Source organism: Pezoporus flaviventris, unplaced genomic scaffold, assembly GCF_033815535.1.
Source record: "Pezoporus flaviventris isolate CSIRO_AGI_PZ_B2104156 unplaced genomic scaffold, CSIRO_AGI_Pfla_v1 ptg000016l, whole genome shotgun sequence".
NCBI classification, from domain to species: Eukaryota; Metazoa; Chordata; class Aves; order Psittaciformes; family Psittacidae; genus Pezoporus; species Pezoporus flaviventris.
This window is the reverse complement of record NW_026892564.1, coordinates 4,191,855-4,415,010: the sequence shown is the minus strand read 5'-3', so window position 1 is coordinate 4,415,010 and position 223,156 is coordinate 4,191,855. Positions and strand designations below refer to the sequence as shown.

The following is a 223,156-nucleotide window of genomic DNA, read 5'->3' as shown; positions in this document are numbered from 1 at the left end:
GTGCCATTTACCCAATCACTGTCACACTTCTGCAGTTAAATTCCATTAAGCTACAAAAGAACCTATGCAAAATAAGCAATGCTTGTGCGCTCCCTCCCAGCACAGCAGAGAGGCTGAGCAGGATGCCGCCACTTCTTACGCTTCGTTAACAAGTGTCCTTGGCTCAGCAGTAGCAGTCATTTTTCTCTTTCTTAGTAGCTGGTGCAGTGCTGTGTTTTTGACTTTCAGCCTGGGAACAGCGCTGATAACACCGATGGTTTTAGTTGCTGCTAAACTCGTCTTGCCAGTTCTCATCCTAAACCATAACGGTGACCAGTTATGTATCAAATGATTTTTAAAGTAATACGAGTGTCGTGGTTTAAGCCCAGTCAGGCAACTCGTTCACTCGCTCCCCCCCTTCTTTCCCTCCCCCTGCTCCCGGTGGAACAGAGAGGAGAATCGAAAAGAACGCAACTCCCACAGGTTGAGATAAGAACAGTTTAGTAACTAATGCACAACACAAATCACCGCTACCACCAACGACAACAATGATAAGAGAAAATAACAAGGGAAGAGAACACAACACCTCAGCACAGCCGACTGATAACTTGCCCCCCCCACCCCAGCCCGACCAAGCACTGACCGATACCTCCTCCAACCCCGCCGTCCCAGCCCTTCTGGGTAACTCCCAGTTACATCCTGGGCATGACGTGCTGTGGTATGGAATACCTCTTTGGTCAGTTTGGGTCAGGTGTCCTGTCTCTGCTTCCTCCCGGCTTCCCCTCCTCCCTGGCAGAGCATGAGCCTCACAAAAAATGACTGCTACTGCTGAACCCAGTAGGAAATATTTCTTCATACAACATGCAGTCTGCGGTAAACTCTGGGCTTCTGAAGCACAGTTCTTTGAGAAAACTACGGAAATGGGGCCTTCCTCTTAGTATGTGCTCCTCTAGTAACCTGCAACTCGAGTGTGTGAGAGGAAGGGGGGTGCACACTTGGTGATGAGGAGGACAGTTCTCTGTGGGGAAGACATTTCTTCCACTCCTCTCCCAGATGGCTGCTGGTGCAGTGTGCTCACAGAGTCCCAGGCCAAATTTCAAGCTGTGATCCTTCAGGGTAAGCCTGATTGCAGAACCACTTCCTGCCTGTTTTACAGGGCTCAGAAGTAAAAGAGAGTGACAGACACTGGGAAGAATAATCTGACCTACTAATGCACCTTACATTACCTTACAGGGCTCTAAATTACCTGCAACCACAGAGGGGAAAAAAGGACTTGAATACTTCTGTGAACAACTCAGTAACAGTCTTTGCTCAATACATGGCATCAATCAAAAGAGCAAACAGAATGTTAGGATGCAGACAGAGCGATGTTGAAAATGATCCTGGAAGTGAACAGCATCATATAAATCAACGAGAGAGATTCCTCTGAATCACTGTTCTGTGCTGATTACTTCTTCAAAAAAGGATGTGGCAAAAAGCTTACAGACAGGCAACCAAAATGAAGAGAGGCTTGGGAAAACATTGATTACGTGGAGAATGAAATGACTGGGACATTTCAGTTTTGAGAGGTACTATTTAGGGTGCCATGAATAAAACATTCACTAAATGGAACTTAGGGAGAGCTGGTTATTTTCTAACTGCTTCGTTCCAGTAGAAATTGTGAATGTGTCAAAACAAAAGGTTTTTGTGGGAATGTATCATTTTAAAAAATTATTTCAAGGGAATCACAGTCAAGGTTTCTGCCTGTCAAGAACTCTTCTCCCATTAGAAACATGCCTCATTTTCTCCAAGCTGGCTGACTGCGATCTCAACTTTCTGTGACACATCTGTGTCATGAGCCCCCTAGACAAAAGAGAAGGGACTATTTATGTTCAAAACTCCAGGGCAAAGCCACTCTAGGGGCAGCCAAGAATTTAAAACTCAAAATTTCCAGTGCTCAAGGAGCTTGGATCTGACAGCACTGTGCTTGGATCTGGCAGCTCCCCCCAAGTGGAGTCTCTCAGCATTTCATGAGCATGGCTTGAGCACATATGACCCTTTGTGGCTCATGTAGCATACTCTTCTTCATAAAGGCAGATGAGTAGGCACCTACAGACAAGAATCCAGGGGACACCAAAGGATGAAGCACTGTGTCTTTCCCAAGAAGCCTTCTAAGACAACAGTGACCCTGCATGAATAGTCCTTCAAGCCCAAAGAGCAACTTAGTGGTAGGTCTCACAGTTTAGGTCTGCTCCTGTGGCTTAGGTGCTGGACTGGAAGAGCATGACATCTGCAGAATCCAAACAGTTCAGGCACTCCTAGTGAGAAACTGTCTTGATGATCTCATTCATGTTTCCCATTAACACTATCCATAAGAACAGGGCTGCAGATACCTTGATGATAGCTTTTTTTGTCTTCATTTGTATTTATCTACCTCAAAATGGCCAGTTGCTGAGCGGTCAGGTTGGGTCAGTCAGGCTATCCAGGGTGATAACCACCATCTTGAACAGTTGCTCCTGAAATGCTGTTGAACAATGACAAAGTCATGGTACTGTTCTTGGCAGAAGGCCTCCACTCTGCCCCTCCACATGCAAAGGGCTTCCAGCTTCCATTGCTAGTCATCTCCTGTCCTGAGGACGTTACCCCACAAGCTGGATGTTGCCTCATTCTCTAGACACAATCTCTGATCAATAAGAGGCAGAGCAACTGCAGAGACTCTGAGGATTTTTTTAATCCATCTTCCTGATTTGCAAAAGTTGAGAACAGATGTCCACTCAGAAGTATGCTGCAGCTGTTTGAGTAAGCTTGTCATTCCCTCATCTATCATTGGGCCTTTGCAGTGGTCATCAGCATTTCAGACAGCAAGCATTTCAGTGTCGTCTATAAGAAAGCTGGAAATGAATGAGCAGGAACAGAATTCACACTTCATTGAGGGTGATGGTCATCGGGACAGTGATGTGCAATTATCGTCTATGCGGGACAGGTGAAAGGACACAGTAGCAAATCCTCATGAGGTCCATTGTCCTGATGGCAAAGGTTTCAGGAAAAAGTTTCCTTTGTGAGTGCTTGGGAATGCATCTTTTCTCCAGAACTCTCTAATATGCACAATTACAACTTTCACCCCAAACCTGGTGAACACCCTACTTTATCCTTAAATCAAAAAAAAAAAAATTACAATTTCACAGTTTTCTGACAACAGCCTGTGGAAAATTGCCTTTGCAGGGAAACACAGGTATAGTGACATCATAAAATTCCTAAGAACTGAGAAAGCAAAGCGCTTTGATTTCACAAAAGTTATTGGGGAGGTATTAGGAAGGGGGGAACATGATGACACAACTTGTACAAAATGAAACATTCAATTACAACCTTTTTGAAATGTCAGAATTTTTAACAGAATAAAAATACCAATTGTCTGTCTTCAGTGTAGTTAGTTGTTTATAGGAAAAGGACACATCATCTAAGGGAAAGGAAAATCAAGAAGCTGAAATCTGATTATAAAAAAAGAATATGTTAAGTACAACAGGGGAAAAAAAGCTGTGGAATTCACCACTCCAGTTATATTAGGCAGGAGGAAAATATATTTGGAAAGAAAATAAAAATCACACACGTCAAGCCGTAAAATCACGCCTAAACAAAGAAACTTTCCAAAGCAGGTACTGCTCATCATTTCCCTGCTTTGAAAATGCCTGCAGTTTGCCTGAAGCACCCTCTTTTGGTCACTGCTTGAAACGGATTATTGGGATATCTGGATTGGTAATCAACCTGGAGAAATCATAGTTTATGAGCTTGTAGAGTTTCAATCAGCATAAATATCCTACACATGCAGTGACTACAAATTGGAAGCATTGCCAGTTGTAGGTTCTAAGAAGAAAAAGGTACAGTTTAAGAATTTACGTTACAAGGTCACTGAAACAAGCCATGTAATGTGGTAAATACTACTTCTATCAACAGTAAAATAGTGTACATTTAAAAAAATATAAAAATCAGGAAACCTGCTTTTCAGGACATTAGCTCTTTGCTACTGTTTGCCTGGAGCTTACATGGGACTTAAGAGATTGGTTTTGTCTAGCGCAGCTCTGATGAGAGTCATGTATGAAATTCTTGAGAGATGAATGACATGACTTGGTAAATTAAAACTTATTTCAATTATTTACCCTAATAAAAAGTGGTTGCTAATGTATTAGAGTAGATCTTACGCACCACTATTCCTTGACTTTTAAATAACATTAGTGTATATACTATTCAAAGGATTTTCAAATAATGGCTTTTAAAACAGTTTTCCAGCAAATCAAATATTGGATTGATCATGCTGGAATAGGGGGAGGGAAGTCTCCTGTGAGCCCTTGAGGTGTGTCACTTTAAAATAGCTCAGTGCACTCTAGGACAAATACAACATTTGTAAATCAGGAGAGTTCAACTTTTGTGGCTATTTATTCTACAGCAACTTCATGTCAAGCTACACTAGGAGAGTTCAACTTTTGTGGCTATTTATTCTACAGCAACTTCATGTCAAGCTACACTAGTTGTTTTTCTAATGCCTTAAATCAAACAATAGGTATCTCTGGCCTCAAGGTAAGAAATGCTAAACATCTGCTGGTTTCCAGACTTGAAACATTGCAGCTGCCTTACCTGAAGGAAATTTCGCTGTTAGTATACCAGGAATCTCAGAGCACCATTTTGTACTTTTTCACTAAGGAATACATGATTGCCACTTTATAAAACACTGGGAAACTCCCTCTCCCAATGATTAAAATTTAAGCAATTTGAAAAATATTTTGGTTATAATTCCCTATACTGGTGTCCTGGGTTCAGCAGTAGCAGTCATGTTTCTCCTTCTTGGTAGCTGGTGCAGTGCAGTGTTTTGACTTTCGGCCTGGGAACAGAGCTGATAGTGATGTTTTGGTTTGGCCAAGGACTTTGTGAGCCTCATGCTCTGCCAGGGAGGAGGGGAAGCTGGGAGGAAGCAGAGACAGGACACCTGACCCAAACTGACCAAAGAGGTATTCCATACCACAGCACGTCATGCCCAGGATGTAACTGGGAGTTACCCGGAAGGGCTGGGAGTCTGCAGGGGTTGGAGGAGGTATCGGTCGGAGCTTGGTCGGGCTTGGGGGGCAAGTTATCGGTCAGCTGGTGCTGAGGTGTTGTATTCTCTTCCCTTGTTATTTCCTTTATCATTATTATCATTGGTGGTAGCAGTAGTGATCTGTGTTATACCTTAGTTACTAAACTGTTCTTATCTCAACCCGTGGGAGTTACATTCTTTTCGATTCTCCTCTCCGTCCCTCTGGGAGCAGGGGGAGGGCAAGAAAGGGGGGGAAGTGAGCGAACGAGTTACCTGACTGGGTTTAAACCACGACAACTGGCCACAAAAATACAGCCACAAACTATTCAGTTTTAGTTCTTTAACAACCTCAAGACTTCTCTTGACTGCTGGCAGTGACATTAGTGTCTGTTTCAGCAGTCCACATGTCCAAGCTGTACTGGCACTATTCCTCCTGACTTCTGCTTTCGCCCATGAGAAAGACCTGCAGATGTAAACATAATGGAGTAAACTGAATAATCCCCCCAAATAAATATTTAATTTCTTAATGTTAATGATCTGGTACTTTTGAGCACAAGCTATTCATGTCTTCTGTCTTCTCTTCACCATCAGGTTCTCCCTATGCCAAAAGAACAAAGGTTTTGATTGGCACCTACCAACTGAAAAAGCTGGTTCAAAGCATGTTTTATCTAACTTGCAACTGATTGCCACTTTTCCATAATTTATTGCTCCTCCTGCAATCCTCTACTATATTTGCCCACTCTGCAAATTTTGCTTCGAAAATTAAAGTCTTGCTGCATTACATACTTTCATTTATCTCCAAGAGCAATACCAATTTGGCAGGCTGCAATGTGTGCTGCAATGAAAACCTTGGAGGTCACTCTGCTGTGATCACTCAAAATACACTTGGATTTAAGAACAGGAATAATTGTGTTGAAATAATAGAATTACCATGGGTCATGTCAGATTACGTTGTGCTTGGTGCATACTCCTGTAAGGCAGAACAATCTTCAAGATCTGATCTGCAGATTCTCCTGGGGGGCAGAAGGAGTTGTGAAGGTGTAAGCAGCATATTTATCCTTACAGTGGAAATCCATTAATAAAACTTCATCACGTAGGAACAGCAACAACAAGGACACCAACCTTGAAAGACATTGCTTTGCTTTTGTCCAAAACGAGTGTATTTTGTATATGTGCTCTTAAACAAAGTGAAGTCTTGGCTGTTCACTTCACCTTCTCAAACAGTACATAAATTTAAATATTTAGTTATGCCTAATTACCTTTTTCTTAGTAATTCAAAAAGAGGAAAGAAGCAGGAGGAATTCCCTTGTGTTTGACGCATAACAGGTGTCTCAAATACTAAATATCATAGCAATGTTTCTATTATTATCTTCACCTGTAAAACCAAAACCAAACCAAAAACCAGAACGTGAAAAGATATATACAATCATCTAAAAGGTTTCCAGACTGGAAAGGTTAAAGGAGGCTCTCAGTCTATGAACACCTATTTTGAAAGACTATTTCCTTGAGAAGAAGCTGTGGTGAGGGCTGCCCAGATCAATAGGTAACACAAACACCTTTTGGAAGGCCTGTAGGAAGAGGGAGAAGTAGGGTGACATCATGCCTGTGTTTTAAGAGACTAAAAATAGCCATTTAGTAACTTTAATTACAGGTTGTTGTACCGCTCCCCTGAATTAGGAAGCATAACAAGCCTACCCCACCCTTTTCTCTTAACTTAAAGCTATTACAGAACACTGCAGGGAGGCTTAAGCTCTGAAGAGCTGGAATGAAGCTCACGCTAATTAAAATTCGGTCCTGGGCGTTGTTCTAGCCCACTCCTGTGGCTGCACTGACCCCTAGTGACTGCAGAGATAGTTAAATAATCGACAGCCTTTTTTAAAAATAAATGTATGAATTTACATAAAGCATTGCTACACAAGGAATATTTTATAAGCAAATGTCTCATTAGAAGGATATTGTAAAAATCCTTCGTTTTTAAGCAATCTTTATAATTCCTGGGGAAGTTTCATTTTATTTTACAACAACAAATTTTTTCATATTTGGATGTTGACTAGAGATGGACTTTGCTACCTTAATTAATGAACATCTTATTTAAAATACCAGTGCTGCTGAGATGCTGGGACTTAGTGATTTCAATTCAGCTGTTATGTTTATTCAGGAACATAGGATCTCTGGCTGGAATCTTTGCAAACTATAATAAAGTACAGGTGGTACCTTTGTAAATCCATTTACTATTTAAGATGATTCCCCTATTCTAGACGTCTGATGTGCTGTTAGAAGTACCATCTAGAAAAAGTGTAGCATACTTTAACATGTGTAAGGTGAAAGCAATAAATAACTTTCCTCTTCTTTCAGTTCAGAAGCAGATAATGCACATGCATACAGAATACTCGGGTAAATTCAACTCTCTTGCAGTAGCCCTCCGACTCTGATCTTTGGCATATTATCTCAGAACTTACTTTCAAGTACTGTTAGTTTAAACCAGTGTGGGTGATTTGTCATGCAGCGGGTATATGAAAACAGAAATGCAGTCTTTAGGACCTCACTGCATGAAATGATGAATACCCCCAAGATCCTTTGGCTCCTCCTTGAGGCCCTAATGGTAGAGACAACCAGGCAGAAGGGGATTAAGGAGCATAAGAGCGAATTCATCTGTGATCTGAAAAACATGCATGTACTTTTATTATGTTAGTGGATCTTGGAAGGTGTTATAGGAAAATCTTACATGAAGATTTGATCATACAACCCACTGATCCCTTACTGTTCCTTTGATACCAGCCAAGAATAGTAAACACCTCACAGGAACTGTTAATATATTGTTGAACTGTGTATTTATTGTACAATGATGAGGTGTTTTGTACTATCTGTGACCTGCCACCTTGAGCAAGTAACAACTAAAGAGAACTGTATCCGCAATTTCTCTGAAGGAAGATCCAGTAAAAAAGCAATAGATATTGCAATGAGGATCTGGTTCCACAACAATCCATGATCAGACAAGTATTCCTCTCATGGCCAAGCCATTCTCCTCCTGCATTTCTGTTTTTTTCCCTTGAGCTGGGTCTGACACTTAGCCCGATACTCTCCTGGGAATAGTGGCATGTAAAGAGACTTGAGAACTATTTTCTTTTGACTTTGGCTTGGTAAGTTGGCTTCTCAGGCTGCGGAGGTGGGTTACGTTGGACCAGAAAGTGCTGTTTCTTTATGATCTCAGTTGGAATGATGCTCAGATTCTATAAAGCAGCTCTTACGATGCTCGTTTTTGGAGATCATACCAAAAAGACCAGGAGGATACTACAGATAATCATATGACCGTTCAGATGCTGGCAGCCCCAAATTCTCCAACATAAAATCCGACCAATGCCCAGAAAAGCCCACAGATCCCATCCAGAGAAAAGTGACCCCACTGGAAATCTTACAGGATTTCCCCAGAAAAAGCAAATCTATTTCTCAATTCTACTGTCAAACAGAAAGGATGATCATCTGAGAACTTCTCGCGGCACTGTCAGAGAGGAGGCCAGGTAGGAGGTCTTATGTGACTGGACACAGCCTCCCGTAGAATTGAGATTTTAAATTGCCTAGGGCATACACTACATAAAATACTGCTGCAAGGCATCATGTACTACAATGATGTCCACAGTTCTGCTGCTCTGCTAAAATGGCAAAATCTCAAGATTAAACTCTGACTGAGCCCCAAAACATCAGCCAAACCACTAAACAAACCATCTAAGAATCTGGGTTTCTCACCAAAACAGCTACTTTCTGGAATGCAGTATTGTTGCGATTAACATTAAGTCCTCTGCAATTGCTAAGTAAAACTAATTGCTTTTATTCACAAGACTAATGATGCATTAAAAAGCTTTGCAAAAATCAATTCACGGAACAAACTTTTGTAACAGATTAAACTTCTTGAATATATTTATTAACTTTATACGTGACAATTCAGGGCACACTTTCAAAGTTTCTGAACAGTTTTGACAAATCACATGTACTTCCTGCATCTTATTATCTGAATTTGCAATATTATCATCTTTGGTTTTTCCATTTGAGAATTTCCTTATTTCAATTCAGATTTTTCTTGTGAATTCAAGTACTTTATTCATCCCCCTCCTGTCCTCACATCGTTTTCCTTTTCGGTTCACTTCCATGTCTTCTTGGTGCTGTTGTCAAAAGACAAACACAGAACATTTTGTGCATAATTTCCTATGGCAAAACTATATGCTCTTTCAGAAGCAGTTTAAGCAGTAAACCGTCAACACAGGAGACAAGGTCAAGTTGTCATCTCTGCTTTCTGCTCAGCTGTAAAATCTATTAATTTTAGGCCCTCGGGGCATCCTGTGGATGTTTACTAGCCCGATTCCTTTCATGAATTAGGACCGTGGCTGATCAACGTTCGGCTGTTGGAGATGCTTCACAAGCAGTCAGAGACAAATAGACCACACTCATGCAAGTGTCTCTGCTGTGCTTTGTCCAGTGCTACAAGCCACACCCCCTCCTGTAGCTCCTCACTTTAAAGGCACTTTTTGCCTTCAGATCAGTAATACTGTACAAAATTAGGAATCATGGGTTAGTTCTACAGCCCAAATTTCACGTCTGCAAATCCATACAACTCTTAACCGTTCTTTCAGACTGCTCAGCATTGCCTGGAATCTTTTGGGATTTGGTTGGGGAACTTGCTACTGTGAAATTTTGGTTTCCAGGTGGGGAGAGACCAGATGGTCAAAATCTCTATCAAGCAGTTACCTGAATGGTTGGTTTTGCCTGTGGATTTCTCTTCCTCGGAGTTGGTGCATTATAGGATCCTGAAGTGTATTTGTCTGTAGGAAGAGCATAGACATGGTTTCCTCATATGAGATGCGCTTTCTGGGAAGACTTTCTTAGCCTGACAGGCGAATCAGATACTACATTATTACAAATACTATGTTATCTGAAGTACCCGTGAATGCATCAGGTGAGTCCTGTAGCACCTCTAAAATAGAAGCTAGGATTAAGTACAGACTCTCTCTCTCTCTAGTTCTCTTTTCAACGAGTTTTTGTAATCTTGCAGGCTGTCCATGAGGCTCTGAGGACCTCCCAAGCGAGGCGTGGTTTAAGTCCAGCCGGTAACTCAGAACCACACAGCCGCTAGCTCACTTCTCCTCCCCCAGCTCCCGGAGGGATGAGGAGGAGAATCGAAAAAGTGGAACTCCCATGGATTGAGGTAAGAACAGTCCAGTAACTAAGGTATAACACAAAACTACTACTGCTCACCATGTGACAACTGATACCCAGCCTGACCCGAGCAACAATCTGGGCCTTCTGGGTAACTCCCCCCAGTTTACACACTAGGCACGACGTACTGTGGTATTGAATACTCCTTTGGCTAGTTTGGGTCAGGTGTCCTGTCTCTGCTTCCTCCCAGCTTTCCTTCCTCCCTGGCAGAGCATGAGACTCAGAAAGTCCTTGGTCAGAGCAAACACTACTTAGCAAGCACTAAAAACATCAGTGATATGAATGTTGTTCCCATGCTGACAGTAAAAAACACAGCACTGCACCAGATACTAAGAAAAACTGACTGCTACAGCTGAACCCAGGACCCTCTGCCATGGTTGTCAGGGACTCTAACTAAGTGCGTGTTCCTGTACCCAAAATCTTCCAAAAGGTATCAGTTGCTTTTAGAGGAAACTAATCCATAAATCAGTCCTCCTGTTTTATCCCTGCTTGTGAATGCACTTAGATGCAAGGCAATGTTATGTTTAAGTACCCTCGTTTTCTCTTAGTTCCAGACTAAGTGCATTAATTCACATTATTTTTTCCATACTAAACCTGAAATATTCAGTTTACACCCAACACTGCAGTATTACCACAGTTTCCTGTTTGGGTCACAAATCCCCTATTCTCGCCAGGTTCATTCTTTCCTTTGGAGCATTTTCGAACAGATGGCTCGGGAACTGCTGAAAAAAAAACAACCCAGTAACCAAAATGGTAACGGTTGTTGTTATGAGAATAATGCTGATCACCTTGTTTTAGACATACTGTATCCTTTTTTAACCTGGAAGCTTGATAAGATGTAGTCTTCACATTAAGAATGAACTCTCTGTAATTTCTGCACCCATCTGTCCACATTTTATCAAAGCAAACATTAAAAGCAAAAAGAAAAACCCCACAACTATTAGTCCCTGGGACAGAGTACTGATATGGGAATTCATTCCCCTTAACCTCATTGATCTTCTCCATATGAAAGAAGTTCCCTTCATTGGAAAGACCTGGAGGCACCTCGAGATGGAGATTCAACATGGTTTAAGATAGGTGACCAAAACTGCTTAGAGGAAATGACTTTTTAACTTAGGGTTATTGAAATACTTTATTACTAATTTTTATGAAGTGACAGATGAAACAAGCAGTTTTCCAGAGTTATCATGGACAGGGCAGGGAGAAAGGCACATAAACTTCAAATTATGTACTTGATTATGTGAAGCTCTATTAGAAAATTAAAGCAAAAGATGTACAATTATGATTACATCCAAATTAGATATCCAAACAGGAAGACACAGGGCTCGGAATCCCACCTGTCAGATCCTGTCAAATTTATGACACAGTATGTTCTATCAGGAGGATAGTGGCATATTTGCAAGACGGAGAGAAGTTGATGGAAAATATCATCCTGCACGAATGGCAGGAAGAATGTCCTCACTGCTCTGTCCAACAGAAATAATGTGAAGAAACAATAATAAATTGCAGAAATTTACACTGCATGTAATTCAAGAAAAGCAGCTTGATTAAAATCCAAGGACATTTTTATTGAAGATGAAACATAAGCCTAAATTATGAAAACAATCATAAAATCTTTACATTTCTTTGTGTGTGTACTGCTGCAACCTACTTGTGAAAGTTACACTGGATCAAATTTACTCTTTCCCATCTTTAACCATAAATCTTCATATTCTACCTGCAGGGACACAATCGACTGTAGCGCAATACAGGCAGGTGTATTAGAGGCATTTTAAGAATCCTCCGTTTGAAGCAGGAACTCACCTCTAGGTCCAGTGAACTTTGGTTCTTGGGTGACAGTGACAGAACGGTAGACTACATATGCTGATCTTCGTGGTTCTGAAGAACAGAAGTTAGGCTTTCTCCCGGTTTCTCTGTCACGTGGAAGAGAAGAAGTTTCACCATCTTTACTTTGACCATTTGTTTGGTAACTGGGCTGTACTTTGGGACTGGCAGTGTGGCTTCCTAAAAGGGAAAAAACAAATAATAATGTTGACGTCATGCCGGAAGACAAGACTAAAATCAAAAAACATTTTATTTGTGGATAGCCCAGTCCAAATATAGACAGTTATGTCATTCATGAGGTAATGTTTAGCCGTAAGGACTCCACGCTCAAGTATCTTACCTCCATTTTCAAAGGATCTGCAACCAGTTCTGGAAATACTCGCTTTTGGTACTCTCCTTCCCGTACTCCCTCCTCCTCTACTTGTGTTGCTCAATTCTGCAGGAATTGTATTGCTTTCACCTGTGAAAGCACCAGAAACAATGTTTCAGCTGCTGGTGTTTAAGCACTGGGAAGGGCACTGCCATTCGCTTCCTCCCACCTCTGGGAGCTTGTCATGAGTTCAGTGCAGTTGCCTTCCAACTCCCTTTTTATATTCTTCTCTCTCTTTCGGCTGTTCTTTGGATCCTGCCTGGAGTAACTCCACTACCTGAGCTATAACACTCATGCCCTCCAAGAAAATACCGTTGTACACAGAGTAAAGAAGGCACTGGCTCCAAAGGAAAGAACCAGCTCCAAGTGACCTGCTTGTTCTTCAGCTTCCCACTTCCCATGAATGGTAGTTATGAATCCTACCTGACCAAATTGATGGTATTTTCAAGCTGCCTGTCATCACAGAACTTAATGCCTCGGAGAACTCAATTAAAGAAATGCTTTGGGTAAATCTGTCTATGCTTTCCTCAGAATGTATCTTATGAAAAATAAGGATGTGCCTTAAACCCAGATATTTCTTACTGTTTCTCTCATCTGTACTCTAAACATATATAAACATGTGCCGGAAAAAAATCATCGAAACTATTCTAACAAGATGCATTTTAAATGTAGAAAGGAGAAAACCAAGAATCTGCCAAATTCTGTGGAATAATTTAGGACTGCAAAATTGGTCAGTCAATACTATACAGTGAAAAGAATCTTAGGATGCTTCAAACTACACTACATAAATCTAGATTGTGAAGAAAAATCAAAAGAGCCGTAGCTCATTTTCCTGAGACCGTGACACAGGGTTAGGTGACTGCTGTTGGTCAGGCTGCTGAATCCCGTAAAACTCACCTGAACATTATCAAGAGGGAAAAATACCCCTAAGTTTACTGTGTGTGCAGCATGGCTGCTCAGAAAAGCGTGACAACTCCTTTCGTACTTACCAGATTTATAGCATATTTCCTTTATTGCTCTTTCCTCTTTGATATCCTCAGCAGTCTTATCCACCCAGTGAGAAACACCTGTGGGAAATAGTTTTAAAAGATTAGGAGATAGCTAGACAAAGACCTTCAACAATTCTTAACAGTCAAATACATAATGAATTACACTTGGTTATGTTTTTTGGCTCTTAGTTTTCCTTTTTATTTCCTTCCCCATTACAACCTCTTCTTGCGGACAGGGAAATCATTCCTTTAGATTCACTCTTCATGTATGATACGTATGAATTCTGCCTCATTAAATTGATGGCATTTTCAAGGTGCCTGTTATCACAGAACCTAAAGCCTCAGAGAACTTGGCTGAAAAAAAGCTTTGGGGAAACATATCTGTCCTTTTCTTGAAATATACCACTACATCTCATCCTCTAGACACCAGAGAGGTTCAGCAGAGAGTTCAAAATGCCTCTGAGAAAGCTGTTTTTTACCGTTCTTTGGCATCCTCACGGTGCAATAAATAGCCCTATCAGAGTGTAAATAGGGACTCTTGTCCCTGTTTACAAGAGAGAGCCTGCTAGAGAAATTGAAACCAGTTCTTAATATTAGAATGGTTAGAGTACATAAATTGTGATTTTGAAGAACAATTACACAAAAAACTGATGTTGTGTACCCGAGGAAAGTACTCCTGGGGTTAATATGCAGCCCATTTTCACCTTTTACAGTGACAATTGATGCAGGTAGCCACCACCTGTGTGATACCCATACACACAAATAAGAAGAAAAACTAAGTATTTTTATGATATTTGCAAACGCCTTAGGACTGTCCTGAGTTCAAAAAGTGGAGAGGAGGGGCAAACTGTGTCCTAGTTTCTCCTTGTAAGAGTAATTTCAAAAGTGGTACCCATTGTCCGAGGCGATGAAAAGTACTTGGCTTTCTGCAAGTCCCACTGGGTAGCTTCCGAGGGCCGTAGCTCAGTTTCCTGGGACGGTGACACAGGGTTAGGTGACTGCCGTTGGCCAGGCTGCTGAATCCCGTAAAACTCTCCTGAACATTATCAAGAGGGAAAAATACCCCAAAGATTACTGTGTGTGCAGCATGGCTGCTCAGAAAAGCGTGACAACTCCTTTCGTACTTACCAGATTTATAGCATATTTCCTTTATTGCTCTTTCCTCTTCGATATCCTCAGCAGTCTTAGGCACACAGTCAGTAACATCTGTGGGAAATATTTTTAAAAGATCAGGGGATAGCTAGACAAAGACCTTCAACAATTCTTAACAGTCAAATACATAATGAATTTCACTTGGTTATGGTTTTTGGCTTTTAGTTTTCCTTTTTATTTCCATCCCAATTACAACCTCTGCTTCCGGACAGGGAAATCATTCCTTCACATTAGGTACTTCCAAGGGCAAGGGAATTGCAGTTACAAGCCTTGTAAGAAGATAACATGTGTTGACTTAAAATTATTAGTACTTTAACTTCTGCAGTGTGCGCCTTAGAGCAGGTTGTTCTCTCCTTTCACTCACCGGGAATGTGCAGTTCATCTCTTCCCTATGGATCTGCCATCTCTAAATGAGATTCACTGAATGGTTCAACCGCATTTAATAAGTTTTAAAACATAAGGACCTAAGTATATAAACATACACATTCAGGTAAGCTAGGAAAGAGCTTGGTATGCATTGTGTTTGCTAGACGTCAGAATAATGTTTTGTAATGAGACTGCCTATGGAGTTGAGGAAATCAGTTGAGGAGATTATTTAAGTTGAATTCACAAATTATCTGAATTGGGGATCACTTTTTAAAGTCTAGTTAATGAGAAAGAGGAATGTGAGTTATACCACTGTTGAAACATACAGCTGGGCATTTCACAGGAATTAGAAAATGATGCCTCACTCACAGCTGGTGACTGTCAGGTCTGATAATTTGGAGATTTGCTGGAAACTCTTTTAGCAACTTGTCAGCCACTCTTTTATGCAAATAATGCTCATTCTAATGAATCAGTTGAGTGAGAAGTACACTATAATGTTTTACAAAATACCTTCTACTTGCTTGTAAAGGATAGAAAAAACTTGCTTACAGTTCTCTTCATCGTCCTCTTCATCATACTCTTCATCGTTGAGGTTTATAATCAGTGGAGAGTGAATTGGTATTACAATATTCCCTGGACGTGTGTGTGAGCCTTGACACTGGGCTGGAGGCAGAATCACTTCTTGGTCAGCCTGTGGCAATAGCGCATCTGCAGAAAAGAGCAGGATCGGTACTAGAGAGATATAATCTACCAAATACCCAAGGAAAAATCATTCCTGCTCTGTGGATCTCAGCAATCTAAGCTACCGTTCATGACTTCATCTTTCATACCACTGGTAGCTATGACAATTTGTAACATGATAGGCAAAATTCCTGCAACAACATTCCAATGCCAAAGCATTCCAATGCCAAAGCATTCCATGACTTCAGTATCTCGCTATAGCAGATCATGCCTGACTGTCTTGGCATGGTACGTTTCTTGCCCTTATTATACAATAGAACAAGAGTAGAAGGATATTTTCTGAATTCTAATGAAAAATCTGTTGAGAAAATATTTTTACTCACTGTTAGTAGGTGGCAGAAAAAGTCCATTGATATAACGAGGTTTGCTGTGATGGAAGGCACAGTTGATCCTCACACAGCCTGAGGGTTGTCTTTCCCACAAGCAGGCAATGTTCTTTAACTTCTGCTGCAGGAGGGAACAGTTTTCAGATACTGTAAATGAACTAGTAAAAATGGACTTAATGGATCAGTACATGATGTAACTACTGTGCACATACAAGTAAGACTTGGTGGGAGTGTATTTTGATATTTCAGAACATTTAAAGAGATCTTGAATAAAATCTGCCGTACATGTGGCAAATCTCACACAATTACTCTCTTACTATTACGAGTACATGGGTCTGTGGGAAAATGAGAAGTAAAAAACAAACCCCACAAAGATTCCTGACAAGAAACAAAAGCCTAGACATTTGGGAACTTGTAATCCTTGCACAGACCTGTCACACTTGGACTTAAAAATCTGGAAAAAAATCTTTTTTTTTTTTTTTCCAGTTCCCATTGGAAACATCAGCTCGGCTGCAGAAAGTCACTTTTGTTTTCAGACTTAAACATGTGTTTTGAAGGGACTTGCTCCTTTCCACCTGCATTTCCGTATCTCTAAATCCACTGAACAGATGCAACTATCTCCATTTTCATAGTGGGCGCACAGTACCGCATCCAAGAGGTTTTCCACACTGACAGAATCTGCACCCGAAGAAAACAAATTTCTGGAGATTCACACTGGTTTCCCATACCCCCGTGGCTGTCATAAAGGTGACTCTGCTCTTTTAAAAGATTTTGGTTTTAATAAATGGGGAAGATGATGCAGTAGTCCATGTATAACAGTGTCACAGTGACAAATGCAAACTCATGTTTCTATCCTGGATACAAACCGCATCCAGGCTGAGAGCTATACACGCCAGGTGACCTGTTGTTTCTCAGTGAGTTTGTGAGTTTTTAAAGGCAACAAAGACACGCTTTAAAATATTAGAGTATTTGAAGGTCGGCTTCACCCAGTGCCAGACATTTAGAAAGAAAAGAGGCCACGTCTGGACTGTAGTCAGGAGAACTGGCCTATACCTGGAGAATCTCTGGGGTCTGGAGCCAAAGCCAATTTCCCAGCCATTAGTGACAATTAATCATCCCCCAGTGATGAAATGTGGACAATAACCAAGTGTCCATATGGCCACCCTGATTTTCACTCAGTGGAATTTAAGTAATTTTTTTGAGGACAATCCCTTTCTGAAGAGCTTTGTTTTAAACAAGAGATTTTACAGTAATTCAGGAAGTTGCTCCAAAAAGAAATTATAAACGTGGTCTGTTTGTTCAGAATTAGTATTATGTTGACTCAGTAAGAAAGTGATGAGTGGTCTATAGGTGTGATTTCTAACCTCTGTGTTCTCTGATTGCCTGCGCCCAGTTGAAATTGTATATAGTTTAGATTACCTTTAGCTCTTCTCGTCACGTACCTGTGCATAGGGGGAATAAAACTGGAAATAGCATTCTGTCCCATTCGTGTCCATTTTCACCTCCATCACACTCTAGTGTGCAAAGGAGATGGTGCCTTCTGCAGGCTCGCTGAGCTGACGTCAGCAACTGCTAGCCAGTAGAGAATGTTCAACAAGTGTTCCGTAGTCTGGGTTCCATAGAATGTTTTGCGGTTGTCAAGGGCTCCTCCAGTTGGTGACGTCAGCATGATGGTTGCATGTGGCCTGTCCCGCTTGAGCATCTTTCTTGATCTCGTTTCATCAAAGTATGGAAAATCAGAGCATCTCCAAGAGGCTCCTACTCTCCCACCCCATATTCCTTTCACGTATACTGAAACAAACCCATCTTGTGGTGCTTAAATAATACCCAACTTCTTCTCGTAGAACCTGTGGTCTTGGAAACAAATCTTTGAGAAGACAAAGATGAACTTTATTCTTTGAGTGTTTTTTTAACCCAAGTCCCTGTGCCCCACATTTCTTACTGCACCTCTTTCTGTGGATTGCTGCTTCCCGCTACTAGGGTGCTAGGTGTTAAATGCTTACACTGCTGGGGTTCATTGGTTTTTCTTGTTTCTATGATGTCCAGTGCCACAGCTACAGCAGAAAGAGCAGCGGACACTTGTGTCCCTAAAGAACAGCTCTGATCCCATTCAGGTGCTAGGCATCCTCTGAATAAAAAATATCTGTGGGGAAGAAGAACCTGTATATTTGACATCAGTGACTTGGAAATGAATGCTTCTGTGCACTGTGGGAACAAATCATGGGAACTTGGTAGTAAAACACAAACGGAAGCACAGAAAAGAATAGGAGATATGACCCCAGGGAGAAAAATGCCATTACTTTGAGAGTCATAAGGATAGAGATGAAACCAAAGAAACGGGAGGGAGGATACAAGGTAAACAGCAAGAAAGAGAATCAGTGGCTCATAGCAGCATCAGAAGTGCATGAGACCAGCGGTTCCACGGGAGAAGGAGCAACAGAAAAACACAAAGAAAAACAACACAAAACCAAACAAATCAGAAAAACTCCGCAAGAACCCAGCCCAGCAGTGCATGGTGACTAGACTCACAGGACAGGTCAGCAGAGCACAGCGGTGCTGTACATTAGTGTGCCAGGGCAGGACTGACTGGGGCACACAGGGGAAGGAGAATTCAGGAAAGCAGATGAGGGCCATGAGTAAGGAGCCATCAGTGGGCAGAAGCAGCCCTAGGAAGGCCAGGTCAGCTGTGCCAGGGGCTATCCACAGAGGCTCTGTAGTTGCGCAGCTGGGCCTACATGAGGCACAGAAGCAGGGCTGGTCAGGAAGAACCGATTCTGCCCTGGGTTTGTGTGGCAAAGATGCGGTAGCTGGGGGCTACAGGGAGCAGCTGCTGGAAGCTTCCCATGTGTCCAACAGGGCCAATGACAACAGGGGAGAAGGGACTGGTGAGGAGGTGGTGTTGAGAAATTTGACTTTTATTTTTTCATGCCCCTGCTCGGCTGCGATTGGCAATAAACTGAGAGAAAAGGGTGAGCGATCTCTGTCCGTGTCCTTGTGTCGACCAACGAGCCTTTCGTTGCATGTTCTCCCCTCCGTGCAGCTAAAGAGCACAGCGGCAAAGCAGCTTTGGTGAGCGAGTGCCTGGCGTCCAGGCACAGTCAAGCGGCAGAGACTCAAGGGTTGTACGCCGAGGCAGAGCCTGGGTAAGGACAGCAGGCGGCTGTCCTGAAGGAGAGGTCCCCACAGCTTGGGGCCTCAGACCGGCCTCGGCCTCGCGGCCGCCGGGACCCATCTCCGAGCACAACTGTGGCTTCCGGGCCGGCCCTGGCCCGGCGGCAGCTGCCGCTGGGGAGAGCGGAGCTGCCCCAGGCCCGCAGCCGGGCCGGGCGGGGCGGGGCGGCGGAACCGACCCGAGGCTGCGGGCTGCTGGACACGGGCAGCCCAGCTCACCCACCGCGCCCACGGCCGTGCCGCAGAGCTTGGCGGGGGAAGCAGTAACGGGCTCCACTTCCCGTGGCGCCCCGCGGGGGCGGCGCAGGCGCAGTCGCAGTGTGTGCTCAGCGCAGGCGCAGTCGCAGTGTGTGTGTGCTCAGCGCAGGCGCAGTCGCAGTGTGTGTGTGCTCGGCGCAGTCGCAGTGTGTGTGCTCGGCGCAGGCGCAGGCGCAGGCGCAGTCGCAGTGTGTGTGTGCTCGGCGCAGGCGCAGTCGCAGTGTGTGTGTGTGTGTGTGTGTGTGTGTGTGTGTGTGTGTGCTCGGCGCAGGCGCAGTCGCAGTGTGTGCTCGGCGCAGAGCTGGCAACGGGGGTTGTGAGGTGTGGCGGTGCGGTGCAGCGGAAGGTGCCGTGTTTGTTCGAGACGGAGGTGGCGAGGAGTTCGGCTGCAGATCTCTGGCGAAAGGGATGGTGGCGCATCCGGGTCCTCACGCAGGTGTTGCGTTTGCTTTTTCTAAGTGTCGGGAACGGTCACGGCAAGGAACGGGGTCACTCCAGGATAATGGTACTGGGAAACTTTCAAGGGACCCAACCAGTATTCTGACTTCCCGATCTGGAAAAGGCAGTCTACGGACAGACTGGGAAAACAAGAAGTAAGGGGGGGGGAAACGTTTGGCGTGGTGATGACTACTTTCTCTGGAGATGTCTGAACACCTGCCTGCTGATGGGAAGTGGTGAGTGAGGTCCTTGTTTTGCTTTGCTTTGCTTGTGTGTGTGGCTTTTACTTTACCTATTAAACTGTTTTCATGTGAACCGAGGAGTTTTCTCTCAGTTGTCCTGATTTTCTCCCACACGTCAATGGGGCGGGGAGTGAGTGAGTGAGTGAGTGAGTGAGCGAGCGAGCGAGCAAACTGCTGTGTGGGGCTTAGTTGCCTGCTGGGGCAATTCCTCAGTTGGTGTTCCTTCATCAAGAAGAATCTGACACGGGATTAGATCTCAAACTGGCCCATGCATGTTCAAAGATTCTGTATTTTATGCTTATGGCTACAAACGCAGTTCCTAAAACAGAAAGTATTTAACAGCAGGATGCTTTTGCCATAGTTCACTGGATTGCCTGGGTATTGCTTGGAATAAAATGGTGCTATTGCCTTTCAGCTCCAAACTGAGGGCTCAGAGCAGCTCACTGGGTTGAATTTCCGTTGCCCATTGTCATAAAGGAAGGCACGTCTCCAAATATTGCAGTGCTAGACTGGAAACCCTTCTAGTGTATATGCACTACTTGAACTGCATACAAAGGCAAAATTATCTCTAACCAATAATGGGAAAGGCAGAAAGAGTTCGCAAGGAGATTGTCTTTCTTCTTTTGTCTTAGAGCAATTTCCAAGCTGGCACGTCTTCGGGAAACACTGGAGTACGTAGATAGGATTAGAAATCAGGAATAGGATGGATAGGGCTGGGCTGATAGAGTCCAGTTGTCAGGAATAAGAATCTGCATGAGAACAAGGCAGTAGCATAGCCATGATGAAGGATTAAAATTTAATCACTTTTGAAGTGTTACAGTGTACTTCCTACGTGTTATTTTTGGAATTTGCATTCTTATCGTGTTTGGTTTCTCCTCTTGAGAATTCCCCTATCTTTCTGCAATTTAGGTTGTTCTTGTGAATTCAGGTACTTTCTTCATCTCCCTCCTGTCTTCATACCCTTCTCGTTTGTGGTTCACTTCCATGTCTTTTCGGTGCTGTTGTCAAAATACAAACACAGAACACCTTGTGCATAATTTCCTATGGCAAAACTATACGCTCTTTCAGAAGCAGTTTAAGCAGTAAACCGTCGACACAAGAGGCAAGGTCAAGTTGTCATCTCTGCTTTCTGCTCAGCTGTAAAATCTATTAATTTTAGGCCCTCAGGGCATTCTGTGAATGTTTACTAGAGTGATTCCTTTCATGAATTAGGACCGTGGCTGATGAGTGTTTGGCTTTTGGAGATGCTACATAAGCAGACAAAGAGAGACAAATAGACCACGCTCATGCAGTGTCTCTGCTGAGCTTTGTCTAGTGCTACAAGCCAAACCCCGTCCTGTAGCTCCTCATTGTAAAGGCAAGTACAACTTTTGCCTTCAGATCAGTAACACTGTACAAAATTAGGAATTATTGTCTGCAAATCCATACAACTCCTAACTGTTCTTTCAGACTGCTCAGCATTGCATAGGATCTTTTTGGGATTTGGTTGGGGGAGTTGTTACTATGAAATTCTGGTTTCTAGGTGGGGAGAGACCAGGCGGTCAAAATCTCTATCAAGCAGTTACCTGAATGGTTGTTTTAGTCTTGGAGAATGTTTGTGCCTGTGGATTTCTCTTCCTTGGAGTTGGTGCATTATAGGATCCTGAAGTGTATTTGTCTGTAGGAAGAGCATAGACATGGTTTCCTCACTTGAGATGTACTTTCTGGGAAGACTCTCTTAGCCTGACAGGTGAATCAGATATTACATTATTACAAATACTGCGTTAGCTGAAGCATCCACAAATGCATCAGGTGACTCATGCGATTCTGCCATGGTTGTCCTGGACTTTAACTAAGTGCATGTTCCTGTCATGAAAATTTTCCCAAAGGCATCAACTGCTTTTAGAAGAAACTAATCCATAATTCTGTCCTCCTGTTTTATCCCTGCTTGTGAACGCACTTAGGTGCAAGGCAATGTTATGTTTAAGTACCCTTGTTTTCTCTTAGTTCCAGACTAAGTGCATTAATTCACATTGTTTATTCCATACTAAACCTGAAATATTCAGTTTACACCCAACACTGCGGTATTACCACAGTTTCCTGTTTGCGTCCAAAATCTCCTATTCTTGCCAGGTTCATTCTTTCCTTTGGAGCATTTCCAAACAGATGGCTCAGGAACTGCTGAAAAAACCTAACCCAGTAACCGAAATGGCAACGGTTGTTGTTATGAGAATAATGCTGATCACCTTGTTTTAGACATGCTGTATCCTTTTTTAACCTGGAAGCTTGATAAGATGTAGTCTTCACATTAAGAACGATCTCTCTGGAACATCTGCACCCATCTGTCCACATTTTATCAAGGCAAGCATTAAAAGCAAAAAGAAAAACCCCAGATCTGTTGGTTCCCAGGACAAAGCAGTGATTTTGGGATTCATTTCCCTTAACCTTACTGATCTTCTCCATATGAAAAAGGTTCCTTTCTTTGGAAATGAGCACCTGGAGGCACCTCAAGATGATGATTCTGCCCATCTTGAGAGAAATGACTGTAAGTAGGAAGAGGAAATTACTTTTAATTAAGGCTTACTGAAATTATTTGCAGCTAAGAAACCCTGAAATGATGTGCCGTATTCTGTGAAGCTCAATTAGCAAGCTAAAAATAAAGCTTAAAGATGTAAAATTACACTGATGTTAGATGGCCAGAAAGACACAAGACTTCGAATCCCAACTGTAACCTCATGTCAAATTTGAGACATAGCACATTCTATCAGGAGGACAGTAGTGTATTTCCAAGCTGAAAAATTATGAAGGAAAATATCATCCTTCGTGAATGTCAAGAAGTATGAATTCAGTGCTCTGTCCGACAGAAATAGTGTGAAAAAGCAATAACAATATAAATCACAAAAATTTGCAGCTTGAGTAATAGATAAAAGGTACTCTAAGGAGTGGGAATCTATATATTTGTGCATAGCCGCATTCATCCCTCTATGTTGGGTAGAGAAAAGAATTCCTGCTTTGAAGGTGGTTAATTACTGTTCATGAATATTCTGTCTTGACTAATTGCAGAGCTTTATAAGGCTTTGCATTTCTGTCAGTGAGTACTGCTGCACCGTACTTGTGAAAGTTATGCTGGATCAAATTTGCTCTTACCCATCTTCAGGCATAAATCACTTCCTGTTCACCTGCAGGATCACACTTGACTGCAGCACAACAGAGGCAGGTATATTAGAGGCATTTTAAGAATCCTCCATTTAAGCAGGAACCCACCTCTAGGTCGGCTGAACTTGGGTTCTTTGGTGACTGTGACAATCCAGTTGACTACATATGCTGATGTTTGGGGTTCTGAATAATAGAAAGAAGTCTTTCTTCCCGCTTCTTTCTCATGATAAAGAGAAGAATTAAAGTAATTTAAGAAGAAAAACCAAACCAATACTGTTGTGCTATTAGTGAAAATTTTACACACTGCAGGAGACAGGATACTTGATGAGTTATTTCATTGATGATACGATGTTCAGCAATGAGAAGTCAATGATCAAGTATCCTGTCTCCATGTTTCAAAGGATTTGTGATCTGTTTTGGGAATAGTCTTTCTTGGTACTCTTCTTCCTGAACTCTCTCCTCCTTTTTTTGTATCATTAAATTTTATAGGATTTGGATATAAGTTACCTCCTCGTTCTTTAGCTGCTCACTCTTCATGTATGATACGTAAGAAATCTGCCTGATTAAATTGATGGTATTTTCAAGGTGCCTGTTATCACAGAACCTAAAGCCTCAGAGAACTTGGCTGAAGAAAAGCTTTGGGGAAACATATCTGTCCTTTTCTTGGAATGTACCACTACATCTCATCATCTAGACACCAGAGAGGTCCAGCAGAGAGTTCAAAACGCCTCTGGGAAAGCTGTTTTTAACCATTCTTTGGCATCCTCACGGTGCAATAAATAGCCCTATCAGAGTGTAAATAGGGACTCTTGTCCCTGTTTACAAGAGAGAGCCTGCTAGAGAAATTGAAACCAGTTCTGAACATTAGAATGGTTAAAGTAAGAGTACATAAATTGTGATTTTGAGGAGCAATTACACAAAAAACTGATGTTGTGTACCCGAGGAAAGTACTCCTGGCGTTAATATTGAGCCCATTTTCATCTTTTCCAGTGACAATTGATGCAGGTAGCCACCACCTGTGTGATACCCATGCACACAAATAAGAAGAAAAACTTAAGTATTTTTATGATATTTGCAAACGCCTTAGGACTGTCCCTGAGTTCAAAAAGTGGAGAGGAGGGGCAAACTGTGTCCTAGTTTCTCCTTGTAAGAGTAATTTCAAAAGTGGTACCCATTGTCCGAGGCGATGAAAAGTACTTGGCTTTCTGCAAGTCCCACTGGGTAGCTTCCGAGGGCCGTAGCTCAGTTTCCTGGGACGGTGACACAGGGTTAGGTGACTGCCGTTGGCCAGGCTGCTGAATCCCGTAAAACTCTCCTGAACATTATCAAGAGGGAAAAATATCCCAAAGATTACTGTGTGTGCAGCATGGCTGCTCAGAAAAGCGTGACAACTCCTTTCGTACTTACCAGATTTATAGCATATTTCCTTTATTGCTCTTTCCTCTTCGATATCCTCAGCAGTCTTAGGCACACAGTCAGTAACATCTGTGGGAAATATTTTTAAAAGATCAGGGGATAGCTAGACAAAGACCTTCAACAATTCTTAACAGTCAAATACATAATGAATTTCACTTGGTTACGCTTTTTGGCTCTTAGTTTTCCTTTTTATTTCCATCCCAATTACAACCTCTGCTTCCGGACAGGGAAATCATTCCTTCACATTAGGTACTTCCAAGGGCAAGGGAATTGCAGTTACAAGCCTTGTAAGAAGATAACATGTGTTGACTTAAAATTATTAGTATTTTAATTTGTGCAGTGTGCGCCTTAGAGCAGGTTGTTCTCTGCTTTCACTCACCGGGAATGTGCAGTTCATCTCTTCCCTATGGATCTCCCATCTCTAAATGAAATTCACTGAATGGTTCAACCACACTTAAAAACTTTTAAAACCTAAGGACCTAAGTATATAAACATACACATTCAGGTAAACTAGGAAAGAGCTTGGTATGCATTTTGTCTGCTAGATTTCAGACTAATGTTCTGTGATGAGACTGCTTACGGAGTTGAGAAAATCGGTACAACAGATTATATAAGTTGAATTCACACAATTGTCTTTTGTAAACAAAGCTGTGACTTCCATCAGCTTCACTGATGAGTGAGTACAGCCCGTGTTCGAAAGCTGGTTTCCAGGAAAAGAAGTACCTCCTAAGCCTGTAACGTCATCCCTGAATTATGAGGACTTGTGAAGAGTATTCGATGGCCATCTGAATTGTGGATCATATTATCTGAATTGGGGATCACCCTTTAAAGTCTAGTTAATGAGAAAGAGGAATGTGAGTTATACCACTGTTGAAACATACAGCTGGGCATTTCACAGGAGTTAGAAAATGGTGCCTCACTCGCAGCTGGTGACTGTCAGGTCTGATAATTTGGAGATTTGCTGGAAACTCTTTTAGCAACTTGTCAACCACTCTTTTATGCAAATAGTGCTTATTCTAATGAATCAGTTGACTGTGAAGTACATTGTAATGTTTTACAAACCCCATTCTACTTGCTTGTAAAGGGTAGAAAAAACTTGCTTACAGTTCTCTTCATCGTCCTCTTCATCATCATCTTCATCATCCTCTTCATCGTTGAGGTTTATAATCAGTGGAGGGTGAATTGGTATTACAGTATTCTCTGGACGTGTGAGTGAGCCTTGACACTGGGCTGGAGGCAGAATCACTTCTTGGTCAGCCTGTGGCAATGGCGCATCTGCAGAAAAGAGCATTAGGTTTATTTTGTGAAGAGGGACCTGTGATAATCAAATCCAGGTTGAGACTATCTGGTCTAATTTCAAAACCATTGTCATATAGATATTGCAGTCATTTCCACCTGTGGCCATTTGCACGTCTTGTGCTTCCCTACTCTCACTTGTGCGAAGGAGATGGTAGCTTCTTTAGTCTTTTTGAGTTCACATTCTCTACCAGTTGCTAGGCAGTATAGAATGTTCCATTGCCATGGCTGCCAATGGCTTGTCTAGCTGTTGACATCATCATAATGGTTCCGTGTGGCCTGTCCAGCTTGAACATCTTTCTTTATCTCGTTTCATCAAAGTATTGAAAATCACACGATCTCAAAGAGTCTTCCATTCTCCCGTCCCATGTTTCTTTAATGTAAAATGGAACAAACCCATCTTGTGGTGCTTAAATAAGACCCAACTTCTTCCTGTGTAGAACCTGTTGTCTTGAGAGCACAAAGATGAACATTATTCTTTGAGCGTCTTTTAACGCAAGTCCTTGTGCTCCACGTTTCTTACTTCACTCCTTTTAGTGAATTGAGAAATTACCTGATTCCTGCTCTTAGGTGCTGTGTGTTAACTGCTTACACTGCTGGGGTTCATTGTTTTTTCTTGCTTCCATGATGTCTACTGCTACAGCAGAAAGAGCAGTGGATGCTTATGTCCCTAACAAGCAGCTCTGATCCCATTCAGGCCCCAGGCTGCCTCTGAACAAAATATATAGTCCTGTGTTCAGCAGTAGCAGTCATTTTTCTCCTTCTTAGTAGCTGGTGCAGTGCTGTGGTTTTGACTTTCGGCCTGGGAGCAGCGCTGATAACACCAGTGCTTTTAGTTCTTGCTAAGTAGTGTTTAGTCTGACCAAGGGCTTTCTGAGTCTCATGCTCTGCCAGGGAGGAGGGAAGCTGGGAGGAAGCAGAGACAGAACACCTGACCCAAGCTAGCCAAAGAGGTATTCCATACCACAGCACGTCATGCCCAGTTTGTAAAACTGGGGGCAGTTACCCGGAAGGGCTAGATCACTGCTCGGGTCGGGCTGGGTATCGGTCGGCGGGTGGTGGGCAGTTGTGTTCTTTTCCTTTGTTATTTCCCTTGTCATTATTATTATTATTGGTGGTAGCAGTAGTGGTTTGTGTTATACCTTAGTTACTGGACTGCTCCTATCTCAGCCCGTGGGAGTTACATTCTTTTGATTCTCCTCCCCGTCCCTTCTGGAGCAGGGTCAGGGGAGAAGGGGGGAAGTGAGACAGAGACTGCATGGTCTGATGTACGGCTGGGCTTAAACCACAACAAATATTTAAAGGGGTAGATGAAGCTGTAGATTTGACATAGGCTCAATTCCTCAGCAGTGAGTGACATCAGTGACTTGGAGATACCAGCAACAGTGGCAGGGCCTCTGGGATAACATGTTTAAGAAAGGAGAAAAAAAAACAACCAAAAACCTGCAGTGATGCACCTGAAGAGAGGGGTGAGAATCTGTGAGTGCAGCAAATCTGCAGACCCCAATTGCCGTGAAGAAGTAGTTGCTGGAGCAGAGATTCCCTTGCAGTCCATGTGAAGACTGTGGTGAAGACCATGGTGAGGCAGGCTGTCCCCCTGCAGCCCATGAAGGACCCCGCTCTGGAGCAGGGGATACCCAAAGGAGGTTGTGACCCCATGGGAAGCCAGCACCGCAGATGTCTGAACACCTGCCTGCTGCTGGGAAGTGGTGAGTGATGTCCTTGCTTTGCTTGTGTGTGCAGCTTTGCATTCCCCTTTGAATTGTTTTGATGTGAACACAGGAGTCTTCTCACTGTTGCCCTTCTGCTTCTTTCTTACAAGTCACCAGGGAGGAGGGAATGAGTGAGTTAGCAAACTGCTGTGTGGGGCTTAGTTGCCGGCTGGGGTTAAACTGTGGTACTTCCTCAGTTGTTGTTTCTTTATACAGAAGAACCTGATGGAGATTAGATCTCAAACTGGCACATGCTGGGTTTTCTTTACAAAGTACAGGCAAGGATACCAGAGAGGGCTGTGACTGCTAGGGTAGAAGCAGGGAGGTTTCTGGAAAATCAATCCGTTTTCTCTGTCCTCTGAAAATTTCCCTTTTCATGAAATCTTCATGGATGCTGCATTTTAAGATTAATGGTGACAGACCTGGTTTTTAAGATAGGAAGTATTTAACACCAGGATGCCTTTGCCATCTCGCATTGCACTGGCCTGCTTTTAATAGCATAACAGAGGAAGAAGTTTTGTTGGTTTGAGGTGCCAAGTTCTCTGCAAAGAGCTTTGAGGCTGAAGGATGAGGCTGAAGAAGGTGTAATACTGTGCTTGTCAATTCAATGTGGTCAAAGTTCAGTGTAATTTATATTAAGTGATTACAGTCTTGATACAAGCAAGGGAAATAATGAAAATAAAATATGATACGTCTTCACTTTTATTAGGTAAATGTATCGTACATTTAGGATTATAGTGAAATTATTGTTAAACAATTTCCACAATTTCTAATGTATTGAAACACTACAGAGAGTACCCTACATCTTACTTTTGAAATTTACAATTTTATGATCGTTTGAACTACAGTTGAGAATTCCCTTATTTCAGTTTAGACTGTTCTTGTGAATTCAAGTACTCGTTTCATCTCCCTTCTGTCTTCATATCGGTTTCCTTTTTGGGTCGCTTCCATGTGTTCTTGGCTCTGTTGTTAAAATAGATACGCAGAACACGGTTTTGTGCATAATTTCATACAGTAAAATTATACACTCTTTCAGTAAAACTATACAAAATTAGGAATCACTTAGTTCTACAGGCCAAATTTCAGGTCTGCACATCAACACAACTCTTAACTGCTCTTCCAGACTGCTCAGCATTGCGTAGGACCTTTTGGGATTTGGTTGGGGAAGTTGTTACTTTGGAATTTTGGTTTCTAGGTGGGGAGAGACCAGGCGGTCAAAATCTCTATCGAGCAGTTACCTGAATGGTTGTTTTAGTCTTGGAGAATGTTTTTGCCTGTGGATTTCTTTTCCCCCAGGTTGGTGCATTATAGGATCCTGAAGTGTATTTGTCTGTAGGAAGAGCATAGACATGGTTTCCTCACTTGAGATGTACTTTCTGGGAAGACTCTCTTAGCCTGACAGGTGAATCAGATATTACATTATTACAAATATTACTTTAGCTGAAGTACCCATGAGTGCATCGGGTGAGTCCTGCAGCACCTCTGAAACAGAAGCTAGGATTAAGTACAGATTCTCTCTCTCTCTAGTTCTCTCTTCAAAGATTTTTTTTTGTAATCTTTCAGGCTTTCCATAAGGCTCACAGGACCTCCCAAGCGAGGCAACTCTGCCACGGTCATTCTGGACTTTAACCAAGTGCATGTTCCTATACTGAAAATCTTCCAGAAGGCATCAGCTGCTTTTAGAGGAAACTAATGCATAATCCGGTCCTCCTGTTTTATCCCTGCTTGTGAATGTACTTAGATGCAAGGCAACGTTATGTGTAAGTACCCTTGTTTTCTCTTAGTTCCAGACTAATCGCATTAATTCACATTATTAATTCCGTACTAAAACTGAAATTTTCAGTTTACACCCAACGCTGCAGTATTACCGTAGATGTCCGTTTGTGTCCAAAATTTCCTATTTTTGGCAGGCTCATTCTTTCCTTTGGAGCATTTCCGAACAGATGGCTCGGGAACTGCTGAAAAAAAACCAAAAAACAGTAGCAAAAATGGTAATTGTTGGTATAACAAAAATCATATAAACATAGAATCATATAATCACAGAATGGTTAGAGTTAGAAAGGACCTCAAAGGTCATCTAGTTCCAACCCCTCTGCCGCAGGTAGGGTCTCCTCACACTAGACCATGTCACCCAAGGCTCTGTCCAGCCTGGCCTTGAACTCTGCCAGGAATGGAGCATTTACCACTAATTAGGCAACCTGTTCCAGTGCCTCATGACCCTCATAGTAAAGAACTAGTTCCTTAAATCTAACCTTAACATTTTAAGTTTAAAAACATTGTCCTATTGCTACCATCCCTGATGAAAAGTCCCTCTCTGGTATCTTTGTAGGCCCCAGTTGTGGTTTAAGCCCAGCCAGCAACTTAGAACTGGCTGGGCTTAAACCACCACAGCCCCCTTCATATACTGGAAGGCTGCTATGAGGTCTTTATGAAGCCGACTCTTCTCCAGGCTGAACAGCTGCAGTTTTTTTTTCAGCCTGTCTTCATATGGCTCAAGGCTCCTTGTCATCGCTGTGGCCCTCCTCTGGACTTGTTCCAAAAATCCCATGTCCTTTTTATGTTGAGAACACCAGAACTGCACACAATACTCCGAGTGGGGTCTCACAAGAGCAGAGTAGAGGGGCAGGATCTCCTCCTTTGACCTGCTGGTCACGGTCCTTTTGATGCAGCCCAGGATACAGTTGGCTTTCTGGACTGCGAGCGCACACTTCTGGCTCATTTTCAGCTAATACCCCAAAGTCCTTCTCCGCAGGGCTGCTCTGAATCACTTCACTGCCCAACCTGTAGCTGTGCCTGGGATTGCCCTGACCCAGCAACCTTGCACTTTGCTATGTTGAACTTCATGAGGTTGGCATTGGCCCACAACTCCCCCTGGATGGCACCCCTTCCCTCCAGCTTATCAACCAAACCACATAACTTAGCGTCGTTGGCAAACATGGACACTGTCCATGTCGCCGACAAAGATGTTGAACAGGGATCAGTCCTAACACCAACCCCTGAGGGACACCACTTATTACTGGTCTCCAGTTGCATGTTGAGCCCTTGACCACAACTCTCTGTGTGCAGCCATCCAGCCAATTCTTTATCCACCGGGTGGTCCATCCATTAAATGTATGTCTCTCCAGTTTAGAGACAAGGATGTCGCGTGGGACAGTGTTGAATGATTTTCACAAGTCCAGATACGGTCAGGAAAAGGAGAAAGTCATATAAACCCCAAATGATGTATTAGATTTTTGAGGTTCTATTAGCAAGTTAAAAATAAAGCAAAGGTCATACAGTTATGGTTACATCCAAACCAGATATCCAAGAAGAACAAAAGAAGTCTCAGTATCCCACCTGTAGGCTCCTGTCAAATGTGAGAATAGTACATATTATCAAGAGGACAAAGACAAAAGAAAATATCATCCTGTATGAATGCAGGAAGAATGAAATTGTGCTCCGTCCAACAGAAAAAAAAAGTGAAAATACAATAATCATAAAAATTTACACTGCATTTGAATGAAGAGCAGTTTGAGTAAGATCTAATCCTTTTTTATTCAAGATGAAAAAAAAATCCTGAATAACATAATTGTAAATCCACCATACTTAATTGAGAAGTTAAAGGTGCTATTCCAAGCTTTAATACATATTTCAAAAGAATGAAAAACACATTAATGAATGTGGATTGGTATATTCATACATATCAGCACATCATTGCAGTCGTCCCTCTCTGTTGGGCAGAGAAAAGAATTCCTGCTTTGAAGGTGGTTAATTACTGTTGATGAATATTCTGTCTGACTAATTGCAGAGCTTTATAAAGCATTGCATTTCTGTCTGTGAGTACTGCTGCAATCTAGGTATGAAAGTTACGCTACATCAAATTTGCTCTTACCTGTCTTCAGGCATAAATCACGTATTCTACCTGCAGGGACACAATCGACCACAGCACAATACAGGCAGGTATATTAGAGGCATTTTAAGAATCTTCCATTTAAGCAGGAACCCACCTCTAGGTCGGCTAAACTTGGGTTCTTGGGTGACTGTGACAGTTCGGTAGACTACATACGCTGATCTTCGTGGCTCTGAAGAATGGGAATGAGGCTTTCTTCCAGGTTCTCTCACATTAGGAAGAGAATCGTTTTCACCATCCTTACAGTGACCCTTTGGTTGGTAACTGGGTTGTGCATTAGGTTCTGCAGTGTGGCTTTCTAAAAGTGAAAAAACAAACCATACTGTTGTGCTATTATTGAAAATTTGACATACTGCAGGAGACTGAAGGCTGGAAGACAAGATTAAGAAAGTATTCATTGTGGATAGCCCAATCCAAATACAGACAGTTATGTCATTCATGAGGTAATGTTTAGCTGTAAGGACTCCACGCTCAAGTATCTTACCTCCATTTTCAAAGGATCTGCAACCAGTTCTGGAAATACTCGCTTTTGGTACTCTCCTTCCCGTACTCCCTCCTCCTCCTCTACTTGTGTTGCTCAATTCTGCAGGAATTGTATTGCTTTCACCTGTGAAAGCACCAGAAACAATGTTTCAGCTGCTGGTGTTTAAGCACTGGGAAGGGCACTGCCATTCGCTTCCTCCCACCTCTGGGAGCTTGTCATGAGTTCAGTGCAGTTGCCTTCCAACTCCCTTTTTATATTCTTCTCTCTCTTTCGGCTGTTCTTTGGATCCTGCCTGAAGTAACTCCACTACCTAACACTCATGCCCTCCAAGAAAATACCGTTGTACACAGAGTAAAGAAGGCACTGGCTCCAAAGGAAAGAACCAGCTCCAAGTGACCTGCTTGTTCTTCAGCTTCCCACTTCCCATGAATGGTAGTTATGAATCCTACCTGACCAAATTGATGGTATTTTCAAGCTGCCTGTCATCACAGAACTTAATGCCTCGGGGAACTCAATTAAAGAAATGCTTTGGGTAAATCTGTCTATGCTTTCCTCAGAATGTATCTTATGAAAAATAAGGATGTGCCTTAAACCCAGATATTTCTTACTGTTTCTCTCATCTGTACTCTAAACATATATAAACATGTGCCAGAAAAAAATCATCGAAACTATTCTAACAAGATGCATTTTAAATGTAGGAAGGAGAAAACCAAGAATCTGCCAAATTCTGTGGAATAATTTAGGACTGCAAAATTGGTCAGTCAATACTATACAGTGAAAAGAATCTTAGGATGCTTCAAACTACACTACATAAATTTAGATTGTGAAGAAAAATCAAAAGAGCCGTAGCTCATTTTCCTGAGACGGTGACACAGGGTTAGGTGACTGCTGTTGGTCAGGCTGCTGAATCCCGTAAAACTCACCTGAACATTATCAAGAGGGAAAAATACCCCTAAGTTTACTGTGTGTGCAGCATGGCTGCTCAGAAAAGCGTGACAACTCCTTTCGTACTTACCAGATTTATAGCATATTTCCTTTATTGCTCTTTCCTCTTTGATATCCTCAGCAGTCTTATCCACCCAGTGAGAAACACCTGTGGGAAATAGTTTTAAAAGATTAGGAGATAGCTAGACAAAGACCTTCAACAATTCTTAACAGTCAAATACATAATGAATTTCACTTGGTTACGTTTTTTGGCTCTTAGTTTTCCTTTTTATTTCCTTCCCAATTACAACCTCTTCTTGCGGACAGGGAAATCATTCCTTTAGATTCACTCTTCATGTATGATACGTATGAATTCTGCCTCATTAAATTGATGGCATTTTCAAGGTGCCTGTTATCACAGAACCTAAAGCCTCAGAGAACTTGGCTGAAAAAAAGCTTTGGGGAAACATATCTGTCCTTTTCTTGAAATATACCACTACATCTCATCCTCTAGACACCAGAGAGGTTCAGCAGAGAGTTCAAAATGCCTCTGAGAAAGCTGTTTTTTACCGTTCTTTGGCATCCTCACGGTGCAATAAATAGCCCTATCAGAGTGTAAATAGGGACTCTTGTCCCTGTTTACAAGAGAGAGCCTGCTAGAGAAATTGAAACCAGTTCTTAACATTAGAATGGTTAGAGTACATAAATTGTGATTTTGAAGAACAATTACACAAAAAACTGATGTTGTGTACCCGAGGAAAGTACTCCTGGGGTTAATATGCAGCCCATTTTCACCTTTTACAGTGACAATTGATGCAGGTAGCCACCACCTGTGTGATACCCATACACACAAATAAGAAGAAAAACTAAGTATTTTTATGATATTTGCAAACGCCTTAGGACTGTCCTGAGTTCAAAAAGTGGAGAGGAGGGGCAAACTGTGTCCTAGTTTCTCCTTGTAAGAGTAATTCCAAAAGTGGTACCCATTGTCCGAGGCGATGAAAAGTACTTGGCTTTCTGCAAGTCCCACTGGGTAGCTTCCGAGGGCCGTAGCTCAGTTTCCTGGGACGGTGACACAGGGTTAGGTGACTGCCGTTGGCCAGGCTGCTGAATCCCGTAAAACTCTCCTGAACATTATCAAGAGGGAAAAATACCCCAAAGATTACTGTGTGTGCAGCATGGCTGCTCAGAAAAGCGTGACAACTCCTTTCGTACTTACCAGATTTATAGCATATTTCCTTTATTGCTCTTTCCTCTTCGATATCCTCAGCAGTCTTAGGCACACAGTCAGTAACATCTGTGGGAAATATTTTTAAAAGATCAGGGGATAGCTAGACAAAGACCTTCAACAATTCTTAACAGTCAAATACATAATGAATTTCACTTGGTTACAGTTTTTGGCTTTTAGTTTTCCTTTTTATTTCCATCCCAATTACAACCTCTGCTTCCGGACAGGGAAATCATTCCTTCACATTAGGTACTTCCAAGGGCAAGGGAATTGCAGTTACAAGCCTTGTAAGAAGATAACATGTGTTGACTTAAAATTATTAGTACTTTAACTTCTGCAGTGTGTGTCTTAGAGCAGGTTGTTCTCTCCTTTCACTCACCGGGAATGTGCAGTTCATCTCTTCCCTATGGATCTGCCATCTCTAAATGAGATTCACTGAATGGTTCAACCGCATTTAATAAGTTTTAAAACCTAAGGACCTAAGTATATAAACATACACATTCAGGTAAGCTAGGAAAGAGCTTGGTATGCATTGTGTTTGCTAGACGTCAGAATAATGTTTTGTAATGAGACTGCCTATGGAGTTGACGAAATCAGTTGAGGAGATTATTTAAGTTGAATTCACAAATTATCTGAATTGGGGATCACTTTTTAAAGTCTAGTTAATGAGAAAGAGGAATGTGAGTTATACCACTGTTGAAACATACAGCTGGGCATTTCACAGGAATTAGAAAATGATGCCTCACTCGCAGCTGGTGACTGTCAGGTCTGATAATTTGGAGATTTGCTGGAAACTCTTTTAGCAACTTGTCAGCCACTCTTTTATGCAAATAATGCTCATTCTAATGAATCAGTTGAGTGAGAAGTACACTATAATGTTTTACAAAATACCTTCTACTTGCTTGTAAAGGATAGAAAAAACTTGCTTACAGTTCTCTTCATCGTCCTCTTCATCATCTTCTTCATCATCCTCTTCATCGTTGAGGTTTATAATCAGTGGAGAGTGAATTGGTATTACAGTATTCCCTGGACGTGTGTGTGAGCCTTGACACTGGGCTGGAGGCAGAATCACTTCTTGGTCAGCCTGTGGCAATAGCGCATCTGCAGAAAAGAGCAGGATCGGTACTAGAGAGATATAATCTACCAAATACCCAAGGAAAAATCATTCCTGCTCTGTGGATCTCAGCAATCTAAGCTACCGTTCATGACTTCATCTTTCATACCACTGGTAGCTATGACAATTTGTAACATGATAGGCAAAATTCCTGCAACAACATTCCAATGCCAAAGCATTCCAATGCCAAAGCATTCCATGACTTCAGTATCTCGCTATAGCAGATCATGCCTGACTGTCTTGGCATGGTACGTTTCTTGCCCTTATTATACAATAGAACAAGAGTAGAAGGATATTTTCTGAATTCTAATGAAAAATCTGTTGAGAAAATATTTTTACTCACTGTTAGTAGGTGGCAGAAAAAGTCCATTGATATAACGAGGTTTGCTGTGATGGAAGGCACAGTTGATCCTCACACAGCCTGAGGGTTGTCTTTCCCACAAGCAGGCAATGTTCTTTAACTTCTGCTGCAGGAGGGAACAGTTTTCAGATACTGTAAATGAACTAGTAAAAATGGACTTAATGGATCAGTACATGATGTAACTACTGTGCACATACAAGTAAGACTTGGTGGGAGTGTATTCTGATATTTCAGAACATTTAAAGAGATCTTGAATAAAATCTGCCGTACATGTGGCAAATCTCACACAATTACTCTCTTACTATTACGAGTACATGGGTCTGTGGGAAAATGAGAAGTAAAAAACAAACCCCACAAAGATTCCTGACAAGAAACAAAAGCCTAGACATTTGGGAACGTGTAATCCTTGCACAGACCTGTCACACTTGGACTTAAAAATCTGGAAAAAAATCTTTTTTTTTTTTTTTCCAGTTCCCATTGGAAACATCAGCTCGGCTGCAGAAAGTCACTTTTGTTTTCAGACTTAAACATGTGTTTTGAAGGGACTTGCTCCTTTCCACCTGCATTTCCGTATCTCTAAATCCACTGAACAGATGCAACTATCTCCATTTTCATAGTGGGCGCACAGTACCGCATCCAAGAGGTTTTCCACACTGACAGAATCTGCACCCGAAGAAAACAAATTTCTGGAGATTCACACTGGTTTCCCATACCCCCGTGGCTGTCATAAAGGTGACTCTGCTCTTTTAAAAGATTTTGGTTTTAATAAATGGGGAAGATGATGCAGTAGTCCATGTATAACAGTGTCACAGTGACAAATGCAAACTCATGTTTCTATCCTGGATACAAACCGCATCCAGGCTGAGAGCTATACACGCCAGGTGACCTGTTGTTTCTCAGTGAGTTTGTGTGTGAGTTTTTAAAGGCAACAAAGACATGCTTTAAAATATTAGAGTATTTGAAGGTCGGTTTCACCCAGTGCCAGACATTTAGAAAGAAAAGAAGCCACGTCTGGACTGTAGTCAGGAGAACTGGCCTATACCTGGAGAATCTCTGGGGTCTGGAGCCAAAGCCAATTTCCCAGCCATTAGTGACAATTAATTATCCCCCAGTGATGAAATGTGGACAATAACCAAGTGTCCATATGGCCACCCTGATTTTCACTCAGTGGAATTTAAGTAATTTTTTTGAGGACAATCCCTTTCTGAAGAGCTTTGTTTTAAACAAGAGATTTTACAGTAATTCAGGAAGTTGCTCCAAAAAGAAATTATAAACGTGGTCTGTTTGTTCAGAATTAGTATTATGTTGACTCAGTAAGAAAGTGATGAGTGGTCTATAGGTGTGATTTCCAACTTCTATGTTCTTTGATTGCCTGTGCGCTGTTGAAATTGTATATAGTTTAGATTACCTTTAGCTCTTCTCGACACCTCTGAAAATTATGTATTTTGATTTACAGGTGCTGCTGTGACACAGAGAAGATGCCATAGCAACTTGAAAGTTTACATAATGGTCCTCCCTTTCAACATGGAGATATCAAGAAAATCAAGGATACAAACCACTCTAAAATCTAAAGTATTTACCTGTGCATAGGGGGAATGAAAATGGAAATTGAGTTCATTCTCTGCTGCTGCTATCTTCACCTCTTCTACCTGTCCTTTTCTCTCAATACTCTCTGAACAGACATGAAAACATGAAAGCTTTTACATTCTGGCAAACCGTAATCTTATCCTAAAATCAGTAGCTTTGTTTCAAAATCTGGACCTTGAGAATATTAGCTCTGCTGGGGTTTTTTTGAAACAAAACTCCACAAAGCAATAGGCTTCGAGGAAGGATGTGGTACCTTCAGGCATCCTGAGCTGAAGGAGGCAGCTGCTGTCCGGTGTAGAGTGTTCCGTTTCCACGGTTGCCAACGGCTCCTCCTGCTGGTGACATCAGCACGATGGTTCCATGTGGCCTGTCCAGCTTGAACATCTTCCTTTCTCTTGTTGCTTCAGAGTAAAGTATGGAAAACGGGACCGTCTCTCAGAGTCTCCCATTCTGGTGTTTCTTTACTGTAAAATGTAGTAGGGTGCTAGGTGTTAACTGCTTACATTGCTGGCGTTCCTTGTTTTTTCTTGTTTCTACGATGTCCAGTGCCACAGCAGAAAGAGCAACGGACACATGGATCCCTAACAAAAACTGCTGTTCCCATTCAGGTCCCAGGCTGCCTCTGAACAAACAAAATATTTGGGGGGGGGGGGGGCGGAAATTAAATTTTGGTCCTGGAAATCAGTGAAGGCATGCTGTTATCTCCAGTTCGTGGGGTCAAATCCACAGCAGTGAGAGACATCTGTGACTTGGAAATGAACACCTATGAGCACTTTTTTATAAAAACGGGGAATTTAGGGAAAACAAACAAATAGAAAATCACAAAGTAAAAAAACCCAACAAACTCCACAAGAACCCAACCCAGCAGTGCATGGTGACTAGATTCACAGGACAGGTCAGCAGAGCACAGCGGTGCTGTATGACATTAGTGTGCCAAGGCAGGACTGACTGGGGCACACAGGGGAAGGAGAATTCAGGAAAGCAGATGAGGGCCATGAGTAAGGAGCCATCAGTGGGCAGAAGCAGCCCAGGGGCTGGATAGCCCAGGGGCTATCCACAGAGGCTCTGTAGTTGCGCAGCTGGGCCTACATGAGGCACAGAAGCAGGGCTGGTCAGGAAGAACCGATTCTGCCCTGGGTTTGTGTGGCAAAGATGTGGTAGCTGGGGGCTACAGGGAGCAGCTGCTGGAAGCTTCCCATGTGTCCAACAGGGCCAATGACAACAGGGGAGAAGGGACTGGTGAGGAGGTGGTGTTGAGAAATTTGACTTTTTTCATGCCCCTGCTCGGCTGCGATTGGCAATAAACTGAGAGAAAAGAGTGAGCGATCTCTGTCCGTGTCCTTGTGTCGACCGACGAGCCTTTCGTTTTATGTTCTCCCCTCTGTGCAGCTAAAGAGCACAGCGGCAAAGCAGCTTTGGTGAGCGAGTGCCTGGCGTCCAGGCACAGTCAAGCGGCAGAGACTCAAGGGTTGTACGCCGAGGCAGAGCCTGGGTAAGGACAGCAGGCGGCTGTCCTGAGGGAGAGGTCCCCACAGCTTGGGGCCTCAGGCCGGCCTCGGCCTCGCGGCCGCCGGGACCCATCTCCGAGCACAACTGTGGCTCCCGGGCCGGCCCTGGCCCGGCGGCAACTGCCGCTGGGGAGAGCGGAGCTGCCCCAGGCCCGCGGCCGGGCCGGGCGTGGCGGGGCGGGGCGGGGCGGCGGAACCGACCCGAGGCTGCGGGCTGCTGGACACGGGCAGCCCAGCTCACCCACCGCGCCCACGGCCGTGCCGCAGAGCTTGGCGGGGGGGGCAGTAACGGGCTCCACTTCCCGTGGCGCCCCGCGGGCGCGGCGCAGGCGCAGTGTGGGCTGGGTTCGGCTCGGCTCGGCTCGGCTCGGCTCGGCGCGGCGCGGCGCGGCGCGGGGCTGGCGGTGGGTTGGGGCCGGGATCATGAGGCGTCGGGGTGCGGTGCAGCGGAAGGTGCCGTGTTTGTTCGTGACGGAGGTGAAGGAGGAGCCGTCGGCCAAGCGGGAGCGGCAGGTGGTCGGGGCGGCACGGGGCTGGGAGGGCGGTAGGAGGTGGGGGCCCCAGTCTCCGCGGCGGGGCCGAGTCCGGTGCCGGGTCGAGCTGACCGGAGCGCACCCGACGGGGTGAGTCAGCCGAGTGGTGAGAGGTTTGGCTGCAGGTCTCTGGCGAAATGGACGGTGGCGTATCCAGGTGCTCACGCAAGAGTCGGAAATGGTCACGGCAAGGAACGAGCCTGCTCCACCGTGGACAGACTGGGAGTTGTGTAAAACTGTCGCGCCATGCCCGCCTGTGAGCCTTGTGGGGAATAAACGCGCTTTTTTCTCTTCTGTTTTGTTGTGATCCGGGCAGTAACAGGGTTATGCGGGAAGAATTCCTTTGAGGCTGTAAAACGTGGGATATCTAATAAGGGGAAAGTAGTGGATCCGAGTCAACGTTACGACTTCCTGAGATGGAAATGGCAGTGTCAAGACAGACTGGGGTGTGATTCGCCTCTCTAGCCATAGACCTTCAATCTTTCTTACCTGGTTTTAGGAGCAGTACCTACTGTTTTCTGTCAGCTGCATGGTGAACTTTTATCCGTGTGGGTGACTTTCACCCTTTAGTATTTCACTTCTGGACGGAAGAGCTGAAATGATTGCCAAGACTTCAGTAACTAAGTTGTTCAACTCTGAGTAGCAACACCATCGTGGTAATGGTCATGTAAGGGTCTCCCTATGTATTTTCTTAATTCATGCAGAAGAAACCATTAGGGGATTAGGTCTAGAACTGGCATACGCTGTGTTTTCCCTTTTTTCAAACTGCAGGCAAGAATTCCAGAGGGGGTTCTGTTTGCTGGGGAAGAAGGGTGGTGGTGGTCAGAAAACCAACGGGAATTTTACCTTCTTACCCTGAACGATTTTCATGTAATCTTCATAAAATTGTCATAGATGATTGCAAATCTGTTTTCTAAAATAGAAAACAGCCCATTGATACAAAGAAAGCCTGTAGAAGGTTCTCATTTTATGAATTCAGAGTTCTGTTTTGAGATTCACAACTCATAGGTGTCCTGGGAGAGAGGAGGAAGGGGAGATGATTTTGCAGGAACATTTGAATCCAAACACGACTGGTGATATGTTTACAGTGATGCTGTTACAGAACCCCGCTTAGAAATTTGGAATAGTTGTGGGTGGCTGTTTATTTCAGATGCCTGGATCACTTGTGTCTTTGCTCTTGGAAGTGGAAGACTGTTTAGTTGGCAGCTCTGATACCAAGTGTGTAACATCAGGATGCTTTTGCTACCTTGTGTTGCACTGGCCCTTGTATTTCATGGCATAAAATGGTGCTGTTGGCTTCCAGTTCCGAACTGAGAGCTTGGAGCAGCTCATGGGGATGAATTTCTGTTGCCATTGTCATACAGGAAGGCACATCCAAATACTGCAGCATTAGCCTGGAGCCCTTCTAGTTTATATGCACTACTTGAAGTGCATAAAATGGCAAAATTATCTCTAAATAATAAACAAGTGTGGAAAAGGGGGAGAGAGTTTGCAAAGAGATTGCCTTTGGTCTTCTGTATTAGAGCATTTTCCAGGCTGCCATGTCTTGAGGAAACTGGTGTATTTTGATAGGGTTAGAAATCAGGAATAGGATGAGTAAGACTTGGCTTCTAGAGTCCAGTTGTCAGGAGCAAGAATCCACATGAGAAAAAAGACAGTAATCTAGCCATGATGAGGGTTTAAAATACCTGTCTTTTTTTCAGCCGTTTAAAGTTTTGGCTACTGAAACTATAACTGCAAAGGCGATAGAGGCAGATATATACAGTGCAATTCCTACTGAAAAGGTGGATGGAACCTGCTGTTACGTAACTACCTACAAAGGTAATGCAACGGTTTTGTGAGTTTTCTCATGCTGAGTAGAAGCCTTGTTTTATGTAGCTTTTGCTTTTGTTGTGAGGTTTACTGGATTACAGCTTTTGTGAATGCAGCTGCCATTGAAGATCTTGACCACGCAGTAATAGTTACCGTAACCATAGGTCCATGTAGTCTAATGAATGTATGAATTTATGTAGTGTCTTTGGCCGTAAAATAATTTCTCTTGTTGCAAATGAGAATTCATACCTTGTCTTTTATGTACTTGATTTCAGCGGGTATGGTCACCTCAGTAAACTGCTGGTTTTCTTTCTCTGGAAACTCTAGGGCAACCCTATCTGTGGGCTAGGCTGGATTGTAAACCTAACAAGCAAGCTGAAAAAAAGTTTAAACAATTCTTGTATTCATTGGAAGATTGCAAAGGTTGGTGAAGATTTCTTACTTTTTCTTTTCCGATAGAAGTTAATCTAGTTTGCAAAGCGGCTCTCATGTAATGCAGGAAATGTCAGTGATCATACTCAAATTATTTTAATGTCACTCTTGAAGAGAACTTTAGAGTCGACTGAGGAAGGAGATACCAAAAGCAGTGCAGTGGGTGAGATAAGGGCTGGCATGGTATGGCCAGTGGGTGGCAATGCCTGTGGGAACGTTTACAGGTCTCCTGGGAGCATGGAGAGCTCAGGAGTGTGTCTGAAATTCTTGTCCACCAGTGCATGCAGTGTGAGAAGCAAACAGCATGAAATGGAAGCATTGGTTAGCTCCCAGAATTACACTATCATCGGTATTATTGATACTTGACGGAATGAGTGGCGCGATTGGAGTGCTGGGAGGGAGGCCTACAGGCTGTTTAGGAGGGATAGAGAGGGCAGGTGAGGTGGAGGTGTTGCACTGTGCATGAGGGAAAGGTTTGACTCTACAGTCTGTATGGTTAGTAGGTGATGCAGTTGTGGAGTAGGGGAAATGGAAAACAAAGGAGACGTTGTAGAGGGGTGTCTACTTCCAATAGCCCAACCAGGATGCAAGCAGCAGTAAGTTATTTCATAGGCAATTAGGAGATGTTTCCGGATCGGTAGCCCATGTCCTTGTGGGAGATTGCGATTTCCCAGACATCAGCTGGGAATATCATACTGCTGTGATGAGCAGGTCTTGGAAAGGAAATCCTATGATCTCCGGAAGCAAGGTCGGGCTTTGCTGGAGTATTAGAGAGACATGGTTTGTATATCATAGAACTGTAGGGTAGTTAGGGTTGGAAAGGACCTTAAGATCATCTAGTTCAAACCACCCTGCCATGAGCAGTGACACCTCACACTAAACCGTGTCACCCAAGGCCTTGAACACTGCCAGCGATGGAGCATTCACAGCTTCCCTGGGCAACACATTCCGGTGCCTTATCACCCTTACAGTAAAGAACTTCTTCCTCATATCCAATCTAAACTTCCCCTGTTTAGGTTTTAACCCGTTACCCCTTGTCCTGGCACTACAGTCCCTAATGAAGAGTCCCTCCCCAGCATCATTATAGGCCCCCTGCAGATACTGGCAGGTTGCTATGGGGTCTCCACGCAGCCTCCTCTTCTCCAGAAAAAAAAATGATGCAGGAAAAAGACACGAAGGGCCTCAGGTGAGGGAGCTAGTCCTGTTAGGGCAGGACCCCTCCTGATCATCTACCAAAAAGGTCTTGGGAGTTGGGAAGTCTGCACTGACTGGAATCTAGCCAGTGTTACTCCAGTCCTCAAAAAGGGCATGAGGGAAGACCAGGGAACCTACAGACCTGTTAGTCTAATGTTGGTTGCAGAAAAAATTATGGGGAAGATTCTGCTTGGTTCTGTTGAAAGTCATTTAAAGAATAAAGAAATAGTCGTCTGGCACAGTCACATGGATTTACAAAGGCAAAGTCCTGTTTAACTAATTTGGTATCCTTCTATGATTAGGTCACCTGCCTACTGGATGAAGGGAAGGTGGTGGGGGTAGTTTTTCTGGACTTTAGTAAGGCTTTTGATACTGTCCCTGACAGCATCCTTCTGGAGAGGTTGGCCAACTGTGGGGACTAAGAAGGTTCACAGTGTGCTTGGTGAAGAAGTAGCTGAAGGGCAGAGCTCCCAAGGTTGTAGTGAATGGGACTGCATTTGGCTGGGGACTGGTCACCAGTGGTGTTCCTCAGGGCTCAATTCTACGGTTCTGGTTGACAGCAGCATTCCCTGGCAGCCCAGAGGGCAAACTGCATTCTGGGGTGCATCAAACCAGCATAACCAGCTGGTCAAAAGAGGTGATTATCCTGCTGTATTCAGTGTTGGTGGAGCCTCACCCTGAATCCGGTGTGCAGTTCTGGGCCCTAGAGCTTGAAGGACATTAAGGTCCTTGCATGCGTTCAGAGGAGGGCAACAGTGGTGGTAATGGGGCTGGAAAGAAGGTACTCTGAGTGCTTCGGGCTTGTTGAGTTTGCAGAAAAGGAGGCTGAGTGGTGATATGTTTTCCTCTCTACAGCTTCCTGAGGAGGGGAAGTGGAGAGGGTTTAGACATTAGGAAGCTTTTCTTTACTAAGAGGGTGGTCAGACACTGGAAGAGGCTTCCTAGAGAGGTGGTCAATGTCCCAGGCCTGTCACTGTTCAAAAGGCATTTTGACGATGCCCTTAACAACAACAGCGTGCTTTAAGTTTTGGTCAGCCCTGAATTGGTCATGCAGTTGGACTGGATGATTGTTGTGGGTCCCTTCCAACCAAAATTCTGTTCTGTTTTGTTCTTATTTATCTTGTTCCACTTTAAATACAATGTTGGCTATTTAGATGCCTATTTCCGCTTCTTAGTTTTGAACTTTTAAACTACACCATCCTAATTGTAGCTTGCCTGAGTGTGCCAGATTTTAGTGCTTGTACTAATTGGGACTACTGCCTGTAAAACAAAGTTTAGATCAGTGGTATTTTAATAGTTGCATTGAAAGACGATCAAAACGTAAAATTGGCTAAGAGTTTGCCAGGAACTAAATGTCGTACTTACACATCTAGAATTTGCTTGGAACATTGAAGAGGATTTCAAGCCTGTTCCAGATACCTGGATTCCAGCAAAGGACATAGAGTTTTCTAATGGCAATCCCTTGCCTGATGAGAACGGACATATGCCAGGTACTTAAGATGCAGAATGGGTAAAGTGGGTGGGGGGAAATCCATTTTTGAAGTTAATTAGAATTAGTTGTAGAGTAAAAAGTAGTAGTTAACCTGTTCAGAAAAGAATTGCATGTCATTCATTCAGTGTCTAGAAAGGCTTTGTTCTTCTGACACAATGAAAATAATTGCAGTTTGCTGTACAGTCTTACAGGGCTTCAGCTGAAGGCATAGTTGTCCTGTTTGCATTCCTCTGACATTTCTCTGAGACACAACAGAGTTTCTCTTGTTACTCTTTCTGTTCGGAGTTAATGGTGTGTATTGTTGTTTTGGGTTTTAATGCATGTACAATTCTACTACATGTTTGATAACTTCAGGTATTTACTTTGGTAAAATGAAATGTTTTCTCCTAGGTTGGGTGCCTGTGGAGAAAAATAGTAAGCAGTATTGCTGGCACTCATCCGTTGTAAATTATGAGGCTGAAATAGCACTGGTATTGAAACACCATGCTGATCCAGGGCTTCTGGAAATCAGCCCGGTGCCATTATCAGAAATTTTAGAGCAAACACTGGAGCTTATTGGGACTAATATTAATGCAAATCCGTATGGTAAGTTTCTATGGTCTTTTCTTAAATACTTTCCTATTTGGTGATATTTTTGAGTTAAGTCAATGCTTTTTTTTTTATTTGCTTTTTTTTTTTAATAAGTTTTTTTAAAAGTTCCAAGTTAGCAGTGTAACTTTTTTAGAAAGGAGAGAAAGGGCTGGCTCAAAAAACACCCACCCAGAAATGCTCGCCTCAGAAAGCTGAGTTTTTACGAAACTATGTTTAGTAAACCTGTTTTCACCTGCGTGTTCTTCAGGAGTTACTAGAAGAATGCTTTGCATTACTCTTTAGTTGTTTAAAATGTTACTATTAAAATACTAAAATATTTAAGATTGTTTGTTAGTGTCTTTTCTTGACTTTTTTTTTTCCTTGCTCTTTTGATGTTCTTTATTCCCTTAAAGCAGAAAATGATTGCTTGTTTTTTTTTTTCCTGTAAAGTCAGAAATTGTAATTTTTTAATTATAAAATCTTATGAATACTTTTTTAGGGAAATGTAATTTAAGCTAAATTTTGGTTGTGGCTTCTCTGTAAAATCCTTACAACAACAAAAATAGATATGAGCACAACTGATTTCTGAGCGTTGCTGTTAGGGTAACTTGCAAGGACAGATAGGAAAAATAGTAGTATCTGGTCTAAGCATTTTCTCAGAATGTAAAGGAAATGCAACACAAAAGTTTAATGGCTGTATTCTTAAATGGAGACTTACACTGAACGGTCAGCGAAGCAGCAATGCAGTTGTTAACAGCCTGGCTTAAGTATTAATCTATATTTATAAGAAAATATATAAATAAAAGGTTACGTGAGGAAGAAACAGCTACATTTGGTACTTAAAAGTACGTATTTAACTGTTCCCTTAAACAGTTCTCTTAACTGTTACAGAATCTAATAAAAGTCTACCTTTAATAGTGCTTTAGATAGCCATAGTAACAAAAGTGAGGAAAATCTTAACGCACGTAACTAGCAGCAGTTGTTTGTTTTTTTTTCTCTTAACGTAGGATTAGGAAGCAAGAAGCAGCCTGTACATCTTCTTGTGCCACATGGAGCATTTGAAATAAAGAATCCGCCCCCTCTGAAACAAAATGACATACTATCTTGGTTTGAAGGCTGCAGTGAGGGTAAAGTGGAAGGAATTGTGTGGCACTGCAATGATGGGTGTTTAATCAAGGTAAATATATATGTGGGCATGGGGGAAGCAGTAGAGTAATTCATACGACTTCAAGTGAGGTATTCACTTCTTGTCTCGCTTTCCAAATTCTTTAGTAGTAATGTTCTCCGAGCAAGTGAGATGACAGTAGAATTAGTCAAGACAGTGAATCACTACAGTGACAACATATTAAACTTTTTCATTATCTACATTATACTAATAAGGTAATTGAGAACATAGTATTTTCTTGCCTCTCAGTATAGGAATACTCAACATTTTAAAGCTTCGTTTCTTTGTCTTAAAAATTCCTTTCTTGTAATGTTGACTTACAGAACAAGTATTGCTAATAAGAATGTGGGTTTTGATTAACTGGCAGGTTCGTATTTTTTCCTGAAGCTCTGGATGACACCTTGGTTCTGGTTTGTCTTGTGCTTTGCTGTTACTCGTGTTACTCAGATAACTGCTTAATGATTCTAAGTGCCCCAGTGCAGAGGATTTTCGAATGAAAGCACATGCACACCCACACCTCCCTGCAAGTTGGAACTGTTGGGCTACTATACCAGAACCTCTAAGCTGATTTTACTTCTTTCTATTTTAGCTCCATCGCCATCATCTTGGCTTACGCTGGCCACTTGCAGAGACGCACCTCAATTCTCAGCCGGTTGTAATTTCTTTTAATAGAGCTAAATATGACTGTGACTTTGAACCAAAGAGTTTGTTTCACCATTTTTCAAACTTGAATGGTCAAAGATTTGACAGACTCCAAGATATCAAGTTTGATGCTTGATATGGGTTTTATGAGCTACATTCCTCCTGCGTCTACCACAGAACTCTTTACAAATAATCTCCTATCTCGGGCAACGGCCTAGGTACTGTGTGCAATGTTAAGTTTTTCCTAAATGACTGATTTGATGTAGCGAGAGATCCAACATCCAGAGCAGAGATCTAGCTTTTAGCATGTTTCTTTTCAGTTCGGAAAAATTCTTAACTTTTGAATCCATTTCTGGAAACTGTTATAAGTTAAGTGTCAGAAGCATACTGTAAAGGATGTATTTCAGGTGGGCCCATAAAATTGCATTTTTTATTTTTTCTAAGTTGTAGCAGTTTCTTTTGGTGGAAAACTTTTCATTGGTATTACTTAACTGGTAAGCTGCAGCATTATACTGTTACTCAAAAGCCCACTCAAGCTATACGCTACTTAAGTCCGTCTGCTATTTTGAGACAAAAAGCGTGAAAGAAAGTAAACTTCTATTTTAGAGGTCCTCAGTGATTTGAGACATGACTTGGCTCAATAACACCCAGACTGCATCTCAATTAGGAAACTTCATCAAGGGCATATTAAGAAAGATGACCTATAAATAATAAAGGTGAGACCGCCCGATTGTTTGGAGTTGGCTTTATTTGTGCTGTAAAAGTATACATCCAGCTATATAAAATATACAAAATGAAAAATTATTTAAATACCAAAACACCATTAGATTGGTTGAAATACTACTATAACTTTATTTTCAATTCTTTGTTCTTGGATTTTCTAAAATTTGAGGTAAAAACAGTCAGGGATGTAAGCGCAGGTAGTCAGCACACTGACCCTGAGTCCACAGTTAAGGATGATAGCGCGAGACAGCAGAACGAATTGCACGTTTTTACTGGTCTGGAACTTGGCAGACTTGGTACATTTTAAGAGTTTCTTGACTTACAGGGTAAGTCCAAGGTTTCAACTTCGCTTAACACCTGTGTATAACTCAAATTACTGTTCTAAATTAAGATACAGTATTGCAAAGGGGCTGGGAGAAGTAAAACTCATTTTTGACTGGTGTATATAAATACTGACCATAATCTGTCGACTAATCCAATTCTGTGCTCTTAGGTATGTGCCAAACTATTGTAACTTTAATAGACTTGTATTATTCCGAGATAAAAAACAGATAAAATAAATATTATGAAATTGCCCCCGAATTTATTTACTGTATTAATACTGAGGACACTAAACACTAGCCTAATCAACAGAAACATTGCCTGGACTATCCCCTTGAATGCCAAACTCTTCAGAAAGCTGCTTTAGTTTCTCTTCTAAGATAATATTTTTTTTAACTTCTTCACTGTAGTTATATTTCAGATCTTCAATTTCTTCAAAAAAGGAAGGGCCATAGTTTTCTAGTTCTCTTCTCAGCGCTTTTGTTTCTTCCTGTTAAAAAGAATGAAGGAATACACTACCTTTATCCGGAACTTGGGAAATACATGTCAACAACTTAAGTGGTAAATGATGAGATAATAATAAGCATGTTCTCTAGAGACACTAGATATTAGTTTAGATATTAACCAACTCCTCCTAGATAACCACTGTCTCATTGTCTTGCCCAGGATGATCTTTGCAACTCACCCTTAATTGCTGTTTCTCCAGCTCAGAGGCTTTCAACTGTGTCTGGAGGTCAGCTGCTTCCATTAACCTGTCACTTTTATCCTTCTGTAAAATTTCATTCTGTCCTGCAAAAGTCATGGTAATTTGTTACAAAATTTAAGGTAATGAAAAACAATGATACGAGTTATCTTGTCACAGTAATTCTGCATCCCCTGAAAGCTGAACAATTTGTAACAGTGTGTAAACCCAATGGGGATCAACACCCACCAAAAATTCAAGTCACTTGGGCTTTAGTTCTTACACAAATTAAGTGGGTGTGTCTGGCTCCTATAACTGAATGCAGTGCTCCCATTGCCAGTCCTGCATTCAGTTTCTCTGAGTTAAATGCAGGAAATTTGGCAATAACGTAGTGTAAGGATCTTGTTAACTATAATCATAATTTCAGAAAGGGTTAGTTTTTCTTTTCCCAGTCATACGGCAACGTGCTGCTCTATAGTGCTCTGCTTTTCCCTTGGGAGTCTTAAACTATTTGCAGAGCTGGTATCTGGGAAGAGATGAATAGAATTCTATGGCAGCTTCCAACCCAAGGCAGAAGGGGTAATAAGCAGGAGGATTTCAGTGAATGACTGACACAAGAAGTCTTCTGAGGTTTATAAAGCAAAGCGATGAACTATACATCCTCTTGGAAAGGGAAATCTGACAAATATTACGAGCTCTTGTTCGTAAGATCTTAAAAATCTCCGCAATTAGTTAACACTTCTCTATAAACCCCTTGTGAAAGTAACTCCAAAATCCAGGACCTTAATTTGCTCCAGTTTACGCTACTCTGTAATTAACATAATTCACATAATTCTGTAGGTTTATTACCATTTTGCACATACATTTTAACCTATTTTTACTTAAGGCCCCAAATACAGGAGGATCATCATTTTAGTATTGAAAACGATTACCAGCTGCAGAAACTTCACTTGTACATGTGTGCATGTGGTGCTTATAATCTTCCACCTGCTGAGCTAGTTCTGCTTTGTCTTTCTCTAATCGGTTATTAGTTAATCTGGAATATAAAACATTTTTAGAATAATTTTTAAAAACTGTTAAACTATTTTAGAATATAAAATATATAAGTAAAAATCGCGGTGGCCGTTTCCTGATTATTCTCATGTATATTGGCTGAATTATTTATTTAGGTATTTAAAGAGTACATTACCTTAAAAGCTGAAGCTCCCTGAAAAGGCTTTGCTCTGTCCTTGTACCTTCAGGAAACTGTTTGAGAAGCTCAATCTTAAAAGAAAAATTAAGAAAGTTTTACTCTTGAAACAGTATCCAGAGGTAATACAGTTCAGATGGAGTTCTCTTTGATACCGAATTAGAAAAATGAATGAAAATAATACTAAGGACATAACCAGGTACTAGATCATCAGAGTGTTCATCTACTGACAGTTTTCACAAAGCTAATTACCTACAGAGGGGTGTAGCCTCTTCAAGTGCTTTTCAGTAGAGGATGCAGGAGCAAAAAATCAGAGGCTATACGAGCAAAAAATACAAGACTATATATTTGAATGAAGTGACAATTTATGAACTCTCCTAAGGCTATGGTCAGTGATAGCCGTTCGTTCTATTATTAACTAAAATGATAAGGATTTGTTTGGTTGTGTTTATTTTTTTTTAACAACCATCAATCTCTTGTTTCTTTTTAATGTAGCTACCCTTGACACATCTCTTCATCAGTATTTGAGACACAAAACAAACTGGGAAGTGTGTTGCTCCACAGTAGCATCACATAATGAAATAATTTTCTCTCTGTGTTAATTTTGCTGCTGTTGTACACTTCCTGTTAATAATCTGACTTTAGAAAAGGAAAACCAAACACAAATTAACAAAATTTTTTTTTTATAGCACTCAATTCCAAGTTCTATTTATTGAATGCTTTCGTTGCCTACAGGAAATATATGACTTCCTATAGTGGAAGTTGTGTGTTTGATTCAGTACAACAAGAATGGCCAGTACAAGATGCCTGGGGAGCAAAACCCTGCACGTATTAATAAATGAGAGGATGGAAGCTAACCTAGGTGGGTAGTCCTAGGGCTGCATCTGCAAAGTACTTAAAAGCCAAAATTTGATACATCTTTTCAAAGGTGCCGGAGTTTAAAATTTATCAACTCTTCCATGTGTGAAATAATGTTTGTATGACTTATTAGGGACTGCATATTCAGAGGCCATATTGGTAATAGGCATGAAGATCCATGCCCTTTATGGTGGCAGAGTTAATCAGTCCCCCAAAAAAGACCTGGAAGAGGTAAGTTCCTCCAGCAAACTCACTCCTGCAGTGGAACAAGCTAGAAAGATTTTATTTGAAGCATCTGTACCTACATGTGATCAATGAAAGCTATCATTAAAAAAAAAAAAAACAAACCAACAACAAACACATGGAAGAATACTACAGAAAAAAAAAATTCCCCTGAGACTGCAAGTCAGAAGTATATGTTGATAATCTGTAGTAAACCTCATTAATGGCTAAAACATGTAAATGTACAGGTACAGCAACCAGGGCTGAAAAAAACCATAAAAGCATGGATCAGAGAAAAATAACAAACCAAACTCTGCCCATATAGATATTAGAAAGAAATAAATATTAAGCAATTTATTCTCAGAGTCATCTGGCTAAATTTTACTCACTTGTTCTTTTAGATCTTGTAAGTTTTTATCAGCATTCTGTTCACGTTCTGTTGCTTCCTGCAGCAGCTGTTTAAGGTCAGTAATGCTTTGGGTTTTTTTAGCAATATGCATTTCCATTTCCTTTATCTTCGTTTTGTGCATCCTGGTAGTATTTTTATTTAGAGAAAGATAAGAGCAGAAGCTAATACTTTTGTAGAAATAGAGACTAAAATATCTGTGGGAGATTAAATGCCATAAAATACACTCTACGTTTGGGGCATTGGTCTTAAAAATAAGTGAGCTGAAAGAAAAATGCATTTTTAATCTTAGAGTAAAGGCTTTTGCAAGCGTTACACCTTTGTGGATCTTACTTAGTGTCTGTACTTTATTAAAGGGGGACTGAGATCTTTTTACTCTATTACACGTGAACCCTAAACTACCTCCTGCTAAAAACATGCACATCTGTTATTGATACAGCATGCACATGGGTTGGGTCTTACTTCAGTGTCATATCTTTGATTGATTGAAATAAATTAATGTACTGAGAAAGGGCTAATATAGATACAGAAGATGAAGTTTCCAAAGACAAAAACATTCTGCAAGAACTTCTGTTTACCCTGGAGTAACAGTAGTTGGAAGAGGATTCTGTTTCGATTTGAGCCATAGAAGGCTACAAAAAGGTTTTTTGTAGAATCATTGAAATGTTGGCTGGAAGGTACCTCTGGAGATCACAAGGTCCAATCTCCTGTCTGAAGCGGGCTTTCAGATACCACTGTGATCTACGTCTTGCTACCAGCTGAAGAGCCTTCCAAAGGATCACTTGGATGATCCCCCTGTCTGCCCTTCAGACACCTTCTACTATGACATCCATACTTTGGAAGATTTGCTGGTGGGGTGGACTGCATGTTGAAGTGACCTGGTGAGCTCCTTTAGGTTAGTAATGTCTTAACCTCAGTCACTTACTTTAAAATCATCTTAAAGTAAACGCAAATAAAAGTTTATTCACACCACTTGAAATAGACAAGCACAATTAAGCATAACCATATATTTTATACCTACCTACCTGTCTACAACTGTGTATCTATGTCAGCTTAACAGAACTAAGTAGAAATGTTTTTGAACAGGTGGAGAGCTAGAAGAAAAACTATGTTCAAACCACTGAGCTGACACACTAGTTACTAAGGGCCTACCATCTTCACTGCATGTTCCTGTCTTCCTCCTCCAGTGGCTGGCAGCCGGTTTTGCTTTCCTTCCGTATGCTAAATATGGCTGTCACTGACCTTGCGTAGGGACATTTTACCTCACTACATGGTTAGGGGGAAGGTTAGGAAGGAAGAAAAAAAAAAGGACAGCTTTCTGAAGTCTCAGTGAAGTAAAATGGCTCAGCAGTATGGCAGAGACACACTAAATCTGAAAGGGATCTTGTGGGAGTACAAGGCTGGGCATCAGCAGAAAGATTGTTCAACACTGTTGCGACCTAGGATGAAATCAGACAGGCTTCTCCTGTCCAGCTGATTTTCTGCCCTAATAATGTGGCTGTCAGAGGTTCTGGTTTTGTAGATATCTTCCACTTCTGTTTACAACTATTAAATAGTACTTTTTGCAACATGTCATCTTAATGTCATCCTGAGATCATCCATGACTAAGTACTTCTTCCCCGGATTTGCTCCCTTCCATCCTTAGGCAGGACACAGGCTATTTATTTATTTTAATGGCACATGCATTGTTTTGTTTTCGTGTCCTTTTCTGAGTTACATCAGTAAATGAGATAATATCCAGTTAAAAATTCTTGCCTCAAGAGGAGTAAAATTCTCATTCCTCTTCTACTTTGATGAATCCACACACGTGTATTTCATGTGAATGTATCTTCTGTCAGTCTTTATATCACTCTAGCGTGACATGTAACTAGCATCTTTCTTTGCAGCTCATGACTGAAAGGGGTGTTAACAGGAATGGTCTGGGGGTGACTGTTTGCCAAAATCATTACTTTAAAACAACTGATAGGTAATGTGCAGATAACTTACTGGTAAAGAGTTACAGACATTTACTACCAAACAGAACATGATTTTTGGTTCTGATCTCAAAGTCTGAGTTTTATCTAAAAATCTGGAAATGGTGGTTTACACGCTTCAAATAATATATTGAAAAAGACAATCCAGTGCCAGTCTGTCAGTTTTTCTCCCTTCTTCTACAGATAACAGAACCAGCTGGCTGACTGCAATTAGCCTTCAGAACACACACACCAGGGAGCATCAGCTATGACTATATGCCCCAAGGAATATAGAAATCCAGTGTGTTTCCTAACACAACCTCTGCACATTGACATGGTTAAAACCTAGATTCAAATCCAGCCAAGCTGGGAAAAGCAGGTTCCTGACTTACAGTTTTTGTTTTAGATTCTGATCCATGCGGTAAGGTACTGGAAAATTTCTAAGCTCAGCAAAAACGCTGACATTCCACAAAGCACAAATACAATACATTTAACCAGCAAGGAACACAAAATACTTCCTTTACCAAAACTATCCACAAGCCTACAGCTAATCTGAAGAAGGGAGATAAGTCACTGGCTACTCTGTAGAAGCAGCTGACAGGCCAGTATTTAAGGACACCAGATCTCTGCTGGACCTTTATACTGATTCTACATATTGATATATAATCAGAAAATAAAATACTGATGATACTAAACTATCTTCAAAAGAAGAAAGAAATTATGAAAATTCAAGCCTAATTTGTTTGCTAATATTTAAAGAGAAATTATCTTCCTTACTTCATTCTCAATTCCTACCTTGTTACAATGGGCTTCCAGGTTTTGCTGTCAGCTCCATCAATTTGGCTCTCAGCCAGATTTAGCCTCTTAATGGTTTCCTCCAGCTGCCCTGTTAACTTCTCATTTAATACCTCCAAGTTATTCTTTGCTATTCGTAGCTTCTCTCCATTGTCAGCTTCCTATTGTTCAATAAAAACAAAAGTTTACGGAATACTTAACCTAACGAAGCTCAGGATTATCTGAAGTGAGGGTGGGATAGGGTCAGTGCTGATTTAGAGGAAAACTACCTACAAGATCACTACTGCTATAACTTCCAAATTCTGTCTTTGGCTGCTCCCTGGATGTCTCCCCTCCACGTATAATTCAAAATTCTATCATAGCAATAGCAGTTCTTAGAAAAAGTGTCCAATCCATATCAACCATTAAAAATATATATAAATACACTTACCACGACCAGTAACTAATGGAAATCAAGGGATGCATTACAATGACCATACCTTTTTCAGTTCTTTACGCAGCCTCTCGTTTTCAGTAATGACTTTTTCCATTCCTTTGGTTTTAGAGTCATGACGCATACTCAGCTGGTCCCCCACCTGAAGTTTCATCTTTTCCATTTCAGACTAAATATCAAACAGTTTCTTAAAATACATATGCATTGCTTAGTAGAAAATATCAGATCTCCATTTTTAAAGCATGGCATAGTGACAGCTACCTAGCACAATGAACATAACATTTAATCATGTATTTAAATATATCCTTAAGGCACAGAGTGCCATTACATAAAACATGCAGTACAATGAAGTTCTGCTTTTCTATTCTACAGCCTTCATATTTGGTATTCTTAAACCACTTTTCTGCCAGTCGATACCAATAACAGGCTTGCCGTTTCATTTTCCTACTAACTTGCACGCTAACCGGCTATCTGAATATAGTTGCTGGAAAGATATCGGTACCTTTAGCTTCTCATTTTCCTGTTCAAGACCAAGTAATTTCTCATTAGAAACCACAGCTGGAGTTTTTTTCAGATCCTCATTTTCTCTTTGGACTCTCTCTACAACCTTTTTCATCAAACCAATTGTTTTTTCCAATTCTGCAACTGTCTTTCCGCTTCTACCAGCCTATAGAGAGGAAAGAAAAAAAGTCAAAGGAAGTTAACAGTTCATCTTAACATTCTGAGATACTCCAAATGTTATTTTATCACTTATTTCCCCGCTGCAATGTCTGTTTATTAAAAAAAGTTATATTTTGGTGTGAGTTGAGCCCTGAAGTTTCTTGCATACTTAGCTCCTCAAAGTCAAGACAGCAATTCCTTCATTTTCTGTGTTACTCAAGAAAGCTGCAGTTAGTCTCGAAATCTGCTGTGCTTTATGAACTAGACTGAAACATCGGCAAAATAAATCAAAGTACTACTTTATTTTTTAGCTTTCTTGTACAGCAGTTCCCTCATCCAACAGACCATGCAACTGCTTGAATGCTAATACTGTCTGAAGGAAAATAAACTTCTGCTGGATGAAAGTGACAGGAATAACTACATTTTAAAGCATAAGTAAATCTCCCTTTTCCCAAGGCATATATTCTCCTTGCAGAGTGATAAATATTTAAAAAATACATATCCCTTATTTCTCCGCATATGCTAGGCTGCTGAATATTTCAACTTCTAAATGTAGAACACAGAAACTGTAAGTTTTGGGGTTTGGGGATGGGGTTGTTTTCTTGTGTTTTTATAAATATCAAAGTCTTTTAATAATTACTTTACAAATCCAGATTAGCACAAGCTGTAAAGACTTCAAATGCTGTGGGAGGTGGAAACACAGTAAGAAGCTGAGAGCTTTAAAATTTATAGAATACGAATCAAATATGTTTTGATCCTATACTGTCTTGTTACAAATGAGACAAATACTGTAAGTATGAAGTAGCATGGATTTTCTGATGCTCACTGGAGTTACCAGCAAAGCTTTTCACAACTTTAATGATCCAGAACTAGACCCATAGAAAAATCACTGTATCAATGATAAACAGTTCAGGTATTAATAACACTTCAAAGCAAGTGAGCTTGCAGTTGCTGTTAGAAAATAACCTGATTTTTTGAATCTTATAAAAAACACATTAAAGGTTTCTAAAGTACCATTTTATGGGAGCAAATTAGTAATACTCTAGCGGATTAAGTTCAACTGTAAAAAAAACCAAAATAAAACTGAAACCCCAGACCTCCCCTCTCCCCCAAAAGACTGAAGAAACCTCCACATGTCTTCTGAAAGAAAATTGTTTCAACTGGAATGTCAATGCTGACCATTTCCAATTATGAAAAAAAGCCTAAGAAATTCATTTAAATTAGACAATATTACCTAAACCGTAGTTCTGACAGTTGTCCTGCAAAGGCAGGATATCCATGAAGAGTCTTTTTAACTGTATGCAAAAAGTAGGAGTTTTCTGTATAAATTATGTGAAATCTTCTTTTACAGTTTTGAAATGTATGCTACAAAGACCTGAATTTGAAAGCTGTATTTGTCACTCTTTCCTTCCATTCTTCTTTCAGTTTAGGAAACAAAACCACATTTTCGTGATAAGGTATTTGGAAAAGCCTCTTTCTCTTTGGTTTGACTTTCCTTCCTCTCTTTGCCAAAGTCCACCAGTCATAGACATTATCATCAGCTGACCTACAAAGACATCAAAATCCGATGTTCCAGCTCAAGTAAAGCAAAACACTAGGGTATAACTTCCCTTGCGTGTTTTTGTGTGCTTGCATTTTTTTTCAGGCATCCAATAGCATGAGCTATCACACTTCTGATAAGGCAGGTATTACTCACATAGATCATACATAGCAAACCTGACACATCAGGCATTCTCAGCAAGGAATAAAGAATCTGTTAGAAACAGTGTAGTATATCTATCCCAGCCTATAAACACCTCCAATCAGTACCACAGTCAGTAACCAAGAGGATTAAAATAAGTGGGGGAACAAAAAGTGGCTGGTAACAAGTACATGATCCTGCAGTGAGGTGCAGACATATGGAAGTCCAGACATTTATTTTAGCCTGAGCAGTTGAGTCTATTTGTCACTGTCACTTTATTCAGTTGCCAAAAATCTCTTCATTGTCAAAGCATACCCTGTTACTAAGGTATGCAATTATATATTACTTCTTCGCTTGCAAAAGAAGGCAAAAGCATTTCTCTCTCACATTCCATTATACCTTAGTAAGTTGAATTTGCACCTAGCATTTGGAATTTATCTACGTTCCTTCATGCAAAAATTGCAAGGTGTTAATAAATAGACATTTATAATTTAGATCTTATGCTGTAGTCCACCCTGTTTAGTTAAGAAGCAAATGCAATTAGCTGTGATAACTGGCATAGATTTATTCTGGTTATTTATTAGGAGGAAGAAGAAGCAGCAATATTAGTCTAGTAGACTAAACTAAACTAAACTAAAGCAGTTGGATAGAAAAAAAAAATCAATCCTGGTCTTAACTATAGCAGTAGTATAGAATGGATCTGACTTTTATTTTTCAGGAGAGCCACAGTCTGTGGCCCACCTTATAACATCAGCGACACCAGTGAAGGAGAAAAGAGCAAACCAAGAGGTCTGCTGCATTTAAAAGCACTTGACAGTGGAGTTCCTGGTAGAACCCACACAGAGCTTCTATTTCTTTGTGAAAAAAAAAGATCACTCTGATGTAGAGTTATTTTCGGGTTTACAGGAATATATGGGCTGTGCCTACCTGGTATAACGTGAATTAATCCTGTGCTGTATCTGTCCACATTTCACCAAAGAGGTTGTATTGTGTTAATTAACTGTTCACTAACTAGGGTTTTTCTTTCTTAATTCTGTCAGATTTACATGTCTATTTTCTCACGCTCTGTATTTTGTGACAGTTTAAATACAAGCTTCCTACTTGGAAGCTAATGGTTCCATTTCCAGCACATTCTTTTGGCTGAAGTGGATATCATGCAACGAAAATTGAAGTCTTAATTCTCTTAAACTTAACTCTGAAGTTGAGCTTATATAACAGCATTCATCTCATGAGTGATTTATTTCTAGAGTGAAAGCTGGACAGACAGTAATATAATTACAATGATTGCCTTTGAGATCTCAAAAGGCAGAATCTTGCAAGACCTAAGAGTTTAACCTTATCAAAGATATAGCAGCATCTCAGAGGAGAAGATCAGGCAAGGCCAGAGAAGGCTGGCCACGAAATAAATGTTGGGTTGTTGCTGAACTGTTTTCTTTTGGCAAAATGAAAATGAGTTCTTATTTATTAAGCATCGATACAATGGTGACAGCAGACATTCATAAAAAGTTGGATAAGGTACAACAGCACTGTTTTCTCTACTTCAGTACAGAGTATCAAGGGCAGAGGACAGAAAGAAAGAGTAAGACTTCGATCACCACTTAGCAGCTCAAATGAAACAATTATAATGGCGGTATTTATTTTAATTTGAAGATCCAGAAGTATAAATCCACAATACCTTCTGTTTTATTTTATAGCTACATTCTATGATTTGTTCTAGTTTTTAATCTTCTTTCAGAAAGAAACCAGCTCCAAAAAGAAATGGCTACATCAGCATCATATTTTTTCTATTTTTACTTCCATCTTGTGCAAAATAATGTTTTGACCGCCAAGAAACTTGTAGAACAAAAGAAGAACAAGAGCGTAACAAATATCAAATTCCCATAAATGCTGTTATAAAGTAGGTGGCCAGCTTCAAGGGGAAAAAGCAAACTGAATCAAACCAACCTCCTTTGCTTAATTCTGCTTCCTGTTCCCAAGTTACAGTAAGTACTGAGTTGATATTACGTATCAAAGAACCCACAGAAGTCCTCAATCTCAAGACGCATTTCCAGGAAAAGCTCTTTGAAAACCTCAGGTTGTTCATCTGTTTGGTTGGTTTGTTTGTTTTGCTTTGCTGACTTTAAACTTTCTAACATATAAAAGCCACTTGCAGGCTATAAGCTGTAGTTGTAAGCATCCCGTCCAAACTGAAAGGCCGCAAAATAACACCTATTCACATCAAATTCACAAAGTGATTTTTCCTCATCCTCTTGACTTGTTCTCCTTCAACTCCCTCACTTGTTAGTACTTGTCTTGTACACCTCAGTCGTGCACATATTTTCAATTATTTTCTTCTTGGTTTTATGTTAGACTTTTCCCTCTTCCCGTTTTCAATGGTTTTCCTCCCTATTTGATCAAACTTAAGTTTCATAAACTCTGTTAGAGTAGCAAGTCTCAAACATTAGTCAAGATAATTATGACAATATCATAACAATATTATATTCAATATTAATATGTCCAGTATTATAACCAGAGCGGTTAGAACATAATCTAAACATGTTAATAAACCCCTGGGTGCAAACAGGTGACACTAGGTAGACAGGAATTTGGGTTGATAATCAGAGGTCACTGATGTGTACCTGCAATCTACCCTACAATAAGTATGCAGAGAGAAGGATGCCCCCAGTCCTTACAGACGGAAAGCTAAATACAAAAGGCAATTCAGAGTACTAAGAAAGAGGAGGTACGTCCAGCTTCTGTAACAGGTTCAAAAGCTCTGCTGCTTTTATTATATGTAGTGTCTGACCAGCATCCCATCCAGCTGCTCATGAGAACTTTCCAAGAGGCATTTTCACTCTATCTACCTGGGAGCCCAAGTGTCTATTCATGCTTGGGGACTGTATGAAGCAGAAGTTGTCAAAGGGTCAGGTAGTGTATCATTTGAGTTATCCAGGGAATTTCTTCCCCCACAATGAGTCTTCCCCAGCTATTTTGCCTCCAACATTTCCTAAATAACTTCTGTGGTTCATGCTTTGTCTCAACCCGTCCCACACCTGGCCCTTTAGTTATCTTGATTATCATAGCTACCTCAGTTTTTTATTCCAGAAATTAGGTTAAATCTTTATCACTTCTCACTCCCCACAGTTTTTGTGCAGTTACACTGAGACCTCACTTCTTTCCCATTAGCCTAAACAAGACTGTAGGGTACCTCCACACCCCAAATCATGCCTTGGACAGTGACTGTAAACTGCCGCAGCCTTTTACCCTACCTGGAGTTTACCTTTGTCTAATTCACAGCTCACGCTGCAAAGAAAACTCTCCTCTTAAGATGTGGACCAAACCAACTGTCCTCTCTGATGCCCCGGGGAGTATTGCAACTGTTCTGCATTTGTAAGTGAAAATCCTGGGAGCAGGTGAGAAAGGAGAAACAGGGGAGCAGAAAAGCACTGTCTTACCTAAAGGTAAGGGAAGTGTCACCTTACAAGGAAGGTGCCATTTACCCAATCACTGTCACACTTCTGCAGTTAAATTCCATTAAGCTACAAAAGAACCTATGCAAAATAAGCAATGCTTGTGCGCTCCCTCCCAGCACAGCAGAGAGGCTGAGCAGGATGCCGCCACTTCTTACGCTTCGTTAACAAGTGTCCTTGGCTCAGCAGTAGCAGTCATTTTTCTCTTTCTTAGTAGCTGGTGCAGTGCTGTGTTTTTGACTTTCAGCCTGGGAACAGCGCTGATAACACCGATGGTTTTAGTTGCTGCTAAACTCGTCTTGCCAGTTCTCATCCTAAACCATAACGGTGACCAGTTATGTATCAAATGATTTTTAAAGTAATACGAGTGTCGTGGTTTAAGCCCAGTCAGGCAACTCGTTCACTCGCTCCCCCCCTTCTTTCCCTCCCCCTGCTCCCGGTGGAACAGAGAGGAGAATCGAAAAGAACGCAACTCCCACAGGTTGAGATAAGAACAGTTTAGTAACTAATGCACAACACAAATCACCGCTACCACCAACGACAACAATGATAAGAGAAAATAACAAGGGAAGAGAACACAACACCTCAGCACAGCCGACTGATAACTTGCCCCCCCCACCCCAGCCCGACCAAGCACTGACCGATACCTCCTCCAACCCCGCCGTCCCAGCCCTTCTGGGTAACTCCCAGTTACATCCTGGGCATGACGTGCTGTGGTATGGAATACCTCTTTGGTCAGTTTGGGTCAGGTGTCCTGTCTCTGCTTCCTCCCGGCTTCCCCTCCTCCCTGGCAGAGCATGAGCCTCACAAAAAATGACTGCTACTGCTGAACCCAGTAGGAAATATTTCTTCATACAACATGCAGTCTGCGGTAAACTCTGGGCTTCTGAAGCACAGTTCTTTGAGAAAACTACGGAAATGGGGCCTTCCTCTTAGTATGTGCTCCTCTAGTAACCTGCAACTCGAGTGTGTGAGAGGAAGGGGGGTGCACACTTGGTGATGAGGAGGACAGTTCTCTGTGGGGAAGACATTTCTTCCACTCCTCTCCCAGATGGCTGCTGGTGCAGTGTGCTCACAGAGTCCCAGGCCAAATTTCAAGCTGTGATCCTTCAGGGTAAGCCTGATTGCAGAACCACTTCCTGCCTGTTTTACAGGGCTCAGAAGTAAAAGAGAGTGACAGACACTGGGAAGAATAATCTGACCTACTAATGCACCTTACATTACCTTACAGGGCTCTAAATTACCTGCAACCACAGAGGGGAAAAAAGGACTTGAATACTTCTGTGAACAACTCAGTAACAGTCTTTGCTCAATACATGGCATCAATCAAAAGAGCAAACAGAATGTTAGGATGCAGACAGAGCGATGTTGAAAATGATCCTGGAAGTGAACAGCATCATATAAATCAACGAGAGAGATTCCTCTGAATCACTGTTCTGTGCTGATTACTTCTTCAAAAAAGGATGTGGCAAAAAGCTTACAGACAGGCAACCAAAATGAAGAGAGGCTTGGGAAAACATTGATTACGTGGAGAATGAAATGACTGGGACATTTCAGTTTTGAGAGGTACTATTTAGGGTGCCATGAATAAAACATTCACTAAATGGAACTTAGGGAGAGCTGGTTATTTTCTAACTGCTTCGTTCCAGTAGAAATTGTGAATGTGTCAAAACAAAAGGTTTTTGTGGGAATGTATCATTTTAAAAAATTATTTCAAGGGAATCACAGTCAAGGTTTCTGCCTGTCAAGAACTCTTCTCCCATTAGAAACATGCCTCATTTTTCTCCAAGCTGGCTGACTGCGATCTCAACTTTCTGTGACACATCTGTGTCATGAGCCCCCTAGACAAAAGAGAAGGGACTATTTATGTTCAAAACTCCAGGGCAAAGCCACTCTAGGGGCAGCCAAGAATTTAAAACTCAAAATTTCCAGTGCTCAAGGAGCTTGGATCTGACAGCACTGTGCTTGGATCTGGCAGCTCCCCCCAAGTGGAGTCTCTCAGCATTTCATGAGTATGGCTTGAGCACATATGAACCTTTGTGGCTCATATATACCTTAGTTACTGGACTGTTCTTATCTCAGCCCGTGGGAGTTACATTCTTTCGATTCTGCTCCCCATGCCTCCGGGAGTGGGGGGAGGAAGGGGGACGTGAGCGAGACTGTGTGGCTGACTGGGTTTAAACCACGACAACAAGCTTACCTGCTAAAGGCTGCTAAGCTACACTTCAGCAATCCTGACTGTAGGCCCTGTGTTTGCCAAGGTGCTGCTAATAAATCAGTGAGAAGAGTGGAGTTTGCACAGGCATCATAGAGAAATTAATTTCATTCCTCGTCATTTTAAAATGTAAATATAAAATATTTATATATTTATATATACAAATATAAAATATTGCTGCAAGGCATCATGTACTACAATGATGTCCACAGTTCTGCTGCTCTGCTAAAATGGCAAAATCTCAAGATTAAACTCTGACTGAGCCCCAAAACATCAGCCAAACCACTAAACAAACCATCTAAGAATCTGGGTTTCTCACCAAAACAGCTACTTTCTGGAATGCAGTATTGTTGCGATTAACATTAAGTCCTCTGCAATTGCTAAGTAAAACTAATTGCTTTTATTCACAAGACTAATGATGCATTAAAAAGCTTTGCAAAAATCAATTCACGGAACAAACTTTTGTAACAGATTAAACTTCTTGAATATATTTATTAACTTTATACGTGACAATTCAGGGCACACTTTCAAAGTTTCTGAACAGTTTTGACAAATCACATGTACTTCCTGCATCTTATTATCTGAATTTGCAATATTATCATCTTTGGTTTTTCCATTTGAGAATTTCCTTATTTCAATTCAGATTTTTCTTGTGAATTCAAGTACTTTATTCATCCCCCTCCTGTCTTCACATCGTTTTCCTTTTCGGTTCTCTTCTCGATTTCTCTTCCTCGGAGTTGGTGCATTATAGGATCCTGAAGTGTATTTGTCTGTAGGAAGAGCATAGACATGGTTTCCTCATATGAGATGCACTTTCTGGGAAGACTTTCTTAGGCGAATCAGATACTACATTATTACAAATACTATGTTATCTGAAGTACCCGTGAATGCATCAGGTGAGTCCTGTAGCACCTCTAAAATAGAAGCTAGGATTAAGTACAGACTCTCTCTCTCTCTAGTTCTCTTTTCAACGAGTTTTTGTAATCTTGCAGGCTGTCCATGAGGCTCTGAGGACCTCCCAAGCGAGGCGTGGTTTAAGTCCAGCCGGTAACTCAGAACCACACAGCCGCTAGCTCACTTCTCCTCCCCCAGCTCCCGGAGGGATGAGGAGGAGAATCGAAAAAGTGGAACTCCCATGGGCTGAGGTAAGAACAGTCCAGTAACTAAGGTATAACACAAAACTACTACTGCTCACCATGTGACAACTGATACCCAACCTGACCCGAGCAACAATCTGGGCCTTCTGGGTAACTCCCCCCAGTTTACACACTAGGCACGACGTACTGTGGTATTGAATACTCCTTTGGCTAGTTTGGGTCAGGTGTCCTGTCTCTGCTTCCTCCCAGCTTTCCTTCCTCCCTGGCAGAGCATGAGACTCAGAAAGTCCTTGGTCAGAGCAAACACTACTTAGCAAGCACTAAAAACATCAGTGATATGAATGTTGTTCCCATGCTGACAGTAAAAAACACAGCACTGCACCAGATACTAAGAAAAACTGACTGCTACAGCTGAACCCAGGACCCTCTGCCATGGTTGTCAGGGACTCTAACTAAGTGCGTGTTCCTGTACCCAAAATCTTCCAAAAGGTATCAGTTGCTTTTAGAGGAAACTAATCCATAAATCAGTCCTCCTGTTTTATCCCTGCTTGTGAATGCACTTAGATGCAAGGCAATGTTATGTTTAAGTACCCTCGTTTTCTCTTAGTTCCAGACTAAGTGCATTAATTCACATTATTTTTTCCATACTAAACCTGAAATATTCAGTTTACACCCAACACTGCAGTATTACCACAGTTTCCTGTTTGCGTCACAAATCCCCTATTCTCGCCAGGTTCATTCTTTCCTTTGGAGCATTTTCGAACAGATGGCTCGGGAACTGCTGAAAAAAAAACAACCCAGTAACCAAAATGGTAACGGTTGTTGTTATGAGAATAATGCTGATCACCTTGTTTTAGACATACTGTATCCTTTTTTAACCTGGAAGCTTGATAAGATGTAGTCTTCACATTAAGAATGAACTCTCTGTAATTTCTGCACCCATCTGTCCACATTTTATCAAAGCAAACATTAAAAGCAAAAAGAAAAACCCCACAACTATTAGTCCCTGGGACAGAGTACTGATATGGGAATTCATTCCCCTTAACCTCATTGATCTTCTCCATATGAAAGAAGTTCCCTTCATTGGAAAGACCTGGAGGCACCTCGAGATGGAGATTCAACATGGTTTAAGATAGGTGACCAAAACTGCTTAGAGGAAATGACTTTTTAACTTAGGGTTATTGAAATACTTTATTACTAATTTTTATGAAGTGACAGATGAAACAAGCAGTTTTCCAGAGTTATCATGGACAGGGCAGGGAGAAAGGCACATAAACTTCAAATTATGTACTTGATTATGTGAAGCTCTATTAGAAAATTAAAGCAAAAGATGTACAATTATGATTACATCCAAATTAGATATCCAAACAGGAAGACACAGGGCTCGGAATCCCACCTGTCAGATCCTGTCAAATTTATGACACAGTATGTTCTATCAGGAGGATAGTGGCATATTTGCAAGACGGAGAGAAGTTGATGGAAAATATCATCCTGCACGAATGGCAGGAAGAATGTCCTCACTGCTCTGTCCAACAGAAATAATGTGAAGAAACAATAATAAATTGCAGAAATTTACACTGCATGTAATTCAAGAAAAGCAGCTTGATTAAAATCCAAGGACATTTTTATTGAAGATGAAACATAAGCCTAAATTATGAAAACAATCATAAAATCTTTACATTTCTTTGTGTGTGTACTGCTGCAACCTACTTGTGAAAGTTACACTGGATCAAATTTACTCTTTCCCATCTTTAACCATAAATCTTCATATTCTACCTGCAGGGACACAATCGACTGTAGCGCAATACAGGCAGGTGTATTAGAGGCATTTTAAGAATCCTCCGTTTGAAGCAGGAACTCACCTCTAGGTCCAGTGAACTTTGGTTCTTGGGTGACAGTGACAGAACGGTAGACTACATATGCTGATCTTCGTGGTTCTGAAGAACAGAAGTTAGGCTTTCTCCCGGTTTCTCTGTCACGTGGAAGAGAAGAAGTTTCACCATCTTTACTTTGACCATTTGTTTGGTAACTGGGCTGTACTTTGGGACTGGCAGTGTGGCTTCCTAAAAGGGAAAAAACAAATAATAATGTTGACGTCATGCCGGAAGACAAGACTAAAATCAAAAAACATTTTATTTGTGGATAGCCCAGTCCAAATATAGACAGTTATGTCATTCATGAGGTAATGTTTAGCCGTAAGGACTCCACGCTCAAGTATCTTACCTCCATTTTCAAAGGATCTGCAACCAGTTCTGGAAATACTCGCTTTTGGTACTCTCCTTCCCGTACTCCCTCCTCCTCCTCTACTTGTGTTGCTCAATTCTGCAGGAATTGTATTGCTTTCACCTGTGAAAGCACCAGAAACAATGTTTCAGCTGCTGGTGTTTAAGCACTGGGAAGGGCACTGCCATTCGCTTCCTCCCACCTCTGGGAGCTTGTCATGAGTTCAGTGCAGTTGCCTTCCAACTCCCTTTTTATATTCTTCTCTCTCTTTCGGCTGTTCTTTGGATCCTGCCTGGAGTAACTCCACTACCTGAGCTATAACACTCATGCCCTCCAAGAAAATACCGTTGTACACAGAGTAAAGAAGGCACTGGCTCCAAAGGAAAGAACCAGCTCCAAGTTACCTGCTTGTTCTTCAGCTTCCCACTTCCCATGAATGGTAGTTATGAATCCTACCTGACCAAATTGATGGTATTTTCAAGCTGCCTGTCATCACAGAACTTAATGCCTCGGAGAACTCAATTAAAGAAATGCTTTGGGTAAATCTGTCTATGCTTTCCTCAGAATGTATCTTATGAAAAATAAGGATGTGCCTTAAACCCAGATATTTCTTACTGTTTCTCTCATCTGTACTCTAAACATATATAAACATGTGCCAGAAAAAAATCACCGAAACTATTCTAACAAGATGCATTTTAAATGTAGAAAGGAGAAAACCAAGAATCTGCCAAATTCTGTGGAATAATTTAGGACTGCAAAATTGGTCAGTCAATACTATACAGTGAAAAGAATCTTAGGATGCTTCAAACTACACTACATAAATCTAGATTGTGAAGAAAAATCAAAAGAGCCGTAGCTCATTTTCCTGAGACGGTGACACAGGGTTAGGTGACTGCTGTTGGTCAGGCTGCTGAATCCCGTAAAACTCACCTGAACATTATCAAGAGGGAAAAATACCCCTAAGTTTACTGTGTGTGCAGCATGGCTGCTCAGAAAAGCGTGACAACTCCTTTCGTACTTACCAGATTTATAGCATATTTCCTTTATTGCTCTTTCCTCTTTGATATCCTCAGCAGTCTTATCCACCCAGTGAGAAACACCTGTGGGAAATAGTTTTAAAAGATTAGGAGATAGCTAGACAAAGACCTTCAACAATTCTTAACAGTCAAATACATAATGAATTTCACTTGGTTACGTTTTTTGGCTCTTAGTTTTCCTTTTTATTTCCTTCCCAATTACAACCTCTTCTTGCGGACAGGGAAATCATTCCTTTAGATTCACTCTTCATGTATGATACGTATGAATTCTGCCTCATTAAATTGATGGCATTTTCAAGGTGCCTGTTATCACAGAACCTAAAGCCTCAGAGAACTTGGCTGAAAAATAGCTTTGGGGAAACATATCTGTCCTTTTCTTGAAATATACCACTACATCTCATCCTCTAGACACCAGAGAGGTTCAGCAGAGAGTTCAAAATGCCTCTGAGAAAGCTGTTTTTTACCGTTCTTTGGCATCCTCACGGTGCAATAAATAGCCCTATCAGAGTGTAAATAGGGACTCTTGTCCCTGTTTACAAGAGAGAGCCTGCTAGAGAAATTGAAACCAGTTCTTAACATTAGAATGGTTAGAGTACATAAATTGTGATTTTGAAGAACAATTACACAAAAAACTGATGTTGTGTACCCGAGGAAAGTACTCCTGGGGTTAATATGCAGCCCATTTTCACCTTTTACAGTGACAACTGATGCAGGTAGCCACCACCTGTGTGATACCCATACACACAAATAAGAAGAAAAACTAAGTATTTTTATGATATTTGCAAACGCCTTAGGACTGTCCTGAGTTCAAAAAGTGGAGAGGAGGGGCAAACTGTGTCCTAGTTTCTCCTTGTAAGAGTAATTCCAAAAGTGGTACCCATTGTCCGAGGCGATGAAAAGTACTTGGCTTTCTGCAAGTCCCACTGGGTAGCTTCCGAGGGCCGTAGCTCAGTTTCCTGGGACGGTGACACAGGGTTAGGTGACTGCCGTTGGCCAGGCTGCTGAATCCCGTAAAACTCTCCTGAACATTATCAAGAGGGAAAAATACCCCAAAGATTACTGTGTGTGCAGCATGGCTGCTCAGAAAAGCGTGACAACTCCTTTCGTACTTACCAGATTTATAGCATATTTCCTTTATTGCTCTTTCCTCTTCGATATCCTCAGCAGTCTTAGGCACACAGTCAGTAACATCTGTGGGAAATATTTTTAAAAGATCAGGGGATAGCTAGACAAAGACCTTCAACAATTCTTAACAGTCAAATACATAATGAATTTCACTTGGTTATGGTTTTTGGCTTTTAGTTTTCCTTTTTATTTCCATCCCAATTACAACCTCTGCTTCCGGACAGGGAAATCATTCCTTCACATTAGGTACTTCCAAGGGCAAGGGAATTGCAGTTACAAGCCTTGTAAGAAGATAACATGTGTTGACTTAAAATTATTAGTACTTTAACTTCTGCAGTGTGTGTCTTAGAGCAGGTTGTTCTCTCCTTTCACTCACCGGGAATGTGCAGTTCATCTCTTCCCTATGGATCTGCCATCTCTAAATGAGATTCACTGAATGGTTCAACCGCATTTAATAAGTTTTAAAACCTAAGGACCTAAGTATATAAACATACACATTCAGGTAAGCTAGGAAAGAGCTTGGTATGCATTGTGTTTGCTAGACGTCAGAATAATGTTTTGTAATGAGACTGCCTATGGAGTTGACGAAATCAGTTGAGGAGATTATTTAAGTTGAATTCACAAATTATCTGAATTGGGGATCACTTTTTAAAGTCTAGTTAATGAGAAAGAGGAATGTGAGTTATACCACTGTTGAAACATACAGCTGGGCATTTCACAGGAATTAGAAAATGATGCCTCACTCGCAGCTGGTGACTGTCAGGTCTGATAATTTGGAGATTTGCTGGAAACTCTTTTAGCAACTTGTCAACCACTCTTTTATGCAAATAATGCTCATTCTAATGAATCAGTTGAGTGAGAAGTACACTATAATGTTTTACAAAATACCTTCTACTTGCTTGTAAAGGATAGAAAAAACTTGCTTACAGTTCTCTTCATCGTCCTCTTCATCATCTTCTTCATCATCCTCTTCATCGTTGAGGTTTATAATCAGTGGAGAGTGAATTGGTATTACAGTATTCCCTGGACGTGTGTGTGAGCCTTGACACTGGGCTGGAGGCAGAATCACTTCTTGGTCAGCCTGTGGCAATAGCGCATCTGCAGAAAAGAGCAGGATCGGTACTAGAGAGATATAATCTACCAAATACCCAAGGAAAAATCATTCCTGCTCTGTGGATCTCAGCAATCTAAGCTACCGTTCATGACTTCATCTTTCATACCACTGGTAGCTATGACAATTTGTAACATGATAGGCAAAATTCCTGCAACAAGCCTATGCCAATGCCAAAGCATTGGCATTCCAATGCCAAAGCATTCCACGACTTCAGTATCTCGCTATAGCAGATCATGCCTGACTGTCTTGGCATGGTACGTTTCTTGCCCTTATTATACAATAGAACAAGAGTAGAAGGATATTTTCTGAATTCTAATGAAAAATCTGTTGAGAAAATATTTTTACTCACTGTTAGTAGGTGGCAGAAAAAGTCCATTGATATAACGAGGTTTGCTGTGATGGAAGGCACAGTTGATCCTCACACAGCCTGAGGGTTGTCTTTCCCACAAGCAGGCAATGTTCTTTAACTTCTGCTGCAGGAGGGAACAGTTTTCAGATACTGTAAATGAACTAGTAAAAATGGACTTAATGGATCAGTACATGATGTAACTACTGTGCACATACAAGTAAGACTTGGTGGGAGTGTATTCTGATATTTCAGAACATTTAAAGAGATCTTGAATAAAATCTGCCGTACATGTGGCAAATCTCACACAATTACTCTATTACTATTACGAGTACATGGGTCTGTGGGAAAATGAGAAGTAAAAAACAAACCCCACAAAGATTCCTGACAAGAAACAAAAGCCTAGACATTTGGGAACTTGTAATCCTTGCACAGACCTGTCACACTTGGACTTAAAAATCTGGAAAAAAAATCTTTTTTTTTTTTCCAGTTCCCATTGGAAACATCAGCTCGGCTGCAGAAAGTCACTTTTGTTTTCAGACTTAAACGTGTTTTGAAGGGACTTGCTCCTTTCCACCTGCATTTCCGTATCTCTAAATCCACTGAACAGATGCAACTATCTCCATTTTCATAGTGGGCGCACAGTACCGCATCCAAGAGGTTTTCCACACTGACAGAATCTGCACCCGAAGAAAACAAATTTCTGGAGATTCGTACTGGTTTCCCATACCCCCGTGGCTGTCATAAAGGTGACTCTGCTCTTTTAAAAGATTTTGGTTTTAATAAATGGGGAAGATGATGCAGTAGTCCATGTATAACAGTGTCACAGTGACAAATGCAAACTCATGTTTCTATCCTGGATACAAGCCACATCCAGGCTGAGAGCTATACATGCCAGGTGACCTGTTGTTTCTCAGTGAGTTTGTGTGTGAGTTTTTAAAGGCAACAAAGACACGCTTTAAAATATTAGAGTATTTGAAGGTCGGTTTCACCCAGTGCCAGACATTTAGAAAGAAAAGAGGCCACGTCTGGACTGTAGTCAGGAGAACTGGCCTATACCTGGAGAATCTCTGGGGTCTGGAGCCAAAGCCAATTTCCCAGCCATTAGTGACAATCATCCCCCAGCGATGAAATGTGGACAATAACCAAGTGTCCATATGGCCACCCTGATTTTCACTCAGTGGAATTTAAGTAATTTTTTTGAGGACAATCCCTTTCTGAAGAGCTTTGTTTTAAACAAGAGATTTTACAGTAATTCAGGAAGTTGCTCCAAAAAGAAATTATAAACGTGGTCTGTTTGTTCAGAATTAGTATTATGTTGACTCAGTAAGAAAGTGATGAGTGGTCTATAGGTGTGATTTCTAACCTCTGTGTTCTCTGATTGCCTGCGCCCAGTTGAAATTGTATATAGTTTAGATTACCTTTAGCTCTTCTCGTCACGTACCTGTGCATAGGGGGAATAAAACTGGAAATAGCATTCTGTCCCATTCGTGTCCATTTTCACCTCCATCACACTCTAGTGTGCAAAGGAGATGGTGCCTTCTGCAGGCTCGCTGAGCTGACGTCAGCAACTGCTAGCCAGTAGAGAATGTTCAACAAGTGTTCCGTAGTCTGGGTTCCATAGAATGTTTTGCGGTTGTCAAGGGCTCCTCCAGTTGGTGACGTCAGCATGATGGTTGCATGTGGCCTGTCCAGCTTGAGCATCTTTCTTGATCTCGTTTCATCAAAGTATGGAAAATCAGAGCATCTCCAAGAGGCTCCTACTCTCCCACCCCATATTCCTTTCACGTATACTGAAACAAACCCATCTTGTGGTGCTTAAATAATACCCAACTTCTTCTCGTAGAACCTGTGGTCTTGGAAACAAATCTTTGAGAAGACAAAGATGAACTTTATTCTTTGAGTGTTTTTTTAACCCAAGTCCCTGTGCCCCACGTTTCTTACTGCACCTCTTTCTGTGGATTGCTGCTTCCCGCTACTAGGGTGCTAGGTGTTAAATGCTTACACTGCTGGGGTTCATTGGTTTTTCTTGTTTCTATGATGTCCAGTGCCACAGCTACAGCAGAAAGAGCAGCGGACACTTGTGTCCCTAAAGAACAGCTCTGATCCCATTCAGGTGCTAGGCATCCTCTGAATAAAAAATATCTGTGGGGAAGAAGAACCTATATATTTGACATCAGTGACTTGGAAATGAATGCTTCTGTGCACTGTGGGAACAAATCATGGGAACTTGGTAGTAAAACACAAACGGAAGCACAGAAAAGAAAAGGAGATATGACCCCAGGGAGAAAAATGCCATTACTTTGAGAGTCATAAGGATAGAGATGAAACCAAAGAAACGGGAGGGAGGATACAAGGTAAACTGCAAGAAAGAGAATCAGTGGCTCATAGCAGCATCAGAAGTGCATGAGACCAGCGGTTCCACGGGAGAAGGAGCAACAGAAAAACACAAAGAAAAACAACACAAAACCAAACAAATCAGAAAAACTCTGCAAGAACCCAGCCCAGCAGTGCATGGTGACTAGACTCACAGGACAGGTCAGCAGAGCACAGCGGTGCTGTACGACATTAGTGTGCCAGGGCAGGACTGACTGGGGCACACAGGGGAAGGAGAATTCAGGAAAGCAGATGAGGGCCATGAGTAAGGAGCCATCAGTGGGCAGAAGCAGCCCTAGGAAGGCCAGGTCAGCTGTGCCAGGGGCTATCCACAGAGGCTCTGTAGTTGCGCAGCTGGGCCTACATGAGGCACAGAAGCAGGGCTGGTCAGGAAGAACCGATTCTGCCCTGGGTTTGTGTGGCAAAGATGTGGTAGCTGGGGGCTACAGGGAGCAGCTGCTGGAAGCTTCCCATGTGTCCAACAGGGCCAATGACAACAGGGGAGAAGGGACTGGTGAGGAGGTGGTGTTGAGAAATTTGACTTTTATTTTTTCATGCCCCTGCTCGGCTGCGATTGGCAATAAACTGAGAGAAAAGGGTGAGCGATCTCTGTCCGTGTCCTTGTGTCGACCGACGAGCCTTTCGTTGTATGTTCTCCCCTCCGTGCAGCTAAAGAGCACAGCGGCAAAGCAGCTTTGGTGAGCGAGTGCCTGGCGTCCAGGCACAGTCAAGCGGCAGAGACTCAAGGGTTGTACGCCGAGGCAGAGCCTGGGTAAGGACAGCAGGCGGCTGTCCTGAGGGAGAGGTCCCCACAGCTTGGGGCCTCAGGCCGGCCTCGGCCTCGCGGCCGCCGGGACCCATCTCCGAGCACAGCTGTGGCTCCCGGGCCGGCCCTGGCCCGGCGGCAGCTGCCACTGGGGAGAGCGGAGCTGCCCCAGGCCCGCAGCCGGGCCGGGCGGGGCGGGGCGGGGCGGGGCGGCGGAACCGACCCGAGGCTGCGGGCTGCTGGACACGGGCAGCCCAGCTCACCCACCGCGCCCACGGCCGTGCCGCAGAGCTTGGCGGGGGGGGCAGTAACGGGCTCCACTTCCCGTGGCGCCCCGCGGGGGCGGCGCAGGCGCAGTCGCAGTGTGTGTGTGCTCGGCGCAGGCGCAGTCGCAGTGTGTGTGCTCGGCGCAGGCGCAGGCGCAGTCGCAGTGTGCGTGCTCGGCGCAGGCGCAGTCGCAGTGTGTGTGTGCTCGGCGCAGGCGCAGTCGCAGTGTGTGTGTGCTCAGCGCAGGCGCAGTCGCAGTGTGTGTGTGCTCGGCGCAGTCGCAGTGTGTGTGCTCGGCGCAGGCGCAGGCGCAGGCGCAGTCGCAGTGTGTGTGTGCTCGGCGCAGGCGCAGTCGCAGTGTGTGTGTGTGTGTGTGTGTGTGTGCTCGGCGCAGGCGCAGTCGCAGTGTGTGCTCGGCGCAGAGCTGGCAACGGGGGTTGTGAGGTGTGGGGGTGCGGTGCAGCGGAAGGTGCCGTGTTTGTTCGAGACGGAGGTGGCGAGGAGTTCGGCTGCAGGTCTCTGGCGAAAGGGATGGTGGCGCATCCGGGTCCTCACGCAGGTGTTGCGTTTGCTTTTTCTAAGTGTCGGGAACGGTCACGGCAAGGAACGGGTCACTCCAGGATAATGGTACTGGGAAACTTTCAAGGGACCCAACCAGTATTCTGACTTCCCGATCTGGAAAAGGTAGTCTACGGACAGACTGGGAAAACAAGAAGTAAGGGGGGGGGAAACGTTTGGCGTGGTGATGACTACTTTCTCTGGAGATGTCTGACACCTGCCTGCTGATGGGAAGTGGTGAGTGAGGTCCTTGTTTTGCTTTGCTTTGCTTGTGTGTGTGGCTTTTACTTTACCTATTAAACTGTTTTCATGTGAACCGAGGAGTTTTCTCTCAGTTGTCCTGATTTTCTCCCACACGTCAATGGGGCGGGGAGTGAGTGAGTGAGCGAGCGAGCGAGCAAACTGCTGTGTGGGGCTTAGTTGCCTGCTGGGGCAATTCCTCAGTTGGTGTTCCTTCATCAAGAAGAATCTGACACGGGATTAGATCTCAAACTGGCCCATGCATGTTCAAAGATTCTGTATTTTATGCTTATGGCTACAAACGCAGTTCCTAAAACAGAAAGTATTTAACAGCAGGATGCTTTTGCCATAGTTCACTGGACTGGCCTGGGTATTGCTTGGAATAAAATGGTGCTATTGCCTTTCAGCTCCAAACTGAGGGCTCAGAGCAGCTCACTGGGTTGAATTTCCGTTGCCCATTGTCATAAAGGAAGGCACGTCTCCAAATATTGCAGTGCTAGACTGGAAACCCTTCTAGTGTATATGCACTACTTGAACTGCATACAAAGGCAAAATTATCTCTAACCAATAATGGGAAAGGCAGAAAGAGTTCGCAAGGAGATTGTCTTTCTTCTTTTGTCTTAGAGCAATTTCCAAGCTGGCACGTCTTCGGGAAACACTGGAGTACGTAGATAGGATTAGAAATCAGGAATAGGATGGATAGGGCTGGGCTGATAGAGTCCAGTTGTCAGGAATAAGAATCTGCATGAGAACAAGGCAGTAGCATAGCCATGATGAAGGATTAAAATTTAATCACTTTTGAAGTGTTACAGTGTACTTCCTACGTGTTATTTTGGAATTTGCATTCTTATCGTGTTTGGTTTCTCCTCTTGAGAATTCCCCTATCTTTCTGCAATTTAGGTTGTTCTTGTGAATTCAGGTACTTTCTTCATCTCCCTCCTGTCTTCATACCCTTCTCGTTTGTGGTTCACTTCCGTGTCTTTTCGGTGCTGTTGTCAAAATACAAACACAGAACACCTTGTGCATAATTTCCTATGGCAAAACTATACGCTCTTTCAGAAGCAGTTTAAGCAGTAAACCGTCGACACAAGAGGCAAGGTCAAGTTGTCATCTCTGCTTTCTGCTCAGCTGTAAAATCTATTAATTTTAGGCCCTCAGGGCATTCTGTGAATGTTTACTAGAGTGATTCCTTTCATGAATTAGGACCGTGGCTGATGAGTGTTTGGCTTTTGGAGATGCTACATAAGCAGACAAAGAGAGACAAATAGACCACGCTCATGCAGTGTCTCTGCTGAGCTTTGTCTAGTGCTACAAGCCAAACCCCCTCCTGTAGCTCCTCATTGTAAAGGCAAGTACAACTTTTGCCTTCAGATCAGTAACACTGTACAAAATTAGGAATTATTGTCTGCAAATCCATACAACTCCTAACTGTTCTTTCAGACTGCTCAGCATTGCATAGGGTCTTTTTGGGATTTGGTTGGGGGAGTTGTTACTATGAAATTCTGGTTTCTAGGTGGGGAGAGACCAGGCGGTCAAAATCTCTTATCAAGCAGTTACCTGAATGGTTGTTTTAGTCTTGGAGAATGTTTGTGCCTGTGGATTTCTCTTCCTTGGAGTTGGTGCATTATAGGATCCTGAAGTGTATTTGTCTGTAGGAAGAGCATAGACATGGTTTCCTCACTTGAGATGTACTTTCTGGGAAGACTCTCTTAGCCTGACAGGTGAATCAGATATTACATTATTACAAATACTGCGTTAGCTGAAGCATCCACAAATGCATCAGGTGACTCATGCGATTCTGCCATGGTTGTCCTGGACTTTAACTAAGTGCATGTTCCTGTCATGAAAATTTTCCCAAAGGCATCAACTGCTTTTAGAAGAAACTAATCCATAATTCTGTCCTCCTGTTTTATCCCTGCTTGTGAACGCACTTAGGTGCAAGGCAATGTTATGTTTAAGTACCCTTGTTTTCTCTTAGTTCCAGACTAAAACTGATGTTTTGTACCCGAGGAAAGTACTCCTGGCATTAATATTGAGCCCATTTTCATCTTTTCCAGTGACAATTGATGCAGGTAGCCACCACCTGTGTGATACCCATGCACACAAATAAGAAGAAAAACTTAAGTATTTTTATGATATTTGCAAACGCCTTAGGACTGTCCCTGAGTTCAAAAAGTGGAGAGGAGGGGCAAACTGTGTCCTAGTTTCTCCTTGTAAGAGTAATTTCAAAAGTGGTACCCATTGTCCGAGGCGATGAAAAGTACTTGGCTTTCTGCAAGTCCCACTGGGTAGCTTCCGAGGGCCGTAGCTCAGTTTCCTGGGACGGTGACACAGGGTTAGGTGACTGCCGTTGGCCAGGCTGCTGAATCCCGTAAAACTCTCCTGAACATTATCAAGAGGGAAAAATATCCCAAAGATTACTGTGTGTGCAGCATGGCTGCTCAGAAAAGCGTGACAACTCCTTTCGTACTTACCAGATTTATAGCATATTTCCTTTATTGCTCTTTCCTCTTCGATATCCTCAGCAGTCTTAGGCACACAGTCAGTAACATCTGTGGGAAATATTTTTAAAAGATCAGGGGATAGCTAGACAAAGACCTTCAACAATTCTTAACAGTCAAATACATAATGAATTTCACTTGGTTACAGTTTTTGGCGTTTAGTTTTCCTTTTTATTTCCATCCCAATTACAACCTCTGCTTCCGGACAGGGAAATCATTCCTTCACATTAGGTACTTCCAAGGGCAAGGGAATTGCAGTTACAAGCCTTGTAAGAAGATAACATGTGTTGACTTAAAATTATTAGTATTTTAATTTGTGCAGTGTGCGCCTTAGAGCAGGTTGTTCTCTCCTTTCACTCACCGGGAATGTGCAGTTCATCTCTTCCCTATGGATCTCCCATCTCTAAATGAAATTCACTGAATGGTTCAACCACACTTAAAAACTTTTAAAACATAAGGACCTAAGTATATAAACATACACATTCAGGTAAACTAGGAAAGAGCTTGGTATGCATTTTGTCTGCTAGATTTCAGAATAATGTTCTGTGATGAGACTGCTTACGGAGTTGAGAAAATCGGTACAACAGATTATATAAGTTGAATTCACACAATTGTCTTTTGTAAACAAAGCTGTGACTTCCATCAGCTTCACTGATGAGTGAGTACAGCCCGTGTTCGAAAGCTGGTTTCCAGGAAAAGAAGTACCTCCTAAGCCTGTAACGTCATCCCTGAATTATGAGGACTTGTGAAGAGTATTCGATGGCCATCTGAATTGTGGATCATATTATCTGAATTGGGGATCACCCTTTAAAGTCTAGTTAATGAGAAAGAGGAATGTGAGTTATACCACTGTTGAAACATACAGCTGGGCATTTCACAGGAGTTAGAAAATGGTGCCTCACTCGCAGCTGGTGACTGTCAGGTCTGATAATTTGGAGATTTGCTGGAAACTCTTTTAGCAACTTGTCAACCACTCTTTTATGCAAATAGTGCTTATTCTAATGAATCAGTTGAGTGAGAAGTACACTATAATGTTTTACAAAATACCTTCTACTTGCTTGTAAAGGATAGAAAAAACTTGCTTACAGTTCTCTTCATCATCCTCTTCATCATCATCTTCATCATCCTCTTCATCGTTGAGGTTTATAATCAGTGGAGGGTGAATTGGTATTACAGTATTCTCTGGACGTGTGAGTGAGCCTTGACACTGGGCTGGAGGCAGAATCACTTCTTGGTCAGCCTGTGGCAATGGCGCATCTGCAGAAAAGAGCATTAGGTTTATTTTGTGAAGAGGGACCTGTGATAATCAAATCCAGGTTGAGACTATCTGGTCTAATTTCAAAACCATTGTCATATAGATATTGCAGTCATTTCCACCTGTGGCCATTTGCACGTCTTGTGCTTCCCTACTCTCACTTGTGCGAAGGAGATGGTAGCTTCTTTAGTCTTTTTGAGTTCACATTCTCTACCAGTTGCTAGGCAGTATAGAATGTTCCATTGCCATGGCTGCCAATGGCTTGTCTAGCTGTTGACATCATCATAATGGTTCCGTGTGGCCTGTCCAGCTTGAACATCTTTCTTTATCTCGTTTCATCAAAGTATTGAAAATCACACGATCTCAAAGAGTCTTCCATTCTCCCGTCCCATGTTTCTTTAATGTAAAATGGAACAAACCCATCTTGTGGTGCTTAAATAAGACCCAACTTCTTCCTGTGTAGAACCTGTTGTCTTGAGAGCACAAAGATGAACATTATTCTTTGAGCGTCTTTTAACGCAAGTCCTTGTGCTCCACGTTTCTTACTTCACTCCTTTTAGTGAATTGAGAAATTACCTGATTCCTGCTCTTAGGTGCTGTGTGTTAACTGCTTACACTGCTGGGGTTCATTGTTTTTTCTTGCTTCCATGATGTCTACTGCTACAGCAGAAAGAGCAGTGGATGCTTATGTCCCTAACAAGCAGCTCTGATCCCATTCAGGCCCCAGGCTGCCTCTGAACAAAATATATAGTCCTGTGTTCAGCAGTAGCAGTCATTTTTCTCCTTCTTAGTAGCTGGTGCAGTGCTGTGGTTTTGACTTTCGGCCTGGGAGCAGCGCTGATAACACCAGTGCTTTTAGTTCTTGCTAAGTAGTGTTTAGTCTGACCAAGGGCTTTCTGAGTCTCATGCTCTGCCAGGGAGGAGGGAAGCTGGGAGGAAGCAGAGACAGAACACCTGACCCAAGCTAGCCAAAGAGGTATTCCATACCACAGCACGTCATGCCCAGTTTGTAAAACTGGGGGCAGTTACCCGGAAGGTCTAGATCACTGCTCGGGTCGGGCTGGGTATCGGTCGGCGGGTGGTGGGCAGTTGTGTTCTGTTCCTTTATTTCCCTTGTCATTATTATTATTATTGGTGGTAGCAGTAGTGGTTTGTGTTATACCTTAGTTACTGGACTGCTCCTATCTCAGCCCGTGGGAGTTACATTCTTTTGATTCTCCTCCCCGTCCCTTCTGGAGCAGGGTCAGGGGAGAAGGGGGGAAGTGAGACAGAGACTGCATGGTCTGATTTACGGCTGGGCTTAAACCACAACAAATATTTAGAGGGGTAGATGAAGCTGTAGATTTGACATAGGCTCAATTCCTCAGCAGTGAGTGACATCAGTGACTTGGAGATACCAGCAACAGTGGCAGGGCCTCTGGGATAACATGTTTAAGAAAGGAGAAAAAAAAACAACCAAAAACCTGCAGTGATGCACCTGAAGAGAGGGGTGAGAATCTGTGAGTGCAGCAAATCTGCAGACCCCAATTGCCGTGAAGAAGTAGTTGCTGGAGCAGAGATTCCCTTGCAGTCCATGTGAAGACTGTGGTGAAGACCATGGTGAGGCAGGCTGTCCCCCTGCAGCCCATGAAGGACCCCGCTCTGGAGCAGGGGATACCCAAAGGAGGTTGTGACCCCATGGGAAGCCAGCACCGCAGATGTCTGAACACCTGCCTGCTGCTGGGAAGTGGTGAGTGATGTCCTTGCTTTGCTTGTGTGTGCAGCTTTGCATTCCCCTTTGAATTGTTTTGATGTGAACACAGGAGTCTTCTCACTGTTGCCCTTCTGCTTCTTTCTTACAAGTCACCAGGGAGGAGGGAATGAGTGAGTTAGCAAACTGCTGTGTGGGGCTTAGTTGCCGGCTGGGGTTAAACTGTGGTACTTCCTCAGTTGTTGTTTCTTTATACAGAAGAACCTGATGGGGATTAGATCTCAAACTGGCACATGCTGGGTTTTCTTTACAAAGTACAGGCAAGGATACCAGAGAGGGCTGTGACTGCTAGGGTAGAAGCAGGGAGGTTTCTGGAAAATCAATCCGTTTTCTCTGTCCTCTGAAAATTTCCCTTTTCATGAAATCTTCATGGATGCTGCATTTTAAGATTAATGGTGACAGACCTGGTTTTTAAGATAGGAAGTATTTAACACCAGGATGCCTTTGCCATCTCGCATTGCACTGGCCTGCTTTTAATAGCATAACAGAGGAAGAAGTTTTGTTGGTTTGAGGTGCCAAGTTCTCTGCAAAGAGCTTTGAGGCTGAAGGATGAGGCTGAAGAAGGTGTAATACTGTGCTTGTCAATTCAATGTGGTCAAAGTTCAGTGTAATTTATATTAAGTGATTACAGTCTTGATACAAGCAAGGGAAATAATGAAAATAAAATATGATACGTCTTCACTTTTATTAGGTAAATGTATCGTACATTTAGGATTATAGTGAAATTATTGTTAAACAATTTCCACAATTTCTAATGTATTGAAACACTACAGAGAGTACCCTACATCTTACTTTTGAAATTTACAATTTTATGATCGTTTGAACTACAGTTGAGAATTCCCTTATTTCAGTTTAGACTGTTCTTGTGAATTCAAGTACTCGTTTCATCTCCCTTCTGTCTTCATATCGGTTTCCTTTTTGGGTCGCTTCCATGTGTTCTTGGCTCTGTTGTTAAAATAGATACGCAGAACACGGTTTTGTGCATAATTTCATACAGTAAAATTATACACTCTTTCAGTAAAACTATACAAAATTAGGAATCACTTAGTTCTACAGGCCAAATTTCAGGTCTGCACATCAACACAACTCTTAACTGCTCTTCCAGACTGCTCAGCATTGCGTAGGACCTTTTGGGATTTGGTTGGGGAAGTTGTTACTTTGGAATTTTGGTTTCTAGGTGGGGAGAGACCAGGCGGTCAAAATCTCTATCGAGCAGTTACCTGAATGGTTGTTTTAGTCTTGGAGAATGTTTTTGCCTGTGGATTTCTTTTCCCCCAGGTTGGTGCATTATAGGATCCTGAAGTGTATTTGTCTGTAGGAAGAGCATAGACATGGTTTCCTCACTTGAGATGTACTTTCTGGGAAGACTCTCTTAGCCTGACAGGTGAATCAGATATTACATTATTACAAATATTACTTTAGCTGAAGTACCCATGAGTGCATCGGGTGAGTCCTGCAGCACCTCTGAAACAGAAGCTAGGATTAAGTACAGATTCTCTCTCTCTCTAGTTCTCTCTTCAAAGATTTTTTTTTGTAATCTTTCAGGCTTTCCATAAGGCTCACAGGACCTCCCAAGCGAGGCAACTCTGCCACGGTCATTCTGGACTTTAACCAAGTGCATGTTCCTATACTGAAAATCTTCCAGAAGGCATCAGCTGCTTTTAGAGGAAACTAATGCATAATCCGGTCCTCCTGTTTTATCCCTGCTTGTGAATGTACTTAGATGCAAGGCAACGTTATGTGTAAGTACCCTTGTTTTCTCTTAGTTCCAGACTAATCGCATTAATTCACATTATTAATTCCGTACTAAAACTGAAATTTTCAGTTTACACCCAACGCTGCAGTATTACCGTAGATGTCCGTTTGTGTCCAAAATTTCCTATTTTTGGCAGGCTCATTCTTTCCTTTGGAGCATTTCCGAACAGATGGCTCGGGAACTGCTGAAAAAAAACCAAAAAACAGTAGCAAAAATGGTAATTGTTGGTATAACAAAAATCATATAAACATAGAATCATATAATCACAGAATGGTTAGAGTTAGAAAGGACCTCAAAGGTCATCTAGTTCCAACCCCTCTGCCGCAGGTAGGGTCTCCTCACACTAGACCATGTCACCCAAGGCTCTGTCCAGCCTGGCCTTGAACTCTGCCAGGAATGGAGCATTTACCACTAATTAGGCAACCTGTTCCAGTGCCTCATGACCCTCATAGTAAAGAACTAGTTCCTTAAATCTAACCTTAACATTTTAAGTTTAAAAACATTGTCCTATTGCTACCATCCCTGATGAAAAGTCCCTCTCTGGTATCTTTGTAGGCCCCAGTTGTGGTTTAAGCCCAGCCAGCAACTTAGAACTGGCTGGGCTTAAACCACCACAGCCCCCTTCATATACTGGAAGGCTGCTATGAGGTCTTTATGAAGCCGACTCTTCTCCAGGCTGAACAGCTGCAGTTTTTTTTTCAGCCTGTCTTCATATGGCTCAAGGCTCCTTGTCATCGCTGTGGCCCTCCTCTGGACTTGTTCCAAAAATCCCATGTCCTTTTTATGTTGAGAACACCAGAACTGCACACAATACTCCGAGTGGGGTCTCACAAGAGCAGAGTAGAGGGGCAGGATCTCCTCCTTTGACCTGCTGGTCACGGTCCTTTTGATGCAGCCCAGGATACAGTTGGCTTTCTGGACTGCGAGCGCACACTTCTGGCTCATTTTCAGCTAATACCCCAAAGTCCTTCTCCGCAGGGCTGCTCTGAATCACTTCACTGCCCAACCTGTAGCTGTGCCTGGGATTGCCCTGACCCAGCAACCTTGCACTTTGCTATGTTGAACTTCATGAGGTTGGCATTGGCCCACAACTCCCCCTGGATGGCACCCCTTCCCTCCAGCTTATCAACCAAACCACATAACTTAGCGTCGTTGGCAAACATGGACACTGTCCATGTCGCCGACAAAGATGTTGAACAGGGATCAGTCCTAACACCAACCCCTGAGGGACACCACTTATTACTGGTCTCCAGTTGCATGTTGAGCCCTTGACCACAACTCTCTGTGTGCAGCCATCCAGCCAATTCTTTATCCACCGGGTGGTCCATCCATTAAATGTATGTCTCTCCAGTTTAGAGACAAGGATGTCGCGTGGGACAGTGTTGAATGATTTTCACAAGTCCAGATACGGTCAGGAAAAGGAGAAAGTCATATAAACCCCAAATGATGTATTAGATTTTTGAGGTTCTATTAGCAAGTTAAAAATAAAGCAAAGGTCATACAGTTATGGTTACATCCAAACCAGATATCCAAGAAGAACAAAAGAAGTCTCAGTATCCCACCTGTAGGCTCCTGTCAAATGTGAGAATAGTACATATTATCAAGAGGACAAAGACAAAAGAAAATATCATCCTGTATGAATGCAGGAAGAATGAAATTGTGCTCTGTCCAACAGAAAAAAAAAGTGAAAATACAATAATCATAAAAATTTACACTGCATTTGAATGAAGAGCAGTTTGAGTAAGATCTAATCCTTTTTTATTCAAGATGAAAAAAAAATCCTGAATAACATAATTGTAAATCCACCATACTTAATTGAGAAGTTAAAGGTGCTATTCCAAGCTTTAATACATATTTCAAAAGAATGAAAAACACATTAATGAATGTGGATTGGTATATTCATACATATCAGCACATCATTGCAGTCGTCCCTCTCTGTTGGGCAGAGAAAAGAATTCCTGCTTTGAAGGTGGTTAATTACTGTTGATGAATATTCTGTCTGACTAATTGCAGAGCTTTATAAAGCATTGCATTTCTGTCTGTGAGTACTGCTGCAATCTAGGTATGAAAGTTACGCTACATCAAATTTGCTCTTACCTGTCTTCAGGCATAAATCACGTATTCTACCTGCAGGGACACAATCGACCACAGCACAATACAGGCAGGTATATTAGAGGCATTTTAAGAATCTTCCATTTAAGCAGGAACCCACCTCTAGGTCGGCTAAACTTGGGTTCTTGGGTGACTGTGACAGTTCGGTAGACTACATACGCTGATCTTCGTGGCTCTGAAGAATGGGAATGAGGCTTTCTTCCAGGTTCTCTCACATTAGGAAGAGAATCGTTTTCACCATCCTTACAGTGACCCTTTGGTTGGTAACTGGGTTGTGCATTAGGTTCTGCAGTGTGGCTTTCTAAAAGTGAAAAAACAAACCATACTGTTGTGCTATTACTGAAAATTTGACATACTGCAGGAGACTGAAGTCTGGAAGACAAGATTAAGAAAGTATTCATTGTGGGTAGCCCAATCCAAATATAGACAGTTATGTCATTCATGAGGTAATGTTTAGCTGTAAGGACTCCACGCTCAAGTATCTTACCTCCATTTTCAAAGGATCTGCAACCAGTTCTGGAAATACTCGCTTTTGGTACTCTCCTTCCCGTACTCCCTCCTCCTCCTCTACTTGTGTTGCTCAATTCTGCAGGAATTGTATTGCTTTCACCTGTGAAAGCACCAGAAACAATGTTTCAGCTGCTGGTGTTTAAGCACTGGGAAGGGCACTGCCATTCGCTTCCTCCCACCTCTGGGAGCTTGTCATGAGTTCAGTGCAGTTGCCTTCCAACTCCCTTTTTATATTCTTCTCTCTCTTTCGGCTGTTCTTTGGATCCTGCCTGAAGTAACTCCACTACCTAACACTCATGCCCTCCAAGAAAATACCGTTGTACACAGAGTAAAGAAGGCACTGGCTCCAAAGGAAAGAACCAGCTCCAAGTGACCTGCTTGTTCTTCAGCTTCCCACTTCCCATGAATGGTAGTTATGAATCCTACCTGACCAAATTGATGGTATTTTCAAGCTGCCTGTCATCACAGAACTTAATGCCTCGGGGAACTCAATTAAAGAAATGCTTTGGGTAAATCTGTCTATGCTTTCCTCAGAATGTATCTTATGAAAAATAAGGATGTGCCTTAAACCCAGATATTTCTTACTGTTTCTCTCATCTGTACTCTAAACATATATAAACATGTGCCAGAAAAAAATCATCGAAACTATTCTAACAAGATGCATTTTAAATGTAGGAAGGAGAAAACCAAGAATCTGCCAAATTCTGTGGAATAATTTAGGACTGCAAAATTGGTCAGTCAATACTATACAGTGAAAAGAATCTTAGGATGCTTCAAACTACACTACATAAATTTAGATTGTGAAGAAAAATCAAAAGAGCCGTAGCTCATTTTCCTGAGACGGTGACACAGGGTTAGGTGACTGCTGTTGGTCAGGCTGCTGAATCCCGTAAAACTCACCTGAACATTATCAAGAGGGAAAAATACCCCTAAGTTTACTGTGTGTGCAGCATGGCTGCTCAGAAAAGCGTGACAACTCCTTTCGTACTTACCAGATTTATAGCATATTTCCTTTATTGCTCTTTCCTCTTTGATATCCTCAGCAGTCTTATCCACCCAGTGAGAAACACCTGTGGGAAATAGTTTTAAAAGATTAGGAGATAGCTAGACAAAGACCTTCAACAATTCTTAACAGTCAAATACATAATGAATTTCACTTGGTTACGTTTTTTGGCTCTTAGTTTTCCTTTTTATTTCCTTCCCAATTACAACCTCTTCTTGCGGACAGGGAAATCATTCCTTTAGATTCACTCTTCATGTATGATACGTATGAATTCTGCCTCATTAAATTGATGGCATTTTCAAGGTGCCTGTTATCACAGAACCTAAAGCCTCAGAGAACTTGGCTGAAAAAAAGCTTTGGGGAAACATATCTGTCCTTTTCTTGAAATATACCACTACATCTCATCCTCTAGACACCAGAGAGGTTCAGCAGAGAGTTCAAAATGCCTCTGAGAAAGCTGTTTTTTACCGTTCTTTGGCATCCTCACGGTGCAATAAATAGCCCTATCAGAGTGTAAATAGGGACTCTTGTCCCTGTTTACAAGAGAGAGCCTGCTAGAGAAATTGAAACCAGTTCTTAACATTAGAATGGTTAGAGTACATAAATTGTGATTTTGAAGAACAATTACACAAAAAACTGATGTTGTGTACCCGAGGAAAGTACTCCTGGGGTTAATATGCAGCCCATTTTCACCTTTTACAGTGACAACTGATGCAGGTAGCCACCACCTGTGTGATACCCATACACACAAATAAGAAGAAAAACTAAGTATTTTTATGATATTTGCAAACGCCTTAGGACTGTCCTGAGTTCAAAAAGTGGAGAGGAGGGGCAAACTGTGTCCTAGTTTCTCCTTGTAAGAGTAATTCCAAAAGTGGTACCCATTGTCCGAGGCGATGAAAAGTACTTGGCTTTCTGCAAGTCCCACTGGGTAGCTTCCGAGGGCCGTAGCTCAGTTTCCTGGGACGGTGACACAGGGTTAGGTGACTGCCGTTGGCCAGGCTGCTGAATCCCGTAAAACTCTCCTGAACATTATCAAGAGGGAAAAATACCCCAAAGATTACTGTGTGTGCAGCATGGCTGCTCAGAAAAGCGTGACAACTCCTTTCGTACTTACCAGATTTATAGCATATTTCCTTTATTGCTCTTTCCTCTTCGATATCCTCAGCAGTCTTAGGCACACAGTCAGTAACATCTGTGGGAAATATTTTTAAAAGATCAGGGGATAGCTAGACAAAGACCTTCAACAATTCTTAACAGTCAAATACATAATGAATTTCACTTGGTTACAGTTTTTGGCTTTTAGTTTTCCTTTTTATTTCCATCCCAATTACAACCTCTGCTTCCGGACAGGGAAATCATTCCTTCACATTAGGTACTTCCAAGGGCAAGGGAATTGCAGTTACAAGCCTTGTAAGAAGATAACATGTGTTGACTTAAAATTATTAGTACTTTAACTTCTGCAGTGTGTGTCTTAGAGCAGGTTGTTCTCTCCTTTCACTCACCGGGAATGTGCAGTTCATCTCTTCCCTATGGATCTGCCATCTCTAAATGAGATTCACTGAATGGTTCAACCGCATTTAATAAGTTTTAAAACCTAAGGACCTAAGTATATAAACATACACATTCAGGTAAGCTAGGAAAGAGCTTGGTATGCATTGTGTTTGCTAGACGTCAGAATAATGTTTTGTAATGAGACTGCCTATGGAGTTGACGAAATCAGTTGAGGAGATTATTTAAGTTGAATTCACAAATTATCTGAATTGGGGATCACTTTTTAAAGTCTAGTTAATGAGAAAGAGGAATGTGAGTTATACCACTGTTGAAACATACAGCTGGGCATTTCACAGGAATTAGAAAATGATGCCTCACTCGCAGCTGGTGACTGTCAGGTCTGATAATTTGGAGATTTGCTGGAAACTCTTTTAGCAACTTGTCAGCCACTCTTTTATGCAAATAATGCTCATTCTAATGAATCAGTTGAGTGAGAAGTACACTATAATGTTTTACAAAATACCTTCTACTTGCTTGTAAAGGATAGAAAAAACTTGCTTACAGTTCTCTTCATCGTCCTCTTCATCATCTTCTTCATCATCCTCTTCATCGTTGAGGTTTATAATCAGTGGAGAGTGAATTGGTATTACAGTATTCCCTGGACGTGTGTGTGAGCCTTGACACTGGGCTGGAGGCAGAATCACTTCTTGGTCAGCCTGTGGCAATAGCGCATCTGCAGAAAAGAGCAGGATCGGTACTAGAGAGATATAATCTACCAAATACCCAAGGAAAAATCATTCCTGCTCTGTGGATCTCAGCAATCTAAGCTACCGTTCATGACTTCATCTTTCATACCACTGGTAGCTATGACAATTTGTAACATGATAGGCAAAATTCCTGCAACAAGCCTATGCCAATGCCAAAGCATTGGCATTCCAATGCCAAAGCATTCCACGACTTCAGTATCTCGCTATAGCAGATCATGCCTGACTGTCTTGGCATGGTACGTTTCTTGCCCTTAATATACAATAGAACAAGAGTAGAAGGATATTTTCTGAATTCTAATGAAAAATCTGTTGAGAAAATATTTTTACTCACTGTTAGTAGGTGGCAGAAAAAGTCCATTGATATAACGAGGTTTGCTGTGATGGAAGGCACAGTTGATCCTCACACAGCCTGAGGGTTGTCTTTCCCACAAGCAGGCAATGTTCTTTAACTTCTGCTGCAGGAGGGAACAGTTTTCAGATACTGTAAATGAACTAGTAAAAATGGACTTAATGGATCAGTACATGATGTAACTACTGTGCACATACAAGTAAGACTTGGTGGGAGTGTATTCTGATATTTCAGAACATTTAAAGAGATCTTGAATAAAATCTACCGTACATGTGGCAAATCTCACACAATTACTCTATTACGAGTACATGGGTCTGTGGGAAAATGAGAAGTAAAAACCAAACCCCACAAAGATTCCTGACAAGAAACAAAAGCCTAGACATTTGGGAACTTGTAATCCTTGCACAGACCTGTCACACTTGGACTTAAAAATCTGGAAAAAAATCTTTTTTTTTTTTTTTCCAGTTCCCATTGGAAACATCAGCTCGGCTGCAGAAAGTCACTTTTGTTTTCAGACTTAAACATGTGTTTTGAAGGGACTTGCTCCTTTCCACCTGCATTTCCGTATCTCTAAATCCACTGAACAGATGCAACTATCTCCATTTTCATAGTGGGCGCACAGTACCGCATCCAAGAGGTTTTCCACACTGACAGAATCTGCACCCGAAGAAAACAAATTTCTGGAGATTCACACTGGTTTCCCATACCCCCGTGGCTGTCATAAAGGTGACTCTGCTCTTTTAAAAGATTTTGGTTTTAATAAATGGGGAAGATGATGCAGTAGTCCATGTATAACAGTGTCACAGTGACAAATGCAAACTCATGTTTCTATCCTGGATACAAACCGCATCCAGGCTGAGAGCTATACACGCCAGGTGACCTGTTGTTTCTCAGTGAGTTTGTGTGTGAGTTTTTAAAGGCAACAAAGACACGCTTTAAAATATTAGAGTATTTGAAGGTCGGTTTCACCCAGTGCCAGACATTTAGAAAGAAAAGAGGCCACGTCTGGACTGTAGTCAGGAGAACTGGCCTATACCTGGAGAATCTCTGGGGTCTGGAGCCAAAGCCAATTTCCCAGCCATTAGTGACAATTAATCATCCCCCAGTGATGAAATGTGGACAATAACCAAGTGTCCATATGGCCACCCTGATTTTCACTCAGTGGAATTTAAGTAATTTTTTTGAGGACAATCCCTTTCTGAAGAGCTTTGTTTTAAACAAGAGATTTTACAGTAATTCAGGAAGTTGCTCCAAAAAGAAATTATAAACGTGGTCTGTTTGTTCAGAATTAGTATTATGTTGACTCAGTAAGAAAGTGATGAGTGGTCTATAGGTGTGATTTCCAACTTCTATGTTCTTTGATTGCCTGTGCACTGTTGAAATTGTATATAGTTTAGATTACCTTTAGCTCTTCTCGACACCTCTGAAAATTATGTATTTTGATTTACAGGTGCTGCTGTGACACAGAGAAGATGCCATAGCAACTTGAAAGTTTACATAATGGTCCTCCCTTTCAACATGGAGATATCAAGAAAATCAAGGATACAAACCACTCTAAAATCTAAAGTATTTACCTGTGCATAGGGGGAATGAAAATGGAAATTGAGTTCATTCTCTGCTGCTGCTATCTTCACCTCTTCTACCTGTCCTTTTCTCTCAATACTCTCTGAACAGACATGAAAACATGAAAGCTTTTACATTCTGGCAAACCGTAATCTTATCCTAAAATCAGTAGCTTTGTTTCAAAATCTGGACCTTGAGAATATTAGCTCTGCTGGGGTTTTTTTGAAACAAAACTCCACAAAGCAATAGGCTTCGAGGAAGGATGTGGTACCTTCAGGCATCCTGAGCTGAAGGAGGCAGCTGCTGTCCGGTGTAGAGTGTTCCGTTTCCACGGTTGCCAACGGCTCCTCCTGCTGGTGACATCAGCACGATGGTTCCATGTGGCCTGTCCAGCTTGAACATCTTCCTTTCTCTTGTTGCTTCAGAGTAAAGTATGGAAAACGGGACCGTCTCTCAGAGTCTCCCATTCTGGTGTTTCTTTACTGTAAAATGTAGTAGGGTGCTAGGTGTTAACTGCTTACATTGCTGGCGTTCCTTGTTTTTTCTTGTTTCTACGATGTCCACATCTGCCACAGCAGAAAGAGCAACGGACACATGGATCCCTAACAAAAACTGCTGTTCCCATTCAGGTCCCAGGCTGCCTCTGAACAAACAAAATATTTGGGGGGGGGGGGCGGAAATTAAATTTTGGTCCTGGAAATCAGTGAAGGCATGCTGTTATCTCCAGTTCGTGGGGTCAAATCCACAGCAGTGAGAGACATCTGTGACTTGGAAATGAACACCTATGAGCACTTTTTTATTAAAACGGGGAATTTAGGGAAAACAAACAAATAGAAAATCACAAAGTAAAAAAACCCAACAAACTCCACAAGAACCCAACCCAGCAGTGCATGGTGACTAGACTCACAGGACAGGTCAGCAGAGCACAGCGGTGCTGTATGACATTAGTGTGCCAAGGCAGGACTGACTGGGGCACACAGGGGAAGGAGAATTCAGGAAAGCAGATGAGGGCCATGAGTAAGGAGCCATCAGTGGGCAGAAGCAACCCAGGGGCTGGATAGCCCAGGGGCTATCCACAGAGGCTCTGTAGTTGCGCAGCTGGGCCTACATGAGGCACAGAAGCAGGGCTGGTCAGGAAGAACCGATTCTGCCCTGGGTTTGTGTGGCAAAGATGTGGTAGCTGGGGGCTACAGGGAGCAGCTGCTGGAAGCTTCCCATGTGTCCAACAGGGCCAATGACAACAGGGGAGAAGGGACTGGTGAGGAGGTGGTGTTGAGAAATTTGACTTTTATTTTTTCATGCCCCTGCTCGGCTGCGATTGGCAATAAACTGAGAGAAAAGAGTGAGCGATCTCTGTCCGTGTCCTTGTGTCGACCGACGAGCCTTTCGTTTTATGTTCTCCCCTCTGTGCAGCTGAAGAGCACAGCGGCAAAGCAGCTTTGGTGAGCGAGTGCCTGGCGTCCAGGCACAGTCAAGCGGCAGAGACTCAAGGGTTGTACGCCGAGGCAGAGCCTGGGTAAGGACAGCAGGCGGCTGTCCTGAGGGAGAGGTCCCCACAGCTTGGGGCCTCAGGCCGGCCTCGGCCTCGCGGCCGCCGGGACCCATCTCCGAGCACAACTGTGGCTCCCGGGCCGGCCCTGGCCCGGCGGCAACTGCCGCTGGGGAGAGCGGAGCTGCCCCAGGCCCGCGGCCGGGCCGGGCGGGGCGGGGCGGGGCGGCGGAACCGACCCGAGGCTGCGGGCTGCTGGACACGGGCAGCCCAGCTCACCCACCGCGCCCACGGCCGTGCCGCAGAGCTTGGCGGGGGGGGCAGTAACGGGCTCCACTTCCCGTGGCGCCCCGCGGGCGCGGCGCAGGCGCAGTGTGGGCTGGGTTCGGCTCGGCTCGGCTCGGCTCGGCGCTGGCGGTGGGTTGGGGCCGGGATCATGAGGCGTCGGGGTGCGGTGCAGCGGAAGGTGCCGTGTTTGTTCGTGACGGAGGTGAAGGAGGAGCCGTCGGCCAAGCGGGAGCGGCAGGTGGTCGGGGCGGCACGGGGCTGGGAGGGCGGTAGGAGGTGGGGGCCCCAGTCTCCGCGGCGGGGCCGAGTCCGGTGCCGGGTCGAGCTGACCGGAGCGCACCCGACGGGGTGAGTCAGCCGAGTGGTGAGAGGTTTGGCTGCAGGTCTCTGGCGAAATGGACGGTGGCGTATCCAGGTGCTCACGCAAGAGTCGGAAATGGTCACGGCAAGGAACGAGCCTGCTCCACCGTGGACGGACTGGGAGTTGTGTAAAACTGTCGCGCCATGCCCGCCTGTGAGCCTTGTGGGGAATAAACGCGCTTTTTTCTCTTCTGTTTTGTTGTGATCCGGGCAGTAACAGGGTTATGCGGGAAGAATTCCTTTGAGGCTGTAAAACGTGGGATATCTAATAAGGGGAAAGTAGTGGATCCGAATCAACGTTACGACTTCCTGAGATGGAAATGGCAGTGTCAAGACAGACTGGGGTGTGATTCGCCTCTCTAGCCATAGACCTTCAATCTTTCTTACCTGGTTTTAGGAGCAGTACCTACTGTTTTCTGTCAGCTGCATGGTGAACTTTTATCCGTGTGGGTGACTTTCACCCTTTAGTATTTCACTTCTGGACGGAAGAGCTGAAATGATTGCCAAGACTTCAGTAACTAAGTTGTTCAACTCTGAGTAGCAACACCATCGTGGTAATGGTCATGTAAGGGTCTCCCTATGTATTTTCTTAATTCATGCAGAAGAAACCATTAGGGGATTAGGTCTAGAACTGGCATACGCTGTGTTTTCCCTTTTTTCAAACTGCAGGCAAGAATTCCAGAGGGGGTTCTGTTTGCTGGGGAAGAAGGGTGGTGGTGGTCAGAAAACCAACGGGAATTTTACCTTCTTACCCTGAACGATTTTCATGTAATCTTCATAAAATTGTCATAGATGATTGCAAATCTGTTTTCTAAAATAGAAAACAGCCCATTGATACAAAGAAAGCCTGTAGAAGGTTCTCATTTTATGAATTCAGAGTTCTGTTTTGAGATTCACAACTCATAGGTGTCCTGGGAGAGAGGAGGAAGGGGAGATGATTTTGCAGGAACATTTGAATCCAAACACGACTGGTGATATGTTTACAGTGATGCTGTTACAGAACCCCGCTTAGAAATTTGGAATAGTTGTGGGTGGCTGTTTATTTCAGATGCCTGGATCACTTGTGTCTTTGCTCTTGGAAGTGGAAGACTGTTTAGTTGGCAGCTCTGATACCAAGTGTGTAACATCAGGATGCTTTTGCTACCTTGTGTTGCACTGGCCCTTGTATTTCATGGCATAAAATGGTGCTGTTGGCTTCCAGTTCCGAACTGAGAGCTTGGAGCAGCTCATGGGGATGAATTTCTGTTGCCATTGTCATACAGGAAGGCACATCCAAATACTGCAGCATTAGCCTGGAGCCCTTCTAGTTTATATGCACTACTTGAAGTGCATAAAATGGCAAAATTATCTCTAAATAATAAACAAGTGTGGAAAAGGGGGAGAGAGTTTGCAAAGAGATTGCCTTTGGTCTTCTGTATTAGAGCATTTTCCAGGCTGCCATGTCTTGAGGAAACTGGTGTATTTTGATAGGGTTAGAAATCAGGAATAGGATGAGTAAGACTTGGCTTCTAGAGTCCAGTTGTCAGGAGCAAGAATCCACATGAGAAAAAAGACAGTAATCTAGCCATGATGAGGGTTTAAAATACCTGTCTTTTTTTCAGCCGTTTAAAGTTTTGGCTACTGAAACTATAACTGCAAAGGCGATAGAGGCAGATATATACAGTGCAATTCCTACTGAAAAGGTGGATGGAACCTGCTGTTACGTAACTACCTACAAAGGTAATGCAACGGTTTTGTGAGTTTTCTCATGCTGAGTAGAAGCCTTGTTTTATGTAGCTTTTGCTTTTGTTGTGAGGTTTACTGGATTACAGCTTTTGTGAATGCAGCTGCCATTGAAGATCTTGACCACGCAGTAATAGTTACCGTAACCATAGGTCCATGTAGTCTAATGAATGTATGAATTTATGTAGTGTCTTTGGCCGTAAAATAATTTCTCTTGTTGCAAATGAGAATTCATACCTTGTCTTTTATGTACTTGATTTCAGCGGGTATGGTCACCTCAGTAAACTGCTGGTTTTCTTTCTCTGGAAACTCTAGGGCAACCCTATCTGTGGGCTAGGCTGGATTGTAAACCTAACAAGCAAGCTGAAAAAAAGTTTAAACAATTCTTGTATTCATTGGAAGATTGCAAAGGTTGGTGAAGATTTCTTACTTTTTCTTTTCCGATAGAAGTTAATCTAGTTTGCAAAGCGGCTCTCATGTAATGCAGGAAATGTCAGTGATCATACTCAAATTATTTTAATGTCACTCTTGAAGAGAACTTTAGAGTCGACTGAGGAAGGAGATACCAAAAGCAGTGCAGTGGGTGAGATAAGGGCTGGCATGGTATGGCCAGTGGGTGGCAATGCCTGTGGGAATGTTTACAGGTCTCCTGGGAGCATGGAGAGCTCAGGAGTGTGTCTGAAATTCTTGTCCACCAGTGCATGCAGTGTGAGAAGCAAACAGCATGAAATGGAAGCATTGGTTAGCTCCCAGAATTACACTATCATCGGTATTATTGATACTTGACGGAATGAGTGGCGCGATTGGAGTGCTGGGAGGGAGGCCTACAGGCTGTTTAGGAGGGATAGAGAGGGCAGGTGAGGTGGAGGTGTTGCACTGTGCATGAGGGAAAGGTTTGACTCTACAGTCTGTATGGTTAGTAGGTGATGCAGTTGTGGAGTAGGGGAAATGGAAAACAAAGGAGACGTTGTAGAGGGGTGTCTACTTCCAATAGCCCAACCAGGATGCAAGCAGCAGTAAGTTATTTCATAGGCAATTAGGAGATGTTTCCGGATCGGTAGCCCATGTCCTTGTGGGAGATTGCGATTTCCCAGACATCAGCTGGGAATATCATACTGCTGTGATGAGCAGGTCTTGGAAAGGAAATCCTATGATCTCCGGAAGCAAGGTCGGGCTTTGCTGGAGTATTAGAGAGACATGGTTTGTATATCATAGAACTGTAGGGTAGTTGGGGTTGGAAAGGACCTTAAGATCATCTAGTTCAAACCACCCTGCCATGAGCAGTGACACCTCACACTAAACCATGTCACCCAAGGCCTTGAACACTGCCAGCGATGGAGCATTCACAGCTTCCCTGGGCAACACATTCCGGTGCCTTATCACCCTTACAGTAAAGAACTTCTTCCTCATATCCAATCTAAACTTCCCCTGTTTAAGTTTTAACCCGTTACCCCTTGTCCTGGCACTACAGTCCCTAATGAAGAGTCCCTCCCCAGCATCATTATAGGCCCCCTGCAGATACTGGCAGGTTGCTATGGGGTCTCCACGCAGCCTCCTCTTCTCCAGAAAAAAAAATCATGCAGGAAAAAGACACGAAGGGCCTCAGGTGAGGGAGCTAGTCCTGTTAGGGCAGGACCCCTCCTGATCATCTACCAAAAAGGTCTTGGGAGTTGGGAAGTCTGCACTGGCTGGAATCTAGCCAGTGTTACTCCAGTCCTCAAAAAGGGCATGAGGGAAGACCAGGGAACCTACAGACCTGTTAGTCTAATGTTGGTTGCAGAAAAAATTATGGGGAAGATTCTGCTTGGTTCTGTTGAAAGTCATTTAAAGAATAATGCAGTCGTCTGGCACAGTCACATGGATTTACAAAGGCAAAGTCCTGTTTAACTAATTTGGTATCCTTCTATGATTAGGTCACCTGCCTACTGGATGAAGGGAAGGTGGTGGGGGTAGTTTTTCTGGACTTTAGTAAGGCTTTTGATACTGTCCCTGACAGCATCCTTCTGGAGAGGTTGGCCAACTGTGGGGACTAAGAAGGTTCACAGTGTGCTTGGTGAAGAAGTAGCTGAAGGGCAGAGCTCCCAAGGTTGTAGTGAATGGGACTGCATTTGGCTCGGGACTGGTCACCAGTGGTGTTCCTCAGGGCTCAATTCTACAGTTCTGGTTGACAGCAGCATTCCCTGGCAGCCCAGAGGGCAAACTGCATTCTGGGGTGCATCAAACCAGCATAACCAGCTGGTCAAAAGAGGTGATTATCCTGCTGTATTCAGTGTTGGTGGAGCCTCACCCTGAATCCGGTGTGCAGTTCTGGGCCCTAGAGCTTGAAGGACATTAAGGTCCTTGCATGCGTTCAGAGGAGGGCAACAATGGTGGTAATGGGGCTGGAAAGAAGGTACTCTGAGTGCTTCGGGCTTGTTGAGTTTGCAGAAAAGGAGGCTGAGTGGTGATATGTTTTCCTCTCTACAGCTTCCTGAGGAGGGGAAGTGGAGAGGGTTTAGACATTAGGAAGCTTTTCTTTACTAAGAGGGTGGTCAGACACTGGAAGAGGCTTCCTAGAGAGGTGGTCAATGTCCCAGGCCTGTCACTGTTCAAAAGGCATTTTGACGATGCCCTTAACAACAACAGCGTGCTTTAAGTTTTGGTCAGCCCTGAATTGGTCATGCAGTTGGACTGGATGATTGTTGTGGGTCCCTTCCAACCAAAATTCCGTTCTGTTTTGTTCTTATTTATCTTGTTCCACTTTAAATACAATGTTGGCTATTTAGATGCCTATTTCCGCTTCTTAGTTTTGAACTTTTAAACTACACCATCCTAATTGTAGCTTGCCTGAGTGTGCCAGATTTTAGTGCTTGTACTAATTGGGACTACTGCCTGTAAAACAAAGTTTAGATCAGTGGTATTTTAATAGTTGCATTGAAAGACGATCAAAACGTAAAATTGGCTAAGAGTTTGCCAGGAACTAAATGTCGTACTTACACATCTAGAATTTGCTTGGAACATTGAAGAGGATTTCAAGCCTGTTCCAGATACCTGGATTCCAGCAAAGGACATAGAGTTTTCTAATGGCAATCCCTTGCCTGATGAGAACGGACATATGCCAGGTACTTAAGATGCAGAATGGGTAAAGTGGGTGGGGGGAAATCCATTTTTGAAGTTAATTAGAATTAGTTGTAGAGTAAAAAGTAGTAGTTAACCTGTTCAGAAAAGAATTGCATGTCATTCATTCAGTATCTAGAAAGGCTTTGTTCTTCTGACACAATGAAAATAATTGCAGTTTGCTGTACAGTCTTACAGGGCTTCAGCTGAAGGCATAGTTGTCCTGTTTGCATTCCTCTGACATTTCTCTGAGACACAACAGAGTTTCTCTTGTTACTCTTTCTGTTCGGAGTTAATGGTGTGTATTGTTGTTTTGGGTTTTAATGCATGTACAGTTCTACTACATGTTTGATAACTTCAGGTATTTACTTTGGTAAAATGAAATGTTTTCTCCTAGGTTGGGTGCCTGTGGAGAAAAATAGTAAGCAGTATTGCTGGCACTCATCCGTTGTAAATTATGAGGCTGAAATAGCACTGGTATTGAAACACCATGCTGATCCAGGGCTTCTGGAAATCAGCCCGGTGCCATTATCAGAAATTTTAGAGCAAACACTGGAGCTTATTGGGACTAATATTAATGCAAATCCGTATGGTAAGTTTCTATGGTCTTTTCTTAAATACTTTCCTATTTGGTGATATTTTTGAGTTAAGTCAATGCTTTTTTTTTTATTTGCTTTTTTTTTTTAGTAAGTTTTTTTAAAAGTTCCAAGTTAGCAGTGTAACTTTTTTAGAAAGGAGAGAAAGGGCTGGCTCAAAAAACACCCACCCAGAAATGCTCGCCTCAGAAAGCTGAGTTTTTACGAAACTATGTTTAGTAAACCTGTTTTCACCTGCGTGTTCTTCAGGAGTTACTAGAAGAATGCTTTGCATTACTCTTTAGTTGTTTAAAATGTTACTATTAAAATACTAAAATATTTAAGATTGTTTGTTAGTGTCTTTTCTTGACTTTTTTTTTTCCTTGCTCTTTTGATGTTCTTTATTCCCTTAAAGCAGAAAATGATTGCTTGTTTTTTTTTTTCCTGTAAAGTCAGAAATTGTAATTTTTTAATTATAAAATCTTATGAATACTTTTTTAGGGAAATGTAATTTAAGCTAAATTTTGGTTGTGGCTTCTCTGTAAAATCCTTACAACAACAAAAATAGATATGAGCACAACTGATTTCTGAGCGTTGCTGTTAGGGTAACTTGCAAGGACAGATAGGAAAAATAGTAGTATCTGGTCTAAGCATTTTCTCAGAATGTAAAGGAAATGCAACACAAAAGTTTAATGGCTGTATTCTTAAATGGAGACTTACACTGAACGGTCAGCGAAGCAGCAATGCAGTTGTTAACAGCCTGGCTTAAGTATTAATCTATATTTATAAGAAAATATATAAATAAAAGGTTACGTGAGGAAGAAACAGCTACATTTGGTACTTAAAAGTACGTATTTAACTGTTCCCTTAAACAGTTCTCTTAACTGTTACAGAATCTAATAAAAGTCTACCTTTAATAGTGCTTTAGATAGCCATAGTAACAAAAGTGAGGAAAATCTTAACGCACGTAACTAGCAGCAGTTGTTTGTTTTTTTTTCTCTTAACGTAGGATTAGGAAGCAAGAAGCAGCCTCTACATCTTCTTGTGCCACATGGAGCATTTGAAATAAAGAATCCGCCCCCTCTGAAACAAAATGACATACTATCTTGGTTTGAAGGCTGCAGTGAGGGTAAAGTGGAAGGAATTGTGTGGCACTGCAATGATGGGTGTTTAATCAAGGTAAATATATATGTGGGCATGGGGGAAGCAGTAGAGTAATTCATACGACTTCAAGTGAGGTATTCACTTCTTGTCTCGCTTTCCAAATTCTTTAGTAGTAATGTTCTCCGAGCAAGTGAGATGACAGTAGAATTAGTCAAGACAGTGAATCACTACAGTGACAACATATTAAACTTTTTCATTATCTACATTATACTAATAAGGTAATTGAGAACATAGTATTTTCTTGCCTCTCAGTATAGGAATACTCAACATTTTAAAGCTTCGTTTCTTTGTCTTAAAAATTCCTTTCTTGTAATGTTGACTTACAGAACAAGTATTGCTAATAAGAATGTGGGTTTTGATTAACTGGCAGGTTCGTATTTTTTCCTGAAGCTCTGGATGACACCTTGGTTCTGGTTTGTCTTGTGCTTTGCTGTTACTCGTGTTACTCAGATAACTGCTTAATGATTCTAAGTGCCCCAGTGCAGAGGATTTTCGAATGAAAGCACATGCACACCCACACCTCCCTGCAAGTTGGAACTGTTGGGCTACTATACCAGAACCTCTAAGCTGATTTTACTTCTTTCTATTTTAGCTCCATCGCCATCATCTTGGCTTACGCTGGCCACTTGCAGAGACGCACCTCAATTCTCAGCCGGTTGTAATTTCTTTTAATAGAGCTAAATATGACTGTGACTTTGAACCAAAGAGTTTGTTTCACCATTTTTCAAACTTGAATGGTCAAAGATTTGACAGACTCCAAGATATCAAGTTTGATGCTTGATATGGGTTTTATGAGCTACATTCCTCCTGCGTCTACCACAGAACTCTTTACAAATAATCTCCTATCTCGGGCAACGGCCTAGGTACTGTGTGCAATGTTAAGTTTTTCCTAAATGACTGATTTGATGTAGCGAGAGATCCAACATCCAGAGCAGAGATCTAGCTTTTAGCATGTTTCTTTTCAGTTCGGAAAAATTCTTAACTTTTGAATCCATTTCTGGAAACTGTTATAAGTTAAGTGTCAGAAGCATACTGTAAAGGATGTATTTCAGGTGGGCCCATAAAATTGCATTTTTTATTTTTTCTAAGTTGTAGCAGTTTCTTTTGGTGGAAAACTTTTCATTGGTATTACTTAACTGGTAAGCTGCAGCATTATACTGTTACTCAAAAGCCCACTCAAGCTATACGCTACTTAAGTCCGTCTGCTATTTTGAGACAAAAAGCGTGAAAGAAAGTAAACTTCTATTTTAGAGGTCCTCAGTGATTTGAGACATGACTTGGCTCAATAACACCCAGACTGCATCTCAATTAGGAAACTTCATCAAGGGCATATTAAGAAAGATGACCTATAAATAATAAAGGTGAGACCGCCCGATTGTTTGGAGTTGGCTTTATTTGTGCTGTAAAAGTATACATCCAGCTATATAAAATATACAAAATGAAAAATTATTTAAATACCAAAACACCATTAGATTGGTTGAAATACTACTATAACTTTATTTTCAATTCTTTGTTCTTGGATTTTCTAAAATTTGAGGTAAAAACAGTCAGGGATGTAAGCGCAGGTAGTCAGCACACTGACCCTGAGTCCACAGTTAAGGATGATAGCGCGAGACAGCAGAACGAATTGCACGTTTTTACTGGTCTGGAACTTGGCAGACTTGGTACATTTTAAGAGTTTCTTGACTTACAGGGTAAGTCCAAGGTTTCAACTTCGCTTAACACCTGTGTATAACTCAAATTACTGTTCTAAATTAAGATACAGTATTGCAAAGGGGCTGGGAGAAGTAAAACTCATTTTTGACTGGTGTATATAAATACTGACCATAATCTGTCGACTAATCCAATTCTGTGCTCTTAGGTATGTGCCAAACTATTGTAACTTTAATAGACTTGTATTATTCCGAGATAAAAAACAGATAAAATAAATATTATGAAATTGCCCCCGAATTTATTTACTGTATTAATACTGAGGACACTAAACACTAGCCTAATCAACAGAAACATTGCCTGGACTATCCCCTTGAATGCCAAACTCTTCAGAAAGCTGCTTTAGTTTCTCTTCTAAGATAATATTTTTTTTAACTTCTTCACTGTAGTTATATTTCAGATCTTCAATTTCTTCAAAAAAGGAAGGGCCATAGTTTTCTAGTTCTCTTCTCAGCGCTTTTGTTTCTTCCTGTTAAAAAGAATGAAGGAATACACTACCTTTATCCGGAACTTGGGAAATACATGTCAACAACTTAAGTGGTAAATGATGAGATAATAATAAGCATGTTCTCTAGAGACACTAGATATTAGTTTAGATATTAACCAACTCCTCCTAGATAACCACTGTCTCATTGTCTTGCCCAGGATGATCTTTGCAACTCACCCTTAATTGCTGTTTCTCCAGCTCAGAGGCTTTCAACTGTGTCTGGAGGTCAGCTGCTTCCATTAACCTGTCACTTTTATCCTTCTGTAAAATTTCATTCTGTCCTGCAAAAGTCATGGTAATTTGTTACAAAATTTAAGGTAATGAAAAACAATGATACGAGTTATCTTGTCACAGTAATTCTGCATCCCCTGAAAGCTGAACAATTTGTAACAGTGTGTAAACCCAATGGGGATCAACACCCACCAAAAATTCAAGTCACTTGGGCTTTAGTTCTTACACAAATTAAGTGGGTGTGTCTGGCTCCTATAACTGAATGCAGTGCTCCCATTGCCAGTCCTGCATTCAGTTTCTCTGAGTTAAATGCAGGAAATTTGGCAATAACGTAGTGTAAGGATCTTGTTAACTATAATCATAATTTCAGAAAGGGTTAGTTTTTCTTTTCCCAGTCATACGGCAACGTGCTGCTCTATAGTGCTCTGCTTTTCCCTTGGGAGTCTTAAACTATTTGCAGAGCTGGTATCTGGGAAGAGATGAATAGAATTCTATGGCAGCTTCCAACCCAAGGCAGAAGGGGTAATAAGCAGGAGGATTTCAGTGAATGACTGACACAAGAAGTCTTTTGAGGTTTATAAAGCAAAGCGATGAACTATACATCCTCTTGGAAAGGGAAATCTGACAAATATTACGAGCTCTTGTTCGTAAGATCTTAAAAATCTCCGCAATTAGTTAACACTTCTCTATAAACCCCTTGTGAAAGTAACTCCAAAATCCAGGACCTTAATTTGCTCCAGTTTACGCTACTCTGTAATTAACATAATTCACATAATTCTGTAGGTTTATTACCATTTTGCACATACATTTTAACCTATTTTTACTTAAGGCCCCAAATACAGGAGGATCATCATTTTAGTATTGAAAACGATTACCAGCTGCAGAAACTTCGCTTGTACATGTGTGCATGTGGTGCTTATAATCTTCCACCTGCTGAGCTAGTTCTGCTTTGTCTTTCTCTAATCGGTTATTAGTTAATCTGGAATATAAAACATTTTTAGAATAATTTTTAAAAACTGTTAAACTATTTTAGAATATAAAATATATAAGTAAAAATCGCGGTGGCCGTTTCCTGATTATTCTCATGTATATTGGCTGAATTATTTATTTAGGTATTTAAAGAGTACATTACCTTAAAAGCTGAAGCTCCCTGAAAAGGCTTTGCTCTGTCCTTGTACCTTCAGGAAACTGTTTGAGAAGCTCAATCTTAAAAGAAAAATTAAGAAAGTTTTACTCTTGAAACAGTATCCAGAGGTAATACAGTTCAGATGGAGTTCTCTTTGATACCGAATTAGAAAAATGAATGAAAATAATACTAAGGACATAACCAGGTACTAGATCATCAGAGTGTTCATCTACTGACAGTTTTCACAAAGCTAATTACCTACAGAGGGGTGTAGCCTCTTCAAGTGCTTTTCAGTAGAGGATGCAGGAGCAAAAAATCAGAGGCTATACGAGCAAAAAATACAAGACTATATATTTGAATGAAGTGACAATTTATGAACTCTCCTAAGGCTATGGTCAGTGATAGCCGTTCGTTCTATTATTAACTAAAATGATAAGGATTTGTTTGGTTGTGTTTATTTTTTTTTAACAACCATCAATCTCTTGTTTCTTTTTAATGTAGCTACCCTTGACACATCTCTTCATCAGTATTTGAGACACAAAACAAACTGGGAAGTGTGTTGCTCCACAGTAGCATCACATAATGAAATAATTTTCTCTCTGTTAATTTTGCTGCTGTTGTACACTTCCTGTTAATAATCTGACTTTAGAAAAGGAAAACCAAACACAAATTAACAAAATTTTTTTTTTATAGCACTCAATTCCAAGTTCTATTTATTGAATGCTTTCGTTGCCTACAGGAAATATATGACTTCCTATAGTGGAAGTTGTGTGTTTGATTCAGTACAACAAGAATGGCCAGTACAAGATGCCTGGGGAGCAAAACCCTGCACGTATTAATAAATGAGGGGATGGAAGCTAACCTAGGTGGGTAGTCCTAGGGCTGCATCTGCAAAGTACTTAAAAGCCAAAATTTGATACATCTTTTCAAAGGTGCCGGAGTTTAAAATTTATCAACTCTTCCATGTGTGAAATAATGTTTGTATGACTTATTAGGGACTGCATATTCAGAGGCCATATTGGTAATAGGCATGAAGATCCATGCCCTTTATGGTGGCAGAGTTAATCAGTCCCCCAAAAAAGACCTGGAAGAGGTAAGTTCCTCCAGCAAACTCACTCCTGCAGTGGAACAAGCTAGAAAGATTTTATTTGAAGCATCTGTACCTACATGTGATCAATGAAAGCTATCATTAAAAAAAAAAAAAACAAACAAACCAACAACAAACACATGGAAGAATACTACAGAAAAAAAAAATTCCCCTGAGACTGCAAGTCAGAAGTATATGTTGATAATCTGTAGTAAACCTCATTAATGGCTAAAACATGTAAATGTACAGGTACAGCAACCAGGGCTGAAAAAACCCATAAAAGCATGGATCAGAGAAAAATAACAAACCAAACTCTGCCCATATAGATATTAGAAAGAAATAAATATTAAGCAATTTATTCTCAGAGTCATCTGGCTAAATTTTACTCACTTGTTCTTTTAGATCTTGTAAGTTTTTATCAGCATTCTGTTCACGTTCTGTTGCTTCCTGCAGCAGCTGTTTAAGGTCAGTAATGCTTTGGGTTTTTTTAGCAATATGCATTTCCATTTCCTTTATCTTCGTTTTGTGCATCCTGGTAGTATTTTTATTTAGAGAAAGATAAGAGCAGAAGCTAATACTTTTGTAGAAATAGAGACTAAAATATCTGTGGGAGATTAAATGCCATAAAATACACTCTACGTTTGGGGCATTGGTCTTAAAAATAAGTGAGCTGAAAGAAAAATGCATTTTTAATCTTAGAGTAAAGGCTTTTGCAAGCGTTACACCTTTGTGGATCTTACTTAGTGTCTGTACTTTATTAAAGGGGGACTGAGATCTTTTTACTCTATTACACGTGAACCCTAAACTACCTCCTGCTAAAAACATGCACATCTGTTATTGATACAGCATGCACATGGGTTGGGTCTTACTTCAGTGTCATATCTTTGATTGATTGAAATAAATTAATGTACTGAGAAAGGGCTAATATAGATACAGAAGATGAAGTTTCCAAAGACAAAAACATTCTGCAAGAACTTCTGTTTACCCTGGAGTAACAGTAGTTGGAAGAGGATTCTGTTTCGATTTGAGCCATAGAAGGCTACAAAAAGGTTTTTTGTAGAATCATTGAAATGTTGGCTGGAAGGTACCTCTGGAGATCACAAGGTCCAATCTCCTGTCTGAAGCGGGCTTTCAGATACCACTGTGATCTACGTCTTGCTACCAGCTGAAGAGCCTTCCAAAGGATCACTTGGATGATCCCCCTGTCTGCCCTTCAGACACCTTCTACTATGACATCCATACTTTGGAAGATTTGCTGGTGGGGTGGACTGCATGTTGAAGTGACCTGGTGAGCTCCTTTAGGTTAGTAATGTCTTAACCTCAGTCACTTACTTTAAAATCATCTTAAAGTAAACGCAAATAAAAGTTTATTCACACCACTTGAAATAGACAAGCACAATTAAGCATAACCATATATTTTATACCTACCTACCTGTCTACAACTGTGTATCTATGTCAGCTTAACAGAACTAAGTAGAAATGTTTTTGAACAGGTGGAGAGCTAGAAGAAAAACTATGTTCAAACCACTGAGCTGACACACTAGTTACTAAGGGCCTACCATCTTCACTGCATGTTCCTGTCTTCCTCCTCCAGTGGCTGGCAGCCGGTTTTGCTTTCCTTCCGTATGCTAAATATGGCTGTCACTGACCTTGCGTAGGGACATTTTACCTCACTACATGGTTAGGGGGAAGGTTAGGAAGGAAGAAAAAAAAAAGGACAGCTTTCTGAAGTCTCAGTGAAGTAAAATGGCTCAGCAGTATGGCAGAGACACACTAAATCTGAAAGGGATCTTGTGGGAGTACAAGGCTGGGCATCAGCAGAAAGATTGTTCAACACTGTTGCGACCTAGGATGAAATCAGACAGGCTTCTCCTGTCCAGCTGATTTTCTGCCCTAATAATGTGGCTGTCAGAGGTTCTGGTTTTGTAGATATCTTCCACTTCTGTTTACAACTATTAAATAGTACTTTTTGCAACATGTCATCTTAATGTCATCCTGAGATCATCCATGACTAAGTACTTCTTCCCCGGATTTGCTCCCTTCCATCCTTAGGCAGGACACAGGCTATTTATTTATTTTAATGGCACATGCATTGTTTTGTTTTCGTGTCCTTTTCTGAGTTACATCAGTAAATGAGATAATATCCAGTTAAAAATTCTTGCCTCAAGAGGAGTAAAATTCTCATTCCTCTTCTACTTTGATGAATCCACACACGTGTATTTCATGTGAATGTATCTTCTGTCAGTCTTTATATCACTCTAGCGGGACATGTAACTAGCATCTTTCTTTGCAGCTCATGACTGAAAGGGGTGTTAACAGGAATGGTCTGGGGGTGACTGTTTGCCAAAATCATTACTTTAAAACAACTGATAGGTAATGTGCAGATAACTTACTGGTAAAGAGTTACAGACATTTACTACCAAACAGAACATGATTTTTGGTTCTGATCTCAAAGTCTGAGTTTTATCTAAAAATCTGGAAATGGTGGTTTACACGCTTCAAATAATATATTGAAAAAGACAATCCAGTGCCAGTCTGTCAGTTTTTCTCCCTTCTTCTACAGATAACAGAACCAGCTGGCTGACTGCAATTAGCCTTCAGAACACACACACCAGGGAGCATCAGCTATGACTATATGCCCCAAGGAATATAGAAATCCAGTGTGTTTCCTAACACAACCTCTGCACATTGACATGGTTAAAACCTAGATTCAAATCCAGCCAAGCTGGGAAAAGCAGGTTCCTGACTTACAGTTTTTGTTTTAGATTCTGATCCATGCGGTAAGGTACTGGAAAATTTCTAAGCTCAGCAAAAACGCTGACATTCCACAAAGCACAAATACAATACATTTAACCAGCAAGGAACACAAAATACTTCCTTTACCAAAACTATCCACAAGCCTACAGCTAATCTGAAGAAGGGAGATAAGTCACTGGCTACTCTGTAGAAGCAGCTGACAGGCCAGTATTTAAGGACACCAGATCTCTGCTGGACCTTTATACTGATTCTACATATTGATATATAATCAGAAAATAAAATACTGATGATACTAAACTATCTTCAAAAGAAGAAAGAAATTATGAAAATTCAAGCCTAATTTGTTTGCTAATATTTAAAGAGAAATTATCTTCCTTACTTCATTCTCAATTCCTACCTTGTTACAATGGGCTTCCAGGTTTTGCTGTCAGCTCCATCAATTTGGCTCTCAGCCAGATTTAGCCTCTTAATGGTTTCCTCCAGCTGCCCTGTTAACTTCTCATTTAATACCTCCAAGTTATTCTTTGCTATTCGTAGCTTCTCTCCATTGTCAGCTTCCTATTGTTCAATAAAAACAAAAGTTTACGGAATACTTAACCTAACGAAGCTCAGGATTATCTGAAGTGAGGGTGGGATAGGGTCAGTGCTGATTTAGAGGAAAACTACCTACAAGATCACTACTGCTATAACTTCCAAATTCTGTCTTTGGCTGCTCCCTGGATGTCTCCCCTCCACGTATAATTCAAAATTCTATCATAGCAATAGCAGTTCTTAGAAAAAGTGTCCAATCCATATCAACCATTAAAAATATATATAAATACACTTACCACGACCAGTAACTAATGGAAATCAAGGGATGCATTACAATGACCATACCTTTTTCAGTTCTTTACGCAGCCTCTCGTTTTCAGTAATGACTTTTTCCATTCCTTTGGTTTTAGAGTCATGACGCATACTCAGCTGGTCCCCCACCTGAAGTTTCATCTTTTCCATTTCAGACTAAATATCAAACAGTTTCTTAAAATACATATGCATTGCTTAGTAGAAAATATCAGATCTCCATTTTTAAAGCATGGCATAGTGACAGCTACCTAGCACAATGAACATAACATTTAATCATGTATTTAAATATATCCTTAAGGCACAGAGTGCCATTACATAAAACATGCAGTACAATGAAGTTCTGCTTTTCTATTCTACAGCCTTCATATTTGGTATTCTTAAACCACTTTTCTGCCAGTCGATACCAATAACAGGCTTGCCGTTTCATTTTCCTACTAACTTGCACGCTAACCGGCTATCTGAATATAGTTGCTGGAAAGATATCGGTACCTTTAGCTTCTCATTTTCCTGTTCAAGACCAAGTAATTTCTCATTAGAAACCACAGCTGGAGTTTTTTTCAGATCCTCATTTTCTCTTTGGACTCTCTCTACAACCTTTTTCATCAAACCAATTGTTTTTTCCAATTCTGCAACTGTCTTTCCGCTTCTACCAGCCTATAGAGAGGAAAGAAAAAAAGTCAAAGGAAGTTAACAGTTCATCTTAACATTCTGAGATACTCCAAATGTTATTTTATCACTTATTTCCCCGCTGCAATGTCTGTTTATTAAAAAAAGTTATATTTTGGTGTGAGTTGAGCCCTGAAGTTTCTTGCATACTTAGCTCCTCAAAGTCAAGACAGCAATTCCTTCATTTTCTGTGTTACTCAAGAAAGCTGCAGTTAGTCTCGAAATCTGCTGTGCTTTATGAACTAGACTGAAACATCGGCAAAATAAATCAAAGTACTACTTTATTTTTTAGCTTTCTTGTACAGCAGTTCCCTCATCCAACAGACCATGCAACTGCTTGAATGCTAATACTGTCTGAAGGAAAATAAACTTCTGCTGGATGAAAGTGACAGGAATAACTACATTTTAAAGCATAAGTAAATCTCCCTTTTCCCAAGGCATATATTCTCCTTGCAGAGTGATAAATAAATAAATAAATAAATGGGGGGGGGGGGGTGGGGGGTGGGGGGTGGGTGAAGAAGCTTGTAATTTCTTCATTTTTCTTCTTTCACTATGTTCCTTTCTGAGGTAGGAAATTTTGTAAAAGGTCTTCACATGCATTTATTTTCTCATCATCTTTGTAGTGACTGCTTTCCTCAGCTGTTTCTTGTTCTGGGCCCAAGTATCTCCCTTTTCTTTCTACAGAGGTAACAAGCCCAGTATTGTGCAAGCTGGGGAGAATTCTAGTCCCTGGAGTAAAACATACAGAGCAACAAAGTTCTGGAAGTAAAAATGATCTATTCTTTGTTCTGTAAAATAACTGTAGAGATTAGGAGATTTGTGTTGGTATACAGTGGAGTTAAAGAAAACCCCCTGTCAGATCTTGGTGCCTGAAAAGGGAGGAAGATTTAGAATGTGCTCAGACCCTTTGCATAAAACAGTTTTATAAACAGAATTTGCTTATCCAGAAATGACCACTGTATAAGAGATAGGCAGATACACAAGCAGTCCATGCAAAGTACAAGTAGAAGAATGAGAACTATACAATCTTTTTCAGGTACCCAGAAGGAGTACTCAATTCTCCTTGTACAGTGAAAGAGCTACAAAAGGCACTGAAGAGATTTTACTGTCAGCTTCCTTTAACAGGTCATACAAATAGTTTGGCAAGTTAGTGGCAAGGGAGATACTGGGAACTGCTGAAGCATTTTTTACCTGATTTCTGAAATACTGCTCTATTAAAGTAGTTGACAAGAGCGAAGGTAAAATTTAATCTCATCATCTTGCATAATACCTCAGACGACACACTAACAATAACTTAGGCTTTCTAACATCTGTATCAAATCAAAATCCTGTTTGAAATAAAAAAGCTGTAATGCTATTATGCACTTACATAAACGCATGAACATAATTTTCAATATTAGGGCTTTAACTCCTATTTTTTTGTACAAATACGATTCCAAAGATAACTTTCATCCAAAAATCAAAATAAGGCCATGAGGGTGCAACCATTTAATAGTGTAGCTCTAGGCCTTCTAATGGTCCCATTATCTGACTTTCATTGATTATTTATTTTAGCACTTTGGCAATAAAATAACTAAGGGGAATCCCTCTTTGCTTTTGGTTGCTTCCGAATAATTTAGCTTTAATGAAACGTTGCTTTTTTTTGTATTTTGGTTTCATTTAGTTACGATGAAAAATGCTGTTAACAATACTCACGCCTCTAATGCTGCCCAGCTTTCGTTCAACATCTGCTTTCTCTTTCTTGAGAAGTTCACACATTTCTTTCAAGTCACTTACTTGGTCCTATAAAAAACAGTAACAAGCAACTTACTTAGATTTCAAACTGAGGTGAACGGTAACAAAATTACAGTTGGTTTACTTTGAAAACAAAATGTAAAGAGAAATCAATTTCCCATGGCAATGGCACGTCTCGTCATCTCTACCAGCCATTCAACCTTCTCATCTTCCATAAAACCATAACATTATGTACAGGAAAAATCTAAATTTCTTTCTAAGCAATCCCCTAACTTTATTCAGGGCAAAGGGGACTAAAGGTAAAAAGATGTTACCTTTAGTCTTGGCAAATCTTTATTGGCCTGCTCGAGCTGGAACCTTAGCTCAATGTTTTCAGACGACAGTCTTAAATTTTCCTTTAAAACTTCTTGTTCTCTTTGGTATTGATCACCTGATCCCATTCCTGGTGTCTTGAGGAAACAGGGAAAAAAAAGTGGTAATGCACTAGTCATCGTATCAGTTGTAGCTGATAAAAAGCAACAGAGAATTACTGTTTTTCAGAGAAATAAAACAAATGACAGCTGTATTTTCATCTAATTTGCCCTGACTTTAACTCCTTCTCTCACATCTTCTAAACCTGCTTAACCTTTAAGGGAAGTTTACAAACCAGTCTAAAGCGCTAAAAATTTTGTGAAACCAAAATTAACTCTCAGACTACTGGGAAGAAATAAATGTCAAAGTCTAAAAGACACAAAAGCTACTGAGTGTAGTAAGCTATGACACTACCTAGGAACAGCATCTAATACTAAGGATGTATTCTGACACGTTTATTAAATAGTACATATAGCATAAGGAATTTCACTTAAGTCAGACAGGTCACAGAGCAAGTCATGAAGCACAGTACATTACTAGTTTTTAGTCTCTAAGTTCCTACAATCTTAAATCTTTATTTAGGGAGGCTAGTAATTTCTATTACATAAACAGTGCTTTGCATGCCTTACATTGCCAATTCAAATCAAAAGTATATGTAAACTATTACACCAGACTAGTAAGGAGTGAAAGTTTTTGATGATATGATAATCAGCAGGTTTTGCTCATATAATTATGGAATTAATTAACCATATAACCAATTAAAAATAATAATAATAGGAACAAAGTATATGGTTAATTAAAGCATATTTTTTTTCTTACTGCGTGTAATAATACATCGTAAGTCTTTCAAAGAATGAATGTCATCAACTACCTGCAGGTATCACTAGTGTTTTCTGCAAACTTGCTGTACCAAAATTTTAGAGTTGACAGTAGTTTACACGTGAGCTGTAAACTAAGGTTTACAGCTTAAGCTGTAAGGTTTAAGGTTTGCTTTATGGATTTGCCTAAGGTTTCCTTTATGGATCCATTGGTGACTACTTTAACATCCCTGCAGAGGATGCATAGGAAAGCACTCCATTATCTAGATCAAACAATTCTATTTCTATATAATTTATACAGAAGAAATGCTAGTGGACTGCTAGAGCATCAGACCTCAGGCATTTCACAAAGTTCTGCGGTTGTTTCAAGCCCCTCTGTACCACTTTGGTAAGTTTCATGTTTATCCTCTGCAATGCGTTCATTCATTTCATTATTCACATTTACTTTTAATGCTTCATAGTCATTAGCCTGATTAGAAGGTTCCCCTGCATCAGACAGATTGCAGCTCATTCTGTCAGTATCAGGCTCTTCTACACTTTCATCACCAGCAGCATTTGATTGCTTGAGCATTTCTTGTTTCCTCTGCTCTTCAAATTCCTCATTAAGTTTTCCATTTTCAGGTTGGGTTATATTTTCTTCTTTTTCACTGCAGTTCTCTTCATCAGCTTCATCTATATTTTTGTTTTTCAGCCCTTCCCTAGAAATATCTGTGTCCTTGCATTTCTCACTATCTTCAAGATGCTGTTCAGGAGACACTTCTGTGCTTGCATCTGTAATAGCCTCATGCCCTTCATTAGGCATGATGCGTGTTTGCGTGTCTGCTTCCTCATCTATTTCATTGTCATCAGTAACGCTATGATTAGCCAGATGTTTGATTTCATTCCTACTTGAAACAGATTGCTTTTGAAGGGAATTCAAATACTTTTGTTTACTGATACTGACAGGAACAGACTTGGACAGTTCAGTTTGGTCACCTGTACTCTGATGGAAGTTGAAGATAGAATGGAGCATGAAAGAAAAGCAGAAGACAATAAAACAAAACAGGAACTAAAGAAACCTAGAATGTACTGGTAAAGCTACTTCTCGAAAGACTACAATACCCTAATAATGCAATATTTGCGATACAATGAACCTTGTAAAAATCAAAACACAACAAAAACGCGTAACTGAAATGCAACTCAGTACTTCCCCAAGCTCTGTCTATCCCAAATTTTCAATCAAGATGGAATATGAAAATAAGTCTCTCAGTTGCAGACTCGCATATTTAAAAAATACATATCCCTTATTTCTCCGCATATGCTAGGCTGCTGAATATTTCAACTTCTAAATGTAGAACACAGAAACTGTAAGTTTTGGGGTTTGGGGATGGGGTTGTTTTCTTGTGTTTTTTAAAAACGCAAAAAATTTAAGTATTTCACATCCTATTCTAGAATGCTATAATTTTAAATAAAGCCAGCTAAATGACAGAGAATACCAAATGGATAACAAATATTTTTGTTAAATAGATGCAATTCTTCTAGGTAATATGGTTACAATATTAACTTACTGATGGTCTAGAATACGCCTGTCTTGAATATTGTTTCTGCAAAGCATGAAGCTTTTCCTGGAGGTATTGATTTTTGAAATGTAGTTCTTCTACAACAGAATCTCGTGGGATAGCTTGCTGTGTTCTACATCAAAAAATGAATCAAGCCAAAACAAACAAATGGTCATTAATGCAGAAAATCATCCCTTAAAGTCAAAATCCCCATGAACTGCTGGGTTTCTAGGCTGGATTTTCTAGGATTACTGGGCTAGTTATTCTAAATCAATGCTAGCCATATACACTATTTCAAGTTATCCCCATTAATCAAAAGTAAGTACTTTGGCAAAAGGAATCTGCTCTTTTGAGATGTGTACAGCTTTTATTACTCAGGTCCGCTATCCACTGTGATAGTGGAAACACTGATTAAGAATACAGTCCGTAACTGCAACTTAGCAGTTCCCGTAACTTTCAAAAACTCTAAACTGTAATTATACTTTTACACAACAGGAAGCAGATATTTTTCATATTATTTACATTTTTAGAATAATGAACCAATGCTGCATATTTTCTGAGTATGCACAGTTGCTCCAAAGTAGCTTTTAAGTTTGCTCATCAGAGATGCAAAGAAGGATTTTTAAAATTTTTTGCCCTTAGTGAATCAGTTGGTCTGACACAACTACCTCCTTTCCTTCCACAGATATTTTTTCTCATTTAGATTTTCTGGTTTTCATAGATTCTTTTAAAATGCCTCTCACCTCATGTGAGCAACTTCATTTTCTAAATCTAGATTCCGTTTTCTTAGTTCTTCCAGTCCCTTTTCAGTCTCTAAGGCTCTTACTCCAACAACACGGTCAACAGTGACACCAGTAGTTTTCAGTTTCTTCTGTAAAGTAATTTTCTCTTTTTCAGTCCTGCAACATCCAGTAACTACATTTAAAACTTTATTTGTTAACATTTGCTTTAGGAGAATGTATTTTCTGCCTTAAGGAATCGACATTTGCAACATATTTGCTCACTGAACCACACCCCCTTGTCTTCTTAATAAGGTTATCTTACAGACAGTACAGCTTTACAAAAAAAAAAAAAAAAACCACACCAAAACCAAACCTGGAAGAAACAATGAACATTAAGTCAGTCTCATGCATGTCATAAACCACTTGCTGTTCTTGCCCATCTTTTATGTGAAATTCATGCAAGACTTGCAGAGAATAAATGCCATCTTGAAGCAGTTTCAAACCAAATCTAACAACAGCTACAATCACCATCACAGTTTCTGTTCTCTTCTGCATCTTTTATCAGTAAAAGCCTGCCACTACTGTACTAAAGTAAACGTAACATTTTTGGAGCGTTTGCATGTGTAATTTTTTTAAAAGGCTTCAAACTCATAATCGTAGAACGGTAAGTACTGCAGTAGCACTACACATAGCAGTAGCAGTGTCCAACCCTACTAATCAAAGAAATAGCCTTTCTTCATAAAGCTGTTTTTGTTTCATGGGCAGAACAGAATATTATATGCAAAAAGCATAATCATAGAATCATAGAATAGTTAGGGTTGGAAAGGACCTTAAGATCTAGTTCCATCCATCTAGTTCCAACCCCCCTGCCATGGGCAGGGACACCTCACACTAAACCATGCCACCCAAGGCTCTGTCCAACCTGGACTTGAACACCACCAGGGATGGAGCATTCACTGCCTCCCTGGACAACCCATTCCAGTGCCTCACCACCTTTACAGTAAAGAACCTCTTTATATCTAATCTAAACTTCCCCTGTTTAAGTTTTAACCTGTTACCCCTTGTCCTACCACTACAGTCCCTAATAAAGAGTCCCTCCCTAGCATCCTTATAGGCCCCCTTCAGATACTGGAAGGCTGCTATGAGGTCTCCACGCAGCCTTCTCTTCTCCAGGCTGAACAGCCCCAACTTTCTCAGCCTGCCATCATACAGGAGGTGCTCCAGTCCCCTGATCATCCTCATGGCCTTCTTCTGGACTTTTTCCAACAGTTCCATGTCCTTTTTATGTTGAGGACACCAGAACTGTACACAGTACTCCAAGTGAGGTCTCACGAGAGCAGAGTAGAAGGGCAGGATCACCTCCTTCGATCTGCTGGTCACTCTCCTTTTGATGGACTTTAGTTTTATTCAAGGACAGTTTCTTCTAATAAAGGTTTTGGCTTCCACAAGGGAAAAGGTACTAGAAGAACAGCCTGCTTCTAAAAAAGTAACTAATACTTTCAATCTCAATAGCAATGTCAAATTCTATACATCAATCTTACACACATTATGAACTGTTCCAATTTTTATGTGACAAGTAGTTGGATTTCCCTTATGTCGTAATTTCCTAACAGTCTATAAAACCAACTCACTTGGTATAAATTTCCTTCAATGTATTCAACTGTTTGCCTAAAGCATCTGCTTCTTTTTCCTTTTCCCTTAGCTTGTTCCGCAATCCTTCCATTCTGATTTGCCATTTTTTATTTTCTTCCCATTTAAGTATTTCCTCCTTGGAGGTCTGTGAAGAACATAATCAAATTATGTATGTCTTTTTTTTCTTAAAGCAAAATATGCAAGCATGTTAAAAGCTAGAAATGGTATATTCTTCATTTATCAGTTTAAAACATGAAGCCATAGCAGGCACATATTATTAACCTCATCTATCAAAAGGTAAATAGCAGTATGCTGTGGTGACTGGTGTAGTTTAATGTATCCTTTTACTCAGAATTACACGTTAGTAAAGTGACAGATTAAAGAAGTGTTTTTCTATGCCAATTTACAGCAGATCTGCAGCTCACCAGGAGTTTATATGCCCCTGCTGCAACATTGGTCACCTTAGTGTATTTTTTCCTATTTGAAATAGGATCTCTACTGACAATTCAGTAGCTGTAAATTATACATCAGATAAAACCTGTACCTATGTGATCACAAATGGCTACTGGAAACAGGTCAATAACAATTAATATTTCTGTAAGCAATTTGGGGTTTTTTAAACTTGTCTTTTTCTTTCTTCAGTACTTTCTTCAGTACCCTTGTACTTGCTTTTCTGTCTTCGTTCTGAATAGTCACTGCTACTAACGGACAGGTAGAAAGTGGAATCTTGGAAAAAGGAAAATACATGCAAAGTCTGAGAAAAGTATCTCGAGATACTAAGCAAAAGGTATTTAAAAAGACTCTAATTGGAAGTGTAAGTGTAGTCATCAAATAATGTTTAAGATCATAAATATCATAAATAATCTGAATGCATCCTATAATATTCCTGTATACTTTATAATTACTATGGTAAGCCACTAATTAGGTACTGAAGTAGTAAAATAACAAGCAAAACCCCAAACAAAACAACTGGTAAAATGAACACATCTCCAAGTGCTCTTGTACCTCTTCTACGTCGAGATCACTACTATGAAGGATAATCACTTACACAGACATCATCCCTTTTAAGATTCATACTTCTGCTCCTAAGTACTTCATGTTTTATCACAGCATTAATTTCACAAATGCACATTTGACAGCACTTACGTAATGAATTTCACTGCTACCTATAAATCTTAGTTTTCTAAGATTTGTAATGTATCTTCAGTTCTACAAGGGCAGAAAAACATTAATATACCAGTACTAAGCAACAAGAGCAGTAAAAACAAACAGCATGGAAAACATGGAGAAGTTACAGTCATGAAACTACTTTTCTCCATATAAACTTTGGTTGGGGATTTTTGAGAAGCAGGTAGGGTTGAACTGCCTAGACCTCGCTGATGATGTCTTTCAAAGCCACGATCCAAATACCACATACCTTGTCTTCTCTTACACCTTTTTTGTCTGTTTCTTCACACTTCTTCTCAAGTTCATTTTCCAACTTCTTAATTTTTTTCTGAAGTTCATCTATCAGGTTTTGCTCATCAGCTTTGCTCTGAAAAATTACAAACGTTTACCAACTTCAGTTTTAATGACAACTACCTACCTGTTTTCTCCACTCAAAAAATAAGGACTTTAACTCCAATTGGTAGAGTTAGTTAACAACCTAAATGATCTTTTTAAAATTATCTTTAAATTATTAAAGTATTGGAATGTAACTTTGCATTCTAAACTGAATAATCAGCAACAAGTACGTGAATTAAAAAAAGTGAGACGATTCTACTATAAATTCTTCACTTTTCTTCTGAAAGGGGAAATAAGAAAAGGAAAATCACAAAATTCCATTTCTGAAAGAAGCCTTGAAAGTGGTGATTCAACTCCTCAGACTCTTTCAAACATTTCAAGGAGCAAGTATTCTTCAGTCTCTTCCTTCCTTTCATTTGAAACATGCTTCAAACAGCAAAAGCTAACAACTCACATGTAACCCAGCTGATGAGCAAAAGTAACATTTCAAATCCAGTATGTCTCAATGCCTGCCAAATGTACTCAGTCTTATCCCCAAACCCAGCACGTCTATGCAGAAACTTGACCAAGATCAAACATATTTTTAAAAATCACGTCTACCTGAATGTTACTGCTTAGCCTCTTAACCCGTTTCTTCAGTTCTTCATTTTCTTCTTCCAATTCATTTTTTTCTTTCAACATTTTAGCAAATGCTTTTTCTTTCCTCTGAAGTTCTTGGTTCAATTCATCTCTTTCATCAGACAAGGAAGTTTCCCTGGTTTTACTTGTTTTAAGGTTATCTGTAAGTTTTGTAATCTGATTATTTAATTCTTCTATCTGTGTCTAGAAGAAAACAAACAAACAAAAGAGCAAACCCCTCAAATCAGGATTATCGGTTATACAACAATGCAATACAATGATATTACCCAATACTCACCGTAAACCCCTTTGTTTGCCTGTCAACAATCTCCTGGACATTCATATATGCCTCTTTTTGTGATGCAGCAGAAATAATCTGCTGTTCAGCATTAGCAGTCATTTCTGCTCTGAGTTCCAGAATTGCTTTACTCAAAGCCTGAAAACAGTAAATTCAAGTTCTTTTAAGTGAAGAAGTTGCTAATATGAACATTACAAAACAAGAAAAGGCAACTGGATTTTACTATGTTATATTATGCAGTTATATTCTTCTGCTGTACTATACATAGAATTCTTAAGCACTAAGCAACATTAAACATTTATGTGACATAGGGATTAATTTTTATTGACTAACTTTCTGCTGCTTCTCTTTTATGGCTAACTGGCTCTTCAGCTGCTCCACCAGATTTTTCAGTGTTGCTGTGGGTGCTCTATTATTTGCTTCTTTTTGGACCTCTAGTTCAGCTTTTACATTTGCAAATTCCTTCTCCATCTGAGATACCATGTTCCTCAAGACGTTTGCCTCATCTTTTAGTTGTTCCACATCAGCTGCGTGTTTTTCACGAAGCCTAATAAAAAATAAGCATTAATAGAGTACACTGCAATAATAAAATTAGCAATTAGTAATTAGGTAAGAACAATTTTTTATTGTTGTTAAAGCAAATGACACATTGACTTGGAAATAACAAGAAAGGACTCACTAAAGAAGGCCTCCATTTAATAATAAAATTACTCAAGAAAATCAGGAAAATAAGATTAGAACATTGTTCATTCTAATTTCATCATTCATTGTTCACTCTAATTTACATCTTTAGATGTAAAGAAAGCATTATCATTTGTCCTTTTAAACAGGGGTTACATTTTCATTACTTTAAACTTGTTAGGCAGGTTAATTTTTCCCTATCAGGGAAAAAAACCCACAAAACAAAACACAAAAACCCTGAACCAAAGTACAAACCAGGAAGTATCACAGTAGCTTAAAGACAACTCTGATACCAATACTTTCTTTTCCACTGAACGCCAAAGCTAACAACTGAAAGGCATTTTTCCAAGCCAGGTTTTCAATATTAGCCCCAGCAAAAGGCTACAGATAAAAATAACTTGTGACTACCAACTACCAACAACCAACTAGTTACTACTAGTAACTCTTGAGTTAGTTTTTTTCAGCCAAATGTTGAATTCAACAAAAACATGTTCACTTTTAGATCTGTCCCGTAGCAGCAATACATAATTTACTTGTGCAATCCAGTTGTGACTTACATTAACACAGTCTAAAAACTTACTGGGCTCTGATAATCTCAAACTCTTTGATATTCATTGAAGTAATTTGTTTTTGTTTCTCCAAATCAAATGATGTTTTCTTTAATTTTCCAACAAGCAAAGCAATAAAATTATCCTTTTCTGCTACAGCTTGCTCCATTTCAGCTAAGTGGAGAAAATGATTGTTGTTGGAAAGTGATGAAGTCTTTTTTGCTAAATCCTGTAAAAGAGGACAAATGCATGTGGTAATATTTTAAGCTTTAAATCAAAGCTAAGCATTACTGATGCATTTTGAACTTATTCCTGAATATATTCAGGCATTAATATCTAACGTATTTATTTACTGAGATGTGTTTCTTAGTCCACAGAGAAAGCAGTCACTCTGGTTTGAAAAGAGCTTTGTGAATTTAATGATCCTCAGAATAACCAGTTAAATACAGGTTTCACCATATTATAAAGCGTCAAGAAAAAATTTGTATTGAAATGGTTAGTTTAATATAAGAACAGACTGAATGAAGAGACAAATAATATACTTTTCTCTCCTAGAAGTCTCCATAAATTAGGTTGATATGAAAAATGCTCATATATACTGAGGTGGTAACTTTTTTTACACGTGATTTCTAATCCATTTCTTATGAATTTTCTCAAGAATACTACAATAATTCTGTATCCACCACCCGTTTATTTCTCCTGTCATTATTCATTACTTACTTTTGACTGCAAAAGTGTTCTTTTAGTCAACAATTTTAAAAATTTGGGAACAATTTACTGATCACACTTACCAAAGCAGTCTGTTTGAATTTATTAAGGGAATTGTCAGCATACAAATTTAACTTCTCGTGTAGAACTCCAAGATCTTCCTCATGCTTCTTTGCTATTTCTTCTTGTTCCTGTTTGTTCAAAATAACAGTATAATTCTACTGATGTACACTATTCCAGAAAGCCATGAAACTACAGTACCTTCACGTTGATTCATCACTCATTGTTCAGTATCGCTCCCCAAATTTTCCTTTAATTCTGGCAGTTTTAAAATTATTTTCTTCTTGCTATAATCACAGAATCATAGAATAGTTAGGGTTGGAAAGGACCATAAGATCATTTAGTTCCAACTCCCCTGCCATGAGCAGGGACACCTCACACTAAACCATGTCACCCAAGGCTCTGTCCAACCTGGCCTTGAACACCATCAGGGATGGAGCATTCACAACTTCCTTGGGCAACCCATTCCAGTGCCTCACCACCCTCACAGCAAAGAACTTCTTCAACAAAGTAATAAGTAGTATGGTGCAACAGGACAGGACCTGGAGAGCAAAACAGCTGGTGTTGGTCTTCACCAACTATAACGATCAATACTGATAGTGATATCTATATTACATACTTCTCCATTTTATTTACTTTGGAATACAGCATGATCCCATGGATTGTCTGTCTGCTAACACAGAGCACTTATTTTTAGACTGCATCTTCTGGTTTAGTTTGAAACAAAAAAAACTTTGTTTCTCCCAGAAGTAACAGCTACACATGTTAACCAAAGCACATTAAGTGAAGATGATTCTAAGTCTGCTTTATAAGTGTGCTCCTGATACAAACACACTAAAACTGATGCATGTTTAGTCTTGAAGTACCTCTTAGACACAAGGTTTATGCTTTAAGGATATATAAAGTATGCTTAGATACATTGTTTATGCTTTTAAATATGCTTTAATTTAAAATATGCTTTAAGAAGCATATTTTCCATAAATGATGTCTTTCATGTACCTTCGGAATTCACTACAAGATGCAGTCCAGAGATCATTGTTGCAAGTACTGGAAAATTCCATATAACAATACAATAAGTAAACATATTGAAACCACTTCTCACAGCAGCATTTTAGTTTTCTTCCTGTCACGCTGATTTAATTCCTACACAGACATCATATACATAAAGTCCTGACTGAGCAAGCCTCCTATTTTAAGAAGTTAAAAAATTCTACGTGAATTTTCTACATAGGAAGTTACAAATTGTTTCTGCTCTGTTACCTCTGAGGTCAGAAACTTTTTAAGATTTCAGTAGCAATGAGAGAAATGAAGAATCAACTAAAACAGCATAAAAATAGAAGAAATTTTGTGCAAACATTTTAAGTACCTCTCTTGCTTTAGCAAGCCAATGTTGGTATTTTTTTAACACTTCCTCCTTTTGATTTAATCTTGCTTGCATATTTGCAATGGTTTGATGAGCAATTTTTATGGCATGACGGTACTCTGGATCATCTTGTTTGCCCGACTCAGCCACTGTTTTCTCTCTTTCTGATGGTGCAGATAATCGAAGTCTTAGTTCATTTATAACTTTGTCTCTTGATAAAACATTTTGTTCAGCTTTCCACAGAGCAGTTTCCTTTTCTTTTAATTTCTACAACAGAAGGCAATTGTTGCATTTCCAGAATTCAAACACAGCAAAAAGATCTTACTTTTTAAAAATTTACCAGAAGGTTCACCTAACACGAAATATTTTGTTCTGGCTGTATGGGATTACTATTAGATTTTAAAAGTCCCAGAATGTAATTACTGTGCCTTTATGAGTTATCTACTTGGCACAAGACCCTTTACAACTCATTCTGTGTTACCAAATTAAGCTGGTGTTTTTCAAATTTCTTAAGAACCACAAAGTATCTTTTGTAATAGAATTTCAGTTTAGCAACCCACGATAAACGGATTTTTCTTTGCTACTTCTTATATCTAATGTAACACTTGTTAAATTGAATTAATAATTTGTTCCATTGGAAAAAATGTTTCATTTTAGTCACGATGTGATTTACCTTTTCTCAGTGTTAAATAGTTTTAAGGGACTGGACACATCTGAGTGACATTTATAAAAGGATATTTATTATACATAAAAAATTAAAGGGCACAGATATACAAACTTGTCCCTCTATATGATAATTTAAACCTTTAATTACCTCCTCCAGTGATTTGCAGGTTGCCCTGGTTTCCACGATTGTTCGAATATGCTCCTGTATTTTTCTCAAAGCCAACTCAAGCTGCTGTGGAAGGGGTAAACTAGAGTCTGGAACTGACCCAGTAGCCTCTTCTAACTGTACAGAAATATTAACATTTGCGTAATCTGACAGCTCTGCAAAACATGCTTCTAAGTATATTTTTAGTTAATTCATTGCAATTACCTTTAAAGCTGTATTACATGCCTCATTTTGTTGATGATCATACAGGTCTAATTGGCGCTGGAGTTCTACTTCCCTCTGGTCCCAAGCCATTTGCCTTTCTTCATGAAACTGTAACAAATGTTTGATAAGGTGTTTTATTTAGTGAAGATGATGGGAATTTTATAACTAACTCAAACAGGAAAAAAAAGAGATACCAAAATGTAGAACACTCAAGTGTGCCATTAAAAAGAATTAATGGAGCTAAGATACAAACATCTATGCTAAAAACTTACTAGAAGAATCTTTCTTTTTTAAATCACTTAGTAAAATAAGGAATATGCTGTTTTTCTAATAGCATACAGAAATACATACCTTGTTTTGCTGTACAATTTCTTCTTCCAGGTTATTGATTGTACGTTCATATTCAGAAATTATATTCTGCAAATGCTTAACCTCTTCCTTTTGCCTGATTAACTCTCGATTGAGTTTAAGTTCCTGCAGATGGAGTTCCTCCATTTTCATATGCCATTCAATTACCTTATAATGAATAATACATAGTAGTATAATTTACCAAGCCCACAGGACAACTAGATGCAGTTATGCTCTTTGACTTTGAAGGGTTATGTCACTGATCAGACCAACAGGAAGAAAAGACATTCTGCCTTTTTAAACTTCTTCACTTCTCTTGAGTGAGTAGGCACAGAATGACTAAAAAGTGCAGGAGACAACAGGAGAAGGAACAGGTTTCCCATACACTGACATAAATGTATTACAAATAATTTTCAAATTAACTAAGGTAGACCCTGTGCTGGCTGAACACGAAAAGCATGCAAGAAGTCTGGCTGACTTCTAAAACAGCACAAGATTTTCAAAACCATTAAAACTGGAAGTATTCAAAAATGCTAATGTGCTAAGAGTAACAAACATATTCATGTCAAAATGCTCTAGAAGATTCGTTGAAAACTGGCTTAAACATGCCAAGAGCACTACAACCGTTGCTTACATGCAGACATCTTTAGCCATGACAAACATAACCGTATTATATAATATACAGTGATCAGAAGAGTGAGAAAGCCTTAATCAAATTTCAAGGCAACTTTGTTTACAATAGCAAAATATTATGAAGTAGAACTAAAAGAGTGTAACAATATTTCTGACCATGCTGCCTAATTATTGCCTGTGGGTTTATTTAATATGATATGGATTTGTAGAGATTTCAATGCAAGCTCATGGTACAGAGCTTCAGAATGCTACTCTTGAGTTTAATTTAATTTGATTCATAATTTAATTTGATTCATAATTTAATTCAATTTAATATAAGTGGTTTCACAGTTAGCCTCTACTTCCTCTGCCACTTAACTGGGCACAAAAGAAAATTAGTAAAACTGACTGTGCCAACTTTAACAGGGTAAATAACTAATGATGTATTACTTTAAAAAAAAAGAAGAAACAAAAAAGTGATATCTGTCATATTTCTACAAAGTGTATTTTTAAATCATTAATTTCTACATTAAAGAAGATGTTTACGTAACAAGCTGAACTGAAATGCAACTGAAATGCAGATCAAATGAACAAAGTTATTCAAAGTTGTAAAATAGCAAACCTTTTGAGCTCCTCTTGTGTCCTTCAAGGCACTTATTAATTCTTCTAAACTTTTCAGTTTTAACTCCATCTCTAATGCTCTGTTTTCTGCATTTCGACGCTCCTCCTGAGCGTGCTGAACTTCCTCCAGGATCTTCAGTTTGTCATTCTGTAGCTGAATCATTGTTTTAGAGAATTTTTCTTGCTGTGCTAAAGGCAGAGCACCACTAAACTGTCGACGCAAAGACTGAACTGTCTGTTGTAGATGTTTGGTTCTATTTCTTCCTTCCAGTCGAGCAAAATATAAGGCTTGCTCCCTCTCATCAAGCTTCTGCTCTAAACGTACATTATGGATCTCCATCTTCTGTAATTTCAATTTAAGCGTCTCCAATTTGCCTACAGCATCAGATTCATTATTTTGAAGGTATATGATCTGTTGATGTAGTTTTGCAATAACTGTTTTTTCATCTGACTGTGCCTAAGAACAAAATTTACAGAACAAATCTATTTTTCATTTTGAATATGTTAATGCGGTGTATATGCAAATACAAGGCTATTGTTTTTATTATTTTCTATACTCCATGTATTTTACTCCATAGATAAGAGCAATAATTAGCCTCTAAATCCAGCTTTTTATTTTTCCATTATTGTTTCTACAGCCACATTTCAGAATTACCAAAATACCAGGAAATGAGGAAGAAATATATACCTAAACTTACAAGTATGGTAACAAAAACTGACACTAAATGTTGTATTTAGGAACTCAAACCATTCTAGAACAAGAAAATAAATGCCACAAAATTGTTTCAGCTAATAACAAAGCAATGTAATAAGTCTACTGCAAATCTTCAAGATTTACGTGTCATTGCTTGTCTTGTAAAAAAGACCAAACTTTCCCGATATTATATTTAAATAAGATCATGAGCTATTAATCATATGGGAATAAATATCAGCTAAATAACACAGACAAAAAAAAGCTCAGGATATCTAATATATGTACATCTAGAAACGAAAGAAATGAGGAGGGAATAATCAATGTAATACAGAACTCTTGAAAGGGTATGGCTACTACAAGGACCAGCTTGTTAAGATCCTTTCAAAATGCTTTTGCAGTTTCCTAGTTCACTGTAAAATTACTCTATTTTTTCTCACTCCAGGGAAAAAAATTCAAACTGCAGTGGTAATAAGGGTTGCCTCTTACCTGATAATCTAAAATTTGCATCCTAAGGCATTCCACTTCTTTATCTCTGTATTGCTGGCGTGCCTCCAGAGCTTCAACTTGCATTTTTGCCACATCAGACAGTTCTCTTAACCTTGCATGGAAAACAAAATTATTGTGTCACCTGAAACCACTGAATGTCCTATGAAGTTTTTCTACACAGAAGAAAAGATGCTTAGTATGTTTCCTCATATCAAAACATCTGAAGACTTTGCTCTTTTCAGCATACTCCTACATAATACTTGGAGTCCTGGTTTGGAAAATTCTTCTGTATTCTCTATTTCTTCAAAGGACATTTTCCTATAAATTATATAGAAGTTTGCTAGCAGTAATCTACTCCAGAAAAGTAGTGCCCTGTTTTTTACCTCAACTACGTATCTCTGTCCTCTATCTCTCTCCTACTTCAGGACATAAATGCTCAAAAAGTTTCATTCTCAGGTCCTTTCTCTGCTTCCCGAAGTCCCATTACTCATTTTCAGTGTCAAAAATCACTGCAAATATCCCACAGACTTTGCTGTTTTAGCGATACAACAGGATTACATCATTTACTCAAAGACAAATGTCTTTATCAACATAGCTAAAAAAGTCAATTGTTCAATTTATGCATGCAAAGTTAATATCTTTTAAGTAAATGGTACCCCCTGCAGTTTACCTTTAAATTATCTATCAGTCATTCAAAATGAGAATTATTTTCCAATTTCTTTTATGAGTTCTTTATATATTTAAGGAAGGTTGTGTAGCAGAAACAAAAAAAGCCTTAATTCTTAGTTTAAAAATACCAGAAATAAGTGTCTAAGCTCACACTTACCCTATCCAGGCCAGCACTTAATTCCTTGGTGAAATCAAATTTAATCAAACTACTTTCTTCGTAGTCATGAATTAAATGCTTAATATATAATGCCAAAAAAATTAAGCATTAAAAATTATGTTAGAAACACATAAGCATCGTTTGGTTTGTGCATTGGAGGGAAGGAATGCCATCCAGAGGGACCTCGACACGCTTGTGAGGTGGGCTGATGCCAACCTTATGAAGTTTAACCATGCCAAGTGCAAGGCCCTACACCTGGATTTGGGCAATCCCAAGCACAGCTACAGGGCAGAGAAGAGATCCAGAGCAGCCCTACAGAGAAGGACTTGGGGGTGTTGGTTGATGAGAAAATGAACATGAGCCGGCAGTGCACGCTTGCAGCCCAGAAAGCCAACCGTATCCTGGGCTGCATCAAAAGGAGTGTGACCAGCAGGTCGAAGGAGGTGATCCTGCCCCTGCACTGTGCTCTTGTGAGACCTCACCTGGAGTATTGTGTGCAGTTCTGGTGTCCTCAACATAAAAAGGACATGGAACTGTTGGAACAAGTCCAGAGGAGGGCCACGAGGATGATCAGGGGACTGGAGCACCTCCCGTATGAAAAGAGGATGAGAAAGTTGGGGCTGTTCAACCTGGAGAAGAGAAGGCTGTGTGGAGACCTCATAGCAGCCTTCTAGTATCTGAAGGGGGCCTATAAAGACGCTAGGGAGGGACTCTTTATTAGGGACTGTAGTGGTAGGACAAGGGGTAACAGGTTAAAACTTAAACAGGGGAAGTTTAGATTGGATATAAGGAAGAAGTTCTTTACTGTGAGGGTGGTGAGGCACTGGAATGTGTTGCCCAAGGAAGTTACAAATGCTCCATCCCTGGCAGTGTTCAAGGCCGGGTCGGACAGAGCCTTGGGTGACACGGTTTAGTGTGAGGTGTCCCTGCCCATGGCAGGGGACTTGGAACTTTATGATCTTAAGGTCCTTTCCAACCCTAACTATTCTGTGATTATGTAAACCTATATAGCTTAAATTTTTGCATGCTTCCAAACATACTGCATGTGAAATTTATTATATCAACACTTACTTTGATACCTCAGTCTTCAGTTCCATCTCACGCTTTTCTAGGTCCATGATTTGTCGTCTATCTGCATCACTTACTGCCTTACTTACACTCTTTGCCAATTCATCTCTTAATTCCTGTTCCACTTTCTGTGCCTCCAGGTTGATTTTGGTAAGCTTAAAAAAAAAAAAAAAAAAAGAAAACAAACCAGAAAAAACCAAAATGTATTCTAAGCACACAAATGCTGTCAACCCTGCAAAGAAAAAGCAGTGCCAAAAGCATCTTTTCTTTAGTTGTTAAAAAACACTGTTCAGCTGTGTTGAAAACACAATTTCACTTATTAGGACTGGTAACACAAATATAGGTTATCAGTGCAAAGTGTCATTATAGTGTAGATCTTTTGTTATTTCTAATACAAAAGACTTTCATATTTAAGTGATATTCTTTCAAGCAGCCTGATTTTTCAAATACCAAGTAACCAATGTTTTCAGTCCAAAACAATGAGCATTAAGAAAAGATAGATATCTGAAAAGTGTTAGACAACATGGAGAAGCCTCAGGAATGAATTTAGTAAATATAATTTACAGTGGCAGATTAATCTGATACCACCCCTTAATTAAACCTGGTTTCCTAAACAGAGGAAATAGTGTGATGTATCTTATTACCTGCACTTCACATATCTGAAGCACTAGTATCTGGAAATCTAACAGTTGTGTTGAGCAGATTTATGAGTATCTGAAGGGGGCCTATAGGGATGCTGGAGAGGGACTCTTCAATAGAGACTGCAGTGATAGGACAAGAGGTAATGGGTTAAACAGGGGAAGCTTAGATTGGATATAAGAAGGAAATTCTTTCCTGTTAGGGTGGTGAGGCACAGGAATGGGTTGCCCAGGGAGGTTGTGAATGCTCCATCCCTGGCAGTGTTCAAGACCAGGTTGGACGAGGCCTTGGGTGATATGATTTAGCGTAAGGTGTCCCTGCCCACGACAGGGGGGTTGGAACTAGATGATCTTAAGGTCCTTTCCAACCCTAACGATTCTATGATTCTATGATTCTATGTCTGGTAGATTTTTTCTACTTACCAATTCTTAAACTGATATCACTTACAACTTTCACTGGTTACCTTAGCACAATGTTGTTATATATATACATATAAATATCTCTTTCAAAAAAAAGAAAAAAGCAGTGATGCTGGGTTAGGAGGCACTGACAACAGGAGTGTATGAAACAGAAAACATATGTCCTGGAGCTACAGGAATGAGGAAAAAAAAGGAATACACAGAGAAACTACTAAGAAAAAAATGTGGAGTTCATCAATTCAGGATGAAGGAAGATGCGTAGAGCTAAATATATCAAAAGGTAGATAATATATGCAAAAGAGAAAAAGGAAAATGTGATCTCAGGGTGCATGATCTGAGACACTTCTTAATGAAATAAAAGAACACATGCAATCAAAGTTTTTAACAATACAACACTGCTGCTGAAAAGCTTTATACTTTCAGTTACTCCATGTCCCAAATAAATTAAAATGAAAACCATGTAACAAAACTGTGCTAAAGCCCAGAGAAATGGTAAGTCAGATAACAGCAATGCAAACCAGTTAGGCTAAATTCTAGCAAGGCACAAGCAGGGGGAATGAATACAATCTACCAACATTCCTGTCAACATAACTATTTCTTCTCTTGTGTTTAAATTACAGACCAACACTGGCACAGGAACAAACATGTAAAATTGCTTAAATAAATTTAACTGGAAATTATAATAAAGTTTCCTACTACTACAGAATTTGTGTAACAAATTTCAAATACAAGTAGTTAGGACAAAAAAAATCTGAAAAGATTAAGGCTGATATGACAGGAATACTATAGATCACCAGCTTCAATAGCACACTCTTCTATTCCTGCATTATAGATAATGTTTGGCATGTAACAGAGGACATAACCAGTCTATAACAGAACCATGACACTATCATTTGCAAATGGGATGCAAAGGCCTAACATTTTTTTAATCATTGGTAATTAAGGAAAAGTTAGCAGAAAAGGGATCATATGAATTAGACACAAGAAATAAGAACAAAACTTTTTCTAGCAGTCTGCTGAAAAAGTAGCAAGCTGTTTTACAGAGATGATGTAATGATGCATTTTACAGAGATTAACTAAACTACTGACAAATAAATTATCATATGTACTATGCATGCAGGACTGCAGCTCTTAAAGGCAGCTATATTTTGCATAAGCTTACTTGCCAGTTGTGATACAAATTAATATTTTTTGAAAAGCTCAAGGATATGCTTCTAAGATGTGTGAAATTATGTTGTAAATTCTCAACAGATTTACCTCAGCAAATTTTGTTTCTAATTCAAAATTACGTTCTTCTATTTGCTTTACAGTATTCCTTAACTGTTCATACATTCGTTGTGAATGTTCTGCTCTCTGTCTTTCATTTAGTTCCTTCATTTCCAACATGGTAATTTTCTTAGAAATGGACAAAATCTCACTGTTGGTTACTGCCTTTGTGGCCTTATCCATGGTATTGTCATCCCCTACATTAAAAAAATATTTACATTAGGAAACACACAAACTGATTCAACTATAAAATTATTTGCACCATGAAACAGAATATGAGTTTTGATTTATCTCTGTCAGATAATTTTTACTGTATTACTTCTTTAAACTGGAGACATGGTTATCTTGCCTTATTACGTGTTTGAAAAGTATCTAATTTGAATAAAATATCATTATCAATTAAAAATGGGCATATCTGCAACTATCCTTATTGAGACAGATAAGTATTTTCAGTGTAGCCTTTCATTCTGTCCTGAATTCAACTGGCAAATCTTCAGGAAATTTAATTTAAGATCTGTAAAGGCAGTCGAAGTGGATGAGTTGTTCCTGAATAATGGGACTGTAAACTGTACAGAAAGAAGCCTCATCTATCAAGAAAAAAAATACTGTGCTACAGAGCATGAAACCAGGAAATTCCAGCTTTTAAACCCTTAACCCAAGAAAAATCAACGTGGAACAGTTTACAGAGGAAGAAAAACAAAGTTGGTATTGGTCAAACAGATAAATAAAATGAAACAAACAAAATCACCAAAAAAATTAAGATTGTTAATGACAAATACAAAATAGTTTTGACTGTTCTGTTTAAGATGTATAAAGTTTAAAACATTTTGAGATATTACTTTCATGCAGGACATACCATTTGATTTTTAATGCTGCAAAATAACTTTCATACTTGCCCAGTTTAGTCATCTGTTCCCAAGCCTGTTCTACAGTGTGAAGTTTCTCTTTCGTGATCTCCAATTCCTTATTCAATAAATTTATCTGTGCTTTCAAGGATATATTCTCACACTGTATGACAAAAAAGTTGCAACACAACAGCAAAGTATTTAACTGTAGCAGAATTAGTATCTATAAAATCTTTTCAATTAACAGATTAATGCATAGCCCATAATCTACATACACCACAACAGAAGAGCGTAAGTTTCCCCCCAAGTGTAAAAATGCTAGTCTTTTCTCTCTATGCTGTATCTTACTGCCAACTAGTATTACTGTGAACATTTATCACCAGTGACCGATTCCTAGAGTGTCTAGAATTAGATGAAGAAATCTGTAATATTAAACAGCTTACTAACACTGGGAAAGAAAAAAGTACTTCTGGAAGATATTTCATCCTGCACAGGATACTTCATGTTGCACATAAATACATATCTGATATGGATCATATGCTTCTTTTAGTGCTTTTAAACATCTAATATGATGAAAAACATCAGTTTTGTAAATGTTCCTTCACTCCTCCACACAGAAACAAAAATTTCCACATTAACCAGTAAAGCAAATAGAATAATTCATATTAAGGAAGCCAACTGTATCCTGGGCTGCATCAAAAGGAGTTTGACCAGCAGGTTGAAAGTGATCCTGCCCCTTTATCTGCTCTCGTGAGACCCCACTTGGAGTACTGTATACAGTTCTGGTGTCCTCAACATAAGAAGCACATGGAACTGTTGGAGCAAGTCCAGAGGAGGGCCATGAGGATGCTAAGGGGGCTCAAGCGCTTCCCATATGAAGACAGGCTGAGAAAGTTGGGGCTGTTTTATGATTCTAATTTCTAGTTTTCTAAAAACATTTTTCATTTGCTATGATAAATGATTCTCTACCTCTGTGAAACTGCTGAAATAGGCAATGCACAAAACTTCAGAAAATTTCAAAAAAATTTCAGCTGACACAAATGCATCCACCTGTTCCCAAGCAGACAAATTTAGTAGTTCAGTAAGTTTACCCAGCAAATGTATTTAACCCCTGTCAACCAAAGAAACCCAACAGACAAGAACATGACATGAGCTTTATCTATTTAAACTACTACTTTCTTGGACTGTTATTTCCGACATGAATGAAAAGTGGGAGGTAGTAACGTAGCTTTGAAGCCAGCTTTACAGTTCTTGAAAAGAAGTTCCTTTCTACTTGAGAATAAATGTTCAAAAGAATAGCTACATATTTACAGCCCCTACAACATTTTGCAAATGCACTGTGTGCAGTCTTTGGTTGCTTACTTTTTTTTTTTTTTATGGTGCAAAAGGCTTACTGCTTACTGCCTTTTGGAACTGTACATTTCATTCTTGTAAATCAGAAATTAGTAACAGCATTTACTTTGAGAGAAAGCTTTAAAAGTGTATACACTCATTCTACTTTCCTTATTACCTAGAAAATGGAAGACGGTAACAAATACTCCTTCTGCCAGCCTTGTTTTGGTAATCAAAGAACTAAAAATACTTTGTGAGGGAAAATACCCACACTTAAAAAGCAAACATAATCAAATAAACCAACACACCAAAACAATTCAACGGAATGATCTTAAGGTCCTTTCCAACCCTAACTACTCTATGATTCTACGTATGCTCATTGAAATAAAATCTGTGACTGTGTATGTTTCCTAATCCACTGAAAATTACTGGAGACACGAAATCAATTCAAAAGCAACAGTAAGACTGGCTCTAACATCTCATGCCCACTATGGGACTGATATAACCAGCAGTATCAGTGCTGGGACTTGTGTTCTATCTTTCTATTATGTGGGAATAAAAACCAATACAAAACAAATGTATAATGAAGGAGTTTTTCCCTTAGGAGAGGTTCAAACATAATGGAAACATTACCTCCACATGTTCCATGTTCATTGTCTGCTGGACGAGCACATTATCTTTTTGTAACATATCTCTGTATTTAGCAGTTAATGCATTATACTGCTTATTAGCCAGCTCTAGCTCAGACAATGGCACACTACCATCCAACACTTTTTGCAGAGCTGCGATCTTAAAGCTAGCCATTTCCTATGAAAACAATCAGCACAGTACATTATTAAGGTCTGCTGGATCTTTAAATAGGAAAATTAAAATTACTTCACAGAAAAAGAATACTATTTAATATAATGCTTTAGAACATAATACTGGTTTATTTTACTAAACTACTGTCCATCTTTATAAACTGCTTGCAATAAGCACTGATAAAATTTTTCTGGTATTCCAACTCTCTGGGTGATTTTATCAACAGCTGCCTCATGAACGCACTGTCAAAACCATACTTTACAAAGATGAGTTAATAAAGGCCCTAGGAACCTGCAAGGTCAAAACGTAATTTGGTTTCATATGACACTTTCAAGTAAAAAGGAGAAAACTGACAGGTTTCATATTATGATGCTTATGTAAACACAAAGAATCTTTTGACAAAATTTACAGCAGCATTTGACAAGCATTTGGGTAATGCATTCAAGAAACTAATAGTGTCTCCATTTAAAAACAAAAAAGGCATTTATTGCCAAACTGTAAAAATAAACATATGTACTATCACTACTGTAAACTGTACCTTGAATCGTTGCAAGTTTCCAATCTTCTCTGTAACTGCAGTCTCTATATGTGTTATTTCACCCTTTAGTTTCTCATTTTCTTTTCTAAGATGCCGTTCTGTTTCAAGTAAAGCGGTATACTGCCTTGTTAATGACCTTTCATTAACTCGTAAAACAGTTATTTTTCTACTGTTCTCTGCAAGTACTTTCTTTGTTTCATCAGGATCCAGCTGAAGTGCACTGAGTAGATTCTGTAACACAATTTTTTAAAAGAACCTTGTATAGAAATAAGGTAAGATTCAACTCCATAGACAAGCTTTCTTGTACAATTATTATTTAGGTGTGAAAATTCTGTTCATCTGTGTTGAACTAATTTCTTTTTGCTAATAAAAATTACTTACAGAATATGCCTTTATTTTTGTAGCATCCTGTTCTTTTTGCTCTTCTAGCTTTTTCATTTTCTCTTTCATATCTTCAGACTCTTTCTGCCAGCTTTCCTTTTGACTAAAACAGTAATTAAATATTTTCATTTATAATGATAAAAGACATGATGATTTTTAAAAGTGTAACTATCGGCAAATATTACAAACCAAGATCCTTATTTTTAGCAGTAACATAATTTGAAAAATATATTGTAAACTGTAGCTGGATTACTGAAAAGCTATCCCCTCTGTTTAGGCTGCATCTGGTTTAATGATGAAGTAATTCTTAAGTTAAAGTGCCTTACCTCATCTACATTCTTCAACATTCAGATAGTTGAACTTTCAAAATATAGAAAAGAGAGCAATACCTTTGATATTCTTTATACAGCAAGCCTTGTTGATGACGAATTACTGCAAATTTTCGCTTGTAGTCTTCTACTGCGTCTTCTAATTGTTTAAGTAACTGTTCTTTATTTTCCAGTTCCTAATAATTATTTTCCAAATACAATATTGAAGTGATTAACAAAGGTTTTACACATGAAAGTATTACTCAAAATGCCAGTTCTCCCTTTTTTTTCATGATAGAACCTTCTGTCATGAACTGTACAAACTGCAGATATTAACTGTGTATTTTCTTTAGAAGCAACAGATAAAACCAAGTCCAATAAAATCTGGGACACATATTAATATAAAGGTGTGAAATAGTGCATCATTGCAGTGTGAATTACAGTCCTCAGCGTTCAAGCCACCACAACATGAGGCTAGCCCACAAAGAATACTAACTGAATGTCTGACTGAAAAGCAATGTTTTCTTATGTTCCCAAATACTCTTCTATAATCATACACACCTGAAAGATAATCTCTAATCAAGAAAATTGATCAAAGACAGAACAATATAATTTAACAATAAGAAAAAGGCAAGTTCTTTTTACTGTAAAAGCATTCTTTACTGTATGATCAATGGCTCCTGTTTAAATGTATTTATGCTTCTCTTTACAAATGTTGATGTATTTTTGACAAATAATGGAAAGAAAATTCACATGGTAGATAAACAGAGACCTTTGCTGTATAGAGAAAACCTATTCAGAGTAGGATTTGCACATGCAGACTCAGGTGTAGAGTCCAGACAGCAGTAACAGAGAATTTCTCATAGAAAGAGTGCAATTACAGAAGTGGAAGGAAGCGTGAGCAAATATTTAGATCAAAATTTAGATTTAAAAAACAATCTGAATTGTTCTAAGATTTAAGTATTACCTTCCAGGTTTGCAACACAGCAAAATACTTTAAGCTTAAAAAAACTAAACAGAATAGCTCAAGGAATTTAGCTGATGTCAGAACTTCAAAGTAATTTTTGAGCAACCTCCCTGTCCATACAAGGCATGGTATTACATTTCAAAAGAATTAGCCATAAGTTACAAATATTCTTGATGTTAAGGAGTAAATGAGTTACCTGTACAAGATGTATTAAATATTCATTCAGAGAGTTAATCATATTAACACTTGAAGGAACCATTCCTTCTGGAAGATTCACTGTTTGGAAGACAATATTGGCACCTTCTGACTGCTGTAATAAGGAAATTTCATTTTTCAATTGTGCAATCTAGAAAAAAGAAACAAAACCATAAATCAGCTTTTCCTATTCAATTAAAAATAAACTTACGGAAAACATAGTTTTCCTGTGCTACATCAGTTGTTATTAACAACCTAATTCACTTTCCACTGATGTTCTAAAGTAGTCACATACTCTTTAAAGTAATCTTTTAGAAATGCTCTGATTCCATAAATCTTTAAATTCGGATCTTAAGCCAAATTTATGAAATTACTCCAGTAGTCAGGGCAGCTTCATATCTGAGTATTCACTACAGTTTTATTCCAAATTGTTTAAAATGCAGTGCATTTCTATTCCTTTTGAAAAGATAGTTTTGGAAAGAATTATTACAGTGGTATGATGGTTTATTCGAAACAAATCTTTGCCTTTCCATATAACTTTTTAAAAGCTCTGATTCTCTACTCTAACACAGTACATAAAACACTATTCTAGAATATTAATTACTGGGAACTCTTTTTGTATCGCCAAATTTAAATTTGGCTTCTTGTCAGACAATAATTCATTCCTCATTCCTGCCCTTGAAAGCAGCATTCCACAAAAATCAATTGCATAACTTAAAACAAGAGAGGATTTTAGAGAATTATTCACATTTTAGAACACTTAATCTCTGTTACTTAATAAAAAACAAATGCAAGACTACTGGCTTCTTGAAGAAAGAAATCCATGAGCTTTTTGGGGACATCTCCCTCCAAAGATAGGTATGAATGGACTTTAGCATGATAGGCTATTCCAAGGATAAAGTAACATTAAGAAGAGTAAGATTTGAACTTAAAATGGACAAATTGGTAGATCCAATATATATACTTCAGATTTGCATAATCCCACTGTTCACATAAGCTAAATTTAGTATCTTATAGATATTGTGGTTTTGTTCTGAATTATTAGAGCAGCCACTTTTCAAGCACAAAATAAATTGTATAAAATAAATCGTATACCTTTTCATTTGCATTTGCCAGCTGATTAGAGAAATTTATTGCCTCTTTGTGAGTCTGTTTCAGTTCCCGTCTTAATTCTTCATTTCGTCCTGAAAGCTGATCAACCTGAGTTTTCAAGTGCACACTAATATCAAAGATTCCTTCTGAATTCTTTGACTCCATTGCCTAACACAGTAAACATTTAACCAACAAAACAGAGAAAATGTTAAAAAAAAAAAAAAGCTTTTCTGCCCATAATAAACTGGAACCCTCAAATTTAGACTATATAAAATTGGCAAAAAGAATGAAATCTTAATGTTGTAAAATCTACATATCAGTTTCCTGTATAGTTTACCATAGACTGTGGCTTAAATTATTCAATTTTCCTGTAAAGGAAAAAAAAAAATAACTATAAAAAAATCACCCTTTTTTTTTATTTGCAAGATGTTTGAATAAAGAATTTTTTCTTAAACTCTGCAGGTCCCAGAGATAAAAGACATGCAAACAAACTTTTACCTAAGCTTTATGACTGGTACAATAAATTTACCAAAGGCAGGTTTGTACCATCCAGCTGAAGGTGTTTTGTTTAATTTTTACTAGCAATCTCCTGTTGCTGAATATTATAAATTTGCATTTTTAAAGAGGTATTATACTACGTATTCCTACTTGTAACTATGGATGCATATGTATAAGGAAGCTAATATTTAATTATACAATAACCCACTAATCGAGGAGAAAACAGAAGCTTATAAATCCCATAAAACTAAATAATACTTCAGAAAGGAAGCTTACGTTAACTAAACGATCCAGACTAGGGATTATTAAGGCTGTTTCTCCTCCCTTCACATTAGAATCCTTCTGCATTTCCTTGACAGCTTGCAATATTTCTTTCATTCCTTGTTCAAGTTGTTTATTCTCTTCTGATAATTCTTTCACTGTAATAAAAATTGTAAATGCATCTAAAAGCATTAAAAAAATAATTTAAGATTTCCTAGGACGTCATTATAATACTTGTTGATTTGATATGGAGAAAGAATGTTCATACTATATATAAACATAACCAATTAGGATGTGAAAAGTAAAGCTGCTAGGAACATCTACAGGGTGTATGTTGCTGGTCAAATACAAACAAAATATAATATTAATGAAATATGAAATGCATATGGGAACACATTTGAGTTTTTTGAACCTTCCAGCCTCCAATGTTTTCTGCCATTCTCTTCAATTCTTTAGTAGCCTGTCTGACTAGCTTTCACAAATCCAGAAATGTGGCTATCTTGGAAATGTTTGCGCTTTACAAGGAGGTATATGGAAATTGCCTGAATTCCCTGATTCTGGGAAAAAAAGAACATTTAAATTACTTTAATAAGGACTCTCAAAACATACAATTTTCCTGCCACCATTAGTTTGACAGTAGAATTTCAGATTTCCCAAGACAGAGCAAGAAGTCTGGAAACTTTAAAAAAACCCAAACAGAAATCACTCAGGACTTTTTCTGCAAGTTTACAAGATGGCTAACTGTTCTGAAGATACAGGAGTGCATGCAATATTTGGCGCAGTAAAAGATTCTTGTCTAGAGAAATAAGCATTATTTTTACTTTGGACTTTTTGAGCAGTACTCTTCAGCTAATGTATATGTAAGCAATGAATGGGTTTAATTCCCAAACACTTCCTTGGAGTCAAACAAGCACCGCAATCACACAAGTAAATTGTTCTAATTGGGATCACTCACAGACTTAAAGGCCTTATATGGTCTGATTCAGGAACGAAAAACGTGAGAGATCCTAGTTTAACATATTTAGTATGAATTAACTATGTTTCATGTTCTATCACTAATTTAAAAGTAGCAGCACCATGTATGTATTCATACACAAGTACACAAAAATACACACTAACATAAACACAAAATTTAAAAAGTCATTAATGATAATTCAGAGAAATTCCAACCTGATAAATGCCATTAACATTCATCGTTTTCTCATCATTGTGTTCACACCTGGACCAATCCACAACCATAATGCCCACAGTTCATAAGTATGTAAGAATGACTGTCTAATAACCTTCTATGCACACAGCAAATACAATCACTGTGAAAGACCAAAGTAAACTGCATTTAAAACAGAAACTGCGAAGTTAGATATTTGTGGTCACAAAATAAGCAAACTATCTGCAGGTGCCTGATAACATTCCCTAGTTTTAAAACAGTCTGTTACTTACATTTACATTGAAATTTGGCTATTACGGTCCTGTTCCTCTCCAAATCTCGCTCTCTCATACTTAATTCATTTGCAAGATACTCATTCTAAAGAAAAGAAGAAAGATGTCTCAAAAATCATAGTTCAGGAATTTCAGTATTAGAATTTTCGTTAAGACTCTGTAGTTAAATGAGAATGCTAGAAAATATTGCTAATTCATGTATGTTCAACAGTGAAATTACACAGTACGTAAACCAAGATGAGGTGTTACATAGAAGGCAACAAAGAAACAGCCTCATCTTCACAGAAGCAGAATTATCAGGAAAAACCTGTAAATAAATTTTACATAAATATTTACCCTGTGGGGTTGTGTGTGTGTGTTTGTGTGGTCTTTGTTTGTTTGTTTGTGGGGTTTTTTTGGAGGCATTGTTTTTTTTGTTTTGTATGAGATGCAAAGCTATATGCACAGAGGAAAATGATGAGTACTTTACTTACACAGATGTGTGGAAGGTCTTAGAATAAAAACTATTCTGTCTTTGTACCTGTCTACATGTGTGTGTATGCACAGGTGTTATGCAAATTTTTTCCACCAATGGAATGAAAATATCTGCCTATGTTAACAAATAAACTGAAAATGAATGACTTGGCACTTTTTTTATTACAAGAAAAAATGCCAGTTCTATTTGAAGTATCCTATAGCTTTACTTAATAAAGATGAAAGTAAACTAACACATCTGCATTATTTGAATTTACCTTCTGAATAACTGCAATAGATATAAGCATACGCATACTATAAATGTCTCACCTGTGATCTAAGGGTTAATTCTCTCCTCAATTGTTCTATGAGATTTTCAACAGGATCTACCTGACCTGAGTGTTCCGATTGTCCATTTTTGAGTCCATTTTCCAAAGTTTTTACTTGCAAGAATTGTATTAGGCATTTGTTTCCTCTGTCTTCTTGAAAGGTAGTTAAATCAAAAAACTTTACTTGCAAATAGTCTTGCTCATCCTTCAGTGCCATTACTTGTGCTTTGTCTGTTACTAGCTTTTCAAGAGCAGATGCACAAGCAGTCAGAGTTTTTCCTGACAGACTGTCTTGGGGAAAAATTTTCCTCACCTGTTTGGTCTGAATTAGAAGTTCTGGACACTTGATTCTGAAAAGATGGCTTGTTTCTGTAATTTTGGTTATTTACCTCTGAGGTCTCACACACTGGCTGATAAGGAGAAAATAAACCTGTGCAGTTTGAGTGTTCTGATACCTCTCTATTGTCTGCATGATCTGTTATCCCTGATGTCTGTGAAAACTGTAGGTCTGCTGATATGTAACGTTCTTTTAAACAAAAAGTTTCAGAACTACAGTTGTCATTAATTAGTTGCCACTCTGAACATAAATGAACCAAAGAAGCACTTCTACTTTTTTCCAAGGCATCTGAATTCTGAAGTATGCCAGAAGTTCTTCTACGTAGACTTCTCACAGCCTTACTTTTTTTCAGCTATATCTTTCTCTGACTTCAGAAGTCTAACTGGTGCTTCTCTGTCTGCATATGTGTTTCTCCCTTCCATGTTGTATGAGCTGCTAGCCTATATTCACAAAAAATTCAGAATACTCAGTAGTTTTCTAAAAAAAATTACAAATTATTAATTCTTTAAAAGTTGTGAATAAAAGCACCACATATTTGAACAGATATTTACAAATATCTGTTACATATTACTTTTATTTCAAAAGAGAAATACAGCAAATGTTTATGAACTTGCTTTATGAACCTACCTTTGCTTTTGCTTCAGTAATATCCTGTCTGTTCAAGAGATCCAACTTCCTCTTATTCATTCCCTTCTCTTCAGTAAAGCTATCTGTTATCTGCACATTACCAGCATCCAATCCTAATTGCAAGTAAATGTATGCATGATGATTATGAATTTTTAACTTTTCAAGTCAAAGGAATATATTCCACTTAATACATCTGAGTTCTGGTTTTCTACCTGCAAAGGAAGGAGCTGTAAACCCTTCCATTTGAGCACATGCTTCCATGAGTGGCACAGAATTCAAATTTTAAGATTTCTGAAACACATACATTATACAGATCTCTTGGAAATCATGGTGAGAACATCCTTCATCTAAGAACTGCAAGCCAACCATACAACTCTCAGTGATGCACTACTAGCCACTACAAGTCAAAAAGCTACTGGGCTATAAGACTGAAAATACAAAAGCACTCACCTCTTCCTACAGATTAAATTCATTGTATTTAGCCTTGTAATTTAAACAAATGAGTAAATATAACATAACTATATTAACAGGTATAGACAACATGTGTTTGAAAGAACAGTTTATAATAAACAAAAAAAATCCCACCTGTTGTTGCAATTCTTCTTCCTTTCTCCTGAGCCAACTTACGAATCTGTTTTTTCAGTTCAATTCTTTCTTCTTCTAGTCTTTCAATCTGTGCATTTATTGTTCACAGATCAGTATTTCATTTTGTTCAACCACATTTTTATTACGTAACTCTTACATAAAAATAAGATTTATCACTTGCCTCTTGCAAAAGAATGTGGTTTTCAGCTCTATATTGCTGCTGCTTCAGTGCTTTGCTGTTTCTGAATTCACTTAAATCAATCATTGTCTTTGGCTCAAGACCTAAAACATAGTAAACACTATATAATTATCCATTATGCAGGAACACTATGTTAGCAATCATTAGAATGCATTTAATTTAAAAAAGAACGTAACTAGTCAAACAGATTTTTTTTTTTAAAAAAAAGGAGATAGTTGAATATATGCACTTTAATAGGTGTCCATATTTTATGCTACATACAACAGCACCGAGCAAAAGTATAATTTTACTTCACACAAACCCCAAAATGCAATAAAATGCCACCTAAAATTAACTATATTTATGTTTAAATTAAAATTAACATTTATGTTTAGATTCTTCTGTATAAAAATAAGCCTGTCCAAAGTCTTCTCTGTTTTTCAGTCCAGCACTAGAACTTCAGTTTCCAGTTACTGTATTATGAAATTAATTAAGCAGTTTACAGTCAAATAGGAATCAAAGCCAAGAAAGGACTACAAAACCTATTATCCCATTTCCTTCAGTCAAAGCAACCTGTAAGCCATGTACATTCATGCAGTTTGTCCTAACTTGATACTTGCAAATATTACCAGAATATACAAAATTATTTCCAAGCAGTTACTTGGTGTAGTAACATTCCACGATACAATATTATTTTAATTCTTACACAACAAATAATTGAAAACAAAATGGATATAGCATACCTAAGCGCTCTCTGAGTTCTTCATTTTCATCAAGAAAATCATTTATTTTAAGTTCAAGTTTATTGCCTTCCTTAATTAATGTTTCGATCTCATGGTCTCTTATTCTGATTTGCTTTTTTAAATCATTTATTTCAGCAACAGCCTCTTCCAAACCATATATTCCCTGAAACCAAATAGAAAGTAAAATAACCAACAGCAGATGTAAGAAAAATAAATTATGAATATGGTTTTCATCACTACACAGATATGTTTTTCAATCTGTATAACTCTTCTGCACTACACTTAATGAAAAAGGTTACTGAATAAAAAGCAGATCTACAAATTTGTCTTTTACAAATTTAATCTTTTAACTATAGAGGAGCCTCTGCGTATTTCAAAACTGAGTCCTCTTCCTATATGATTCTTTGAAGAATCTTATCTTGAGTGCTCAATTACTGTTCAATGGACTTCAGAAGCCCATACTAATATGCTAAAACTGATGACTTGTACAAATTGTTAAATATGGCAAACAGTCAGTGACTGCTATAGAATCATTGAATGGTTCTAGTTCCTACCCCCCTGCCATAGGCAGGGACACCTTACCCTAGACCATGTCACCCAAGGCTCTAGCCAGCCAGGCCTTGGAATGCTAAATGTTCTTATTAAAAAAAAAAACAACAACAAACCCCAGCATCAGAAGTCTTGAACTTAATTTCTAATTAGAACAGAGTCAATAAAAAAATGGAAAGACAAAACGACCTACCAAAAATATGATGTAATACCCTGTCCAGTCTGACACACTGCTTACCAGTTCATAGTCTCTCATTTGTTTCAGAGTTTCAACAAGTTCTTTGTCCTTTTCTCTAACATCTGCTTCTGCTAATTCTGCTGCTTTCTCAGCCTCCTTAGTTCTCTCCTCTAGCATTTTCAGCTTTTCTTGCATTTCCCCAATGCATTTCTGCTGAGCAAGAGATGAGTGCCCTGTAAAGAAAAATCTTGATTTGTTTACAACTAGGAATTCTTGCTATCAGGAATCAAGCAAGAAAGAAACACTTTGGATGATGTTACAAAGAAGATCTTACCTTTGCTGCTCTTTTAAATTAAGTAATTGCAAAAGACTACACTAGTGCTTTTTCTCCCAATTGTTCATTCAAACAATGAGAAATGCACATCATTTTTTTTTATATATAGTATAAATATATTATATTAAAAATGCATTATCTATTTTGAATTGCATGCTACTGCTCACTTGGAATTCTTCATAGAGCTGAGATCTTGTATGTTATGCTCTAACCTTTACAGACCAGGTATAGTTAACTACACACTGCATTGCCATAAACCCCACTGAATTACTGTGAATGAATTTAAACTTTTTATGAATGTTTAATAAATGAAAATGAACAACAAAAAATACTAATATTACTCATATACTGCAAATATTTTTTTGGTATTTTTAGTGAATAAAGAATGTACAGTAAAATTTGTGGTTTCTTAGCACCCTTCCATAGACATTAAAATAAAGTGGTTGCTACCTTTATCTTTTTGGAGATCATTTCTTAATTCCTCAATTAGCAGTGTATTTTGTTCCATTTCTTTGGTATACTGTTCAACTTGCTCAGTAAGCAATAGTATCTGCGCATCCCTCTCTTGCACACCCTACACACACACAAAAAAGAAACTCCATTAAGAATTCTCTACTGACAGGCAAGCTACCTATATAGAACACCACACAATAAAAATTAAAAGTAGCTAAGACAAAACAATTTATAGAACACCAAATACACTGTACTTACAACAGAGAGTTCAGATATTATCTAGAAGTAGGGTATATAAAGGCAAAGCAGGAAAAACAAGAGTGAGTAAAAATAAAGCACTCACACACACAAAGCAGTATTTCAGTACACCGATGTAACTGTTCTCTCAGAGTTAAACAAGGTAGGATGAAAAGTTTCAGATGACACATGTTTCTTACAGCTTCCTCATAAACAAGTCAAGATTGGGAGGACTAACAATCCATCATACATGACACCTGTGTTGCAGACTGCTTTTCAGCAAGGCATCCAACTTTCAGAAAGTCATATCACACCATATTTTGCATGCATATACATCCATAAGTACACACAGACTGTGAAAGTGACTTCTATTTAAATATACTATTTCTGTGCTTATACATGAACTTTAGAAATATGGAGAGCTTCATGTTATTTTTTCTGTGATGAACAAAAGGAGGAAAAAGATACAAAAGATACTTGGAAAAAAGTTACAGAACGTAATTATAATGTAAAAATCTCAAGAGTTGCTGACGTTACTTTACACCAATATTATGAAAAAACAAAAGCGCAGGCTTTCTTAGAGGACAAATATAACCACAGTTCAAACCTAAAGGCAAAGAGCTTAGCAAAGTTGTAAGGAGCTAAATATAACCCTTTAGAATGTGAACATGCATTGAAGCATAACAAGCTCGGGCCATTTTGAGTTAAAACACAGCACAGTAAATTGATTTGGCTTTAAAGCATCTGTTTTAAAAATACACTTATTTCCACAAAACTGTTCATAATGGCATGCTAATGATGGTCATCCAAAAAAGCAACCTCTAGAACCATCTAGTCACCTAAAGCCAGACTCTACAACTCTTAGCAAAGTTACTGTCAGCTGCCTTCCTCTTCTGAAGATGAAAAGGCTGATTTGCACCTAAGGTTTTGGTTTTGTTTTTTTTTTTTTCGCCTGAGAAGCTCTCTGTTTCTAGTTTTGGAAGACTACATAAATTTATCTCACATCACTGCTCAGTCTACATGGGCCCAACATGAAATACAAATGTCAAATAACTCCTTGAAGAAAGGCACAAAATCATCCTATATCATACAGTATGCTTTCCATGGTGCATATTTCAATGTTATTAATGGGCTGCTTATTTATTTATTCTCTTCATGTTTGTGAAGAAAATGGGGAAATACAAAATCATAGAGCTATGTGAGAGATACTCCTCAGGGGCTGAAGAATACTTAATATTGAGGCATGAGGTGAAATAAAGAAACATAAAATTAAACACTAGTAAGAGTCTTCCTTGACTCACAAATTTAGAAGACAGAAACTCAGCTATAATTTAAAAACATTAAACTATGGATGCTTAGAAGTTAAAACAATCACTCTAATAATGCAAAAGACAAATATGAAAATAGCAGAACAACCAACCACCAAGAACTCAGTTCATACATACAGCAAGAGAAGTTTCCTTTGCCCCTGTCTATTAAGCTATTTTTGCAGTGGAATGACTTGACCTGTCTCGTAATACTCAAACTTAAGCAATACATATTCTGGTATTTGCAAACTATGAAAGACTATTATTATTTGGTCACTAGCATATTTAGTGAGTGATGATTTCTCAATCAGACTGTACCTGTTGAAGGGCCATTATACTGTTTCTGTCTACATCAAGTTGGGCCATTTTCAATTTCTCTTTCAACTTAAATAACATTTGCTGATACTCTAGGAGTTCATCATCTTTTGAAGCTAAGATATTCTGAAAAGAAGATTAAAATACCATCAGAACACTTGAAATAATCCATAAAACTAATAAAAATTATTAGGTAACTATTAAAAAGTACCTTCCATTCTTCAACTTTTGCATTTACAGCTGCCATAAGTGGATAGTCTTCTTCATTCTTTGCTTTCAGCTGGTCTGAAAGCTCCTGAACCTAGAAATGCCATTTGCATTAATATCATATCACAAAAATGTTTTGCTTAATATGTACGTATAAACACATTATATCAAGTGCATACAATTTAACACTAGCATTACAGCAGCAAGGGAAGATCATGACTCTCAAGAACACAAGCAAGACTAACATTTTGTACAAAATATCTGAAGGCAATTTTTAAAATTTGCACCAAATTTAAAGATCATACTACTTTTAGAGAGTATTATTTCATAAGAGTGTATATTTCCAACTGAATATGTTGAACATTTTTTTATTTTAAATTAAAATATGAGTGAAGCTCTTACTTGAAATTTATACTGTTCTTTCTCTTTTCTTAAATGATCCATAATGGTATCAGATTGTTGCACAATTAGTTTCATTTTGTTATATTCATCAGTCATCTTTTCCATTTCTTGTACTGATTCCTCAAGATTCTTCCTCATTTCTTGGTTTTGAATGTCTAACTTCTCATTAGCTTCAGTCAAATTCTGCAAAATTAAAGAAAAAGCTGCTTTTAAATAGTGCACATCTAAAGACCTAAATAAGCACTAATTGACTAATAAGCACTAAGCTACCTTAAATGTTAAGACTTGAAAGTCTTACAAGAAATTAGCACAAAAGAGAGTATTTTTCACCTCTAGATTATCAACTGCAACAAATCCTAGCAGCAAACAAAAGACACATCTCCCATTTCCAGTGACTTAATTACCTCTGCCAGATTCATCAGTGCTAGGCATAAGCATCACAGAACCCAACTACGTTATGAATTCCCTTACTCCATATGAGTTGGACATAGCTTTGTGAAAAACACTATTGTCAGTAACAGTCTAATAAGTACTCAATAGCATGCATAGATTTTACCTGAATTTCATCCAAATACTGGACAAGCTCAAAGTTCTTTTTGGACAACTGTGATCTGTAATCAGAATCCTCTCCTCTTCGTAATAGAATTGCTTCTTTCTGAGAATCTATTTGCCTCTGATAGTCAACTATATCCTGACACAGCTCTTCATTCTGCACAGAAAGCAACCCAAACTTAAATCTATTTTGAAGAGTTAAAGACAAAGACATTGCTTTTCTAGCAAGCTAACACAAAGACCAAACGCCATTCCAATTCCTACAGTCTGCTTTTAAGAAACTTAGAAGCCTCACCTTTTTCTGTAAGCGTTTTTTCTTCAGATTAAAAAGGAGAGAACAAGACCAAGAAAACAAAGCATGAAAAACATTAGAAATTATCTTTTGGAAGGCTAAATAAGAATCAAGGTTGAGATAAAATAAAAGAGAGATTTCTCTATACCTGTGTATGCATATACAAACATATACACACATATGCAAGAGGGCATTTTGATGAACAATTCTCAAAGGTTTCCCCATGGACCTTAATTTAACTTTTGCTGTTTTATTCTCTCAAAGGCCAAGATTACAGGTATTAAATGCTCTAAAACATGTATTTTTTTTCCTAAAAATGGCTACAAAAAAGTAGTTTTAAGAGAATTACCAAGAAAATCTAGGAATAAAGAATGTTAACTCTATCTTTGCATTTATTGTTGTATTAACTTCTGACTTTTTATGATTTTATGTTAACCAATCAGATAATCTTAGCAAAAGCAACAGGCATAAACCAAATCTAGTCTAATATCCACAAAATCTATTTGTCAACAGTACTTAAGAATAACACTAAAAATTCAAAACACAAAATCCAGACAAAATTAATGCACATTAGGACTATGTAAATACAAGTGGTGACACCTCCTGACCTCAATTAACTATGTTTCATTGCAGCAGATGTATAACATATTTACTAAATGCGACTAAAATTCTGTATTCTCTTTGTACTGGTAGCCACAAAAACGTTCTAAAACAGAATTAAACATTATGTCATGCTAAAGACCATAAATACAGAAAGATAATGATTTATTTATAAAGAATGTTAAAAATACAGTAAATCAGCAATAATTCTTTACTAACCTCTCTCCTTAATTTGATGTTTTCTTTTTCAGCATCTTCATTTTGAAGAGCAAGCTAGAATGAAGACAGAAAACCTTCATATGTATCAATAAAAGAACAAACTATAAAAACAAAGAACTCCAGAAGCAAACCAGAAAACGTATGCAGAGCAGTCCAGTTTCACAAATGGGTATGTTTTGTTTTTTTTTTTAATTTCAGAGGCTATTTTCAGAACACTGACTTTTCAAAAGATGTTCCTGAACAGCTTTTAGAGGTGTAAATCTGGATTCCTTCTTACCTGTTCATTCACTTTCTTCTCTTTTTCCAGGTCTTTTTCTATATCTATTAACTGTCTCTCTTTTTGTTCTAATTGTTTTTCCAGTTGGCAGATCTCATCACGCAAAAAACGAGTATCACGACCACCAGCAGATTTTTGTGCCATCTTAAAAGCATTAAAATAACATTCTAAGTACAGTACAGTTTTTCAAAACAGAAAGAACTAAAAAAAAAACACAGCAGATGCTAAGATTAATGTCCTTAATGTTCAGGAAAAGCAACAGGAAGGACTCACTAACTTCTTTCAATAATACTCAGAAATTTCTGAAAATAAACAGGATTTATTAAAGTATAAAAACTTATTGTACATATAGCACTTTGCAAACCTGAGGCTAGACAGCATTTGTAAGCCAACAAAAAGCATTAGTTAAAATGTATTTAAATTAGTAAAATGTATTTTTTAAAATAAATTTAAAAATTTATTTAAATTTCTTTAAAATGTAGTAAATTAGTTAAAATTCTACATCTCTTTACTAGATTAAAACAGAGGTCTAAAAAAAAAAAAAAACAACCAAAACCGAACTCATTTAGAAAAACCACTGAACAGTAATCTATAAAACAGGAAAATTTGAAAACATACCTGTAATTCATTTTGAAGTTTCATCACCTTTGTTTTAAGTTGATTTTCTGTTAAAACGGAACAGATATAGTGAAATACCTAACAAAGTAAAAAGTACCCAAACCAACAATGCTTAACCTCAGTCTTTAAATATGGCTTCACTCAAACAACTGACTTTAGAGCAGTTGGTATTTTGCTCAGTTTCCTAAATTTAAAAAAAAGCAAGCAACCAACCAAAGCACTAACAAAACCAACCCACACTAAAAAATTCATTAATTCATTTAACAAATCATTTAGGGATAGCTTATAAAGGCTTGCTTACCACATTTGGCTTGCTCTTCCCCAGCTTTTTCAACTTCTTCTAGTGCCAGCTCTACCTCTTGAGTTTTCATCTGGTAAAAAATTACAGTAAACAAAGAAGAAATACTTACTACTTATGTAATTTAAAAGATTTTTTCTTAGATCTCATATTTGAAACAATGAAAACATTTACAAAAGAATTATCAATTTTCTCTCGTTAAACAAATGGAACCACTCCCATTTTTGCCCATGCTGACAATTAAGACGTTCACTGGTGAAATATCTTTATTAGTAATTTATTCTAATGGGCTATGTAACCATTCAAAAGCATACTGCTGAGAATCAAAAACAATAAAATAGCCTCTCTAAAACCGTGCTGCCATTATTTTCTGCTGTCAGTATATTCATAAGTAATTACAAGAAAGTATGATAGATTTAGACAATCAGTTATAGGATGAAGGTGTTTTCTTCACTCATGGTGACATTTCCCTTTAATCTAAAACATCAACCTATCACAGAAACTTCTATTAAACTTAAAATCATTACCAATAACTTAGAACATCTAACAAATTTTTAGCTACTTGCTTGTGTTTTCTATTTATAGAACAAAGTTTCCTTAACTATATGTTAGTCCTATTCACTTTACTTCCCACTGCTAAATGCTGTAATCCCAATGGCTACAAGCAAATACTGTGGTGCAAGCACACGTTTAGCATATAAACAATCTTAGGAGTAACCTAAGATCATTGTTCAATGCAGGGAGGGGGGAAAAAAAGTAATGAAGATTTCATTTAAAAAAATAACAAAACCAAACAATGCCTCTGCAGAATTGTAGAAAGTAAGAATTAACACAAACCTTCAATAATGACTGAGTAATTTTAAAAAGGTGTATCAGTTTTCCCAGGGTTTCAGTTTTTAGATCTTTCTCATCAACCTAAGCAAAGAGACAACTGTTTTTATACAATGAAATATCAATGAAAACCACAAAATAAATCATTTATGCATGTTAAAGACCAGAGACAGTATAGGTAAGAATGTATAACAAACCCTCTATGTTCTGTTTTTCCCTTGAGTACCTTTAACACAGTCTCCAGCAATCTGTCTGCTAGTTCCTCTTGACGAGGCAGAGCATCTGGATCCACTTTCATAAGCTTCTTCCAATCTAAAATCTGTGCCATATTGAATTTATAATTTTTTCCTGGAACAAAAATTAAAATAAAAATTATCAGACATTGTTATGTCAAATGGCCACTGAAGCACACAAGATGACTATAAAAACCGTACTGATTTTGTAACATTTATTAACATTGTGTTCACATTTTGGTCTACTGCAAACGAAGGTGACTATAGTAAAACCATTTTTCTTTAAGTTAAAAATTACATCACACATACTCAATGAATTTGTGACACTAACAGTGAAGAACAGGACACACGCAAAACCTCTATTTTAACTTTAATATTCTTCTTTTCCTCCCCACCTTTCAATGTGGTATTTTTAACAAACACAACTGGATACCTATTTGAACCAGCCCTTGTAGGATAAACATCTCCTTACAGTCACAAAAACATTATTTCTGATATTTGAACAGAACCAACACCTGCTTTAGATTGGTACTATGAGCATCCATTTCCAGATACCAATTCATAAGACATTAAACTCTTGATTAGAATGTTTGAGTTAATAAAGAACAGTAAACAACCTGGAAACTGACAAAAATCTGACCAGGAAGTAGTGCAAAGTTTTGTTCTACTGCTTACCTACCAGCTGCTGTGGGACACGGTGACTTCTTATATATCTGAAAGTCAGTGCAGTTTCTGAAAAAGGCAGAAGGGATTGGAAGCCTTGGATTATTTTATCCTCTGGAGCTGCCTCTAGCCTTTAGTACCAATATTTCAAAAATTATAATCTGCCAAGTTTAAACAAGAACATTTTTACGGTACTTATTGCCTTAAATTATGAATATAGCATAAATGATTAAGAAAATTAAGAAATAAACCTAACTAGTCTATTAAATTAATTATTAGCAACAAGCGCTAATAACTCTAACAATGATTTATGCTGTGCATGATACTGAGATCTGTTCCATCAAAACCAGCATAATCACATGGGAGATATCCTCTGCAGTATCTCCCGTATTAGTTTCACAGAATCAGAGAATGATTTTCCCTGAGCCTTAACATGGTTTCCAGGAAGATCTGCTCCATGATCACCAAAGTGAAACTGACCAGCCTGCTGTTCCCTGAGTCTTCCTTTTTTTCCCCTGCTTTAAAAATGCAGGTTCTGTTTCCTCTTTTCCAGTCAGTGGGAACTTCACCAGATTGCCATGACTTCTCAAATGTGACCAATAATGGCTTGGCAACTACATCAGCCAGCTTCTTCAGGACCTGTGGATGCATCTCATCGGTTCCCATGCACTTGCGCACCTTCAGGTTCCTTATAGTTTCAAACCTGATCTTCTCCTACAGCAGGTAAATTTACCCGGACTAACCCATCTTAAACTACTTCTGATTTTCAAATTACATCACCGAGACTAGCTCTCGTCTACTAGCTCTACAGAGCACTAGATCTTAACTACAAAACCCCAACCAAAATGGAATCTCCTGCTAGCTTCCTATTTTCTTCCAATTTGTATACAGAATGATACAATGACAGACTGCAATCCCTCCTGGATGCTACTGAGGGACAATTTTGTCTCCGTCTCATCCGACTCTGCCGCATTATCAAATTGCCTTATTTTACACAACGGGGCATTTTCGAAACATCCATCAGCCTAGAGCAGACCTGTACAGCGGCCTATAACCTTTTCCAGGCACCGCACTGCGACGGTGCCCGCACCCGGTCGCTCCTGCCGGGGACCAGCAGCCTCGGCCCGGGCGCTGGCGTGGATGCCCGCGGCGCTCCCGAGGGATCGCAGGGGTTCCTGCCTCCTTCCTCAGAGCACCGCCCGCCCTTTGACCTTACCGCTCCCCGAGGACGGTAGTGGCGGCGGAGGCTGCTGCTAGGAGACGCCATCAAGCTCTCCCGCCGGCTCCACTCCCCGGATAGTCGTAAGCGCAGAGAGGCAGCCAACGATGCCGCGGCACAAGGGCAAGCCAGGCACTCCGAGCTCCGAGGAGCTGCACGGCCACACAGGAGGCAACCAGGAGAGGCAGGGGGTAACCGTCTCACTGGGGGGAACAGCACTGTAGCGACAACCCCGCGCCGCGGGCGGAGCGCGGCGTGTCCCAGCGTGTAGCTGCTCCGGAACTACAACTCCCACCGTGCCTCGGAAATACCATCCCGGAACTGGATCTGTTAGTTTCCCTTGCTGGTCGTGGGGGTGGCAGCTGTGCGCATGTGCAGTGCCTAGAGACTGGCGGCGGTGTACGCTGTGGCGGTAGTGGGGGAGTTGCTGTTTCTGTGGCCACAGGTAGGGCGAGTAGCGGCGGACTCTGCTTTCGTAAACGGGACTTGGGGTGCGGGAGGCCTGGGTCCCGTGTAGCTGCCGCCCGCGGTGGCGGATGGTCGTCTTTGGGTCTCTCTCCCTTGGCTGTGCTTTCCGGGCCTCATCCGTGAGCCTCCGCTACGGGCTGCGGTGTCGCCTTGGTCCCTGGCCGCGCTTCCACGTCGCTTGAAAGGAGCATGGGCTCGCGCCCCGGCTTGTCCTGTCCCTTCCCTTCCGCAGGCTTTCGGCAGTGGCCGCTTGCCTCCGCCCCCAGCCGTCCTTAGGTTTTCTTCTCGACACGGGCTGCGGGCGGCGGCATGCTCTTGTGTAGCACGGCAGGCTGACTGGAGGGCTGAAACACTGCCCCGGTATGCGTGTGCTATATATGTGTGTCGATATGTAATAGTCAGGGGCAAAATATAGCGTGCAGAGCGGTACAGGAAAGATCACATCTATAAACTAACGGAATCCTTTAGTACAAATGGCCAACGAGGACGTCTGAGTACTGATAGTGTTCTGGTGGCCCCAAAAGTTTGAGATCCTGTGTTAGCTAAATGGCCGTGAACGCATCTTTTCAAATAAAAAAGGAAAACCAGTAGCCATTTGCGACGTATATATATCTGCATTCATTCAACAGCTGTAGAGAACTGAAGAGAATTTGTTTTAAAATTTCTTAAGGGAAAAAGGAAGGTGATTATAGTGTCATCTTTAGACTTTTGTCTTTTTCTGGATTATTTATTGTCTACTTTTTCTTTGCTGTCTCTTGATTAGTGTTGATATTTAATGAAGGCTGACAAGATGCAAGCTGCTTGGCACTCTTTATAGTTATGCAGCTTGTTCCAGTCATGTGGAAAGGGACAACACAAACGAAATGACCTTTTTTGTCATTAAACACTTGTATCAAATCATCATAAAGAATATTCATTTTAGCCAAAAATGAAGCCAAAGAGTAGCAAGTAGGCAAGACAGATGAGGACATTAGCACAGCCTCAGAAGCTAAATTAAAATGCCATTTTTAAGTGACTATACTACGGGCTTTGGTAACCCATTGTATATATCTTTGCTGATATTCATCAGTTCATCTTAAATGAACTTGGTGCTCACCTGTTTAAAACTGGAAATAAATCTAGGAGTAGTTTTGTCAGTTCTTTCCTTCCTTCCACCTTTGATAATTTGTCAGTTTTCTGTGTGAACTGTAAATATGTTTTAAGCAGTCCAGGACCTTCAATGGCTATGAGAGTACATTTTTCCAGAGTAAATGAGATGTACAACTCTTTTGGAAGCTTATTTGTATATATCTGTGTCTTCACTGCCTTTGGAGCTTCAAACAGGAGAATGGAAAGCCCACATTTTATGATTAGGTATGTGCATAAAATGCTCATTAGCTTGTTTTCAAAGCTTTTCAAGAAACTGCCTGATTTGTATGCAAATTGCCTGTTTTGTTATTTCCAGCAGCCTAATTAATATAACACAAAATTAAGTTCCTTGAGATTTGCATAATAATTATGTTGCATATTGCACAGGCTAAAGCACTGATTATCAACGTGACTCTGTGGAGTTACAGACTGTTGCCTCGCTCATGCTTCCCATAGTCTACAGACTGTTCCTTCACTGATGCATGGTCATCTCCAGAGAATAGTTGCAGTTTGATTACAGTTGAAAATGCTAACATCTTGATATGACTGAAAAGTGACAGGTGTATTTTTAATATCTATGAATATTTAATAAAGTGTGAATAAAAATAGCCTTTGCATATGAGATCAAAAACTTTAAATTGTAGTAACTAATGTTCTGTTATGGGCAGTGAAGAAAGTGAATTTAAAAACCTTTCTGACAGCTTGAACTGACTTTCAAAATATTGACTATATCGAAAGCTGCAATATGTCAATTATGGTGGGTATTTTCAGGAGTAGTAAGAACTTTCATACAAATCTGAAACAAGTTGAAACTTTCCAATTCTAACATCCATTTGAGATTAAGTTTAATGATCATGTTTGTTCTTGCCAGTTTCTGTGGAAATCCTGTGGAAATCCTTAGGTGATTTGTGCAAGCTTTTTCCCCAACAGATTTGCCACAGTTCCCAAATTCTCTAATACTTCCGCTACCTGTGTCCTGTTCTCTAAAGAAGAAAAAACTGACTCATAAAACATATTTTTCTTTTTTGAAGTAGGATTGATTGGAACAGAAGTTGTTAGTAATGAACTTCTGGGTTTAAAATGCCATTACCCAGTAGAAGATTCGGATGTGTGTTTAAATTTCTAAAGTTAGGTAGTAAGTTGTGTCTAATCAACACAAATATATTTGCTCTTGCAAGGGTCTGTTGTTGGTAGAAGGTGACAGCACATTTATTAGATAATAGCTAATTATGGAGTGCTAAACGACTGTTGAGTCTTTAGGGATTGCAGCTGTATTCCTCCCTAAGTACATCCTAAGTTTTACTAAATTCGTATGATCAGAAAATGGCTCTCACACTCCCAAATCTCCCAACTGAGGATACTCTTAGAACATCATTGTGCATTTTTTGTTCATGTTACATTTTTTTTTTTGTGCAGACTACTGTATTTTGCAAAATATGGTATTAAACTGTGATTGTAGAGAAATATTTTGTTTGTCTATTTTCCTAAAAGCAATTTTTCGTTATGTAGTACTCGTCTGGATGAACTGGTAAAGGGTTCTCCATAGCTGGAGGAGAATACATGCCTTACAAGCCAAACCTGTTTGAGAGCTCTGGTTCTTGTCTGTCCTTTCTATTCAATGTCTCTGTACACGCATGAGAGCCCTATAGTGCAAAATGCAGATTTCTGTGCCAGACAGCTTGAGAAAATCAGACTAACAATCAGGTATTTTGCACAGAAAAACAACTGTTTTCCACAGTTGGCTGTCATGATCATGCAGTTTCTGTCTCACAGGGTTTATGTTGCTGTTTATTGTTTTCAGACATATTTTTCATGGCATGGTCAGATACTGTTGTAAATTAAAACATCCAACAGAAATCTTGGCAATGAAGTATGTATCTCTCCTGATTTCAGCCAGTCAGATGGGGCTCTGTGGCTGTTCCATAGACCACAGACTGGAAGTCATACAGCCTGTTAAGGTATCTGATGGGCAATCTGTGAAAGTAGCAGGTAGGCATGATGAAAAAAAATAATGTGAGGGACAGTCAATCAGTTTACATGTGTTGGAGCAGTCAGTGATGTGGCTTCCCATCACAGCAAGGCTGTGTTAACAAACAGGTTGTTAGGCAGCATTTTACTGGTATTCATCAAAACACCTATCACTGGGAGCAGTGAAGTACTGGCACTTGCAAGACCATACTTGGGTTGATAGCAGATTTCAGCGTGTCTGTTGGGCAAGAAGGGGAATATATCCACTTACTCAAGTAGCCCAGTCATAGCCAAGGCTTCAGCAGCCTCTTGCACATGTTTGATTGATGAGGTTCTCAGTGTTGCATAATCCTCATATGGCCTCTTTCTTTCCAATATCAAACTGATAACAGGTTATCTGGTGTGAATAGTGTTGGCTGCCAAATAGCAATTGCTGTTCTCCACTGAGATTAATGGCAGACATAAAACATTTTGCCTAGTTTACTAAGTACAGATGAACTTTTATAAGCCTCCCTCTGTTTTAGTCTTGCATTCTCCAGGCATTGATGATCACTCCAGGTTTGAAGCTTTGAGTTTGGTGGTGGACTGAGCTGTAGTAGAAGATAGGAAGTAGTAGTTCTGATGGTGAGCCTTCCCCAAAATCTGCCTTGTTATGCTTAATGTAAAGGACAGTAAAAGCATCTTTTCCATATTTATGCTTTAATTCAGCAAGAGCATTAAACTACCCTGTAATCAGATGAGGTGGAAAAAGTGACTTCCCTAATTTTTTGTATCTTTACAGTATATTTCAGGAAAATAAGACGTTAGACTACCAGATTGCAAGTCAGAAGTAGTATCTCTGCTACGGTTTTGTGTGATCTACAGATTGTACATGGCCTTGCATTTCCTGTTTTTCTCTTTGCACTTACCCTGGAAACAGATTGCTGGAAAATGGGGGCTCTTCCAGATCTCCATTTTGGCTGTCTGTTACCAAGACTTCCTAGTGCTTTTGCACACAATAAAAATTTGAGGGATATACTGTGATGCTTTTGAGATTACCAAGCATGGCACGGTTCAAGCAGTGTGTTGTGTGGCTTGCTGCCAAAGCCAGAACAATGAGTTTTGTTGTGTATGTTCCTCAAACTTACTAAGCTGTTCAGTATTGTTTTGAGTGTCTGTGGCTTGGATACTTGTCTTGAAAGACCAAATTATAGCCATGTATTTGCAGTCGTATCTATGATTGAAATGCATATGGAAAGGAGAAGGTAAGTTGCAGATTAAAAAAATGTGTTGTTAAAAGTGACTTTCTTCTGGAGTTCTCAAACAGGTTTCTCTGGTGGTGGGCTAGCCACTTAATCCTGACTTTTAATATAGCTTAAAATGCTAATTTCTTTCTGTCTAAGAGTTCCCTTTCATTCAAATATAAACCATATATTCCCTACAGGTGGCATGTAGGGAAATGCAACTCTGTTAAGGAAAAGCTTAGTCAATAGTGGTATAAAAAGAGTTGTGGGTGGGAGAAGTTCTAGAAATTCAGAACAAAAAGGGCTCATGAAAAGCATCAGAATTGCTTAGGGTTAAGGGATAATTAAGGCAGCTGTCTTGACATACATTCTATTTAGGGAAAAGAGAAGTAAAAGCATACAAAAAGTAGTTGAGGAGCTAGTAATTAAGGTTGGTTAGGCTTTTCCTTTTGATAGGAGGCTATATTTAGGAATCTATCCCTTTTTTTTTTTTTCTAGTTGGGGGATCAGCAGCTGTTCCTGAAATAGGGTTGCTGCTGAAGAATTACCTGGAGTTACTCTTTGATACATAAAGCAGTGTCTGCAAGGGCTTACTACTTGAACCAATGCAATAAACTTATATTGTTAATAAAGAAGTCTCAAGTCGCCCAAACCTACTCACCTAGCGAGGCCCTTTCTTGAAGGGTGAATTTAAATAAACCTTATGGTTGCTTCTGTGTGGCAATATTATCTTGTCCCATTAAGTTTTGGAGCACAGTATTTAAGAAATGTAGCTTATATGTTGGAAAATCATTACATATTTGCTGTAGGTCCTTTTCAGATGTGACTGCTATTCAGTAGAACTAGTGAGGTTCAGGAAGTAGGAAGCACACTGTTCTACACACTGTTGTAAACAAGAATTTTCAAACACTTTTTCTAGCAGTTTCTTCTCCTTATGCTTGGGGGGGGGAACTAAAAAACTCTGGTGGGTTAAATTCAGAAAGGGGCTGGCTTTTCATGTATTCCTGCAGTAAGCTTTGTGTTTTTTTTTTTTTTTTAAATAAGATTTCTCTGGCTGCCACGAAGATCGTAAGTATGTTCTAACTTAATCTTGGCTTAAAGTACTTTGATCCAGCCTGGCAAAACGACATAGCCTCCTCCTTTAACATTTAACAATGTTTTCTCTCTCTCTTTAATTAAAAAAGGCTTTTTATTGATTCAAGTAACACCAGTTACCAGTGCTCCAGGTACTACAAAAGAAAAAAACCCACAACCTTCACTGACATTATGTAAGTAAGTTGATTTGATTCCTTTTAAATGATCTTTGTCTTGGTTTTTAGTTTAACTGCACCTGCATCTTGCTGCACATGTATTCCTTCCTGTACTACTGCTCCTTTACCACTAGTTGTGATAGGTGATTGTTGTGCTTTCAGGTGCAGCCCAGGCTGCAAATCACTTCTGAAATTACATGTGTGGGTGAGAATTTTCTGTGGGCTGTTTTTAGAGGGTAGTATACTTAAATATGAGCACAAGTAAAAAAAAGACAAAACACCAACACACCAAAGGGAAAAAAAAAAATCACCAGCATTTCATCATCCAAATAATATGGCATATAATAATACAGCATCCAAATCGCTCGTCAGCTTTGTGTGAACCATGATGGACATAAGGCTAGTGTGTTTATATATTTATGGATCCACATTATCCAGCTAATATGAGCTGTTCTCTGTCCTTAGGGATATTAGCCCTCTCTAGTTTTGGGGAAGAGGCTGTGTAGTTTTTTTTCAGTTATCTCTCCTTTTTCTCAAAACCAAGTCAGTGTTTGGCTATCTGTAGCTTTTCACCAATTTGGTCCCAACAATTGGCAGTAATCCGGGCTGTGTCAACCGTGGGTCAAAAAGAATGCCTTTGACCTGTAGTTACCTTCATATTCTTCCAAGGCAGAACAGTGTTTTCAACGAACCTAATGCATGGTAATTTCACCTTTTGATTAGGTGATTATTTAAATAAACCTAAAACTGCTGTTTAATAATTTCTAGAGCTTAGGAAGTTTATGCAAGATGAGAGAAAATAAGATAAAAGTTAATTTGTAGTGTCTTTTTTGCTTGCTGTTTCTTTAGACGGGACTCTTATGAGCATTTAATGACATCAGAACAGTTGGCAAAGTTGAGAAAAAAATGACTTTTTCATGAACTTCTGTGAAGAATGCAAATGATGAAAGTGTGAGCTTCAATGGTAAGTTTAACTTTTTATTATTACTTACGTCCTTCTTTACCTGTTCTTGAACACCTATATTTATGAAGTTCTTAAAGGTTCCTGTTTGTTCTTCAGAATGTTTGAAATTTGTTTGTTTTTTTTTTAACTGCTTTTGAAATATTTTATGAAATACTTTTAAACCTAAACGACATGAATAATTAATACTCTTCCTTCCTTTTTGATGATGTAGTATTCTGTGTCAGTATGTTAAACTACTCAGGGCTCTAGGGAACTTAATTTTCATAATTCTCTAGTTTTCAGCATTCATTTGAACTGCTGTCTGCTAAAAACTACATCTCAGTTTATCATCAGTCTTCTTTTCTTAGTAAACCATGAAATGTAGCAGCGCATCCAGCTTGTGAGGGCTTTTTAGGGGTGAGACTTATTTAATGAGAGTACGTCTTTTAGACAATAAATTGTGTAAGATGGAAAAGACTAGCGGAAAGCTTTCTATTTTACTGATTTTTAGATATGTAGTATCGTTAATTTCTAAAATATTGTATATCTTTTTGACTTTGTCAAGTTTAGTTTATCAGTAACATTAGTCAAGTTGCTCTCCATGTATTTCAGCTTTTGTCCATGAAAACTCTTAGAGAAGATGGCTGATGTGAGCCTGAAGGAAGCAGCACTAATAGTTGGTGTGGTGACAGCCTGCTACTGGAATAGTCTCTTTTGTGGCTTTGTTTTTGATGATGTTTCAGCAATTTTGGACAATAAAGATTTGCATCCTTCTACTCCACTAAAAAATCTGTTTCAGAATGACTTCTGGGGCACTCCAATGTCTGAGGTAAATGGTTTGTGAAACACTTAGAGGCATTTAGGAAAAGAAAAAAAGCCTTGCAAAGAGTATTTACACTTTTTCCTAGCATGGTTTTAACAGAATAGTTTGTTTCTGATGGAATGTGGTGATGTTAGTGTTTTGTACTACAAGATCAGGAACAGATGTCACTTATATTCTTTCCCTCTGTTCAATAAAAGAACTTGTAAGAAAATTTAAGTAATACGTCATGATTCAAGATGCTGTGTGTTATCTAATTTCAGTATTGAAATTGGACAACCCTGACCATTTTCACTTTTTCTCCTGCAATAGCTAGACATTGACATACAAGGAGGGTATTTATTTCTAATTGCAGTATGGAATTAAAGATAACACTCTTAAACAGGAAAGCTGTAAGTTAGAGAATGGGTTATTGAATTATTAATTTTTTTTGAGGAAGTATGTTTATGTGAATTCATAGGGCTTGGTTTGTAGCCTATTTAGGGTGGCTATGTTTTTATTTGAAAAGCTGTATTGGTGTTAAAGTTGTTTATAAACATTGTTAAGTGGCAGTGGCTAAAGTACATATAGTTTAGAAGGCTACACATGGTGCCATTGCAAATGAACAAAAATAAGCTGATAGTCATAGGTCATTTTTGCCTATGCATTCCACCTTGTAATCTCTTTTCTTATGTTCATAACATACAGGGTTAGTTCTTTTTGAGATAGTAATTGCCCACTCTACAAATAGACTTTTAATTCATAATTTTCATACAACCTTCTAATGAAAGCTTCCAGACTTTTTCAGATGCCATCTAGTCCTGCAGTCATTGAGAGTAAGTGGGCTCCTAAACTTCTCCCAGCAAAATTTCAAGTAGTATTTTTACTCCAAAAAAAACCCTAAACACGTGGAGGGAGAGAAGGCCATCTCAGTACTGATTTTGCACTGAAAAACCAAGAAAGGGTAATTTTAACTCAATGAACTTGGATTAATTTGATCATTCATGGCTTTTAAAATACTTTTTCCTATCCGTGTTTTTGTCTTTCTGTATATGCAATTTGCTTCACTGTGTGGGAGTTGGTGGTGACTGATTGATTTATTTATTTTCTTTTAGGAGAGAAGTCATAAATCTTACCGTCCCCTTACAGTTCTTACGTTTCGTTTAAACTACTTGTTCAGCGAGTTGAATGCAGTTTCTTACCACTTCCTAAATCTGGTCTTTCATGTGGTGGTTTGTGTGGTCTTCCTCAAGGTCTGTAAGCTTTTTCTGGATAACAAGAGCAGCATAGTTGCATCCTTGCTCTTTGCAGTGCACCCGATACATACTGAAGCGGTAGGTATAGCTGTGATGTGCTTAATTTGTTCAAGCTGTATTAATTAACCTTAAATTTCATGGGTTTTTTTGTCTGTTCATAAATTATAACTCCAAAAAGTGTGTGATTTTACTTGTGCTTAACTCTGCCCTTTTCAATGAGTGGCAAAGGTGACAAATGCGTTGTTTGATATTGCATTCAGCTACTAAAAATCATTAAAGAAACATGAATTTAGTTATTAAATAACTTAGGTCTCCGCTATGAACATTGCTTTTTATGACGATGGCTACTGTAGCTTACATGGATATTTGTGTTCTGTGGTGATTCATCCAGTACCATATTTTGCAAATGCTATGAATACCACTTCATTCATTTCCAGAAGTGCTAAGCACTTGCCTCTAGCTAATTACCAAGTCAGTTCTGTTCACTATCTTTTATGTCAATATATCAATCTCAGCAGACCTTTTCCTAGGATTGTTGTTGCTATGCTACATCCACCTTAGGACCATTCTATTTGAACCTTCAATTTTTTCAACATATGTGGTATAAGAATGAGGAATACATGTCTCACCTCTCATAGTTACCTTTTTTTTGATCCTGAATGATTTTTTTTTTCACTGCTATGAAAAGCATAATTTATACAAGCTGTCTGATAATGTATCTTAATGTTCAACCAGGCCTGCAAGGTTGTGGAATAAATGGAGTCTTGTGATCACCATTCATTAGATTTGTTTTCTTCAGAAACACTGATAAAGCAGATCTGTGGAATTCTCTGCTGTTACTTCTGCACCACTTAGATTGGCTTTCATAGATTCCAGTCCACAGGTGTTGCAAAACCTTTTCTTAGTTTCTTTTTTATTTCTTGTAGTATTAGCTGATTTTCAGAAAACCTTTTGCTTCTTTGGAGATGTTATCCTTTTTTCTTTTTTTTTTTTTTTTTTGTTGAGATGGTTTTTGTTTTGGGTTGCTTTTTTTTGAGTTGTGTGGGATGTCATTTGAGAAAATGAGGGGGGTTTGCTGTTACCTTATGTTGGGTTTTTATTTTTTTTGTTCTGATTTGTTAGGGTAAAGAGTTTGCAACTCTTTCTTGTTCTCTAGAGACACAAATCCCTGCTATTAGCAATTCAGTAGCCTGCATCTGTGAATTTTGAGAAAGTCTTTATAGGAAATAAGTTCATGGAGTTTATAATTGGCTGCTATTTGAGCTACTAACATGTCCTTGCTATAAGAAGTTAGGTGCATATTTAAAAATGCAGAAGTTAAACACCTAAAATTTTTTGCTTGCTTTTGTGCTTGAAAGCACAAACCCCCATAAAATCTTGGGTAAAATGTGGGTTAAAAAATAATTTGTTAATTTCATTTGGTTTTCTGTTTCTTTGAAAAAACATGCTTTAAATTTAAAAGTTTGGCTTTGCCTCTTGTAGTAAATGTGGTAGTATGTTTATAAGAGCATTATCAAGTTGCTACTGACTTACAGTAATGGTTCATGGTTTGGATTATCCTGTGTAATTTTATCACTTCCATTTCAAATATGGTGATTTCTTAGCCTGGTCAGATTCCCTATGAGATAACAGTAACACAGTCACATTTAGTACTTTGCAACAGAGTTAGCAAAAAGTGTCCTACAAAACATCGTGTCATTAAATTGTGTGAGATAAGGTTACAAAGTTACAAAAGTACAGTTAGGAAGCAATTTGGTAATAAGCATGTAATTCGTTATACTAACCACATGAGGGCGCTTTAAGATTGCTAGAAGTTGATGTACTTAAGAAACTGAGATTGAAGTGCAATTGCAATTGAGTTCTCCTGCTTTTATACTTAGGTGAAGGATCGTTTAGGGGGGTTCATTCTTTTCCTCTTGCCATTTTCAATTTAAGCTTTCTGGTTTTGAGAAATAGTGCATTTTATCCTTTCAAGTGTTTGCATTGAGAATTCTGCCTAACATCCAACAAAGAAAGAATTCTTAGTTGAGAGTTGTTTGTCTGTATAAAGGCAAAATCACCAGAAGTTTCCATACATGGAAAAGAAGAGGTCATAATGAACTGGAGACTTGACTGCCAACTAACTTATTCAGGTTTTAGTGAAAACTCCAAAGCAGGTCTCGTTCCCAGTTTTTTCTATTATGTGGTATGTGTATCTTTTATAGTAGAAATGTATCTGATTTGAATTCCTTCAAATAAGTTTCCTATTTATTAATCCCCTGCACAAGAGCTTGAAACAGCAGATGCAATCCATATTACCTGTCTTATGATAAATGTTTTTTTTCCTGGATAAGTTAGCAAAGCAGGAGAAAGACAAATAATTTTCTGCTTGACTTCAGAGAGAAGCTGGTTCCTTCCAGTGGTAATACATCATTTTCTGAGGAAGAATCTTTGAGGAAATGTGTCGAATAACAGCATCGTAGTTTCATTTATCCTTGTCTTTAGAATTCCAGTTCAGTCTTTCTAGCTACTTTGCTATTGTTTTGGCCAGAGGCATGTTGATCACCTTTACAGCTACAGGATGTCAACTAACCTTGTGAATGCTGGAATTTTCACTCATGCATCACCTTTGTATCCAGAAATAGAATCTTTCTATATTGGGAAGAGACTGGAGGCACACCAACACACTTACATTCCTAATGATCTCTTTCAGTTGATCTACAAAGTTCTCCTATATTTTGAGGTGCAGACAGAAATTGTCAAAACAGCTTAAGACATTTTGGAAACAAAACTTGTATACTAACCAAAATGTTAACACAAACTCTGCTGCCCTGTCAGTTATGAAACAGGCTTTGTATGTGCATTGTTCATTGAGTCCTTTGGTAAATGTATGCTACTCCCAATGGAAGCACCAGAGCATGATTTCACATTCAGATTTGAATACTTTTCTTTACACTGTGACTTTGGATATTGAGTTGCTTTCTCTTTTTTATGCTGTGCTGGATCAGTTGTGCTTGACCAAGAATGTAGCTAGCAATAAAAACTTACAGTTGGGTCCAGATGGCTGAAAGTGAGTTTTCAGCCTCATCATCATTAAATGATGAGGTAAGAGATTTCTGTAGATAAATACGACGGTCTACTTCGGGATAGCATGCCATTTTTCAGCCATCTTACTTGTAAAAAAAATGAGTGCAGTCAGAAACACTGCAGAATAGGACAAATGAAGAAGACAGTTCTAAATGGTTTTGTGGTCAGCACAGTGGTAACTACAGTAACCATTCACACAGTGGCCTGTCTTTGATCTCTGTCTGTTGATTGCACCTTGGCATTTTGGGAAAACAGCTCCTGAAATGGAAATTAATCTGTATTTCCTTGGGAATTCCATAATAACCTTCTGCCCTGTGGATTTTAATGCTTCTCCAAATTTTCATAAAATCCACTCCTCTATATGTCATTAATATTGCCAACCCAATTACCATTTTGAAAACTGTGAGACCTTTAATAAAGCCTAAGAAAGCCCGACTCATTCCTTAACTCCATTGCACAGTTTGCCATCAATTTAGTCATAACTGTTGTCTGCTCACCTAAGAGTTACCATAGCAGCAGTAAAAGGAATGCATCTTTCAGATTTAAATCTGTTAGGTCAGTCGGAAAAGGTATGAACAAAAGTAACAATTATAGTTTCTGTATGCCATTGTCAGCAGGATATATACATCCATCCATCCTTGTCAGGCTCCACTTAAATCTCCTATTCACGAAACCTAGTTTCTTCCAAGTATTACAAAGAAAGAGGTTGTTATCATGCCCAAATTCGAATGCTGTTTGTGTCTGGTGCTACTAAATATAAGAGAAAGTACAGCATTTCTCAGTTGTCTCGTTAATGGTGATACTTAGGGGCAAATCAGCCATAGGTGGCCACTAGTCACCTGTGTCATCCTGTTCATGAATTCAGTACTGATTGATCTGAAAGCAGCCTTACTCTTCATTGCCTTTATTGCTTGGTTTACAGATCCTGTTAATGCGTATCCTGATAGTGTACCAGTCGCACACTAGTAGTAGAATAGTTATAATAATAATAATCTTGGTTTTTTTTTCTTTTTCAGGTTACTGGAGTTGTGGGCAGAGCAGAGCTTTTGTCATCTATCTTTTTTCTAGCTGCGTTTTTGTCATATACAAAATCTAAAGGGCCAGATAATACCATAGGTAAATGATTGACAAATATATATGTAACTTCATTTCTGTATCACTGATAAGAGAGCTCTTAAAATGGTAATATGGGTGTATTGGTTATTCTGCAAGTGTGTACAAAAAAATCTTCAGCCCAAAGATCCCCATGTAATAGTAGTTTTCATTATAAATTGCCCCCCCCTTTTTTTTTCCTCCTGTAAGACTTAAGCACTTCTTCAGTTGTTTTACACCTAGTGTAGGGGCTCTTGTACTCCTGTTAATACAGGTGAGTTGAAATATGCTGAAATGCCTCACAAGTATGTGGAGATGTATGAGACTTGCCTCTTGTCCAAGGTCAAAATGATTTTGTAAAAATTCATGACTGCCTATAAAACATTACATTTGAAAAAGTCCTCTGGTGAATTAGGAAAGATTGGATTTTTTTTGTTTTCCTAGTCTTTCGCCTTTCATTTAGTCCTTTCAATTTACAGGAGGCAGTTTTAAAATTGATGCATGTATATTACTTTCTTGAGAGAAAACCTGGTAATCTTCCCTTTAATAACCAATGTCATATTGAATAAGTTTACAGAAATAGCATGTTCAAATGTGAAGAACCAAAGTCTTTGCTTTTTAGCTTAATTTACTTTATTAAATGTCTGGGCTTTTTGTAACATGGAACATTTTCAATGTCTTCTTTATTTGCAGTGTGGACTCCAATTGGAGTAACTGTGTTTCTAGTAGCTGTTGCAACACTGTGTAAGGAACAAGGAATAACGGTGGTTGGGATATGCTGTGTCTATGAAGTATTTATTGCTCAAGGGGTAAGCTGTTGAAAAATAAATTGGATTTCTTCTCAGGAATTCTGTAATGAGATATTAAGTATGCTGAAGAGTCATATTTCAGCGCTGGTATTTGTCAGTTCAGGCTAACTCTATAGTTTTGTTACATATTTTAGATTTTTTTTTTCTTAGTTGATGTTTAACATACATAGTTCATGGTGAGGGAGCACAGTGACTTACTTCTAAGTTGTCTTTTACATGCTTACCAAATATACTCAATGAAGATTTGATATCTCTTAATAGAAACCAAAGGTTTTAGTTGACTGAGGTTTGCAAAGACTACTATGTGATTTATCAAGTCTGAGGTACATAAAGATGGGGACCTACTTGGTTTTAATTCCTGTAGTAAAAAATAGCATATTATATGCAAATGCCATTTCATCACATTCTAATGAGTAACCAGGCATTTTGGAGTAGTCTTATTTTAATCAGTAATATTCTTACGAAATTTGTTCTTAAGAATACATTTAAATTTCATTTCTAATCTGAATGGTTTCATCTTAAGCATTGATATGTCTTTGAGTGAATAGTAACTTTTGTTTAGAGAAACAAGGTGTTCCTGCAATTAAATAATTCTTGGCTTTTTAATAGTCAACCAGTGTGCAATTTAAAAATATATGATTGCATATTCTAAGAAATTTTTGTAGTATTACTGTTCCTTAATTACTTGAAGGAATTTTTGCAAAAAACTGCCCTAGTAAAAGCTGAAATGTTGTCTGTCTTAGTCAAAATACCTAAATCATATTTTTATGTGCTTACAGAAATACATGTGTTTGTAACTACTGCCTTTGGAAGTCTAATAATAAGTATATTTTTTTTCAAACTGCATTTCTAATGAAATCATCAGTATGTGTCCATATGCATCAATCCACTCTTCTTTTCTTTTGGTACCTTTTGATCTGATCCTCAGTTTCTTGAAAGTTTAACAAGTTTTTGTAAGTCAACTGAGTAGCAAAGATTAAATCCAAACTGAGGCTTCTTCTGAGGGTACAGGTATACCATGAGCTAAGAATTTGACCAGTTGTCAAAAACCTGTCAGTATCTGTAGGTCAGCCAACCAGTGTATGTAAAGCAATAAATTGTCCCCAGCACAAGACATAAATAAATAGGGAAAGAGGTACAGGGAAGAAATTGTTATGTAATGGGGAACTGTGCATGTTCATAATGTTTATGAAGCAGGGAGAGATGGTTTACTGCAATAGAGACATAAAATAGAAATCTAGGTCTAATTAGGAAGTGCATAGAATTTCTACCATTCTTAAGGAATTTCGTTTGTAGGGCAAGTTTTCAGAGGGGCTGATAACACTAAGTGATTTTTATTCTTCAAAATTTGTTTCACAGTCATACTTGATTTCTTGGAGTCTCTGAAGGTGGTATTTTTTTTTCAATCTGTCAATGCATAGTTCAGCTGTGATAGTGTTAGCAAGAATACTTGAGTAGAGTTACTTTCATTAGAATGGTGGACTTCTCTTTGGGGTTTGTCATGAAATCTCTAAGAAGCTGAGTTAAGTAACTATTAGGATCAGGCATTTAGAGAAAACCAAGAAAAAAAAAGAAAATGCTAGGTAGCTCATATTTATCTAAGAGATTACTATCTGATTATAAGCCTTTTTCCTTTGCAGTACACCTTGCCAGTGTTGTTGGACACAGCTGTACAGATTCTTCGAGGGAAGGGCAGTATTCCTTTCTCTATGCTCCAAACACTATTGAAGCTCATAGTCCTAATGTTCAGTACACTGCTGCTTGTAGTTGTCAGAGTCCAGGTTATCCAATCTCAGCTTCCGGTGTTTACAAGGTAATAGTAAAGTGTCTCTTATTCACAGACACTGATAAATAACTTGTGATTTAATGAGGTGTGAGTGAAATGGCCAGAATTTCATCAGCTTAAGTGTTTATTAACTTATGTTAATATTGGTAAGCAATGATTGTGAAATATTACTTTTTTTTTTAATTGATAAATGGTATATTTCAGTACCTGTTGACAAGCACGTCCACAGTCTTGAGGTATCTGAGCAGATGTTCATTTTTAAAACCTCTACAGTTGTTAGTTTGTCTTAGTAGTTGAGAAACTAAATACCTTATTACTAAAGTATTTTGTGTGGGCTATGAACCTTAATTTGTCTTAAAAGTGTGTGAGCAATATAGAAACGCAAAAATCTAATATTTTCCCTGGAAAATTATGCAAACTAAAAAAAACATGAACAAGGACCTCTGAACCCAACTTTAGGTGTAAATTAGTCTGTTTCTTCAGACTTACATTGGTTACATCCCAAACTAGTTTCTTAAACTGGGAGGAGGTTCTGTCCCATGCTGAGATGAATCATCATGCATGGTTCCCAAGTTACACATCTGATAAATACAGGAAGATTAGGATATTGTACATGTCTGTGAGTGGTAGCTCTAGTTACGTATCTAAAATTTGTTGGTTTCTGAGCACAGTGTATCAAGACCATACCTTTTCTTTCATTAAAAGCTTTATCTTTTTTCTTTTGCTTCAGGTTTGATAACCCAGCTGCTGTTAGTCCATCACCGGCAAGACAGCTGACTTTCAACTACCTCCTCCCTGTAAATGCTTGGCTTCTTCTCAACCCCTCAGAATTATGCTGTGACTGGACAATGGGAACTATTCCTCTCGTGGAGTCTTTGTTAGATGTTAGAAATGTTGCCACCCTTACATTCTTTTGCTTTCTGGGATCTTTGCTTGTCTTCAGTCTACGATATCCTGGGGATTCCTCCAAGACTGTATTGATGGTATGACTGATGCACTGGTTTTGTCCTTTTTTTTTTTTTTTTTTAAAAGGCTGTAAATGGCTTAGGTTGTTTGGTCACATGTCTAATCTGCTCTGACAGAGATACTACATGCATCTCCTTCTGGGCAGAAGGATGCCCCTTGTTAAGTATTTTCAAACTGTATTGCAGCCTTTCTTAGGTATTCAGAACTCAACTAGCAAATGTTTTTTTTTAATAGAATTGAAATATGTTTTAAGGATCAGAATGCATTTCCATCCTGCAAACTGTCTACCTTATTTAAATGTCAGTACTCATATTGCATATTTAGCAAGTGACTTGATTTTCTTTCTCATAGTGTAAAAGGAAAGGACATATTTTGGCATTTAGGAATATAAGTTTTCCTGTTTTGTTGCCTTTCTTATAACAAAGGCGCTCTTCTGTAGCCTTTTCCATACTCTAAGAAGAAACTAGTTTTGTTAACCTGTAAGATTGGTTCCTGTTTTTCAGTATCATATGACCTTAAAACTGAAATGGATTAACAGGAAAGACTATTTTGGAGGAAATGGAAAGGAGCAAATGAGCTAGTATTTTTTTTCATCCAAAGCCAGTCATCTTTTTAATGCTTCCATTGCAAATTTTCACAAGATTAATGATTATCTGATATCCTGGTTTGTATTAAATCAGTGGTATAGTTATGTATACAACAAACCTGCATGCATAGATCTTAGTCTGCTTTAGAAGTAATTTATTTTTAAATATGTAACTCAGCCAAAAAAGTTTGAGATGGGTGAGAATATCTATGCAAAATTGAAGACTAAGGATCAGCCGACAAACTTTGATTCACCTCAGAGAAAGCTAACACTGTAACTCTTGACTGATACGTTTTTTCTGGTCTTGTCACTGGAGCAAGCCAATTTGTTTCACTAGAAAATCTGTGAAAATGATCCGTAGTATTGCTGATGAAGCCTCTTGTCTCAAATTTGGAAACCGTGTATGAAGGAAAGCAACTTAGATTCCTTATTGATATAATAAAAAGTTATAGTTTTACAGCACTTTAAAAATGTAAGGGAGTAGTTTAATTTCCCTTCTTACAAAAGCTGAAACAGTTTCCCTCCGGGTCACTGTCAGTGCAAATGTGTATGGGAAGTCATTCACTTTTTTTTGTGGGACAGCTGTTGAACTTTAAGGCTGCTTCCCTACATTTCTGTTTACTTCATAGCCAGTAAAGGACAGAAGAGGCAAGGGTTAATGTCATTGCCAGCGTGTATTGTTGTCAGTTGTTTTGTGTTTGTTTTATACTTTGCTTTTATTGCGCCAAGGTTTTTTTTTATAGGAAAGGTCTGAGATGATTCACTCCAGTGCGAAATCTTCAGTGTCACTTAACACAGTATAATCCTTGTTTAATGAAAGTTTTCTTTACTATATACCTGTGTTGCTTATATAACCTTCTGTATGATACTGATTCTTTTCAGCCATAATATCTAAGTGCCCAGAAGCTAATTTTTTTGTGAAATGAGAATGCAATATTTAGTATGTAACAAATAATTTTTTGTGTTATAGCATGGACCAACACTGTAAGCCAAAGCCCATTTGACTTACAGTAAGCTGTTAATGTACTGGCGTAGACTGCATAGTCTGGCGAGAGAGAGGGAGAGAACAATTTCTTTGGTGGTTTCTCTGTCTCACTTCCTAGAGAAATCATAATATCATCTGTAAAGTGGAGAAAGTGAATCATTATTTAGTCATGCCAATTTACACAGATTATGGCAAAGCCTCAAATAACTGTGTTATATTACTAGTTTAAAAAAAAATAGTAATTCCACCTTCGTTCTTAGTTCTGCCAAAAAAAGCCTGAATCTGTGCTGGTCAAAACATATTACTACCCTGGCAGATAGGAATTCGGTATGCTATCCATATGGATGCCACATGGTATTAGTATAATGGTGGCTTTATCACAGTTGGTACCGTGATTGACTGCACTGTTTGATATTTTGCAATTAACATCACTCTAAAGGAGTAGTAAAGGACTTTGTAAAGAGCTTCTGGTGTTAAATATCTCTAGCTCTTCCATTAGCTGAGTAAGATCCTGAGTTGTCATGCCGGAGCCTGAGCTAAAGGAAAAGTCTCATGTTACTTTTGTTTGTGAGATCAGAAAAGGTACAAACAACTTTAGACCCTGCTGCAGAATTAAAGATGTTTATTTGGACTTTGTGGAAAAAGATGCGAAAGAGAGGGATCCAAGATGCAAAAGAGGAGGGATGTTGCAAATACGACTGAACATGTCTTTCTGTATTTCTTGATATGGATATGGATTTAGTGTTGTGCTGCTCAAGGGACAAGATGGAAGAGATTCTTTTTTCTGCTTTCTGGTGCCAGTGGGCATTCCACAGTTCTCCCCCAATACAGTCTTAGAGGACATACGCTTTAGTGGGAGATGCAAAAGTTGTAACTTAATGAATTGCAGTGGATCAGCTGAGCTGTGTTGATGATCCATGCCCGTGTTTTTTGCCCTTTGAAATATGAGCTAAAACCTTAACTGAAATCTTAAATCAGTGTTGCATTTTTTAGATAGAAATCCTAGATTGACTTTCAGACTGGATGTGTTAACTGTATTAGCAGAGAAAAAGCAATTACAGTTGCACTTAAATCTAGACATAAGGTGATAGCCAGTTGTATTTAAAATTTGTAGAAAATTATTCTTTCTTTCTTCAAAGAAACGTTTAATTCCTCTAGGGGTTATGGTTTTTGTAACTTGAAGGCCAGATATTTTGAAATAATTAAAGTCTTTTCTGGTACCAGAGATTGTAAAGCTGCTGTGTAACAGTCACCCAGGCCTTAAGGCAAGTGATCATGTCCAATTCCTTTGCAGCAGATGGATTTTCCTCTTTTAATACACTTTTTGTTATGGTATCTGTCGCCAACCTAAAAGCTGCAGTTACCCGATTCTCAGGTTCATTGTCATTTCAAGTATTTCAGGATGGCCTCACTGCACTGTCTAAACAGATGTTTATTCAGTGATGATTCAGATTGCTGTTATTTATTCACATTTTTTTACAGAAACTAAAAATGGACTTTATCATATTAAAAAAATGACTGCTTTGTACGTCATATGAGCTGGTACAAATTTGTTATAAAAGATAATGTCCAAGGTTCAGACTGTATTGTTTTTGTATGTGGAACTCCTATTAAAACATAGTTTTGGATCTGATCTTTTGATCCTAGTGCTTTGTCATACAGCTGCTCTTTTCATATAGCTAGGCCCTAAGTAAGGAAGAGTGTAATTTGCAGGTTAAAACTTGACATCAGTGTAAAACAGGTATTAATGTCTTTTTCTGGGATTTTTTTTAATTGCTTCATAATTGGTTTCTTGGGTACAGTTTGTCACTGCCTAATCTTGATTACTAATTCATTTGCATTTTTTTTTCTAGGCACTCTGCTTAATAGTGCTGCCTTTCATTCCTGCATCAAACCTCTTTTTTCCTGTTGGATTTGTGGTAGCAGAACGAGTGTTGTATGTTCCTAGCATGGGATTCTGCATTTTAGTAGCACATGGATGGAAGAAATTATCAAATAAAAGGTAAAGTAATGTTACCTATGGATGGTTTAACTCATCTCTCAATTTCATATAAGATAACTGTATTCCTAACAAGCGTTCCCAGTAGAGCTTTTACCAATATGAGTTTATTATGTTATATTCCTTTTCAAATTCTTAGTAAACAAAGAGTAATGTCTAAGAAACCATTTGGCACTCATGTGAACAAATGTCAACAAGGATGTTCTTATGAGACCAGGGGATTATTTGGAGGATATTATAGTGTTTATTTAAAACACTAAACCTTTGTTTGTTTCATTTAATAGTGTGCTAAGAAAAATATCTTGGGTTTGTCTGGCTGCTGTACTGTTCACTCATGCCTTAAAAACACTGCACAGAAACTGGGATTGGGAGTCCGAGTACACATTGTTTATGTCGGCTTTAAAGGTACTGTATTTCATTTTAAAAGAATAAAGGAAATTTTCTGTTGCTGTTATTCTCAAAAAGCTGCAGTAATGCATGGTAAAAATGGAGAGAAATGATGCTTATTTGTCCACTTTTATTTCTACATAGACAGTATTAACATTAATTATTTCCTTTTGCGTATGCTTTAAAAGCAGTGTGATGCACACATGGGGATTCATGTGCACAAAATAGATGATTGATAGCTTTTTCTTGTATTAAATCAATTGAATATATTATCTGGATGAAAGCATGATATGTTTCAGTACAAAAATCTAAAAACAGTTTTTATAGAATAACTTCTTCAATGTGCATATGGCATGATAGGATAGTTTGTACAACATCCCGTAACAATTACAATGATTTTGAAAACTTTTGGTGTCTCTAGGGGCAAGTAACTATAATGGATGTTGCGCAACAAATTCAATGTAATCATTCTGTATGCAGTGTTTTCTTATTCTTTACATATAGCAGCTTGATGAAATCTGTCATTTCCTGTTCTGTCATTTTTACATCTTTAAGGCATAGCTAAAAGAAAATCAGTTGTTATGTACTTTCAGTTTAATACCTTATTCATTGATATCTTTTTTGTGGTTTTAGGTAAATAAGAACAATGCAAAACTATGGAACAATGTGGGGCATGCGTTAGAAAATGAAAAGAACTTTGAAAGAGCACTGCAGTTCTTCATACAAGCCACACAAGTGCAGCCAGGTAAAAGCTTTGACTAGTTGCCATTGAATAGCTTCTCTACACTCTTAGGTGTGTTCTTAGCTTACTTTAAATCTTCTCAGTGCTCTTGTTTTTCTCTAGCTGATCATCAAGCAGTGTCATACACTAAGTTAATTGATCCGTCGTTTTTGGAAATAAACTTAAGTCCTCCAGAAAAGTTTCCATCTATGAAAAGATGGAAGGAATCTCCATTTAAAACTGTTTTATTTATGTCCAAATAACAATTTAGGTGACACTCTTTTTGAATTAAACAGTAATTTCTTATGAAACATAATTATTTAATCTTCTTATTAAAAGTAAAGAGGTGAATAAAAAAGTTAAAAATCTAGATGGCATCAAGGTGCATATTTACTCTATTTTACGTCTTGTTGCAAAAGAAGTTCTAGGTTGTACTACACAATCTCTCCTTTTTCCTTTTAGAAGCCTAATAAAAACCCTTCAATTAACATGCCTCTACTATAGCAAGAGAATAGGGATAGATACATGGAATTAAGTCCTGAAAGATTTTGCTGTTTCCCAAGTAACTTTAGAATCCATTTTTGGTTCATGGTTAAATTAATTTGCTTCATAATTAAGATTAAAAAGAATATAGAATTGGTTGTTCTGGTGATGGTGGTCTTTATGCAATACCTGTAACTCATTCTATTGTGAAGGCATAGGTATTGTTTTCATGATACTCAGTGCATGGAATTATTTGAAATGTCATTCTTTTCTTTATTAAGATGATATTGGTGCCCACATGAATGTAGGAAGAACTTACAAAAACTTAAACAAAACTAAAGAAGCTGAAGAGTCATATATGATTGCTAAATCGCTGATGCCACAGGTAATTAGTAACTTTATTTTATCTGCCACCACAGGAGGAAACTCTTTCTAGCCTATAAATATATATATATATATATATATGCATGATACTTTTTTTTCTTTTCTTCCTGAAGCTCTGTGTTGCTGTATACTTCGAAGTTCCTAAGGTTTTTGAAAACCTATCTGTTAAAAGAGTAGGTTTTGTACAATTATAATTGCTAAATAATGCTAATTTGGAACTTCTTTGTTAAAACTATTTTAGGTTACTTTTTATGCTGCTGTGTTGTTGTGTTTTTTCTGAAATTGAGCATGTAAGTGCTCCAGTCCCTAACTGAAGACAGACTGAGAAAGTTGGGGCTGTTCAGCCAGGAGAAGGGAAGACTGTGTGGAGACCTCATAGAAGCCTTCCAGTGTCTGAAGGGGGCCTATAAGGATGCTGGGGAGGGACTCTTCATAAAGGAGGGTAGTGGTAGGACAAGGGGTAACAGGTTAAAACTTACACAGGAGAAGTTTAGATTGGATATAAGGAAGAAGTTCTTCACTGTGAGGGTGGTGAGGCACTGGAATGGGTTGTCCAGGGAGGTTGTGAATGCTCCATCCTTGGCAGTGTTCAAGGCCAGGTTGGACAGAGCCTTGGGTGACATGGTTTAGTGTGAGGTGGTTGGAACTAGATGATCTTAAGGTCCTTTCCAATCCTAACTGTTCTATGATTCTATTATATTCTGGTATGATTTTCTGGGAGAAGAATTGCTATTTGTAATCAGTAAAAGCCTGTATACTAGTATCCAACGATAGCCTAAAACAAGTGTGGCAGAGTGAAGAGGAGATTTATATTGATTGTCTTTCATATTTTTACTCATCTGTGTTTGGTACATATATTCTTTTTGACAGATTATTCCAGGTAAAAAGTATGCAGCAAGAGTTGCTCCTAATCATCTGAATGTTTATATCAATCTTGCAAACTTAATTCGAGCAAATGAATCTCGCCTTGAAGAAGCAGATCAATTATATCGACAAGCAATTAGTATGAGGCCAGATTTCAAGCAGGCCTACATCAGCAGGTATATTTTATAATTTTAGAGATATACATTCTTGAATAAACATTTATGTATTTGCAGTGCTATGCAGGAATTTAGTTCTTATAGTTGAATTAGCTGCTGGAATTGTTAGTTTCTAAGGGAAAAGATAAAGATTTGGGGCAGTAGTCAATTACTTATTACAAGCTCTGCTCTTTTAAATTCTGGCTTCAAGTAGTGTGTTTCCACATAGGCTGTGTATTCAAAGATTGTGTAGCAAGATGCTCCACTAGATTTCTTTATGAGTCTCAAACCCGAATTTCTAATTCCTTAGTTTAATTTTGAAGTAAACAGCTTTGGTTAGTCTGAATCATGGAGCTTTTTCTGTCATTCTGTGTTAAATGTGATCCAGAAAATGCAAGTAAACAGCACATAAATGTCAGCTAAACAGATAAGAGTAATGTGGCTGTGGCTATTGAGGTTTCTGTTCACTGCTTTTTTAGTTGTGATTCCCAACTCCCTAGGGTTTAGGGAGATGCAAAGATGTATGCACTATAGCTGTTGCAGTGTAATTACAGAGCCAATATAAGGAACTCATTTGGTTTTTGTCCTGGAAATGCAGTTGTTGTATGCAAAGATCTGAGAGCTGAAAGCTTTGGAATGTTGTCATGGTTTAAGCCCACCCAGTAAATCAGAGCCAGGCAGCTGCTCGCTCACACCCCCCCCCCCCTCCCACCCGCCATTCCTCCCCATGCTCCCGGAGGGATGGGGAGGAGAATCGAAAGAATGTAATTCCCATGGGCTGAGGTAAGAACAGCCCAGTAACTAAGGTATAACACAAACCACTATTGCTACCACGAGTAATAATAACGATAAGGGAAATAACAAGGGGAGAGAATACAACCGCTCACCACCTGCCGACCGATACCCAGCCCGACCCGAGCAGCGAGCTAGCCTTTCCAGATAACTGCCCTGTCCTGTGTTCAGCAGTAGCAGTCATTTTTCTCCTTCTTGGTAGCTGGTGCAGTGCTGTGTTTTGACTTTCGGCTTGGGAACAGAGCTGATAACAAGGATGTTTTGGTTTGGCCAAGGACTTTGTGAGCCTCATGCTCTGCCAGGGAGGAGGGGAAGCCGGGAGGAAGCAGAAACAGGACACCTGACCCAAGCTAGCCAAAGAGGTATTCCATACCACAGCACGTCATACCCAGGAGGTAACTGGGAGTTAGCTGGAAGGGCTGGGAGACTGCGGGGTTGGAGGAGGCATCGGTCAGAGCTTGGTCGGGCTGGGGTGGTGAGTTATCGGTTGGCTGGTGGTGAGGTGTCATATTCTCTTCCCTTATTGTTTCCTTTATCATTATTATTATTGGTGGTAGCAGTAGTGGTTTGTGTTATACCTTAATTACTAAACTGTTCTTATCTCAACCTGTGGGAGTTGCACTCTTTGATTCACCTCTTCGTCCCTCTGGGAGTAGGGGGAGGGGAAAAAAGGGGGGGGGGGGGGAGTGAGTTAACGAGTTGTCTGGTTTGGTTTAAACCGTGACACTGCCCCCAGTTTATATAACTGGGCATGACGTGCTGTGGTATGGAATACCTCTTTGGCTAGCTTGGTCAGGTGTCCTGTCTCTGCTTTCTCTTGGCTTCCCCTCCTCCTTGGCAGAGCATGAGACTCAGAAAATCCTTGGTCAGAGTAAACATTACTGAGCAACAACTAAAACCGTCAGTGTTATCAGCCTTGTTCCCAGGCTGAAAGTGAAAACCACAGCACTGCACCAGCTACTAAGGAGAAAAATGGCTGCTACTGTTGAACCTGGGACAAATGGTTTGTAAAGAAGGTCCTGCATTTTTTTATGTTTAAAACAATCAAAAAAAAACCCCAACACTGTTATCTCACATTTACTGTCTGTAGGAAGTCAGGCTTTTTGAAAAAAAGTTATTTTTGTATTATTATGAATAAAGATTAAATCTCATTCTTGACAGGGGAGAATTACTTTTAAAAATGAACAAACCTCTGAAAGCTAAGGAAGCTTATCTCAGAGCTCTAGAGCTAGACAGAACCAATGCAGACCTGTGGTACAACTTGGCAATTGTTTACATTGAACTGAAAGATCCAACAGAAGCCCTGAAGAATTTCAACAGAGCACTAGAACTCAACCCTACACACAAACTGGCGTTATTCAACTCAGCACTGCTAATGCAGGAATCTGGTATGTTAGTTGCGCCTTATATAAAAATTGTATATTTGCATTTGTAGGATCCATACTCTTTCATTTTTTTTTATGAACTGTTTTATTTTTAGAAAGCAGAAGTTTGTAGCCTTGTCAAAGAAGAAATTGTTTATTATAATAGCTTTGTAATTTACTGGTAGCGGAGGGAATTTGTGCAGTGTTCATATCTATCTTAGTTGATCAGCATCTTTACTACAGGTGTTATTTTACAATATAGTATAAAGGATAGTGTTACACAAACATATTCAGAACTATGCCTTAAACCTAAAAAAAAAATAAAATATTTAATATGTGTAATATTTAAGTTTTTCATTTATATTGATTTATTTCATTCTTCATTGACTAGAAAATATAGCTGATGTCTGTGGGCTTTAAATCTAGCCCTAGGAAATGTGAACGTTTTCATAGGTTCCACTGTAATACTGCTAATTAGGATGAATCAAGTTGGATTTTCATGAGTTGGGCTTTGGGTTTTTTCATATGCTTAGCTTCTAGCTGTATGGGTGAGTGTAAGCCTTCAGTAACTTCAGGCTCTTCTGAGTAATGTTTGGCAAGTGACACTTAAGACTTGTTTTCATTTTGTTGGGCTGGCAAACTACCCCTAAAAAAGAGGTAATACGGAGTTGATTGAAGCTGATGCAAATGGATTCTTCTCCATTTCTTCTAACATTGCAAGTTAGGTAGCACAAGAAATGCCTTGTTTCTTGTCTATAGAAGCATAAGGGGCTTCAAACAAGCAGAATCATTAGCTATCTAGTATTCAGTTTTTCATATTGGAAGGTATGGCACTGTTTCAGGAGGTGAAAGAAGGTGGTTAAAATCAGCTCCCTGTCCCCTCATCAAGCAGTAACTCTGTGCCTGGAATTCCTTAAATATGTTCACTGGAGTATTCAGAAAAATAGTGCAGACTACAAGCCAGTCTGGCTAGTCCTGGTATTACCAGATAAGATTATTTTACTGTATGTTTTTCTAACTGATGCAAATTAAAATATGGGAGTTACAGATTTATGGTGGGATTTTTTGTGTTCGAAGATACTTTAGCCTAGCTACATCCAAGGTCACCCTCTGTGATCTTCGTCTTTAAATTCCTTTAATCTGTCTTTAACAAAATGAGATCTTCCATTCCAAGTTTGCCTTTGTAAGAGCTGGTTTGTCAGAACTGACTTTTTCTCTGAGTTCTATTTGCTCAACCATACGTGAAAATAACTTCTCTTAAACTTGTAGAGACACCTTTTGTATCTGTTACACCAAACCTCTAAATATAATTCAACAGATAATAAAATAATGATGCTGACTTTGGCTACAAGTCGACTGTAAGTAGTTTCATTCTGTAAAGAAGGTAGATATAATTTACTTTTTCTGTTACACAGCGGTGATAAAAAGTAGCATTTTAAACCCTTTCCCTTTTACAGTTGTGTTAAAGTTTGTTACATTTTAATTTGCATAAAAATTAGCATTTTAAAGGTCTGGTTTAAAAGTTCTTCAAAGTAAATGTAGCATTAAATGTGTTTTCTGTCACTTAGGTGAAGCTCGGCTTAGACCTGAGGCTAAGCAAAGACTGCTACATTATGTGAAAGAAGAGCCACAGGATGCAAATGGGTACTTCAATTTGGGTATGCTGGCAATGGATGACAAAAAAGATATGGAAGCAGAGGCATGGATGAAGAAGGCCATAAGTTTACAGCCAAACTTCCGAAGTGCTTTGTTCAATTTGGCACTGCTTTATTCTCAGACAGCAAAAGAACTGATGGCTTTGCCCATCCTGGAAGACTTACTAAGGTACTATCCTGATCATACCAAAGGTCTCATTTTGAAAGGAGATATCCTTATGAACCAAAAGAAGGATATCGTTGGAGCAAAAATGTGTTTTGAAAAAATTTTGGAATTGGATCCCAACAATGTGCAGGGAAAACACAATCTTTGTGTGGTTTACTTCGAAGAGCGAGACTTAATAAAAGCGGAAAAATGTCTGGTTGAAACTCTAACACTGGCACCTCATGAAGAGTATATTCAGCGTCACCTAAACATAGTTAGAAGTAAAATTGCATCACTCGGCGCTACAGAACAGTCATCATTTCCACCAGGTGGGACTGCAGCTGCAGGAGGAAAAAAAAAGTCATTTCAGAATTTGAAAGAAGTAAAAAACGAGCAGAAAGCTGCCCAAACAACAATTGATAACAATAAAGGGCACTCAAAAAATGGGAAACTAACAGAGAAAAATATGGACAAAGAGATTCCCAGAAGATCTACACAAGAAATCAAAGACATTGAGAAAAAGAGAGTTGCTGCTTTGAAACGACTAGAAGAAATTGAACGTATATTAAATGGTGAATAGTCTTTATCATGTCACAACAGAATAAGGGGAGAATGCTATTTTTAATTATTGTTTAATATATGGTCCAACTGGAAAGTGTTCTCAGTGCTTTGAAAATAGAAATAATTTTGACTGCGTATCACTTAGCAAGCAGAAAAAGGCATTACAATGCTTTATGTGAGAAAATGCAACTTTTAAAGATAATGTGGGAGATGAATGGGAATTGAAGCAGAAAGGATTGAGAATAATCATAAATGCAGAATCCTATCAGTGAGAAAATAGCACTCATAAAAATCATTGCTAGTCAGGGATATTCAGGAATGCTACTTTCAAAGTATTGGTGTAAGAACTGAATGCAGAATTAATGGGATAAGCCAGACACTGCTGCTTTCTCCTGTATAATTTTCTTTGTATTAACATTTCATACATTTCAGTTTATACATCATCAATTTAAATCTTTCTAGACCTCTGCTGTACATGAAAGAAGTTTTCTTTCACATTATTTGATTCTATAACTTGTCAAAAAGTCATCAAAATGCCACTGGTATATAGGAGGATGTAACAAAACACTAAAATTTTCAGTTGTGTTCTAAATGCAGAATGATACGATAACCTTTTAATTGTTCTTTATTTACAATGATAATGGTTTATACTGTTTTACCTGGTAGAAATCTTATGGTGCTCTTAACATCTTTAGACTATGATTTTAATTTTGAAGGAAAAGTGTTTTTTCTTCAACTGTCAATCATCTGGTTGTTTTTTAAAAAATGTATAAAAAAGGGTGTTTTTTTTTCACTTTTCTCCCAGTTCACTGAATGCTGATAAATGCAATTCTGGTACAGTAGCAAGTATGCTATGCAGTAGTCCTTGTTGACTTTGTATCAGTGGCTGTGGATTGACTCATTGATGTAGTAAATTCTTCCTTGTTTATAGCAAACAGGCTTTACTATTTCTGTCATCAGAACAGTATTTCTATTCTCATTACTTTTTACAACGCTAATATAAGCAATGATTGCTGAAGGCAGTATGATAATAATTAAGCCACTGAATTTAGCAACGTTAAGCACAAGGAAATGTAGATAGTACTTTCAAAATACTAAGTTCTGTTGTTTTGATACTTTGTCACGGGTGTGTGGTTTTTATTAAATATTTATTTTGACTAAAATATTCCCATTTAACTTTTACACTAATGCATCATTTTAATTTCTTACATGAAATGAAAATCTTTGCAATTTCAATGTTGCTTTTATCCTTGTGCAGTACATATATTTTTGGTCAAATATACTACCTGTTGCCTAAACCCCATTTTTTCCTTAATATGAGAAGGAAAAGAAGTGTAAGAGCTGGGTTAAGTAATAATTTAATTAATCATTAAATCTTACTCTTACTCTTCTTATGTTTTGTCTTATTTAATGATGTGAAGTTATTCCTTAGCAATGCTACTGTTTAAACGCACTCCTTTCCGTAACTTCTTAACTTTCTGCCTGGGGCAGTAATTCAGCTGTACAATGTAATATTTATCTCTGTGGGAGGGATCTTAAATGGTTGAAGGCCTTGCAAGGACTTTTTCTTAGTAACATTACAAATGATACATACTACAACAACTGTTTGAATGGTAATATCAGGGGAGGGGGGAAGTGGGTTTTTCAAATCACAATTTTAAAGCTGCAGACATGAACAGGAATATGCTGTGCAGCTGTTCTTCATAGGAAAGTTTTAAGTGCTGCTTGTAGTGAATCGCTTCCAGGAACCTCTTGACCACAGCTTAAAAATTGTTGTTTTATCTTGTCTGTGAATAACGTGGGTACTTGTAGCTAAAATAGCTGGTATGTTGACCTTTATCAAAACTTTAACTTGCATATTAAGTCTTCCCTCCATACCTTGTTTTACAAAAGAATTGGTCATTGTTCTGGGTGATACAAAGGAACATTCATATGAAAATGGAAGGAACTAAGTAGTAAGAAAAGGTACTTTCTCATGGATCGGCCAGAATTCTATCAAGAGCTCCCAGACTTCCATTCAGTTTGTAAATTGCAGAGGGGGGAGGGCAGGTACAGTCTCAGTTTCTGCAGTTGAGCCTCTGTCATGCTGCTTCTCATCTTGACAATTCAAGTAGCTCTTCTTTAGTGACTAGCAAGAATTGTTAGTTTTATTGACACTAAGAGGTGCCATCAAGTTTAACTAAAATCATCAGACTCATGTAAACGGAAGGATACTGGAGGCAATTCTGCCAGTCTGTTACCAGGTGCTATGCCCCCTTTGCCTCTTCTGAAGAAATTTTAGTTAAAACAAGTATTATGAGTCACATCAGTGTGATGAGTTGTATTTAGCCTGTTCAGGTGTGTCAGCCATTTTAAAAGTAAATTCTTGTGAGAGTAATGGTTCAGTAAATTTAAGTAGGATAACTTTTGAAAAATAATCAAAATGGCGTTTACTTACAGGAAAACAATCAAAGAGAAGAATTTTGGCTTTGTCTGCTTGCAGATAGAATTGAGTAATTGACAGGTGTTTTACCCCTTAAAGTTCAACTTTTCTCCTCTCCTGCTATCTGTCTCCTGTGCCAGAAAAGCATAAATGTCATACCTCTTCAGAGCCCACAGTTTCACTAATATGCAAGAACTGGGAATTTTCAAGGATGGGACAGGCTAAAATAATTTGTAGCCCTCTTCTGATATAATGCAGTTGCTGTGGTTGGTGAAGAAACCTGAAGAGATGTCTTCTATCATCTTTGCATGCATACACAAGTTGTTTAAAGTACGGCTGCAGTAAGCAATGCAAGTGTTATACACATTTGTGCATAAAATTTCAGTGCAGACTCATTAATATGTCAGATTAATTTTTTGATCTTTTGCAGGTGAGTATATGCATAGAGAGGTAAATACAGGTAAGCATAAGGATTAGTTATATATGCATGCATATGGTTAGGACAACTGGATGTTTATGGGTAGCACAGTTGCAAAAGGACAATGTGTGCAATTGTAGATTAATCTTAACAGATTTTTTTTGTCTGTTTTGCACATGAAACATCCTTGGACTTAATTTTGTAAGTATTTCAAGTATTCTTTATTTTCTAAGCATTTAGTCTTTGCATCTCAACCAGTTAAAACCATGATAGTTCAGATCTGATTTCCATAGTCTTTTTAGTGTGTTGATTTTTATTAGCTCAGTTAAGGAAATAGTCAGGTATTCTCATTTTCCTACAAATGGGCATGGACCAAGTGCCAGAGATGGGAGCCACAAAGGGTCCAGTGATAACAGAAATTCTTTTTAGCGTGCAGTGCAGTTTGTATCTTCATTAGGCAATAGTGGAAGAGATGCAGTACGGACTTTATCTGGAGCCCAGGGGTGAACGTATAGAAAGATTGCTGTGGGTGAAGAGTTTCATATAAAGAAAACCAAGAAAATATGCAACATGTGCTGCCAGAACCTTTAACTGAAGGAAATAGGAAGCTTTAGATTCCTGTTCAGTTATGGAGGCTTACTGAACTGCACCTTCTTTTGGAACATGATGACAATTCCAGCGTACTTGAAAGGAAATATAGATGCTGAAATCTTAAGTGGGTCTTGGCTTCAACCTGTGAAATAATGCCTGTGTAGCTACAGGGATTTATCCAGCTCCCCATTTCCCACTGTCTCTGGCATGAAGCAGTGAGGCTTAGAAGGTCCTGCTCTGAAGGGGACACAGTTTTGTTCTGTGCCCATGGAATGAGAAAGATGCATGTGTTCTTAGTTTTCAGGGAAGTATGCTTACTGAGTTCCCCCTAGTGGATTTGAATTTCTGACAACAGTATGTTTTATTGCATGGCGTTTGTTCACCGCTGGTAGCTGAAGCGTATGCCTGAAGCATAGTCAACCTCATGTTTCACATGGGACTTCAAAGTGCTGACCTGCAAGAAATGTCAGTTTTCTAATAGGGAAGTAAGTGCTCTCTCAAAGCAAAAGCTGCTGAAACATTTTGACACTGGGCATGCAGGTTGTCCAGTGCAGCATCTCAGCAGCTTTCCCTTCCTCACAGCTGCTGGGCATTCCAAGGCTAAGGGGCACTGAGAGCAGATCTTCAAGTGTAGTTCAGCCACCTGCCACTTGGATGTCAGACGAGGCCTTTGCGAGATCTAGCTGTGCTTTGTTAGCTGTAAAGCTGCTGACGTGCCTTCTTCGAGGGTATAGAGCTTTGGGCTGAACATGCAGGCTTTTGTTCCTTCCTGAAGTTTCCTTTAGAGAGACTCAATGAAGATCAAAATAATTCTGGGAAGTCAGTAGCCCGCCCCAGGCTCTTGGAAACTTTGCATTCCACAAAAGCATGAGGAAGAGTATCAGTTTGGGTGAGAGTACATGACTGGGTTTTTCCTGGCCAAGTCTCGGTAATCCACCTCTGCCTGGCAAAATGTCTGGAACTGCAGCAGAACCTGCTACTCCTGGAAAGTCCGCTTCAGCCACTTCAATGTAGCCAAAATTATGCTTTGACTTCCAGCCTAGGAATCCTGCTTTGCTTAGCTTAAAAGTGGAAAGACACCTCTCCTTCCACCCGTCCTTCACTCACTTCCTCTCCATACAAAACTAACACTCCTTGTATAGTGTTTCAACCGATCAATAAGATTCTGTCCCCCAAACCTCCAACATAGATTACAAAAGGTAAGATATTCCTGCCTGGAATCAAAATAACATAGCTTACTATGCTACGTATGTTACTATGCTACATTTATTTTGTTTTTTAAATAATCCTAGGTAGATGTCACATTATTTTTATAGCACTCAGTGTCTGGTAGTGCAGCTAGGATTCTTTGAAAATTTAAGAACTGCTTTCTGCAATCTGGTATTTAGTGCCTATCGACAAACCAGTGGTCCTGCTTGCAGGATATATCTCTTTTTTGCAAACAGCCAGAAGAAATTCTATGCACACATCAACAAACAAAAAGCAGTGATGAAAAAAATGAAGCAAAACACAAAAAAACCCAAACCAAAACAAAAAAATGTCTCAGAACTTTCTGCATGATTATCCTGGGATGAGAACAATGTAATAAGTTATACAACTTTCTTGGACTAGGAAATGTTTCCAGAAAAACACCTTTAACCTTTCCTGGCACAGTGTCATATGTTCAAAGATTGCCAGAAAAAGATGGGGCTTTACAGATACCATATAGTTTGGACTAAGGACTTATGTTTGAATAAAACATTATTATCATGTTATTACTCCAGTTAGATGCCACATACCTACTAGCATGAGAAATACCCTACCAAAAAAGAGTAAAAACTCCTGTTCAGCTGGTGTCTTCACTGGTGCTTGCAGAACTGTAAATGTCTGCTGTTAAATGTCCCCGCAGAGGCACTCACTTTCTTTACAGTTTGCTTAGAGATTACATGCTTGCTTGTGGAGGCTCAGCATTTTTCAGATGTGGATAGAAAGAAAGAAATAAAATGCTTGGATTTATGGGGCTTTGTGTGCCAGACTACACCTTGGCACTGAAGAAAAATGTATGCATACTCACCCAAATTTTAGTTACTGGTAGGTCAGTGTAGCAGACAAATTGGTGTATTGGATACAATGTTGGAAGGTGGTACAACTTACAAGCTTTATATGAGGTTTTAAACTCTCTGTATTTTTTTTACTCTGTTAGGAATGTGAAATGTTGAAGGATTCTGAGTAGAACAGAAGTGAACATTAGAATAAAGCATGTCATTCAGATTTCCTGCACCTATTCAGCATATATGTTTGCTCCTTACGTGTAATTATCAGGGTATTGTCTTTTTAAACGCACAGCAAGGTATTTTTAATTATATATGTATTCATCCCTGCACAATGAGAGTAGGTGGAGGAGGAAAATACAACAATTGCAGGATGTCTTACCAAAAGTAGAAGTCATAAATCTTGAATTTTAAAATACTGTCTTGAACGTGCACTCACCTTTATTTCATTTGCAGTTGTTAACCCAGTCCTACACTTTCTTTGTATGTGATTGTCTTCAGAGTGTGATACTGTAGATGGTGCATGTGAGGGAAGCCAAGTTATAAGAAATGTTAAGTGTTACTGAAATGCAGTAAGATGAAAGGCGTGTAATAACTGCTGTGCTCTGAAGTTATGCAAAAATATGGGAAGTATTTTTCAGTTAAAAAACCGAAGGACAACAACTGATAAAAGAAGTTTAAAAGGAGTTTCTGAACAGCCTTTCTAGCCCCTTGAACAAGTTTTTTATATGTCTGGAAAGCTGGGTTTTCTTCAGCTCTTTACTTAAACTTTTATTATGTTTGTAGAATAAATAGCTACCAACAAAGATAGAGAGGCAATGAAAGCTATGCAAAAACCTAAAACTTGTGGAATTCAAATACTTTGCAGAAGCATTAAAGAAGGTGATTGGGGAGTATTTCTTTAGATGTCTTTATATGAGAGGGTTTGCATGAAGTTAGAGCTACAATGATGAGAATTACTTGGATGAGTCATACCATATTTCTGCCCCTCACTTGGGTGAATATAGTCAAGGTTTTAGTGCAAACATTTGGGTTTAAATTGACCTATGCAGGAATATTCCTTCAGGTGTGTTAAAGATAACTGAAAAGAACCAATTTGCTATAATATTCATGAAAAGCAAAAATAAGAATAATTATATAATCTCACAATAAACATTATGGTAATATATAAAATATATAATGCCTACTATGTAGTAATATAATAATAAAATATTACATAATAATGTAACGCATAATATAATAATATATAATAAGCATACTTAAGTTTTGGGAGTAATTTCCTTCTAACTAATATACATAAAAATATATATATGAACAAAAATACATGCATTGCACAAGGATAAAAATAACACCAAAATTATGAAGAGTAAGAAATTAAAATGATGCAGAAGGATTTTCCAATTATTTGCACTGTTTTATCTTGTGATAAAAATAACAAAAGAAACCTCTTCCCATTAGCTTCCTTTAGTGTTTGATTATTGCGTGCAAGTCCGTTTTCCTTAAAGAACAGCTTTCATGTTTTTTTGAATGCTGTGTTCAGTTTTGTCCCCTCACTGCAAGAGAGACATTAAGGTGCTGGAGCTGGTCCAGAGAAGGGCAACAAAGCTGGTGAAGCATCTAGAGCACAAGTCCTGTGAGGAGATGCCGAGGGAACCTGGGTTGTTTAGCCTGGAGAAGAGAAGGCTTCAGTGGGGACTTTACTGGTCCCTAAAACTCCTGAAAAGAGGCTGTAGTGAGGTGGAGGTCAGTCTCTTCTCCCAAATAAGAAGCGATAGGACAAGAGGTAACGGCCTCAAGCTGCACCAGGGGAGGTTTAGATTGGATATTAAGAATAATTTCTTCACTGAGAGGGTGCTCAAGTATTGGAACAGAGTGCCCAGGGCAGTGGTGGAATCACCATCCCTGGAAGTGTTCAAAAACCATGTAGGTGAGGCCCTAGGTGACATGGTTTAGGGGTGGTCTTGGCAGTCCTGGGGTAACGGTTGGACTTGATGATCTTAGAAGTCTTTTCCAGCCTAGCTGATTCTACTATTATGATGCTATTTAATTATGAGTACAAAATTGGCAGATGATCCATCAGCTAGCAAACATGAAGCATATTGTGACTGCAGAAAAAAAACCCACATTTAAAACAGAAAGCAGCTGAGATTCAAGAAGACATTTAGGGGTTTTGGTTTAAAAATTAATAATAAAATAACAAACACTGTTATCTCAGGCTGTCGCGTGTCTGGGTGTCCTAAGAGCCTCCCGGCTGATGACAAAAATACAGCAAACTTAAATTTATCAATTACCATCTCAACTTCAGAGTTTAAAAAACATTTCATATAGTTGTTTTTACTAGTATATTACTCCTTCTTCAGCTCTAGATGAAATGAATTCCAGTAGCACAGTCTCTGTATTTTGTGATTACCTTTAGGTTCTCTCTCCTTTGTTCTCTTGTGTTCTTCTGTTTCTGTAGTAGTGGTCCTCTCTCACACTGCCAGTGTTCCAGGACAGAAGGTTGTAAAGAGGAAAAAAGAATAAGGAAAGGAGCTGGAAGTTTTAAAGTCTTTCTATATGTATTATTAGCAACCATCTTCAATATTCTGCTTTTTGCTTTTGATTTAAATAAATTTATATGTATTATATAAATCAGATGTGTAAATCTTTGCTAAAGAGCTTTTACACAATTATTTCAACATTGGCTGGGATGAGTGCTCATTTTGCTTTATTATTGAAATCTAGTATTGCTGTTTGGAAAAGCAATGCAGAAAAATATCTACAGGCAGTGGTGAGCAAGTTACTGCTTCAGGTTATTAACTAGTATGGAGCAGTGGCATAAATTACACAAATGATCACTAAGTGCAGACTTACATAAATCTGTAGAGTTGTGTGATACGCAAAGCACCATGTAACTGAATTTTGCTGCTGTTATCTTGTGATTTGGTTTATTTATTGCTTGGGATCTAGCAAGGTTTTGAGAAGGTAGAAGTTTCTGTTTGCAGGGGCAGGAACTGTTCATCTGCTGTCCATTATCACTTCAGAGGTGAAGGCTGTTATTTTTGTCCTTGACCTCTTAGTAAGTATCTTGGTAAAGGGGGGAGCAGATGGTAGATTCAACAAGCTAAACATCAACTGGATTTCAAGATGACAATTATATCAGTTTTGCTATAATCAAAAGCTGATCTATGGATAAAGGATGACATTAGCTAGCATTGTTCTGTATTTCTGTCCTGCATTTAGCTATTTACAGGTAGTCTCCTTTGTAGTCCTAGTAACTTCTTTGGTATGTTTTAGGCCAGTCACAATATAAATCTTAAGCAGCAATCGAGCCCATGTTCTCCATGTGGCAGGATAAATTGCAGTGCTCTGAATAACACCACTGGAAGATGCAGCTTCTGAGCTGAGAAGCTTATCATCATGGAAGTATGTGGTGATCTAATCCAGGAAACAAATAAAAATGGCATTTCCATTATATACTGGGGACTCGAAATAAAGCATCTAGGATCTTAGAAAGCTTCTTAATTCTTCTAAAACACAATGACCTTCATGAGACTGTTTTTTAACATCCTTCCAGGCCTGTAGTTTTCTTCTTCAAAATTTATTGCTTTTAAATGTTACTGTCAAATCCCATACTCACAAATTTTTAATTTTAATTCAGGATGATCTCGCATACATCTTGAAGAGCCTGTATGTAGAATTGCACCAAATAGTGAAAATGCTGTGAAAGCCATGTTTGGGATATTGCAGGTTCATGTCTGGGGGGGTGTGGGGTGGGGAATCATCCAAGATTTTTGAACGCAAAAACACAAAGATACAACCAGTGTGTCAAGACATACTTACTCAACACATTAGTGGGTGCTTGAGTATATGCTAGAGCAATACCACTTCCAAGTTGCTTCTCATTTCTCTTTTTCAAAGTATTCACTTTCAGAGACTGCAAGTGGGTTACATAAAATATGGTCTAATTTGGTGTGGCTTCTCTTAGAAGGTGGTTGGGTTCTGTAGCATATGATGTGTGAAGAGAGGCTGAAGAAGCTGATTTCATTTTTGCTTAAAGGAGACTATACTAAAGGGGCTTCTTAACTGCAGTCTTCAGCTCTCTGTAGGTATTTGCAAAGAAGCTGGAGCCAGATTCTCCTTGGTGGTGCACAAAGAAAGGCAACGGACAAGAACAGCACAAGGGAAAATTCTAATTAAATGCAGAAAATAATTCTCAGCATTTCCATTTGCAGATGATCACGCTATTCAGAGACACATCATCTCCTTGGTGTACTGCTTGCTTCAGTCTCCTCAGCAGTCAAGTCCCCATAAGAACAGGACTGTACTGGTCAAGCACGTCAGCAGAACTGGAGCAAGTCATTTTGCCGTGACAGATACTGTTTGGCTAGCTCCAGGCATACATAGTAGAATTCAAAAGGTACAGAGAAGGAAAGCAGCAATTAAATTCGTGCAAAGGCAAGACAGAGGTCATGCATTACTTATGTAAGGGGTTTTTCAGGGTAGAAGAGATCCTGGGAAGACTTACGCAATTTACAGTAAAAGTGAACAGGAAATGACTTTATTTGTCCTAATACCAGATGAAGGACTAAAATAATTGAAAACTGTTTTGGTAAAAAGAATGTCTTCACAGAATACATAATTAACATTTATAGTTCATTGCAAGATGTTGTGGTTGCTGAGGTATAAATGATCCCAAGAAGCAAATAGCTGTAAAATACCATTAAACACAAGGGAATAGATGTAAATCCTGGTTTAGGAAGATTGTTTTGGAAGAACTTCCAAAACCTTGTAGGATATACCAAGAGAAAAACACTATGTACTTGCACGATTCTTAAACCTGTTCCTAAACTCTTGTCCTAAGCATTTGGCAGCAGGCAGAGTCAGAGACTCCACAGTAAGCTAAATGGACTTTTGGTCTGACCCATACCATAGCAAATATTATTCTTAACTTCAAAACCATTAGAGAATAAAAAAATTTTGATTGGAGTAACATAGAATAAACAATTATCTATTGTACCCCCAGTTTTGGATATATAAACAGAGATGATCTTGTCTGTAGTGGTTTTGGACAGACAAATGTTATGGGGTCTTTAACTTTGCAGATATAGGCTAGAGAACAAATGCTAAGAATATGGTAAGGCCTGGATATTTGTGCACATTCTTTCCAGCAAGTTATTAGTTAGATAGGCTGTGAACCTGCAAAAAAGGACATCGATTAAAATGAGCTTTGATAAGTAGTGAGGTATTTGAGAGGATCTGGCTGCGAAAAAAAAACAAAGGAAACCAAACCAAAAAATCAACCAAATAAAAAACCCCTAGTTTTATGGGAAAAAATGATTTATTGAAAATTAAATGGAAAAAATAAGTAGGTCTGTTATTCAAGTTCAGTTTTGCAAAGGACAGATTTTTAGACACAGATGTACTAAGGCAATTAAATAAATACAGAGAAAGGTTGAGTAAAAATGCCATGAAATTTATGTAGATTGAGATGCAATATTTTACAGTTGATTTAACAGATGAAGATAACGCTTGATACCATCTTTCTGAAATTCAGCTCTGGAAAAACTAATAGTTAAATTACAAACGACAAGATTTAATGGAGTTATTGGACAGTGCATTAAAGCTATCCAAAAGGGAAAGAGCTTCAGGCAGCCCTGCAATGTCTGATAGCACAGTAGTTGCTAAAAGAACCTGGCACTGAACTTGTTTAACATTGTTAGTAATGCCCCTTGTAGAAATATAGTAAAAATATTGATTGTATCTGTTGACAATATAAATCTGTAAACATTGCCCATACAGGGTAGGGTATTGTATAAATATCACTTGTTAGGACTGGATTAATAGAAATAGGATAAAATTCAATAGATAATATGAGGGGATGTACCCTAGTACTGGTGTCAAACTTCTGTTGAAAAACAGAAGTTTGCCAAGAATGAAGGTGGAAATGCAATCAGCTGTCCTATATAGCAGCAGGATTATAAATTACTAGTCTTGTGGCCAGAAAATGAGATGACTGTTGAAAAGGTAATGCCAGTAGATGTAGAGATGTTCCTCCTACAAGAGGATGCTCATCTGGAAAACTCAATTTTGATTACCTATGTTAAAGATAAATAAATTAAAACTAAAATAATCACACAGAATCTCTGCTGTGTGAATAAGGAAAGCAGGGGGCTTATCTTCTGCACAAAGCTAGAGCTTTTTATCTGAGGTTAAACAAGTCAGCAGGGCATGTGGTTATCAAGATATTTACTAGGAGGATAAAAACTGGAAGAAAAATTACCATTTAGGCATAAAGCCAATGTTTGTACAAGAACAAAAAAGGGAGAAAACAATTGTAAATAGCTCAGGCTGGAAATGAGGCAAAAGGCCCAGTCTATTGGAACAATGTATTCCGGGACTATCTTTAAAGGGAGTGGTGGTGGTGGTGGTGGTGTGTGGGAGTGGAGATGGGAGGGGGATAGGGCAGTTATTTTTAATCTAAGGCTAGGAATAGTTTTGAAAGTGAATACATTAGATCTTAATAAAGAACACATATTTGTTAACTGGTAGGCTCATTCTAATTTTGTGCTTCCGTAAGGAAGCCCTCTGAGCTAAGAAGTTATAGGAATTTCCATTCCATCTTTTGTTTATTTTGTAGAACATGTTTAAATTGGAGCTCCTCCTGTGAAGATAACAGTGCTTATTGCAAACTGATGTATTTTGCATGTGAAATCTTTCTGCACAAAATAATTATAGAATCATAGAATGCTTAGGAAAGGATTCTTGAGGTCATCTAGCTCCAACCACCCTGCCATGGGCAGCGTCTCCTCACACTAAACCTTGTCACCCAAGGCTCTGTCCAACCTGGCCTTGAACACTGACAGGGGTGGAGCATTCACAACTTCCCTGTGCAACCTATTCCAGTGCCTTACCACTCTCATAGTAAAGAACTTCTTCCTTATATCCAATCTAAACTTCCCCTGTTTAAGTTTTAACCTGTTACCCCTTGCCCTGTCACTACAGTCCCTAATGAAGAGTCCTTCCCCAGCATCCCTATAGGCCCCCTTCAGATACTGGAAGGCTGCTATGAGGTCTCCACACAGCCTTCTCTTCTCCAGGCTGAACAGCCCCAACTTTCTCGGCCTATCTTCATCCAGGAGATGCTCCAGTCCCCTGATCATCCTCGTGGCCCTTCTCTGGACTTATTCCAACAGTTCCATGTCCTTTTTATGTTGAGGACACCAGAACTGTACAAAATATTCCAAGAATGAGAGTATGCCTTAAAATGTAGTCCCTGTGCAGTCTGAGGCAGTCTCAGGTCAAGAGGCTGGCTTTAGACCTGTCGTGGTTTAAACCCAGCCAGGTAACTTGTTCACTCACTCCCAGTGAGTGGTGCTGAGCTGACAACAATCAAGGTCCGTGTCCCCCCCGCCCCGCACCGGGGCTCTCCCCTTCCCCGCTCCCAGAGGAACGGGGAGGAGGATCGAAAGAGTGCAACTCCTACGGGTTGAGACAAGAACAGTCCAGCAACCAATGTATAACACAAATCACCACCGCTACTACCAACTACAACAATGATAAGGGAAAATAACAAGGGAAGAGAATACGATACCACCCGCCAAGAAAACGAGTTCCACCCGGAAGCCCCTGTCCTTCCAGGTAACTCCCAGTCACCCCCCACCCCGGCCATGACGTGCTGTGGTATGGAATACCTCCCCGGCTAGCCCAGGTCAGGCGCCCCGTCCCTGCTTCCTCACAGCTTCCCCTCCTCCCTGGCAGAGCATGAGCCTCACAAAGTGCTTGGTCAGGGTAAACATCACTCAGCAACAACTGAAAACATCGGCTTCACCAACACTGTTCTCAGGCTGGAAGTCAAAACACAGCGCTGCACCAGCTACCACAAAGGAAAAAACATGACTGCTACTGCTGAACCCAGGACATTATCCACCCCTTATTCCATACCATTCACGTCGTGCTCAGATCCCACATTTTCAATACACCATTGCTCTCCCACATATATACATCCATATACATACAGACCAAGAGGAAAAAATCATTTTCTTAGTGCATGGACTAATCCCTATAATGCTGCCGAGTCCATTCGGTCCATGATGTTCAAAGTTCATTCTCTGTTGGGATGATGGCTGGAGGGAAGTCAGGGCCAGTCGCTGGTGACCTGGAGACATCTAGTTGATGGGCTATAAAAGTATTACACAGCAGGCAACGGCATACAATTGAGTTCACTGGCTGTTTTCCCCTAAAATCAAATCCCCTTGAGGTATACATCGGACTTCCCCATCTTCCCGCATTACCCACCAAGTATATCCAGGTCCCTGAGCAAAAGCAATCCCACGAGTGGGTTTGCCTTTACCCGAAGCAGGAATAACCCAGACTGTCTTCCCCAGCAAATTCTTCATATGCACCACGGGAACTTTGTCCCCCTCTACAATATGTAAAAGTTCTGACTGGGCTGGGCCAGCCCTGTTGGCAGATCCTCTGGTGTTGACCAACCAGGTGGCCTTTGGTAAGTGTGTATCCCAATGCTTGAAATTTCCCCCACCCATTGCTCTCAGTGTAGTTTTTAACAGCCCATTGTACCGTTCGATTTTCCCAGAGGCTGGTGCATGGTAGGGGATGTGATATACCCACTCAATGCCATGCTCTTTGGCCCAAATATCTATAAGGTAATTCTGGAAATGAGTCTCATTGTCTGACTCAGTTCTCTCTGGGGTGCCGTGTCGCCACAAAATCTGTTTCTCAAGGCCCAGGATAGTGTTCTGGGCAGTGGCATGGGGCACAGCGCATGTTTCCAGCCACCCGGTGGTTGCTTCCACCATGGTAAGCACATGGCGCTTGCCTTGGCGGGTTGGTGGCAGTGTGATATAGTCAATCTGCCAGGCCTCCCCATATTTATACTTCAACCATTGTCCTCCATACCAAAGAGGCTTTAACCGCTTGGCTTGTTTAATTGCAGCACATGTTTCACACTCATGAATAACCTGGGCAATAGTGTCCATTGTTAAGTCCACCCCTCGGTCACGGGCCCATCTATATGTTGCATCTCTGCCCTGATGGCCTGAAGTGTCATGGGCCCACCGGGCCAAAAATAATTCACCTTTATGTTGCCAATCTAAGTCCATCTGAGCCACTTCAATCTTAGCCGCTTTATCCACTTGTTGGTTGTTCTGGTGTTCCTCAGTGGCCCGACTCTTGGGTACATGGGCATCTACATGATGTACCTTCACCACCAGGTTCTGCACCCTGGCAGCAATATCTTTCCACAGTGCAGCAGCCCAGATGGGTTTACCTCTGCGTTGCCAGTTGCTCTGCTTCCATTGCTTCAACCACCCCCACAGGGCATTTGCCACCATCCATGAGTCAGTATAGAGATAAAGTACTGGCCACTTTTCTCGTTCAGCAATGTCCAGGGCCCGCTGGATGGCTTTCACCTCGGCAAATTGACTCGATTCACCCTCTCCATCAGCAGTTTCTGCAACTTGTCGTCCAGGACTCCATACAGCTGCCTTCCATCTCCGATGCTTTCCCACAATACGGCAAGAGCCATCAGTAAACAAGGCATACTGCTTTTCACTTTCTGACAGTTTATTATATGGTGGGGCCTCTTCAGCACGCACCGCCTCCTCCTTTGGTGACATTTCAAAATCTTTGCCCTCTGGCCAGTCCATGATGACTTCTAGAATGCCTGGATGACTGAGATTTCCTATTCGAGTTCGTTGTGTAATTAGTGCAGCCCGTTTACTCCATGTAGCATCAGTTGCATGATGTGTAGAGGAGACCCTGCCTTTGAACATCCAGCCCAGCATGGGCAGCCGGGGTGCCAGGAGGAGCTGTGCTTCAGTGCCAATCACTTCCGAAGCAGCTCGAACCCCTTCATAGGCTGCCAGTATCTCTTTCTCAGGTGGGGTATAGCTGGCCTCAGATCCTTTATATCCCCGACTCCAAAAGCCGAGGGGTCGACCTCGAGTCTCCCCTGGAGCTTTCTGCCAGAGGCTCCAGGTAGGACCGTTCTCCCCAGCTGCAGTGTACAGCACATTTTTTACATCTGGTCCGGTCCGGACTGGTCCAAGGGCTACTGCATGAACTATCTCGCGTTTAATTTGCTCAAAGGCTTGTTGCTGCTCAGGGCCCCATTTAAAATCATTCTTCTTCCGGGTCACATGATAGAGAGGGCTTACAATCGAACTGTAATTCGGGATGTGCATTCTCCAGAACCCCACTGCACCCAAGAAAGCTTGCGTTTCTTTCTTATTAGTTGGTGGAGACATTGCTGTTATCTTGTTGATCACATCTGTGGGGATCTGTCTACGTCCATCTTGCCATTTTATTCCCCAAAATTGAATCTCCTGTGCAGGTTCCTTGACCTTACTCCGTTTTATGGCAAAATCGGCTTTCAGCAGGATTTGGATTATTTTCCTCCCTTTCTCAAAGACTTCTTCCGCTGTATCGCCCCACACAATAATGTCATCAATGTATTGCAGGTGTTCTGGAGCTTGCCCCTGTTCCAGTGCAGTCTGGATCAGTCCATGGCAAATGGTAGGGCTGTGTTTCCACCCCTGGGGCAGTCGGTTCCTAGTGAACTGGACACCCCTCCAAGTAAAAGCAAACTGTGGCCTGCACTCTGCTGCCAAAGGAATTGAGAAAAATGCATTGGCAATATCAATCGTGGCATACCACTTGGCTGCCTTTGACTCTAGTTCATACTGAAGTTCTAGCATGGCAGCACTCAATGGTGGTGTGACTTCATTCAGGCCACGATAGTCTACTGTTAGTCTCCATTCTCCATTAGACTTTTGCGCTGGCCATATGGGGCTATTAAAGGGTGAGCGGGTCCTGCTGATCACCCCCTGACACTCCAGTCTATGGATCAGCTGATGGATGGGAATCAGGGAATCTCGGTTGGTGCGATATTGCCGCCGGTGCACTGTTGTGGTCGCAATTGGCACTTGTTGTTCTTCAACTTTCAGCAACCCCACAGCAGAGGGATCTTCTGAGAGACCAGGCAAGGTGGACAGCTGCTCAATTTCCTCAGTCTCCAAAGCAACAATACCAAAAGCCTACCGGTACCCTTTTGGGTCTTTGAAGTACCCTCTCTTGAGGTAGCCTATGCCGAGGATGCATGGAGCCTCTGGACCAGTCACAATAGGGTGCTTTTGCCATTCCCTCCCAGTCAGGCTGATTTCAGCCTCCAGCACAGTCAACTCTTGGGATCCTCCTGTTACTCCAGAAATACAGATGGGTTCCACCCCTTGACAGCTTGATGGCATCAGGGTACACTGTGCACCGGTATCTACTAGAGCCGGTATCCACTACTTCTGTGGGACTGATGTGCCAGGCCATCTGATCCACACAGTCCAGTAAATCCGATTGTCCCCTACCTCCACCTGGCTGGAGGCAGGGCCCCTCTAATGGTTGTCACAGCATTGGACACTTAAGTCGTGGTGAAAGGGATTATTCTTCGTTATCACAGGAGCTGGAGTAAAATCAGCTCTTCCATTCCATCTGGGAAACTGCTCACCAGAGACTGAAGCCGTAGCTCTCATGGGATGATCAGTCTTGGCCCTTGCTCCCCTCTTCAGTTCACTCACCCGTTCCTCCAAAGCTGAAGTAGGTTTTCCATCCCACTTTGTCATGTCTTCTCCGTGATCCAGCAGGTATAACCATAGGGTACCCCCTGGCGTATACGTCCTGTATCTCCTCTCTTGAACAATAGGATACCTTTTGTTAATAGCTGAGACGTGTGTTGGTACACGTGAGGAGCTGGATAAATCAGATAGATCGTCCCTCAATTGTTCGAGGTCCTGGGACAGTTTTTTCACAGCTGAGATGATGGAAGGGGTGAGATTGTCTTCAAACTCTCGGAGTTTATGAACCATTTCATCCACTGTTAGTGGTACTATGTCATTCCAGGTTACTGTTGCCAATGAATGGGCATATGATGACGGTGCATGCCGTGTAAGTTTTCGCCACACTAATTCTTCCCTCTGAGCAAGAACATGGCTATTGCAATAGCAGGAGCCAAGAGAAATGTGTTAATCCTATCTCAGCCTTGCATGGCTCATTTACTGTCTCCTCAGCCACCACAATGAGCCTTGCCTGGCACTTCCAAAACCAAGTGCGTGCTTCTGACCTTCCCAGGGCCTTCCAGGGTTCATAAGCCAAGAGGTTTGCATGCAAGGAGTAAATGCGCTCATTTAGCACCATCCTCTGCCCATCCCAGACCAGAGGCCCTCCTCCATACTAATGCCTGCTTGAGCAAGAGCAGCTGTAGAAAGTGAGCTGAACTTGATCAGAAACACCTGCCTTCAGAGCCCCCTGCAGTCCCACCCAGACCATTTACATTTGAGAGTTTTGAATTTTTTGAATGGCCTTTTAATGCTGTTGAGACTTGTTTGCTGATGGTGATGGGAATCACCATGCTAACACGCATACAGAGTGTGTTTTGCCCACTACTGATTTCAAGAGTTAAGCAGAGTCAGGTTTGGGTCTTGTCTGGGATCAAACGATGATGTAGGAGGACCGAGAGATTTTCCCTGAGGCTGGACAGCCATGAGTGGCAGGGTGTGTGGGATAGTATGGGCAAGTATCTAGGTCAGTGGGCCCCTCCAGTACTTTGGAATTTCACTACCGAACGATTAAAAAAATAACTGTCGTGGTTTAAACCCAGTCAGGTAACTTGTTCACTCACTCCCAGTGAGTGGTGCTGAGCTGACAACAATCGAGGTCCGTGTCCCCCCTGCCCCGCACTGGGGCTCTCCCCTTCCCCGCTCCCAGAGGAACGGGGAGGAGGATCGAAAGAGTGCAACTCCTACGGGTTGAGACAAGAACAGTCCAGCAACCAATGTATAACACAAATCACCACCGCTACTATCAGCTAAAACAATGATAAGGGAAAATAACAAGGGAAGAGAATACGATACCACCGGCCAAGAAAACGAGTTCCACCCGGAAGCTCCTGTCCTTCCGGGTAACTCCCAGTTACCCCCCACCCCGGCCATGACGTGCTGTGGTATGGAATACCTCCCCGGCTAGCCCGGGTCAGGCGCCCCGTCCCTGCTTCCTCACAGCTTCCCCTCCTCCCTGGCAGAGCATGAGCCTCACAAAGTCCTTGGTCAGGGTAAACATCACTTAGCAACAACTGAAAACATCGGCTTCACCAACACTGTTCTCAGGCTGGAAGTCAAAACACAGCACTGCACCAGCTACCACTAAGGAAAAAAACATAACTGCTACTGCTGAACCCAGGACAAGACCCAAAACTTCTGCTTACAAAGCAGACCTCAATGACTCAATGTCCAAATGGAGACCAGTAATGAATGGTGTTGTCCCTCAGGGGTCTGTGTTGGGACCGATGAACAGTGGGATTGAGTGCACCCTCAGCAAGTTTGCCGATGACACCAAGCTGTGTGGTTTGGTTGACAAGCTGGAGGGAAGGAATGCCATCCAGAGGGACCTCGACACACTTGTGAGGTGGGCTGATGCCAACCTCATGAAGTTTAACCATGCCAAGTGCAAGGTCCTACACCTGGGTCGGAGCAATCCCAGGCACAGCTACAGGTTGGGCAAAGAAGAGATCCAGAGCAGCCCTACAGAGAAGGACTTGGGGGTGCTGGTTGATGAGAAAATGAACATGGGCCGGCAGTGTGCGCTTGCAGCCCAGAAAGCCAACCGTATCCTGGGCTGCATCAAAAGGAGCGTGACCAGCAGGTCAAAGGAGGTGATCCTGCCCCTGTACTGTGCTCTTGTGAGACCTCACCTGGAGTATTGTGTGCAGTTCTGGTGTCCTCAACATAAAAAGGACATGGTTAGAAGGATGCAGGTCCTCAGTAAAGCCCTTTTTACAGGGTTACCTACATCTCATGCAGAAGTTTTCCTTGTGTGTACAAGACTCACTTTGAGAGCATGCTAAATGCTTCTGCTTGTCAAGATCTCATAGAGCTTAGCTTCTATCACTGCAATGCACACAGTCCAAAGCTATTAAGGCACTGAAGTGCTCAGTTCTCAGCCTTCAGGAAATGGGCATACTTGAGCTTGTGTTCCTATGGAAAATTACTCCCTTTCCCATTCTTAAAATGCACTGGAAAGATCCATCCTTACCAATCTGTTATTACAGGTTTGCTTTGTATGCAGAAGTTTTGGGTCTAAAACTAGCCTCTTGATTTGAGACTGCCCTCAGACTGCACAAGAGCTACTTTTTAAGGCATGCTTCTCACACACTCCTCTTCAGAATATTCTGTTGAGAGCAATAGGGATTTAGTTTAGATCTTCATTAGGACCCAAGCTGTTAGGAGTTGGGGGAGTTCCCCTGACACTAGACCCATTCACATTACATCTGAGAGCTTGCATTGTATTTCATGCTGCTTTATCTCAATTTTATTGAAAATGACAGCTTTGTTGCTTTATTAATTTTTTCCTGTATACACAGAGAAAAGCTTGTTCATGTGGATTTTTATTTTTTTTTTTCTGGCTGGACTGATTTCTTTCGTTAAGAAAAAAAATATTTTTAAGCCATCTAACATCTGACTACAAGACTTTGCCTTTTAAGTATCAGAATTCTGATCTACAACAACTAAGTCCTTAATTATTCTGTTTTGAATTTAGACCTCCGATATGTCTCATATGAGGAAAGAATCTTGATTAGATTTATCCCAAATGTAGGATGGATCACTCATTCAAGCATTCATTACATGTGCTGGCAACTGACTGGCAGTGTTGGGATGGATTGGTGCTTTCCTCCCCCAACAAATCTAGTTTAAAGCTGCCTTGACCAGCCTGGCAAGTTTCCTCACAAAACGGCCCTCCGTAACTAGCCCCATCAGTCTCCAGTAGACCTGGCCTCCCATATCAAGTACCATGGTCTAAGTAACCAAAACCCTGAATATGGCACCACCTCTTTAACTTTTGTTAGCCTTTATTAACCTGCTAAATCTACCTGGCCTTTTCAAGGTCTTCCTCTTTGACCTAGAGGATCAATGAAAAAAAAAATTATATGGATGTGAAAGTTTTCTGGCTGTTTTACCACATTGGTGCTCATACATTTCAATGAGTTTCTTAAGAGAATTGGTGTGTGTGTGTTATTTTTTCATAGCACTGTTAAATTACCTTTTCCTCTGTTTTCTGCATTCTTTTAAGGCAAAAAGCACATTGGACCAGATCCTGCAGGAGAAGGTTCTAGAAATCTTCAGAAGGATTTCTAGTGGCCACGTGTGTGTGCTAGTATATGACTGAAGTAGGAAATTATCTCTTAATGTGTGTTAGAAAGTTATGGACTTTTTTGCAATGTACTACTTACACCCCAATAATTGTTTGCACCCATATTTTCATTCCAGAGTAAATGAAAGTAATATAACATGTGCTTAAAGTGACAGTTTCCAATCAAATCATGCCTTGCAGATTCATAACCTGCCTTTTTCTCACAATGAGAGAATGAGCCATGTAACCCATCCTAAGTTTTGTAACAGTATTTCTCAACCTACCATGTTACTCAAATTAGTAATAAAATAGACAACAAAAAAATATTATCATAGGATTTGAGTAGAGTAACTGTTGTGCAAGAGATGACTTTAAGTGGATTTTTTTACAGCTAATATAGATTTTTCACTGTAGTCCCTATACAAATAGCATTTCCAAAAATGATTTCTTAAGATATAATTGCAGGTATTCTCATGATATCTGATGTTTTCCTATGTAAACAGAGTGAAAATATTCAAAATGGAAATTGTGCTTCTGCTCATACTTTGGTTGCTTTTGAGTAATTACAGTTGGAAACAATACTATGCAAATAGAAGCACTCCTTTAATGATAGGAAGTTTTACGTATATTTTCAGGTAACTTGTGTAAGTATAGAACACAAAGATAAGTGAAATCAGATGAGGAAGCAAATTGTGTAGGATCTGGCACAAAAAGACTTGAAAGAGATGAGGTCCTGGGGTTAAATCTCTTTCGTAACTCTCACATGCATATAAACTATTATGCTGTTAAATCATGTTGTTTGTTTGGAATTTTTAATCTCTAATGAGTTATGCACATGAGGACACATTATTCCCGGAGAAGCTTGAATGGGTTTATAACAATCTGACTATGCAAATACTTATAAGTTAGAGGCAGAAAATATAACTTCAAAATGAAAATCCTAATCGAAGTTTAAATTTGGTATGAGATTTAAAAATAATTGTATTTTTAGTATATATAGAACATAAGGTGATGGAGGGAAAATAATTTTGACAAACCTAGTCATAAATTCTGTAGACATAAGCTTCAGCAAGTGGGATCTTTGATGACAGCAATATATAAAAAGGAGAATAGCTGTAAAACATTTAATACTATTTTGCATAGTTTTCTGTGTTTGTAGAAACACATTTCAGAAATAAATAGACTGAGAATCTGAGGAATACTTTCCAAAGAGATCTGAAATATGAATCCTGAGAATGTGTTGATTCATAATTTGTTACAGTTAGCCTGTTAATAATTAATTCTGCTAATACTATGTATTTCAGAACTATGCAAAAAATTAAGCTCTTCAAGAGTATCTTTATACTCCCTGTGTTTATTTAACTTTACTGTGGATTGAACTTTGATTCTGCATTTGTAGAGGTCAGCACTTCTGATTGTATACCAGAATAGCTTTTATAATAGGTTTTTAGAACAAACACTACACTTCTTTTGGATGATCAGAAGCAAACACTGAAGATGTAGCCCTTGGTTTTCTTTCTTACTGCAGTTTTACGTGAACAAAATAAAAATTCTTAACTTTTAAGATGAAATATGTAAGAAAGTTAGTATGAAATATTGCACTTCATGAAAATATCTGGTGGAATCTTTTGCAGTCAACTTCTTGGTATGTTGGCTGATGAACTAAATGAAGCTCAAATTATCTTCTTATGCTGAGCAAAGTTGAATTCCATGTACATATTGTGTATGTAACTTGCATTGCAGATTTTGATACTTATACAAAAAAATGAAGTTGTTATGACTTTTGCTTTTAGTGAATCTTAGGAGATAGAATTTTTCTACTCACAGTGAACTTAAGGAGCAATTACTGGAATTCCATAGAAATCTCTGATTTTTTTCTATTGGTGTTGGTAACCATCGGTGACATTAGCTTCTGCAACTTCTAAGCCTTCAAATATTTTGGCTACATCGATGATTTATTTATAATTTTATTTCTCCTTATTCTGTAATTCTTTTATGTTCAATTCAGAAAAGGGTATATATTCCTGTCTACTTACAGACAAGAGCTCTGATGTACTCATGGTCTTTTACTGCCTGACAATATTACTTTAAATAATCTGACAAACAGTAATTATGTCATTTATCCTTCCCTTTTCAGGATACGCAACACAGTCAAGAAGCTTGGTCTGGAAGCACTGGTCTTAATTTTTAATGTCAACAAGATGGTATGTTTAAAAAAAAATATCCTGAAAAACAATATTATAAGTCTTGTCTTCATATCAGGTCCTACCTTCTAGAGGAATTTACCCCAGGATTTCAGGTCATCTGACAAATATATTCCCTTACTTAAATAGACTGAGAACCCCATGTCCCCCATGACAATTGCCTTGTGACACAGGAGCAGAGTTATTTGTCCTTTTTAAGTGTTCTGTTCCTGTAGGCTATAGAAAAAGATGAACCCCTGCATATTGCTGATGTTTTGTTTTGGGTGATTTTAATGGGAATCTGGTATGGGAGGTAGGTGGTAGATCTGATTTGTGTTGAACCTGTGAAGTGATGTGCTGGTAAGGTGTCTAAGCAATGATATTTTCTAGTCTAAATGTACCAGACAGCTGTCATTCCATGAGTGATCAAAGCCCACAGTCCACCTGAATGAGGCAGAATTTGGTGGCTAAATGTTACTGCCAGTGACTATTTGAGATTTAGTGTCAGTGGTTAGACAGTTGTCTGTCTAAACTTCTCTTTAAGATCGGGCTTTTTCCTCAAGTTTTTGTAAAAACAAAGGACACACACCTACATGTGCATCTGCCATGCTTGCAACCTGTCCAGTCATGTCCAACCTGTGAGATATTGAACAGTTGGACAGGTTCAGACACGTGAGTCTTTTCACGCATCCAATAAAATGCTCAAGTCTAAACTTGAGTATGCGTTTTGCTTTAGGGACCTCTCTGATTTGTGAGAATGGAACTGAACTGTTAACTAAAGCATACTAAAACGGCAATGGGAACTTTTCAAAATTATTTCCTTTGTTATCTATGTTGCTGCTTTATTGCTGAGTCAAGTCTTAGACCAACATTTTTAATTTCTTCACTGGCTGTATCACGTCAGCACATTTTCTTTCTTGGTGGTAGCGATGTAGGTGTATATCTCAGAGAACAGAAGCTATGAGTGTACTTTAAAGGCAGATTGTAAAATACTCTGCTTAGGACCCAAGGCACTGATGTTCTTACTGTATGAGTGCTGTCATGCAAGTGGTAGATGATACACATAGGAAAATGAATAAAAATAAATCATCTCAATTGTAACAAATACTCCTATTGTACAAGACAGAGTTGTATACAGATTGTTCAAAAATTACTCCCATGCTTCAGAAAATTTATGATTAAAATGAAAGTTAAATATTACAAGGGAATACATAAGAAAAGACATGACAAGAGTCATGTTTGGAAGGATTTGACAGAAAAATGATAATAAATATTCTTAAGTAAAACATCATAGAAAAAATTTCTAGAGCTTTATTGTATTTTGTTCAAATGAACTGTTGATAGTTCAGTTAATCTGGGAGGATGTCAAACCAAGAGTCTCACTGGGATAGGGAGAATCTGCCAAGATTTTTAGTGGATGCCAGCAGGTTCAGAAAAGTTGCATTGCCGGAGGCAGTCTGGACACCAATCTTGTAATGACCTGCTAACTGACTTTGTGAATAACCTTGTAAATGACCTTGTAAATGTGATCATTTTAGGAGATTTGCTAGTTCTCTTAGCAGTGAAGTAGCCAAGAACATGCAGTGAAGAGAGTCAGGGCCCAAATCTTTCAATTTACAGGAAAGTACTTTCCAAATCTTCCAATTTACGGGAAAGTACTTTCATATAGATGACTTTTGTAGAGAGAACATGGCTCATATTGCACTTTTACAGGAAACACTCATTGCATGACAGTATTTGTTTTGATTCAGCTTCCAACAGATGTGAAATTCCAAGTTTTGCAGATGAGACTAATTTCTTTATTGACAAATACTTAGAGTCACTATGGACCATGTAGACCTACCCTCTTTGAGTAGAAATTCAGAAATGATAGAACATTAGTTTCATTCTTCAAAGTGTTTGATATATGAATTTGAAAAATATCCATTTCTTCTCTATTCTCATCCTATCTCAGCTTTTGGATAGAGCAACCTTTAATCATAGAATTATAGAATAGTTAGGTTTGGAAAGGACCTTAAGATCACTTAGTTCCAACCCCCCTGCCACGGGCAGGGACACCTCACACTAAGCCATCTCACCTAAGGGCCTGGCCTTGCACACTGCCAGCGATGGAGCATTCACAACCTCCCTGGACAACCCCTTCCAGTGCCTCACCACCCTTACAGTAAAGAACTTCCTCCTTATATCCAATCTAAACTTCCCCTGTTTAAGTTTTAACCCATTACCCCTTGTCCTATCACTACAGTCCCTAATGAAGAGTCCCTCTCCAGCATCCCTATAGGCCCCCTTCAGATACTGGAAGGCTGCTATGAGGTCTCCACACAGTCTTCTCTTCTCCAGGCTGAACAGCCCCAACTTTCTCAGCCTGTCTCCGTACAGGAGGTGCTCCAGTCCCCTGGAGTGGCCCCTCTCTGTCTTCATATGGGAGGTGCTCCAGTCCCGTGATCATCCTCGTGGCCCTTCTCGGTTCCAACAGTTCCATGTCCTTTTTATGTTGAGGACACCAGAACTGCACACAATACTCCAGGTGAGGTCTCATAAGAGCAGAGTAGAGGGGCAGGATCATCTCCTTCCACCTGCTGGTCACTCTCCTTTTGATGCAGCCCAGGATACGGTCAGCTTTCTGGACTGCAAGTGCACGTTGAAGCCGGCTCATGTTCATTTTCTCATCAACCAACACCCCCAAGTCCTTCTCCGCAGGGCTGCTCTGAATCTCTTCTCTGCCCAACCTGTAGCTGTGCCTGGGATTGCTCTGACCCAGGTGTAGGACCTTCCACTTGGCAACTTCATGAGGTTGGCATCAGCCCAGCTCACAAGTGTGTCAAGGTCCCTCTGGATGGCATTCCTTCCCTCTAGCATATCAACTGAACCACACAGCTTGGTGTCATCGGCAAACTTGCTGAGGGCGCACTCAATCCCACTGTCCATGTCAGCAACGAAGATGTTAAACAAGACTGGTCCGAATATTGATCCCTGAGGGACACCACTCGTTACCGGTCTGCAGCTGGACATTGAGCCACTGACCACAACTCTCTGCGTGCGGCCATCCAGCCAGTTCTTTATCCACCGAGTGGTCCACCTACCAAACTGATGTCTCTTCAATTTAGAGACAAGGATGTCGTGTGGGACAGTGTTGAACGCTTTGCACCGGTCCAGGTAGATGACATCAACTGCTCTACCCCCATCCATCAGTTCTGTAGCCCCATCATAGAAGGCCACCAAATTGGTCAGGCAGGATTTCCCCTTAGTGAAGCCATGCTGGCTGTCACCAAGCACCTTGTTGACTTTCATGTGCCTTAGCATGCCATCCAGGAGAATCTGCTCCAAGATTTTGCCAGGCACAGAGGTGAGCCTGACTGGTCTGTAATTCCCCAGGTCATCCATTTTCCCCTTCTTGAAAATGGGGGTTATATTCCCCTTTTTCCAGTCATGGGGAACTTCACCTGACTGCCATGATTTCTCAAATATGATGGCCAGTGGCTTAGCAGCTTCATTCGATGGCTCCTTCAGGACCAACAAATGGATTTCATCAGGTCCCATGGACTTGTGCACATTCAGGTTCTTAAGATGGTCTCGAACCAGTTCCTCTCCTACAGTGGGCACAAGGTCTTCATTCTCACAGTCCCTGCATATGCCTTCCAAGACTTGGGTGGTGTGGTCAGAGCCTTTGCCAGTTGAAGACCGAGACAAAGAAGTCATTCAGAACCTCAGCCTTCTCCAAATCCTGTGTAGGTAGCTCTCCCGAGAGCTTCCTGAGGGAGCCTACGTTGTCCCTAGCCTGTCTTTTATTCACTATGTACCTATAGAATCCCTTCCTGTTATCCTTAACATCCCTAGCTAAGTTTAATTCTAACTGGGCCTTAGCTTTCCTAACCTGGTCCCTAGCTTCCCAAACAACATCCCTGTACTCTTCCCAGGCCGCCTGTCCTTGTTTCCACCTTCTATAAGCCTCTTTTTTCATTTGAATTTTCCTCAGCAATTTTAATTTAATTAATTTAATTTAATTTTAATTTAATTTAATTTTAACTAAGTATAATTTCAACACACTTTTGTAAGTGGATCCTAATCTTACTCAAGCAAATGCACAACTTTTTCTCAGACCTTGCTTTTTCTACAGTTTCTGCTTGTGTTATACTTCATTTAATTCTACCTCTGTCTTAAATGTTCTGGTCTGATTAGTCTTCCAGAAGTACTTTTCAAACTTTTTGAACTCTTATTTATTATAATACGTTTGGTTGTTGGGTGCTGAAGAAATTAAGTATATCAAACATCAAAAGTCATCCAGCTGGATTTCTATTCTGTTTTCTGGGGTAAGATGAACTTCCAGCACAGGCCATTAAACCAAACAATGTACTTGATATTCATGTTAAACAGAACCAGAACATGGTATTTACATTTATTATAATGTATTTCCTAATGTTAGGCTAACAGAATCTGTGTACTGATTAAAATACTGATCAGAAGTTTTAACTGAAAAGCCGCTCTGAAATTAATACCAGCAGCAGTAACTATGCATTTCAGCATTTCATCTTTTTAGCTTCTGTGGTATGTACACACATCAGCTCTTTCTCACTGATCTAAAAAGTGCAGACAGAGTTTAGGCAACTCTCAATGCCATCCATTGTATACCTAGTATTGCTAGAATTCTAAACTGCCTGATTTTCCTGGGCATTTTTCCCATGGTGCTGTTAACCATGGCAAGTTTCCTACAAAAAGTAATTGTTTTTTTTAGGGAAAAAAAAGACATTCTTTGTAAAATATTCACAGCAAGAGGCCAGCAGATGTAATTTTCTGATATCAGAAGATTATGTTCAGAACAAAAAAATGTTGAAAAAGGTTGATGAATTCAATGTTCCACATTCATCTAGTGTGAAGCATACAAACACAAATCCTCAATCAAGTGCCAAACTATGTTAAATATTGCTCAGATATTAGTTTAAGACACTAGCTTTGAGGTTATGTTTCAAGGATTGTGTCTATCCACAAGGTATATAAAAGAGCAAATCTCTAATTTTCCCCAGGTTCTGCTGGGTACAGATGCAGGCTCTTTTGGTAACTTGCTTTGCCCTGCTTTGGCCAATATGTGGATATCCCCTTTCAAGCTATTTTCTAACCTGTCATGGCCTTTTCCTTTTCATCATCAAACTTAAATTTTAGCCCTGCAAGATTTAAAACATTAGGACCTGCAAAAAGAAGGAATAGAAGTGATAGAGAAAAAAATATCTACTTTTCTGCCAGCATTGTTCTACTTGTCTTGCAAGAAAGTTTTATGGTGACTCATGGTGAGTTGCTTGGCTGGTACATTCACTTATCACAAAGTCAACCAGTGTTGGCTTCTGAAGAAAGGAAAGTTCCAACACTTCATATTTAGCAATCATTGGAGCAGGGATTAGAAATCACATTTGATTCATACCTCCTAATGCAAATTGTGTTAACACTGTTAGGATAAATTATTTTCTAAGAAATTTCAAGGGAAAATGTTATTAAATCTACAACCTGATTTCTCAAAATCTAATATTCTAAAAGACTGGAATTTATCTGATTCTTAGATGGGTCAGGGGAGTGTTTATTTTAGAATCTTAGAATCATAGAATCATAAAATCATAGAATAGTTAGGGTTGGAAAGGACCTTAAGATCATCCAGTTCCAACCCCCCCTGCCATGGGCAGGGACACCTCACACTAAACCATATCACCCAAGGCTATGTCCAACCTGGCCTTGAACACTGCCAGCGATGGAGCATTCACAGCCTCCCTGGGCAACCCATTCCAGTGCCTCACCTCCCTAACAGGAAAGAACTTCTTCCTTATATCCAATTTAAACTTCCCCTGTTTAAGTTTTAACCTGTTACCCCTTGTCCTACCACTACAGTCCCTAATGAAGAGTCCTTCCCCAGCATCCCTATAGGCCCCCTTCAGATACTGGAAGGCTGCTATGAGGTCTCCACGCAGCCTTCTCTCCTCCAGGCTGAACAGCCCCGACTTTCTCAGCTTGTCTTCAAATGGGAGGTGCTCCAGTCCCCTGATCATTTTAGTGAATGATTAATTAGGCCTGCAATAAATGCAAAAATAGTATCCTGCAAATAGTTCTAACAAGAGCTACTTCTTGTAGGCCACAATTTAAGAAGGTATGTAGGAACTTTCATTAGCCAAGCATGTAAACAGTTACATTAACTTCAGGAAGTCTACAGATATGCTTAATAGAGGGCAAATACTGAGCTCAGGGCATCCAAGAAATATGATACAAAATTGCAGGCAGGCTGAAAAATTATAATTTCAAGTTCTTGTTTCTAAGATTCCAATTTGCTGTCTATGTTTTTATTGAAATTCTAAAGTGAAACTCTGAAATTCCAAAATCTTTACTGGAACTGTAGAATGAGGTTTCGGATGACATTAACTTCAGGTTGAATTCTATTGGTTTTGGCTTGTTTGTCAAAAGCTTTTTGATTGTCTCAAAATAATGTCTAGTACTCTGCAAGCATAATCTATAGTTTGCCAACAAAAAGAATGTCAGTTCCAATTACATCACTGCATCAGTGCTATATTTTATTTTTTCTGAACACAGTTGATCATCTTTATGAATTTAATGATTAAAATCACTGAAAACCAGATGTCCGTATATCTACTCACATATTTGATTGTGTCTTTTTGCATATCTTAGGTATATGTATTTTACAGTAAGTATGCTAAACAAAAAAAAAAAAAAAAAAGAAGATATTTGACTGGAGCTCTTTATTCTGTATGACTTCCCAAATGAAGAGGGATTTTTTAGGAATTCTTAAATAGCCATGTTCGAAATCATTAAGGATATGTGAATTACACAGAGTCATAGAAAGTGTTCTTTAAGGACTCCCGAGACAGTAACTACTTTAGTCCTCTTTTCCTAAGGCAGAATCAATAACATCTAAGCTGTTGACAGCATTTTTTCCAATCTTCACTTAAAAATGCACAGTAGTTGGGTTATACAGCCTCCCTTGGTTATCTAGCCTCCTTGGTTATCTATTGTGATGTTTAATTGACTTTACAAACAGATCAATCAAGGAAAGTTGACTGTCACTCTTGCAGCAGCTTAATTGACTGCTCAACTTCAGGGTAGTTTGGAGTGGACAAAGAGAGCAGTTCAGCCTCCTCCACTTCCTTGGTGTCTGAAAGAAAGGAGGAAGGTGCCTCCAGGCAGGAAGCAATGGCTGTCAGGTGCACATCTGCAGGAGGCTGGAGGTGAGGACCTGAGCCCAAGGCTCTCTGTCTGTGCCACGCAGCTGAGCCCTGAACCCTGTGTGGTTTGAAACAGCAGCCAGTGCTGTCTGTGCAGGTGGGTCCTGCCTCCTCTGGGGATATATCCGCAGCCACAGCACAAGACAGCTAGGCTGGCAGTGCGGCTGCACAATGTTGCTTCAAATTAATTTTGTTTGCTAAGAAAATGAGGGGAATTCAGTACTTCCTTATGTTGAGTCTCTAAATTCTCACAGGAGACTTTTGTGCTTGCATACAACAACCTTCCACAGCAGATTGACAACAGACCTGAGACTGTTTTGCATTACATGTTAATTATGCGGTACATGGTGTTTTCCTTTTATTTTTAGAGAATGAAAGATACATTTTGTTTTTCCAAATTTTGAAAAAAAAATGTGTTTTAAATTTCTGGTCTTAAACACTGTACTAAATAGAGCTACAAAGGTTCTTATTTTGGGGGTGTCAGAATTTAAGTTTTCCTTTCATTTTCTGTGTGTTTCACCTTCTTACCTGCTGGCCCCTCTGTAAAGGTTGATGACTTGGTGTGTTAGGAAAAGAAGAAATAGCAGGGATCTCATCAAAATTGTACTGAAGATCTTGTTTAAACAAATCCTATGCTGTAAATTAATAATACTTTTTAAAAGCTGAGTATATATGTTTTTCTGAACAGTGTTTTAATCTAATTTAAAACACTAGAACTGGTTAGAGTGGACTTCATTCTCTTGGCCATATAAAAGATACATCACAGAATCACAGAATATATATGTATATATGATGTATATAGGATGTATATATGTGTATATATATACACGAGATGTTTATCAGGAGCTACACTCTGATATAATCTCTTTTACTTAACAAAATGACACAAAAGGAATCATAGATGCCAGTGCAGATGAGAGGAAGGGAAAAGACTTTAAATCATTCTTTCACATTCAAATGCTGGCTTGCTGAATATTATGAGAACAGAATAAAAGAAAGTGGGAGGAGAATGCGAAGGAAGAGATATGAAGGAAATTCTTTTCAGAATCTTGACTAATTATTACCAAAACAAATCACTTAAAAATCATTAAAAAACACCAAGAACACTTTACTTATTATTGGTTCATTTTGTAAGGAAGTACAGTAATTATTATTCTTGATATTGTTAAATTCTTGTCTCTTGCATTTAGTGGTCTTTACTAAGTTTTTTTTGAAAAACATGATATTTCCTTTTTAATAATAAATGTTTCAAAATGCAGAAACATCACAGTTCATTTGTTTGTTTTCCAGAAGAAAATTTAATTAAGATTATTTTTTTAAATAAGTACTTAAGGATTATTGAAGACCAAAGGCAATATGATCATAGAAAAAAATAAATTCATAAGCTTAGAGATATTTCTTTGGTTTTTTTTCATTTAGGTGTTACTGTGAGGGATTTTATATGGGAACAGATGGATGAAGTCACCTAGCCAAGGCTGAGTCAAAGGTAGACTGCAAAGCCCTGTGCTAATGATTTCTTTATCTTTTCTCCTTCAAAAATATTTAATTTTCTAATGACCATTACCTAAGCATTACAATTTGAGTCTTTTGTTACCTTAATTAGATTGACTTAATATTAAATATTAATCAATTTAATATTTTCAGTTAACCTGTAGTTGTTATACTGGTTTATAATTTGGCTATTGGTTCTGGCTGTAAATGAAACTAAGGCTCTGCTTCACTCACCAGAAGTAAAATACTCAACCGCAGAGACTTTTTGTTTTTAGTGTAATGATATTAGTAATAAGTAGTAATACTACTATTTCAAATGTAATTGTGATTTTCTTTCAGAAAAAGCTTTGTCTAGAAGCCATTTTAGTATTGTCCCATTACTGTCAATATGAGAGAACTGGTATTTTTAGGGAATGGAGAATAGAGTAATTGCAGAAATTGAAGAATGCCTAATGGTTTCCCCTTTAAATAACAAATTTCTTCATATGGGACAACTGAAATGAAAGCATACCTTTCATTTGAAAATTAATCCAACTAATTTAGAAGGTATGACTTATATTTTGCAAATACATACAGGCATGTTAATGTGTTATACACAAGCAGTTACACAGACAAGTGTGTGTATGTGAATATGTTTGTTAGATGTAATAGCATGGCAACAGGCAAATCAAAAATGCCTAAAAGAAATACAGGTTTCATTATTTGCAGAAGTTAATTAAAATCTTGGCAAGATTTTTCTTTGATGTTCTATACATAATTGTTTTTAAAAATGGATACTTTTATAAACTTCCTAGAATTGTGTCTGGCATCTTTAAAGACGCAGTTGGTTTAGTCAGTACCTTGTTCTCTGTTCTAAAAGTTAACATCTCCTTTGTTGTTTAAACACAAAACGTGTCCCTGTTGTCACTACCAATTTCAATTTTAGCTGTTCTGAGAATAAAAACATTTTGAATTGTAGGACTCCCATGTCTGACTCCATCAAAGAATCATCTTTACCTTATATTTTATCCACCTATATGCACCTTTGTCCATATATCATTATTAGATTGCAAAGAGATGCTCTTAAAATTTAGCATATATCAGAAATAAACTTACCTCTGCAATATTATGCCAGCCCCCTTGTGTACTTCTCAGTTTTTAATTATAATTTTAACCTTTAATCCAAAGTTGTGCTTACAGTTATATTTACAAATATTTCTTTACAGTTATATTTACAAATATTTCTTAACGCTTTCCATAACCATTTACTCAGACATGAAAAGATGGAACTGAAACAGAAGATGTAATTGGCTAAGTTAGAATTTGGGATGTTCAAGTTAACTCACATATTTATTTCATACTTTAAGCATATACTTGAACTATTCCTCTAGAACATTATTGCATTTCTAAAGAGCTTGGGGCTGAATAAGAACTAGATCAAGAAAGAAAACCTTAGCACAAATATAATTCTCTTAAGTAAAAGCTTTTCTTCTTGTGAAGCTAGGATTTATATAGAACTATGTATGTGCATATTCATGTGTGTGTGTGCATGTGTGTTTGTGAACTACGAAAAGGTAAAAACTCTTTTAAGAAGGAAATACTTTATATGAATCGTGGCACACTAAGACTTAAACACTGGCACTGATATTGTTGTAAGTTGTAAGATAGCCAACAGATCACTGTGAGCCAATTGAAAGGAAAGAGGCAGCTTTGATTTTGACTGTCATATATCTTGAAACAGTGACTACATTCACGAGGTTTCATTTAACTCAGGCTTAGAGACTAATGTGTTTGACTATGATTCTATGATTTGGCAAACACAAAAGTACTGACAAAGACATATGGAAGACAAAACTGACTTGGATCTGACCAAGATACTTTCAAGGTAGAACCTTCTATTTGTGAATTAACAGAGCATATGTTAGCTGAAGTCTGAAGGGACTAGACAGGTAAGTTTGGATTGTACCCAAATATATTTTGGTTTACATGGCAATGCTGGGGGAGACACATGGGACTTCAGGGGTGGCATCTGTGAGATGCTAGAAGCTGACCCCATATTGGACAGAGCCAGCTCCAGTCAGCTCCAAGATGGTTCTGCCACTGGCCAAAGCTGAGCCAATCAGTGATGCTGGTAACACTTCTGTGATAACATATTTATGAAAGGGTAAAAACAAGCTGCACAACAGGAATGAGAGAGAGGAGTGAGAATATGTGTGAGTGACAGCTCTGCAGGTACAAAGGTCAGTGAAGAAGGAGGGGAGGAGGTGCTCCAGGTGCCAGAGCAGAGATTCCCCTGCAGGCCATGGTGACAACAATGGTAAGGCAGGCTCTGCCCCTGCAGCCTATGGAGGTCCACAATGGAGCAGATAACCCACCATGTCTATGTAAACACAATCCCTCTCAGAGAGGCTTCCTTTTTTTTTGGTTTTATTCTTGACACCTGGCACTATAAAGAAGTTTAGAGAGAAGTGGAAGATTTGGAGTTAATCCCTAAAATAAATAAATAATAAATAAATAAATAAATAATAAGTTTTCAAACCATGGAGATCATAGTGAATGTAGGAATACAGGAGACACAGCAGCTTGATATATCAATATATTCAAAACTTAAAACAGTAGAAGCTGGAAGATGCACATTCCTCCTAAAGGACCATGTTAAATATGTTCACTAGTGAAGAGCAAATTTAAACTGATATATTGTAATGCAAAGGAAAAGAGTTGCTGTTACTGAACTGGCCATGCATCAAGATTTCTACTATTGTCAGGAGAATATCCTCATCGAGGGCTCAGAGGTCCAGAACAATTAAGTAGTTTAAATATGTCTCCCCAAGAACAGAGAAATCCTTAATAAAGAACAAAAGGGAAAAGGAAGCTGGAAGAAATTAACAGAGGACGTGTACACACAGATCACAGCACAGCTTAGATTACCACCAAGGTGTCTTCCCTAACTGGCAAAGGAAAATGTCCATGGGAATGAGAGATTATACCTGGAAAACTTTATCCAGTTTTGTTGCTTAACCCAACGTCTTGTTAATGCTGTAGAGCAGTGTTTCCCCATGGACATGTAATGCAGATAAAGACTCTGAGAAAATGAAAACTTATAAAAGTTCAAATTCTCAGTCAGACTGAAGAAGAAAACTTAGTTTTCCGCAGGTACTTCCAGGGAGGGATACAGTTCTCCTCTGAAGAACTAAGATCAAATTTACAGATTTAGATATTTAGAGCACTAACAAAAATTGAAAGTATAATTCATCCTAAGATATTTATGGTTGTACTTTGAAACCTGCACTGAAAATGGCTATATCTATGCTGGACAACCTGGCCTTCTAGAAAATAGAAAAGAACAGGCTTTCCTTACTTCTTTCTTTTTAGGGTTTGGTCATATTATTTCTGCTCTGTTTCAGTATCTCCAAATACATAAAGATGTATATAATCAGTCTGAACAAAGAACTTGATGCATATATGAAATTTTAATGTCTTTAACTAAGACTGGATGAAACTTTATAAATCACTTGCTGCTGCTGTTTAAAGTGGGACAGAAAATGAATGTAGGTTAAAGACACAATTTTACAAAAAGTGCAAAAAGTGCAGTTCAGCAAAGTACAAAGTTAATTTTTACAGCAGTATGTTTTAATCTAAACCAAACAAAGAATATAGTCAGTATTAGATAAAACAGGACATGACCTGCCCAATCTACTGAGCAGGATATTCTGGAAAATGATTGAAACTATCAGAACACGTTGAATAAGATGGTGTGCTTCTACCCCTAACATCAAACTATCCAATAATGGTTGAGGTTGGCATGGACCTCTGGAGATCATCTAGTCCAACCCCCTCCTCAAGCAGGTTCAGCTAGAGCAGGTTTCCAGTACTGTGTCTAGCCTGCTTTGGAGTATCTCCAAGGATGGAGACTCCACAACCTGACTGGGCAACCTGGTCCTGTGTTTCACCACCCTTACAGTGGGAACATTTCTCCTCTTGAAATGAAAATTCCTGTACCTCCCCTTGTGCCTTTTAACTGACCACCATGACTAAAAGTATGACCTTATCATCTCCCCATCTGTCCCAGTAGTTTACACGTTAGTAAGATGAAGAAGATGTTGGATATGTCAGCCATTTCTACGTCCTCTGTCACTGTATGTCCCATCCCTTTCAGCCATGGGCCTGTGTTTTCACTTGCCTTATGTTACTGCTTAGCTACCTGTAGAATCCCTTCATGTTGCACTTCATGTCCCTTATCAGATTTGATTCCTGCTGGGCATTTCCTAACACTATCTCTGTACGAAAGAACAGTGTTTTTATGTATCTTCTGTGTGACCTGACCCCACATCCACTTCTTGTAGGTTTCCTTGTTAAGCTTGGATTTTTATAAGGAGCTCCTTGTTTATCTATGAAGGCCTCCTGCCATTCTTGCTCTTACTCATGAGGGTGGGACCATTCTTGAGCTTGCAGAAGCTAATACCTGAAAATCACTTAGCTTTTCTTGAACCTTCTTCTCTGCAGGACCATATCCTATAGGATTCTCCTAAGCAGATAATTGTGCTTGCAAAAGTTCTCTGGAGTGGTTCACTTGCCAGCCTCCAGATACCAATTTCTAAATTATTTGAGAAAAACTGGCCTTCTCTGCACCCCACTTAATACCATACAGCATTAAGCATTCTTTGCTGCTAGTAGAGAGAGGTTACAAACTTGTACAATCTCTCTGCATGCCATGCTCCTATTTCTATCTCACCCACCCACTTGCAGTACTATATTTATCCCTAAAACAAGTAATGTTGAGACAACTTTGTGCTTTATATATATATATATCAGACTGCGAGTAAATAAAGCATGTATGTATAAACAGGTTTGCATTCACCAAAGAAATTATTCATTTATGTTAGATTATTTTTCTTATATTGGATAAACAGTAGATAATGTGTGTCAGTTCTGTCTTCTTGTCAGCCATGGTATATTCACAGGGGTCTATTTGTCGGGAGAGTGTGAGCATGATTTAGGCAGTTGACAGTGAAATATGGATTTAGGTGTGTAACTGTTAGTCCTTATAACACAGTGACAAAGGATGGTGGAAAAAAATAATCAGACTAATAAAAAATGTGCTGAAAAAGAATGTAGTCAGAAACTGATCCATATTTAGCATGGTTGCTATGGAATAGCACAGAGTAACATGCTATCAAACACTGACATATTATTAAAGAAAAAATAAAAATTGATGGATAAGACTTCAAAAAACCCCGTATAAGTATTGTGTTTCAGAAGGATGGTGTAGGTGTTACATATGGTAGGAGTCAATGATTGCCAGACACTGTGAAACGTTAAGGGAGTTGTTATGCATCCACTTTATTTGGGCGCATAATGGAAAGGAGTCACTGAAATGGTTTATATATCCAGCTGGTGAGGATAAGGAGCCTTTATTCTGTACCTTTTCCTGTGAAGAAACATCAGGTCAAGAAATGTAAGCCGCAGGATGTGGTACTGTTAGGACAGATGACCTTGTCACCTCTCAGCAATATTTATAACCAAAGGAGTTTTTCAAGTCCAAATGGCAGAATAAGGTATCTCAGAGGATAACTGAGCAATTTTAAAAGTACTTAAAGCTCTGTATTACATCAGTGCTCATTGCTGGTGTTATGCTAGCCTTGCAAGTGAAGACATACTGTTGGGAGCTATCTTTAAAACAGCTTTGGAGACAGGATGTCTGCAACAGGGTAGCAAAGTGGTTTGTTAAAAAGTTGCAATTGTCAGAGAGAAGATAAACAAAGCAAAACTTTATCAAATTTGAGTAAGTCAGACAGCTCCTTCCTTCCCATATAACAGGCCTTTGGGTTTGACTGCAGGTGTATTACAGTGGGCCAGCCCTGCCATTCAAAACCAAGCGCTGTGTGACCTGCTCAGCAATGTGGTTTTGTGGATAAATATGCACTTTCATGTTGCCTGTGTTAAAATTGAATTCCTGGTATGAAAAATTAATGTTGTATGTTGTATTATTCATTAAGAAAAAGTTTCACCTGACAGTAGTTTCTTTTAAGTGGGTGATCCGTAATGTAAAGAAAATATATTAAGAATATAGTGACTGCACAATCTGAGCATTCACTGTTTGGCTCTCAGTCATATGTTGCTTTTTGGTCATATATTGGTGATTACTTGCAAAATTCAAATAAGTAGTATTTCACGTGAGTACTTGGAGGGAAGAGGCCAGCTTTTATACTGTTGGATCTTCATATGATATTCATTTTTCTTTTGGTTTAAATTACATATGTATATCATGCATATATCAGAAACTTTTATACTCCTTGGATATCTCAGAAACATCATTAGAGCTTACACATTAGAAATATCACATGTGTGTGTCCCAGCTGCTTACATGATCACCTGAAGTTGTCTCTCATTAATCTGTAGAACAGAAAAATAGAGGGAAAAGATTGTAATTATGTAATTTTGCAAAGGAGAGCAAAGAGAAATGACTTTATAAATGTTCATTGCAAACTGGTTTTGGTGCGATGCTGTTTCTCTTGTCTCTTTACTTATACAGAAGCAGGAAGAGACTTCTGGTGCATTCACATCAGGAAACACTGGATAGAGGATTCATTAACGGAGGTTTATTTTGGGTCATAAAAGTCAGCCATAACAGTAAGATATGCATGTATATGGCACTCCAGAACATATTTTTCTTTCAGTGTATACTGCCAGGGATCATCTGTCAATGTGATTACTCACTATAGCTTACTTTTCAGGCAGAACTAACTATTTTCATATCCCATGATATTTTCTATCCATGTGAGCTCTTCTGCTGCCGCGGTAGAGATCATATGGATAAACTGTAGACTGGGAATCTGAAACATCAAACTGTCCACATAGCTACATTGAAGTAGTGGATGGTAAAATTTAGTTAGCAAGACTTGCAACAAACATTTATAAGTCATTAACACAAAAAATATTCCAGATAACATGTTAATTCTGGTAATTGAAATACTATTTCATTACTTCTATCTTAAATGTATGGCTTTGGTACTCCCTTTGAATTTATTTGTGTTTCTTTGAAGTGTTTGTAACTGTTGCAGAGTAGACACTCTTTTTGACAGTATGTAATGTAAACGTTATACTGACAACACAGTTTTCAGTCAGTCTACTTTGTCTGAGCTGTACCTAGGCAACCTCTTGTCAAACTTAGGCAACCTCCTGTCAGACTTGGCATCTCACAGTGTTTTCAAAGGACTTTAATAGTGTGAAGTTTAGAAAACATTAGCAGTAATGAGCTTTTCCGTACTAACTCTAGTTTACAAAAGTTTACTGCCCTCCTCAAGTTGTTTTGGAATTAAACTAACAAATCTGAAAATTATAACAGGGTTTTGTTGGTGTTTTTTTTGTTTTGTTTGGGTTTCCTTTTTTTTTTTTCTGTTTTGTTTGTTTTTTTTGTTGTTTTTCTTTGTTTGTTTTTTTTTTGTTTTGTTTTTTTTTTTTTTTGTTTTGGGGTTTTGTTTGTTTGCTTCTTTGTATGTTTTTTTCCCTGCAGGAGACCAAGTCAGAGCTAAAAATATGCTGTGAGTTTTTTATGGTTTTATTTATCTTGTAGGTTTGGAGACTAGATAGTCCTTCAGCTAGAAATTCTAGTACTTTTCAATAAACCAGGGGAAGTCCATGGCAGAAAGGGTAGATTATTTTATTTGTAATACTCCTGGCAAAGGGCAAAAAGAAAAAGTCAATGTACTATAGACCTTTTATATATATGTATATATATATAAAAATTATATACATGTATATATTATGTAAATGTGCGTATGGATATTATTCCTACAAACACAAATATATTTAAATACAACATACATAATGCATTAGCCGTGTATTTATTATACATGCATACATATATATTTGTAAATGGATTCTTTTGAAATAAATAAATCCAAAGCATGAGCTGCAAGTTTGCTTTTAATTAAATTTGTTGACTTCTGTTTTTGGGAAAAAAATGAAGATGTAATTTAAAGCAATTGGATGGGTGCAGAGCTACAGGAACTCAGTAAGTTGTAGTTCAGTTAGCTGGTGTGAAGGATAAGGGAAATGAAAACAATGGGGTGCTTCCCTAGTACAGCAGTTCCACTAGCAATGCCAGGTTAAGGCCTTCCTGTCTTAGGCCATTTATTTCAGCATATTCTTCTGAGAGTAAACGAATGGGAGCTGGGTGTGTTATGCAGCTGTGGCAGTGTGCTTGTGCTTGGTTCTGTACCATGTTAGCTTTTTACCTGACAATGCACTCTGCTTGGTTTTTCTGTAAATCTGTTTGCTTGTTTCCATATGCTGTGTTGTTATCTTTGAAAGGAGTTACTGAGGCATGTCTGACCGTCCCAACCTACTGAATGCTTTAGTCTAGAGAGCGCACGGAATAGGCAAGAGAACATATTTAGAGGGATACCAGATTAGCTGATAGGCCTGACAGAAATTAGAGAAAACAGACTGACAAACTGTTTTAACTGCCAGGGTTTTCAAACACAATAAGTGAGCTGCGGGCCTTTAACTACTTGGGCATTTTAACCTTGCCAAAAAAAAAAAAAAAAAGGAAGTGACACAGACTACATTTGCAATGACAGCTACTATATCTGACTGAGAGATGCTTTAGTTCATAACAAATGGTTATAGGAACTCTGTTCTGCCCTGGGGCCAAGAACCAAAAAGAATGTAATGTTAATACGCCATGGATACTTTAAGCTAGGACAAATATATTCAAAAATTTGCATAGAAAAAGAGCAGGGAAAAGAAAAAAGGAAAAGACAGAGACCATTCAGTTTTCATTTCCCTCAGATTTGTTGCACCTTTGCTGCTCATCCCAAGGGGGCAGGCTGCATTTTAAGATTCCCGGGTCCAAGGAAATGACCATCTTACACCTGTCTAGGCAGACACACTCCATTTCTCAGTTATATAGTTCTTTGGTTTATGACTATCTGTGTTGGACCCATAAATCCAGTGCGCTGTCCTCCTCTGCCATCTCCAGTGATAAACCCCAAACTATTAATTGGCTCCAAAATCAAAGTTTGCATTGCATACTGTCAGATGTTATTTTATATTTTATTATGTCTACAGAATTGGTCAAGCTCATTGATACAATATTTCAAAATATACTCACACATCCTGGCAGCACCTTCACTGAATATTAGGGTACACATTCACCACCAATATTCCCTTCCTGTCTTTGACACATTTCTTTAAGAAATAGTATAGAGATTTGTCTGCTATAGGTTCACCATTTGGACTATAAAACGTTGCAAATTCCATTTTTCCCGTTATAGAATCTTCACTATGGACAGTTTAAAATTTTTTCAAAGTTGTTTTTAATTTTTTTTGCTCCCCTTAGAGTATGATAATTTTTTCTACTTTCATAAAGCTGGTGTCACAGAGAGAAAGCTTTCTAAAAAGATGCTTATGGAAGTCTTCTTTTTTGGTTCTGTTGAAAGTATTTTTTCTAGTAGAAAAGGAAAATCTTTATTTCATATTCTGTTTTTACAGATAATACTTTATCTGTCCAATTATCAAGGGGCAAATGTCAAAGGCTGCACTTGGTATAGAAGAAAAACAGTGAAAAAAGTTTTTTTCTGTTTCATATTGATCTCCTTTGATGAGACCTACATTTCAGTGTATCTTTCTGATTTTAGTTTAAAATCTGTTTTTCTAAAAAGGAAACCAAGCTTTTATTTGTTTTAGCATTTTATATTATTTACCCTTCCCTAAATCTTTATCAAAGGGGAAAAAACAGTGCTGTTTTTAATGTAAATGCTTAAAAGACAAGCCTCTTGTGAAATATCTGGGGTCAATTAATCCCATTTCATATTAGACTCCTCTGTTGTAGACTTCTGCATCTGGGCTTGTTATCTCACTTCTCTTTTAGACAGTGGAGGGAAGCAAACATTTCTGGTGTGCAGCTATGTCTTAATTGATCTCAATTAGGATGAGATAATTTAATAAAAAGGAAAAAAATCTATTTTCCTTCAATGTGTATCTGTCATCTCTGATTTTTTTTTTTTTTTACTACTTTACCTCCCTGATTATTACATGTTATAAAATATTTTAGGTTACAGTGTTTCTCAATAGTAGCTCAGGAGAACCACCTACACAAAGCAGGTGACTGCAATCACATATGTTTCCCATGAAGGGCCAGTGAAGAGCTGCATGACTTAATGCTAATAATGCATTTGTGTGAAAGGTATTCTTCATATTAGATATTGAAATAAATAATAAGTTTCAATGGATGGAAGCACTTTATATTATTGTAAATAGCTATTGACAACAGGGAGAAGTATTACTCCTGAATCAAGGAATCACTAGTAGACGCGTCAAATGCAGAGATGCTAGAACCTTCACACAGGTGACACTTTTACTTGTTTAGCAGAAAGATACTGCCAGAATGACCTCCAGAAAAAGGTACAGGTGATAAGCTTTGGGGAGATAGAAATGAATGTGACTGCAATCACTAGAAGAAAGTTAGGTTATTTGTAGAAAGCATAGCTTACTAGAGGAAAAAAAAAATTGCTGGATAGTATCTGAAAGCTTCATCAGTTAAATGCATGTGGAAAGCCAGCTGTGTTTAAGTGGAGGGAAAGAAGCTATGAACATTAATTTTTATGAACTAAGTTGATTATTATATTACCTCTTATATTCACATAAACACCTGCAACTGCTGTCTTTATTTTGTCTATTATAAAACCAAAACAAAAATCCCAAACTTGCATTCTAGTATCAAGGGATAAATAAGAAAGCTGTCTTGTTGGGAGGCAAGAGCACGCTTTTGCCTCAATAACAAAAGTACTGAGAGACTAAAGAGTTTGTCCTAACACGGAAATCATAGTAATCTCACTGCTTCCTTAACAACACTAATTTAAGTTTTAAATAGTGTTTTAGATATGTGAACTTGTGATAGAATCTGAAAAGGAAGAAGTCAGACTCCTTGGATATTCGAAAGTAATAACTGAAAATGAGGAAGTGCTTTAAAAGACTGTTTCTTTCTCTGTGTGTGTGTAATTAGTGGTTACAGATATTCATTATTTTGTTTCATGAAAGCCCTGAAATGTGCCAGCACAGCAGGTATAGAAAAAAGAACCTCAATCCAGAATTCTCATTAGGCAGCTACGATATCTGTGATCCTACCAAAAGCCATTGATATGTTGGCAATTTGATCATAAAAGAAGAGAGAAGAGGTAGAGCATGTGAAGTAGAAAGGCTGGTGTGCTACAGGGCTTTACTGTAGGTGGGGCAGAGATGGGTTTGAAACTAAGCGCTAGTGGCTTTGGAACCACTAATAGATGTTAGGAGATAGGAATTGAGAGGCAGAACTTGTAGTGCATATTTTTTTTCAGTAAATATGTTACTTTTGTGTGTGTGTGTGATTTGAGAAAAGATATTTGCCTTTGATTATGAGACACATTGCATTCACATTCATGACTTGGAAACATCAACCTAACATAATTCAAGTGAACATAAAACAGGTCTGATTCCAGCACCACGTATGGTAGCTAATCACTATTGTTTTCTGATCTGTGTGATTTTAGGTGAATTTGTGCTTTCTTCCACTGATTTTTTATGGTTTTCTGGCTTGTCTATCTGATGAATCAGGTCAGCTACTGACAGGAGAAAGGAATTTTAGAGACAATAATCATAGGCCTACAATATTTGTTAAGGAATTAAAAATTTACACATGGCAGATGAAAATATTGTTCACAGTTATAGGCAATGACTTGAATGCGTGTACTTGTACAATACTTTAGGAAAGGAGAAGTTCATTCGGGGTATACAGTGATAAAGAACTGGAAAATAACAATGCCCTCTCTGCCCTTGGCTGCATGTTCTCCCTCTCCTGTGTCTGCTCAAGCCACTATGCAGCCACATGGTGATCCCCTTTCCTGGTGATTGGTGATGGGGCTTTGCTGGTGCGGAGGTTTCTTGAATTCTAATTGACTAGAAAGGAGGTAGCTATTATTAATGCATGAACTTGAAACTGCATGCACAGCATAACACTCTAAATATTATTACTGCTAGAGGGAAATTCATTATATATATGTGGAGCTTTTGTAAGTCTAATTTGATAGTCTAATCAAAATAAAGCAAAGAATTATAATAATACTAACACAATACTACCATTTAATGGGAGTACTACCAATTACACTCCAAATTAATATAGGAAAGTCTCTATAGTACAGCTAGTTATACAGAAAAAGAAATCTTAGTCTTCACTTACTTTCTCTGGTGTTGTGCTCACTTTTCAGTGTCTCTCCAGGTTGTTAAGGTTGTTGGTCAGCCGTTCTCAAGCAAGTTGTCTATGTCTGCACGGCTATATACCAGCAGGAGTTTGAAGCTTCAAGGAAAAAGGGAAGGGGTACCTTCCTCCTTGTCTTGGAGTCCACTTGTGTTTATCCATTTTTTTGAAGTGGATGTGAGCATTCTGTTAATTTGTTCTGAGTTATCTTCATGGGATTTCAGTTGCTTAAGTGTTCTGTTCTCTTTGTATGTCTAAACTGGTTTAACAAGATTGTATTCCTGTAGTGACCGCTGACTGATCATTGCGATTTTTGTTTAGTTCAGGATGTCTGGTACCAGTCTGTGTTTACACTCTTGGAAGCCATATTTTATTTTATGATTACAGATAGTTCAATCTACAAAGAATAATTCCTTTTTCTCGCTATAACCTAAAGCTATCTTAAATGAAACCTGATTGCTAGGTAATAGCTATTGTAGATAAAACAAGTTAAAATTAGCTTAGGCCATAGGCTAGCCCAGGCAAGCCTGGAGCTCCTACACTTCCAGGTTAATACCAAGCTTGTGGACTTTAAATCATAATGGTAAAATACCATATTTACTGGACTACAACAGCTCTATCTTGTTCACAGCTTTTCCACCCAAGTCTGTCCAACTCAGGAAATTCCTGAACATTCCAGGCTCCACATAGCGTGCAGTGCATATTTCCAGCCCTCATCCTTGAGGAAATGTTCTAGACCTCCTAGGGATTGGAAGATTGGCTCCCACCCTGGGACTTATCTCCTGAAGCACCCATAGCACTTGTCTGTCCCAGTGCTCAGAGAGCACCAACAGAAGCTGTGTCAGGACTCCTATGAATCATGTGGGAGGGCTGAAGATACCACGAGCAATTGTTGTGCTTGCAATTTACTTTCTGCCTGAAACCTCTTGAGCTTTATCTCTTCCAGTGCAATTTTACCTGTCAGGTGCTTCTACAATTAGAGAAAGTCACGTCCTCCCACAGCAGTGGGTGTTACCAATCCTACTAAGCAGCTGTTGGAACACCTTGAAAAATTCTTGGTTCATGAGGGTAAATAAAGCTAAGGATTTCTGCTGTGATTATAGGAAACAGGAATTACTTTCTGATTCATTCTTTTTCTTTCCCAAGCTACTTTTTAATATAAAAGTTTAATAACCTCAGGCTTCCTGGCTCAGTGGCAGTTCCTTTCTTCTTTCCTTCTTCTTGTAGATACAACATATTGGCTGTATACATCACATCCAGCCATACCATATGTCCATAGGAATCACCTTCCTTTGATTCTACAGTTTCTTTTTTCAAGAACACACGGAAGGGCTTATGCTCAAGTTAGGAATAATCACCTAGAGTGTACTCATAAAACACAGCAAAACCTCGAACAGTTCTGTTTTTCCTGTGGTATTTACCCAACATAGAAAGAAACATCATTTAAAATGTGGTTTAAAATTATGTTTAGTGTCCATGACTGTAGTCAGTTCTGTTAGGGACAGCAAGCCATACAAAAATCTAGTCATTTCAAGGGATTGACATATGGCTCCTGCAAATCAAAAAGCAAACCTGTTTTCATTGCCTATTCAATCTTATAATGGTTTGCATTTCAGTTTAGGAAAATTAAGAAAAAAACCAAAGGAAATCCTACTGAGTTTTGAGGACACACAAAATTCACATAGAGCTCAGAACTTGCAACAGCTTCTGTGTTTCATCTTGGGCTGTTAATTATACATTTTATGAGGAAAATATATGACTAAGAAAGGATGCATCACTGAGTGATGAGTGGAGAGAGATTATTTACTATGCAGTCATTTGACATACTCTGTTCAGGTTGTAGGTGAAAGGTATTCTAATGTGAGAAAGGTAAGCTAATATTTGCCTGCAGTTACTCATATGACTGTTCCTCCCTTTACTAAAAAAAGAAGTAACATACAAGCTATAATGAATCTTCTCTATACTTTCTTTCTTGGTAGAACTGCACAATCTCCTGTGAAAATCAGTATGACACATGACTTGTAGACATGTCCCATAACATTTAAGGTAGTAATTTAATTTTGAGAAGGATATCAAGAAGTGAAATTAAAGGAACATCTGTCTGTAATGCCATCAAATGTGCTGGATTTCTAGAAGAAATTCAGATGGTCAGAGAGCTGAAAAGGATACTATTATTTGCATTAGGGTGGCATCCTGGGGCCACAGAGGAGCAGAGCTCCGTTGTGCTAAGTACTATAGAAATGGAATAACTGACATCATCTGCCCTGACAGGGATGCCAGAAATTCCTCAAAGATGGGAATTCAGAGGGGATAGCTAAAACTGTACAGAACTCAGCAGAACACCCCATCAGACCTTAGAGCTGCTCAGAGCTGTAAGGTATGTCCTGATGAAGAGAAGCACTAGGCTAGTATTTAGTGCTTCAAGCCCCAAAAGTGGTAGAGCTGCATCTATGGGTAGCAGGATTACATACAGGAAAGATCTTAATCTTGATCTATTATCTTAATCTTGGTCTCAGTAAATGTTTAAAGACATTGTTGGAGCAGTGTACAGGGCTAAAAATGATACCAAGCTACATGGGTTTGGCAGCAGAACATGAAGTATAGATTCTTGGTTTCTGAAACAGCATCAAGATTAAATATTTATAAGAAGATGGAGGAAAAACTATAACAAATCCCACTAAAATGTTTTTTCATATGAGAACAAGAGAACAGTCCATGACAATAGACTTCCCTGAGCTAAAGAGACAATTCCATTTTCTTGGGAGCCTTTCTATGAAGCTAAATTTTTATTTACCTCGTTCTTGACAAGTTCTGCCTCTTGTGCTCTTCAGTTCTAGAATACAATTAAGAGCCATTTCAACTATCTTAAAGTAAGAAACATCTGCTGTAGCAATGTGCCAGCATTGTCAGGGATTGGCTCTCAAACTGAATTTTCATTGGGCACTACCTTAGCAAACATGCTGTGCTCGTTGGCATTATGTAAAAAAGGGAATTACATCAGGTCTTTGTGCAATAGATGAATCCTTTGTTTTGGGAAATATTAAAAAAAACATTCTCCCAAGCGTATATTCTTGCAAAAACAATCTTATGCTTTTTACAAACATTTCTAATAGTAGGTTGAAAATAGTGAAAAGATGTGCTGGCTGTTATTCTATGAGAAGGCTACTATATTTTTCAGCTCTCTTTTTTCAATTTTTTGATGAATCAATTATGTTTACAGCTACAATTTTTTTTTTTTTTTTAATTAAACAATGATTTAATGATCTCCCTCCCCCCAGCCTATTTTTCCCCACTACATTCAGTTGG

The 223,156-nt window shown here is 39.3% G+C and overlaps 6 protein-coding genes and 5 long non-coding RNA genes across 15 annotated transcripts; 4 read left to right on the top strand and 7 right to left on the bottom strand.

Moving 5' to 3' along the window:
- Window positions 1-20,890: 20,890 nt before the first annotated feature.
- On the bottom strand, window positions 20,891-23,485 carry LOC133269928 (uncharacterized). The gene is made up of 4 exons (XR_009743602.1): window positions 23,352-23,485; window positions 22,179-22,268; window positions 21,674-21,765; window positions 20,891-21,106 (listed from the first exon to the last, which is right to left on the bottom strand). It is a non-coding gene; the product is annotated as an uncharacterized LOC133269928 (long non-coding RNA).
- Window positions 23,486-24,376: 891 nt separating this feature from the next.
- LOC133269857 (uncharacterized protein C12orf50 homolog) lies at window positions 24,377-37,435 on the bottom strand (the record flags this gene model as incomplete). Its single annotated transcript, XM_061454520.1, has 6 exons — window positions 24,377-24,558; window positions 24,651-24,728; window positions 25,764-25,934; window positions 35,650-35,773; window positions 37,248-37,339; window positions 37,429-37,435. Coding segments are annotated over 6 exons (654 nt in total), but the record flags the coding sequence as incomplete, so codon positions are not given.
- LOC133269931 (uncharacterized) lies at window positions 26,262-30,039 on the bottom strand. 2 transcript variants are annotated; one of them, XR_009743608.1, is made up of 5 exons: window positions 29,536-30,039; window positions 28,906-28,997; window positions 28,478-28,630; window positions 26,509-26,666; window positions 26,262-26,405 (listed from the first exon to the last, which is right to left on the bottom strand). It is a non-coding gene; the product is annotated as an uncharacterized LOC133269931 (long non-coding RNA). The 2 variants fall into 2 exon arrangements; XR_009743607.1 differs by having other exon boundaries at window positions 26,262-26,666; window positions 29,536-30,038.
- Window positions 37,436-39,153: 1,718 nt separating the features above from the next.
- On the top strand, window positions 39,154-46,969 carry LOC133269923 (RNA ligase 1-like). The gene is made up of 7 exons (XM_061454659.1): window positions 39,154-39,275; window positions 40,999-41,116; window positions 41,435-41,530; window positions 44,107-44,223; window positions 44,616-44,810; window positions 45,803-45,972; window positions 46,550-46,969. The coding sequence occupies exons 1-7, from the start codon at window positions 39,186-39,188 to the stop codon at window positions 46,736-46,738; spliced, it is 975 nt and encodes a 324-aa protein (XP_061310643.1). The 5' UTR covers window positions 39,154-39,185; the 3' UTR covers window positions 46,739-46,969.
- Window positions 46,970-47,347: 378 nt separating this feature from the next.
- On the bottom strand, window positions 47,348-55,103 carry LOC133269922 (centrosomal protein of 290 kDa-like). Its single transcript, XM_061454658.1, has 8 exons — window positions 54,686-55,103; window positions 54,230-54,352; window positions 53,751-53,911; window positions 50,987-51,128; window positions 49,518-49,591; window positions 49,261-49,364; window positions 48,332-48,435; window positions 47,348-48,136 (listed from the first exon to the last, which is right to left on the bottom strand). The coding sequence occupies exons 1-8, from the start codon at window positions 54,797-54,799 to the stop codon at window positions 47,948-47,950; spliced, it is 1,011 nt and encodes a 336-aa protein (XP_061310642.1). The 5' UTR covers window positions 54,800-55,103; the 3' UTR covers window positions 47,348-47,947.
- Window positions 55,104-76,946: 21,843 nt separating this feature from the next.
- LOC133269933 (uncharacterized) lies at window positions 76,947-88,943 on the bottom strand. Of its 2 annotated transcripts, XR_009743611.1 has the most exons (4): window positions 88,590-88,943; window positions 88,409-88,500; window positions 86,817-86,940; window positions 76,947-77,095 (listed from the first exon to the last, which is right to left on the bottom strand). It is a non-coding gene; the product is annotated as an uncharacterized LOC133269933 (long non-coding RNA). The 2 variants fall into 2 exon arrangements; XR_009743610.1 differs by having other exon boundaries at window positions 88,409-88,943.
- On the bottom strand, window positions 77,423-83,399 carry LOC133269929 (uncharacterized). Of its 3 annotated transcripts, XR_009743604.1 has the most exons (7): window positions 83,199-83,399; window positions 82,812-83,012; window positions 80,694-80,783; window positions 80,064-80,155; window positions 79,636-79,788; window positions 77,670-77,827; window positions 77,451-77,566 (listed from the first exon to the last, which is right to left on the bottom strand). It is a non-coding gene; the product is annotated as an uncharacterized LOC133269929 (long non-coding RNA). The 3 variants fall into 3 exon arrangements; XR_009743605.1 differs by having other exon boundaries at window positions 77,423-77,827; window positions 80,694-80,780; window positions 83,199-83,397; XR_009743603.1 differs by having other exon boundaries at window positions 77,423-77,827; window positions 83,199-83,396.
- Window positions 88,944-90,294: 1,351 nt separating the features above from the next.
- On the top strand, window positions 90,295-98,103 carry LOC133269915 (RNA ligase 1-like). The gene is made up of 7 exons (XM_061454640.1): window positions 90,295-90,412; window positions 92,136-92,253; window positions 92,572-92,667; window positions 95,241-95,357; window positions 95,750-95,944; window positions 96,937-97,106; window positions 97,684-98,103. The coding sequence occupies exons 1-7, from the start codon at window positions 90,323-90,325 to the stop codon at window positions 97,870-97,872; spliced, it is 975 nt and encodes a 324-aa protein (XP_061310624.1). The 5' UTR covers window positions 90,295-90,322; the 3' UTR covers window positions 97,873-98,103.
- Window positions 98,104-98,481: 378 nt separating this feature from the next.
- Window positions 98,482-148,467, bottom strand: LOC133269914 (centrosomal protein of 290 kDa-like). Its single transcript, XM_061454639.1, has 54 exons — window positions 148,279-148,467; window positions 147,079-147,131; window positions 146,393-146,514; window positions 146,173-146,250; window positions 145,339-145,408; window positions 145,038-145,084; window positions 144,420-144,563; window positions 144,143-144,196; window positions 143,036-143,188; window positions 142,480-142,662; window positions 142,082-142,171; window positions 141,874-141,996; window positions 140,009-140,132; window positions 139,285-139,457; window positions 138,498-138,660; window positions 137,758-137,858; window positions 137,577-137,664; window positions 136,992-137,104; window positions 135,246-135,330; window positions 133,821-133,963; window positions 133,050-133,214; window positions 131,956-132,105; window positions 130,874-130,989; window positions 130,485-130,587; window positions 130,104-130,334; window positions 129,398-129,571; window positions 127,484-127,595; window positions 126,579-126,784; window positions 124,267-124,418; window positions 122,370-122,481; window positions 121,191-121,646; window positions 119,960-120,124; window positions 119,609-119,716; window positions 119,387-119,521; window positions 118,576-118,839; window positions 117,233-117,340; window positions 116,474-116,670; window positions 115,546-115,759; window positions 115,213-115,350; window positions 114,897-115,118; window positions 114,211-114,327; window positions 112,793-112,938; window positions 111,183-111,338; window positions 110,449-110,572; window positions 108,047-108,181; window positions 107,694-107,780; window positions 105,822-105,986; window positions 105,366-105,488; window positions 104,887-105,047; window positions 102,123-102,264; window positions 100,652-100,725; window positions 100,395-100,498; window positions 99,466-99,569; window positions 98,482-99,270 (listed from the first exon to the last, which is right to left on the bottom strand). The coding sequence occupies exons 3-54, from the start codon at window positions 146,492-146,494 to the stop codon at window positions 99,082-99,084; spliced, it is 7,389 nt and encodes a 2,462-aa protein (XP_061310623.1). The 5' UTR covers window positions 146,495-146,514; window positions 147,079-147,131; window positions 148,279-148,467; the 3' UTR covers window positions 98,482-99,081.
- Window positions 148,468-155,167: 6,700 nt separating this feature from the next.
- TMTC3 (transmembrane O-mannosyltransferase targeting cadherins 3) lies at window positions 155,168-177,506 on the top strand. The gene is made up of 14 exons (XM_061454638.1): window positions 155,168-155,282; window positions 155,874-156,090; window positions 157,176-157,394; window positions 161,399-161,498; window positions 162,168-162,283; window positions 163,924-164,096; window positions 164,800-165,052; window positions 168,460-168,608; window positions 168,890-169,010; window positions 169,626-169,737; window positions 170,478-170,581; window positions 171,451-171,620; window positions 173,553-173,779; window positions 175,324-177,506. Exons 2-14 carry the CDS (start codon window positions 155,902-155,904, stop codon window positions 176,133-176,135), a joined length of 2,745 nt encoding a protein of 914 aa, XP_061310622.1. The 5' UTR covers window positions 155,168-155,282; window positions 155,874-155,901; the 3' UTR covers window positions 176,136-177,506.
- Window positions 177,507-196,651: 19,145 nt separating this feature from the next.
- On the top strand, window positions 196,652-208,206 carry LOC133269912 (uncharacterized). The gene is made up of 3 exons (XR_009743599.1): window positions 196,652-198,952; window positions 207,565-207,631; window positions 207,976-208,206. It is a non-coding gene; the product is annotated as an uncharacterized LOC133269912 (long non-coding RNA).
- The last annotated feature ends 14,950 nt before the right edge of the window (window positions 208,207-223,156 follow it).

Coding starts and splice junctions, on each gene's coding strand:
- LOC133269923 (XM_061454659.1), top strand. CDS start 39,186: ATGAGGCGTCGGGGTGCGGTGCAGCGGAAGGTGCCGTGTTTGTTCGTG. Junction 39,276..40,998: donor CGGCCAAGCGGGAGCGGCAG/GTGGTCGGGGCG, acceptor TCTTTTTTTCAG/CCGTTTAAAGTTTTGGCTAC. Junction 45,973..46,549: donor ATGATGGGTGTTTAATCAAG/GTAAATATATAT, acceptor TTTCTATTTTAG/CTCCATCGCCATCATCTTGG.
- LOC133269922 (XM_061454658.1), bottom strand. CDS start 54,799: ATGAAAAAGGTTGTAGAGAGAGTCCAAAGAGAAAATGAGGATCTGAAA. Junction 54,353..54,685: donor AGGAAAATGAGAAGCTAAAG/GTACCGATATCT, acceptor TTTGATATTTAG/TCTGAAATGGAAAAGATGAA. Junction 51,129..53,750: donor TGGAAGCCCATTGTAACAAG/GTAGGAATTGAG, acceptor AAATACTACCAG/GATGCACAAAACGAAGATAA.
- LOC133269915 (XM_061454640.1), top strand. CDS start 90,323: ATGAGGCGTCGGGGTGCGGTGCAGCGGAAGGTGCCGTGTTTGTTCGTG. Junction 92,254..92,571: donor TTACGTAACTACCTACAAAG/GTAATGCAACGG, acceptor TGGAAACTCTAG/GGCAACCCTATCTGTGGGCT. Junction 97,107..97,683: donor ATGATGGGTGTTTAATCAAG/GTAAATATATAT, acceptor TTTCTATTTTAG/CTCCATCGCCATCATCTTGG.
- LOC133269914 (XM_061454639.1), bottom strand. CDS start 146,494: ATGGCACAGATTTTAGATTGGAAGAAGCTTATGAAAGTGGATCCAGAT. Junction 141,997..142,081: donor CAAAAGTTGAAGAATGGAAG/GTACTTTTTAAT, acceptor TCTTCTTTTCAG/AATATCTTAGCTTCAAAAGA. Junction 105,489..105,821: donor AGGAAAATGAGAAGCTAAAG/GTACCGATATCT, acceptor TTTGATATTTAG/TCTGAAATGGAAAAGATGAA.
- TMTC3 (XM_061454638.1), top strand. CDS start 155,902: ATGGCTGATGTGAGCCTGAAGGAAGCAGCACTAATAGTTGGTGTGGTG. Junction 157,395..161,398: donor ACCCGATACATACTGAAGCG/GTAGGTATAGCT, acceptor TTTCTTTTTCAG/GTTACTGGAGTTGTGGGCAG. Junction 168,609..168,889: donor AAGAAATTATCAAATAAAAG/GTAAAGTAATGT, acceptor TTCATTTAATAG/TGTGCTAAGAAAAATATCTT.